The sequence below is a fragment of the Eleutherodactylus coqui genome, chromosome 1, assembly GCF_035609145.1.
Source record: "Eleutherodactylus coqui strain aEleCoq1 chromosome 1, aEleCoq1.hap1, whole genome shotgun sequence".
Taxonomy (NCBI): Eukaryota; Metazoa; Chordata; class Amphibia; order Anura; family Eleutherodactylidae; genus Eleutherodactylus; species Eleutherodactylus coqui.
Window position 1 is genome coordinate 438,484,302 of NC_089837.1, and position 288,358 is coordinate 438,772,659.

General features: G+C 43.8%; 1 protein-coding gene across 1 annotated transcript; it reads left to right on the forward strand.

Moving 5' to 3' along the window:
* Positions 1-8,692: 8,692 nt before the first annotated feature.
* COG6 (component of oligomeric golgi complex 6) lies at positions 8,693-116,803 on the forward strand. Its single transcript, XM_066582301.1, has 19 exons — positions 8,693-8,899; positions 11,831-11,974; positions 16,972-17,043; positions 29,870-29,928; positions 47,912-48,023; positions 51,795-51,877; positions 53,223-53,293; positions 54,087-54,180; positions 65,387-65,515; positions 66,042-66,133; positions 68,996-69,060; positions 74,400-74,491; positions 76,163-76,280; positions 87,871-88,002; positions 91,414-91,581; positions 93,854-93,961; positions 94,298-94,351; positions 102,334-102,413; positions 116,601-116,803. The coding sequence occupies exons 1-19, from the start codon at positions 8,783-8,785 to the stop codon at positions 116,746-116,748; spliced, it is 1,938 nt and encodes a 645-aa protein (XP_066438398.1). The 5' UTR covers positions 8,693-8,782; the 3' UTR covers positions 116,749-116,803.
* Positions 116,804-288,358: the final 171,555 nt, after the last annotated feature.

The following is a 288,358-nucleotide window of genomic DNA, read 5'->3' on the forward strand; positions in this document are numbered from 1 at the left end:
TCTCCACGGGGAGCTCGTGCCTGAACAATGGAGCTAATTACAGAGCTCAGACCTCCTGCTGAGATCTGTAACAGCTCCCAGAAGCTCATTTGCATGCAAATGAAGATAATAAAGTACTAATAGCAATTAGTAATTTATGCAAAACGATCGCTGATCTTTCAATCTTTTGAAAGATATGTGTGTGTGTAAATGGGCCTAAAATCTTCACCATAAGAAGAAGATAACCATGCACAAATAGCTGTTTCAAGGGAATTGCCCCTCATCAGAATGCAGCAGGCTTCCTACTTAGCTAGTGAGAGGCTTATATGCGTGGGCCAGGAAGGGTATCTTTTCTCCTTAGCCATTGTTACAAAGCTTGTTAAAATGTCTAACATTGACTTTCAGGCATGCTGCCTTACAATAGGTGGCATTGTAGAGGTATTGTTTCATCTTCCTAACCGCATTTTTATCAGAAAATTAAGAAATATCAAACAGAATTCTCTTGCTAATGTAGTTTATTTTTCCTTTATTTAGATGGTTTCAGATATTACAAAGACGGGTCATGCAAGACAGGATACGCACTGGCCATGTGTTCAGTCCAGGAGACCAGGGCGTCATGCAGTCTCCTGATTCTCTTTCTTCCAGCAGTCACAGGGTTACTGTGGCTGGCTCCTCCACTCAGCTTGGGAGGATTTGTAATCAAGCTTCCTATTTAAACCATCCAACCTGTTCCCATAATGCATGCTGTTGATGTAATTTTCTTTATGATTGAATTCAAGCTGCTGGCTCACTGGTTTGGTCTTCCCTGTCTGTGTTATGTTAGTTGTGTGTTCCAAACCAGCTTATTCTTTATCTTAGTGTGTTCCCAGCTTCTTGTGTGTTCTTTTGTCCTTTCTCTGTGTGTATTTTCTGTTCTGGACTGTTTCTGGTTCCCACATTACATTCACTCCCGCATATCCACGTAGCTTGGTGCATATGACCCTGGATTCCCATTGCCATCAGGCAGGCAGGGACATCTAGGGACCAGGGTCAGGAAGGCGGCCTGGACCTCTCCACCATCAGGAGTACCTCCAGGACAGGGGCACTTCCTCCGTCTGAGATCAGGGTAAGACCCATTTTCCATTCTTGCACCGAGTCCTCGCATTAGTCCTGTCTTCACCTAGGTGTCAGCTGTCTTCCGTGCCAGGTGGTTCCATTTGGCAAGGAGACACAGTGGATCCACAAAACCCTTAACACCATGCAAAATGAATGAAAACCACTACCATCTAGTTTGTCAGCCTAGGAGGTAAAGCTGAAGGCACTTACTGAGGCATATAAGATGGCTGGAGGTAAGACTGTAAGCTACACACAAAGTCCAGGTACTTTTTTTAGCGTCACCCGCATTTATGGACCCATTGGCATAATCGAAGCTTTGTGAGGTCCTTGGGTAAACCAATCTGAAATGCAAAAGCAGTATCTGTTGTACAAGGCTTTAGCTCTTCACAAACAGGTAGTCATCCTCATAGTCCAGGCTCAAACCAAGGAGACAACTCCTGGGGCCCTAGGGAACCAAGAGCAGATGCAGAAGCCAAAGCAGGAAGTAATGTGTGTTGTAGCATACTCTGCTTGGACTGACCCAAGGTATAACAATGCTGCAACATGGTTTGTGCAGGCCGGTAGCATCTGTGCCTGCCATAGCCCAGGTAAAATGTTAAAGGTACATGGCCAACACTTTTTATAACCATCTTACCCGTTTCAGAGACTGCAAATGGGCCTCATTTAACTGCCAGAGGCAGGCTGATATGAGTGTATCATTGTCTGCTTTAATCTCTTTTTAGGTTGTGACCATAGCTACACTAATGAATATGGGTAAGAAGCTATTGTCTGAGGTAGTGTGTCAGTATGGAGTCCCCTGAGGTAATAGAGCATGATAGGTGACCACATTTTGTTAATGGAGTTTTTGAGGGTATTCAGAATCTTTTGATGATTGTACAAGTGTCTCACACTTCATTGTTTACAAAGTAAGCTTCAACCTTTTTAGATTAGTGAGGCCAAAGAGAAGAAACAAAAACCATGGATAATATCTACTCATTAATTTATATATCAGGAACACACCCAATGGAAAGATGTCACTTAATTCTTTGAGATTTTGTTTGCCAGACCCCTGGTATAGTGTTGTGCTTCCCACAACAGACACAAGATATGCACAAGAGAATGGTAAAAAACACCTGCATTTGATGGCGATTTATTGTCAAATCCTATAAAATTGGGTCAGTAGCGTTGCAAGATGATTCTTGTTCCTGGAATTATATATATAGTAGTTAAGACATTGATAACAGCACAACTCTGCTTCATGTTTATTCTTATATTGTTTATCAGATGTATACTGGAAATATTTACTTTACCTTTGTTTTGCTTTTCATAGTAGTAGACCTGTCACTGATGCCAGTCCGATACGTACAAGCACCTCTTCTCTTTGTAAGATGATTCATCTCCGACAAAGAGACACAGCCAATTGTACATTATGTCTTAAGACGCAGCTTACTATAGTTCGAGAGTGTGTCTGGTATGGCAATCTTATGGAGCAAAACAGTCAACCATAAGACCTTTATCCTCATTTGCCAGAGGATAAGGATCATTAGGCCTACTCTTACTAATCAGCGGGTATGCAGCTAGAAGAATGATTGCACAAGGACTGAGGCATTTATTAGAATTATAAGATGAGAAAATAATGTTAAAATATCTTTGCTTTTATACTATATTTGTTTCTAAATTCTATACAAAACTTTAGAATATTTGGAATGAATTAATAATGCAAAGTGCGACAAATAGGAAGAGGCCTGCACTTTCTGCAGTACACTCTTTGTAAACTTGCGCATTGTTAAAGATATAAAACAGGATCTGGACAACTAATGAAAGTAGGTGATTGTGACGCCAGTGCCTGGATTAAAAGCGCTTGGTAGTGAAATAAGACTAACACACATATGTAGGTAAATGACAGGCACACCATTTACTTTCAGGCACGTGGTTGTCTGCATTAAAATTAGGCACCAGAAATTGCATATACAGCTTGCATATATACAGTTTAACACTTTATAGACAGATAAACAAACTTTGAGGAGGCAGCATCTGAGCTAAGCTAGAGCTATAGAAAGAGAACTGACAAAAAAATGCCCCTTTCTTCTGACTAACAGTAAAATGCCCACCATGAAACACTGTACTCAAGTTTTCTCTAGTACTCACAAAATTCCCGTGTCTGTCTTACTGCCCGGTAGAAAGCAGAGCTGGCTTAAACAGACTTCAGGTTTGGGAAAACAAACAGTTTCTTAGTGTCTGGGTGAATCATTAGCTGCTGCACAAAGGATTGCTTTATAGTTTATATAACATATTTCTAAGTACAGCAGGAGAGAGGATAAAAACGCCTCACTTCAGCCATTCCTTCCCCCTACTTCTTGCTCTCCATCTCTCTTCACTGTGACTGACCTCTTCACAGACTCCCTCCGAACTTCCCCTTGACGCCCGTCTCCCAAGACGTATCCTGACTCCCTATTCTTATTAGCATAGCTACCCTTTGTTAAATGAACTGGTAGTTATAACAGTTGATCTTAAGTTGCAGGTAAATTACTTCTATTCTGTAGTGCCAGTCCAGGTCACTACAGTAGAAGCCAGTGATTATTTAGATCAGGGATGTCAAAGTCTTTTTCACCGAGAGCCACATCAGCATTATGGTTGTCTTCAAAGGTCTGTTTGTAATTGGAAGACTATATTTTAAATGTTTTAAAGGATATATTAAAAAGGATGTACAGAACAGATGAATCACAGCAAGGTTCTTGTCCAGAAAAAATGTGAGCGCAAGTCCCCCAACACAGACATTTGACTTTAAACTGCCAGGTAGTCAGAGAAAAGCAAAAATTAAGGGAATTAGCAGAACTTCGTTAAAGGTTCCCAAAAATTTCTTACTCACTGGGTTAAGCTTATATTTAAAGCCCTTCCCCGAAAATCACTGAATGGGATGCCGGCCTACCATTGCTTTTAATGGGTCCACCAGCAGCTGCGGCCCCATTGAAATCAGTGGGAGAGCTTCACGATTCTTTACTCCTCTGCAGAGAGCCCCCTTGTCACTGAACACTGTGATAGCGCTGTCACAGTGTTGAGTGATGAGGGAACTCCCCGCAGGGAATATTTACGCGCAGCACAGACATTCCCGGTGCACGCATGTCCTATCTTTTGCAGGTGCGCGCGTTTGCACACCTGTAAAACACGGACATGTGAACACACCATAGGGAACCAATTGTTCTAATAGACGTGCGTTTTTTGCGTGTGCGTATGTACGTGTAAATACACACTCGTATGAATGAGGCCTTATTTAGCTGAGCTGGGAATCCTCCCTCATTGCTTCAGTGTTGGTGTGTGTTTGTATTAGACACCCAGCATAGGTCCTGTCTCCCACTACTTTGTCTACGCTTGCTCTGTATTTAAATCCGTATTTGTTTCTTGCTGCCTCCATGTTTTCGTTCGGATCCTGACTCTCACCTCATTGTTTATCACTCTGCCTTCCTGTCCATGCACCGTTTCCGTCCTTGTGGTGCATACCATCCTCTCCTGCGTCCTATTAGGGACAGTCAGGCCCGAAAGGAAGATCGTGGGGTCATCCTTGTCAGGCATTTTAGGCATGGGTACCCCCATCTCCTGACTAGCAAAGGGTCAGCTAGTAAGCCAAACCGGTAGGTTGGCACCAAGGGTCCACACTCACAGTCCCTAACAAGCGGCTAGCTCCAGGAAGGTGAAGCATTGAAGTTTCCCTTGCGGGAGTACCCCATGGGATATTCCTAGTTTGGGAATAAAAGTGTAATCAAAAGAGGGAAAGATATGAAAGGTTTAAGATTATCTCTGTGTTTCAGTTGTTGTTTAAGGGTTAATATTTTCTGAAGACCATGTTTGGTCATTGTTTCCACATTCCTTTGCTAGGATAGTATGGATATGATGTCCTCATGATTCATTAAACTTTGTCATGATTTGTTAAGTTCAGGAAGGTGGTCCACCATTATAAGCCACTATACTCTCTTTGTCTGCTTGCAATATAAATAAGGTTAAAACTGGGCTAGGCTTTTTTGAAAAAGCACAGTGGTGAATTCACACAGTTGATGTCTCTTCTTTCTCCGATGATTATTGATGATCATTGTTAATTTAATTTGGACATGAGATAACTCAGGTCCTGGTAGTCTTATTTCTAAATCTAAATTTAAAGGGTTACACTAAGTTTGGGAGCTGTTACCCTGCGGGTAATATGCTTAAAGGGATTTTGTAATAAAAAAAATTTCTATACTCACCTATTGCTCCACAGGCAGTCTCCTTATGACATTATTTGCTCGCTGAACTTCTCCAGCCCCCCCCCCCCCCCCCCCGTTTGTCAGCTCACTGAAAGCTGGCTTGTTATGAAGCCGGTATTCCTCATATTCTTCTTCCTGGTCAGTGAAGGTCACGTCCCTGTGATGCAGTGTTCACTGGCTAGGAAGGAGCGCTTATCTATTGCAGACAGTGTGCATGAGCAGTCTCTGCAATAGCTCAGCACTCCATGCCAGACTGTGATTTAGTGACATAACATACATTGGCTGGCAGGAAGGAGACTGCCTGTGAATATACATAACGTCACAGGAAGCAGAAGAATCAGCCAGCTGGAAATGAGGTGACCCCCTGGGACTGCAGGTGACAGGAGAATATCAGTAAGGAGAAGATCTGGCAAGTCGACTGATGGGGGAGGAATAGGTAAGTATAGAATTTTTGTTTTTTTTAATGACAGAACCCCTTTAAATTTCAGTGCATTTGTGAATCTATCTGTTATTATGATATAGGAGTTATTATACACTGTTACATAGTCCTGCTATTTTGCACATTGGGGGAAATTTTCTAAGCCAGGCTTTTCTGGCGGTCGCCTTAGTATAATTTCCACCAGAGCATGGTGCACCTAATACATGAAGAGGAGCATGCCTCTTCATGTATTAGATGCATCTCGGCACCTTCGTGCACCATCTCAGAAATATACGCCATGCCGACCTGGTGTACATTTGTGGCATAATTTACACCTGTTTCTGGCATAAATTATGCATAAATCTGTTGGTTCGGGGCAGGTCACGCCTCCTCTCAGAACCCCAACCCACTTTCAGAAAAGTGATAAGGCCGCTGCAAAATAGCTGAAAAGTCGCAAATTTTTGCACAGATTTTTAAATTTTTCTAATGCAAGAATTTAGTTCTAAAATATTTTCTAAATGTCCCCCAATATGTTAGTATGTTTGTATTAGAAGCTTTGGGGTAGGTGTATATCATGGGTCGCTCACCACTAGAGATGAGCGAGTATACTCGCTAAGGCACATTACTCGAGTGAGTAGTGCCTTAGCCGAGTATCTCCCAACTCGTCTCTAAAGATTTGGGGGCCGGCGGGGGGCGGGAAGCGGCGGGGGAGAGCGGGGGGGAACGGAGAGGAGATCTCTCTCTCCCTCTCTCCTCGACGCAACTCACCTGACACCCGCGCCGACCCCCGACTCTTGAGAGACGAGCGGGGAGATACTCGGCTAAGGCACTACTCGCTCGAGTAATGTGCCTTAGCGAGTATACTCGCTCATCTCTACTCACCACTGTTTTACATGTTTTTCATTTATGTATTAATAGAGGTTATGAAGTTTTTTACATTCCTTTGTGTATTTGGCTTTTTTGGTGTATGTCATTGATTTAGTACACATGAATGTATTAACCCTTTGCTATTTGTGACATGTCAAAAGTTCCTATCGGTGGGGGTCCTGCTGTTGAAACCACTGCTGAAATGAGGGGCCTGCAGCACTCCCCCAGGCGCTGTGCCCCTTCGGCTGTCTTCATAGCTTGTTGGCTCCTCTCTGCAGCTGAAGACGGACGCATAGAGGTCTACAGACATCTTTTATGGACCTCTATTCGTCCGTCTTCAGCTGCCAAGAGGAGACAAAAGGCAGGGAAGGCAGCTGAAGGGGCACAGTGCTCGGGTAATCCTGCAGCCCCCTCATTACAGCGACCAGCAAGAGTCTCGGCAGGGGGACCCCCACTCATCAAAATTTGACAATGTCATTCTGACAAGTCAGAAGTTTATAAAAAGTGACGCTATTTTTTAACCCCTTCCCGCTCCATGACGTACCGGTACGTCATAGGAGGCGAGTACTTAGCGCAAAATGACGTACCAGTACGTCATCGGGATAGCGCGAGATTAGGACTGACCTCGCGCTATCCCGCAGCGGGAGCCGGCTGTCAGTCACAGCCGGCGTCCCGCTGTTAACCCCTTCCCTGCCGCGATCTAAGTAGATTGCGGCAGGGAAAGAGTTCACAGAGGGAGCGGACTCCCTCTGTGTCTCCGGACGGAACTCGTGATGTCATCGCGAGAGCCCGGCCTGTCACCATGGCAACAGGACGCCAGACACTGGCGTCCTGTATTGCTTATGCCTATGATCGCTGTATATCATAGGCATAGTGCTGCAAGTCCCTCAGAGGGACTCAAATTGTGTAAAAAAGAAAATAAATATGTAAAAAAAAGAAAAATGTAAAAAAGAAATGTAAAAAAAACCCTTTTATGCTTTTTGTAATATTAGCAAAAAAAAGGTAAAAAAAAATTAAAACCCCACATATTTGGTATTGACGCGTCTGTAACGACGTGTACAAAAAGTTGAACACACTTTTTATTTTGTACCGCAAAAAGCGTTAAAAAAAAGCTAAAAAACAGAGGCAAAATGCTAATTTTTAGCATTTTGCCTCCCAAAAAATGCAATAAAAGTGATCAAAAAAGCTGTACATTCCCCAAAATGGAACCAAAAAAAACCTACAGATCGTCTTGCAAAAAATAAGCCCTTATAGAGCTCCGTACATAGAAAAATAAAAAAGTTACAGGACTTTAAATTCAGCTATAGAGAAAAAAAAGATTTAAAAAAAGGGGTTTTATTGCAAAAACCTAAAAAAAAAAATAAGAATTTTGGTATCGTTGTAACCGTACTGACCTGCAGAAAAAATTTTGTGTGTCATGTATGCTGCATGATTAACGCTGTAAAAAAAATCTATGGCAGAATTGATGCGTTTCCTCTCCCTGTTATCATAAAAAAAATAATAAACGTTTTACGATATAGTCTATGTACCCAAAAGTGGCACCGATAAAAACTACAGCTCGCCACGCAAAAAACAAGCCCTTATACGGCCGCGTCCACGGAAAAATAAAAAAGTTATGGCTTTTGAAAAATGGAGATGGAAAAATACCAAAAAATCGCTTGGTCCTCAACGCCAAAATAGGCCGTGTCATTAAGGGGTTAAAGGCTGGATAACCCCTTAGTGGCAGACTATGTTTGCTATTGCTGTAATAGCACTGACACGCCCAATGTAAATTATACTGCAGAGTGATCGCCATCAAAAACTCACGAAACAAAGCAGACAAATGTCAGTTTTTGTTTTACATCACCTTCCAAAAAAATGACAATTTTTTCACAGAGCTATATTATATTATTGACAGTTTTGATTAATGACTCAGTAGCTGCATTTATGGGGATGTTCTGAAGAAAAACCTCTGGGTATCCAATGAAAAAACTTTTTTTATGTGTTTCTCCTGCTAGCACCACACGGCGCTACAGACACAACCAGCCACATCCGTTGTCAGAGCAACCAGAACAACTCTGCGCATGCGCATTTGGCCGCTCCGGCATGACGCTATGCCTGGTGACGTGTCGCAGAGGTTGAGAACCCGGAAATCCGCGCAGTTTATGCGTTCCATGTGCGGTCCACGGCTTTTTACCGGCAGAGACTCGGTTTGCTGCACGGAGTGACGATGGCTGAGGTTGAGGCCAACGGCGGTAACGCGTCTCTGACCGCCTCCACTCAGAGCTCCAACCCTTTGTCTAGGAAACTCAACAAGATCTTGGAGACCCGGCTGGATAATGACAAGGTGAGTGGCAGTGTTACCTCTGCTAGTCCGGGTGTGCCTGCTGAGACTTGTAGTTCTACTAGTGTAGCAGATCTTGGAGACCCGGCTGGATAATGACAAGGTTAGTGGCAGTGTTACCTCTGCTAGTCCAGGTGTGCCTGCTGAGACTTGTAGTTCTACTAGTGTAGCAGATCTTGGAGACCCGGCTGGATAATGACAAGGTTAGTGGCAGTGTTACCTCTGCTAGTCCAGGTGTGCCTGCTGAGACTTGTAGTTCTACTAGTGTAGCAGAAAGGGGTGTAAAGGTTGTAATAACTGTGGGACCCCAATACTTGTGGTGACTGCTACACGGGACCAGCGGACCCCATTTGGTTCTCCCCCTGCTAGCGGCATCCTGGCTCTGCAGTGTGAACAGGGCTTCTCCCACAACCACACGACAGAGGATAGCTATCTGATCGCCGCTGCCGCCATCGATCACTAGATTGGGGTCCCAAACAGCTCTTTTCCTTTGCACCGCGTCGAGGAGGCGGTCGATTTGGTGCAGTCCGTCGAGCAAACTGCGGCTCCTTCATTAGCGCTGCTAGAGAGAACCAAATGAATGCCCTTGGCTGCTTCACGGTCCTTAAAAAGGGCAAAAATATGCCAAAATAGAGCTAGAAAATTGCGTCCCTTTCGAGCGCAGGTCTGCGAGTCCCCATTGGAATCAATGGGAGCGTTGTACCGCCATTTAGTGTGGTGTTCAAGATGCTGCAGTAATCGCTGTAAAAAGCTCATATGTGACAGCGACCCAAGGGACTGAGAAGGACTGAGCAGGCGCTGCTTAACCCGAAAGATAAGGCTAACTTCACATTGTGGAGCGCGATATGAAGCTGTGAATATCACCCCCATATCGCGCTCCCCACCCCATGTGAAAACAGCCTCGCCTCACTGCAGGGATCAGGGAAAACGGCTGGAGAATCGCGGGGTCCTCCCATTGGAAATGATGGGGCTTTGATGTGAGATCCTCCAGCTAGACGGGACATGCTGCGATGTGTTGTCGCCATACCATGCAGGAAAACATCACTAATGTGTGATGAACGACGACCAAATAGCAAATGATTACACTGTGCGGCACTATTTTTGTAACCGATAGGCGACTCATAGTAACTTTAGTCTGCTGAATTTATGTATGATATCCGTTTTTCTCTGTCTGGATTCCCCGCAGAATTTCCGCCTGAATAGGATTGCATTACAGCACGCAATCCTGTGCAGACGGCCGCAGTTTGTCCGTGCGAAATCACGCACAGCAAACAAACCGCAGCATGATCTAATTCTGTGCGGGGCTCTGCGAGCCCCGCACAGAAGCGTCACTCACCGGCCGCTGGCTCCGCTCCGCGCATGCGCCGGTTGCCCGGCAGCCGACACATGAAAGAGCCGGAGCTGCGGGAGCGGGTGAGTCCGCGGTGCCCTCTGCAGGCGCTCGGGTCGGGTCCCACTGCGAGAATTCTCGCAGCCGGATCCGACATGGCGGTCTGCAGGCGGCCTTAGGCTCTCCAATTAAGGGTTATAATGTAATCCAATTGCCGTTGTATTTTTTGGAAATATATACAATTAATCCTGGTTAATAAAAAGAATAACAAAAGTAATTGCGCAACTATTTTGCAATCAGTGTTACACACCGCGTGCTGACTGAACACGATAAGGGTAGGTTTATGTAACATATATGGTATGTTTCCACGTGGCGTAAACACTGCAGATCCTCCACCAGTAAGTTGTAATTAATGAGCTGTTCTTACATGTCATTGGCCAGACTGAATAACAGGATCAAAATCATAAAACACAAATACATGTTTAGTATTGCTGCGTCCATAAAAGTCTGATCTATCAAAGTAGTGTATTATTTACCCCGCACGGTGAACGGCGTCCCCCCCAAAAAATTAAGAATGTCAGAAATGCGCTTTTTTTGGTCATTCTGTCTCCAAGAAAAAATGCAATAAAAAGTAATCAAAAAGTCGTATGTATCCCAAAATGGTACTAACACAAATTACAGGACGTCCTGCAAGAGATGAGCCCAACTGTGTGAGCAGAAAAATAAAAAACCTATTGCATGCAGAAAATGGCAGCAGAAAATATTTAAAAAAAAAAAAATTTAATCTCTTTGGAAAAAAAATAAAAGTAGTACGATAAAAGAAACTGCCATAAGTTTGGTATCGTAGTAATCGTACTGACCCATAGAATAACGTTATCATGTCATTTTTGTTCCCTATTTGTGGGCCATAAAAACCAGGCGCACCGAAAGATGGCAAAACTTTTTTTTTATTTTTTTTTTATTTTACTCCACTCAGAACTTTTTTAAAGTTTTTCAGTACATTGTTACATTAAGTAGCACCATTAAAAAATACAACTCGTCCCGCTAAAAACAAGCCCTCATACAGCGACGTCGATGGGAAAATAAAGGTGTTACGATTTTTAAAAACTAAATAAATGCTTGGTCACTAAGGGGTTAAATAACTTGAGAATGAGACGTTCTGCTATTATTCAGTTGTACCAGCGCAATCAGCAGGTTTTAATTTCATTAGAAACAGATCAATTACTTTCTGTTATGAACATTTTTTAAACATTTGTTGCACGGTGTAATCGTTCAGCCAATGGCTACGTTTAGACTGAACCGTATTGTTCACTTTGCTCGTTTGAATGATCGTTCCATCTAAAAGCCCCTTAAGTGACCACCACTCATTCTGGGATCTTTGGGACGTTCGTTCTTGTAATTGGTGACGATCCCAGCGGTCCGACCCTTCCCGATCACACGGTATCCCCTCTCCTGTCTATGAGACAACCTTGTTCGGTCAATGGGATTTATCAGAGACCGACCCCTAACAGACCATCGTATCCTTCGGGGTGTCGGTGTGACTGTTGGACTTCTTACGTGGAGTAATGAGATGCTTGGCTAACATGTATGTTCTTCTCTTATAGGAAATGTTGGAAGCCCTTAAAGCTCTCTCGTCTTTCTTTACTGAAAACAGTTTGAGAAGCCGAAGAAACCTCCGAGGTGATATAGAGCGGCGGAGCTTGTCCATAAATGAAGAATTCGTGGCCATATTTAAAAACGTTAAAGAGGTTGGTCATGTATGTCGTGTGTCCAAAGTTTCACAACAAGATAGGGTTTTGTTCTTTCCTGTCTTGAAAACTCCATCTGCTCACATTGTGGAAGGACTCCGTAATATATGCTATCTTCATATACACTGAGCAAGAATCAAAAGTAGTGTTTACATAGGTTAATACTTAGTGGGATTCCTTAAGCCCTAATGACATTGGATACTCTCTTTCAACATCTGATACTTTTCAGCTGGTATTTCCCTCCATTCATCCTGCAAACATCTGATGAATTCTCTCAAAGAAGATGGACGCTGTCCATATTTCCTGACTGACATTCCAGTTCATCACAAGGATGTGCAGTAGGGTTCAGGCTGGGACTCTGTGCAGCCAGTCCAATCATGGAACATCCATATTCTCAATCCAATGTAATACAGCATTGGATTTGTAACAAGACGTGTTGTTGGAAGTATTGCTGCCCGTTCCCAGAGTATTACCACATTGTTAGCAGCACATTATTGTCTTGTATATCAAAGTACGTCTCCGTGTTCATGGTTTTTTCCACTGCAACTAATGGATCGAGACCATGCCACGTGAAACATCCCCAGACCATAACGGAACCTAATCCGTAAGGCCTCATGTCCACGGGGAAAATCGGGCCCGCTACGGATTCTACATGTAGAATCTGCAGCGGGTCCCTCCTGCCCCGCGGACATGAGCGCTGAAAATACGAATAAATAAGAATTTACCTATCCGTAGCGGGCGGCGAAGCTCTGCTCTTCCTCACGGCCGGATCTTCTTTTTCGGCCGGCGGATGAATTCCTCACGCCGGCGGCACGTCGCCGGCAAGTCGTCGACGTGCCGCACGCATGCGCCGGGCACATCCGCCGAGCCGAAGCAAGGGAGATGCGGCCGTGAGGAAGAGAAGAGCTTCCCGGCCCGCTGCGGGTGAGTAAATTCTTTAAATTCCTATTTTAGGTCTCCCGCGGATCCGGACGGCTTCCATAGGCTTCAATAGAAGCCCGCGGGAGCCGTCCCCGCGGGAGACCCGCACGAAAATGGAGCATGGTCCAGATTTTTTCATGCTCCATTTTTTTTTAAATCCCTTTTATTGACGATCCGCGGGTATTTATGTACCCGCGGGTGGTCAATGCATGCCTATGGGGTGCGGATCCGCGTGCAGGTAATCCGCTGCGGATCCTAAATCATATTTTCCCCGTGGACATGAGCCCTAACTGTTCGCACAACGTAATTGGGCAAAAGGTGTTCCCCATGCTCCTCCACACCCAGTAACGTCCATCTGATGTGAAGGTGGAGCAGTGTGGTTCATCATCACATAGAACGTTCTTCTATTGCTCGACTGTCAAGTGACAATACTCCTTGAGCCAATGTGTTTTCTTTGGGAAACTCACCAGACATTTCCAAGATGCATGGAGGGAAATAAGAGCTGAAGTGTATCGGACGAAAGTAAAACGTATGCCATGGAGAATATCTGATGCCATTAGGGCTGAAGGCGGCCCCAGTAAGTATTAACATATAGTACTTTTGATTCTTGCTCAAGTGTCCAATTACTTTTCATAGAATCATGTAGAAGATAGTGATCATCCAGCAAAGGTTTATGAATGGGTCTCCCGCTCCTAATATAATCAGTGTGATGATACTGTAGTGCACCGATACCCCTAGTAAGGGCTCTCACAGAAGCATTTTTTCCCCAGCTTTCCGTGAGCCTGTCTCCCGTGGGAGCATGCAGCAGTATGCAGTGCATTGTGCACTTGCTGCGTGCCAACAATCCCAATACAACATCTTGGCGCGTATGCTTGCATAATACATGCCAAGATAGTGCATGCTGCAATCTTTTTTTTATTTTTTATTTTTTTTGTGCGCGTTGTGTGTGAGAGGTACAATTAAGTCATATAAAGTTTGTTACCGCATATCACCCATTTAAAACCCACATGCGTAATACTGGTACGCTGTAAAAACTGCTTGTGCGAGAGAGCCCCAAGAGCCATGCTTTGCCGCAGCTGTCTACTGACTGATAGAAGAGGCTCTGAACAGCTCTATACCCTCGGGCCGCCTTCACACATGCAGGAGCTTCCAGCTTGCAGGGTAGCTGTGTACATTCCACGGCGTTTACAGTCATATGGAGGGGATCTAAAAAATATTACTTATTATAGCAACGCACGAACTTGCGATTTTCTTGCAATGCGTTTTTAACATTAGAAACTCCTATTGTCTATCCCGCAAGAAAATTGCAAGTAGCGGTAATGTTTTTGCAAGAAAAGCCTTGCTGACGCTCAGACATCTCACTTTCTTACGGCGATATCGCAACCGCCCGTGTTAAACTCGCCTAAGTGTTGGTGTTATGTTTTGTTTTTGTTTTTTCCTCCTCTGACTTTTTTTCTTCCTCTCGGGTTGGGGAGCAATGTGGGTGGTCTGAGGATGGACCAATTCTTATTTTTGCTATTAAATGACATGTTAAAATGACCTTCATCCTCTTATGTGTTTTATGTTCTATTGAGAATAAAATATGTTTGAGTTTTCCAAATCATTGCACTCTTTTTTTTTTTTCTTTACATTTTACACAGCATCCCAAGTTTTGGGGAATTGGGGTTGCACATGTTCGTCACATAGGTACTGAGTGAGTATGAAGCGGGCTGGGGATCCTGGCCTGCTGCATACCCGACAAGTTCAAGTTCTGTAACTAAAAAGTTCTGGGCTTAAAAAAAAAAGTGTTAAAAAAGATTTAACCCTTTCCAATCCAATTTGTATCCTAAGGCCAGTACTGCATGAGGTGACACGTTGGATAGGCTCCGACAGCAGAGGCTGGCAATATACAGTAAGAGAACCCCGACGGACGTCTTCCAACATCGGAGCTGTACAGCCTTAAATCATAATGTCTTCAGATGTCAGACAGTGGATTGGAAAGGGTTAAAGCTGTTGTCGAGAGAGATGAGATCCTTACATGGACGTACGGTGTTGCAGCCACCACTTCTAAGCCCGTCCCAACAGTTGGTCCCATGGTATGGAATCTCTTTGTGCCGTCACATCAGAGGGGGCTGACTGTTCTGCTCATTTTAATAACTTAGCCCACCCCTCCTATATTTCTGCATTGGCAGGAACACAGAAGGGGGCTGGCTTAGCTAATAAGATGAGCCTAACAGCCAGCCCCTTGAGATGACTTGGCAAACAGAGTCCATAAGACCCGGTGTCGGAGCTGGTCTGGAAGTGGAGGGTTCTGACACGGCAGGTCCAGGAAAGGATTTTGCCTCCCTGGATTACTCCTTAAAAAAAAATGTAAATTTTTTTTTACAAACTTTTTCCCATAAAAAAAAAAAATCTCACGTCTAAAAAAACAAACAATATAATTGGCATTGCTGTGCTTTTGTAAAAGTTCCATGAAAAAAAATTATTCTGCATTTCGAACACTATTAAAAAAATAAAAATACAAAACTTACACTGCCAGAATCGTAAATGTTTTTACCTCCTCTCTTCCAATTAAAAATTGAATAAAAGATGATTGAAAAGTTGCACGTACCTTAAAATGGTGCCAATAAAAATGACAGTTAGCCCTTAGGGCTCATGTCCACGTCCCACGCGGATTTCTCAGGCAGATACAATAAAATGGATTTATTTTTGCTTGAGGTAAATTGCATTTTTTTCGCGCATGGATGTGTATGCGGATGCACAGCTGAGGCCTTACACAGCTTCAGTGATGGGTTAAAGAAAAATTGTTATGGGACCAGAATGTGGCGATGAAAAGCTGCAATTTTGTTAAGGTTTTTCTCTTTTTTTTTTTTTTTTTTTTTTTTTTTTTTTTAATTTTTATTTATTTTTTTTTAAAACTTAACAGAACCTAGAAAAAACTATATAAAGTTGGTATTGCCACAATCCTACTGACCGGCGGTACAAAGTACACTTGTCTTTTGTGCCACATCGTGAATGTTGTAAAAATAAAGGTCCACACCAAAAGGTGCAATTGCGTTGTTTTTTTTTTTTTTTTTCATTTCATCTCACTTTAAAAATGTTTAAAAGTTTGTCAGTACATCATATGGTACCATTAATACTACAACTCCTCCCACAAATAACAAGCCCTCATCCGGCTTTATTGATGGAAAAATAAAAGTTATGGCTTTTCGAAGGCGGGGAAATGTAAAACCAAAAATCTCTGGTCTTGAAAGTGCTGAAGAGAAGCCGTCGGCTCTCCAGAAATGTCTGTTTTTGTAATTGAATGCCCACCGATTTCACAGTTCTGCAGCATCTTTCTAAGGACTCTGGATTGTGCCGTTCCTCTTAGAAATTCTTTAAATTAAGTTGACAGCTCGGTGTTACTGGTCGAAAAGGTGACCAAACAAAGTCTGACCAATCGGTGCTCACACTGTATATAAGGACACTCATTTGACAAAGGAGATGGTAACACCCAGTTGTCAATTTATTCATACCTATTCAGAGAATAACCGAGGGACGGTACTGTGTGCAGCTCAGCTGAAGAAAATAGCTTCAGAACTGTTATTTCAAGCGGAGTTCAAGCTTTGACTAATCGGATGCGTCAAGAGTGATAGTTCAGTAGGCATCATAGTGTCTCCATGGAATTAGGACTTGTTTAACCCAGAGCCTGAAACTCTGAAGGAAGAGGTCTTGTATGTAATTGGGAGACAGAAGTGAGAATCCTATATGTTTATATATTTATCTCCACCCCAAAAATTCAACGGGTGTCATTTAAGAAAATCTGTCTTTGTTGCCGCCACTAACCAATCACAGCACAGCTTTCATTTTGTATTTTGCTGAAGTGCAATGAAAGCTGTGCTGTGATTGGTTTAGGGGCAACACGACAGATTTTCTTTTAGACAGTTTCATAAATCTGCCTCAAGGGATTTTTTAGACAAAGCATAGCATCTCTAGGGTAATGTGCTTCTATGTTTTTTATTCTTCTTTTGGATACTGTGAATTCTATATCATTTGTGCGATTTGAGTTGTTCAAGACTATAATGGTGTGTATATATATTTTTTTCCATTTTCTTCAGGAGCTAGAAAGTATAAATGAAGATGTTCAGGCGATGAGCAACTGCTGCCTGGACATGACCGGTCGTCTGAAGGTAATATTTCCACTTTATGACTATGCTGGTCTTAGGTGTAGGCCTTTTGACTTTCACAGAGCCTACAACCCCTTAAGGCCACTTTTTTTTTTTTGTATCGTTTATATTGTCATTTTTTAAAATGTTATTTTATTTGCCACTTTCCCATTGCAACTGGGACATCCATCGGAACACTAGTCACAAGGGAAAAACATCCCCCTATAGTGATGGTAATCACTAACAGAGCTTATCTGGGTCTGCTAGGAGCCCTGCAGCTCTGCCTTGGCAGGGGGCACCCAGCAGTCACGTTATCGCAAGAGCGAATAGTGGAAGTAACACCTCCATTTTCTCTATTCACTACATAGCTCTCATTAAGTGGTTAAACGCTTCTGCCCTTTCTCCTGCGTCCTGGGCTTACACAGCCGAGAACCCAACCTGCGCATGCTATATTGCACGTGCTTTAATCCTTGCGCCGTGTTTTTTATTATTGGCTGGGATTAAAGTCCAGGGCCAAATGCCATATAAATACTGTGCTTGATCCTTAAGGGGTTAAAGGGAACCTGTCACCCGAGTTCACCCTTCTAATTTGTTCGTAGGGCACTATCAGTCATGAAGAGACTTCCAAGAGTGCATCTATTGTTTGTTCACAGGACCGTTTGAGAAATGAAAGCTGTGCTGTGATTGGTTGCTATGGGCAATAAAGACAGTTTTCCCTTCAGACCATTTTGGTAAATGAGGCCCACCCCTTTTAAAATCCTTCACTGTATGCCAATGAGTCTGACAGTCCGGTGTGCCCAGGCCAAGCCAGCTGCCAAAATATTTTTTGTATGTCTGATGCTCTGCCATTGATTGATGTGGATGCTGCGCCCTACGTCAACCACAAGTCGGTGAAGAAGCCAATGTCCCAGAAGTCGGAGCAGGGGGTGCGCATGCACAGAGCAGCCTTACGGGTCTGCATACAACAGCGCAAAAAAACGGTGAACCCGCCAGTCCCAGGATGTGCGACTGACGCAGGAGGTTGGGATTGGTTTGTGGCTGGAGTAGGGAATGTCATTTACGTCAATCAAAGGGAGGGGAACTGGTTTGCAAAGGATTGTTCGGCTGGCTAGCATAGTCTGGGTAGTCTGTTAAAAATCACTAGCGTTGGGTTTTTAAAAACTATTTCACAAGCCTTGCATGGCTAGTGGGCATCAGTAGCTACAAGTTCTGAAGGATTTCTTCATTATTTATATAGCGTCCTGTGATTTAGCGACGGGTTCATTTTTAATTGTGTCATGATATTAAGACGGTACTTTTATAAAGGAAACTAGTTGTAAGAGCTGATTGCTGCGGGCCTGGCTTCTCATAGCCCGGCGACCGATAGGAGGAAGGCGCCTCTAGGGATACAGCTGCTTTAGGTGAAATGGAGCAATGACCGCTATGCAATTAATGGATGTTCATGTAACCTGTAGAAGCACCAGGTTCGCCAAAACAGTTCTCTGTTTTGGCATGTAAAGTCGGATATCACATAATGTCAGCTGCACATCAAGAAAATCGCAGGAATCCGCTCTTTTCTCACCGTGGACACGCTAAAAACGTTAACTGTTGCCCTCATCCACTCCCGGCTTGATTATTGCAACTCACTGATGATCGACCTCCCCCGCACCAGACTCTACCCTCTCCAATCCATCCTGAATGCGGCAGCCAGGTTCATCTTCCTGTCCAGTCGCTACTCGGATGCCTCTGCTCTGTGCCAGTCATTGCAGTGGCTGTCCGTCAAATACAGAATTCAATTCAAACTCACTACCTTTATCCACAAAGCCCTCCACTGCACTGCCCCGCCCTACATTGCCTCATCTCAATCTACCACCCAGCCTGCGCCCTCTACTCTAGCGAAATCAGACTAAGTGCCCCTCTAATTTGAACCTCTCATTCCCACCTCCAAGACTTCTCCAGAGCAGCACCAGTCCTCCGAAACGCGCTACCAAAATTTTTTGGGCAATCCCTAACTCACACAACTTCAGGTGTGCTCTAAAAATGCACCTCTTCAGGGAGGCATATCCCCTAAACCAAACGCCTCTGAATCCTGCCTGATAAAATGCTCCGTGTCCAACCGACTGCAATACCTGCTAGCCGTAATCCACCGCTCCCTGCAGTCATACCGATTCAGCCATCACACGGCTCAATTTGTCTACTGTCTACATGTATAGCATCCCTCACTCTCCACCTCGCCATACCGTGCACATCTCCAGCCTAGAGATAAGCGAGCGTACTCGCTAAGGGCAAATACTCAAGCTAGTATTGCCTTTTGTGAGTACCTGCCCGCTCGTCTCAAAAGATTCGGGTGCCGGCGGGGGAGAGCAGGGGGGGGGGGAGATCTCTCGCTCCCTCCTCACTTCTGCAACTCACCACTCACCCCCGCCGACACCTGAATCTTTTGAGACGAGCGGGCAGGTACTCACAAGAGGCAATACTCGCTCGAGTATTTGCCCTTAGCGAGTACGCTCACTCATCTCTACTCCAGCCCCTTTACCTTCTGTATCACCCCATTTGTAGTATGTAAGTTTGTTGGAGCAGGACCCTCACCCCCACTGTCTCCATGTTTTATTCCCCCTATCTTGTAAGCGCTGCGGAATATGTTGGCGCTATACAAATAAAGATTAATATTATTTTGCTGCAATAATAAATGTCAGGTGAAGATGTTTTAACATGTCTTTTGACCCTGTAAGTCTGTGGTTCCCAATCTAATTAGCCCAGGGGAACCGCTGGAAAGAAAATGTCCCTTAGGGAGCCCCTACAAGTTAGGTTGGGTCCAGACACGACCGAAAACATCCACAGCAAATCTACTGCAGAATTCCATCGTGGCTCTTACGACATATTACACCCGTTTCATTGCTGAGCGCGCTGCGGATTAGGTAATTTTCCTGTTCTTGTGGATGTGGTTTTTGAAAACCCCACCCACTTGTATCGTAATGTAAATTGCCACGAATTTGGGTTGCAGAATCCACACTACAAAACTGCAGAAAATCTGCTGCGTCTGGACCCGGCCTGATTATGTAATTTTTCTTTTTCACTCCCTCTCACAATCCAAGAAAATCACCCGATTTTCTCGCCAGTGTGAAGGAGCCCTAAACAGGTTGCCCGAGAGCGAATGAGCTGGTGATGACGTCATCAGCTCGTTTACTTGGGCAAACAAAAATCATGAGCTTCTCATCCCCTGTAAAGGGGCCCTCACAATAGTCGCATCCAGAGCTTCACATCCCCTACTGTTATCGCACCCGGAGAACTGACCCTATCTACCCCCACCATGGTAGAAGGATAATGGCAGCGCTGGCAAAAGTGGCAAGGGCATTTGAAAAAGCCCAGAAGTTGCGATCTTTTATGCAAGTGAGACTTATGCAAAGATTTGAGACTACAATTATTCTATGCCAGAAGTCCGGCGAAAACATGTTTATGAATCCCCCCCCCCCCCCCCATGCCCCCTCGACCCCCCCCCCCCCCCCGTGTCTTACATTTAAAGGGCCAGCCAGACAATGTGAAACTAGGCTTACAATGTCCACATGAACTTTGGTAACGGCCAATAGAAACTCCTAACGGTTCCAATGGCGGTCACAGGCTGGGAAAATACAAAAATGATAATATCTGCAGTTTTTAAACAGCTAGTACAGTCCTTTACTAGTGAAGGCTGAGGCTCGCATCTGCAAGGAACTGCTATAGAAATGCACTTCAAACTCATTAGCCGCAAATGCCCTTATCTGTGTGGCTCAGAATAGGCTGATATCCATCTTTCCTTCATATCCCCTGATTTTATTACTTGGCAATTATTTTTGCTGTCAAGACATCGCGCCAAGTATAGTGATCAGCTTTTGTTCCGAAAATATAAGAAACCGCGGGCAGTGATGTGGGGATTAATAGTGGCTCGTGGAAACATCCAAAAAAACAGATCCCTTTTTGTCTGGGACTTGGCAGCCGCCGAGCTATCATATTGTCCGTCGTGATGTGCCGGGCTCATATCATGCAATAGGAGACTGGCATTCATGCGCCAATGTACTAATGCGTCTCTTGTATTGAACATGAGCTTTGTGAATGTCATCGTCGCAGATGAGCCTAGTGGGACTAGAAGGAAAACATACGGCGGTTGCTCGGCGCTTTCTGTTTTGGCAAGTTGTTCAAGTACTCTTAATTTCACAGGCAATTAGTCCATAATTCTCTGGAATCTCATTTAGCATTGTGTTCTCTCTGCACTCCGTTCACTGACAAGCTCACTTAACTCAGCTAAAGTATCCTTTATTAGCAGCTAAAGGAGTAAACTACCTCTGCTTCAAGTCCCCCAATGAAATGGGACCCAGCATTTTTCATTAATTTGCAGTGTGCAGTGAAGGGGATCCCATCTGCTCCCGGCTTGTGAAAACTGAGCAGAGATTTGGTTTATATGGTCTCAACTTTGAATACCTTTTCAATTAAGAGAGATTGTCTTTTCTATTCGCCAGAGGAAGGCGTAGGTTTAAAGAGGGTCTGATACTCCTGTATACCCAATGCCGGAGGGGGTCTCCGAAGTGACATAAAGAAAAGCCTAGAGCATTGCAATCTCCATGTAAAATAGATGCAATTCAAAGAGTTTTACTAAAGAGCTTTTAACCCTTTCCAATCCACTGTCTGATGTCTGAAGACATTATGATTTAAGGCTGTACAGCTCCGATGTTGGAAGACGTCCGTTGGGGTTCTCTTACTGTATTTTGCCAGCCTCTCTGCTGTCAGAGCCTATCAAACGTGTCACCTCATGCAGTACTGGCTTTAGCCAGCAGATGGCGCCGTTGTATAACGGCAGAAAAAGAGTAAGTCCCCTAGGAAAACCAGGCTACAAGTTGGATTGGAAAGGGTTAATGTTGCACCATTAGGCCAAATAGACACATGCCTAAGGCCCTGGATTAGGGAGGGCCCAGGAAGATGTACCAAAATTTTAATAAAAACAATTAGATTTTTGGAAATTGGAATTGTTAGAAAAATTGCGGTCCCATAAGCTACCACTTCTTCAAATTTAATATTTTGCGACTTCCCACAAGTAGTTATCATGCACAGAGCACTGACTTCTGCTGTGTGCTGGTATGTTTGTGTGTGAGGACAGTAACACATGACCATATTAATGACGTGTGTGGTTTTACATCAGTAATACAGATGAGTATCCTGCCCCGAACTTCAAGCATCATAGATTACTTTGATACCAAGTTCGGATCAGGATACCCACGGTCAGGTTGGGAGACTAAAGGCCTATTTAGACACAACGATTATCACTCCAAATTTGCTCAAAAGTAATCTTTTGAGCAATAAGCGTTGTGTCTAACTGCGCTGTGTCATTTGGCCATAGTATGCTTATGCGTCATCAGCCTGAGTGTGACAACAATACAAAGGAAATTTGTATCAGGCAGTCAAAATCAATTTGTTCAGTAAGCGGAGTTAAAGCGTACCTGCACTTCCAGGTGATCTTTCAGAATAAACTGCCTTCTATGTATATGAGGAATCACTTATATATGATCAGTATCCTGCATTTAGCACCAGCTTTTCCCTCTGCAGACTTTAGCTGTTATTTTCGGCGCTGGTTGGAGGCGCCAGAAAACTGGAATTTTTTTTTGTTCTCAAACTCCCTTTAGAATACACATACATATAACATCAGCATGGAGAGCAGTGTACTGCAGTACTGAGCAGTGTAGATGTGATTTCAGTATCTGTCAGACACAATAATTCGTCCACTAATACAATTGCAGTACAGCGTATCAAGGCAGAATTGACTGAAAAGGTTTCTTTTGATAAAACAATAACAGAGTTTTCCCATAGATTCATATATGAGTTTTCTGATGTTTGATCTGCTTAGGCTGTTGCTGTTTTGTACATGGATAATAGTTTGTAAATGCTATCCAAAAAGGTAATAAACTGAAAACGATTATTTACTGCTGCTACACTGGTGACCCAATATTTACTCATTGCTTTTTACTGTATATATTGGGTTCATGAGCCTCGCGTGGTGCCGAGTGTTAAGGCAGCAGAAATGCAGTCCTAAGCTCTCGCTGTTTACAAGCGGGCAGTGATGTCCTTTCCACTGCAGCCGGTAAGTAGCCTCAGCAGTCGCACACCACACTCCTGGCGTCATGGCTCCCATCACTGAATGGTGACACAGTAGCACAGCATGTGACCACTGATAGGCTGCCGCAGTCACATGATGCCTGCTTGCAAACAAAGACCAGGATGACTGCTGGAACGTTAGTGCTGCATCATCAGGGCAAAGGACCGATGAGTAGTTTTTCTTATTTATGTTTTTTTAGATTTTTATTTTTTTTATTTTTTTTATTTTTTCACGTCTCAAATTACTCCTTTAATTACCGATTTGACATGACTTATAGGTGGCAGTAACTCTCTGAACAAAAAGTCAATATTGCTTCATTACGAGTAGACTAAAAGTGAAAATCCATACGCAATTATATTCATTTGCAAATAAACTAAGTTCTATGACCACTAAAGTGAGAAATGATGCACAAAAATATCCTTCTTTTAATATTTTATTTCATACTTCTTAACATCAGTATGTTCTGAGGACAACCTATGCCTGAGGCCAAACGTAGTGGACTTGGTGCAGCCAAAATCCTGCATCTCTGTGGCGGAAGCCGTGCAGGCATGTGGAGTTTGGGAGTGTTATGTACGTAACCAAGCACAGAGAGATGGGGAGAGAAGGATAAGTGCATAGCCCTTACTGAAGTGGGTGTAGTTTTGTAGTGTTGTGCTTTAAGGTTACGGTCTGCTGATGTAATAACTGCGTGCGTCTCAAAATCCGCTCACCTGCGGCCGTGACTGGAACATTTTAGCTGTATTATCGACCACATCTGCTGTCATTAGCCATAACACACTGACAGGGCGCCGGCCACATGTGGTTCACTGCATATGTGGGAGCGGACACGAAGGGCTCATCCACACGGGGTATACAATGTCGGCCTGTCAAAAAGTGACCTGCGTGGAAAAAACGCTAATCTATTAAAATGCCATCCGCGGGTGCAAAATTCAATTTAATTTACCACGGATGGCCAATGATTCCCTATGGGCAAAATTTAATTCAGATTCCGTAGCGGAAATCCGCAATTCAATTTTGCTAGTGGACATGAGGCCTTAGTCCGGGTAAAAAAAACAACAAAACAAGCAAAAAAAACCCTCACACCTGAATACACAAATCAGGTCTATGTCAGTCCGTAAAAAGTAGAGACAGCGCATGCATGGGAGAACCACGAATGGCCCTAATGGGGAGTTCAGTGGTATGGGGATGATTGCCCAGATGTAGCAGCGTCAGGGTTGACTGGTGCGCTAACTAGTTATCATAGTGTGCTTACAATATTTGCTTAACACCACAGTGATTGCAAAGCACTGACTATGCAAATACCCTAGCACACCGAACAAACACCCGCTGCCGTAAGTGCAGATGTAGGGCACTGAACGTTAGTTTGGCTTCATCTGTCTAAAGAAACATTTGCATCTTTCAAATTTACTTGGTTTCAATTCCTCCCCGTCTTACAAGGTTTTTCTTGTCCGTGACTTAGAAGTGTTCTTGTTGGCTCCTCTAACATGTCTGTTGTAGTACATTCTGGAGCATCTTTTCTTAGACTCTTGTGTTGTCATTCCTCTGTTCTTACTTCTGGAAATGTATGGCAATCATGGCACACTGGCACTCGCCTGTCACTAGAGCTGAAGTTGGCTGCCACCAGTTCCCTTAGCCTGCATGCCGGACTCTGCCTACTCCACATTGTGTATGCGCTGCTTGCTTTCTCTCTTCTGCCAATAGGGCGTGCACATGCCTCCACCCCCTGTCTTAAAGTTCCATCGCGTGTTCCCTAGTCTGGTTCCCCTTCACCCACAATCCACATCCTCCTATACTAAAGTCCATTTACACGGGATGAGCTACCAGGCAAACTATGCCTGTCAGCTTCTGCCAGTGATGCTCGCTCCTGAGCTGTTACACAGGAGCAAACATTGCTGGCAATGCTCACAGCGCTGCTGGCATGGAGGTAGAGTGGGCTGAGGCTCGTTCTCCCTCCGCCTGCCTCCATTCACAGTAAACAATCGTTCAGTTCTCTGCAAGCCGAAAATGAACAGCTGAACAGTTCTCGGTAGTTCAGTCGCGGCATGGTTCGATTATTTATTACATTAGACATATATATTCCACCCTACCCCCAGTTTCCTTGATATCAAGGATATTAATGAAATTCAGCCAAAACCAGGCACACGTATCTATATTACTTCCCAATTCCACACCATTCATAACCTGATTGGTTGTTTGGATTTACTCATTCCCGGTGATTGGCTATTAGAGTTGGCTGATTCACAGTGATTTGTTGTTTAGGTGGGCTCGTGTAGAAGTGAGGAGTAAAAGGCTAATATGCAAACCAGGCCACAGTAATAGCCATTATACCATTCTGCCCAAGAGGGTCATGGTTTAACCAGCTCGTATACATGAGTTGAGGATATTATTAGAAGCTTCCCCCAGTGGAGAACCTAGTATCTTAGAGCACTCAACTCTGCCAAGACCTGTAGAGATTCAACTTGATAGCCTGAGGGTTGACCAGCCTCTCTTATAATTCAGAGAGCTTTTGTGACAGTCATGAAGACCTTGCAGAGTCAAGGTCTGAATCCACCAGCACTTTTACAAGGAAAGGTCTTGTTCTTCTGGAACCACAACTCAAGAAGGTTGGACAAGAAATGCTCTCTGTTCCTGAAAGCCTGTCATTCCCTCAAATGGTGAAGCCTGCTGGTAAATATGAAGTCCACAGACCAGCTTCACTGGATCCTGTTGACTACTAATACATTCCAACTGAACTTGGGAGTCCATCTAGACAAATTTCCAGTGTTAGGCACTTGGACTACGGAGGTGAACTCTTTGACATCCAATCTGAGAGAACCTGGCTATTGGGTTTTACCCCTAGAGGGCTGGGTGAAAAGGAGCCTTAAAGGGTCTGGAAGAATGAGACTTACCAACTTCAGACCTATAGCAAAATGGGTCATAGCCCTAGAGGCCTTACCGAAAAGTATCTTCTGACGGGTCTGCAAAATGAGATCTACCATCCTCAGACCGGTGACAAAAGAAGGACTTGGCCTAAGTCCTAAAAGATTTATGCTGATCTTCCTTTGAACCTTTCGTAAAGGGTTCACATAAATAATTATCACAAATGGTTACAAACTCTTGGACAAAACATCTGCAAGTTTATAAGGGAGATCCAAACCTTTTTCTTTGTGAATCCATACAAAAGATTCCTCTTTGACAGAGTCTTGCTGAAGCTGCTGCTAAAGTTCCTTTATTAGGAAACTGTAATCAGCTCATCGCCCTTCCAGCTCTCTTTCTTCAGCGTTCCTCATAGGAGGAAAGCATCTCCATTCCTAGATCTCTCCTCTTGTCCCAAGATATAGTTAGCTAATGGAGATCAGGAAGATTGACAATTTGTTAATTCTTTTTTTTGGGAGATATAAGGCTTAAAAGTCACCATAGTTAACATAAGTAGATGGTCTTCTTCACCTGAGCGGATTTGCGTGCGTAGAGAATAGAACCCATTATTTTCACTGGGTTCTTTCTCGCTTTTGCACACGCATTACACACTCTCAAAAAAAGAACAGAAAAGCAACCTTTCTCTATTTTGGTGCACACCAAAGGCACTATAGGAGTCTATGGGGGTGTGTAAATGCGCACCCGATACCTGCGCAATGAACTCATTAAAGCTGCACAGCCTTTTAAATCATGGTGTGGGTGTGTCCCACGTCAATGTGTGTGGTCCCCAGCAGGGCAAATACACGCGTGATGGCACAACTTTCTGCACAGTGAGGGTCACACTATCTTATGTGCTTTTGCACTTATGCTCATGTGAAGCAACCCTTTGTCTGCTTTACGTATCCTAGAACTTTGATCCACATAATTTTGGTAGAGCCCGCGCCGCTAGAGGAGAGCCCGCGCCACTAGAGCAGTCTCCACCTCTTGGGCTAAGTAAAGTGCAATCTGGCTGGAATCAGATTTCTTGTGCGGCTTGAAGCTAGTAGTATATATTTATCAACCATTATAGGTTGATATTTCGGGTCTCTGAAAACACTGCTCTTGGGTGGTCAATTTTGAGTTTCGCTATGCATGAAGGCCATCCCTATAGGGTGATAACTTGCTAGATCCCCTTTATTGTCTTGCTGGGGGAGGTAGGAGAAGTGGGTTGATAATTTGTTTTCCCTTAGTCCTAACAGCAGCACAAGGGTCCAGTCCTAGTTATATACTATTCCTTTCTATTAAACACCGGGTGGGCGGGGCTAGGCATCCTTTTTAGAGTCCAGGGGCTGTAGTTATTTGTTTTTAATTAGATTAATTAAAAATTCCATCTATCCTAATTTTTTTACAAGTGTAGAATTGACCCCTTAATTGTGCTGCTGTTAGGAATGGAGATTATCAATCCTAATCAACGCATCTTGCTTAAAGGGGTCAAGGGTGAGAACTGAGGTCCCCTAGGTGCGGTCTCCTTAGATAGGCCAAAGTCAAACCAGTGTGTGGCATGGTGGATCCACAGCTGCCCATCTGACTAAACTGAAAATAGGGTGCTACCACTTCTGTCGTCATTTGGGTATATTTCTACACTCTGACACTGTCCAATCAGTGCTGACGGTAGGGTCACCACTTATAAACAAGGGGAATGGGAACACTCATTTGTCAATTTAGACTGGGGCTACACAGTGACTGTGGCCACAAAGCTAAAAATCGCTGTGTTGCCCTACGAAGTCAATGAGGTTCCCGTGACTGTGATCCGCAGGTAGTGAACAATACGTCCTCGCAGGGTTACATCACAATTTTTTTTTTTTTTTTTTATAGCGCACTTCCTGACGTAGCTAAAAGTTGCTAATGTAGCCCTAGCCTTATTCATTGATCTCTAGGAGGAATAACCAGGAAGTGGCACAAGACAAAGTTGAAATAAAAGGTGCTCCAAAATTATTTCAAGGGGATTATAAGCATTTGGTTAGGGGTTATTCAGATGGGCAGGTTTTCTGTCCGTGTATTTCAAGGACAGCGAACGAACCCATTATAGCCCATGAGTTCCATGTGAAAAACAATCGCATGTCCTATCCTAGTCTGTATTTGAGACAAGGACAGGACATGCATTGTGTGCTCGAGATAGTCAGGTGCAACTTTCAATACCACCGTCTGAATGAGGCCTTAGTGACCTCACATTGCTATTTAACTCAATGGAGTCACAGGCCGCCATGACATTGTGGTTGCAAAAAATTAAACCATGCAAATTTTTGTTTTTTGGTGACCATGACACTACCGTCACAGCATGCTGCAATTCAGTTGAGTTCAGTGGCAGTGCAAGGTAACAGGGCTACATGGTTATTTTTGGTCGCACAACTAACGTTGCCATGCAGCCCTAGCCTTAAATACAACGCTAAGGTCGTCCTAAAGGGAGAGCTCTGACAAGTCATGCAGCTTTGGGTGGTTGGACATAATCTAGTAGCAAACAGAGATCTTAAAGAATTATGTATATTGAATTGTTCTATTACGTAGTGATCTATCTTTACATGGAACCAGAAAAACCCATTCAGTAGACGTTTGCTCTTGTGATGCCTTACAAGAGTACCGACTAACTTGAAAAACTGTAGAGCAGCAGAACCATTGATGATCAGAACGTTCCATCTGTGAGCGATTGTCTTAGAAGTCTCCAGGGAGTGTCCGTCTCTTGTAGCGCTGCTTATATTTGGAATGTCGGAGCAGGTGAGATGAACATCTAAGCTAATGGGCAGCAGCAGCCGTAGGAGGAACATATGGCGAATGCATCAAGGCATGGCATATCCATCTTCTCTTTTTAGCAGTTCCTGTCTTAATAGTTGTCGGCTTTATTGCTCGTATAAGATGTCACCTGGTTTTACAACCTTTCCCCTCATTAGTAATTTTTCTCCGCACACAGTGGAATCTGTTAACAAGCTTGGAGTGCATGTATAAAAAGTCAAGGTCTTTATAAAGTCCTGATAGAGTTTTGCAGCAGAATCTCAACCTATGGCTGCCGATGGTCACACAATTTTGCCTATAGTGCTGCCATTAGTAATTATTAGGAAATTATAATACCAGGGTTTGCATTGCGCCAGACAGCTGTGCTACATACATTGTTCATCCCATACAACAGGGATCAGAAGCAGCACAGCACTGACGATGGACCTGTGACGTCGCTGTCATGCTCTGCTCCTGATCACATGACTGTGGCGCTCATCCTGAATGAATGACGCCCCGCCCCTCATCACATGACTGTGACGTAATCAAAAGTCCAGCATTCCTGTGCAGTTAGGGCAGACTACAAATCCCCTGTGGTTCAGTTGCTATGAAATACTAACGAACACCTAGCCGGACAGCAGCCGTGTGCCTACAGGACCTGTGATGATGTCACCGTCGTGTGATCCGGAGTGGAGCATGTAACTACCTCACTGGGGATGAAGGACCTTTTGATGACATCACCGTCATGTGATCAGGGACAGGCCATGTAAGACACTCATAAACCCACTCACGGACGGACAGGTCATCAGTAATTTGATTTTCGTGCTGCCATTGGTGTGCGGGGTGTCTACTTGAAAGCCTCTCTTATCTGCATTTGCTGTTTCGGTGATTATATTGTTTTGTTCTCAGTGAGCAGCCACTTCAGGATGAGGAAGAGCTGGTCTCTGGTGTTCTTCATTACCCTTATTGACAAATGATCACTATGTTTTCTTGTTTATCTCTATTTGTCAGACCTTCCGGCAACCTTTCATTGACCTTCTCTAGGTTCTGAGGTTTAGTGCTTCAGTCATTCCGATTTCTCAAACATCTTCTGTCTCGGTTGTTTTTCAGGCAGCTAAAGAACAAACCCAGGATTTGATTGTGAAGACTACAAAGCTGCAAGCGGAAAAGTAAGTGCTACTTGAGATGACTTATTCTCTATGGCTTGGAACCTGGAATAAGTAGAGTAGCAGATCCAGGCTGCCGCCTTTACATCCTAATCTACTGAAACAATGAGTTTTTGTTTGGATCATATACTTGGTCTTGAAATGAGAATATGTGGTCTTTCTGCTCAGTGCTACGCTCCTGCTACCTAGATACACTATATGCCAGAAGGCTTGTTTTACACTAATGCTATCCTGATACTTATTTTCAGCACTAATTACATATAGGACTTGCCTCCTTTTATATGTGGTATGCTTCTCATTCATTGTTTGATGTCCTCCCTGCTTGTTCATCTGTCCTCTGTTACAAGTTCCAATACATGCTTCCCGTCCCACTGATTATTCCACTACGTTAAAAAAAAAAAAAAAAACCTCAAAATTGACACCCTCTTAAAGATAAGCTTAACATTTAATCACACACTTAAAAACAGGGAAATTAGAAGCCCCAATCAAATACTTATTAAATTCCTACCTAAACAGGGTAACTACCCTAAGAAGGGCAACCTCGTTGCCAAACCTCTTCTTGGAAGACCCTACACTAATGATGGCAAAGAGCAGGTCAAAATAATTGTCAATTAGTGAGAGGAAAGAAGAGGGGAAGAAAAAAAGAATATTAAGTCTAGCAAAAAAACGCTCTGAGTGAAATTTGCATCAGGTCCAACACAGACCACTAGATACATCCAGAACAGATGCTGATAAAGATCTGCTAAAACAAAGACTGGCAATTAGGCAATTTAAAAATAAGTTGTCATCAACAGAGCAAAGACTCTGAAAAAGACAGGCATTGAAATGTTGATAGGTTTAGAAAAAGAGCATCTAATCTATCTAATCTAATCACTGATCAATTAGGAACGAGAAGGGTCTGACTCATAGCTAAACCACCCAATAATAATTGGCACTCCTGGTCAGCTTTTATTGCCACCTGGCCTGCTTCCTGCCCTGTTGCTCATTCCAGTTCTTGCTGCTCATTCCGGTCCGTCAGTATTTCTTGAACTCCAGTCCTCACAACTCCCAAAAGGTCAGGTTTTTAGGATTTTCCTGGCCCTCATTTTTGTATGTTGAGCTCCTCCTCGATTTGTTGTGCTCCCTTGCTGCTCATTTCTCCTATGAGATGCCCCCGGATGCTTGTTCTGGGCTCCCTTTAATCAGAGGGCTCTGTGTGGCCACATCATTATATATGGCTCACTTCTGTTAAGACTTGCTGATTCCTGCTATAGTTCAGCAGTTCTAGTTTCGCCAGGCTCACACGAACGGGTCGGATTCCGCATGTGAATGACCTGTGATCATTTATGAAAAGTGGTTGCGAATGATCGCGGATGCGAGCGTTTTTCCACACTGGCCGTACTCTATGCACAGCATAACATCCACATTGGAAGAATGATTTCTCTCGCCTTTTAGCTGGCATTGGAGCTTTTCCTTTTGAAGTTGCGAGCGTTTCCGCCACTCATACGTAATGTTAATTGCATATGGGTAACGAGCACTTGAGTCTATTGACTTCAGTGGGGGCTTTGCGTGCAGAATCCGCGTAAAATAGTTTGCTGTGATTTTTTTTTTTTTCTTCTTCTAATTGTGGAATATGCTATGAGTATCCCCAAGTGTAAGCTAAAAATGCATGCCTTTCAATGTCCGCGGATCATGATCACAGATTCTGCAATTTAATTTCACCCCTGAGAGCCCAGGCTTTATCTGGCATGCTAAAATTTCATTTATTGTGGTCCTTTTACACAGGCCAATAGTCGGGTGCTTATGTACCGACAGTCGTTCCAGTGATGATCGCTTTTGCCTGCGTCATCGCGTACGATCGTTCAGATTTTCGCTCGATTGTGGGAATCTGAGTAATAATCATTCAGTGTAACAGCCGAGTGACAAACTACCGTATATACTCGAGTATTAGCCGACCCGAGTATAAGCCGAGTCAATAAGTTTTACCACAAAAAACTGGTAAAACTTATTGACTTGCATATAAGCCGAGTTATACCCGAGTATATACTAGTTATAGAAAAGATGCAGTACTCACCTCCCAGCGTCTGTGTCCTCGACACAATGGTCTTCCCGGCGGTGCGGCAAGCTGCTTGAGAATTCTCCGCGCTGTTAGCTCCCTGCTCGGCTTTGAATTCCCCTACCGTGAGGGCTGTGTAGGTAAGCGCTGTGATTGGATTGAGCGCCAGCCAATCGCAGCCAGCGCTCGATAAACCTATCACAGCCATTCAGTGATGTCATGCACTGAATGGCTGTGAATGATTGAGCGCCGGTTGGGATTGGCTGGCCCTCAATCCAATCACAGCGCTTACCTGAAACGCCCAAAAGTCGCCCCATGTAAAAGGACCCCCACTGCACAAACAAATCTGGAGATCTACCTCTCCAAATCATGACCTGAAAAGCTACAGTAAAATACTACAGAATAGTTTTTCGATGAGAAATACAAGTATTGACTAAGAGACATAAATGTTGATGGTTCCTCTTTAACCCCTTTACGGCACTTGTTCCTGGGATTTAATCCTGCCTGATCGCAGAAATACAGTGCGGGTTTAAAGCCTCTGCTCCTGCAATCAAGCAGGAGCAGATCGGGTTGTCAGCTGTTAGTGACAGCCGACGACCTGAAGGAGGAGATAGAGGCGGGTTTTAACCACTTCTGTCTTCTCCTTTCCCGTGTACATGCGCTCAATGTACTAAGAAGTGGAAGTATTTCTTCCACTACACAAGCTGACTGTCACGTGATCGCCGGGGGCTCCCTGGCATAGCGGAGCTGGAGAGTCCTAGCAGACCCTGATGAGCTCTGCCTGTGACTATTGTCACTACAGGGGGATGCTTTCCCTGTAACTGGGGCTCTTAAGGATGCTGCTTCTATGGCTGCCACAACTACAATGGAAAAGTGTGTTTGAAAAAAAATAAAATAAAATAAAACCCCATGTGAATGTCCCCCAGAGGTCTTATATGACGTCATAGGCGACATGGATAGTAAGAAAAAATAGTTACAAAAATAAGTAAGAAAAAAGTACATAATGACCCAAAGCCAACGCCAACCAAAACCGTCGCCATATGCACCCTGTAATCCGAAACCATACATATTATATATCAAAATGTCCGAAACAAAATGAGGAACCCGTTCCCGTACGTTGTCTTAGCGTAAATATACTAATTTAAAAAAAATCTATAAATGTTAAAAACATAATTTTTTGGTAGCTTTTTACCCCCATTAAAACCAAAATAAACTGATTAAAAAAGTCAGTGAAAAAAATTACAAAAAATTTAATAAATAAAAAATAGCCCTATATATCACAGAAAAAAAATGCAGCAAAAATAATGTTGGCAGCTGAGGGAAAAAATAGGGCAGTAAAACCACCACATGGGTAGGATCTCTAAAAAGTGTCTGGTCCTAAGGTACCAAGCAACCTGGTCCTTAAGGGGTTAACCTGCGGTAGGTGCTTCTAAGTCACACGGCCCTTTTTGGTTATTGAAGTGGTGTCCTCACTTCTATGACTGGACACTTTGTCTCTCGTGCGCTCGAGTTTTTTCCATGTCTTCGTTCTCTGTGCTGCTGCAGTGACTACTTTATGGTGCAGGATGTTGTAGTTTATGTAAGTCCCCGCTCATGTAATGTGCCTTACCCAGTCGTGGTCTGAGCGCTCAGTACGGCTTCTGCATCCCGGGCACACGACTGACGGCGCGGTCATAATTGAGATTTAATAACCGCTCAGCTGGCTGCAATGTACTCTATGATAAAGCTTTTCTTGTGTTCAAGTGTAAGTATGTCGTACTAAGTAAACCCTTCCCGTTTAGAACATCGATGTTTTATTCTCTGTGTAATAAAACCCTGGTGAGTATGGATGGCCGCCTGTCATATTCATCTCCGCAATGGTGGCAACGCCGTTTGTCACTCTCTTCGCTTTGGGAAAGCAATAATTGATCAGAACGTCTCATCAAGCTTAATTTATACCCAAGCCTTGTTTTATAGAGTACGGTGTGTCATTTAGAGCAGGCCATTTAAAAAAGCTGTTTTATTTAAAGGGATAGTACCTTTAACCCCTTAATGACATGGCCTATTTTTTTTCTATTTTGGTTTGTCTTCTCGACTTTCAAAAATTTATAACGCTATCATTTTTCAGTAGACCTTGATATCTGAGATATCACTTTTTGCTGGATGAGTTGTATTTTTCACTGGTACTATTTAATATACTAAACTTTTTACACGTTTAATTTCATACTGAAAACTTTTTGAAAAGTGTTAACTGGAAATAAACACCATTCCGCCATCTTTGAGGGGAAGGAGCAGTGAGAAGGAAAGGAGGACAGAGAATTACCATTTCGGCATCAGAATGGGTCCCAGCTGTGAGACACTCGCTGATCACCTATCCTGGCGGTTTTCTTCAACATTTAGTGTGGCATTGATTACAATGGGGCTTCTCAGACGAGTGTTTGAGCGCGGTGATTTTTGAACGCTGTCTGATCTATTTTTGTGCGTTTCAATTATTTCTTTTTATACGCCCCTCATCACTCATCACAATGATGGGATGTGTTAAATGCTGTAAAATGCGTTTAAAAATGTAGCATTTTTACATACCCCTGTATGAGAGCAGCCTTAAAGAGACCCTTTGGTTTTTGGACAAAACTTTGTGATTGGCTTAGAGGGGGTGGTTATAATACATACTTATTTCAGGCCCTATTTTCAGTCATCCATGATAGCCGACGCAATCTTCAGACCACCTGATCCTGACAGTGCATTAGTTGTGTTTGACTATACAGTACCTGCTGTCTGGTTGGCCAGCACTTCTCATGTGATCAGCACTGGCCAATCAATCAGAGAACAGTACAAAGTGTGCATCCGGTAGCTAGAAAATTTGAGCGTCCCTGTTGGATGGCTGAAAACGGAATCCCCAAGTATTGGATCAGAGGGACATCAGCAAAACAGGACAGAAGCAGCTAATAATCCTCCCCCAAGTCCCAGGGTAGAATTTTGTCTCCGGATTGAAGAGTCACGCTAAAGGGGGTTGTGTGGAAATACATAACACCTGTCATTGTAGAATGCGGGCGCTAGGGCAATCAGGTGATCACCCCAGGTCCTGCTCTCTGCCCCCCATTAAACAGCTGATTTTTCCACCTCCAGCAAGACATTTTCCCTGCAGTGGCCATTCACATAAATGGCCATCCTGTAATTACAGCACATGGTTCACCCAGACAGTGCTCTCCATTCTGGTCATAGCAGTGGGTTCTGAGCTGGGGTCTATGAATTTCATGTGTCATAATATAGGGTATGTGTACAGGGGTGTGGTCTTGGCGCAATCCCTTTTTAAGGGAGCCCACAGTGGAATCCGACCCTGCCCATGGCCGAGGACAGTGCTTACCTCTCCGGATAGTCTTTTTTTCTGTACTGCAGATGTGTTCTGAAGCTCATGGACGTGAAGCCTTACATGCTATGGAGGCTTATTGCTGTGAAATCCAGAGAGGAACATTGGGCCTTAGTATGGGTTATGTGATAAATTGGCAAGAGGATGCAGGAGAGGAGAGAACAGAGGGAAACTTCGCTGCCAGTCCAGTCTACACAATGGGTCTCCTATTGAGCCTAAGGGCCCTCTTGCAATGACCAAGTATCGTTCAGATTCTCGCCGGATTAAGGGAATCTAAACCAGATCGTGCGAGCATTTACATGTAACGATTAGCAGTAATACATTCGGATCGTGAAGGCATAAAAATCAAACGACAATTGGCCAGTGAATGACAGCCATCTTATTGTGAAAGGAGGCGGGTGGAAGCGATCTCCGGGCCACTCCGCCTTCATTCTGTGGGAGATGACCGCTCCTATGTGAAAGTACGGGAGCGAATATCGCAGAGACGACTGTCAGGCACATCCGCACCCAACATCCGTCCCCTGTAAAAGCGTCCTCTAAGGCTGCAGTGTCTGTATACTGTGATATGTAGAAGCTGCAGAAGACAAACAGTGCAACGTTTTTCATCAAATCCTATTGGAAAAATGAGAATCGGCCCGAAATAAATGTATTTAAGGAGAGAAACAAATTGCCCCAAAAGGTGTCCATAATCTTTAAAGTGTAAATTAGTTTTTTGAAGAAATCTTCTATTGTGAAGCGCGTTCTGCTTTCTCGCAGCTTTCACTTGTTAGATATTTTTTACATGGTTGCTAATTAGCGACTAATTTTGTGTCTGTGGAATAATTTTAACTTTGCTCTACGATGAATATTCAGTAATTTTACCCACAGGGAATAATTTTTTTCTAAGTAGGAAAAGCTTAAATTTGGAGGAGCGCAGACATGTTTTCTTTTTAATTATTGTTTTTTGGTGCTAAAATTATTGGTTAAGTTAACCCCTTAGTGACGAAGACTGTTTGCGCCTTAATGACCAACTAATTTTTCAGGTTTTTTAATTGTCTCAATTCAGGAGCCATAACTTTTCAAGTTGCCCGTCGACATGGCCATGTGAGGGCTTGTATTCTGTGGGACAAATTGTATTTTCTAATGCCAACAATTTTGGGTATATAAAGTTTATTGTATAACTCTTATTGTGTGTGTTTTTTTTTTTTATTTTTTTTTTAAAGGGATTGGGGAAGAAAAAAATTCATTTTGTTTTTTTGGATTTCATTTTTATGGCATTCAGTTTACAAAATAAATAAGGTGATTACATTATTCTCTAGGTCAGCACAATTCCGGCTGCACCAAGTCTATATTTTGCTAATTTGTGCACACAAAACCGTTTTTTATTTTATTTTTTTAAAACTTGTTTTTGTGTTGCTGCAGTCCAAGAGCCATAGCCTTTTTATTTCTTCATCAGTGGAGCTCTATGGGTTTTTTAATTTATTTATTTATTTTTTTTTTGCGGGATGAACTTTTTGGGAACGTATAACATTTTGATTGCTTCTTGTACCGTTTTTTTCTAGGGACAAGATTAACAAAATTTGCAATTCTAGCATTAATGATGTGTTAAGTTAATTCTGCGAGCCAGTATGATTATGTCAATATCAATTTTGTATAGGTTAGGGTGGATTCACACGAGCGTGTTTTTGCGCGTACATAGGTGCGCACCTATGTACGAGCAAAAACACGCGTGTATGCAGCTGCGTGCATTGTTTTCAATGGAGCAGTGGCTGCTGCCGGCGGCTCCATTGAAAAAAAAAATGCTCTGCTGGTCCCCTGCATTCTTTTTCAGTGAAGGGCTTTACATATAAGCTCTTCCCTGAAAAAGTAACACTTTAGTTTAAAAAAAAAAAAGGAAAAATAAATACTTACATGAGCAATGTAATATGCTGTAGTTTGCTTACATAACTACAGTAATCAATAATCCAGTATATACAACCGTATTCAGTAATAATACCGTGTTTTAGCAGAAAAAAAGAAACGTAAAACAAATTCCACGGAACGCGCTGCTATTCGCGTGTGAAAGCCACAAAAGGCTCCATTCATACTGGGTTAAATTTATTTAGGCCAGTATTTTTTATGTTTTAAGAGATGCAAGCATTTTTATACATTTATCGCATGTACTGGGTGCCCATGTGCAAATGTGCGCCACCTACAAGGCTTAAATGATAGTAAATCCCAAGGGCTGTATGTGCCACGCCCTGTAACGCTAAGCCCCACCTACTTAACAAGCAGGTGCAACACAGGCAGTGTAAACGCTGAGAGTCACAATCCACTACACCCCCATTGTTCTTTAATTCTTAGTTAGGCATATATACTGGACATATCCATAGAGTATAAGTGCCAACCACAATTTTAATTGCCAAAAGAACAAAACTATTCTGAACTAATATGTGCGGTAAGTCTTTACAATGGCAGTTTATAAGACGTACTACTCTTGGAGCAGTAAGAGTGGTGCAGAGTATTAAGGCAGCAGAATGCAGTCCTAAGCTCTCACTCACGACCTGAATGTTGTAGGTTCAATCCCCTCTTGGGTCAGGTAGTTGGCTTAAGGTTGACTCAGCCCTCCATCTTTCCGTGGTCGGTAAAATGAGTACCCAACTTGCTTGGGGGGGTACTCATTTTAAACAAATTACCTGAAAGCACTGTGGAATAAGTTGACGCTATACAAATAACAAGTCTCTTCCCCTTCACAACTGGCTGAGTGATCATACTCAAAGAGTGGTCATAAATGGCTGCACATCCTAGTGGAAGAATGTACCTTGTGGGGTACCACAAGGCTCTATCCTAGGCCCAGTAGTGTTCAACATTTTTATAAATGATCTGGAGGATGGAATTGATGGGAAACTGATCAAATTTGCCGATGACACAAAGCTAGGAGGGATAGCTAACACTAGGGAAGAGAGAGAGAGTATTCAAAAAGATCAGGAAATGTTTGAACAGTGGGCAGAAACTAACAGAATGGTATTTAACAAGGAGAAATGCAAAGTCTTACATCTGGGCAAGAAAAATGAAATCGGCACATACAGAATGGAAGGAATTGGGCTAAGCAGCAGCACATGTAAAAAAGGCTTGGGTATACTAATAGATCCTAGACTGAAGATGAGTCAACAATATGACACAGCAGCCAAAAAGGCAAACACAATTCGGTGATGTATTAAGAGAAGCATAGAGTCTAGAGCACGTGAGGTAATCATCCCCCTCTACTCTTCCTTAGTCAGACCTCATTTGGAATACTGTGTCCAGTTATGGGCACCCTACTTTAAAAAAGACATAGACAAACTGGAGCAAGTTCAGAAAAGAGTTACCAGGATGGTGAGCGGTCTGCAAATCATCGCCCTATGAGGAACGGTTAAAGGATCTGGGAATGTTAACCTTGCAGAAGAGAAGGCTGAGAGGACACTTAATAGCTGTCTACTAGAGATGAGCGAGCACCAAAATGCTCGGGTGCTCGTTACTTGAGTCGAACTTTCAGTGATGCTCGAGAGTTCGTTTCGAGTAACGAACCCCATTGAAGTCAATGGGTGACTCGAGCATTTTTGTATATCGCCGATGCTCGCTAAGGTTTTCATTTGTGAAAATCTGCAAAACACAAGAAAGTGATGGAAACGACACAGAAACGAATAGGGCAGGCAAGGAGCTACATTTTGGGCTGTATCTCAAGTTCCCAGGTCCCACTATTAAGCCACAATAGCGGCAAGAGTGAGACCCCGTACGCGGGATGAATTGTCGGGAAGGGCTTAAATATATAAGCCCTTCCCTACAATTCATCCAGAAATGTGTAAAAATAAAAAATATATATATACTTACCTGGTCCCGGCAGAACGATGTTAGCCCATTGAATTCAATGAAGCCGGCAATACAGCTGACTCCATTGAAAGCAATGGGCTGCCGGCGATCGCGGGATGAATTGTCGGGAAGGGGTTAAATATATAAGCCCTTCCCTGCAATTCATCCAGAAATGTGTAAAAATAAAAAATATATATATACTTACCTGGTCCCGGCAGACGGAGTTCAGTGCGGCAGGCTGCAGTTCTCCTGAACTGCTCTGAACAGCTGTGAGTAGTATTCAGCAGCCAGGGATTTAAAATCCCCGCCTGCTGAATGAGAGGCCTCTGATTGGTCACAGCCTGACCAATCAGAGGCATCCCTCACTCACACCCATTCATGAATTCATGAATGGGTGTGAGTGAGGGATGCCTCTGATTGGTCAGGCTGTGACCAATCAGAGGCCTCTCATTCAGCAGGCGGGGATTTTAAATCCCTGGCTGCTGAATACTACTCACAGCTGTTCAGAGCAGTTCAGGAGAACTGCAGCCTGCCGCGCTGAACTCCGTCTGCCGGGACCAGGTAAGTATATATATATTTTTTATTTTTACACATTTCTGGATGAATTGCAGGGAAGGGCTTATATATTTAGCCCCTTCCCGACAATTCATCCCGCGATCGCCGGCATCCCATTGCTTTCAATGGAGTCGGCTGTATTGCCGGCCCTATTGAATTCAATGGGCTAACATCGTTCTGCCGGGACCAGGTAAGTATATATATATTTTTTATTTTTACACATTTCTGGATGAATTGTAGGGAAGGGCTTATATATTTAAGGCCTTCCCGACAATTCATCCCGCGTACGCCGGCAGCCCATTGCTTTCAATAGAGCCGGCTGTATTACTGGCTCCATTGAATTCAATGGTCAGTGCTCGTTTAATCGAGACGAGTACCGCGTGGTGCTCGTCTCGAGTAACGAGCATCTCGAGCACCCTAATACTCGAACGAGCATCAAGCTCGGACGAGTATGCTCGCTCATCTCTACTGTCTACAAATATCTGAAGGGCTGTCACAGTGCAGAGGGATCAGCCCTATTCTCATTTGTGCAAGAAATGACTAGAAGCAATGGGATGAAACTGAAAGGTAAGATGAAAATAAAGGTTTGGTACGGTGTTAGCCAGTAGAGTACAATGTGACTCTTCCCAGCAAGAGAAACCACATGATCTTGTAGATATGATACCTTTTAATGGCTGACAAAAATACATGATGTTGTAGCAAGCTTACAAACCTCATGGGTTCTTCTTTAGGCTTAGGGAAGAAATGCTTTAGGCAATACCCTGCCTCAGCCAGAAAATACCTTTTTCATATATTATGACCCTCTTGATCTGACAGGCTCGTTTCACTCATTATTGATATATTGTCCCATGTCCTCGCTTTTAGGAAGATTAGTTTTGTTGTTTGCTATAGAATTTGTAGTTTGATGGGAGCTAAAAATAAGGTTTTATTTTTTTTAGTTGACATCAATGTGAAGAAAACCTAAGGGAAAATTGTTTTTTTTCTCATTTAATGTTTAATTTATTTGATTGCTTGAGACTTATTAGAAAGTAAAATGAGGCAGAGGTGAGAACTCAGTATAACAACTTTAAGGATTGCTCTCAGCGCTTCTGTGTGTTCTGTACGTGTCGTTTGTGCACTTGGGAATCTAAAACCGCTGCTACCATTGGGATAAAATACTGAACGGAGACGTTCCTTTCATGTACAAAAATAAGATTAAACGTAAATTATATTTATATCGATGGGTATTTTTTAACCCTGACCTGCCTGTGTTATTTCTAAACATAAACAAAATTTGACGAAAACTTAAAGGGGTCTTCCAATTATGCAAAGTTGCTGCCAAATGACTGATGATCAAAAGTTTATTAAAGTTGACAATGTGTAGCTCTAAAAACCATCCTCTTCTGCTGGTACTTCAGAGATGTTGATTCACAGGTTGCCTTTGGATACGACCTGTAGGTATTGCAGTGCTACAGGGCGGGCATGCTCAGTAGGAATGACCAGGGACGGCTTTTTTTTTTTTTTTCCTCTTCTGGTCTCTGGATCAGATTGTTGACCAACAGCAGAGCAACGCTTAGCAGGGATGCACACAGGAAGGAAGAACAGAGCAGGGAATTCTGAGAAATGTAGATCGGCAGAAATACGGAGCCCATCTTGGAAAAATAGCCATGTAGGGGAAACCTCAGAAACAGAGGACAGGATAAAAAGGTAATGGCTTTGAGATTTATACCCATAACCGGTGGTGGATGAACATGGCGCAAACACCTTTCATATATGGAATATTTGAACATTTGCTTCACAACCGGAATACCTCTTTAAAATTAGTCTTTCGAGGGTAAAAGTGGTCAAAGATTCCAATAAAAATCATACAGGGTATTTGACTCGAAGCACCACCCTTATTCTGCCTTATATTTTGTGTAGAACTGTACTAATTTAGGAGGTTGTTTATCTATGCCTCATCCTGTTTCCTGACGCAGGTGTTTTTGTTCATTCTTGGTGTGCAGTTCACATTTCCGAAAAGGTGGGGCTCATTTATCACAACTGTTTAGCAGTAAGACTGTCCTTATTGCCCTTAGCAACGAATTAGACCTCGGCTTTCATTTCTGAAACCCGGTAAAATGAAAGCTGAGCTCTGATTTGTTGCAATAGGCAACACACATTACAATTAGACCGTTGATAAATGTGGCCCAGTGTCTTTTGCTAACTATGGGTTACTCAGAGTATTCTATTTAAGAGTGTGTTTTCTCGTACGCACATACTGGATGACTGGCTCATTTGTGGAATGTCAGTGGCAATTTTAGGCAAAGTCTAAAAGTTGCACTATAGCCAATCGGATAAGCATTTGGTGGAGACAAGAACTTTGTTGGATGCTCATCAAGGAGGGTGGCTGAAGATGTCAGCGGCCAATGTCCAGGATATGAGCGTACATTTTCACTCTTCACTGCAAAGGACTCCATCGTTTTATTACAAGAAACTGGTAAGTTCTTTGCAACATCTCAAAGAGCCACTAAGCAAGTAATGTTGAAACCCTACCACGTCACGCTTATTCAGGAACTGCAGCCACGTGATATGGTGAAGCATATCAACAAAATTTAGGCCAACATCAGGAACTCTTGACCATCACGTGGTACACAGATGAAGCGTGGTTCCATCTGTGTGGCCACCTGAATATCCAAAAATTTGTGAACTAGCTGGATGATGAGGAACTGCAGAATGGTTACTTCTAACAAGACAAGGCAACTTGTCACACGCCCAACCAGAGCATGCTGGAAATTAATTTGATCTTCGGGGACATCATATCAAAGCTTCTGTGGACACCAAGATCACTGGTCCTTATGCTAGCAGACTTTTTCCTGTGGGGCCACTTAAAGGATAAAGTGTACACCAGTAATTCCCACACCATCGCTGCACTGAAAAATGCCATTAGAGGTAAAATTGCTGCAAAAGATGTGGGCATGTTGCTGCGCATTTTTGACAACATGGAGCGCTGGGTCCTAAAGTGCTTGGAGGTTGCCAATTGCCAATATTGCAAAACTACTGGGTTGCACTTCGAGTCAACTATACCGCACAATGTCCAGAGATAGTGTTCTTCATTATGTTCTTCAACGACAGTTATGCTTTAATGTTGATGTGTTGGAAGCAGGAAAAATGGCCAAGTGTTAGAATTTGAGTGACTTTGACAAGGGTCAAATTGTCATGACTAGACGACTGAGTCAGAGCATCTCCACAGCGGCAGGTCTTGTGATTCGTCCCCCGTAAGTAGTAGTTACTGTATGCCAAACGTGGTCCAAGAATGGACAACCGGTAAATGGCGACAGGGTCATGGGTACCCAAGGCTCTTTGATGTGTTTGGAGACAGAAGGCTAGCCCATCAGGTTCTATCCTACAGAAGAGTTACTGTACTACACATTGCTGAAAAAGCTACTGCTGGTTACAAAGGAAAGGTGGCAGAGCACACAGGGCATCACAGCGTGCAGCTCTAGACCAGTCAGAATGCCATGCTGATCCCTGTACACTGCCAAAATTGCCTAATCTGGGCAAGTGAACATCAGAACTGGACTACGAAGTAATGGAAGAAGGTGACCTGGTTTGAGAAATCCCGACACTTACCTGCTTCTACTTCTAGACTAGTAGTGCTTCTTAAAGGGGTTGTCCAGGATTAAAAAAGAAAAGAAAGCCGCCTTTCATCCAAAAGCAGCAGCGCATAACCTCATCGTACAGAGTAGATGTGCATCAGTGTGACTGAGCTGTAACACTGGAAGCAACTTGTGCAAAGGTGTAGCACTGCTCCTGGAAGAAGGTGCACATGGTACCACACCTTTACATTGGTGACTGATGGCTCTTCCTGGACATTTGCTATATATATATTACACTCATTCTCAAACAAAGATCCCTCCCCTAGATGGAGGAGTTGTACGCAGTTGCATCTTTCTCTGTCTGAATGTAACTCTGAAATAAGTGATTACAATATCAGAGCAAAACGATAATTTCCTGTGGGGAAACTGACCCCTTGAAGGGAGGCTCCAGTACCCTGTTGTACCTCCTCTAGCTTGGATACAAGATGTGATACAGACGGGCATGGAGGCTCTAGTACCCTGTTGTACCGCCTCTAGCTTGGATACAAGATGTGATACAGGTAGGCATGGAGGCTCTAGTACCCTGTTGTACCGCCTCTAGCTTGGATACAAGATGTGATACGGGTAGGCATGGAGGCTCTAGTAGCCTGTTGTACTGCCTCTAGCTTGGATACAAGATGTGATACAGGTGGGCAGTGGGCATGGAGGCTCTAGTACCCTGTTGTACCTCCTCTAGCTTGGATACAAGATGTGATACGGGCAGGCATGGAGGCTCTAGTACCCTGTTGTACCTCCTCTAGCTTGGATACAAGATGTGATATGGGCAGGCATGGAGGCTCTAGTACCCTGTTGTACCTCCTCTAGCTTGGATACAAGATGTGGTACAGGTAGGCATGGAGGCTCTAGTACCCTGTTGTACCTCCTCTAGCTTGGATACAAGATGTGATACGGGTAGGCATGGAGGCTCTAGTAGCCTGTTGTACTGCCTCTAGCTTGGATACAAGATGTGATACAGGTGGGCAGTGGGCATGGAGGCTCTAGTACCCTGTTGTACCTCCTCTAGCTTGGATACAAGATGTGATACGGGCAGGCATGGAGGCTCTAGTACCCTGTTGTACCTCCTCTAGCTTGGATACAAGATGTGATACGGGCAGGCATGGAGGCTCTAGTACCCTGTTGTACCGCCTCCAGCTTGGATACAAGATGTGATACGGGTAGGCATGGAGGCTCTAGTACCATGTTGTACCACCTCTAGCTTGGATACAAGATGTGATACAGGTGGGCATGGAGGCTCTAGTACCCTGTTGTACCGCCTCTAGCTTGGATACAAGATGTGATACGGGTAGGCATGGAGGCTCCAGTACCCTGTTGTACCACCTCTGGCTGGGATACAAGATGTGATACAGGCGGGCATGGAGGCTCTAGTACTCTGTTGTATTGCCTCTAGCTTGGATACAAGATGTGATACAGGCGGGCATGAAGGCTCTAGTACCCTGTTGTACAGCCTCTAGCTTGGATACAAGATGTGATACTGGTGGACATGGAGCCTCTAGTACCCTGTTGTAAAGCCTCTAGCTTGGATACAGCTTTGGCAAGCACCTGGCAATGGTTCTGGCAGACACAGGGGCCTGTAACAATGGCGCCACCTGTCTCTGGTGCCAACCACCTTCTCACATTTCAATAATGTGCCCCTTTTCAAACTCTTAACTGGGCGAAATCCTTTCTATTGTGTCGTAGAGGCGTCTGGTGGACAACCAGCTCTACACAAGTGAAATAGAGGTCACTGCACACACGGAGCTCTGAGAGCCTTTGTATAGGCCATTTCACATACTACCTGGTAATAAAAAAATGTCCTATTTTCGGCGTTTTACTGTGTAAAACTTAGTAAATACGCAATTGCACGCCTAATACTGTTTTTTACGCAGGTTGATATGTCACCGGGAAGGCCAAAAAGTTTTGACATCAGCTGTCTTACTGCACATAAAAATACCGCTCTGCCCGCAGCACACCGCTGCAAAATAGATCCAGCGTTTGTACATGCGGTCGTGCGGGTGACCCGTCGGGTGTGTGCCCTCATACATCACACATGCAGTCCTCTTCCAGCTGTATAGTATTCTGTCCTTGGAGAGACATTTCACTTTCCCTGCGGTTCATTAATAATGATAGTAAAAGTAAAAAACCGTTCTCCTTTCCCGTGCTCCCCCGGCATATATACACCATGTAGCGGCTACACATGTACTATGCGCATATTTACTCCAGTCTTCTTTCTGCAGAGTTTGCAGTTTTGCAGTTACTGCAGACGGTGGTTAAGTGGCGCCAGCGATTACGGCAGGACACGTTGCTGCTCAACCCTTTTTTACATAGTGAGATTATTGGCGCGCTTGCACCAGTTTTTTTTTTTTTTAGTGCTGTCTAATTTAGTTCTTCGCTGTCTTTTCTGTTCTAATTACTTTCCGAGTTCTCACATATTTCTAAAACACAAGAGGCGTGCAGCAGCTGCAGCGCTGGTGAGCTGCACACCAGGAATTAGTCCCTTTGGGCGACAGAACACGTCTCTGTTGTATTCCCAGCGACCGAAAATGGACCATCATTTTCTGAACAGCATGAGAGCGATTGCAGCGGAATCTGGTTACCATAGAAACAAGTGAGGCAGCGGACAGGACTTCATTAGGACCCTCCGGAGATCAGAAAGCAGGACTATGCCATGAAACCTTCCCGTGATCCGCTACCTTTGTCTCCCTGGGACACGTCTTAAGTTTTCTATGGCACTTTTGTTCCCCCTCATCTTTATCCGCATAATTATGAGCCGGTGAAGTCTGTTTCCACGCACCCCTCATCGCTGGAAGAAGGGGGACAACCTTACTATTAGTCCACGTTCACACCAGCACTTTATACTTATGTTATCCCGCTCTGTCCTAACAGTCAAACAACAGAAAATCCTCAAGTGCCGAGCCTGTTGAGTCCGACCCTATTCAACATCATGTAGTCCGCTTTGTCCCCCAGCATTTTACTGGTTAAGTTGGTTAGTGTGTTGTGCTATTTTGTACCAAATCTACACTGGAGCCTCTATCGCAGATGCGGATGTAGCCATATCTGTGTGTTGTTGTTGGTTATTGGGGGTGTAAACATAAGACGTTGTTCACACTAGGAAATCCACGTTTGTAACGTTTGCTTGTCTGAGCGCGGATTTCTTCTGTCGATTTGCAACTACCTCAGATATCCTTCAATGGAGCTAACCTGAATGGGGAAAATTTGAAGAGGGGCAAACTTTTTTTTAATGAGGGGCAAACTTTTTTTTAATGAGGGGCAAACTTTTTTTTAATGAGGGGCAAACTTTTTTTTAATGAGGGGCAAACTTTTTTTTAATGAGGGGCAAACTTTTTTTTAATGAGGGGCAAACTTTTTTTTAATGAGGGGCAAACTTTTTTTTAATGAGGGGCAAACTTTTTTTTAATGAGGGGCAAACTTTTTTTTAATGAGGGGCAAACTTTTTTTTAATGAGGGGCAAACTTTTTTTTAATGAGGGGCAAACTTTTTTTTAATGAGGGGCAAACTTTTTTTTAATGAGGGGCAAACTTTTTTTTAATGAGGGGCAAACTTTTTTTTAATGAGGGGCAAACTTTTTTTTAATGAGGGGCAAACTTTTTTTTAATGAGGGGCAAACTTTTTTTTAATGAGGGGCAAACTTTTTTTTTATTGAGGGGCAAACTTTTTTTTTATTGAGGGGCAAACTTTGGATTTGGTGATGACTTTGCTAAAACTCTGTGGAGACCAACAATTGTACAAATGATCATTTGTCAGCTAATGGGATCTGAATCTAGTTGTGTAAAAATCCAATACATAAGCGCCATTTTGTTGATCAGCGCTTGTCTACTGGAGTGAATTGCTTGGTGTAAAAGAACCCTTAAAGGGGTTGCATCGCAGTTGACTTTTATCACCTATCCATCTAATATTCTGATTGGTGGGAATCTTGCTGCTCAGACCCTCGCTTATCCCGAGAATGGGGGTCCCGTGTCCCCCTGTTGTCGTCACTATGGGCTTACTTCACCACCCATAGTGGATAGGTGATAAATGTCAACTGCGGTACAACTCCTTTAAAGTGATGAATAACCTCCTCGTAAACGTTAAAGGATAACTCCGTAGATTTGACTTTCAGGAGTCGGTGAAAGCCGACTGCCCGCTCCTGGGAGCGCTTTGCTGATAGCTATGGAAGCTGTCCACCAAAAGCTGAAAACTGGTCAAAGACTTGGATTTAATGATGTTTTTTGATTTTAGGAAAAAAAAAGTGACTTAATGTTCTTTAAATGTTACTGTGATTTTGCTTTTATTGATTTCTAGAAATCCCATTCAGTGAAATCTATCTAAAGTTAGAAAGTTCAATGCTGCCAAGGAGATAGTAAAGGCAGTAGGCACCAGAAAGTCCACAAGGACTTTGGTAATGTTTTACTGCCACCTACTGGCACCTTTTATTAATGACTCTCATTTGTACTTCATGCAATGGTGTTACTTTGGTCTTATCTTAGCATCAGCTATGTGTATAGAAGCTTTATTACCTTTGTATTTTGCAATGGACAGATAATTATAATCCTTTGTATTTGACATAAGTGTTGCATGTAATGAGTGAATGTTACAGCAGAGGGAAAAACCTGCAGATATCATGGAACATCACTAGTATTCTGTTTCTTCCAGCCAGCGATTGGAGATTCGAGCCCAGGTTGCAGATGCTTTCTTAGAAAAATTTCAGCTTACATCTGATGAAATGAATATACTCCGAGGAACCAATGAAGGACCCTTAACAGAGGTAAAGAGTGAAGCTCCTTGACTATAGACAGTTGGAATTAAATGGCTCTACTACTATATTCAAAAAGTTAGTATTCCTACCAAAAATAAAGATTTTACTAAATCTAATCTAGCCCATTAAAAAAGCACTTCATTACTGGTACTTAAAGGGGTTGTCTCGCGGCAGCAAGTGGGGTTATACACTTCTGTATGGCCATAATAATGCACTTTGTAATATACATCGTGCATTAATTATGAGCCATACAGAAGTTATTCACTTACCTGCTCCGTTGCTAGCGTCCCCGTCGCCATGGATCCGTCTAAATTCGCTGTCTTCTGGCGTTTTTAGATGCGCTTGCGCAGTCCGGTCTTCTGCCTTGTATGGGGCCGCTCGTGACGGAGAGCTGGTCCCGCGTCGTCATCGTAGCTCCGCCCCGTCACGTGTGCCGATTCCAGCCAATCAGGAGGCTGGAATCGGCAATGGACCGCACAGAGCCCACGGTGCACCATGGGAGAAGACCCGCGGTGCATCGTGGGTGAAGATCCCGGCGGCCATCTTGGAGAAGGAAGAAAGAAGTCGTCGCAGAGCGGGGATTCGGATAAGTAATATATATATATATATATATATATAATATAATTGTTTTTTTTTAACCCATCCTTTGGGCTTGTCTCGCGCCGAACGGGGGGCCTATTGAAAAAAAAAAACGTTTCGGCGCGAGACAACCCCTTTAAATGTTCCGAGTCCTCCTGTTCTCAGGATTGGTGGGGGGTCTCAGCAGTGTAACCCCCACTGATAAGCAAGTTATCCTCTATCCAGTGGATAGTGGGTAAATTGCTATATTACAACCTCCGTTTAAAGGCTATGGATATCTTTGAGGGGGTAGGGCGCTAATTTTTTTTTTCATTTCATGTATTTTGGGCTGAGAATTTTTGCGGTAAGGGTAAATTAAAAATTTTGCACAGTTTTTCTCTGTAGCTTCTACATATCGTTGTATGTACAAACTGCAGTCTAATGGCCCTTCTACAAAGGACGATTATTGTTTAGAATCATTTAAATTCCCCTGAGAATGTGAACGATAATCGTCCCACCTTAGTGCATCGAGCGACTCAGCGAGAGTTGTTGGAGCATTCAGTTTCAGAAAACTGAACAAAAACACCAGTCGGTCACTCTCACTCCCCAGCCCGCTCCATCTCCATGCCTGCAACACAGGAGCGAGCACCACTGGGATGAGTGTTGGCATCGTTTGCCCCACAGCTCGTCCTATGTAAATTTGGCCAATGGACCATTGGCCATCTATCCAGCCTCATTGATGGGTCTCCTATTTAGGCCTCCTGTCCACGGGTGGATTTTTGCCGCGGAGTCTGGAGTGGGTGTCCACCTCCGGATTTTGAAACAGTAACTCTCCATGGCATGCTATGGAAAAATGATTTTTCATGCACACTAGTGGAAACCAATTGCGGTTTCCACTCACGGATGAAAAATCGCAGCATGCTCTATTTTACTGCGATTCCCGCACGTACATCTTCCATTGAAGTTAATGGAAGACGTACGTGACTATTGTCACTAAAGGGGAAGTTTTCTCCTGTAACAGGGGCTCCTATGGATGCCCCAGCTACAGTGGGAAAGTATCAAATTAAAAAAAAAAAAAAAATATGTGACTGTCCCCCAGAGGTCTTATATGATGTCATGGGGGACGTGGATAATAAAAAACATAATTGCATAAATGAGTAAAAACAAATATCACAGAATAAAACAACAATATATACATAAGAAAGAAAATAACCCAAAGCCAACACCAACCAAAACCATCGTTAGATGCGCCCTGTAATCCTATATGTCATGGGAAAAAATGCAGCAAAAATAATTTTGATAGCTAAAGGAAAAAAATAGGGCAATAAAACCACCACATGGGTAAAATCCCTAAAGTGTCTGGTCCTTAGGGTACAAAACAGCCTGGTCCTTAAGGGGTTAATATGAGCAGCGGTGATGGCATCAGACAGCCAGTAGTGTGATTTTCTTATGATCACAACGTATAAATGTACAGAAGCACCTTTGTCTTGGTACAAGTGGATGTCTGCTTTATAGATTATATTATTTGTAGTGTGTGGAAACTCACTTGTGTCAAAGCTGCATGAGGGCGCTCTTCCCTGTGCTGGATTTTGGTGCAGATTTTGACACTGAACCACAGCAGATGTCACCCCTAAAATAAAGAGGGTGAAATCTGCTGCGGATCCATGTCAAAGTCCACACTAATGGTGTGAATGTTGACGTGGATGTTGGTGCAGACTTCCTGCTGTTTCTGTGGCCGTTTTTCATGTGTGTGTTTTTTGAGATAAAGCCACATGTGGATTCCAAAGGAATGGGAAATATAATGGAAGGGCTTCTCCTTCCTGCTGGATCCACTTCTGGCTTTGGCTCAAATTGTGGCTTTTTTCCCAAACCTAAACCATCCTAAGGCCCGTAGCTTCACATATCTCTAATGTAGGCACAAGACCTAACCATAAGTCTAATGACTCCAAATGACAGTATAGTAGTGTCCTATCCAAGGTATATCCCTATGATGCTGTCAGTTCAGAGCATCAGACCAGCAGCCGGGCCGGGACCTGCGACCATTGTACAGGCGCACAAATGTTCCCGTATTACACTTGTGTGAAGCTGGCCTTAAGCTAGATTTGCATCTGCATTGATGGTTTTTTGGGTTGGTTTTCCATGGGATGACTGTTGAGCACATAAGCTGCTAACCGTCATCCCAGCGATTATCATTCTTTGAATGGCGGTGGAGCACATTGGCGATCTCTTCCGACCACCCACCTCCATTCGGAGTAAACGGGCGGTCGTTCATAAATGACAGCAGTCCACTTTTTGCAGGCAGAAAAACCTAATGATGAACAATAAGCGAGCAAAGTATGGCTTGTCGGTCAATCTTTGCCCGTGTTTACTCGCAATGATTATTATATTTACACCATTGTGATTCCGATCATTCGACGAACGAGTGAACGCTTGTTCATCAGGTGATCGATCATTGTCAGCAAGCATAAAAAAGGCTCGGTGGTTGGCTGTACATCTCCCTATGGGAATGGGAAGATACCGAGACAGCCTATGGGGACAAATGATCATACCAACAATCGGTCGTCTTCATAGTACCAATCGGCCTTTGTAAAAGAAAAGGAAGCAAGCGCCAATCAATGCTTGTTACATCAAACTGAAAATTTGGCCTCTGTAAAAGGAAACTTAACCCTTTGCAATCCAATTTTGGATTCAAGGTTTCCTAGGGGGCTTTCTCTTTCTCTTTTTATCCAATGGCGCCGTCTGCTGGCTAGAGCCAGTACTGCGGTATGGGACATGCTGGAGAGTGTCCCAACAACAGAGCAGCCAGTAATATACAGTAAGAATACCCTGCCGGACGTCTTCTGACATCTGAGCTGTACAGCCTTCAATCAGAATGTCTTCAGACGTCAGACAGTGGATTGGAAAGGGTTAAGTTACTTTTGCCTTTTGTTTTGCCATGTCAATTGGAAGTATACTTCTGGAAGATCTCCTGATATGTACCTCTGATGGACATTCTTGTGTTCTCTACAGTAATCTGATGTGGGATCAACTTAGCATCTTGGCCATTGCTCCATGCCAATGATTCGTGGGGGTACCAGCAGTCGGTTCCCCACTATTGCATTATTTACCACCTAAATTGTCCTCAGGTGATAAATCCTAAGGCTGGAATACCCCTTTAATGCAAAAAACCCTTCTTGTACATATTTCAACGTGTAATCATGCATCTGTCTTCTTCATTTTAAGGATTTTTTCAAAGTACTGGCAAAGGTAAAACAAATTCACAACGATGTAAAAGTACTTCTGCGGACAAACCAGCAAACTGCAGGGTAAGTTGTGGCTATACAGCTGGTGTCCTTGTACACTGGCGTCACGTGGACGGTTGAAGGGGAGTTCTCAAGAGTGGGGAAAAAAGGCAGGGAACGTTTGGAGATAGAAAAATAAGCCCTACTCTCCTCTGTTGTGGACCTCTGCCCCACACAAGAGTCCTGGTCCCTGCCTCTTCAGTCCTGAGAGAAGCTTCTAGGTGGTCACATACCATTCATTATGCATGTGACACCTCAGCCAATCACAGGCTTCAGGGGGGATTCTACTCTGAGCAGCACATGATTGCTTAAGCTTGTGATTGGCTGAGTAGTCACATGCACAAAGAATGGCACGTTACTGCTTCAGCTTCTTCCCGGATTGGAACAGCAGAGGCCAGGACTCCTGTATTGGACTGGGGGGGGGGGGGGGCACAAAAACACTAAATATGGATTATATATGCATGAAAGCTTAAAAATGTTATTTTCACTAAAATCCCTTTTAATAGGGTATTCCCATCTCGGACAATCATGGCATATTGTTAGGTAATGCCTTCCTGCTGGGACTCTCGCTGATCCTGCTAATGAAGGTGATATAGCGCTAAAACCACTTCAGTCTCGGGGTCCCTTCAAATCCTCACTGATCACAAAGGCATTGACTTATTCTGTAATCGGCCATCGCTTTTTGTGATGGGGATCACTCTTTGACAGGTCATTATAATGCCATTATCCTACCCATTATGACGTTGGCTCTGAAGAGCAATGTGCATTGCTCCAATAAAGAAAAGTATGCCCGGATGACCTTGTTTGTAGATTGGCCCCAACTACTGTAACTCCTAGCTGGCTCCTGGCATCTTTTATTTCCAGTGTCATGTATCACTTTCCATTCTTCTTACACAGTTACAACGCCTCTTGCTAAATAATATACCTAGTTGCGTATTTATATAAACTGACTTCTTGCATTACCACGTTTTTCCTGCAGTGGGCGCTGCAGTAGAAATTACAGTCACAATTTTTTGCAGAGTTTTTCTAGTTTTTTTTTTCTGCCTAAAATCAAAATTTTGTCCCCGCTGTGAAACATTTTAAAGCGTCTAATGCTGGTATTTAGTGGGCCATTATTATATGTATTTAATCTCTATGAACAGTGGAAAATAATAATTTCTCCACAATGCGGTACAGGAAACACTTGATTTGTGACTTTCCAGAAGTATCCTACAAGTGGGTATTATCACACTGTGTAATTATTTGTGTAGGTGGAATAATGAGGGCTCGCTGGGAGTCAGGGATTTCTCTCCTCTTCTCCTTACAGGGAGATATGAGTGCCTTAATTGTGTGTAATAGAGGTAACGCTGTTCTCTTGTTGACTTGTCAGGCTGGAAATTATGGAGCAGATGGCTTTACTTCAAGAAACCTCATATGAGCGCTTGTATCGTTGGGCACAAAGTAAGTGCTTTTTTTCTCTTTACCTTTTACCTAAACAGTAAGTAGAATATTTTTTTACCCTGTGTAAAAAGAACAGAGGAATACACCGAGTGGCCACTTTATTAGAGACCCCCATTTAGTAGAACATTGGACCTTCTTTGGCCTTCAAAATCTCAGCAGTTCATTGTGGTGTAAACTTCACTAGGTGTTGGAATTGTTCGGCAAGAATATTGGCCCATGTGGACAGAAAGCTTCTTATAATCGCGGGAGGGAAGGCGGGACGGGGGCGGTGCTAATTCCTGTAATTTAGCCTCCCTGATTTGAAGATGGTGTAGTGGAACTAGTCACTCCATAGAACATTCTTCCATTGCCTAACTGCCCAATGAACACGGCAAACTATGGCTGACACCTCCAAGAGTATCCGTCTTATGTGGCATGGTTTAGGACACGTGACGTGCTAAGAAGTGACAATCCAGTCTACTGATGGTGGGAACAAATACATCTGGTAGGATAGTGTAATAGTAGATATGAAACTTTAATGCCAGTTGTCCATTCTTCACACCATGGTTGTGCTCCAGCTCTAGTGCTTGCAGCAGTGTTCGTCTTCTATCCATGGAGACACACAGGTCTACTACATAGGAGTTGTATACACAAAATACTAGATTTTTTTTTAAGCACTACTATTTGCATTTCTTTATTTTTTTTCATTTTAGGCGCATTAATTGGCGCATTGCGCAAACCCTTTAATTATGGTTTTCTCTTTCTTGGTGAATGTACCAGTCTTACATGTATTCCATTGATTGTCTCTTGACAGATGAATGCAGAACATTGACCCAGGAATCGTGTGACATTTCACCCATTCTGTCACAGGCCATGGATGCTTTGCAGGATAGACCAGTGCTATACAAGTGAGTAACATTGTTGTTTATAGCCGCCTTTAACAGAATAATTGTAAGGCTCTGTTCACATCAACATCCGTATTTCTGTTCCAGGTGGTTAAGTGAGCTCAAAAACACAAACTACACTGACAAGTGAGCAGTTCTTGCTCAGTGCCCTGTAGGGTCCCGTGTTTATATGCCCCGAAAATCGCGCACAATCTCTCTTTCGAGTGATCACTCGGGGGACTATTGGTCTGTGTAAAAGTGCTCTAAGTTTGCAGCGCTGGAGACCGAGGAGTCTGATGTGGCTTAATAATAATCATGCATTCACTGCTTCTCACTGCCTCTGACTAAGGCCAATGTCCACGGGCAAATTTGATCCACGCAGGAGATCCACAAATCAAGCCGCCTATAGAGAAGCATGGCCATCCGCAAATGGATTAAAGCATGCGCATTTGTTTTGCGGACCTTTTGTTATGAGCAGGTACGCGAATACGCCGTTTGGAGGTGGTTGGGGGGGCCTATACCTCGATGCGTGAGGATACTGGGCTGACCGATTCTGAAAATATGATTCATATCGGACTAGGACCTACACACAACCAAGTGTCCTTTTATTAAAAGATTTTTGTATGTGAATTGTGCAGTCAGGATGTCTACGGGAAATATCCATGGTGTCAATCTTCATCGGCAGGGGGTCAGTTAGCTTTCCTCTGTCACTAGCTTTTTTTTGCCATTGGAACAAAGAAGTTCCTGGCCTTTTGTACATCAAAGGCCTGGGCAGATGCCAGGGAGGAAGGGTGAATTAATATGGAGTCCACTCGGCTTTTCCAGGGTCCTGAACGTCAAATTGATATGGATAGTTGGGGGATACTTTATCAATATCCCTATATCCCACAGCTCTCATTGGTTGTATAGGCGCAGCTCCCATTGAACACAAACCAGGCTGTTGACCGTGCTATCTGCTTCAAGCTCTGTCTGCACTGACAGCTGCCCAGGCGATCAGCTGATCGGTGGGGATCCTGAGCAGCAGACTCCCGCCGATCAACTATTCATGATTTATTCTGAGGATGGCTCATCAATAGTAATAGTCCTGGAGAACCCCTTTCAAGGTACAGCTATAGGATTCGCAATGGATCTACTAAACATCCACTGTGGCAGAAAGTGCACCAATCTCGGCAATGTGACCGTATACATTGTACCTTTTATTGAGGAACATAACGTTCTAGTAAAGTGGTATTGTGGATTCATGCTGTGATTTGTAAAGCCATTTCTTCCCTCGTCCTATAACGCTTTTCCCCACTAGATGGCGGTAGCGCTTTACTTTCAGGCATTACATAATGTCTGTCCTTGCTACCTAAGATTAGAGCCAGTCTGCAGAAGTGAGAATTCATGTGGAGAAGCTTGTTTTCTGTTCAGATCTAATGTAATTTACCCCGTATCTGAAATTGCAAAAATATTTCCCATGTGCTCTGCCTGCCTTTTTATACTGCGCAGACCTAGTGCTGGCATTAAATAGATGCTGCAGTCATTACCAATCTTTCACGTTTCTTGGAAATCTCATCCACTTTTGCTAAGCAGACGGCAGTCTTTATTCGTGGTTATGTCTTCGAAAATAGATCCAAGGGCGATGCAATATTACAATGAATCTAAACGTACTGATACCGCTACACGGCCGCAGAAAGGATCTGCTGGCCTTGAGGGTCCCGTGTTTGTCAGTTGTCAGGACACACTGTAACTATTTCTTTGCCGCATGTTATGTAAAAACAAGCGTGGGAATATTCACTGTTGTGTGTAACCCTGATTGCCTTGGCTTGGTGACACAAATTAAAGGAGAACTGTCCGAAACTTTATGTACAACATACGGGACTGTGCAGGAAAAATGAGAAACGGCATTTCTATAACTTGTTTGTAGTTCTTGAAGTTAAAGTGTAACTGCGCTAAAGTCTAAAAACTTTTGATGACTCATAGGACAGGTTAAAAGTTTTCATAGCTGGGCATCTGCCTGCTGAGATCCGCACTGATCTCCAGAACGAGTCACCTGAAGCGCTCATCCAAGCTCAGTCACTGCTCACATAAAAGAAGTCTATGTGCCCGTCTTCCGCTAGCAAGGAATGACAGCAGTCGGATGAACACTTCAGCTGGCCCGTTCTAGCAATCAGTAGCCGTCTCATCAGCCAGACCTCCAGCAATCAATGTCCCGATGACATATTACAGGTTTTCAGAAAGTGCAGTTACTGTTTTAAATATCTGAAACATGCAAGTCCTTTACTACAGTGTCCCCATGACAACACTTCTGTTCTGAGTTTTTGATCAGAGGTTGCACTTTGTATTTTCCAGAGGAGTAATAATCCCCCTCCCAGTATTTTTGAGGAGTATTTTTTAGCCAAGGGGAAATATGAAAGGTATCCATTTTGGTCTTTGCCTTGGGACATTAACCCTTTCCAATCCACTGTCTGACCTCTGAAGACATTATGATTTAAGGCTGTACAGCTCCGATGTTGGAAGACGTCCGTCGGGGTTCTCTTACTGTATATTGCCAGCCTCTCTGTTGTCGGAGCCTATCCAACGTGTCACCTCATGCAGTACTGGCTTTAGCCAGCATATAGCGCCGTTGTTTAACAACAGAAAGAGTAAGCCCCCTAGGAAAACCAGAATACAAATTGGATTGGAAAGGGTTAAAGACCCTTGAAAAGGGGGTCGTACTTCGGAGTCGCATCCCTCCAACTACTGGTGGCACCAAACTGGCTGAAGAAAAACCTATTGCAAGTCTGATGCACCGTTGAGTTAGATGATAATGAAGCACACTGCTCTGAATAATAATCTGATACTTTATTGATGAAACTTAACCCTTTAAGGACCAAGCGTATTAAATACACAGCGCTTGGTTCTGGTCTTTAATCCTGTTTGATAGCAAAAGTATGACGTGGGATTAAAACTCCTGCAATGTAACAGGAGCAGGTCGGGTCCTTGGCTGTTAATTACAGCCAAGGACCCAGAGGAGGAGAGGGGAGAAGCGGATTTTAACTGCTTCTGCCTTCTCCTTCTCAGGCTAAATATTGCTCAACCCAGAGCAAAATTTTCTTCATCAATAGAGAATTTAGGGACTTCTAAATTTTATTTTACATCGTGCACAGGAATGAGGCTGTAACATCGCACAGCTTATTGAACTGGTAAGTGCAGTCACATAATTGGCTGTAGTCTGGAACAAATGCCGAAAAAAGTGGTTGGCACAGTTGGTCGCATGTAGCAACCAATCTGATAACAGCTTTCTTTTTGCAACCTGCATTATTAAGATAACTAGAGTTGCAATCTAATTGCTTGCTATAGATGCCTCTTATAATATATTAGCTGATATACTCGGCTTCGCCCGAGTTCATTTGGTACTGGTGTTTATCTGGTGGTCACACGGAAATCTTATGAAGTCGTGGTTACTTTAGAGATACCGGAAAAACATATGTTCACCATTTTGCATAGTTCTCTGTGTTACCCAGGAAACACCACGGGAGGTAACCATGCGACGTTTCCTTTATATAAAATGACATCAGGAAGTGAGATTCTTCATCAGGAAGAACGCTAATTCTTTTGCGCATAGAATTGAATAATCGAGTTGGGACCCGTTAGTTTTTCCTATTTATGACATATTCAATGCCCGTGCCAAATTTTAAGTTTCTATGTGAGAAAATTAGATTCCGTACGTAAAATTTGGACGCTAATTCTTTTGCGAATAGAATTGAATAATGGAGTTGGGACCCATTAGCTTTTCCTATTTATGACATAACCAATGCTCGTGCCAAATTTTACGTTTCTATGACACCGGAAAGTGAGAAAATTACATTCCGTACGTAAAATTTTGACGCTAATTCTTTTGCGCATAGAATTGAATAATCGAGTTGGGACCCATTAGCTTTTCCTATTTATGACATAATCAATGCTCTTGCCAAATTTCGAGTTTCTATGACACCGGGAAGTGAAAGAATTAGATTCCGTACGTAAAATTTGGACGCTAATTCTTTTGCACATAGAATTGAATAATTGTGTTGGGACCCATTAACTTTTCCCATTTATGACATAATCAATGCCCGTGCCAAATTTTAAGTTTCTATGACATTGGGAAGTGAGAGATTTAGATTATGTACATTAAATTTCGACGCCAATTCTTTTGCGCTAGAATTGAATAATCGAGTTGGGACCCAATTACTTTTCCTATTTTAGAGATAATCTATGCTTGTGCCAAAATTCATGTTTCTACGACATCGGGAAGTTGGAGAACTTTTGGCGAGTGAGTCAGTGAGTGAGTCAGTGAGTGAGTCAGTGAGTGAGTCAGTGAGTGAGTCAGTGAGTGAGTGAGTGAGTGAGTGAGTGAGTCAGTGAGGGCTTTCAGCTTTATATATATATAGATGTATATATGTGCTTCAAGCTGTCAGCTGAGTACTCTGGGCACTCTGTGGCATTACCCTGAGGGCTGCACCTGCCCCTCTTCTTGGGCCCCTCTTCCTGGCCCCTCGCGGATTTGATAAATCTAATTTCCCCATGGACATGAGGCCTAAGGCTTCCACTATTGATAACTGCAGTTTTGAACATGAGTAGGACACTGTGACCTCTGCGTTTTCTTGCTTTGAACTAGGTAAGACCTTTTATAAACTACTTCCTAATAGATACCCTGTTTCCCCGAAAATAAGACGCGTCTTATATTACTTTTTTCTCCCAAATATGCGCTACGTCTTATTTTCAGGGGGTGTCTTATTTCACCGCGGCAAATCCGTCTGTGGCCGCTAATCCCTCAATAGGCCAGCTTTGTGGACGAAAGTTCTCAGAAATCTCGTCCGCATAGGACAGCAAATCTGTCACGGCAAAGCTGGGAGAAGCCGGTGTTGTGGTGCGGATTCACCGGCCACAGAAACTGAAAAGCGTGCGGCCAGGTCGCTTCACAACAAGCGGCTGAGTGCCGTGGGATTTGAAGCAGCGCTTTCCCGGCGGAAAATTTACGCCACTGTGAAAAGTCACAGATTTTGTTGCACAGTATATGTGAGATGGGAGCGGACTTGGTGGGTCGGCGGATCTACTACAGTTTTTACCAGAGATTGGCATAAATTATTACAGCAGAACGTTTTGCCCGCTGACAGCAGTCGTGGATTTCTTTTTAGGCACATGGGCGACCTGAAATGCACCTAATGTATTATGAGGAGAGCGCCTCTTAAGACGTTGGACACATCTTCCTCCAGCAGGGATCGTATGAAGACTGACATATGGCGCATTGACTCTAATAACTTCCCTTGGAGTACTAATAGAGAAATGGTTGCAGACATTACTAGTTCATGACCATTTTATAGTATAGAACACCCCAAACTCTGAGGGTGATCGTACATGAGTGATTTCGGCCATGGGTAATACTTGCGATTTAGCCCAATTTGCCGGGCTACACCTAAGGATGCAAGTCCACCTCCAGCAAGGTAGTCCACCTGTAGAATGCGAGTGTTACACACGGCCGTATAGTAGGACCTTAAAGGAGCACCAAGGATTATCAGATTCTGCGGTATTAGGATGCTTTCTTATGGGCTGATCACCTGTCCTTGCCAATGTGTGCAGACTGTCAATGAGCTTGTCGTTGGCGCTCGTTAATAATGTTTACATTGGCAGACGATTGGCTTTGTGAGGGACAATCAGTTGTTAATGCAATCGTTTGTATATCTCCCTTTATATATAGTAAGATGTACGGCTGACCAATTAAGCTTTTAAGCCTATTGGACGATCCACAGCTGCTTATCCTATGGTGCGCAAACAATTCTTAGGGGCTGATATGTTGAGATGGGAGCCAGAGTAGCAAAATAAAGGTACGTCTGGATGCCTCAGGATGTCCCATATATAAAGGATTTTATATTTTTTTACTTGCAAAAAACCCAAGTTAACCGATTTCCTTTAAGATCCAGTTTAATATCCAGATTGGGTAAAGAACCCTCCATCTACCTTTATTGTACGGGGCTGCATGCATGCAGAATGTTTTACCCAATCAATACAGTGCGCCGGCTAAATTGCAGAGCAGCATTTGAATGAAACATTTTAGCAATAATTTCATAGTAAATTTTAAGATATTTTTGTTTCATGTCAAACACAATCACAAAATTGGCAGTTTTACGGCCAGCTATTATGTCGATCGTTAAACCCCCCCCATCTCCCCCATAGCATTGTATCAACTCGAAAATTATTCACGGATTATGAAATCTCGGCTTTGTTCCAGGGCGCCGATGGGAACGTAGTGATTTACAGCTGCTTTACCATCATTATTTGGGTCTTTTCTGAAAGTCCTCCACCACAGCAATAGCCGCTCGCGAGGCTGATACCTGGATAAATACAAGGTGGGCTACGGGCACAATGGGCGGTAAGCGGTGGAATTACTAGGAAGATGATGTGAGTCATTCAGACTGTCCTTGTTATGTGATAAATGCACAAATGGATTTACTGTCTCCACTTCGCACTCCCCCTTCATCTCGCTTAAAACGCAACGATGGAAAAATATCTGTTTATTGTCATTTTACACCACACATAAAGAAGCCCTGAGATTTGTAAAATTGGTGCAACTCCGTACCGGCTCGTCTTGTTATATGCATAGAGCTTGCGGAGGTTTTATTAAAAGCATTTCCTTTGTCTCCCCAAGGCCGTTTATAATGGAGCTGTAAATATTTGCGCGGTTACTACCATAAAGCGAGACATATCGGAGGTCGCTCCATTTAATTTATTATTATTTTTGTTTCATGTTATTACTAACATTTATTGTTGAAAAGGTTTTCCAGAAGTTAAATATCAATGACCTTGCCTTAGGCCGCCTGCAGACGGTCGGGTCGGATCCGAACCGCGCCCCTGCAGTTAGCAGTGCGGCTCACCTGCTTGTACGTCTGCTCTGTGATGTGCCGGCTGCCGCATGCGCAGAGTGGAGCCGACGGTCGGCGGGTGACATCTCTGTGCGAGCCTCTGCGAGACCCACACAGAAATAGAACATGCCGCGATTTGTTTTTCACATGTGTTTTCATGCAGACAAATCGCGGCCGTCTTCATAGGATTACGTTTTGTAATTCAATCCTATGCAGGCGGCCACGGGCGGAGATTCTGCGGGTAATCCCACTGCGGAATTTCTGCCCGTGTGCAGAGGGGGCCTTAGGATTGGTCATCCATATCCAATGAGGGTTCACCACCCGTGTTCCCCACTGATCAGCTGTTAGAAGAGGCTGCGGTGTCTTCTTAGGTCATATGCCGCGTTCTTCAGGTTATATGTCGTCTGGGTGTCAGAGCAGCCGGGGACCTTCTGAAAGCCCCCAGTACGCATATATTTATTTTCAGCCCCACTTCAGCACTATTCAGCAAATCCAGCAACTTGATTGGTTCTGATTCAGAATTCCAGCAACCTGATTGGTTGTTTGGGTTGTCTGTTTCAGAATTCCAGCAACCTGATTGGTGAATAGTGCTGAAGTGGGGCTGAAAATAAATATATGCCCCTGTACGGCTATGTGTTGTTGCCTATTAAGACATGCCTGTGTCACATCTCAATAGATTGCCTGCAGAAATGCCATATGCTGAAATATGGACATATTGTAATATATGTTGTAAGTGATCCAATGCTCCCAGGTTGAAGTCCCCTATTGGGACTAAAAAAAAAAAAGTTAAAATAAGTGAAACATTTTTTTTTTTATTATTGTAAAAGTTGAAGGCTTTTCCATGTTTAAACCCCTCTTCCAATACAATTAAAACATAATTCTAATTTAAAAATACAAACAAAACTAAAGAAACCCAAACATATTTGGTATCGCTGCACCCATAAAAGCCTCGTATATCAAAATAACACATTATTTCTCCCGCACGGTGAATGTCATCAGAAAAGCACCTCATCAGACTTGTGTTTTTTTTTTTTTTTTGGTAACTCCATCTCCTAGAAGAAAAATTAATAAAAGGCAATTAAAATGTTGTATGCATTCCAAAATGGTACCAATAGAAACCACAGATCATCCCACAATAATGAGCCCTCGCACAACCCCATCAGTGGAAAGCTATGGCGGTCAGAAGGTGGCCTTCTTGAACTCCCCTTGAAATTCCTTTCATCCCTGCCCCAGTATAAAAATGGTATATTTACGTCAACAGAATTACATGTCCAACCATAATACGGTAGCTGCTTTCTGTCAGGAAGTGTTCCCCATTGAAATGAACAAGAATCCAGGAAGGATGTAGCAAGCTACTACATTAAGGCCTCTTTCACACGAGAACATCGCAGCGATATTGTATCTGTGTTCTGTGCAATATTAATTTGGTTTTTCACGTCGATATTGCGAGTTTGTGTTGCTCTTTTGCTGGGATTTTCAAGAGGGCTTGAAATATAAGCCCTACCCTGAAAATAAGCCTTAGCTGCATTAAAAAGAAAACAAACAACACATCCCCTAACAGGCGCTGTCTGCTCAGCCGCACTTACTCTCGCAGGGCCCCAGTACACTTGCTTGCAGTTTTCCCCCAACGCTTCCTGGTCAGGGGTTCAAAAACCCTACCTCCGCGAAGCACTAGCTCTGATTAGCTGAGCCGTGGCTCTCGAGAACCAATCACTGCAGTGCTCGATGGACCAATCACAGCCATTCAATGCAAAGAGACATAGTTGATGTATTTTTTCTTTTTTTTAAATGCAGCTAGGGTTTACTTTAGGGCTTAAACAGTAGGATTTCCTACTGTAAAAGTTGCACAACAACCGTGTTTTCATGCGCGGCAACACATAGGAAGGCACCATTGGGAAACATGGGCTACAGAACATCGCAAATCGTGGCTGTATGGAGCATGCCACGATTTTGTATTCTACCAGTGTAGCAGCCTTCAAAATATCGCTAATGTGGATGAACGCATTGGAAAGCATGGGCTTCACATACATGCGATTTGTAGCACTGTAGCATCGCGATTTTTTTGCCCGTGTGAAAACAGCCTAAAAGTGGAATTTAGGCTAGGGGGTATAGAGTGCCCATCTGACTCTTCAAGATATACCCCTAAATCTCTGATAAGTGTTGGAGGTGCTCAATGGAAAGGGGCACTTTCCTACATATTTTGTTCTCATGGAAGCAATCTCTCTCTATTATTCTTTATGAGGGGTGACTGTCCCTTTAGCCAGAGATGGCCCTGTCCTGTCCAGGGCCTTTAGCTAAAATCAAGAGACGTTCTCAGATTCTTCTTTCTAGCTATGCGCCAGATCATTGCTAACTCGTGAAAATCGTCATCACCCTTCACAAGATTAATGTGGCTGGAGGCTTAATTCACAAGGAGGAACTAAATACCAGTGACGACAGCAGATCTTCAAGCTTCTACCATACATGGGCCTCTTTGATTATGTACTGCTCATCCCCTAGTTTGCAAAGTTGGCTCCTCCTTGGTACCCGTTTTCCCTGAAAATAAGACATACCCTGAAAATAAGAAATAGCATGATTGTCCTGAATTTTTGAGGATGCAAAATGATTTTTCAGGCTTTTTGTGGATGCTTGAAATATAAGCCCTACTCCAAAATTAAGCCCTGCTAACAGTTAATTAAAAAAGTCAATTTAAATAGTGTCCAGGCAGCTATACATGTAAAAAAGTTAAACCTTTTTGAACAAAAATTAATATAAGACACTGCCTTATTTTCGGGGAAACACGGTATTATTCCCCCATAAACACTTATCTATGTCATTATTCACAATACAAAGTAATATTTAATTGGGCTCTCCTGATTCCGCTCATCCCTGATTTCCGATTCTTTCATTCTTTGCCTATTTCTTTTCTGTTCCATTCTTCTATTAGTCCCTTCTTAGCCTTTTCCTTTTGTAACTTTTATAATATGGTTAAATTAAATATATCGTCCCGGACCACAAAGCTTGTGACAGGGACTAGTTTAATATTTAGAAGACTAGTAATTATTAGAAAATTATAGTATCAATGTTTTTGGTGGCGTAATGCGCCACACAGCTCTGCTAGATGGTACATATATTATCATCCCCACATATTACACACACAGCTCTACTATATCCATCTGTGTTCCCACACATTACACACACAGTACTGCTACATGGTACTTCCATTATGATCCCCACACATCACACAAAGCTCTACTACATGCATCTTGATTCCCCCACATTACACACACAGCTCTTCTACATGGTACATCCATTATGATCCTCATATATCACTCACACAGCTCTACTACTTCCATCTATATTCCCACACATTACACACACAGCTCTGCTACATATAACATCAATTATGATCCCCACACATCACACACAGGTTTACTACATGCATCTTGATCCCGCCACATTACACGCACAGCTCTGCTGCATGGTACATCAATTATGTTCCCCACACATCACACACACAGCTCTACTACATCCATCTTGATTCCCACACATTACACACACAGCACATCACACGCGCAGCTCTACTACATCCATCTTGATTCCCACACATCACACACGCAGCTCTACTACATCCATCTTGATTCCCACACACTACACACACAGCTCTGCTACATGGTACATCAGATATGATTCCCACACATCACGTCACAAATGCAGCTCTACTACATCAATCTTGATTCCCACACATCACACATACCGCTCTACTACATCCATCTTGATTCCCACACATTACACAAACAGCACAATACACACATAGCTCTGCTACATTGTACATCCATATTGATTCCCACAGATCTCACACACAGCTCTACTACATGCATTTTGATTCCCACATAAGACAAACACAGCTGGCTCCTCCCACAGCAGTGACATCACCACTGTTTTTTTAGATCACTGGATCTCTGTGGCGGTGGTAGGTCCGTGTCTTCTGTGAGGACTGCCGAGTTGTGTCTGAGATAATAACAGCTTAGTTGTATTCTCATTTTGTTATTTTTGTCCTCCCCTTTTTAAAAGCCCTAACTTTGTTCTTCTGTTGGTCAGGCTCTGTGTTTTATATATGTTGTAGGCCCCTCGATGACGTCACAAGGGGGTGGAGCGGTGCTACTATGGGCTGAGCATGAGAAGCACTCACATACATACTCACTGATAAGTGGTCGTTAGTTTTTTGAAAAACAGATGATGATTAAGGTCACGTCAATGTAAAGTGATTTGAGACTGACATTGTATAACATATCGATTGTAAGAAAATCATGATCCTTCTTTACTTGTAAATGTAGTTACACAATAAAAACATTTTGAACCTAAAATTGCAATGTATTCTTTCTCAACAGATACACCTTGGATGAATTCGGAACAGCAAGAAGAAGTGCGGTTGTGCGAGGCTTCATTGATGCATTAACTAGAGGAGGGCCTAGTGGTACCCCACGTCCCATTGAAATGCACTCTCATGATCCATTAAGGTATTGAATGCAGACGGATAAAAAAAAATGACATAGGCTTTTGTAAGGAAAAGCAACTACTCCTGAGGTGACTGACGTATTATGACAATTTAATCAATAGCTGCAACATTGTTTACATTGATGAATGCATTCAGAGAACTAGTTAGTGATGTTGAGTAACAACCAAAACAGAGATGGAGAGGGGCAGGGAGCGAGAGGAGAGAAATCTCCTGCACTGCCCCGCTCCGTGACCCAGCCAGCTGTGCTAGCTCCCGAGTAGGAACACAGAGACTAGTGTCGGGCATCGTTTGCCCAACACTCGTCCTGTGTAAATGCGCCTTAAGTCGCAATAGGAGATCTTTCCACTGCACGCCGGGGTCATGGGTCTAATTTCAATATAGGGAAGCTCCAATCATGAAAGGGACGGTGTATATAGGAAAGAGAGCCATAAGTATTGCATGTGTCCATTAGAATATCTCCAGTGATTGCTATGAAATTGGTAGATCTGTAAATGGGATTAATCCTAGCTCTGTTGTTTAATGACAAGGTATGTCGGGGACATGCTGGCCTGGCTACATCAAGCCACCGCCTCTGAAAAGGAGCATCTGGAGTCTTTGTTAAAGCTGGTGAACATCCAAGGTAAGACATCAATTATTATCTCTATTATTCGTTGGGAGTTTCCATTTTCTCTGATGCACAGAACACTTTAGAGTAATAGATTGAAGAGACTTTACACTGAGGGAGGGTTAGTCTTTCAGTAAAAGGGTGCATTATTCTGCCCATAGACATGCATAGCGCTACAGATATCCGATAAGTGGAGTATGTCCTTTTTTGCATTGCAAGCCAGGTGACAGCTGCCACAATGAGGAGGTGAAGTTGGGTAAAGCTGGCCGCTCGTGTGCCGAACTATCCACTATATTCTGTTGGAATTACAGAAATTGTCAAGTGCATGTGTGCCGGCCGGCACCGACTAAACTCTCCTTATTGTTGGCTCTTCTGCATGACTTCTAATTAAAAACAAGGTTTGTGGGACTCTTGCATAGTAACATAGTATGTAAGGCCTAAAAAATACATATACCCGTCCTGTTCATCCTGTTAGGCCCCCTGTCCATGGGCGTTTAGGTATCCCACGGCGGAGCCGCCACCCAGGAGCAGGAGCCGCAGACGAATCTCCACCGGTCAGCCTAATCTAATAGATTCGCATGCTGCGAATTGCCGTCCGTGAGCGGAGAATCACAATGATTCTCCGCTCGTGGACAGGGGGCCGGCGCTTTCCATAGCAATGCTATGGAAAGCTTCAGACAGCGTAATTCGCCGGCGGTTTACCGCTGGCAAAATCACGCCCGTGGACAGGCACCATTAACCCCCAATGTTGATCAAGAGGACGGCAAAAAAACAAACAATGAGGTAGAAGCTTATTTTCCCCATTTAAGGCCAAATGCCCACGAACAGATTTGTACCGCAGTTCCCGCTGCGTAAATCCACGGCGGAATTCTGCAGTTTATATTGAACCTAATAGCTTTTCTGCCTGCCAATGCTGACACACGGAATTTTACAGCAGATTTCCACATTGGGGAATAAATCGCGGCATGTTCTATTTTCCGCGGATTTATGCCCTTCATTAATATAGATCACCAGTGGGTACGTTTTGTTTACCACCGTGGTACTTCGGCGTAAATCTGTCCGTGGGCATGAGGCCTTAGGAGAAAAAAATTCCCTCCTGACTTCAGTCTGGTAATCTGACTAATCCCTGGATCAACAACCCTTGTTCTCTCTGTATGTGACTCCTAATCCTTGTAGAATACATATGGAACGGCTTTCTCTACATGCTGACAACTTACTAGGCAGTTCAAAGCAAAAGCGCATATGATTGGTCAAAAGCCTTCACTGATCTGATCTACAAACCCCACCATATAGACTCGTTTGTAACGTATTGAAAATAACTGAAAATGTTGCATGTAACACTGAACAAGAGGACATACGCTGAATAACTGCTTTTTTAGAGACATTGGCACTTTTATGATTGAAGCTTCTCCGTATGGAAATTAGACCAGTGACCCTGGAGTGAAGCATAAAAACACATCAAAATCCAGTAATCCAAGCAATTTACAATGAGACCCGGTCATCAGTGCTAGACTAGTTAAGGCCAGGGTATCGTACACTGCCAAACTTGTGGGATTTTCTCATGCAAAGGTTTGGAGAGTATATAGCGAATGGTGTGATTTGAAGGGAAAACGTCCAACAAAAGGAAATCTTGTGGGTATAAACAACGTGTTGATTAAAGGGGTCAGAGGTGGATGCCAAGAACTGTCCTAATGAACAGGAGGTGCACAGTCAAGGAAATTGCAGAACTTCAGATGACAAGCTCCAGCACCATTGGTGTCTAAGAGAAATAGAAGGACAAGACTCCAGTGGGCAAAAGAACATGAAAAGTGGATCACTGAGCAGCAGAAAAACATCTGGTCTAATGAATCCAGATTTCTGTTGCACCATACTGAAGGGAGGTCAAAATTCAGCACAAGCAGCATGACTTGATGAACCCTTCCTGTCAGGTGTGAAGAGTTCAGGCTGGTGGAGGTGGAGTAATAGTGTGGGGAATGTTTTCTTGACGCACCCTGGGACCTCTGATACCTGTGGATGGATGCTACAACAAATCGCTACAGTTCTGAAGTCCAGCACTGCTAGATGGATGACTTTTTAATAAAGTATCCATTTGGTATAATATAAATGTTAACAGCGTTGGACACACTGAAGTTGGGAGAGATACATTGTGTCTCCCTCCTTTGTGTGTCGCCACCTAGCTGACTGACCCCCACAGTGATGAATAATTTGTACAATGCTCTTCCAGAAAATAATCATTGCTAATCTTGAGGACTGAAAACTCCAGTTATGTTGTTGGATCTACACTGGCAACCAACAAAGTAGTTATTCTGTCTGCTCTAGTGACCCGTCCATACTCGGCCCATCAGATAATATATCAGATAGAAAGATGTGATAATTAATGGGTTAAGTTTTTATTTTTTATTGTTACTGATTTCTTTTTTTAACCCTTCGTAAAAAAAAAAAAAAAAGCTATATGCCCTAACAACAAAGGGTCCTTTAAGACGAGCCGATTGTCATTTGAGTGATTGCCGTCACCGCTAGCTTGTTCGCTCTCGGACAGCCCGTTGAGCCAGACAGGTACGGTACATCTTTGGCTCGATCAAACGAGAATCATCCAATGAGAAAGATTGAAAGATTGCCGTTTAACCTGAACGATAAGTGAACGAACCAACGATGGCTAAAGTGAATGGCGAATGGAAAGTGTACGGTTATCATTTGTCGTTCAGTCGCCAGCTCATGTTTAGACCGAATGATTATCGGTCACTTTTGCTTGTCTGAACGATTGTTTTGACCGCTAATCGCTCCATCTAAAAGCACCCTTAAACTATTGTAGGAAAGTTTTTTTTTTTCTGCCAATCTGAGTTTTGCTCTAAATCCAGTTTGTGCATTTATTTTCAGGGGTTGAAGACAATATCCAGGAGGTGGTAGGACACATCACTGAAGGAGTTTGCAGACCATTGAAGGTTTATATGCATCACTAACCCATTTTACTTCTTTTAGTTCGCAGTATGATTGTTAGACTCCTGTTCACACTGCTTTATGCCGTACATTAAAACATAGAGTACTAAATCAATCCTGCAAGGTAAGGATGCAGCCTGATGTCTGTACAAGTGGGTCCTTTTGCTACTGACGTCTACTGCACAAAAAAGGAATCCGTATCCAGACAATCTGAATTAAAGTTGCTTATTCACACAGGCAGTTAAACATCTGTGTGCCGTTTGTATTTCAGCTGACTGCACACGGGCAGCACATTGATCCATTGTAGTCCTATTGGAACCCCATTGGCGTATCGCCAATTCAGTAGTACAACCCCCAGTCTCGATAATGTCCCTAAATATAAGAAATAGCGGTCTGTCTATCACGTCACTTAGTTTCCTTAGAACCCTTGGGTGTATTCCATCTGGACCCAGCGCTTTGTCGATTTTTAATCTTTTTAAACCGACTCTGCACTTCCTCCTGACTTAGGCAAGCGATATTTTATGGGATGAGGTGTGTGGTGGGGGGTGGCATTTATCTCCCTGCATCTCATGTGATATTTCTTTTTCCTTCGTGAATACACTTGAGAAGAAAAAACTATTTAATAGATTTGCCTTTACCCCATCATCATATGCTTTCTCCTGCATTATTTGTTAAAGGGCCAGTGCTCTCAGTGCAAATCCTTTTACCATTTATATAATTAAAAAATAGTTTTAGGGTTATTTTTACTCTCTTTGGCGATCAGTCTTTCTGCCTCCTCCTTTGCAGTTTGTATCTTTTCCTTACATAATTTGTTTTTTTCCCTGTATGTTTTTAGCTTTTTACTGCCTTCTTGTTTTAATAGTTTAAACACTTTCTTCTTTTTGCTTATTGCCCCCTTACAGTCTTGTCAATCCACATTGGTTTCTTTTTATTTGTAGTTCTTTTATTTTTAAAGGTTAGGAACTGCTCACGAGGTAATTAGAATGTTTTTAAACTTCTCCCATTTGCCGCCTGTAGTATTATTTTTGAGGACGCTGTCCCAAATAATGTTGCTAATGATAGTAGTTCTTAGCTGATCAAATTTTGCTTTACTAAAGTATAGTTTTTTTGTTGCTCCCTGATGAGGCTTCCTATTAAATGACAGCTGGAAATTATTTATATTGTGGTCACTATTTCCCAAGTGGCTCCCGTACAAGTTGGGTAAGGTAGTTCTCTTTATTTGTTCTCAAGAACTTATCACCCTTGTGAGATTCGCAGGTTTCGTCCATCCATATTATATCTTGATAATGTCTCCCATAATAATTACTTCATTGCGGTTTGACACTTCTTCTATTTGTCTTATTAGTAAGTTTTCAGTTTCTTCTTTTATTTTTGGTGGCCTAGAGAAAAACCCCCTATCAGAATTTTGTTATTTTTCCCTCTCTGTCTTTCTACCCACAGAGATTCCACTTGTTCCTCTCGTGCAGCTATATCTTCTCGTAGCCTCGTCATGAAGTAGGATTTAACTTATAGACATACCCCCCCCCCCCCCTTTCTGGTTCCTCCCTCTTCTGAAGAAATTGTAACCTTGTAAATTCACCAGCCAATCGCACTCATCAAGCCATCTTTCCGTTATTCTTATTATGTCGTAATCTTCATCAGACATTCTCGCTTCAAACTCACTCACTTTACTGATCAGACGTCTTGCATTCATTGCCATACAATTTATACGATTGTTGTTATTCTTTGTATTCATTATGCTACTTATAGTTCTATCAGCTGTTCTGCCAGTTCTAACTGAACTAACCCCACCCCCTGCTCAACCCCTATTCCCAATACTTGGTCCCAGGTCACTGTCTACACTGTCTTCCCCCCCTATTACTCTTTTTGCCCTACCCCAGTCCCCAGTTTAAACACTCCTCCAACCTTCTAGCCATCTTCTCCCTAAGCACTGCTGCACCCTCCCTATTGAGATGCAGCCCATCCCTACCTTACAGCCTGTAGCCAACAGCAAAGTCAGACCAGTTTTCCAGGAACCAACCCCCCCCCCCCCCCCCTTCCTACTCCAACTCTGGAGCCACTTGTTGATCTCCCTAATCTCCCGCTGCCTTTTTGGTGTGGCTTGTGGTACAGGTAGTATTTCTGAGAAAACTACCTTGGAGGTCCTCGCCCTAAGTTTAGATCCTAGGTCCCTGAAATCATTTTTGAGGGCCCTCCATTGACCTTTAAGTTGTTCATTGGTGCCAATGTGCACCATGACCGCTGAAGCCTCACCAGCCCCTTCCAGTAATCTGTCAACCTGATCTGAGATGTGTCGAACTGAAGCACCAGGAAGACAACGCACTGTTCAACGGTCCCGTCTTTGTGGCAGATTGCCCTGTCTGTCCCGCTTATAATTGAGTCCCTCACCACTAGGGCCTGTCTATCCTGGCCTGCGCTCCCCTTCCCCTTCTTACTGGAACAGTCACCTCACTGGCATTCAGAGGGCATGTCGTGCTGCAGCAGTGCTGGCTCTGTAATGGCATCCCCCTCATCTGCCAACTTTGCAAACTTGGGCTATGCCAGTTCAAGACTAGCCTCCGTGGTATTTTTTAAGCGCTGCGGAATATGTTGGCGCTATACAAATAAAGATTATTATTGTTACCCCTTCCAACTGTTACCCAGCTACCTGCCTGCTCCCCCAGATCTCCCAAACTACCATCCTCCCCTGCGAGTGCCTGCTCAGTGAGCAGCAAACTTCTTTCTATATTGTCAATGGGATCTCAGTGTTGCCAGTCGCTCATTTAGAACCAGAATTTGGACTTACAAATGTGCAACGAATATGCATCTGGCGCAATAGTATACACCCTCGATCGGCTGATCAAGGACCACATACATTGCACAAGTAGCACATTGGACGGCATTGTCAAGCGTGAAGCACAGGCTCGCGTGCCTCTGCCTGTTCGCAGCCGCTCGCGTGCCTCTGCCTGATCGCAGCCGCTCGCGTGCCTCTGCCTGATCGCAGCCGCTCGCGTGCCTCTGCCTGATCGCAGCCGCTCGCGTGCCTCTGCCTGATCGCAGCCGCTCGCGTGCCTCTGCCTGATCGCAGCCGCTCGCGTGCCTCTGCCTGATCGCAGCCGCTCGCGTGCCTCTGCCTGATCGCAGCCGCTCGCGTGCCTCTGCCTGATCGCAGCCGCTCGCGTGCCTCTGCCTGATCGCAGCCGCTCGGGTGCCTCTGCCCGTTCGTGTTTTTTTTCTTTTGTTAATCACTCACACGGTCTCACTGCCTGCTCTCTCTGTCACAACTTATTCGCTTCACTTACACAGGGGCGGGGCTTAGCTGTCCAAGCGGCCTACCCGCTCAGTCTGCATGCGCAGGGAGTGGTGTGAACTCCCTCCACCCCCTCACACAGGTAAAGCCTATTGTGAGACAATCCCTTAAGTATTAAACTAGGCTACACCCCTAAGGGGTTAAAGTTTATAAAATGAAAAAGGGGCAACAATTGTAACAGTTCCCAAATGTTTGTGGTACATATTAAAGAATGAAAATAAGGTGAGTTCAGTGTGAAATGTTTTTGTGTGAAATGTTTTTGTGTCATTTCCTCGAAGATGCCAGAAGGTCACATTCTGCTGTTATCGTCTTCATTTCTCATAATTGCTATTATCCAGCCCGGTGAGGAGAGCGATAGCGCAATCATTTACTCAAGGCTGTGTTTCCATGTGACATTTCTATGTATATAAGTATGAATGTTTACAATACTAGTGGGAATCTTCATCTTACAACGTGACTTGCGGAAACTATACCCGCCAGTTCATACCCACTGGGGTCCAGGAAGCCGAGATATCAGGAGCTACGGTAGTTGTAAAGGTCATCAGGCTGCGGAAAGTTGGTGGTCATCTGTGACCAGAGTGATACAATAACAGCTCTGTGGAGGGAAAATAAATCTATTTTGCCTTCTTAACACTGAAGGGGTTGTATTGGCGTACTTGTTATATTTTTTAACTATAGGCTGGCACAGATGTAAAATAATAAATGGAGGTATACTCGCCTGTGTTGTGTCCCCACTGCTCTGGTCCATGGCCGATATGGTTTCTTCTGCCATCCTCCTACTTCATGATCACGCACGTGACGTCTAGGCTCATGACGGCTGCTAGCCAATGACTGGCCTCCGTGTGGTACCAGCATTTAAAGGATCCTTTTTATCACTTTTTTTTTGGAAATGTAACAGCTTGAGCTTTAATTACGTATTGCACGGCCATCTAATACGCGGTGAATGGAGTCCATGAAAGTCAATGGTCTTTCATTAATCCATGCACATGATGGAGTAGACACACGCAAGAAATGGATTGTAGCATGCTCTATTTCTCTGTGTACCACACAGCGTGAACCCTATGCTTTTGTATAGGCAGCGTATGCATACAGCGTCCATACGCAATATATTGCCAAACACTACTGGACATGAGGCCTTAGTGTACTGGGTCTTCTAGGTGTCTATAGGCATTGTGGTCATTAAGGGGGTTGTCTAGTTGTAAATCAGCAGGGGTTGCTCTGGCAGGATACAACCCCTTTAAAGGGCCATTTAGACACAACGATTATCGCTCAAAAGATGTCGCTCAAGCGACGTTTGAGCAATAATCGTTATGTTATTTACAGTGCAAGATGAGCGATCACTTTGCGCTCCCAGTGGAGGATTTAGAAGACAAGCGTGGTGTCCCCGCTTGTCTTCTGTATCCAGCTGTTCTCCGCTCCGAGCAGCCGGCTGTTATATAGCCGAGCGCTCGTAGCAGAGGATGCAGAAGACAAGCTGGGTGTCCCCGCTTGTCTTCTGCATTCAGCTGTTTCCCGCTCAGAGCGCCCGGCTGTTATACAGCTGAGCGCTCGGAGCGGAGGATGCAGAAGACAAGCTGGGTGTCCCCTCCCCGCTTGTCTTCTCTATCCAGATGTTTTCTGCACGGAGCGCCCGGCTGTTATACAGCTGAGCGCTCCGTGCCGTATATGGAGAACGCAGCTGGACCGCTCTGTTCTTCATACCCCGCCCGTTATCAGGGAGCAGGATACAGCTGAAACAGTAGTATCCGCTGTATCCCGCTGTGAATCCCTGATGAGGCTCGTCGTCTTTCAGCACGCTGAAAGACGACGATGCGCGTCAGGATAATGAAAACTGCACGATGTCAGTGCAGTTACACACAATGATTATCGCTCAAAAGATGGCGTTTGAGCGAATTTTGAGCGACAATTGTTGTCTAAATGGGCCTTAACTGCATGTATAGCCATTTGTATTACAGCATACTATCTGGATCCCACAGAGAATATTTATTTGACGCGGAGTATGTAGACAATATGTAATTGTAAATGTTCTTCTGTTTATGTGATGCCTTATTTTAGGTCCGTATTGAGCAAGTTATTATTGCTGAGCCTGGCGCAGTGCTGTTGTATAAAATCTCTAATCTGCTGAAGTTCTACCACCATACCATAAGGTGAGAACCTCCGAGACAGCTCCTGCTATTCTATTGTGTAGGTAGTGCATTGTAAAAGCATAGCACCAAGTCTGAACTTATTAGTTTTTACTTCTAACTTACTCTCACTTTTATTCATTTTCCGCACATGTTCTAATGTTCATTTAACTTGCTGCTAACACCTAATGTTGACAAGAAGTGGAGCAATTACTTAGGAACAACAATCTGCATATATACGTATGTGCCAAAAGTCACGGGACAGGAACGAATATCATATAGGACCCCCACTGTCTCGGCGAAGTGGAGCAACTTGATGTGGTATCGATTCCACAAGTGGATGGAAGACATCTGGAGGGATGTTAAACCATACCATCTGGATAGTATAGCCCACAGCTCTGTGGTATTTGTAGGTACAGGATCTCGGGCATGAATGGACCACCACATCCCATAAATACTTGATTGGGCTCACATTCTGTATATGTGCATGCCACACCATTCATAGGAACTCTCCAGAATGCTCCTCAAGCCAATTCTGGACAATTTGGGCCTGATAGCACAGTACATTATCCTGCAGGAATGTCCCATCATTGTGGTACTACATGAAGTCCATGAAGGGCTGCAAAGGGTCTCCAAGCAGTCAACTGTAGCGGGCACCAGTCAATTACGTGTTTAGGCAAACCAGTAGACCCAACCCATGCCATGATAACACATTCCACACTGCACATTGCCTTGTTAACAACTAGGGTCAGGCCATGCCACGTTGCCAGTTCTCTGGGGTCCCATTTGCAGCCTCAGAAGCCCAGGTGACATGCTATGGGCAATGTCATGGTGTCTTCTGCTCTCATATTCTATCCATAGATATAGAAGGGCTGCACTGAAATGCTTGTGGGGTCTCCTGCATCGAATGCGGATGTGATTTCTGACAGAGCCACTTGTCTGTCTTACATGGACAATTCGTCACTGGCGGTGTCTGACATGATCATTAAGCACTTTGGCAGCCACTATGGGTGATAATGCCTACTATGACATTTTTCTAGAACACATGTCACACTGTGAATCAAGGAATGTTAACCCTTTCCAATCCACTGTCTGACGTCTAAAGACATTCTGATTGAAGGCTGCACAGCTCTGATATTGGAAGACGTCCGGCAGGGTATTCTTACTGTAGATTACTGGACGCTCTGTTGTCGGGGGCCTCTCCGGCATGTCACATAGCACAGTACTGGCTCTAGCCAGCAGATGGCGCCATTTTATGATAGCAGAAAGAGAAAGTACCCTAGGAAACCGTGAATCCAAAATTGGATTGCAAAGGGTTAAATGCCCGCATAACTTAGAAAATGGATTATCCCCTTCCGTCTAGCACCCACTATTATGCCCCACTCTAATTCTGATAATTTATATGGCCTTCTCATGAGCACGCTGGCCAGTGTTCAACCTCGCCCTAAAGATAAGACTTCACAACTTATCCAGGTGTATACGTTCCCAAGCCGTCACATGAAATAATACGTCATAACCAATTTGCTTACTACTATCCCATGACTTTTGGCACCTCCGTGTATTCTCACAATTGACTGTAATAGGATACACTGGATCTTCAGATCTGCTGTATTTTAGGCCAGTGCATTACATTAGAATTGCTTAGCATTTCATTTATAATTAGACAAATATTTGAAAGCTGCCATTTTCTTTCAGTGCGATCGTCGGCACGAGTGGGTCCGCACTACTGACTACAATTGAGGAAATGCACTTACTTAGTAAGAAGATATTCTTCAACAGTCTGACTTTACATGCAAGTAAACTGCTAGACAAGGTAGGTAGCTGAGATCCTAGATCAAAAGGGTGCTTCCATTAAAGCGAGTTTTCCACTTTAACCCCCTATCCACAGAATAGGGGTCTGATCCGGAGAACAGCATGATTGCTGCTGGTCCATTCTCCTCTATGGGATGGAGGGAGATCGATGCACTCAACTATCTCCATTCATCCCATAAAAGTGAACGGAGCGGGGGTTAGGTATGCAAACTGCCGCGCCATTCATGTCGTACATTTGGGGTGCGCCATTCTTGGACATGCTGGGAGTTACAGTTTTTAGACCCCCAGAAATCTGGCATTAATCCCATATCCAAAATAATTGTGGGAAAATCCGTTTTTGTCTTTTTTTCCCCTTTAGTCCTAGTATTTGTGGGAAGGTAAAATAAATCTTAAGGTTGTCATTATTTGCATTCATCTGTATCTTAATATGCTGTAAGAAAAAACTAAAACTGCTGTTTTTTAGTCATTTGTGTGTTCCAATTCAACCAGTTACTGAGGTATATTTTGTGAAGATCGTACATGACTGCAAGTGAGATTCGCGCCAGATTTCTTATTGGTATTGATTGCGCTCTGAACAAGCTGTTCCCGCTCTCAGATTTGCCGTGTTCAGGGGTATTTTTACTTTCATTTAAGCCTGAAGTATGATGATGTTTTCACCTCGACATTGCACGATGCCCATGCTTGGTGAAGCTTCTAGCTTTCCGTCCTACCTTTCAACTCGACTATATAAAAGACTGCCGTAAATAATCAGGAATTAACCCCTTAGTGACCAAGCCTGTTTGCGCCTTAATGACTAGGCCAAATTTTGCAAATCTGACGTGTCACTTTAACATGGAAAAACACCAGAAAGGTTTTGCATATCCAAGCAATTCTGACATTGTTTTTTCGCCACATGTTGTACTTCCTTTACGTGGAAAAAAAAGACCGATAGAATTTGTGTTTATTTATTAAAAGCGCCAAAATTGGGAAAATTTTGAAAAAATCGTCATTTTTTTTCACATTTCCAACTGCAATATCTCAAATATGTGCAAACATAATATAATATAGAAATTTTTGCTAAGATAAATATTTCCATCCGTTTACTTTGTTTTGCGCGCATATTGGAAAAACTTGTGTTTTTTTAACCATTTAGGAGACGTACAAATTTAACATTACTTTTCAGCATTTTGAGGAACACTTTGTTTTCCCTACACCAAGCCAAGATTCCAAAGGCTCATAGGAGTCAAAATGATAGATACGCCCACAAGTGACCCCATTTTAAAAACTACACCCCTTAACGTATTCACTGAGGGGTGTCAGGAGTATTTTAACCCCACAGTTTTTTTTCAGGAGTCAATGCAATTTAGAAGAGGAAAACTAAAATTTCATATTTTTGCAAATATGTCATTTTGAAGACAGGACTTTTTTCTATAGTACACATGAAAATGAGGATTTGCACCCCAGAATGGATACCCCTGTTTGTCCCGTACTCAGAAACATACCCATTGTGGCCCTAGTATTACGTCTGTATGCACAATGGGGCCCAAAATGAAAGGAGCAACTGGTGGCTTTCGGAACAGAAATTTTGCTTGAAGGAGATTTAGGCCCTATTGCACACTTGTAGAGCCATTGAGTGACCAAAGCGATGGAGAACCCCCACAAGTGACCCCATTTTGAAAAGTAGACCCCTTAACGAATTTATCTAGGGGTACGTTGACTTTTTTGACTTCACAGTTTTTGAATGAATCTAAGCCAAGCCGAAGGAAAAAATTACGATTTTCATTTTTTTGGCAATTTTGTCAATTTAAAAACAGGTTTTTTTGTACAGTGTACATAGGAATGAAGAGGTTCACCCCAAAATGGATACCCCTGTTTGTCCCGTGTTCAGAAATATACCCATTGTGGCCCTAATCTACTTAAAGGAAATATGGCTAGGCCTATAATGGAAGGAGCACCCGTTGGATTTCAGTGTACAACGGGATAAATTCCAGGCCCTATTGCCCACTTGTAGAGACATTGAGCGGCCAAAACGAAAAAGAACTCCCCCCCCCCCCCCAAATGACGCCATTTTGAAAACTAGACCCCTTAACAAATTCATCTAGGGGTGTATTTTGACCCCACAGCATTTGACTGAATCTAAGCAAAGCAGAAGGAAAAAATTACGATTTTCATCTTTTTGGCAATTTTGTCAAGTTAAAAACTGTTTTTTTTTGTACAGTGTACATAAGGAATGAAGACGTTCACCCCAAAATGGATCCCCCCGTTTGTCCCGTGTTCAGAAACATACCCATTGTGGCCCTAAACTACTTACAGGACACATGGCTAGGCCCATAATGGAGGGAATGCCCGCTGGATTTCAGGGTACAACTGAATAAATTCAAGGCCCCATTGCCCACTTATACGAAAAAAAAATTGACTTCCTAAAAATAATCCCCCCCCCCCCCCCCGCCATCCCCATTTTTTGGAATTCCCTAAATATTAGATAGAAGTAATAATATAAAACCGCGTTTTATGTCCGAAGACAGGGGTAATTACGGAGGCTGGTTGGGTTGGGCACATGGGGCAAGAAAACCGGGTATTCCCCCTTCTCTCTCGCTTGGGGGTATTTCTTGACCTCAGCGGCGGGGATGGGGTGTAAAAAGTGGCCCTCTGTGAGGCTTTGTAATCTTGCTGCAGTGCGGCGGTCTCACACAGAAGGCGTTCAACAAGCTGCTCCTGGAACTGCATGAAGGCGAGCGTTCCCGGGGCTTCTTGTAAATTACGTATTACAGGTAGCGGTCTGAATAACGCCGGGCTCACGCAGCCGTAGGTGGAATCCGCTTGCGGAGGCCCGCAGCGGACCCCATCTGTGAGCCCGGCTGTGACCCTGCGTACGGCCTCGTAATGTACTGCGCATAACTGCCTACTCACACAGACAGTCATGCGCAGTACTTTTTTTTGCTTGTATTTCCCGCACCGTCGCTTAGCGATGACTCGGGTACCCGCAGCCCGTATAGAAGGTAGTTGCGTATGGGCTGCGGGTATATCCGCGACCATGGAGCACAATGGGCTCTACGTTGCGTATATCCGCAGTAAAATAGAACCTGCTGCGTTCTCTTTTCTGCGAGTGGATTACGAAATTCCAACCCACTAATGTGAGCGGAATTGTGTAATCCAATGCGATTGATCTGCGTATTACCGCGGATCAGACGCATGCGGAATCCGTAATTCCTATCCGGTCATGTGAGACCGACCTAAGGTAGATCGCTACCTTTTTATCACGTGACCGCGGACCGCTCAACGAGGCCACCTGTCACTGCTCCAGGCTCTCGACGACCGTTGGTCGCTGGGAGCAAGGAGATTTTAAGTTTCCTGGGCTCCCCGACTCCTGCGCATGTGTCCGGTGTTTTGCTGGCGGTCGCATGTGCAGAATCCGGGAAAGTTCACAGAGGAAGATCGCGCCGAGGTGCAAATACGGAGGCCTTCAGTAAAAGTTTCATCTCCTCTCACCGATCGCATTGGTGAGGGGAGATGAAACTAACTTTTTTTAAAAACTTTTACGTGATTGCCATTATCCATTGGATAACGGCGAACACGTGACCAGGAACCGCTCACTGCGGCCCCCCGTGAAATCTCCAGGCTCTCGGCTAAGTTTTGTAGCCAAGAGGAGGGAGATTTTAAGTTATCCTGGCAATCCACGGCTTTTGCGCATGCGTCTGCCGCTTTGGCGACGGCCGCGTGCGCAGAAGTTGTGGTAAGGTCCGCGGATAAATCCGGGGGCCTTAGGTACGTAATTTCATCCTCCCTCACGGATATGATCCGTGAGGGGAAATGAAATGTAAGCGTTTAAACTTTTTTTTTTTGTTTTTACTTTTTTACACTTTTTTTACTTTAAATGATCACTGCTATCCATTGGATAACAGTGATCATCTCTGCAGGGACATCCCTCTGTTCCTGGCTACACATGGCAGCCATGAGCAGAGGGATTTTAAATTTCCCGAGTCCTGAGCCCCTCCGTGCACGCGCCCGATGTCAATCATCGGGCGCGCATGCGCAGAAGGGGACTCAAGTCCCGGAAGACCAGGACGCCGCAGAGGACCGGGGGTGAGTATTTTCACCTCCCCTTATGGATCCGATCCATGAGGGGAGGTGAAATTAAGCTGATTTTTACTTTTTTATCCATTGGATAGCGGCGATCGCGGGGCCGGGGACCGCTCGCCACGGTCCCCGGGGACATCCTGAAGGTAGCCGGGAACCAGGAGATTTTAAACTCCCCGGGGTTCCCATTCTTCTGTGCATGCGCGTGACGTCATTCGTCTGGCACGCATGCGCAGAAGAGCCGCGTCGGGTCCCGGAGGACCCTTTCTCCGCGGCAGACATCGTGGAACCTGGGTGAGTATTTTCAGCTGCCCTGATGGATCCGATCCATCTTTAACTTTTAAGGCACTTTTATTTACTTTTTTGCGATCAGCGCTATCCATTGGATATGCCGGGGGGGGGGGGGGGGGGGGGGGGGGGGGGGGGTCCCCGCAGCCCAGGATGACAGCTCCATGCTGTCTGCTACCTGCGGGCACCGACAGCATGGAGCTGTCACGTCCATAGCCCACGGGGCTTTATTCTCTGTAGGACGCATGTTTTTACGTCCTCAGACAATAAAGCCCACTTGGGCAGGACGTAAAAAGACTATGGCCCGGTCGTTAAGGGGTTAAGGCCCTAGATTACATTAACACTTGTACAAATATAGACCTGCTTGCAATACATGCTGCACTGCCATTGCTGTATATGTTCCCCAGTACATTCGGAAGACAGAGTATTCATTCTAGACATCTTAAAGGCTATCTCAAAAGACTGGCAAAAAGTGATGCTTTAATGCATATTCGATCTTTCAGATGGTGCTTCAGAATAAGCTTCTATGTGTGTACATGAGGAATAACACTATATCTGGCTGTGTTATTCTGCATTTGTCACCAGTTTTCCCCTCTGCAGGCTGCATCTCTAATTCTCAGGTCTCTCTGAGCTGGCGGATGTGGACTGGCTGCTGTTATGTCTTCTATACATTACACATTGATAAAACTGCAGACTCTGCTCCCTAATGGTTGCTTTACATAAGGCATCTATCATTCGAATAGTCATTGGATAGAGCAAATTAAGGAGCAGCTTTTTTCAGTTTAAACAGGGCCACCAACTGGCTGATGAGCGAGTTCATTCACTAGTCGCTGTGTTTTAACTTGCCTAAAAATAGTCGCTGGTTAATTATCTTCTGGTGTAAACGGGCAATCGTTTTGTCTTTCAATAACTTGCAAGTAGGTGTGCTCCTCAGTGACCGCAAACAACAAGTGAACAACAATCGCTCTGCTTAAAAGCACACAGTCATTCGTGCGGTAGTAGTCTGCTTTAGCGGCTATTTGGTGCAACTATTCGGTTTATAGTTGTCCCATGAAAAACCACTTTAACTCTCTATAAAACACACATAAATGTCATCATGGAGGACACTAGAAGTAATCAGCATTGTAGACATGATTGCAGTAGCTGTAAATCACTTACTAGTTAGGTGTTGCAGTGAGCTGCTGCAGACCCATCAGAACCCTGCGATTGCATGTCATGGGGGTTGATAGAGTGGTGGACAGGCCCATCCCAGCTAACTGTTTAGAACCAAAGTATGGAGCAAGTGCAGCTCCCGGGTCTGCTCCATACTCCTCCACTGCTTTATGATATATTTTAAGGCTGCACCTTACAAAAACAGGTAATCATATATTTGGTGGGCGCCTTGCTTCACTCATTAGGAGAGCTTTAAACTAGAACAATATGGGAAGGGAAGTGAAAGGCCAGGTAAAAAATATACAGATAATTAATACATTTGAGAACCTTGCTATTAGAAGTGGAAAGAAAGAACAAAGACAAAAAATTCAGAAGGAAAGTAGAGGAGCAAGAGACACCGATCACAAACTAAAATGTTTCTATACAAATGCATAGAGCATGGAAAACAAACAAGAAGAATTGGAGCTCCTAACACAGGAAGAGAAATATGATGTCATAGGCACCACGGAAACTTGGTGGGATGATACACATGATTGGAATACAGAGCTTTTAGGATACAACTTTATAAGAAACAGACCTAAAAAGGGGGGAGGGAGGTGTTGTATGTTAGGAAAACATTAATCTCCACAGAGATTCAAGCTTCGGAGCATGGTAGTTCTGTACAAACTCTTCGGGCAAGAATACAAGAGGAGAACAGAAAGGTCACCTCTGTAGGCATTTACTATAGGCCACCTGGACAAGCAGAAGATATGGATGAACTCTTTCTACATCAGATGGCCAAGCTCTCAAAAAAGCATGATGTAGTGATCATGGGAGATTTTAACTATCCAGACATTTGTTTGGAATCTTTCTCAGGTAAAAGTAATGGATCCAACACATTCTTATTTACTCTTGCTGACAACTTTATCTTCCAAAAGGTAGAAGATAAAACAAGGGGATCTGCTATCTTGGACCTAATTCTTACCAACAGGGAGGAAATGGTTGGGAAAGTAAGAGTGGCTGGGACCTTAGGAGGCAGTGATCATGCTATCCTTGAATTTTGGATAAAAAGGGGAGGAAGACCTGAGAAGACTCAGACCTCAAGGTTGGATTTCAGAAAGGGTGATTTTAATGGACTCAGAAAGAGGGCAGGAAGGATCCAATGGCTGGATGTTCTTAAGGACAAAAATGTACAAGAAGGTTGGGAAATATTGCGAAATGAGATTCTCAAAGCACAATCGCTAACAATCCCTAAAAGAAGGAAGAATGGGAAGTATTTAATGAGACAAGGATGGATGAACACAGAACTTGCACACATGTGTAAAAGGGAAGAGAAATATGTTTAGCAAATGAAAAGAGGAGGAGAAAAATATAATGCAGTCTGCAGAAACTGTAGGGCAAGTGTCAGAAAAAGCTAATAATGAATTAAGGCTTGCAACAGAGGCCAAAAGCAATAAAAAAAAGGTTGGGGGGGGGGGTGTATGTCAAAAGCAAAAGAAAAGTCAAAGATGCTATTGAATGCTTACAAGATGAAAATGTTGATGTGGTTAAGAATGATGTTGGGAAGGCCAAACTTTTAAATTCCTATTTTGTATCTGTTTTCTCTTAGAAAGTAGATGGAACATCAACTGATCTTCCCTGTGATATTGGGGGAATAAAATAATGCAGGCTATCTATAAAAAGAGAGATGGTGAGGGAACACATAGCTAACTTAAATGAATTCAAGTCTCCAGGTCCAGATGAATTACTTTAATCAACAATGTGATGCAGCAGCCAAAAATGCAAACACAATTCTGGGATTTATTAACCCCTTCCCTCCCCATGACGTAAGGGTATGTCATTGTAGCCGGGGTACTTCCCGCAAAATGACGTACCCTTACATCATAGGGATAGCGCGAGATCATGACAGATCTCACGCCATCCGGCAGCGGGAGCCGGCTGTCACTGATAGCCGGCCTCCTGCTACAACAGCGGGGGTGCATTCGAGATGCGCCCCCTGCTGTTAACCCCTTCCCTGTTGCGATCTATGTAGATCGTGGCATGGTAAGGATTCAAAGAGGGAGCGCGCTCCCTCTGTGAAGTTGCCGGGCTCTCGCGATATATAATCGCAGAGAGCCTGGCTGGTTGCCATGGCAACAGGACGCCAGATACCGGCGTCCTGTGTTGCCACAGCCTGTAATCGCTGTATAAGCGACAAGACATGGCAGGACTGCCTTATCACAGCGATCATCAGTGCTGTGCTTGAAGTCCCCCAGAGGGACACATAGTGTAAAAAAAAAGATAAGAAAACTGTACGAAAAAGAAAAATGTAAAAAAAAAAACCTTTTTAAGTGCTTTTTCTCATATTAGCAAAAAAAATTATTAAAATCCCACATATTTGGTATTGATGCGTCCGTAATGACGTGTACAATAAGTTAAACACACTTTTTATTCTGCACGGCAAAAAGCGTAAAAAAAACCTGCTTAAAAAAAACTGGTATTTTGCCTCTCAAAAAATGCAATAAAAGTGATCAAAAAAGCTGTATGTTCCCCAGAATGGTACCAATAAAAACTACAGCTCATCTCGCAAAAAAATAAGCCCCCTCAGAGCTCCGTTCATAGAAAAATAAAGTTATGGACTTTGAATGCAGTGATTTAGAAGAAAAAAGATTTCCAGGAAAAGGATTTTTATTGCAGAAAAGTGGAAAAACCTAAAAAAAAGTACGAATTTTGGTATCGCTGTAATCGTACTGGCCCACAGAAAAAATGTAGTGTGTCATTTTTGCTGCATGATTAACGCTGTAAAAAAAAACCCAAAAATCTATGTGTGTTCTCTCCCTGTTATCGTAAAAAAAATTATAAAAAGTTTAACAATATAGTCTATGTACCCAAAAATGGCACCATCAAAAACTACAGCTCGCCACGCAAAAAACAAGCCCTTATACGGCCGCGTCGAAAGAAAAGTAAAAAAGTTATGGCTTTTGAAAAATGGAGATGAAAATCCGCAAAAAATCGTTGCGACCTTAAGCCCACAATAGGCCATGTCCTTAAGGGGTTAAGAGAAGCAATAGAGTCTAGATCACATGACGTAATTATCCCCCTGTATTCTTCCTTAGTCAGACCTCATCTGGAATACTGTGTCCAGTTCTGGGCACCCCACTTTAAAAAAGACATAGACAAACTAGAGTGAGCTCAGAGAAGAGTTACCAAGATGGTGAGCGTTCTGCAAATCATGTCCTATGAGGAACGGTTAAAGGATCTGGGAGTGTTTAGCTTGCAAAAAAGAAGGCTGAGAGGAGACTTAAAGGAGATGTCCCGCGCCGAAACGGGTTTTTTTTTTTTTAAACCCCCCCCCCCGTTCGGCGCGAGACAACCCCGATGCAGGGGTTAAAAAAACCACCCGCACAGCGCTTACCTGAATCCCGGCGGTCCGGTGACTTCAATACTTACCGCTGAAGATGGCCGCCGGGATCCTCTATCTTCGTGGACCGCAGCTCTTCTGTGCGGTCCACTGCCGATTCCAGCCTCCTGATTGGCTGGAATCGGCACGTGACGGGGCGGAGCTACACGGAGCTACACGGAGCCCCATAGAGAACAGCAGAAGACCCGGACTGCGCAAGCGCGGCTAATTTGGCCATCGGAGGCCAAAAATTAGTCGGCACCATGGAGACCAGGACGCTAGCAACGGAGCAGGTAAGTAAAAAACTTTTTATAACTTCTGTATGGCTCATAATTAATGCACAATGTATATTACAAAGTGCATTATTATGGCCATACAGAAGTGTATAACCCCACTTGCTGCCTCGGGACATCTCCTTTAATAGCTGTCTACAAATATCTGAAGGGCTGTCACAGTGCAGAAGGATCAGCCCTATTGTCATTTGTACAAGGAAAGACTAGAAGCAATGGGGTGAAACTGAAAGGGAGGAGACAAATTAGATATTAGACAGTGAGAGGGATCAATGAGTGGAACAGGTGACCACAGGAGGTGAGGAGTTCTCCTTCACTGGAAGTGTTCAAACAAAGGCTGGACAGATATCAGTCTGGGATGATTTAGTGAATCCTGAACTGAGCAGGGGGTTGGACCTGATGACCCTGGAGGTCCCTTCCAACTCTACCATTCTATGATTTTTACATTAAACCGTTGTAAAGGACTTAGTCCTGATTGTTTTGGGTTTGAGTGAATGTTTTAATTTTAATGTCTCAGTCATGTTCTTAAAGTGCAATGTATCTGCTATACTTGTACTCTGCATTGCTTAGCTGTTTATTAGCTATGATAGATAGAAGGTAGAACAATGCAGCAGATGTGTATAATTTGCTATGGAAGATGTACTCCCATTACCAAATCATCCCATGTTGCTTCTCAAAGTGGTAAATTATTCTTCCTCATTTCTACCCTTTTGTCATGTGCCACTGTAAGATGATGAGCTGCTGGGCCGCACAATTATCTTGGAACATGATCTTTCGTCATTTATATCCTGCATTTAGAGTAGTTTTATGCCTAACGGATATAAAGGGGCTCTCAACATATGAGCTTTTCCATAGTTTGGCATTTACTGTTGTATTGTAAATAGATATCCATAATGTACAGTATGTATTAAGACAAAAGTACTACTCAAACCACGCAACTAAATATCCAAATATTTAAAGGGATTGTCTAGTTATAAACTATTTATGGCCTATCCCTAGGATAGTCCATCACTAGTAGATCAGCGGGGGTCTGCTGCTTGGGTATCCAGCTAATCAACTAGGCCAGTGTGCTTGTGCACTAAGCTGAGTTCTGCAGGAAGCAGACAGCTCCGTTCCCACTGCAGTGGACAGATTTGGTATTGCAGGCCATTCATTTCAATGGGAACTTTTATTATAATGCTAAGCTGTCTGCTTCATTCAGAAATCTGCTCCGTGCTTGTGCACACTGGCCTCGCTAAGAGCTGAGCATGTTGGGCCAGAGAACAACTGATTGCCATGGATTTCGAGTGGCTGACCTCCACTGATCTACTATTGATGGATAGCCTATCCTAAGGATTACTAATTTACAAATGGACAACCCCTTTAAGATGGATGTCTATTCCTGAAAGAATGTTTCCACATGAAACTGTGGTAATGGAATCCACTGTCACTTTAGTTTCTGCAGAGATTGAAACGCGTTTTGCATGAACATGTAGCAATCCTGATGTATTGAGCACAACTTTATAATAAAGAAGAGTAATGTTTTTTCCCAATAGTCCTAGCTCCCGCTACTACTTTTTCTCTATCTGTAGAATAGACCATTAACAGTAGATTAGCTGTGTTTTGCCTCCTGGGATCTCCACCGATCAACTGTTCGCTGGGTCATTGCATACCAGAACTAAGCTGATTTCTGCAGGAAGCAGGCAGCTCCATTCCCACTGTAGTGGCCAGGCTTGGCATTACAGGACATTCACTTCAATGGAAATGTTTCCTGTAATGGGAACAGAGTTGTCTGCTTTCTGCAGAAACCAGCTCAGTGCAAGAAAGCATCAACCCAGATATAACAGCTGATCAGTGGGGATCACTGGTAGCAGACCTCCGCTGATGTACTTTTAATGGTATATCCTGTGGATAGGTCATCAATAGTTTACAAGTGTACAACCCCTTTTAAAGCCAAAATTCTGTCTTTGTCATTAGAAAATACAAATCTTCTTTTTGAACCATTCTTTAGTTGATTTACTTGGTGCTTTGGGTCATTGTCTTTTTTTCACAGGTTTCCACTATTACTGGGACATTGATAGGAGCCCCAATTATAGGGCAAAACATCCTCCTTGTAGTCACTGCACGGGCTGGACTACAGTCTGCTAAAACGCCTCATCTCTGACAGGCTGGGGCCGGCGGTGATCATATAATCACTAGGTCTATGCATTCTCTACAAACTGCTCATTGACGATTTGTCTATAATTGTGACTTGATAACAACCAGATCACATGTTATTAGTAATCACTGTAGAAATGCAGGTCCTTCCAAATGGTTCACTTACTTTCTCCTTGCAGTTGTAGGTGAATGGACATGGTTAAAATTGATTTTATTTTAGCTGCATGTTTCTGTCCTAGAGTGGTTTTTGAGATCAATGTGAATGTCTGAGTTTTTTTCCAGCCATATATAACCAGGAGCCTGTTGTTTAGGTGGAGCTTCCTCCTGTGGATCTTGGTCCAAGTTCTGCATTAAATCAGACCCTAAGTCTTCTGCGTGAAGTTCTTGTCTCTCATGACTCGTCAGTTGTTCCCCTGGATGCCAGACAAGCAGACTTTGTGCAGGTACATGAGTCTTACACATATTGTATATTATACCTGTCACTATCAAGAACCCACTGCCCGTGGATTTCTCTATACCATCCCTAGACTTTAATACAGACAGCAGTGGGCATGCTCAGCGTTCTCCACTTCATCTCATCTCTTTCTTAGGGCATGCTCAGCCTTCTCCACTTCATCTCATCTCTTTCTTAGGGCACGCTCAGCCTTCTCCACTTCATCTCATCTCTTTCTTAGGGCATGCTCAGCCTTCTCCACTTCATCTCATCTCTTTCTTAGGGCATGCTCAGCCTTCTCCACTTCATCTCATCTCTTTCTTAGGGCATGCTCAGCCTTCTCCACTTCATCTCATCTCTTTCTTAGGGCATGCTCAGCCTTCTCCACTTCTTCTCAGCTCTTTCTTAGGGCATGCTCAGCCTTCTCCACTTCTTCTCATCTCTTTCTTAGGGCATGCTCAGCCTTCTCCACTTCATCTCATCTCTTTCTTAGGGCATGCTCATCCTTCTCCACTTCATCTCATCTCTTTCTTAGGGCATGCTCAGCCTTCTCCACTTCTTCTCATCTCTTTCTTAGGGCATGCTCAGCCTTCTCCACTTCTTCTCATCTCTTTCTTAGGGGCCCATCACCCCAGTGCCTGGTGAGGTGATGAGCCCCTATTCTTCCAATACTTTTTCAGAGATGGGACTTCACCTAGGAGACATTTGTGATCTATTCTATTTATGATTATGCCATAAATGTTAGTGATTGGAAAAGCTATTACAGGGAAACTTTCAGCTTCTATAAGTCACATAACCTACACTTATGGGCTCATAGAAGCTGACTCAGGGGTTATGAGTCTATTACTTACCCTCATTGGCGTTCACCCACTGTGCTCTTGCAAAGCTGCGGCTGCATGCAACGCGCTGACTACATAGGTGCCCTCATAATTAAGATTCGTCTTCTCATCCTGCGTGTTTGCCTATGTAGTCTGTGAGATGCATGCGCCTGTGTATTTGGGAGCTGACAAAGAGGGAATACTGAGGAGAGTAAGGATAAGTTTTGCACCCCCTAATTCTGCGCTTTAGCTCCTATGAGTTTAGTTTATGCGGCTTGTAGAAGCTGAGAGGTTCCCTTTAAAAGTCGCATTAAATTTAGAAAAAACATCCTGAAATTGTCACTTCTTTATTGTAGATTTTTAAATTATGTCTCAATAATTGGAGGGACGCAAGGGTATTGGAAGGGAGACCACAGAGGAGAATGTTGCAGTAGTCTAGATGAGAGATGATGAGGGCATGCACTGACTATATTTGGTGCAGAACTCAGTCCTTTTGACCCCTTTGTGACATAAGTAATTTTAGCCTTAACAGCCAGTTAATCATTTCCCCTTTTGTGTTCCAGCGGTTATAGCTTTCTTATTTTTTCGTCAATGTAGCTATATGAGACCTTGTATTTTGTGGGACGAGTTATAGTTTTTATTGGAATTCCTTTCCGGTACATATATTTTATTTATTTATTTTTTTGCTGCAGGGCAATGGAAATAAGGCAAATTCACAATTATTTTAGCTTTTAGCGATGGATTTTTATGACCTTTTACAGTGTGGTATAAATATTATGTTACCTTTTATTCTGCGGGTCACTATGATAGCACCAAGTTTATGGAGGTTTTATTATGTTTTACTACTTTTGCACAACATTTTTTTTTTTTTACAAAAAGACTGGCACCACATTCTAAGAGCATTCTTACTTTTATGTTGACAGAGCTGTACAACAGCTTGTATTTTCTGAAACAACTTGTTTTTAGTGGTATCATTTTGAGGTATTAATGATTTTCTTTTTATACCTGTTTTGGGGAAGGAAGATGAACAGAAAATGGCCAAGAATCTTCACTTTTAAAATGACACCAAAAGCATGTTGACGGTCCTGCTAGAACCGAAGCTACAGTCATTTAATCCTCTGCAATCCAATTTTGGATTCAGGGTTTCCTAGGGGGCTTTCTCTTTCTGCCATTATACAATGGCGCCATCTGCTGGATAGAGCCAGTACTGCGGTAGGGGACATGCTGGAGAGGCCCCCGACAACAGTGTGGTCAGTAAGAATACCCTGCCGCACGTCTTCCGACATCGGAGCTGTACAGCCTTCAATCAGAATGCCTGAAGATGTCAGACAGTGGATTGGAAAGGGTTAAAGTAGAACTGTAATGTCCTTTTCCTGTAGAACGAACAGAGCTAATCCTAAAAAGTTGAGGGATAAAGGGGTCTTCGTACAATTGACATTTATCACACATGCACCGCACAGGTGATAAATGTCTGATTGTTGGGGAACCTCCACAAAACACTAGTACAAGTCCCTCATTCCACCTCACGAGCGCACCCCTTTCTGCCACCCCTATAGAGCTGTATGTAGTGTCAGGGGAGTGCTGGCAAGGAGGGATGGAGGGTCATAGTAGGCGCCTCTAGCAATCTAATATGTATCACCTGTCCTGTGAATAGTTAAAGGAGATGTCCCGAGGCAGCAAGTGGGTCTATACACTTCTGTATGGCCATAATAATGCACTTTGTAATGTACATTGTGCATTAATTATGAGCCATACAGAAGTTATAAAAAGTTTTATACTTACCTGCTCCGTTGCTGGCGTCCTCGTCTCCATGGAGCCGACTAATTTTTGGCCTCCGATGGCCAAATTAGCCGCGCTTGCGCAGTCCGGGTCTTCAGCTTTCTTCTATGGAGCCGCTCGTGCCAGAGAGGGGCTCCGTGTAGCTCCGCCCCGTCACGTGCCGATTCCAGCCAATCAGGAGGCTGGAATCGGCAGTGGACCGCACAGAAGAGCTGCGGTCCACGAAGGTAGAAGATCCCGGCGGCCATCTTCAGCGGTAAGTATTGAAGTCACCGGACCGCCGGGATTCAGGTAAGCGCTGTGCGGGTGGTTTTTTTAACCCCTGCATCGGGGTTGTCTCGCGCCGAACGGGGGGGGGGGTTAAAAAAAAAAAAACCCGTTTCGGCGCGGGACATCTCCTTTAAGATGTGTTTATTTAACTAGTTCCTGACTGCCCATAAACTACAAATATCCAGTTGACCCATACCTGGTAAAGAAGGGAGAGGTGAAACTTCTGGTCAGGAGGGGGTTAATCATCATAGGCTCATAGGAAGTGGAGCAATTACACAAGAAGCATGAGCATAATACATTTAAAGCTCTAATTAATTTTGGGATGTGCATTCAGATTTCTAGACTGCAGATGTAGAGGCTTCTCTTAGATCTGCTTGCTAGGCATTCCCTGTCTCACAAGAAGTGTTGCTTGGGTTTACATATTTATATAGGTATTTGAGCCCTGTATTTACTTAGAAGCTGTCCGTCCCCACGAAGAAGGGACAGTGTGCTCCAGTGTAATTGGAAATAATTAGCTAACGTGCTGTTCTGCACTGTGTGTCCTGATCTCTTAGGTCCTGTCCTGCGTCCTGGATCCTCTACTACAGATGTGTACCGTCTCTGCCAGTAATCTGGGCACAGCTGACATGGCCACATACATGGTCAACTGCCTGTATGTCATGAAGACCACCTTGGCTCTGTTTGAGTTTACTGATAAACGTCTCGAGATGCTGCAGTTCCAGGCAAGTCGGTCTCCAGGGTGTAATCCATTGTTTTGCCTAATGAAAAAAATATTTGGTAACCTCTCCACTTAATTGTGGATACCTATAGAAGGGAGGGGTGTCTGTCTTACATACCGTCTTCTGTAGGAATGAGGCACTTCATAGAAGTGTATGGACAGGACAAACCTTTCTGGACAAACTCTACCAACTCTTGTAGTCACACGAGCGTATGTGCAAAAACAGTACATATTCTGCGGCCAGTTCACATGTGTGTGACCCACCTTTCTGTGGATTTCTTGGCTAATAAAGGCCTAATAAAGTCCAGCTGTTTTCTTTTTCCTGCATTTTGCGCACTGTCACACTCTTCTTTTTGCATATTTTCACATCTTCTATGTCTCTTTTGCTGCACAAAACGCAGGAAAATAGAGCAGGACTTCGTTTTTTTTTTTTGTATGTGTACACGAAATGCACAAACCCATTGAAGTCAAACGCGGTCATATGATGGAGCTCTAATTGTGCCGTCTCCACTTTTGTGCCCAGGTGTACTAAAATTAAAGCTGGCCAATTCCCCTAAACACATGGTTATTCATTAGGAAGAAGGGAACATACAGTATTTTATCAGACACCTTTGACAATAGCTTTTCTGTTGTTGGTAGCATTTGAAATCCAACAAACCCAATATTTTTGGCCCCCGACATCTTCCAATCAGGAGGCCTGCATGCAACATTAGATCTTTGGTCAGTACCACCGAAGTGTGCAGGTGTTCAGCCTTAGACATGTGACTGATAATGTTAAAGCCATATTTGGCGTTTTCTTTTACTTTTCAAAAGGTTGCTAAGGGCAGGGAGCGGTCTAAAATAAAAATAAAAAACTAAGTACTTACTGTTAAATGTCCTGCTGGTCCAGCACCGTTGCTTTGGCCCCTGAAGCTCCTGCAGACGTCCCTTGCAGTTTGTTGTTCATATGATTACTGCAGCCAATCGCTGGCTTCCGCAGTCATGTGAGCATGACCAACATGTGACTGCTGAGGCCAGTAAATGGCTCTTGTGAATGATAAATGTCACATGACCACCACAAGAGCTTCCAGAGTGGAAGGGAAAACATCGCAAATGAGAATGAATCCATTGAAAATCATTGGTTTCATAATCGTACATTGTCACTCACTCTTGCATCGCGCGAAAATTAGGCAATTGAAAACAGTGTGAGGACGTTGCGATCCCCTGCCACTGCTGTGACAGCTGCGCCAGGGGATTCCTTAATCCCCACAGAGAGTTCCTTCAGCCCTGCCTTTCCGTGTGAAAACCCCTCGCATCCGTGGGATTCACACGGATTGCGAGGATGATATGGCCCTTGCCAGTGTGAAGCAGCCCTTAAGCTGTAAAAACTATCCAACCCCAATCATACCACCTTCTTGGACTGCTTAATATCTCACCTATCTTGTTTAACGTATATGCGGAAGTGATCATGCGGAAAATGGACCTAGATGAATTGGAAACCGGGTGAGAATAGGTGGAAAAAAACCTCAACAAGCAACCGTTATTCTAAACGCAGGATAGTACAAACCACTGTGTTCCCCATAGCCATGTATGGATGTGAAAGCTGGACTGCGAAAAAAGCTGATAGAAGGAGGATTGATGCGTTTGAGCTGTGGAACTGGCGGAAGCTGCCATGTATGCCCTGGACGGCGAGAGTAACAAACGAAGTCCTGAATCATATATAAGACCTGATTTATCACTGGAGGGCAAGATGTCCAGACTCAGGCTCACGTATTTTGGCCATGTAATGTAAGCAGAGTTGCTAGAAAAATCTATAATGCTTGGACAGATCAGTGGCAAAAGAATACCTGGGCACCAAAGGATACGATGGCTGATTCTGTCACAGCTGATACTGGCATGGATATCACACAACTGAAGGAAGCAGTGCAAAACCGAAAAACATGGAGGGAGCCTTTAAGGTCACCGAGGGTCGTGAACGGCTAAACGGCTAACAACAACAACCACAAGATGAAAGGTGGATTTTACCTGCGGTTCACAATAGACTTTGCATGTGAACTGCAGTGACTGCTTATAGCTGTGCCGTAATGGAACAGAGCTAAGAAGCATCCAGAACTGAAAAATATCTAGGAAGCATTGCCAAAATGTGTACCTATTGTCATTCATCTCACAACTAGACGTCTGCTTTGTGTATCGGGAACACATTCTATTTCCCTTTCCATTATTTGGACAATATTGTGATAGAAAAGAAGTGGGAACAATAAATCATTGTGTTCATTTCCCACTTTCCATTTTCCTAGATTGATGCACATTTGGACACTCTTATTAACGAACAAGCCTCTTATGTATTGACCAGAGCTGGACTGAGTCAGATATACAGCTGTCTGCAGCAGCACAGGCCGGAGCAGGTAAGAAATGGTGACACTTCAGTAATCTTGGGGAGAAATGTAGGATCATCTTCTAGTTTAACCTGATATAGTCCTACCATCAAAATGATTGCATCATCTGAGCTCAAATGATGTCACTGGCCCCACGCTTGTCGGCTTATACATTGTGCAAGTGTCCATCTATTCTTCTTCTTACTACAAACCCATGTAGTGTCAGAGGGGGTTGTCTACTGAGCGTTGTCCTCTTGTGTCAAGGGGTATCTGGTTTACTGTCACAATTCTTTTCATGTAGAGTTTCCATTCTTGTCTAAAAACTGATTATTTCAATACTTTTCAATGTATTTTATTCCTTTTTAGGGACCACTATCAAACTTGCCTAGCATGGATGGAGTATCTCTGAAGGCTGCAATGGTAAGATATATTCTTATTAAAAACATTTTCATACCAAAAGTCAGTGAGGCTTATTTACTAATACTGTCATTTATCACTACATGGTAGATCTGTGCAGTTTTAAGGTTCTATTGAACCTAATAGCTTTCTGCTTCCCAGTGATCACATGCGGAATTCTACCGCAGATTTCCACAGTGGGAAATAAATCGCGGCATGTTCCATTTGCCACGGATTTACGCCGCGAAAGGTCTCCATTAATATAGCATTAATGGAGACCGTGTAGAATTCCGTGATCACTCGCAGGCACTTCTTTGTTTAATATCGCGGTACTCCCACGGCGTAAATCCGCGGGCATATCCTGCGACGCTCGTCGGCATAAGCCCTTAAGACTGTCTATTGTGTTTTGAATAGTGAATGAGCCCCAGTATGGCTAACATAAAAATACCCTTTTTATCATCTTTTTGCTTCCGTGTTTCTGCAGCCGTGGTTTTGTTCATTTTTTTTTTTTTGTCATACTTGCCTTTTTTTTGCCATGGATAATTACCTCTTCTTGCGCCCGGCTAGCAGTTCGGTCAGCGTGTCAGGCCGAGTGGTCATCACTGCTCGCGCTCAGTGGGTGACATGATGGAGAGTCTGACATCGCCCATTGACAATAAGTTGTGGGAGGTATCCTCCTGCACCAGGAGCCAGACGTAAGAAGACCTCATCCAAGCCAATGGAAGTGAATATGAAAAGATATGGAGTCAGTAGGGCTGCAGCTGCAGTGTTATACAGCCAGCCCTGCTGATTCTATCCCATGACTGGTCTTCTTTAAAGGAAGGGGATGATGTTTATTGGAGACTTTGGGTTCATTTTTCTTTATTTTATTTTACATTTTAAAAATGAACAATACTGAAAACACAAAGTTCCGACTCTCAAGCGACAATATGTGCAGAGCAATGGCATAAACAGTATGTGCTTATTGTATTACAAAGCTAAAATAAAGGAGATTAATTGGAATGTTGTGAGTGTTTATTGCCTGCGGAACCATAATAAACCAAGAAAAGAACATAAATATAAACGGGCGCATCTACCCCGCCCCCCCCCCCCCCATTCCAGGACTAATCACCAGTGATATCCACCAAAACTGGGGTGCCAAGCCAATCGGCCCTCATTTGATTACAATTACGAATCGCATACTAGACTTTATAACATGGAATGTAGGAGCTAATTTAAGCCGGTAGTTCAAGGAAGGAGGGTCTATGGATTTCAAAGACATTGTTATAATTTTACAGGCACAAAATAATAGTTGATGAAAATACACTGCTTTATATGACCCTAAAGCTAGAGGATCGAAAATCCCTAATAGACATATCTAAGGCGAAAGAGTCCTGGAAAATGCAAAACTTGTGCACATAAAAAGGAGCACTGCAGACCAGAGGGCGACCCCTTACAACAGAACCACATGACGTGCTTGACAGCAGACACAAATATCATCCTTCTAGATAGACTGTGCCTTCAGTGTGACAGCAGTATAGTATACCCTGTCAATAAATTTAGACTGAATTAAAGTGTCACATGCATTGACTACCATGAGAAAAAAATATCCCCCACCAGCACCTTCCAGTCTTCGGTTGCCTTGGTTGTATCTAGCCATCTTGTGCTTTGTCGTCCTGATCTTCTCTTCCCACTGACCTTGCCAAGCATCAGTACTGTTTCCAGTGAGTTAGCGCGCATCACGTGGGCAAAAAAGAGAGCGGCTGTTTGATGATTATGCCCACTAGTGATATTTTCGGTTTGATGCAATCTAACACTACCTTGTTCATTGTCATGGCAGTCCAAGGTATTCGTAGCATTCTCCTCCAGCACCAGAGTTCAAACACATCAATTTTCCTTCTGTCTGTTTTCCCTGAGCGTCCAACTTTCGCAACCATACATCGTTATGGGACAGACGATTGCATTGACCAGTCTGGTTTTTGTTGCAATGCTAATATCCTTACTTTTCCAGATCTTTTCCATTCCTTGCATTGCATTCCTGCGAAGTGTAATCTGTCTATTGATCTCGGGTCCAGATTGCCCGTTGCAATCAATTTTGCATCCAAGGAAGATGAAATCTTGGACCGACTCGACTTCTTTGTTAATTTTGTGTTCACTGTACCGTTGCCTACCACGGTTATGACTTTCGTTTTCTTGCTGTTGAGGTACAGTCTCATGCATTCCCTTTCCTTTTGCACTCGTTGGATAAGCTATTCCAGGTCCCTTTCACTTTCCACAATCATGGTGTTGTCATCTGCATATGGGAGGTTGCTGACATTTCTGCCACCGATTTTGACTCCGATTTCTGATTCATCCATATTGCATCGCCTCATGATCGTTTTTGTGTACAGATGGAAAAGGACTGGTGATGGAATGCAGCCTTGCCGTACGCCTTTCTCGATTCCGAACCAATCCGGTTTCCATAAGCTGTCCTGACTGTTGCTTCTTGGTTTTCGTAAAGCGACCTTATAAAGCTGTTTAATATGTTCTGGGTTGCCCATCTGCTTTAGACACTTCCAAAGCTTGTCATGTTCGACACCATCAAATGCCTTGCTGTAGTCGATGAAACACATGTACACGTCCTTTTGATACTCTCCTCCATGATCCAGTGCAGGTTCGCGATTTGGTCTCTGGTGCCACGACCTTTGCGGAAGCCAGCTTGAACGTCTGACAATTGTCGCAATGCGTTTTTGTATGATCTTTAAAAGAATTTTGCTCACGTGAGGTATGGGGGCGATGGTGCGGTGATTGGAGCATTCTTGAGCATCACCTTTTTTTGTCCGGTTGTGGGCACATAAGCGTGCAGAATTGTGATCGAGCGAGGATTCCCACTGATGCGCATGAATATGATCCTATCGTTTATGGCATTGAACAATGGGCTTGACGACTGCCTTGTTAGTGATGAATGCCACTGCATTGCATCTGAGGCGTAGAAAATGGTGTAATCGTGTAATCATCACTATTGAAAAAAACCATTGCCTGTCCAGTAAAGCTCGCTGATACCCAGCAGGTCAATGTTAAGTCGTTCCATTTCATTTTTTAGGTTTTCCCATTTGCCCGTGTTCATGCCATGGACGTTCCATGTGCCAATGTTGTGAATCTTTGAGAAACGCAAAAAAAACCCTTTCGCTTGGAGCTGCATCAGCAGACCGGCGTCCAAATGGCTTTGTCCCACCCGCGTCGTCATTCGAGTTTCGTCCTCGTTCTTCCCTGGTGACTTGATCGGTGCCTTCCAGCTCGGGGGCCCGCCTTCCAGCACCATATTTGGGATTCATTTGGTTTTGATCCATAAGGTATTTTGGCAGTGGTAGTGGAGTAGTTTGCCATTGCTTTCCCCACCCCTCCCTATTTATCTGGGCTTGGGACCGGCATGCCGCTGTTGCCAACAACACGGCTGGGTTCCACTTACGATAGGCTTTCTCCAATGGCATATCAACATTAAACTGTAGCACTGTATGAAGATTAGTAAGATACTTACCCAAGTCAGGTGCATGAAGCAAATTCTCCAATTTAGAAGTACTGGAAGTGTCGGTAGAGCGGAATGAAATTCTTCCTGTGTATCTTGATAAAATGCTAGGAGTGCCATTGGCGGTGTCTTATTCGATTTCTACGGTACTAACCTGCTTTAGCGTCTCTTCTAAACAACTATTCAGACAATAGTTTTCCCATGTAAAATCCTTCTTGGCTTGAGCAGCCTTCCAAGAGCTTGCTGCCACTCTAACGGGAAGCAAAGTTGCATCTTTCTGGGATCTGCATCTAAGCAGCATGTTGAATAACCCTTCCAGTGATTCACACGATGTGCCATAGAACAGCAGCGGCAGCATTACTATAATCTACATCCAACCGCCAATGAGTCTAAGCTAAAGGTGACTTTACACAATACTACTATTGCCAAGTAATTGCTCAAAAGAGCAAATCCATGAAAACATTCCGCTATATGTGAACCCACCCTAAACATAGTTGGAGAAAGCTGTCTTGTGTAAAGTCACAGTTGTTCAAATATTAACAACATGTCAATGGATTTGCATGGTGATCTCCTCTGTGAACGAGATATCTGCAATTTACTAATGAACAATCGTCGTTGTAAAAGCAAGCAAACGATTGTCATTTGTACGCTTCAGCTACTCTTCTGAGCCTGATAGTTGCTCCATGTAAAGGTACCCTACCTGAGAGGCCAGACAGTAGTGGTATACAGTAGGGGCTGGTAGGCTACTTGGAACTTTAGGACCTTGTAAAGTAGACAAACTAAATCTGGAGAGGGGGTTGCCTTACCAATAAAAGAGTGTAGAATACTATCTTGATGTCTAACAGTGTTAGTGGGACAGGACAGTTATGGAGGAGGTCTATAAACCTGGACCGATCAATCATTTTGTCTATATTAATACAATGAGCAAGGGGCATTGGGAGAGGAGACCACCAGGCCTTGAGCACACCACTAGGTCTAGATTAAGCTGGCCATAAATTTATATGTTTATTACTTTCACCTCTTTCCAATGTGCGCTGCACATGCACAGCCCACGTCAAGTGTCTGTATACGGTGCTCGCTACATACATGGCGGGTGTCAGCCATCATAGACAGCTGACACCTGCTGCTACAGCGAGATATAACTCCAACTCCGGCTGGTAACCCTTTAAATGTTGCTGTCAATTATTGAAATGCCCTAGTCGGTATTCAAGGATCCCAAACAGCTTCCCCATGATGAGATCTCAAGGTGCCGTACAGGTGTCATGGCAGCGCGGGGCCTTCTGAAAGTTCACAGGGCTGTTAGGAGTAGGTGCCTATTAAGAGGAGCAATGTGTCTCATTTCAATACATTGCTGGTCAGAATGCAGTATAATACAGTACCGTAGTATAAGCGATCAGACAATCACAAGTTCAAGTCCCCTAGGGGGACTAAAAAACATGAAAAAGTAAGTTTTAAAAGTTTTATTAGAAAAAATAAAAAGTAGTAAAAGTTTTTTTTTAAAAAAAAAGCTTTTCTCAGTCATCACATCCCAAAAAAATGTAACATTGATATAGCTGTATCCGTAAAAGTCTAATTTAGTAAAATTGCACTTTTTTTGTTTTTGTTCACCCCCGATTTAAAAAGAAAAAATTGAATGGAAAGCGATCCAAAAGTTGTATGTACCCCACAATGGTGTCAGGAAAAAGTACGGATCACCTTGCAAACAATGAATTCTCACACAGCCCTATCGAAGGAAAAGTAAAAAAAAGTTATGGGGGTCAAAAGAAGGTAGCAGACAGCAATTTTTTTAAAAAAGGCAGTTTTATTCTTTTAATTAGTACTACATAAATAAGTATGTACACTCTGTATCGCCGTATAAATATACAGAATAGATATAAAATGTCATTTTTACTGCTATATGAGCAAAGTAAAAGCAACTCCTACCCCCCCCCCCCCCACTCAAAAAAGGGTAAAAAGGCTTTTTATTCTCTTTCCACTTAGATATTTTTACGTTTTGCAGAACACTACATGGTACATAAAACGGTACCATTGAAATATACAACTCTTCCCTCATGTAGCTATGGCAACGGGAAAAATCAAAAAACAATGATTCTTTGAAACTGGGGAGTCAAAAATGGAAATGCAAACACAGCAGAGGGCTTCCCATAGGAGGTTCACATAGGGTTAATCTGTATGAACACGACTTGAGTTTTGCGCTTCTCTTAGTTTCCCTACTACATGAGCGTGTGTAGTTCTGGAACCGAGTTCTGTTTTTGTTGGCGCTGTGTTTTGTTTTGTAACCACTGCTTAATTATAAGTTTAGCAGGATATAAATAGTGGCATTGTGTGAGCTGCGATGTACTACTTCTCACCGCCGCTGCTCCTCGCTCGTGTGTAAGGGGGTACAGATGTAGTACTACGGCTTCTTAGGACCCTTTTACACGGAACGATTATTGTCCTAAAAATCATTGAACTGTTTGCTTCTCGTTTATTTTCTGGAGGCTGAAAAATAATAGTTTGCATGTGGTTGCGTGTGAGCAGCGGTCGCTGAGTTGTTCACTGGTACAATGAAGGAGTGATATGCGAACGCGATTGCGAACGATTTTTCTGCCTGCATAAATAGGCCGCACGAGCAAGCTGTCATCGCGCCATATAAAAGGAGCCTTTGGGTCTGTTCCACATAAATATCATGTAGACGCCGGAACTGCGGCTGGAGCCGGCTCCATGTGTAGCTTCTGTAGTGGTAACCACTAATCTCTCGCCTACGGTGCGCTGCCATATAATTATTTCCCACTCCTACCCTGCTGTAACAAGCACAAGGTGGCAATAAAACCCCTCTTCTGATCGGGGACTGGACACTACTTGGTGGTGGATTGCTCTGTTTTGTGCTACTATGCCTTTTATTCTACATTGCGTGTATTACTTGGTATTCTGCCTAGTGCTAGAAAGGGCCCTGCATGACTTATTCATTGACGCCAATGGGTTCCATCCGGATTCCATCATGGATTTGGTCATTCTACCAAAATGTTTGATGGAAGTCCTGAACAGAAATCTGAACAATCTTTTCCCTAACTTTACCAGATAAGTAAAGTGGCACTTAATTTGGTCGTACATGCCTCTGTCCCTACTGTTCCATAAATTTGCTTCTTTGGACTCACCTGAAAGGCTATAACATGAGATGGATTGATAGAGGAGACCTACATAAAATTGGACAGTGGAGGAATATGATTAACCCCTTCACCCTTAAGAGTAAACAAGTACAACTTGGGCAGCGAGGTTTGTATGGGGCAGGATCGGGAGCGTATTCCTTTTCATACGCTGCGGTTCTGGTGGTCTATGAGCGCTCAAATCTGCCTGCAAAGGCCATGAATCATTTTCAGACTGGCCCCTATCAGAGTTCAGGGGTCCCAAACAGCCACTGTGCCCGCTCTACCACCACAATGAGATCAAAAGGTAAAGTTTGGCTGTGTTGGAAGCCTGGGGCCTTCTGAATGCCAGCAAAAATACCGTAATACCGGTATTAGCGATCAAATGATCGCAAGTTCAAGTCCCATATGTGGACTAAAAAATAGTTAAAATAAGTGGGGGAAAAAAGTTTTCTTTATTGTAAATATTAAAAAAAAACCTTTTTCCAGTATTTATAATACAAAATATCAAAGCAAAAATAACCAAAAAACACATTTGGTGTAGTTGCATATGTAAAAGTTCGATCTATCAAAATAACATATTTATCTCAGGAGGTAAAAAAAACCTCCAGAATTGCACTTCTTTGGTCACTCCATCTCCAAGAAAAGATGCAATAAAAAGCAGTCAAAAAGTCATATATACTCCAAAATAGTAACCATATAAACCAAGGGTCGTCCCACAAGTAACAAGCCTTCACACAATCTCATCAACAGAAAGATAAAGTTATGGTGGTCAGAAGATGGCGACAGAAAATGATGTGTTAGAAAAGTAGTATATCATGCATCATTTGTGCTGCAGTGTGGACTCTCAAAAATGGTGAAATTGCATTTTATTTGAATTTTACTCCACTTAGAGATTTTCAGAAGTTTTTCAGTACATTGTATGGTACAATAAATAGTACCTTTAAAAAAAAATACAACTCGTCCCCCAAAAAACAAGTCCTCATACAATGACGTCGATGGAAAAATAAGAACGTCGTGATCTTTTAAAAGTGTGGAGGCGAAAGCAAAAAAAGTGTTCCTCTTCCAGTGTAGTCCTCCACTGTCAGTCCTCCAGCCGCAATGAATGTGCCCACACTTGTTGGGATGGTCACCACCTCCCTGTTGGCTCCAGTGTATATAAGCCTTAATGGCAAGCTTGGTATACGCTAATGGATACAGCCACTCAAACTGCAGTCTTCAGCACTTCCTCTCGTTGGTCATTGGCTCTCTGACCAGGCTGGCATGAAAGCTGACATTAGCAAATACATAAGACCGTTAATAACGATGTCCTAAATCCTTCTAAAACGCGTAGCTGGCGCAGGGTAAGCGGGCAGGCACTTGGGCATTTGCATTTACAGTATGTCTCGTCTCTTTAGGTTCAGTTTGATCGATATCTGGCGGCTCCTGACAATCTACAAATGCCACAGCTGAATTTCTTCCTAAGCGCCACAGTGAAGTAAGTGACATTTTACCTATAAAATACTAATTCTTCTGTTTTATGGTATGAGAATCTGTGGACACTAAGCATTTATCACATGCCCTAGTAACATTTCGCCAGCGTATGATTGCACCTACTTAATAGAAGGCCTGGATTACAGGAAGGATGTGAAGAAGTGCATGTATATGGAAAGCATGTTCTTTCATCTGATACAGAGTCATTACTTGACTGCTTACTCTTAGAAGTAAAAAGGAAAAAAAATTGCAAGATAAACTAATGAAAATTGATGTTTCTGGAAATTCCAATTTCATGTCCATTTAAAAAAAAAAAAAAAAGGCTATTCCCATCTTCTAATGGCATATTGCTAGGATGTGCCATAACACATGGTGCTGTCTGCCATCCACGGCGCATTAGGGGTCTGGCTCTACGTCATAGTTTCTGCTTACGCTCGAAACCATGATGGTGATATGAACAGAGCGTTAAGCCCCATTTACACAGGACGAATGTCGGGCAAACTATGCCCGACACTTGTACCCACACATACTCTCTTTCGTGCTGTTGCACGGAAGCTAGTATCGCTGGCTCGCAGCGGGGAGGCTGGAGGAGATTTCTCTCCTCGCTCCCCCACCACTCTCTATTGACATAACATAGCGGCCATTCAGTACTGAACGGCCGCTATTTACACTGAGCGATGAGCAGCATGGTCAATGAGCTGAACGTTGATCGTTCGGTGTAAATAGCAGCCATTAAGTATTGAACAGCCGCTGTGTTATGTCAATGAAGAGGGACAGGGGAGCGAGAGGAGAGAAATCTCCTGCAGCCTCCCCCGGCCCACTGCAGGCTGGTCTGTGAGTGAGCCAGAGATAGTAGCTCCTGTGAGGGAGCATGGGAGCGAGGACACACAGGGACGAGTGTCAGGCATCGTTTGCCTAACATTCATCCCGTGTAAATGAAGCTTAAGATATTAGTTTAATTTTGATGCCTGCAGATATTTACACACAATAACGAGTATATTACAGACACCTACTCTTTCATGATTGGGGCTTCCGTGTATAGAAATTAGACCCATGACGCCGGAGTGCAGCATAAAATCAAGTGAGCACATTTTTAATGGATCAGTTTCAGTGTGAATCCACATTAATATAGGATAATCTACTGATCTGAGCAACTTCCAACGAGGCCCGATCATCGGTACTAGACTAGCCGGGACCAGGATTTCATACACTGCCAACCTTGTGGGGTTTTCTCATGCAAAAGTGTGGAGAGTACAATGAGAATGGTGTGATCAGGGAAAAACATCCAGCGAAAGGGGACAGAAACAACTCCTCAACGAAAGGGGTCAGAGGAGATTGTCCAGAATTATAAATAAACAGGTGGTGCACTGTCAAGCAAGCTAAATGCAATGCTGGTGCTCCAACTAACGTGTCCAAATGTATAACCAGGGCTGCTTTAACCATAGACCAAATAGTGCACCAAGCTCACTAGCAGCAGCATTTTCAACTGTGTTTGTGTCCTTTAAACTGTGCTCACATCCAAAACCTGGTGGCAAGTTGGGGGAGGTGCAGAAGGCCATGATTCTGTTTATAAGCCGCATCCAGGCACTGTACTCCTTACTTAAGGACTTGGTCTCATATACATAACGATGTGCGTGACTTTCCTGGCAATGCACTTCTATAGTCCTGCTCCCCTGTACTCGACCACAGAGAAAGGTACAGGGGGGCAGCTCTATGGAAGCCACGCCAGGACATCATGTGTGCCGCTATGTATGCTAGACCAGGTCATTAAACAAGGAGTGTCAGCATTGGACAGAGGGCAGTCAGGAAATGACAAGAAAAACACAAGAAACTACAGAGGGGTTTATATTACTGCAGAGGCTGAAAGGGGCATCGTTTTGTTGTGGCACAGTAGATGAATGCAGTGATTACGGTGTTAGGGTACTAGATGTATTACTGTGTATCACTGAGCAGCAATAAGGGTAGTGGCAGGATGCCTAGAGTGTGGCGGAAGAAGTCTTCATGGCGGTCTGGATCAGATAAAGAATGGGGTCTGTTCAGAGCATTGGGTTGAAGAGCTAGTTTGCAGTGGAGCAGGTTGTACTGAAAGAAGACAGAGGACAAGATGAGCAGTGAATCCAGAGAGACAGAATATTAGTGTAGGGTCACCCCAGGAGAACACAGCAACAAGTAAACACCACGGTGTGCAGGGTTAGGGGGGTGTCTGTTTTTGTTTTGAGGTGCCGAAAAATTCAGGTAGATGACCAGTTCCAGTGCCATTTCTGTCTAAGAGAAACAGACAAGGCTGCAGCCGGTAAAAGTGCAAAAATTGTACGGATCCAGATTTCTGTTGCACCATGTTGATGGGAGGTCAGAATTTGGCACAAGCAGCATGAACCAATGAACCCTTCCTGTCAGCTGATCAGTACCTACATCTAATTTGCGGCAACTACAAGAAGCCTCCTGTCCGCAGGGGCCAATACTCCTGCAGAACGATTTCATCACCAGTGGAATCTATGCCACAACAACTTACTGCGCTTCAGAAGGCCAAAAGAGGTCCAATGTGCTACCAGATGGGGGTCTCTAATGAAGCGACCATTCAGTGTATGATAACTAATTACAATACTCTGTCATTTTTGACTGGCGGTTCATTTTATATATGGCCACTATATGTGTGGTGATTATAAACTGTCTAGTAAGACCTCTGGGATCGGCACGGGGTAAGATCCTATTGAGCAGTACCCTATGTGGAAAGACTTACATCGTGAATCATCTGTGCATCACAGCTGCCTCTAAAAGAACACACTGACATCTGATAGTAAATGATGGGTTAATTTTTCCTTAACTCAATTATTTTCTTTCACATTAAGACCTCTATTGCTCGCTCCTTATAAGCGGAGTCCTCTGCAAGTAAAGCCCCCGTCCCACTCTGCGGCTGCAACCATCGCCACTCGTACTCAGCAGAGTTCCATGCTGCGTAATGGATGGCGTGGCTCAGCGGGGCCTAATGGTCAGCGCCAGTTGATCTAGTGGGAAATAAAGACTTGTATGGTTTAAAAGCATTGTTCAAAGGATAATCGCTCATGTTTAACAGCATAGCTGGAGAGAAGAGTGCTCAGCGCTGCAGCCGGCTAATTGAATTCTTCCTCATCCTTTAGAAGAGAAGACTTTTAGACTTTACCGCTTTTATGAACACTGCTGCTTCACGACTGGAAAACAGACATTTCTGCGTGCAGCTGGCTAAATGTGGCGCTTCGAAGATCATCAATACAAATGCGTTAAATGGATTTTATAGTGCAGCATCGCTTAATTTTCTGGATTGCATCATCATATTGGTAGTTTTACTAGAACAATTATATTACAGATCGTTTCAGAAATGACTTTTGCTTTTGCCGTCACGTTTTGGAAACCCAACTCCATGCGGTTCGTACTGTTGCCTTGTAGGAACGAACTCTAACCAGCGGTAACATCTGCATAGGTTTTTTTGGGGTAGTCGGCCAGTACCAGCGGATCTGTTCTTGCACCTGCAAGGGTTGCCTCAGTCTTTGGGTCCCGTTATAGCTGCTATGGTTCTACCACTGCATATGCTGTATGTCCCTTCAGCACTCTTACGTTATAGCTCAATTAGTCGCACTCTATCGGAGACCCCCATCTAGTAGCACATTGCTCCTCCTTTGGCTTTCAGAAAGCAGCTATACGTTGTGGCATAGATTACACTAGGTGTTGGAGGGGTTCTGCATTAATATTGGCCCCTGCGGACAGGAAGTTCCAAAATTATAGTAAGTACTGAATTCTAAACAGCTAACAGGAAGGGGTCTTCGATTTCTCTTGCTTGCACCTAATTCTCACCTCCCATCAGCATGGTGGAACAGAAATCTGGATTATCTGACCAGGTGATGTCTTCCTACTGCTCAGTGATCCAGTATTTGTGTTTTCTTTCAGACACAATGTAGCTGGAACTGGCTGTCTGCTGTTATAGCCCATACATGCTAAAGAGCGACAAGTTATGTGTTTGGACAGTTTAGTGGGAGCACCAGCATTTTGCTTGACTGTGCACTGCCTGTTCATCAGAATGATTCTTTACATCCTCCTCTGACCCCACAGTGTCCCACATGTCAGACAGCACTTGGATAGGGTCACTGTGTGATGGGACTTGTTCCTGAGAATCTCAGGGGCAACTCATACTCGTCTGTGTGAATACACCCTCCCGCTGATGTTGAATGGTAGTAGACATGATGGGGCAGGTAGTGTAGTTGTAGGGTTGTAAATGGCATATATGCCACATTGATTTTTTTTATGTTTCCCGCATATCTAAGGATTTATGAGCTTCAGCTTATTATGGCTCTGTAGAAGATTATGGAGCCGTACTGTAACTCTAGATATCCAATTTCGTATGCAGGTACAATAAAAAATCTTGGAATGATCCATTGGATGCCATATTGCAGAACTATTCTCTTGGAGTATAAAATCCCCATTATATTGTTTTGTGCGTACAGACACCCACCCACCATGCAGTGGTGCACAAGTGCCTATGGTTCCCTGGTGCAGTACGGCACAATGCATTCCAGTTTTGAAATTTGTGTCCGTTGTAGATATAGAATTCCATTTTATTTATATAAAGTATTTTGCAACACTTGTGCAGCTATGTAGCACTACCGGTGTTTGCAGCATGGTGGAGCATGCTCGCTATCACTGGAAATGTGACATGGTGGAGCATGCTTGCTCTTCTGGTGATAGCGAGCATGCTCCACAATGTTGCACTTCCGGTGTTAACGAGAAGGCTCCTCCACATAGCACTTGCGGTGTTAGCAAGCATGCTACAACATGTAGCATTTCCGGTGTTACTGAGCCTGCTCCACCATGTTGTAGTTATGGTGTTAGCGAGCGTGCTCCACCATGTAGCATTTCCAGGGATAGCGAGCGTGCTCCACCATGTAGTATTTCTGGTGTTAGTGAACATTCTCCACCATGTTGCAGTTCTGGTGTTAGCGAGTGTGCTCCACCATATAGCATTTCCGGGGATAGTGAGCGTGCTCCATCATGTCACATTTCTGGTGTTGGCAAGCAGGCTCCACCATGTCGCATTTCCAGGGATAGCGAGCATGCTCCACCATGTAGCATTTCCGGTGTTGGTGAGCATTCTCCACCATGTTGCAGTTCTGGTGTTAGCGAGCGTGCTCCACCATGTTGCAGTTCTGGTGTTAGCGAGCGTGCTCCACCATGTAGCAGTTCCGGGGATAGTGAGCGTGCTCCACCATGTCACATTTCTGGTGTTAGCAAGCAGGCTCCACCATGTAGCACTTCCAGTGTTAGCAAGCAGGCTCCACCATGTAGCACTTCCAGTGTTAGCAAGCAGGCTCCACCATGTAGCACTTCCAGTGTTAGCAAGCAGGCTCCACCATGTAGCACTTCCAGTGTTAGCAAGCAGGCTCCACCATGTAGCACTTCCAGTGTTAGCAAGCATGCTCCACCATGTAGCAGTTCCGGTGTTAGCAAGCGTGCTCCACCATGTAGCAGTTCCGGTGTTAGCGAGCGTGCTCCACCATGTAGCAGTTCCGGTGTTAGCGAGCGTGCTCCACCATGTAGCACGTGTACCACACTCTCCTACATCCCCGTGTTTTCCATATAACTAGCTCTATTTGCCAACTTTTATTAGCTATAATGTTCTAAAAGAAAGTACTTTTATGCCCGCAAACCGATTTCAGAGCAGTTACCGATCTGTAAGAGACGTTTGTGATGCCAACGCTTAGATTCTGCCTTTTTATCCCACAGACGTTATTACATAATTGAGCTTTTTATGTCATTCGACGCAGGTTGAGTTCTTGGAACTTTACCCACACGACTTCTTCCAAGTCGTAGTCTATATTTGCCGTCTGGTGTTTTGCATTGAAACATTAGTGTCGGGGGTGAATGTAGTATAACTATAAACAATTTTGGGTGTTGATAGACACATCAGCCCTTTTTCATTGTTGTGTGGTTGTGGGTTGTAGCCTAGACTTGCAGTAGGATTGTTGAGTCTTCCAGGCAAGGCTGAAAGGTTACTTTGACTTGAAGGACATGCAAGGGAATACATTACATTTACTGTAAGCATTGTAATAATGTAGTAGATACAGTATAAGTTATTGTATCTACATGGCATATTAGAAGGAGCTCATTCATTTATTTATCATGCCTGTGCCAGAGATTAGCCAACGTAAGTAATGAACCGCTGAGCTAATGGCCAGTGCCAAATATGGAGGTGATAAAAAGCCTCTGAGCTGTGATACACGTATGTACGGGGGCGTAAAGTTATATGTGGATACACTTTATTAGGCTGGGTTCACGCAGGGGAGATTTGTCGCGGAAATTCCGTGCAGAATTTCACTGCGGCGAATCTGCCTGCGGACGCTAATCCTGGGATTGGCCAGGCATGTGGATGAGATTTGTCAAAAATCTCGTCCACACGGGATGGCCAATCCGTCGCTCGAAAGCCGGCACTGCGGCGTGGATCACCCGGCTGCAGCATGTCTAAATTTTTTTTTCCTGTTGAGGCTGCGCTGCTCTCTATGGGAGCGCCGGCGCAACGGAAAAGCATGCAGCCAAGCCGCTCCAAAACCCACGGCTAGGTGCCACAGGTTTTGAAGTTGCGCTTTCCTGGTAAAAATCTCGTCTTTTTTTGCTGCGGCAAAGCCGCAAGATTTCCGTCAGGATTCCACCCTGTAAGAACCCGGCCTTGGGGTGTTTTAATGTTTGTTTTATATAAATAAAGCTGAAGATTATTTTAGAAGCTGCTATTTTTTCCTTTCTGTGTTATTTGCTGCTAGACTTGTTTCGTAAAGGCTCTGGCTGGTTACTGGTTTACTAATAAGGAGCAGTGAACACTTAAAATCAGATTTTCCGGTGAATCCACATTAGAATAGGAAAATCCAGAGATCTGAGTGACTTCCAATGAGGCCATGGTCATCAGTGCCAGACTAGCCGAGGCCTGTATGCCAAACCTTTGGGGTTTTTCTCATGCCACAGTGTCAGGAGTATACCAAGAATGGTGTGATTGAGGAACACATCCAGTGAAAGGGAGTTCTGCACACATATACTGCTAATGAAAGGGGTCAGAGGAGGATGTCATGGATTGTCCTGATGAACAGGCGGTGCACAGTATAGCAAATCGCTGCCAGCTACAACCCTAGTGCTTCAAATAAAGTGTCCAGATGCACAGATGGGCGATAATAGCTTATGACCAGTTCCAGCACCATTGCTGTTTGAGAGAAACATAAAGACAAGGCTCCAGAGGGCAAAAGAGCGCAAAAGTTGAGCAGTGGAACATCACCTGGTGAGATGAACCCACATGTCTGTTGTACTGTGCTGATGGGAGGTCAGGATTTGGAGCAAGCAGCATGAATCGATGACCCCTTCATGTCAAGTGACAACATTTCAGGCCGGTGGAGTAATGATTTGGGCGATCAGTTATGGGCCCATCTTTGCCCCTCTGATAACTATAGATGGATGCCACAACCATTTGCGGTTCTAAAGTCCGATGGAGGTACCATTTAGGCCAAAATGGTAAAACTGTAAGACCCCATTAAAGTGAATGAAGTCATAAAATCATAATTCATGTAGATTTAATAGAACAATGAATATATCTTTTTATTGCTTTCACGTGACGGTCATCTTGTCTGACTAACAGTTCAGTGACATGCTGGTCACTAGATGATGGAGCGTGCCATCTGCCAATCACTATGATGACATAGAGGTAAAACGGCAAATTACAGAACAGCAAAAGAGAAGCCAAGTAACCTATTTGTATATATCTTAGGAAGGAAGCCGTAGTACCTGGAGGGAACATACAAACTCCATGCAGATATTATACCTGGTCGGATTAGAACCCCGGGCCCCGCTGCTGCAAGGCAACAGTGATGAGCAGAATAATTGAACAGCAAATACGGCTTCATTCAGTGAGACTTGCCAATAGTTGTAGGATATGTGAGCTTTTCCAAGCAGTATATTCCTCTGCCTTTCTTGACTTGGGTTTCCAAGAATAAAATGTACCCCCTCATCTAGAAAATAATGCTCCATACTAATGTCATTTTGTAGTTAAATATAAATGAATCCCACCCAAACTATTTTGAGAATCCCCTCTCGGCCTTTTATTTATAGTTTTCGGCGGCTAGGAATAGCACATAAGTACAGTTTACACGCCGCGCACAGAAATCTAGTATTTATGGTAAACATTTATAAGAAAATGGGCTTCTATAGCGTAGAAATAGCAGCCTGTGAGTGACACATGTCCCTGCGCTGTAAAAAGGGGGCAGTGTGAAAGCGTTTCCACACATGTAATGCAGCGGGTGCTTCATAAGATTACATAGTGTAGAGCAGTACATTATTGGAGTCTTATATCACATAGACGGAGGAGGCAGTGATGGCCCTTATTGGTGGAAGGGGAACTGCAAGCCTCCCAGCCGGCTCTGTGGCATTGGGGGGGGGCCTTGTTAGGACGCAGGGATGGCGTAAACGCACTGCGAGATTTATAAAAGGAAAACTGCCTTTGCTGCCCTTGGCAACCAATCACAGAGCAGCTACAAGTTCTCAAACTGTTGTAGTAACATGAATGCTGCCCATAGCAACCAATCACAGCGCAGCTAAGACCGGTTTCCTTTTAGACAGTTTCATAAATCTGCCCCATAGTCTCATTTATCAAAACTGTCTAAGGGTTCATGTCCACGGGTCAGTGCCAACCGGCAGGTTCGCCCATATGCCAGCATGCCCTTCCACATGCACGGTGGAGACAACGGAGGACCCGCATGCATCCGGACTGGTAAGTATTTCCTCATGCCGCGGGCAGGGTGAGATCCTGCGGCAGGGCTCCTGCCCATGGAACACTCCTCACCCATGGACATGAGGCCTAAGAGTAAGACTAACTTTACGCGGGCAAGCACGATATGAAGCCATGAATATCGCCCCCATATCGCGCTCCCCACCATGTGAATTCCTTGAAAATGTGAGGCGTTTTCATGTCCAAACAGCCTCGCATCACTTCAGGGGTCTTGGGGGCTGTCAGCCGCGAAGGATCGCAGAGTTACTCCAGTTGTTTTCAATGGGAGACCTCGCATCGCATCGTGTGCGCCTAGCATGTGGCGCGATGCTGCTACCGACCTCATTAAGAACAGTGAGTGCCGCGATGCGATGGCACGCCAATGATGGAACATGCCGCGATTTGTTTCCTGCATCACATCGTGGTGCCATGCGGGAAAACCTCACTCGTGTATGATCCCATTCAAAAGAATGTTCTCGCCCGTGTGAAGGCAGCCCAAGGCTAAATTCACACAGGCGAACGCGATTTCGAGCTAAGAAGCTCACATCAACATAGCACTTGCTAATGCGCATTTTTCACACTGATGTGAGGCGTTTTTAATTCAAAAACACCTTGCATCATTTTTGTGAATTGCGATCCTCCGGCGGGTGTTTCACGCGCGGCAGAGAATTACAGGGGTTTTCCATGGATTTCAATAGGAAACATTGCATCGCGCAAGGCACACACATCATACGGAATGCAAGTGCCATTCGATGTCTTAAGGTCCCATTAAAAACCAAGTCCAAGGCGTTCCGAGGGAACCCCAAAAGATAGAACGTGCTGCAGTTTTCATCCTCACGGCATCGCTGCGAGGGAAGAGATCGCTCGTGTGAACAAGTCCATTCAAAGGAATGGAGTTCATATTCGTGTGGGTCGCAACACACAAGACTCGCGTGAGATTCTCGCTCGTGCGGATGTAGCCTAAGACTGTCCTCCTTGCTCATAGCAACCAATCACAGTATAGTAGTTTACAAATGGAAGGCTAAGCTCTCTTTGGTTGCTATGGGCAACAAGAGTTTCTATTGGTACAATCCCTTTTACTTTTCTCTTGGCTCGACATATGATGAGATTAGTGGTGCAAGAGGACATGGGGTTCTGTGCTAAAAGATATATACCTGACAGATCCCTCTGCTGGGTTCCATCCATCAGCCACCTGTCATGTCCTGATGTAGTAATGTTTAACAGGACTGTGATAACTTTCTGTGACCAGTTATCTTATCTTAAAGGGGTTTTCCACTGAAATTTGATCGATGACCTATCATCAGGATAGGTCATCAATAGTTGATTGGCCGCGTTCCGCCGCTGGGGGCCCTGACCAATCAGCTGAGCAGGCGTATGCAGTCAGCGCCGCAATAACAGAGGTCGAAGCAGAAGTCTCCGCACCAACCTCCGTGTAGTGGCTGGCGCTTGTAACTGCAGGCACGGCTCTCATTGAAATTAATGGGAGCCATGCCTGTAATTACAAGCGGCAGCCACTACATGGGATGTCGGCTTGGAAACTTCTGCTCCAAATACTCAGAGGTCGGAGCAGAAGTTTCCACGCCGATCTTCCATGTAATGGCCGGTGCTTGTAACTGCAGGCATGGCTCCCATTGAGTTCAATGAGAGCTGTGTCTACAGTTACAAGTACCGGCCACTACACGGAGGTCGGCACTGAGGCTTCTGCTTCGACCTCTGTTATTGCGGCACTGACGGCATGCGCCCACTCGGCTGATCGATCGGGGTCCCTGATGATAGGGCATCAATAGTATTTAACTGGAAAACCCCTTTAAGCCTTTCAAAAATTATTGTTCTCTTATTTTAACACAACAAAACCCATTGTAAAGCAATTGTAAAGCAATTGAATGGGTAAACAAACTGTCAGACAAAGTTAGAATGCATTAAATCTCAAGTTAAACTCTGTGTGTTTTATGTATAGTTTTTTTTTGAGTGACACAAGAATATATTGATTTTGTATCCTGAGAAATTGGAATTTTTCACAAAAGTGAAGCTAAGGGTAGAATGTATGTGTGGTGTTATACAGTACTGGAAATGGCCACTAGAGGCCTCTGTGAGAGTTGGGTGCCTCTACTCATTAGTGTTGAGGTTTTTGGAAAAGCGTTGGGGGTGCCGCTCCTAGTTGGCTTCTGTGATAGGAACCTGGGTTCTACCACCCGGACTGTGAGAGAGGAGACTCCTCCTATGGTGCAGCCCACTAGTTAGTAATGGACTGTGGTATGATGATGTGAAACGGGTTGGTACTACCGTGTTTCCCTGAAAGTAAGACAGTGTCTTACTTTCTTTTTATCCCCAAAAGCCCCACTATGTCTTACTTTCGGGGTATGTCTTATAATAAAAAAAAATCATTACTCACCTCCCCCGGCGTTCTGTCGCGCTCCGGCAGGATGTCGCTCGCTCCTCGTCCCCGGCGCAGCATTGCTTTCTGAATGCGGGGCTTGAAATCCCCGCCTCCAGAAAGCTAATACACACGCCGTCAGCCAGTTACAGCCATTCAATGACAGCATTGAATGGCTGTGATTGGCTGAAGGCGCACGTGGCTTCAGCCAATCACACTATTCAATGACATCATTGAATGGGTGTGATTGGCTGAAGCCACGTGCGCCTTCAGCCAATCACAGCCATTCAATGATGTCATTGAATAGTGTGATTGGCTGAAGCCACGTGCGCCTTCAGCCAATCACAGCCATTCTGTAACTGGCTGACAGCGTGTGTATTAGCTTTCTGGAGGCGGGGATTTCAAGCCCCCGCATTCAGAAAGCAATGCTGCGCCGGGGACGAGGAGCGAGCGACATCCTGCCGGAGCGCGACAGAACGCCGGGGGAGGTGAGTAATGATTTTTTTTTTTCTACGGTATGTCTTACTTTCGGGGTACGGCTTACATTGGCCGACCCCCCTGACACCCCCGATACGTCTTACAATCGGGGGTGTCTTACTATCGGGGAAACACGGTAGGCCTGTGAGCTAGGGCCAAGCCTCATGTATAGTTAATGGACAGGTGTCAATTTATGTAGCAGTCTACTATGAAGTGCATAGTGCTGTAATAGAATAACACTGGCAGCTGCCAGATCAAGGAAGTTCTGGTTGTCAAGTGAGGTTCTTGAGCAGAGGATGGCAGTCCCAAGTCACGGCTAACCCCCGAATGTCACTCTGTAAATAGATTACACATGTATCCCTGAAAATAAGTCAGGGTCTTATATTAATTTTTGCTCCCAAAAGATTTTACTTTTTTACATGTATAGCTGCCTGGACACCATTTAAATTTACTTTTTTATTTATTGTAACTAAGACTTATTTTTGGAGTAGGGCTTAAATTTCAAGCATCCTCAGAAATCCTGAAAAATCATGCTAGGTCTTATCTTCAGGGAAACAGGATAGATGTAGAATGCATAAATAACTGACAGCTGGAAGGATCTGAAAGATTTTTGACAAGGGCCGAACTCTGATGACCAGATCTCCAAAACAGCAGGTCATGTGGGGTGTTCCCAGTATGCAGTGGTTAGTACCTACCAAATGTGGTCCAAGAAAGGACAACCGATGAACTAAGACCAGGTCAGGGATGCCCAAGGCTCATTGATGTGCATGGGGAGCGCAGGCTAGCCCTTCTGGCCCAATCCCTCAGCCTGTAGTACCAAAACAAAGATACTCCCTTTCCCTGCTTCCCTGCCAATCCCATTCTACCGATCCCTGCTGGTCTTCTCTTCTGGGTACAGGGAGCTAACAATGACCTCATCGACACGAGAGCCATGTGACTGCTGCATCCAATCACTGGCTCCCTTCAGCTGGTGTCCAGGACATCATCGCTCTTCACCTGGAGGTGGTGGTTGGGCATTGGTGGAACGAGAGTGGTGACAGAGAGGAATGTGTGTATATTATCCTTCATGTTGGTACTGCAGGTTGAGCCAGTTTTGGAAGAAGAAGATTAACCCCTTTTAGTACTTGTTTCTCTAGCATATGAGTCTGGCTGATATAGGGTAGGACTTCCCTACAGACCGAAGTGTTTGTATTGTTTGTGTTCAGCATGTGCTTTGTATTTATGTCAATAGCGTTATATAAAACTGTACATTGTTTTCTCTATTGTTCTATCCTAATTCTGCCATGTTCCAATGTTGTACATTTACTATCTGATAGTAAACACTGTTACATAACAGTATCCGCACGCGTAATGTGCAATTAGTGAATGGATGTCTCAACATTGCTATTGTACCATTAAGTGCAGCTCCAGTACTTGTATAATGAGTGGTAGTACCTGTTATCACCTGCAGATGGCACTGTTGTTCTAGTCGGTTGTAATTATGAAGAAATGCATTCAGCGTCTGCTACTAAACATGGTAGTGAGGGGGCAACAAATAATTGTCAGACATGATACATTGATGCACCTTTGCCCTCTATGGTTTATTAGCAAATATTTTTGTGAATTATAGAAAATCTAGAATAAAGATAGACACAATGAATGGCCACTTTCTTAGAGACCCCCAGCTAGTAGCGTGTTGGACCTCTTTTGGTCTTCAGTACCACAACAGTTCGTCATGGCATAGATTTCACTAGGTGATGAAATCGTTCTGCAGGAATATTGGCCCCTGCGGACAGGTAGCTTCTTGTAGTTGCCCAAATTAGGTGGAGATGGTGATATGTTCTGTACAGCTCTGACAGGGAGGGGTCATCGGTTCATGCTGCTTGCACCAAATTCTGACCTCCCATCAGCAACAGAAATCTGGATTCATCTGACCAGGTGATGTTTCTCCGCTGCTCAGTGATGCAATTTTTGCTCTTTTGCTCCATGGAGTCTCGTCGTACTGTTTCTCTCAGACCGTAGTGGCGCTGGAGCTGGTCGTCTCCTGTTATATCCCATCAGTGCTAAGGAACAATACGTTGTGTGTTAGTGGGACACCAGCATTGTATTTGGCTGCAGTTTGCTTGACAGTGCACTGCCAGCTCATCAGAATGATTCCTGACATCCTCCTCTGACCCCTTTTATCGATGAGTTGTTTGACTCCAGGATCCCCTTTTGCTGTATGTTTTCCTTGATCCCACCATTCTTTGTATACTCACCACACTGCTACATGAGATAACCCCACAAGGTTGGCAGTGTAGGATATCCTGCCCCGGCTAGTCTAGCACCAATGACCGGGCCAAATTAGAAGTTACTCAGATCGCTTTATTTTCACTTCTAATGTGAATTCATCCTAAAACCGATTCATGGGAAACATGTCACATGATGTTACGCTGCACCCCGGGGTCTAATCTCCATACAGGGAAGCTCCAATCGTGAAAGGCAGGTGTCTCTAATAAAGGGGCCAATAGCATACGTAAGCTATAAGAATGTGCATGCACAGCTGTCGGACTTCACCCAAATACAAAGTTTTCTCTCCTCTTTCTTCTCATCAGAGAACAGATAATTAAACAGTCCACTGAGCTGGTCTGCAGAGCTTACAGGGAGCTGCACGACGCTGTCATGGATCCTGCGAACAGCTACAAGGAACCCACAACCATTCTCCACAGATCTCCCCAGCAAGTGCTGACCCTCCTGTCCTAAATATTACCTTACATTGTATAGTGTATGATTTTAATAAACCTGTATGTGTTCTGTGTATTGTTCATGTCACGGTTTCATTACCCTAAGGCTAACTTCATACGGGCGAGGGCGATATGGGGGCCATGAATCACGGCCCAATAGCGCCCTCGCCATCCATGTGCAATCCCCGAAGATGCGAGGAGTTTTCATGTGGAAATGGGAGACTTTGCATCACATTGCGCGCACCTAGCATGTGGTGCGTTGCTGCTGCCAGCCCCATTGAGAACAATGCGAGAGCAAGCAGCAAGATAGAACATGCAACAATTTTGATTCTCGCATCACGGTGCCGTGCGGGAAAAATCGCTCGTGTATGACCCCATTCGGTTCATATTTGTGCGTCTTGTAACACACAAATCTCTCATGATTTTCTCGGCTGTGTAAAGCTGCCCTAACCCTTAATACCGAGCACCTTTGCTGTTTTCTGCTGCCAAATCTCAATTTGTTTCCATCGGTTCTGCTCAGATTGACATCCTGAGTCTCCGTCATGGTGTCTATTATAAATGCCAGAAAAATTGTCGCAGCATGTTGCGCCATTTTTTCCAGTAAATGACAGAAACCAGAGAGAGAACCCATTATAGATCATGTTTGACATATCCGGCATGCCCCCCCCCCCCTTTTGTTTTTTGTTCATTGTATGATAGTACAGAAAAACAAGAATTGAAACGGAAATATGAACAGAGCCTAGAGCAAGATCTCCACACTGCATTCTGCATGTCGGTAAGTCACAGACTATCCCTACACAGCAATGACTGTAGTAACTATTAAGTGAAGGTTTATAATGTTGAGGCACTAGTTATAGTTACTACTCCCTGCATTTATATGGACTGGATTTCTAGCATGATAACAGCTGCTGTGACTTGTATAGATCCCCAAAGCGCAGTACCTGGGTCTCCTTCCAGTTCTAATTCATCTTCGGTTTAGAAGAGCTGACTGATGGGAGGGATGGGTGCAGCAGATATGTGATATAACTGCATGCTCTGAACATCTGGTATCATTAGTAAATGAAGCTATATTACATGCCTCGTGAAAAAATGACACTTTCTGGCTGCATGTAATAAGTAACTAAATATCCCTTCATATAGAGGTAGTTACAGTCTGGCACAATCTGGTTCTCGTGAGTAATGCTGACTGGTTGGACAATCCTTATTTCACATTGTAACCCTTAAGATACTATGAAGCCTGAGTCACAGCATAAGTCATAAAATAAGACTTTGATTGCTCTTCTCATTAGCAGCACACAAGGTTGTTTGCGGTCAGAAGTAGAAGTGCAATGAGCAGCAGGAAGAATACAGCCCGTCTTATGTCAGAGACCTGTACACCCAACCTGGACCCAGAACTAGCTCAACATGCAAGTGCCCACAACAAGCATTTTCTAATATCCATAACGGTCAATAGGTGACAAACAATTAGAACATTGGTGAGAGTATCTGTTTGTCCTGAAGAGTGTCGGAACTGTATTACTCACACTATTACATAATCTAGTACGAAGGTTGTGTACTAGAAGTCAGTAATCACCTATTGATATGGTTTCACTTGCTAAATATTTCCAGCACAATACATTGCAGTGCTTCAGTGCTCCTCACAGTGCCGCATGCCCCACATAAAGGTAGACATGTCCTTAAGGGTAATCTTGTATAGCTATGTCCATTCTTACCTTTTTCTTAAGGCCCTTTTACGCGCAAGAATAACCGCTCAAAATTTGTTCAAGCGTCCTAAAGTGAGCCTGTAGTCGTGCACTATTTGTTCACTTGTGGTTTGCCGCTGGTTTTTATCACACACAAAAACCATTGTCAAGCTGCTCAAAATTCGTTTCATTTGAATGAAATTCATCCAGTCTTTTGAATAGCTTTGTTGAGTTGAGGGGAAATGTTTGTTTGCCCTGCATACACAATGAGTACATTGTTTACTCATGCTGGGATACGACAATGGAATCCTGCTGGCCAGATAATCCCTTGCATAAACACTGGCCCACCTGAGCAAACAAATGATACAGAGTTTATTTTAGCTAATGATGGAAACTAAGATGATTTCAAGCCATTATCAGTACTGGAATTTAAAGGGGTTGTCCCGAGAAAGCAAGTGGGGGTAAGCACTTCTGTATGGCCATATTAATGCACTTTGTAATATACATCGTGCATAAAATATAAGACATACAGATGTTATTCACTTACCTGCTCTGTTGCTGGCGTCCCCGTCTCCATGGTGCCGTCTAATTTCAGCGTCTAATCTCCCGATTAGACGCGCTTGCGCAGAAGGGTCTTCTCCCTTCTCTTGGGTCTCGGCACGAGCGGTGTTCTGGCTCCGCCCCCTTCTACGCATCATCGCGTAGCTCCGCCCCATCACGTGTGCCGATTCCAGCCAATCAGGAGGCTGGAATCGGCAATGGACTGCACAGAGCCCACGGTGCACCATGGGAGAAGACCCACGGTGCATCGTGGATGAAGATCCCGGCGGCCATCTTAGTAAGGTAAGGAAGAAGTCGCCGCAGCGCGGGGATTCGGGTAAGTACTAAACGTTTTTTTTTTTAACACATGTATTGGGTTTGTCTCGCGACGAATGGGGGGCCTATTGAATAAAAAAAAAAAAACCGTTTCGGCGCGGGACAACCCTTGACAACCTTTAATGCAAAACAATTGTCAATTCATTTAATCGTTTTCGCGATAATTCTTGTGTGTAAAAGGGCCTTTAGTCATATGATGGTTAATACTGTTGCATAAAAAAGACAAAAGTATTATAGAGGTGATACCTTAATTGGCTAACCAGAAAAAAATATATATGCAAGCTTTCAAGGATGCTAGGCCTCTTCGTCAGGCTGGTGTAACACTTGTTACAAAGAGGCCTGTTCCCTTGAAAGCGTGCACATATACTATTTCAGGTTAGCTGATAAAGGTATCGCCTCAATAATATTTTACTCTTCTTTTTTTTCTTAAACAAGAGTGTTTACCATCATAGTTTTCTGGATAACATAGTGCCGCACTATTTCTGCTCTGTTTGTCCAGATAAATGGAGCAAAATGATTAACTTTGAAAAATAAAGATGTTTCGTTAGTCTGTTGGGAGAGTAGAATAACGCAAACTCATTTATTTTTAATGTTGGTCATCTTCTGCCACTCATCTTTTGATATTTCAACCCAAGAGGAAATGTAGGGAAAAACACTTCTGTAAATCAAAACGTTATCTATCTTATTATAGGAAAATACCTGCACTTTTCAGACCCCTTTTATCCCCCAAGCAGACTGATCACTCACTTTCAATTCAGTGGTAAAGTTCACCTTCAATAAGGCAGAGTTGAAATGAATTATTAGCTCACTGAAGGATCAGGTTACAGCTGCTGCCCATTGAAGTCTATGCAGAGGGGAGTAGGAGAAGTTAACGACTCCAAAGAGAAAGGAACATACACAGACACTGCTGCTGGTTCTAGTAAATCTTCCCCCCTCTCTCACACAGACTGCTCCATATGCTTCCCCTTCCTACTACTTTCTGGCTAGCTTTGGTCCTAAGCAGAAAGCTGAATGCTGCTGGTTCAGCTTCCCGATTTCTCCTTGCACTAATCATATAAATGAGTGCATGAATGATAGAGAGGACTGCATAGCAGCACAGTTCTCCCTACAATTGGGCAGAGCTACTCAGAAGTGCTCTGCCTGATCATTAAAGTGTTATTAAACTTTTTAAAAAACGTCTGATATGATAGTGACGTCAAGTTTTGATTGGTGGGGCTTAGAGTGTGGAGACCCTCACTTATTGTAAAACAAACAGGCACAAGCACTCATCTTAGTGCTATACCCATTCTGCTATCATTGGGAGCAGTGTATGGACTTGGTATACTTTCTCCGCACATCTCTCCACGCAAAGCCGGAAACAGCCGAACAGGCATAACACTCAGATGAGTGCTTCTTCCCATACGTTTTAGTGATGAGTGGACTATCTGCAATCAGAATTGCTTATATTAAAACGTATGACCTTTCAGAAGTTTTAAAAAGTTTACTGATGACACAAAAGTGTGCAATAGGATGCTAATCCTGGTGGTGTCTTACATGGTGAAAGATTTTAGTTTTATTGCATAACTGGTCAAAACAATGGCAACTACCGTTCAGTGTTTCTGAATGTAAAATAATGCATTAGGGGAGAAGAAATGCTCAGACTGAGTAACATATCGGCTGTTCTATGATATCCAGGACTTCAGAAGAGAAAGATTTAGTGGTTCCTCAAAATGAGTCCACAGGGCCGTCAGGCAGCAAAGAAAGCAAGTAGGATGTTTGGCTGCTTAGCTAGTGGTATAACCGGTAGAAAGGAGGAGATTGTGTTCCCGCTGTATAGAGCTCTGGTGAGACCACATCTGGAATACTGTGTTCGGTTATAGAGATCTCATCTACAGAGCGACATTGATAAAATAAAACAATCCCAAAGACTCGCTACAAAAATGTGGGAAGGTCTCAAGAACAAAAATTACCAGGAGAGACCTTAATTTGTATAGTCTGAAGGAAGAGGGGAGGGGGGGGGGGGGGTACATGATGGAAACCTTTATATAGGATACCGGAGGAGAGCAGAGAAGTGGTTATGATCAAAATTTTAAATAAGATTTAGGAGTAACATATAGTGACGTGGTCTGTTTCACTAGATTGGCACATAGCAAATGTAGTGCCAATATTCAAAAAGGAGTAAAAAAATGAACCTGTAAACTACAGGCCGGTAAGTCTTACTCCTATTGTGGGTAAAATGTTTGAAGGGTTTCTAACAGACGCTATCCTGGAGTATCTCAATGAAAATTGTTGTATAACTCCGTATCAGCATGGGTTTGATCAGTTTCTACGAGGAGGTAAGTTCTAGTCTGGACTGGGAGGAGTCGTTGGATCTTGTGTATCTGGCCTTATCGAAAGTGTTTCATACTGAGCTGTATAAAAGGTTGGTATATAAAATGAGAATGCTTGGTCTGGGTGAGAATGTGTGTAAGTGGGTAAGTAACTGGCTCAGTGATAGAAAGCAGAGGGTGGTTATAAATGGTACATACTCTCATTGGGTCACCCTTAGTAGTGGGCTACCACAGGGGGCAGAACTGGGCCCTAATCCTTTTAATATATTAATGACCTGGTAGACAGATTGTGCAGTAAACTATCACTATCTGCAGATGATATAAAACTATGTAAAGTAATTAACACAAGAGAGGACAGAATGTAGTTGCGAATGGATCTGGATAAATTACGGACATGTGCAGAAAAGTGTCAAATGAGGTTTAACGCTGATAAATGTAAGGTTCTGCACATGGGCAAGGAAATACATGTCACCCTTACACACTTAGCGGAAAACACGGGAAAACACTGACCTTGAAAAGGACTTGGGGATTGCAGCAACCACTATCAGGCCGCTGCTGCCAAGGCAAATAGTATCAGGTGGTGTATCGAAAGAGGTCTAGGGGCACATGACGAGAACATTTTTATTCTTTATAAGTCACTGGTCAGACCACACATGGAATATTGAGAACAGTTTTGGGCACCGATACTTAAGAAGGATATATCAGAGCTTGAGCGGGTACAAAGGTGGGCAACTAAATTACTAAATGGAATGGGTGGACTGTAGAGATGAGCGAGCACCAAAATGCTCGGGTGCTCGTTACTCGAGACGAAATTTTCGCGATGCTCGAGGGTTCGTTTCGAGTAACGAACCCCATTGAAGTCAATGGGCGACTCGAGCATTTTTGTATATCGCCGATGCTCGCTAAGGTTTTCATTTGTGAAAATCTGGGCAATTCAAGAAAGTGATGGGAACAACACAGAAACGGATAGGGCAGGCGAGGGGCTACATGTTGGGCTGCATCTCACGTTCCCAGGTCCCACTATTAAGCCACAATAGCGGCAAGAGTGCCCCCCCCCCAACAATTTTTACTTCTGAAAAACCCTCATTAGCAATGCATACCTTAGCTAAGCACCACACTACCTCCAACAAAGCACAATCACTGCCTGCATGACACTCCGCTGCCACTTCGGGGTTACATGCTGCCCAACCCCCCCCCCCCCCCCGCACGACCCAGTGTCCACAGCGCACACCAAAGTGTCCCTGCGTAGCCTTCAGCTGCCCTCATGCCACACCACCCTCATGTCTATTTATAAGCGCGTCTGCCATGAGGAGGAACCGCAGGCACACACTGCAGAAGGTTGGCACGGCCAGGCAGCGACCCTCTTTAAAAGGGGCGGGGCGATAGCCCATAATGCTGTACAGAAGCAATGAGAAATCCAATCCTGTGCCACCTCCATCAGGAGCTGCACACGTCTGCATGCCCCAGTCAGACCAGGGTTTTTTATAAATAGTCACAGGCAGGTACAACTCCGCAATGAGAATTCCGTGTGCACCCACAGCATCGGTGGCTCCGTGGAACCCACCAGCTATACATAAATAAATCCCATTACAGTGCCCATCACAGCTGAGGTAACGTCCGGTTTAATGCAGGTGGTCTTCGGCCCACACTGCATGTCCCAGTCACACTGGGGTTCTTTAGAAGTGGACACATGCAGTTACAACTCCGTGTGGACCGACAGCATGGGTGGCTCCCTGGAACCCACCGGCGGTACATAAATAAATCCCATTGCAGTGCCCATCACAGCTGAGGTAACGACAGGTTTAATGCAGGTGGTCCTCGGCCCACACTGCATGCCCCAGTCAGACTGGGGTTCTTTAGAAGTGGACACATGCAGTTACAACTCCTTGTGGACCGACAGCATGGGTGGCTCCCTGGAACCCACCGGCGGTACATAAATATATCCCATTGCAGTGCCCATCACAGCTGAGGTAACGTCAGGTTTAATGCAGGTGGTCTTTCGGCCCACACTGCATGCCCCAGTCAGACTGGGGTTCTTTAGAAGTGGACACATGCAGTTACAACTCCGTGTGGACCGACAGCATGGGTGGCTCCCTGGAACCCACCGGCGGTACATAATTAAATCCCATTGCAGTGCCCTGCTCAGCAGAGCTAACGTCAGGTTTAATGCAGGTGGTCTTCGGCCCACACTGCATGCCCCAGTCAGACTGGGGTTCTTTAGAAGTGGACACATGCAGTTACAACTCAGTGTGGACCAACAGCATGGGTGGGTCCCTGGAACCCACCGGCGGTACATAAATATATCCCATTGCAGTGCCGAGCACAGCTGAGGTAACGTCAGCTTTAATGCAGGTGGGCTAAAAATTACTAGGATTACAATGTAGGCGAGGGCCCCAAAAAATTGGTGTACCAACAGTACAAATGTACTTCAGAAAAATTGCCCATGCCCAACCAAGAGGGCAGGTGAAACCCATTAATCGCTTTGTTTAATGTGGCTTAATTTGTAACTAGGCCTGTAGGCGGCCCAGTTAAAATAAAAATTGGTTCAGGTGCAAGTTTCAACGCTTTATTGAATTGAGAATTGAAACGTATAAACATTGTTTACAAAAGTTATATGACTGAGCCTTGTGGTCCTCAGAAAAATTGCCCGTTCGGCGTGATTACGTGAGGTTTCAGGAGGAGGAGGATGAATATAATACACAGATTGATGCTTCCATCCGCGGGTGCAGCCTACGTATTGTTTAGGGATCGCTGCTGTCCGCTGGTGGAGAAGAGAAGTCTGGGGAAATCCAGGCTTTGTTCATCTTTATGATTGTAAGCCTGTCGGCACTGTCGGTTGACAAGCGGGTACGCTTATCCGTGATGATTCCCCCAGCCGCACTAAACACCCTCTCTGCAAGACGCTAGCCGCAGGACAAGCAAGCACCTCCAGGGCATACAGCACGAGTTCAGGCCACGTGTCCAGCTTCGACACCCAGTAGTTGTAGGGGGCAGAGGCGTCATGGAGGACGGTCGTGCGATCGGCTACTTACTCCCTCACCATCCTTTTACAGTGCTCCCGCCGACTCAGCCTTGACTGGGGAGCGGTTACACAGTCTTGCTGGGGAGCCATAAAGCTGTCAAAGACCTTGGAGAGTGTTCCCCTGCCTGTGCTGTATATGCTGCCTGATCTCTGCGCCTCCCCTGCTACCTGGCCCTCGGAACTGCGCCTTCGGCCACTAGCGCTGTCGGATGGGAAGTTTACCATCAGTTTGTCCACCAGCGCCCTGTGGTATAGCATCATTCTCGAACCCCTTTCCTCTTCGGGAATGAGAGTGGAAAGGCTCTCCTTATACCGTGGGTCGAGCAGTGTGTACACCTAGTAATCCGTAGTGGCCAGAATGCGTGTAACGCGAGGGTCACGAGAAAGGCATCCTAACATGAAGTCAGCCATGTGTGCCAGGGTACCTGTACGCAACACATGGCTGTCCTCACTAGAAAGATCACTTTCAGGATCCTCCTCCTCCTCCTCATGCCATACACGCTGAAAGGATGACAGGCAAGCAGCATGGGTACCCTCAGCAGTGGGCCAAGCTGTCTCTTCCCCCTCCTCCTCATGCTCCTCCCCCTCCTCCTCCTCAACACGCTGAGATATAGACAGGAGGGTGCTCTGACTATCCAGCGACATACTGTCTTCCCCCGCCTCCGTTTCCGAGCGCAAAGCGTCTGCCTTTATGCTTTGCAGGGAACTTCTCAAGAGGCATAGCAGAGGAATGGTGACGCTAATGATTGCAGCATCGCCGCTCACCATCTGAGTAGACTCCTCAAAGTTTTTAAGGACCTGGCAGATGTCTGCCAACCAGGCCCACTCTTCTGTAAAGAATTGAGGAGGCTGACTCCCACTACGCCGCCCATGTTGGAGTTGGTATTCCACTATAGCTCTACGCTGCTCATAGAGCCTGGCCAACATGTGGAGCATAGAGTTCCACCGTGTGGGCATGTCGCACAGCAGTCGGTGCACTGGCAGATTAAACCGATGTTGCAGGGTGGCAGCGTCCGTGTTGGACTTGTGGAAATGTGCGCACCTTTCCGAGCAGGTCTGACAAGCGTGGGTAGCTCGGTCTGCTCTGTCAGACCCTGCAGCAGTTCGTGGGCCGTGTGCCTCTTCTCTCCTAAGCTGAGTAGTTTCAGCACGGCCTGCTGACGCTTGGCCACCGCTGTGTTGCCTCGCCGCGCGACACTGACTACTGGCGACGTGCTGCTGCTGACACATCTTGATTGCGGGACAGAGGTTGCGTAGGAGGAGGAGGGTGGTTTAGTGGAGGAAGCATACACCGCCACAGATACCAGCACCGAGCTGGGGCCCGCAATTCTGGGGGTGGGTAGGACGTGAGCGGTCCCAGGCTCTGACTCGGTCCCAGCCTCCACTAAATTCACCCAATGTGCCATTAGGGAGATATAGTGGCCCTGCCCGCCTGTGCTTGTCCACGTGTCCGTTGTTAAGTGGACCTTGGCAGTAACCGCGTTGGTGAGGGCGCGTACAATGTTGCGGGAGACGCGGTCGTGCAGGGCTGGGACGGCACATCGGGAAAAGTAGTGGCGACTGGGAACCGAGTAGCGCGGGGCCGCCGCCGCCATCATGTTTTTGAAAGCCTCCGTTTCCACAAGCCTATACGGCAGCATCTCCAGGCTAATCAATTTGGCTATGGGCACGTTTAACGCTTGAGCGTGCAGGTGCGTGGCAGCGTACTTGCGCTTGCGCTCAAACACTTGCGCTAGCGACGGCTGGACGGTGCACTGAGAGACATTGGTGGATGGGGCCGAGGACAGCGGAAGTGAGGGTGTGGGTGCAGGCCGGGAGACGGTCGTGTCTGTGTCCGGAGAGGGGGGTTGGATCTCAGTGGCAGGTTGGGGCACAGGGGGAGAGGCAGTGGTGCAAACCGGAGGCGGTGAACGTCCTTCGTCCCACCTTGTGGGGTGCTTGGCCATCATATGCCTGCGCATGCTGGTGGTGGTGAGGCTGGTGGTGGTGGCTCCCCGGCTGATCTTGGCGCGACAAAGGTTGCACACCACTGTTCGTCGGTCGTCTGCACTCTCAGTGAAAAACTGCCAGACCTTTGAGCACCTCGGCCTCTAAAGGGTGGCATGGCGCGAGGGGGCGCTTTGGGAAACGGTGGATTATTCGGTCTGGCCCTGCCTCTACCCCTGGCCACCGCACTGCCTCTTCCAACCTGCCCTGCTGCTGCACTTGCCTCCCCCTCTGAAGACCTGTCCTCAGTAGGCATAGCAAACCAGGTGGGGTCAGTCACCTCATTGTCCTGCTGCTCTTCCTCCGAATCCTCTGTGCGCTCCTCCCTCGGACTTACTGCGATTACTACTACCTGAGTTATAGACAACTGTGTTTCATCGTCGTCGTCCTCCTCACCCACTGAAAGCTCTTGAGACAGTTGCCGGAAGTCCCCAGCCTCATCCCCCAGACCCCGGGAACTTTCCAAAGGTTGGGCATCGGTCACGACCAACTCCTCTGGTGGGATAGGAACCATTGCTGGCCATTCTGGGCAGGGGCCCGAGAACAGTTCCTGGGAGTCTGCCTGCTCCTCAGAATGTGTCATTGTAATGGAGTGAGGAGGCTGGAAGGAAGGAGGAGCAGCAGCCAGAGGATTCAGAGTTGCAGCAGTGGACGGTGTAGAACTCTGGGTGGTCGATAGATTGCTGGATGCACTTTCTGCCATCCACGACAGGAGCTGCTCACACTGCTCATTTTCTAATAAAGGTCTACCTCGTGGACCCATTAATTGTGAGATTAATCTGGGGACGCCAGAAACGTGCCTCTCTCCTAATCCCGCAGCAGTCGGCTGCGATACACCTGGATCAGGAGCTCGGCCTGTGCCCACATCCTGACTTGGGCCTCTGCGTCCTCGCCCGCGTCCACGTCCTCTAGGCCTACCCCTACCCCTCAGCATGGCGTATTACCAGTAGTGCAGAAACAGAACGCTGTAATTAAATGTGCCGCTTATTGGCCTGTGGTTGGAGGCTGACTTCGCTTACGGAACGCACAGCAGAGCCAGGAAAGACTTTTGCGCAAGCCTGTAGTGAGACGTAGGTGCGTATGACTGAGCTAGTGGAATTCACAGCGCAGAAGCAGTCAAGTGTCCAAAGGCCACTAGTAGGCCTTAAGTATTTTGCTTCTATTTTTTTTAAAGGCTGAGCTGAGACAGCAGACAGATACTGTAGGCAGCGTATATATGTATACTGTTTCCCTCTGGACGGGATGACGGCAGCCCAAAGATAGTATTTTTCCCAAATTTGTTTGAAAAAGCCCACTGCCTATATAGACAGTATATCTTTCACCTTTCCCACTGTCCCTGCCTCACCACTACTGGCCCTATACTATGTAAAATTACTGCAGACTTTTTCCCTCTGGACGGGATGACGGCGGTGATGTAACAGGCAACGCAGAGCCAGGAAAGAATTTTGCGCAAGCCTGCTGTAACACTTAGCTGCGTATTAATTAGGACTACTACCCCCAGCAGAGACGCAGTACACTCAAGATGGTCACAGGCAGCCCAGAGATAGTATTTTTCCCAAATTTGTTTGAAAAAGCCCACTGCCTATATAGTCAGTATATCTCTTTCACCTTTCCCACTGTCCCTGCCTCACCACTACTGCCCCTATACTATGTAAAATGACTGCAGACTGAGGACGCAATGCTCTGCACGCCCGATTAAAAAAAAAAAAAAAGTTCAACACTGCTCACAGCAGCCTTAACAGTACTGCACACGGTCAGATGTGCCCCTAAGAAGGACCGTTGGGGTTCTTTAAGCCTAAAATAACTCCTAACGCTCTCCCTATAGCAGCATCAGCAGCACTGTCCCTGATCTATGTCAGAATGCATCTGTGGCGAGCCGCGGGTGGGGCAGATTTAAATACTCGGGTGACACCTGATCTCCCCAGCCACTCACTGCAGGGGGGTGGTATAGGGCTGGAACATCACAGGAGGAAGTTGTAATGCCTTCCCTGTCTTTCTATTGGCCAGAAAAGCGCGCTAATGTCTCAGAGATGAAAGTGAAAGTAACACGAACATCGCGTGGTGGTCGTCTCGAGTAACGAGCATCTCAAACACGCTAATACTCGAACGAGCATCAAGCTCGGACGAGTACGTTCGCTCAGCTCTAGTGGACTGCAATACCCAGAGAGGTTATCAAAATTGGTATTATTTAGTTAAGAAAAAAGATGGCTGAGGGGCAACCTAATAACTGTATCAATAAATGGGGCAATACAGAGAGATCTCCCATTATCTATTTATACCCAGGACTGTGACAGTAACAAGGGGGTTCCCCTTATGTCTAGAGGAAAGAAGGGGGAAGGGACTTGCTATTTGTATAGCGCCAACTTATTCTGCAGCGCTTTTAGGTAATTTATTACCCACCCCCAGCAAGCTGGGTACTCATTTTACCGAACTCGGATGGATGGAAGGCTGAGCCTGCTACCTAAACCAGGCGGGGATTGAATCCATCACCTTCAAGTCATGAGGGAGAACTTAGGACTGCATTCTGCTGCCTTAACACTCTGCGCCACATGAGGCCCATAGAAGGTTCCTACACCAACATAGAAGGGGGTTCTATCTTATTGTGGTTTTTTGTGTTCCCCTGGATCAACATCTCAGGAAAATAGGCTGAACTGGATGTACACAAGTCTATCTTCTGCTTAAAACAGTATGTTGCTTATGAGTAAAATGTTATTATTAGGAAGCTGAACAAGGGGGCACAAGGTGAGATTAGTTGGGGGAAGATCAGCAGCAATGTCAGGAAATACAGTATTTTTTTACTGAAAGAGTGGTAAATGTGCGGATGGAAAATCAACATTAACCCATTAAGGACCAGGCACAGTAAATCTATGGTGCCTGGTCCTGGGCTTTAAGCCCCGCAGATAGTAAAATTATGGCGGGGCTTTAAGCCTCCTGGCTGTGCAATCAATCAGAGTAAGGATGGGTTGTCAGCTGTTAGTAACAGCTGATAATCTGGAGGAGAAGGCAGAAGGGGTTGTTAACCCTTCCTGCCTTTTCCTTCCCCGTGTACATACTGCTCAATGAGCACTGTGCACTCAGAAAGTGGAAGTGTAACTTTTTATTCCACAAGGCTTCTGCTCGATTCGTAACCTCATTGGTTGTTTGGTGAATCAGCCAACCCAAACAACCAATCGCTGTGAATTGGCCAACCCAGACAACCAATCGGGTTGCTGGAATAGTGAATCAGCCAACCCAAACAACCAATCAGGTTGTGAATCGAGCAGAAGTATTGTGGAATAAGTTAATATGCCTATGGGAACCCAGGGGGTCATGTGACCAGTGGGATTCCCTGCTATAGCAGAGCTGGAGGGGCGTACTAGACCCTGACCAGCTCTGTCAGTGATTAATGTCACTAGAGGGGTTGCTTTCCTTTGTAACTGGGGCTCCTATGAATGCCCCAGCTACAGTGTAAAACAAAAAAAGTGCATGTCCCCAGAGGTCTTACATGACGTCATGGGGGACATAGATATTTATGCAATTATGCTTTTTACTAAGTAAAATAAAATTACAGAATAAAACAATATATACATAAGAAGGAAAATAACCCAAAACTGAGGCCAATTAAAACCGTCACTATAAGCGCCCTGTAATCCCAAACCATACATATTCTATATCAAAATGTCCAAAACAAAATGAGGAACAAATTCCCATACTTTTATTTTTGCATAAATATACTAATTTAAAAAAAAAAAAAAATGTTTTAAAAAAATCAGTTTTTTTAGCTTTTTACCCCCAATAAAACTAAAAAACGGAAAACAAACGTCAGTGAAAAAGATATTTAAAAAATAGCCCTATATGTCACGGAAACAAAATAATTTTGATAGCTAAAGGGAAAAAAATAGGGCAGTAAAACTACCTCATGGGTAAAATCTCTAAAGTGTCTGTTCCTTAAAGGGGTTGTCCCGCGCCGAAACGGTTTTTTTTTTTTTTCAATAGCCCCCCCGTTCGGCGCGAGACAAACCCGATGCAGGGGTAAAAAAAACAAAAAACGGATAGTACTTACCCGAATCCCCGCGCTGCGGCGACTTCTTACTTACCTTGCTAAGATGGCCGCCGGGATCTTCACCCACGGTGGACCGCAGGTCTTCTCCCATGGTGCACCGTGGGCTCTGTGCGTTCCATTGCCGATTCCAGCCTCCTGATTGGCTGGAATCGACACACGTGACGGGGCGGAGCTACGAGGAGCAGCTCTCCGGCACGAGCGGCCCCATTCAGAAGGGAGAAGACCGGTCTGCGCAAGCGCGTCTAATCGGGAGATTAGTCGCTGAAATTAGACGGCACCATGGAGACGAGGACACTAGCAACGGAGCAGGTAAGTGAATAACTTCTGTTTGGCTTATATTTAATGCACGATGTATATTACAAAGTGCATTAATATGGCCATACAGAAGTGTATACCCCCACTTGCTTTCGCGGGACAACCCCTTTAATGTACAAAACAGCTTGGTCCTTAAGGGGTTAAATGAATTCAAGACTTTTCTTGAGCAAGGTTAGTCTTTAAGTTGTGTGGCTATGCAGCTGCAAGAGAACAGTGTTCATAGCTACACTGCTCAGTACTACTGTATAATGTTCTCCATGTTACTGCTTCTGTGTGTGTGAGATAAAGATATGGGAGCAGGATCTCCTCTCTAAATGTGTGCTCGAATGTAGCCATCATAGCAGCAGGCTACAGCCACCAGCTCAGGGAAAGCGGTGAGCTTGGGATACAGCCTGCAGATGGGAAAACTGGTGAAAAATGCAGGATACATGTCATATAACATCAGTTACTCTTTAAAGCTAGTGCTGGGATTTACAGTTGATGGTATACAATTGCATAAAAAAAGTTAAAGGGGTTGTCCCGAGCCAAAACCGCAAAATTTTATATTAGCCCATTCCCCCTGTCACCCCCCGTCATAAAGCAGCCCTTTAAAGCGGTTATAAACCGCATCCTACTTACTGTTTAGCAGAAATAATAACTTTTAAACTTCTGCATCTAAGATGGCGCCTGCGTTGTCCCAGGGTGCGTTCCACGGTGCACCGCTCGCTCTTCCAGGAGGCCTTCATGCGCGCTCCTGAGACGCCGGTCACGTGAGCAGGTGACTGACGTCATCGGTGGAGGCGTGCACTTGCAAATGAATGAAACGCCGATCCAGCCGCCACATTGGCTGGTCGGCAGAAAGCATCACAGCGGGAGGTGGAGTCTACCGGAGAAAACAGCAAACAGCTGTTTCTCCCTTCTCTTGACAACACAGAAGCGCAGGTAAGCGCACCTTTCTGCGGTACTCTTTCATGCTTTTATTAGCACAGGATCCCGGGCAAAGACAGTACACCCCCCCCCCCCCACAGCACCCACAGCACCCCAGAAACCTCACTTACCCAGGCGGCTGCACGGCTTGGATTGTGTTCGTCACGGCTGGCGGCTGCTAGTCCCATATGGCTGGCGGCTGCTGGTCCCGTATGGCTGGCGGCTGCTGGTCCCGTATGGCTGGCGGCTGCTGGTCCCGTATGGCTGGCGGCTGCTGGTCCCGGCTGCTGGTCCCGTATGGCTCCCGGCTGGCTGATGCTCCCAGCTGGCTGCTGCTGTTTCGGGGTGAAAGCATTCACTGCTCCTTCACCTGTATTTAAAGGGAGGCCGGGAGCTGAATAGCCGCCCCTGCACGCTCCCGTGCAGTGATAGCTCGTCCGCGCATGCGCAGACGAGCTGTATCGCGCGGGCACGCTGGAGCGGCTCGTTCACAGCGGGAAGATTACAGACTGCGCAAGCGCATCTAAAAAAGACTGCTGAGGAAGAAATTAGACGGCACCATGGCGACGGGGACGCAGAGACAGCGCGAGGACGGGGACAAGTGAGTGAATAACTTCTGTATGGCTCATATTTAATGCACGATGTACATTACAAAGTGCATTAATATGGCCATACGGAAGTGTATAACCCCACTTGCTTTCGCGGGACAACCCCTTTAACTTACAATACCATGATATCACATTTATGTAATACATTACACTACAAGATTAGCCAAATATAGCAAGTGGGGAAAGTTTTGGGGGTAGTTTACTGAGCAAACTGCAAAATGTATTATATGCTTTGAACACATATTCCCCACCTGTCGGAACAGTTTTGTAAAGACTATAGAAAAGAAGTGTGATGGAGAGAATGTGCCAAATTTCTTAATGGGGTTGTCCAGGACCTTTACTATTGATGACCTATCTGCAGAATAGGTCACTAATAGTTGATCAGCAGAAGTCCACTGCGCAGAATCCCTGCCAATCAGTTTGCTTGGCTGCTATTAGTAAGGATGGCACTGGAAGCAAATAGCGTTGTCGGCATTGCATCAGCCTGGGTTGGTACTGCCAACACAGGTCCCATTAAATCCAGTACCAGCAGGACCACTACAATATGGACAGTGCTATCTGTTTTCAGTGCTGTCTCCATAGTAAACAGCTAATCAGCAGGGGTCCTTAGTGGCAGACCCCTGCCAATCAACTATTGATGACCTATCCTGAGGATAGGTCATGTACAGTTAAAGTACTGGAGAACCCCTTTGAAGGGTTTGTACCAAGATGGACTTTTATTGCCTATCGATAGTGAGGAGGAGACATGAATGGAGCTACGGGTGGTGCCGCTGTTTTCAATGGGACTGCTGCTGATAGCCAAGCACTTGTACTTAGCTGTTTCCGTGAGCCCCATTGGAAAAATTGAAACGAAGGACCCATATGCACAGCCAGCGGTCCATTCAACCTGATGACGGAAAGAGGGCGATATGGAACCCCCGGTCTTGGGATTGGTGGGGATTTCAAGGGTGAGCTTCCCATCGATCAGACTTCTAACCTAGCTTGTGGATTTTCCCTGACATGCATCATCCGGTGCCATTAATAAATCCACCATTTATATATAAAAACGGGAGGTGATGAACTCTGTCATCAGCTGTTGAATTAATCTTAAGTAAACCACCGGGCCCAACAGTGCTGCTTTTCATCTGTGCTCATAGATGTGGTTGTGTGTGATTTTCATGACTGTTTATTAATAGATTATAGGAGGCTATTAATAGAATCCACATAAATTATCCTGAAGGACTTATCTGCCAAATGTAGCATTGTTCGTGATTTATCACATTGCTCTCTGTTCCCTTCCCCGTGATGTAGTCATCGCTGCTCATCCTGAATACTAGCAGCATTGCACATGCCAGAAGCCTTTCAAAGAGTACTCAAGTTCTACATGAAAGGGCGATAACATGCAGTGGCTTTCTCCAACCTACTCAACCTCCTCACCAGTAGTGACTTAAGGCAGGACGACACATTTAATTAACTCATTATCATGACTAGTGTTGCTCATTTTGATCAGATGGGTGATAAAACTGCCACAATTTTAGCAAAATTGATTTGTGAGAGTCTGATCTGGTTTTTGGCAAAATTAGTTATAAAATCAAATTTCCCATAATACCTGCTACAGAGGTCAGCATGTCGCCAAACAACCATGGCACCCATGATATCACCAAATGTGTCCTCCATCTTGCATATGGGCAGCAGTTTCATTAGATGCCTGCATGACATGACCTATCGATTTATATAACACAGGCACAGTGTAACCAACAGCCATTTTACAGGTAAGAAGCTGCATCATGTGTAGGGTGAGGGGACGTGGTGGTGGTGGTGATGGTAGTAGAAATGGAGAATGGGCCAAGTGCGCATTTCAAGCAGCTCCCACTGAAGCAACAGCTGCACATTCTGCAGGAAGCAAAGCAAGCTTACTGTCATTCCTTAGACATTCCTACATCTGCAGCACTCAGAACAGACTGTAGAGTGGATGACACAGCAAGCCTAAAGAACCACCACCTCCTCTTCCTCCCAGTTGCAGGCACACAGCAGTCAGTCTGCACTGGTTGACTATGAACATTCCCACCTCTACTTCACCCCATACCAAATCCCCCACACCCTTCGAAGAAGTCCTCATGGATCAGTGTGGGGAGCTGTTTAATCATTCACTATCATATATCAATGGGGCAGTCCAAAGAACCAGAGGGAGCAGACCAAGACATTGAATGCACTAATGCCCAATCATTTTTTTTCTCCAGCGAGAAAGATGAGGGTAGGTCAGTACGTGCCATCACCATCCACAAGCAATGTGTACTCTGGGATTTAGAAATGAAGGTGCCACTCAGGGCAATGAAGAGGAAGTGGAAGATGATGAGGTGCTTGAACCTAAATGCAGAGGCATGGAGAATCATGTTAGTGGGGAGAGGAGAAAGAGTCAGATATTGTGGGGCAGCACCCTGCCAAGAAGGTCACCATTAACTATTACTAGTTGCAGCAGCAACAACAACAGGTCCACAGCTAGGTCTGCTCACATAACATATGCAGTCGGGCATTTCTTTTAAAACTGCAGAAGTTTGGCCATCTGTAAGATCTGCAGTATGTGTTTTACATGTGGCAAGAACATAAACAACCTCAACACACAGTGTATGAATAGTCCCATGAACTCCCATCAACTTGTTGCCTTGGAGAGCCCACCTGAGCCAGAGAGCAAAGTCTGCCTCATTCTGCTCCCTCTTCTGGCTCTGTAACTGTATCTACCTCCCTGCTGCTGCATCAAAGGGTGGAGGAAAAAATCACTGCATGTGCTATGTTTTGACGTTCCCTTGGAACGCCTCGCCCATTGTTTTCAATAACGTCGACAAAAACATGGCAAGGTGAGCAAGGTACACGCGAGTGAGATGCGAGGTTTCCCATTGAAAACAACGGGGAAACGCTTGCCGATCCTACCATCCGGCTTTCAGCCATGCCGGAGGATCGTTACTTCCATGAAGTGATGCAAGGCGTTTTTTTGTGTCATCCATGGGGAAGTCACATGTTACTGAGCGTGATATCGGGCTAATAGTTTCATGGCCCGATATTGCAGTCGCCCGTGTCAAATTAGCCCAAGTCCTGGGATCACAGCAGCATCAGCAGTGATAAAAGCAGGCACTCTCTTTCTGCCCACAGTGTGAGAGGAGAGGTGTAGCAAATAATGTGCACAAGGACCTAAGAGCATTTTAAAATGTTTGATTCTTCTCATTAGAAGTATACATTAGCAATAACTCTAAAATGTCTAAACATGTCTGGCGTTATCCCGATTTGCTGGATACAAAACGGTGGATATACACTATATGGACAAAAGTATTTTGACACTGCATATTTTTCAGAAGAAGTGCCTTATTCTTCTATTTAGTAACGTTTCGGCCCTCCCTTTTCTTGTATTACAGCGACAACACGTTGAGGCAGACTTCCACAAGTTCTCTGTAAGTCCGGGCAGGAATAGCTCGCCATTCCTCGTGCAAGGCTGTGAGAAGAGATGGTTGTGGAGATGGCCATGGGTGGCGGTGTCATACCCGTCGCTCCAGTTCGTTCCACAAGTGCTCGAAACAATGATTTTCTGCAGTGTCCAGATACGTTTGTCCATATAGTGCTATAATTCTAGTGTAGAGATTTGAGGGAACTGAGTAATGAATCAACACGACCCCAAATACTTATTCCCAGCCTTCTAATTCCTTACTTGCATAGCAATAGATCCGGCTATGGTTTTCCTCTGATAGTTATTTTCTAATATTTACAAAATATAAAACCTCAGGTTTTCTAAAGGATGTATATTGTATGATGACTTTTTGCTGGTAAACGCTCACCACTGGAGGTCACCCATTGCCAATATAGCTGCAAGATTTAAAATGTATCATGTTTTACATACAGTACAAGTGTATAGACCCACTGCTTTCGCGGGACAACCCCTTTTAAGTTAATTTAAATGTCTTTTAAGTGATTGCATTTTGGTGTGAAAAAATCCCATGTGCTTCCGATAATTAAAATGGTAAAAAATGTATCGCAGTTGCAAACAAATCACATGGTATGCGAGTGCGATGCAATTTTTTCATGCTCCCATAGGAAATAATGATTTTTGTCATGGACTCTCAAACCAGGAGAAAAATCACTCATGTAAATTGAGCCATTGAAATAAATGGGTTCTTTTCATGTGCAAGTTCTTTCTCTTTTGCAATTGGCCAGTACTCTTGTGCGAAGATTGTTCATATGAATACACCCTTATGCCTGTGTCGCACGAACGGATTGGCACAGCAGTTTGTGCGCGCAATACTCAGTGAATAGAACCCATTGATTTTAATGGGTTCATTCACATGCGTGTACTTTACGTGTCCATTTCACTTGCACAAACAAATATGCAATATTTCTCTATTTTCCTGCACATTTGCGCACGAAAGCAGCACATATTGAACTAATTAACTTAATTGCCCATTTTAATAAATGGGAGCATGCTTGTGTGTTTTTTCGCACGTGCTAAAAGTACAGTAAAACATGCACTTGCACGCTCAAATACCCAACACCCATTGTGCAAATAGACGGCACAATTGTACTTGTAAATGTGCTTACACCCATATGACACGGGCCTTATGCCGTTCTCATATAGCCAAGAAAGTTGCGCAAGATTTGTGCGTTGTGAGATGCGCAACTCTTGCATGGATATGAACCTCTGTTGCATTAAGACATATACATGAGTGTTTTTTTCCCACATCGCGATGCCGGATGCAAATCATGACACGTCCTATCTTTGGGTGTGCCCTCACATCACCCATTGTTTATTAAAGGGGCCATCGCACGACATGCTAGGTGCACGCAGTGGGGTGCGATGCAAGGTTTCCCCATTGAGGAGCGTTACTTCCCTGAAGTGATGCAAGGCAGTTTTGAGATAAAAACACTCACATCCATGGGAAAATGGCATGTTGGCAAGTGCGATATTGGCCCATGATTCACAGCCCGATATCTCACTCACCCGTGAGGAGTTGGCCTTAAGCTGTGTTTTTTTTGCGGTGTGGGTGAGATTTCTTCTGACCTCATCCACATTGCTTGTACTGTAAAATGGTGCTGATTTTTGCACCCCATTCTGCTGTGGGAAATCTGCAGTATTTCTGCAACGTATGAACATACACTTAGGTCTCGTTCACATGATATGAAATCTGCATTGGAAATATCAGATGCAGATTTAAATAAAAACGAGCACCAGAAATCTGTGTGGTTACCGCTGTTCTCTGATGTGGATTATCATTAGAGATGAGCGAGCCTACTCGCCCACGCCCCTTTTCCGCCCGAATACCACGATTTTCGAGTACTTCCGTACTCGGGCGAAAAGATTCGGGGGGCGCCGTGGGTGAGTGGGGGGTTGCAGCAGGGAGTGGGGGGGGGGGGGGGAGAGGGAGAGAGAGAGAGGGCGCCCCCCGAATCTTTTCACCCGAGTACTGAAGTACTCGAAAATCGCGGTGCTCGAACGAGTAATTACTCGAAACGAGTAGGTTCGCTCATCTCTAATTATCATCTCAAAAGCACCATTCGATGTGGCTAATCCACGTGTAGGTTTTCCAATGTGGATTTTTTTTTCAAGATCGAGCATGTAAATTGTTTCTTTTTTCTTTGCGAATTTGAAATCGGCACCTTATGAATTACACTGTGGTATCCACTCAAGTCAATGGAATAGTAAAAAGACGTGGATTTCTACACAGAATCCATGTTGACAACTCCACATGAACAGGACCTTACAGGACACTCTTGGTCACTGGTCCAGTTGTGCAAACATCTTTCTATCAAAATGCCCAATAAGAAATCTAGCATTTCCTCATGAATATTCCTCTCCTCTGTTTTACACAGTATTTCACTTAATACTGGTTGCCTATGTGGGCCCATGCACCCATGATCACTGCACATATGTATATAAATATACTCACTCCTCTCTTCCTTTATTCACCAGTGATAAAAAGCCCCCGATTTATTCATAGCTTTATAGTCTCTCACAACCCACAGACAGATAACACAAAACTAACGGACAGCTATTCAGGAATGATTCATTCTTGGAAGAAGAGGTCAGAAATATAGAAATACTGTCAATATCTCTCATGCTCGTCTCTTGTTCCTGCCACTCCGGTATCACACTAGTAAAAAAAAATCCTATCGTTCCAGTACTTATTGCCATCCTCTTCTGTGACCTGCAGAAGTAACGTCTGTGTGGCATGTCTTTCGTTAATATCTCCTTTTAAAAAAACCTCCTTTCTCTCTCTTTCTCTTTCTTTCTCTCCTTTTTTTCTCTCTCTCTCTCTTCTTCCTTCCTTTCTTTTTCTTTCTCTCTATTTCCTTCCTTTCTCTTTTCTTCTCTTTCTCTCTCTCTCGCTCTCTCTCTTTCCTTCCTTTCTCTCTTTTTCTTTCTCTCTCTCTCTCTCTCTCTCTTTCCTTCCTTCCTTTCTCTTTCTTTCTCTTTCCTTTTTCTCTCTTTTTTTCTCTTTCTTTCTCTCTCTCTCGCTTTCTCTCTTCTTTTTTTCCCTCCCTTCCTTCCTTTCTCCTTCCTTCCTTCTCTCCTTCCTTCCTTCCTTCCTTCCTTCTCTCCTTCCTTCCTTCCTTCCTTCCTTCTCTCCTTCCTTCCTTCCTTCCTTCCTTCCTTCCTTCCTTCCTTCCTTCTCTCCTTCCTTCCTTCCTTCCTTCCTTCTCTCCTTCCTTCCTTCCTTCCTTCCTTCCTTCCTTCTCTCCTTCCTTCCTTCCTTCCTTCCTTCTCTCCTTCCTTCCTTCCTTCCTTCCTTCCTTCTCTCCTTCCTTCCTTCCTTCCTTCCTTCTCTCCTTCCTTCTCTCCTTCCTTCCTTCCTTCCTTCTCTCCTTCCTTCCTTCCTTCTCTCCTTCCTTCCTTCCTTCCTTCTCTCCTTCCTTCCTTCCTTCTCTCCTTCCTTCCTTCCTTCCTTCTCTCCTTCCTTCCTTCCTTCTCTCCTTCCTTCCTTCTCTCCTTCCTTTCTTCCTTCTCTCCTTCCTTTCTTCCTTCTCTCCTTCCTTTCTTCCTTCTCTCCTTCCTTTCTTCCTTCTCTCCTTCCTTCCTTCCTTTCTCCTTCCTTCTCTCCTTCCTTCTCTCCTTCCTTCTCTCCTTCCTTCTCTCCTTCCTTCTCTCCTTCCTTCTCTCCTTCCTTCCTTCCTTCCTTCCTTCCTTCTCTCCTTCCTTCTCTCCTTCCTTCCTTTCTCCTTCCTTCTCTCCTTCCTTCCTTTCTCCTTCCTTCTCTCCTTCCTTCTCTCCTTCCTTCTCTCCTTCCTTCTCTCCTTCCTTCTCTCCTTCCTTCCTTCCTTCTCTCCTTCCTTCCTTCCTTCTCTCCTTCCTTCCTTCCTTCCTTCTCTCCTTCCTTCCTTCCTTCTCTCCTTCCTTCCTTCCTTCTCTCCTTCCTTCCTTCCTTCTCTCCTTCCTTCCTTCCTTCTCTCCTTCCTTCCTTCCTTCTCTCCTTCCTTCCTTCCTTCTCTCCTTCCTTCCTTCCTTCTCTCCTTCCTTCCTTCCTTCTCTCCTTCCTTCCTTCCTTCCTTCCTTCCTTCCTTCCTTCCTTCCTTCCTTCCTTCCTTCTCTCCTTCCTTCCTTCCTTCCTTCCTTCTCTCCTTCCTTCTCTCCTTCCTTCCTTCCTTCCTTCTCTCCTTCCTTCTCTCCTTCCTTCCTTCCTTCCTTCTCTCCTTCCTTCCTTCCTTCTCTCCTTCCTTCCTTCCTTCCTTCTCTCCTTCCTTCCTTCCTTCTCTCCTTCCTTCCTTCCTTCTCTCCTTCCTTCCTTCCTTCTCTCCTTCCTTTCTTCCTTCTCTCCTTCCTTTCTTCCTTCTCTCCTTCCTTCCTTCTCTCCTTCCTTTCTTCCTTCTCTCCTTCCTTTCTTCCTTCTCTCCTTCCTTCCTTCCTTTCTCCTTCCTTCTCTCCTTCCTTCTCTCCTTCCTTCTCTCCTTCCTTCTCTCCTTCCTTCTCTCCTTCCTTCTCTCCTTCCTTCTCTCCTTCCTTCTCTCCTTCCTTCTCTCCTTCCTTCTCTCCTTCCTTCCTTTCTCCTTCCTTCTCTCCTTCCTTCCTTTCTCCTTCCTTCCTTCCTTTCTCCTTCCTTCCTTCCTTCTCTCCTTCCTTCCTTCCTTCTCTCCTTCCTTCCTTCCTTCTCTCCTTCCTTCCTTCTCTCCTTCCTTCCTTCCTTCTCTCCTTCCTTCCTTCCTTCTCTCCTTCCTTCCTTCTCTCCTTCCTTCTCTCCTTCCTTCCTTCCTTCTCTCCTTCCTTCTCTCCTTCCTTCCTTCTCTCCTTCCTTCTCTCCTTCCTTCTCTCCTTCCTTCTCTCCTTCCTTCTCTCCTTCCTTCTCTCCTTCCTTCTCTCCTTCCTTCTCTCCTTCCTTCTCTCCTTCCTTCTCTCCTTCCTTCCTTCCTTCTCTCCTTCCTTCTCTCCTTCCTTCTCTCCTTCCTTCTCTCCTTCCTTCTCTCCTTCCTTCTCTCCTTCCTTCTCTCCTTCCTTCTCTCCTTCCTTCTCTCCTTCCTTCTCTCCTTCCTTCCTTCTCTCCTTCCTTCTCTCCTTCCTTCCTTCTCTCCTTCCTTCTCTCCTTCCTTCCTTTCTCTTTCCTTCTCTCCTTCCTTCCTTTCTCTTTCCTTCCTTCCTTTCTCTTTCCTTCCTTCCTTTCTTCCTTTCTCCTTCCTTCTTTGTTTTTCCTTTCCACTTATTTAATGCGGCATTGAACTGCAGGGGGCAGTCTTGGACAAAGTACTGTACTGTATATCTATTATCAAAAGTTTGATAATATGCAGCAAGCTGCTACTGTATGAGATAAGGATATCAGAAGTCAAGGAGAAAAGCACATTTTTTTGTACAGCGCACAGATTCTTCTTTTTGTAGCTTCTTCCCTCCCTTTTAAAGCCTAGTATCTTTTTTTTCTATGACCCATCAATTGAATTTGAACCATTGACCTGTACAGTATGTTCCCTACTCTCCAACCTCTTTCGAGAGAAACCTAAACCTGGAGAGACAGAATAAGAAGCATTTAGTGGTGAAGAGAGAACCACACAAATAGAGCTCAATCAGTCAGGAAGATATCAGAACAATCAGTTAGGTCTAAGGACAGAAACCAGAGAACCAAAACAATCAAAAATTGATCCCAGAATTAGTCAAAGATAAAACAAAAATATTACTGGACCAAACCGGTTCCAACACATTTCTCTTATACATTGTTGGTTCATCAGGGAACCTTCATCACAGATAATTCAGAATTTAATTATACAATAGAAGTCCAATATCGAGCACAGAGCAAAATTCAATAATCCAAATCCAGCCCAATTAATACATAAAAATAATTAGCTGGAGAATAATTTGAGAACGCCATTTTTTTTCACAGTAGTATTGATAGAACGTAATCGCCATGATAGAGGACTCAAGGAGATAAGAAAATAGAACCTCCTGTATGATGTGAGCTGATACCAGAAAACTGTCTTACATGCCTTGCGCCACATTTACTATGTGTTTTTAGACACTTTTGGACCCTTTTTTTTTTTTTTTTTTACTCGTCTAAAAATGGGGTGTAACCTAAATTTTCCCCAAAGTTGTTGGCAAATTGCACCAAAGTTTTGGCACAATTTTTGGCATACACTGAGCCAAATAATAGGTGGTATAAATTTAGACTAGGTGGTCTTAAAATGTAACGGATTTACCATCCAGCTGTGATGTGATGAATCTGGCACAGTCTAACTCTTCGATGGTGTTAGTAAGTGTGTCCCAAAGTTTCAAATATTCTACGATATTTCAATTTACGCAGTTGCTAAGTTAAAAGATAGACAAGACATTGATGACCTGTCCTTAGGAGAGAGTATCAATGTTTTATCTGTGGCGGTCCAACCTTAGGGACCACCATCTATCAACAGAATGATGTGACTTGAATGGAACAAGATGAAATACTTGGCACAGCTGCTGGTACAAACATGTTGCTTTTCCCCAAGTGTTTGATTGTACTGATTTGCACTGTCCCTGAAGGTCGGACCATGCTAACCAAGCCCTGATAACTAAGTCTAAGGATGTTATCGCCCTGGAGAAACTTTTTAATTGAAAACATTATTCTTTATCTTTAAATTGCCATTAATTCCAGGATGCTGTACTTATGAAATTGGTTTCAGTACATAAAAAAGAAAGAATGAGAGGGTCAACAATCTAAAAGGCAAGGGGAAAGGAGACAGTAGGTGTTGGTAGAAGGTGTTTGGAAGGTTGTGTAGTGGCAGCAGGGATTAAGGTTGAGTGAGCCAAACTAGTAGAACCCTGTTTCAGGTCAAACTTTGCTAAAAGTTTGGTTTGACATGAACCTGGACCAAGCTTTTAGCAAACTTCTACCTGAAAAAGGGGTCTATTGATTCGGTCTGCTCAATGTCAGTCCTGAACTCTCAGTGTTTTATATAGGGCTTTTATGGCTTTTAGACAGTGTTATACACCAGTTTTAGTGTTTTAGATGAATTTCTGTTTTGGTTTGAACTAAGTCGGACCAAACTGAACTTTTTGCAAAAGTTCGGTGAACTGGCCAATCCACAATTTTCAAAAGTTCCCTCATCACTAGTAAAGATTATTGTAGGATTTAAGCTATTTTGAAGATTTAGGTTTTCAGGTTGCTTTCATATGTTTCAATGGTGAAGAGTCTGGTCGAATTGACTAGTGAGTTCCAGAGTAAGGGGAATGCACAGGAGAAATCTTGGAGACGGTTATCTGAGAAACAGGCTGGAGGAGAGCAGAGAAAGTGGTCTTCAGGGGACTGGACATTATGTGTGGAGAGGTACTGGGATATCAGGTCAGAGATGTATGGAGGTGACAAGTTGTCTACAGCCTTGTATGTTATTGTTAATGTTTTAAACAGAATTCACTAGATGATGGAAGCCAGTGAAGAGATTGGCAGAGGGGAGAGGTAGGGGAGTAACAAGAGAGGTAGATCAGCCAGGTAACAGATTTGAAGGTAATTTGGATGTGAACAAGAATGTCGGATGGTCGGCCTCACTGGAGGATATTGCAGTAGTTTAGACTAGAGATGATGAGGGCTTACAGTAGGATTTTTGTTGACTGAACTTTGAGTAATGAACACATTTGGGAGATGTTTTTGAGTTGGAAGTGGCAGAAAGTGGTGAGGATTTGGATACGTGTTTTGAAGGAAAGGGTGGAATCAAAGGTGACATAAAGGCAGCTGACTTGTGAGACTGGGTAAAGCATGGGGCCCCTTGTCTGTCTATCTGTAGGCACCACTAGGAGAGGTTACTGCACACACGTTTATACATTTTCCAATTAACTCATTCATAAATCTGCCTTAAAGGGGTTGTCCCGCGCCGAAACGGGTTTTTTTTTTTTTTACCCCCCCCCCCCCCCGTTCGGCGCGAGACAACCCCAATGCAGGGGTTAAAAAAACAAACCGGGTAGTACTTACCCGAATCCCGGCGGTCCGGCGTCTTCATACTCACCTGCTGAAGATGGCCGCCGGGATCCTCTCTCTCTGTGGACCGCAGGGCTTCTGTGCGGTCCATTGCCGATTCCAGCCTCCTGATTGGCTGGAATCGGCACGTGACGGGGCGGAGCTCCACGGAGCCGACATTCTGCACGAGCGGCCCCATTGAAGACAGAAGACCCGGACTGCGCAAGCGCGGCTAATTTGGCCATTAGAGGCCGAAAATTAGTCGGCACCATGGAGACGAGGACGCCAGCAACGGAGCAGGTAAGTATAAAACTTTTGATAACTTCTGTATGGCTCATAATTAATGCACAATGTACATTACAAAGTGCATTAATATGGCCATACAGAAGTGTATAGACTCACTTTGTTTCGCGGAACAACCCCTTTAACTAAGCTTCACCTAGGGGTAGCTGCAGGCAAACTAACATTTATTAGCTGACTGCTACTGTGTGAAGGGCAGGAGACGATTTATAAGAGAATAAGGGCTCATCCACATTAGTGTTTTGGGTTCCATTTTTCTGCTTTGTTATGGAGCAGGAAAATAGCGCTCGGTGCCTGAACAGTACCATGAAATGATGGAACTGAATGGCGGTGAATGGACCCCATTGCCTAGAATGGTGTCTATTCGGTTTCTGCCTGGCTGCATGCTGTTCTATTATGCCCTGTTTTTTAAAACGAATTCATCAACAGACATTGTAAGCAAAACCTCTAATGTTGATGTAAATGGGCCAAAAAAGTTCTCCAACCCATATAGAGATTATTGTGAGATGAGTTAGTGCACATTTTTGGACATAAAGTTGGTATTACATATATCATATATTGTTCACACACAGCAGAACGTCGGTCCATTTTTCACAGAGCATGTACCTTGAATTTAGGCTGAAAACTGACTTGTCAGCTACTTATCTATTATTGTCATGAAGGAGCTGAATTGCAAGTTGGTCACCCATCAGTTATCTTTAGGCACCTAAACTGTCATAAGTCCCTATACTTGTGTAATTTAGGGTGGTAAGTACCTGAGTGAAATAGAAGGTTGCAGTAGAATCTCATAGTACAAAACTAAAGTAGGTATTTCCAGTCAGCTATTTAGAGAGGATTGCTTATTTATAGCTTTGTGCTCTTCTGACCTGCACAGTCTATGGTTTATATAGTTATACACCGCATGCTCATAAATAGCATGTATTATAGGCACATAGTGTGGGAATACTTATATGAGGTGAGATGGTGAAAAACTGTAATGCTCTACTCTGCAATATGTGAAATGCTAACAAAATTATATGTCAGCTACTAGTCATGGCGCTGGAATAATGGAGAAGTGGAAATTAAATGCCATATATATAATGATGGCAGCAGTAAATATAGAAGAGAGACATGACAGCATTCAAGGTACAAAATTTAATAGTCTTTATTCCTCCAAGGACATAATAGCAACGTTTCAACCACAGTCTTTGTCAAGGACTTTCAATTCTACCCATTCAGTCGTGTCCGACCCTTGGATAATCTGTAGGCCAGTCCTCTCCATGCTTCTCTACAGCTGCTTTCAATTGCCTGATATCCATTCCATGTCCTCCTTGATGGTGTCCAGTCAATGTGTCTTTTATCTTCTCTGTTTCCTTTTACCACTGACCATTCCAAGTAGCATCTCTTTTTCCAGCGAATTCGCCCTCATCACAAGTCCAAAGTAAGTCCGTCTCTGTCTCGTGATCTGGCCTTCCAGTAAAACCTCCAGATTGATACGGTTCAGGACAGCTTTGTTGGTGACCCTAGCCATCCAGGGGATTTATAGACATTTTCTTCAACATCATCGCTCGAAAGCGCTACTTTTTCTTCTGTCTGAAATCCTCAATGTCCATGTCTCACAGCCATATGTTGCCATTGGGAAGATGATGGGTGTGATTGACCTTTGATGGTGACTGAGACATCCTTGCACTTCCATATTGGGCCCATGCTCACCACCCAAGCTTATCTCTGTTGAGATGCCACTATGATCAATGATGGACCTAAGGATATGAAACTACTGTTTCCCCTCGAAAATGAGCCCCTATTATAGTCATGGCAGACCTGGAGTCCACTGTCAGGTCTCTGATTGCTTTGACAATTTCTTATTGGTACCTAGTGCCTAGTGATCGCATTATAGGGTGAGCAGATTGGCCGACAGAGGGATCTCCTTCCCTCTGCTAACCACTTAGATGTTGCAGTCAGCTTTCACCATGGCATCTAGAGGTTCAAATGGCTGGGATCGGCGTTATGTCTGATGTCAGCCATTCATGTGGTTTGCCAGCTGTATAATAAATCTGGCACGCTTAAGTGATAGCAAGTCTTGAACCCATGCTGTACTGTTATGCAGCTTTGCGGGGATGGCCTTTCTGATGCAACGTAATAGTACAATGTAGGTCAGGAAAGGGGTTAACCCTTTGCAATCCAATTTTCGATTCAGGGTTTCCTAGGGGGCTTTCTCTTTCTGTCATTATAGAATGGCGCCATCTGCTGGCTAGAGCTAGTACTGAGGTATGGGACATGCTGGAAAGGCCCCCGACAACAGAGCGGCCAGTAATATACAGTAAGAATACCCTGCCGGACATCTTCTGACATCGGAGCTGTACAGCCTTAAATCAGAATGTCTGAAGACGTCAGACAGTGGATTGGAAAGGGATAAAAGTATCAAATGTACTTAAATTACTAATCCACATGGAAAACAAGGCAAATTGTGTGTTCATATAAAAGTCTTCTCTTGTGATATCTGATTTTCTTTTTTTTTTTTCTAAGTCATTTTCATTTTTCAATTTATTTGGTCAATCTTGTTCGCCGCATCACACCATGTACGAAGAAAAACAAAATGAGAAGACAATAAAAGGAAAGTAAACGATTGCTCATTCACAAATGAATGAAAATATGTTCTGCTTCCTGATTTTTTTGATTACTCTATTGAAAACCTTTATTAGCCAGATCGGTTTGCTTAGAAACACTACTGATACTACATAATCATTCAAAAGCTTTTAGCAAATATTTTCTCAGAGACTGAACGCAAGCGATGAATAAAAAAAGCCCTGATGTTTACAAACACACAATGACGTTCTCCATGACATGTGCGTCTCAGATAACAGGCGCTTATCAAAATTCAGGGACAAACTGAAAGTAGTGTTTGTAATTGGCTAATATGTGCATTACTGGGTAATTTCCTGTAAATCAGTGTCCTCTGTTGTAGGAACAAAACAAAGAAACCTAACCTTAGAAAACAATTAAAGACCGGCTTGCAATGTTTTTGTCTTTTTATAGCTATTTTTTAGGCTTCACGGATGTGGACAAAAAGAGTCAATTTTATTGCAGCCTATTAATAACATAAAGCTTGATTATAGCGGATACAAGAAGTTGTAATTGCCATATAACAAGGCTCTTGCAAAAGCAAACACATTTTTACTTAAACTGTAACTGTTATGTCCAAAAGAGTTCCAAAGGTTTTGATTAGTGGAAGTCAAGGTGCTGAGACCACTACCGATCGCTAGAACGAAGCAGCAGAAGCGCTTATCTGAGAGCTGTCTCTGCCCGCTAGCTGAAGATGAGCTCAGACTTTCTATTGAGCCGATCTGCAGCTTGCATGAAGACAATACTTGGAATAATGCTTCTATTCTAGCGATGAGTAGGGATCTCAGCAGCCAGATCCTCGCCGATCAAAGCTTTAGAAGAGTTCCTACAGCATGTCAAAAGTTTTTGGAAATAACCATTATACTCTAAGTATTTTACAAATTGATTTTGAAGGATTAGAAAAAAAATACACTATTCTACAAAATGTTTTTGGACCCCCTATTAGTAGAATGGATTGTGTTTTATTAGTATGGCACGTGCCCTAAACCATGCTACATAAGATGTAGACTCCTGGCGGTGTCAGCCATAGTTTGTGACAGGTCCTATACCCTATTGGATATATGGGTTATGCCGCTGCACACAAGCGGACCATCACAAAGTGCAATGTATTGACTCATCTACAATGGTCAAAAAGCATTGTCACTGGACAGTTGAGCAATGAAAGAACATTCTGTGGAGTGACGAGTCCCACTACTCTTCAAATCAGATGGTCATACCTGGGTGTGCAGGATGCCTAGGGAATGCCTTTTGCCTGAGTGCGTTGCTTCAACAATTAAGTGCAGCGGAGGCTTCATTATGGTCTGGAGATGTTTTACGTGCCATGGTCTCAGTCCGTTGGTTGTAGTGGCAAAAACCATCAACACAGATGTACTTTGACATTCTAGACAATAATGTGCTGCTGACAATGGGTAATACTCTGGGAATGGTCAGCCACACTTCCAACGAGACAACGTGCCTTGTCACAAATACAACATTGTTTTATGTTTTGTTTGAGGATATGGATGCTCCATGATTGGACTGTTCTGCATAGAGTCCTGATCTAAACCCTACTGAACATCTTTGGGATGATGGGGAATGATGGATCAGGAAATATGAACAGTTTCCATCTTCTTTGAGAGAACTCGCCATACATTTTCAGGATGAATGTAGGGAAGTGTATCAGATGTTAGTAGAAAGCATTTCAGAATACTTGGAGAGTATTCAATGTCATTAGGGCCAAAGAAGGCCCCACTAAGTATTAACATGTGGAAATAGCTTTTTTTTTATTCTTGCTCAGGTGTTCAATTACTACTTGTAGGATAGTGTATTTCTGCTACAAAATCCCTAAAATGCGAATACCCCTTTCACCTGACAAAAAAGCAGTGAGGGATTATTGTGCTGCTTCCATACATGTTAGGTCATGTGCTGACTTTAAAGGGGTTGTCCTATTGGAGACATTCCCTTTTTAGAATGGGGCACATGCGGCGAACAGCAGATTACTCCAAGGTCTACTCCTGGTACCTCCGAAAAACATCTTATTTTGCTGGGGAAATCCCATGGCCAGCCAAGCATTTCCCAATCTGCAGGACAGGCCATCAATATTAGCATCCCTGCCGATCAGCAGATTGAAGGGCCTGCAGTACTTGGACAAGAGTTCTGGCCTCTTCATTTTTTACCAGGCACAATGTGATTGTTCTCGGTAAGAGACACCAAGTAATCTTGTAGATATGATACCTTTTAACGGCTAACAAAAACTACTCAGGGTTCTAGGGTTCTTACTCAGGCATAATGGAACAGATCTGGAGATGCATTTATATAAATACATATACACATGAAAGGGCACAGATCTGTTCCATTATGTCAGAGGAAGAACCCTGAGAGGTTCGGAAGCTCTCTATAACATCATGTATTTTGGTTAGCCATTAAAAAGGTATCATATCTACAGGATTACTTGGTTTCTCTTACTGAGAACAATCACATTTTGCTCTACTGGCTAAAGGCCCTTTTACACAGGACGATTATCGTTCTGGTTGTTCAGACTCCGCACTCCTGTAGGGTTTTGAATGATAATCGTTCCATATAAAAGCATGCAGAAACTGAATGACTGGATGAGAGTCATCCAGTCGTTCAGTTTTAAGCATGCTTAAAATCCTGAATGATGATTGTTTGATATAAACAGCAGCCGTTCAGTACTGAACGGTTGCTGCTTACAGTGAATGAAGAGGGGTGGGGAAAGAGCGGAGAGAGAACTCTCCTCCAGCCGCCCTGCCTCCCTGCTGGCAGTGCTGTGCGTGATCCAGCGATACTCGCTCCTGTGTAACAGCGTGGGAGCGAGTATACACGGGGACGAGTGTTGTGCAAACACTCGTTACGTGTAAAAGGGCCTTAACACTAAACTAAACTTTTTTCGTTATACCAGGCACAGTTCTATACATTTTGTAGAGGCTGTGTCTGGAACTGCAGCTTATTGTAGCCCAGTCCTATTTAATAGGGCTCCTTTGGAAGTCAAGAAGTTACATTCCCCAAGGCATTTATAACACCATACATAAATGTGTCCTATAGGAACAATCAGGACATTGCATTCTACTAAGCTGTGTACTGAGAATTTCCTGCAGTGAAGTGAATTGCAGCAAGTAACACATTCTACAAAGTGGTAACTGAAGGCAAGCCTTTCAGATGTACTCGAGTCCTACAAAAGATGATGTATGACAATTATTGCCCCATTTCCTTTGTATGTCACGTAGCTACAATATACTTGTCACTTTATTACAGACACCGCCCCTTTCACTATTAATAGGATCTTCCTTGTGAATAAACAAAAAAGCTGGTGGAATAGTGCAATCTTCCTAGAGGCAAAGTAGCAATGGCAAGTCTGCAAATTTGTGACCAACTTTACATGAATTATATTAAAACCAGTAAATAAACATGTTTCGAGGTATAGAATGTCTTCATCACTACAGCTAGGGTGCAAGACAGCTACAGCAGAGAGCTGGGCATATATAGGGAGCGCCGCACCAGAATGGAGGACGTTCGGGTGCAGTCAACTGGAGCGGCACGTGACCTGCCACCACATTTATTTGCTGGTTTTAATATAAAAAATATGAAGTTGGTCACGAATTTACAAACTTGCCTTTGCTACTTTGCCTCTTAGAAGGTTGCGTCATTCCACCAGCTTTTTTGTTTAATCACTTTGAGTCCTATCATGCTTGCTTCTAGCAAGGTGGTATTTTTTATGCAGCATTCCGAGGTCACAGGTCTAAATTCCATACAGAAAAGTGGTAGTAAAGAAAAATTGGTGGAGCAAACCCAAATGGATTTCAATGCACATCTGTGGGAAATGTAGAGAAGTTCATGTTGAAAAAAGCAGATTGCTATGGCCAAGAAGTTTGCTGTGCAATTAGGTCTCGATACGCGTCAGAGATTTTTGGGCTTTTTTAGCTTCCTTAGTGAGGCTAGGTGACATCATCCCCAGCCCCCCGTATCTGTGTATGCAGCCGCTACCGGGCAGAGTAGCTGCAGCTCACACTTGTACTCTGTGCTTTCTCTACTGCTGGTTATTGCCTTCTGCTCCCATTCTTCACCTGATGCTGCTGGGTGAGTGTTTTGTCACACTGATATATTGTTGTTCTGTACTTTTACTGCCACTTTTTTCTTGTATTTTTTAATATTGCTATATTGCCTTCCTTCTATTCTATATGCCTCTTTTCCTGGTTGTTCTAATATAGGCACATGTATCAAGTTTAGCGCACCATTTTTACATTATCCGCTGTGAAATGCTGTTCCCTAAAACCTGTTTACTTATTTACAATACACTCTCTACACTCTTCTGAACTACAGGAGTTTCTATAACATTTTCTCCTCCCACTACTTGATGCTGATTGGCTGCAGATGTGAGTAGCTGAGTCACTGGGCTGTTCTATCCTTCTCTGAACTTCCCTTCTCTTAATCCACCACTTTCAAGACATAACAGTAATAAAATGCACACTACATTTAAAGACATATATACATAGTTCTCCAGAAATGGTAACACTTCCATGTAGTGACAGTTCTGGGTCACTACAGTACAGATCATCATTTCTTAACACAGATGGGATATAACAGTAGAATGCCAGTTTGAGAGCCATTGTTAATTAAAAAAATAGAAAGACAAGACTCCAGTGGGTGAAAGAACACAAAAATCAGATCACCGAGCAGTGAAAAAACATTCCCCGGTCAGATAACTCTAGATTTGTTTGTACCATTCTGAGGGGAAGGTTAGCATTTGACACAAGTAGCATGAATTGATGCACCCTTCCTGGTAAGAGTCAATAGTTCAGGTTGGTAGAGGTGTATTTGGGTCTGTATGTGCAGCGTCCAAGGAACAAGCCCTCAGCTGAGGAGACAGCAGGGTAGAGATGTTAACCTTGTCACGGGGCTCTACCATCTCCTCCCCCCCAGGGTTGCTCGGGGCCGCACCTTGTTACAGCTGGGGAAGATCACAGGGATAGTAACCGGGGTAACCTTAAAGGGGTTGTCCCGCGGCAGCAAGTGGGTCTATACACTTCTGTATGGCCATAATAATGCACTTTGTAATATACATTTGTGCATTAATTATGAGCCATACAGAAGTTATAAAAAGTTTTATACTTACCTGCTCCGTTGCTGGCGTCCTCGTTCCCATGGAGCCGACTAATTTTCGCCCTCCGATGGCCAAATTAGCCGCGCTTGCGCAGTCCGGGTCTTCTGCAGTCTTCTATGGGGCCGCTCGTGTAGAATGCCGGCTCCGTGTAGCTCCGCCCCGTCACGTGCCGATTCCAGCCAATCAGGAGGCTGGAATCGGCAATGGACCGCACAGAAGCCCTGCGGTCCACGGAGACAGAGGATCCCGGCGGCCATCTTCAGCAGGTAAGTATGAAGACGCCGGACCGCCGGGATTCAGGTAAGCGCTGTGCGGGTTGTTTTTTTAACCCCTGCATCGGGGTTGTCTCGCGCCGAACGGGGGGGGGGGGGGGGGGTTTAAAAAAAAAACAAAAAACGTTTCGGCGCGGGACAACCCCTTTAAGTTAAATTGTCACTCGTGACGTCATCGTTCCTTCTCCTGGAATGAATCTTGTAGACGAATAAAATAGCCCAACACCAGAAGAGTATATTTTGGAACAAAACCGTGAACGGTCGATCTTGTCCATTTACTTAAACTTCTTACTAGAGTAATATAACAGTCTCAGTACAACGATACACAGAATTATCTCACTGTGGAGCTCACAGGGTATTGGAACAATCCACAGGCCAAGTTATCTGCAGGTCCTTTCACTGCCGGCAATCACTTTCTCCACCAGAAATAACACTCACTCTTGCTTTCTTCTCATTAATAAGCGATTCCATTCTCTCAGTACTCAGCAGCGGTACAGAGGATCCCTGGGTTGAACGGACCCGGGCTGAGCATCAGGTAGTCACTCGGCTTCCTCCATACTCTACGTACGGACTGACCTGACAGCCTCTCTGTAGGGTCCGTGTCTGACTCTCACTGAAAAACCCATGCATTGCCTTCTTAAAAAACACATATATCAAGCATCATCACTGCTCACAAACGATACATTTTTCCAGACAGGAGAGAACATACCAGACATTAACCCTTCCAGTCCTGCAAACATACAATACACATAACTTGATGCATACCACAAACAAGACACTGACACGAGACAGACATAGAACATTCTAGAGGGGACCCCATTAACTCTGGGCCACTACATATGCTGTCCGTGTTAATTCATGGAAATTACATGGACCCATTATAGCCTACAGGGCTATGCACACTGCTGTTTTGTTTTTCACGGACCACCGATCTTCGTGAAAAACGTATTGCATGTCCTATTCGTATCCATATCTTTGTTAATTTACGCTTTTGGATCTTGAAAATGGCGCATAATTTCCACCCATAAAAGCTATCACATCTACAGTGACTGCTGGTGGAGTGGCCGATTGATTTCATCAATCGGCGTGAATATATGATTATTTTTTCAAGATGCTGTTTCTATTATGGGCGGCATGAATAGCCCTGCAATCTCACCAGAATGGTTTGTTTGCACATTGTATTCCTGCCTTGTACCAGCCTATTAGTTCTTAGTTTCCACTGAGAAGTAATAGTCTTTAAAGCAATCCATAAAAGTGAATGACTATGATCACAAACAGTGTGCAGATGCTGGAGGCACATGGCTGGCCCGGTAACCATGTCACAGGTTTAGACGTCATTAGGCTAATGCACTGTTTACAATCAGTATCAATCATTTCTTGATTGGACGCATTCGCTTGGTAACAAATGCAGCTGAAATGTTAGATCAACAATTATAGCCATTTCCTGTAAAAAAAAAAAAAAACTTTTCGAGGTTCACCAGAACTTAAAAATAGTATTTGTTAGTGTCTTGTCAACAAATGTTTCTTTACGTGTTTTGAATCTTTGAACCACGAGCCGCTAAATTACTTTCTGATAGAGATCCTGTTTTGTTTTTTTTGCTCCAGACTGCTGGATAGATCTAAAGGTTATTACCAAAGATCCTGTCACTTCATGTAGACCGTCCTAAATCTCAGCTCAAAGAGCAAACTATAGCACTTTTAGCCCATATTTACATTGGCAAGCGCAATATTGGTCTCCTAAACATGCAATTTCTTCTGCAATTGTGATTTGTATACCGAGAATATGCATTGTGTCTCTGCACAGAACTCTATGTGAATGTGCACGAACAGTGGTCTGAACAAATGAGTCAAATATTCTGACCACATGCAGACTTCATGGGAGGATACCACAGGAATTGGGGAGCAGGTAAGTATAAAAGATACATCCGCCGGTTCCCCGTCACCTCCCGCAACAGGCAGCACCATAACTTAGTTTATAGTGCTGTTCCAAGGTGACAGTGTCCCTTTAAATAATATTGTGAAAAAAAGACAAACACATTAGAGAAGTGATGGCATTATTGGCTGTACAGACTGAACATATTGGCTCTAGAGATGTAACTCCGATGCTGCCACAGGGCTTTTTTTTTTAATAGTCCCTCAGTCCCATGGGACAGGTGGGTTCCTCTGTCTCCAACTCCATGGAGAAACTTGTGGGTGTCGGATTGCTTCCCCAAGACTGAATCCCAAGGGAAGGACTAGGACACATTAGTTCTCTCACCTCCTACTCCTCCTCAGTGACCAGTCCTGGCACCAAACTTGGTTAGACCTGTCGCCGACCCTGAGGCAGCCCCAATAACAAAGCACCTCTCCGCCCTCACCACTCAGCTGGGGCAGTAATATATGTCAGGTCTCTTTTATTCTTGTTCCAATCATCCCAGAAATTAAAGGAAAGTTACTGTCGCCATACTCAATCACAAACAATTGTAAGTGCTTTGACACAGCCTATCGGGCTCCTATGGTGTCTCGGTGCACCAAAATCCATGGGGAATAATGTAACAGTACCGCTCCCATAGAGGTAATATAAAGAAGACATCTCCTGCTCTCTGGGCCGGGTGATTCCTCCACCACACACACTGAGGCAGGAGCAGCCGCCTCTGTCGCCTTCTCCTCTGTCCCTACATCAGTAGCCAGGGCTGTAAATGGCTTCGCCGAGAAGGTCCATTTGTTCTTCTTAGCCGCAGATGGGTAGAGTCTTAGAGCACGTTTGAGGGCCAGTCAGCACAATCTCTTTTCCTGGCTGAGGATAGCAATGTCAATTGGTACAGACTTCAGATAAGTCCTTTCTTTCTCACCAGCGGAACTCAGACCAGCCGGATCTCCAGACAATGATTGAATTAAAGGCATCAGTTCTCGCACTTGTTTTTCATCCCCAAAGTACCAGTGAGATCGGGCAGGGGGATATCCAGAAGGCACGCCCTGTAACGCCATTGTAACAAATTCCACCTCAAAGTCTCTAGTACTCTCAATGTTAAGCTCTTCCTCTCTCCTGAGCACACTGCTTTAGAACTGTAGCACTTGTCATTGACTCCGCCTCTGGGCAGCTCTTGATGCCTCCCTTCTACTGCGGAGCAGTGGGGGATTTCCACCCCCTACTTTTCTCTTACTACTTGCGGGCTTTTTTTGGGAGGAGGAGGGGATTGTCTGGGAGCCATCTAGGGAGTCCATTTCGCTACTGGTATTTTCTGGCCTGCAGTGAATGTCCAACAGCATTACCTCACCTAACAGCACCACACAGTCCTTTTTAAACTTGTAGAGCATTTTCTGTGTGTACATTTGGTCTCCATAAAAGTCCAATTCTAACCGTTAGGTTTTGTAATCCACCAAGGGCAACAACACAAAAATGAGAAGTCCACTTTACCACTGGTCACCATACATGGCATGGAAGTTTCATCCTGTTCCTGACGCCAAGGTTCTGCCTTGCAGCTGCTGGGGCCAGACCTTTGGCCAGGGGAGACAATGGGGTTGCAAGATGGTGCAAGGTCACGATGGAGCTACCGTCTCCTCCCAGTATCTCCAAACACACAGCCCGGCTACACGCAGGAGAATAAAATTAGCAACCGTGTTATGAAACTCTTAGTACTTATCTGTTTATGTGATGCCAGTGCCTCTTCTGAGTGATAAATCACTCGAGTCGAATAGATGAGTCCACAGTCAAAGATGTAGTTTTTAACCGGAGGCACATAGTTTTCTTTAACTCACAATTTCCATCTTTTGATTTTCCAAGAATAACACACAACAGACAGTCTTGGGTACAAAATTTGGTAATTAAGAGTCACTCTTCTCCCGTAGAACAGTCATTATCTGTCTCAGTTATCTGATGGTAGAACTCTTGAGAGAACACTCTGGACATGGAGGGGAAACACTTATTCCCTATTCACCACTCGCTATGTCCCTGAATTCGCTTCTCTAGCGGCATTCTTGCAATGCAGTTGCTTACTTGAAACTTGTCCTCCGACCTGCAATAGCCATGTCAGTCCCTTCTCTCCAACTTGTAGTTAAGCAGGAGAGTGTGTGATACCATACGCCAACTCCTTAATAGAGGATATGGTCTCTGAGCTTAATTTCGCGGAAAGGATACTTCCCATGGCAATTGGGAAAAGACCCAGAGTTTGGCCCAAGCATCAGCAGCAGAGCCACCTGCTCACACGTGCTCCTACACTGACTACATCTCTATTCTCTCTTGACACTACTAGCTCCGCCCCCAATTTCTCTAAAGGCCAATCACACCACTCCAAGCAGGTTAGGGAGACAGACTCACCAACACCACCAAAAATGGTGGCACTAACATGAACACAGTACATAGACCACCATACACACAAAGACAATCCAACTGGGGTAGACAAACACCACCTAGAAGTACCCTAACTCTGGGCCAGTACAATACCACACACAGCTGGTGCTGCTTTTAGGAGACAGAAGCCATATTTTTCTAATCTGGACAACCCTTTTAATTACTTTTCAATGGACATATACTTCCAATAGAAAAAATAGCTTTGAACCTTATTAGCCAGAAAAATCTATGATGGTAAATACTCTTGCATTAAAAAAAGACAAAATTTATTATACAGGTGATACCTTTATTGGATAACCCGCAAAAATTACGTATGCAAGGCTTCAGAGCTCAGAGGCTCCTTCATTGGGCATGATAACAAATAAAGGACTGAGAGGGGAAGCTCAACATTTAAATAATGTTACATTAAGATAAAACAGAGTCATAGAACCAAGGTTTGTATATAAGATGAAAGTGGAAGAGGTGATGACTTTGGAAGTCAGAGATCATGCTGATTGATGTGACGTGCCCATATAATAAATCATAAACCCAAGTGTTAAATTGAGTCCTTGTGACAATGACTGGAAAGTTCTTACTAGTTTGAATTTCCAACTTTCTTTACTATTAACATTTTGTCTTAACATTACTTAAAGGCTGAGCTTTTTCTCTCAGTCCTTCAGTTCTTCACCAGCCTGATGAAGGAGCCTCAGAGCCCTGAAAACTTGCATATATCATTTTTCGGGTTCTCCAATAAAGGTATCAACTCTATAATACTTTTGTCTTTTTCTATTAGAGTAATAGAGTTCTTTTTGCTAACAGTTTTTTTTTTGCTAGGTGTGCTTTAATCCATCTGCTCCTATTCTAAGAAACGCAGCCTCAAAGGACGCGTTGTTATTGGGCATGTCCGTCTATGTAGCTACATTATAAGGCAGAAATCGCACCTACTGTACATTGGAGATGGAAAGGTGTGGGCTATGGGGGGATATGGAGGAGGCCCACACTGTAGTATTTTTAAAAATTTAAAAAAACATTTTTTATTAAAAGTAAGAGTATTTAACATCATACATTTTTCTGGCTAACATGGTTCTAGGCTATTTTTCTAATGGAAGTATATATCCATTGCAAAGTGTTTAACTGTTTATTCCAAACGTGTATGCCAAATGGAATCTCCATCAAATCCCGTTGTACCTTTTCCTGCAGGAGCTGCATGATCTGAAAGTCTAATGACAGCTTAGATCACAGAGTTTTGCCTGAGGAGCAATCAGCATGGTCTCCAGGCATGTGATGGCTGTGTCAATTACAAAGCTCTGCTGTGCTTTCCATCCCAGAAGTCAGCCAGCTTATCTCATAAAAGTTAAAAAGTGATGCCGACATAACGTGGACATATGCTAAATGTTATTTATTAACTATTTTGTGGTAGGACTATCTGCATCGGCTGCTGACACCGCTCCTGGTGAGGAGAACATCGGGGAAGGTGCTTCAGTATTTGTTCCCTGACGCATAATTACCTGCCCTGAGTGCTAAAGAGGGAGTTATTGTGAATAGGGTCCTACCCAGTCCCTTCCTTGTGGCGGCAGCGGTCTTCTTGCGAAGCATGTGTAGGCAGGAGAGGAGAGAGGCTGCAGTACCAGGCTCAGTATTTGCAGCGACTGATAGATTCATCCTGGAGAAAGAGCTCTATATTGGTGCTAATCTCAAAAAAACGCTTGCTGTCAGGGTTACTAAGATAAATCTACTACATTGGACAAGAAGAGCAGTGGAGAGCATAAGAGGGAGAAATGTACACGGAGAAGAACCGTCGATAAAGGGGTCAAAATATTGCCCAGTCCGGGTACACATCACTGAAGCCATCTATTGCTGTAGTGCGGAATAACTTGATTACAATACAGCAGCGGCTGAGGTTCTCCTCAAAATTCTACCCAATCGCAGTGTGTGTGTATATATGTATGTGTATATATATATATATATATATATATATATATATATATACACACATACACACACAGACACATATGGCTACTACTATAATGCATGGAGGATTTTATTCTCAAAATGCGTCGTTCCTAAGGCAAAGCAAAATGACATAATTCCAAAAATGATCCCAAAGCCAATCCCTGATAAAGCTGCTACAAACAAGGAGAAATCCTCACTTATTGCACCCCCTTCTTCCTCTACAATTTCCATGCTTGACAGGCCCTCAGAAATAGAAGCCCTAGTAGTGGATTATAAAAGACTGGCAATAGAAGTGGCAAAACTAATCTCTCCTGGCATACAAGAGACTCTGGCGACAATAGTTGTGGGCTCTCTGCGCCAGTTACAGGAATTGGTGGCACAGCATGGCAGCTGCCTAGAGAACGTGAGATTGAGAACATGTCTTCGGAGTACAGCTCCACATAAAAATGTATTGATAATCTTTTACGTGACAACAAAAAATTATGGGATCGCCTTGTGGACTTAGAAAATAGATCCAGACAGAATAATTTGTGATTCATAGGGATCCCAGAAACATTCTTACAAAAGGACTTGCGCCAATTGTGTGAACACACAATCCCCAACATACTAGGGGTCACTCATAAGTGCAAAGTTGAACGAGTACATAGACTGGGGCCAGACTTATTAACTTCAAGAGATAATTCCTATTCGCCTACAAAGACGTGACCTTCGCCAGTCATAGTGAAATATCTGGACTATGCTGATAAGACCTCACTTTTGCATGACTCCAAAAGCCGCCAAAATCAACTGGAAATTTGGGAGGGGGGGCATAGAATCTAAGTTTTAGGTGTTAACATGTGGATTGATTGGTGAGCTGTGGTATGCACACTCCCTTTATATAGGTAAACTCTAATATGCAAATTATCTCCTGGAACGTAAAGGGACTTAGGTCCCCGCAGAAATGCCCGCTAATACTGTGCCATTCGAAACGGGTAAAAGTAGACATTGACCTGCTCCAAAAAATGCATCTAACCGAGGCCAATTACTATGGCATGCGCAAGTTATGGGTGGGGGAGGTTTATTGGTCATCTACAGTACACTCAAAAGCAGGAGTGTTAATACTCATTAAAAAGGATTGGGGCTAACGGTACAGGAACACTGGCATGATTCTAATGGAAGGATCCTCCACATATGCATTGGAAATAGTCTGGAAGAATTTGGCATTTATAATATTTATCACCCTAATAGCAGTAATAAGCAATTCTTCACAGAATTGTCTGACCAGTTATTGACAGACATGGGGACACTCAAACTGGTAGGGGGGATTTCAATTCAGTTCTCAACGTATATAATTAAGAACCGTCATAGTCAAGCAGCGGGAGGCAACACCCCTAGATATTTGGATAACACCTTTCAACATTTTTGGGGGGCACAGCAATTTAGGGATGTATGGCGAGAACCTTATCCAGAGGGACGAGAGTTCACTCATTTTTCCCATGTACATGATTCCTGGTCCAGAATCGGTTATATACTGGTTTCACCTACCTTGCTCACTAGAGTTGCTAAAATTGATATTGGGGAATTAGTGATCTCAGACCATGCCTCAGTGATACTGTCAATACGTGACAAGGTCCCTAAGGGCAAGGATGACATATGGAGATTCTCTTCATACCTAGCGGAGGATGAGACCTTTCAATCATTGTTGCGGGGATCGTGGTTGGAATATATTAGATATGAGGCGCACTCTGATAATCCCCAGCTGTTATGGAGTACAGCCAAAGCAGTCCTTAGGGGCAGACTGATTTCACATGTATTTTCCTTAAAGAGGAATATTAATGATAAAATAGGCCATTTCAGTACACTATTACGGGAGGCTTATACTTTATTTTAATTTAGCCCAAATCTGCAAACCAAGCGGAAATCGGTACCAACTCTGGCTACAAAAATGAGAACAATTATCATATTGACGCAAAAAGGCACACCTGTCCAAATTCGGAAACAAGGCAGGTAAACCTATGGCCAATTTAGCAAAAGGACCGTTTAGTATATCAAATATCTCAGGGTTGAAAGACCAATTTGGTAAACTTCACTTTCATCCCAAAAAAAAAGAAATGATATCTTTTTTGAAATCTACTCACACTTATACACATAAAAGCCAATGCCTCCAGATACCCCAGTGGATGTCCCCTTGGACATCTTGGTGCCTACTCTGCCCACAGAACAATGCGATCTTCCAAATTCCCCTATTTCACAGTTAGAAATAAAAGAAGCCATTTTAAATTTGAAAGATAACAAGGCCGGGACCAGATGGGAACCCGGGGGAATTCCTTAAAGATCAGACATCCCCATTACTGTAAACCTTGTTTAGTAGATATATGCAGAAGACCCCCATACCACCCGAGACTAATACGGCCCATATCAAATTACTCCCTAAACTGGGTAAGGATCCTAGCAAGGCAAAGGCATATAGACCAATTTCCTTAATAAACATTGACTTGAAGTTGACAGCGAAAATTGTGGCAGACCGACTTGCTACCATAATACCACAGGTGATCTCCCCTTTGCAATCTGGTTTTGTGAAGAGGAGATCGACTATCACAAATATACGGAAAATTCTGACAATCCTCAATGAGATTAAAATCAACCTGTCAAATCACCCCTGCACGGCCCTGCTCACAATAGACGCAGAAAAGGTGTTTTTAATAACGTATCATGGAAATGGTTGGAAGTAGTGATGGATAGGATGCGGTTTAGGGGCCCTTTCTGTTCTTATTTATGGAAACTGTATTCCTCTCCACAGGTACAAATATACACCCCATGGTTTCTTTCACCGAGCTTTCCTCTGCAGATGGGTGCCAGGCAGGGGTGCCCCCTCTCCCCATTGTTGTTTAATATCACTATAGAACCATTGGTGCGTATGCTGGAGGGGAGTAGGGAGATATAAGGCATCCAGATTGGCAGTATGACTTTTAAAACTATGTTGTTTGTGGATGATATTCTCCTAGCACTCACACAACTACATAGAGATTTGCCGAAGGTGTTTGATGGCTCGAGTCATTCAGGGGGCAGTCAGGCTTCAGAGTTAACCCTTTCCAATACATTTATTTTTTCTCATCCATTCTCCCCAGCTTCAAATAAATTGGAGCTGGGGAGAATGGATGAGAAAAAATACATTTTCCCTTCACCCTCCTGAACTGACAGAGTTCAGGAGGGTGCAGGTGCTCACTGCACCATGGGGAGAATGTGGAATCGTTTTGAAAAAGCTCATGGTTCCCAAAACTAGGGGGTGGGCTTAATTTCCCGTATATACGCACATACAATGTGGCGAGTCTTATGTGGCACTCCTTGCAGAAAGCTGAAACCTTTTCAAATTATGACCTTGAAACAGAATTATTGCATCCTTGGAGCCTAAATGCCCTTTTACACATGGGTTTCTCTAGTCTCCCACCAGGGGCTAAACAGTCTACTATGATAAAAGACACTATTGCCGCTTGGAAAATAACTAGTAAGGCTTACATACTTTCATTCAAACTGTCAATACATATGGATCTAATGGGGCATCCAGGATTCAAGGAGGGGCAGGACAACTAAATGTTTACAATATGGCGCAGTAGTGGCATAGAGACGATCCAACACCTTCTTAATCAAGAAGAGCCCAGATTTAGAACATTTAAAGAGCTGTGTGATACATATGATCTCCCTGCATCTTACTTCCTTTCTTATGGACAAGTGCGAAACTTTCTGTGTGCTAGACTTACTGACATCTCCAAGGAGGTGATACTTAACCCCATTGATATAATTATAAGAGGGTCTCCATAGAGGCATTCAATATTGGATCTGTACTGTAGATTCAGGGACGGATGCGCGGTACACGATAATTCTCTGCTGTTCAAGAGATGGGTACGACAGCTACGGGACCTGGAGATACCCCAGGAAATAGTGGAGGGGTGGGCCTCTGTAAGAAAAGCCATTAAAAATGAGAGATGGCGGGGAAACCTAATTTAAAATTATACACAGAGCAATAAATGGATTCAGTATCCTCTCACATCCTAGAGGCCCAACAAGATTGCAGGCATGTCCTAGGTGTTCTGAGCTTAGGTCTGACTTTTTGCACGGTATCTGGCACTGCCCCAAAAGAAAGCCGTTTTGGACAGCTACCCAGGAACTTGTGCACGTAATTGGGGGTCAGATAATGCAGTTAACACTACAAGTGTGTGCGTTCCACTCTCTTCGTGACCAGGCAAAAAGTTCTGGCATGCTACACACTATTCAATGTACAAAAAAATCCAGGCAGCATCAGTTAGGTGCACTTAAAACTCCACCATACGGAGGAGATCCTTTATTGCATGCAACTTAGCATAGCAGCAACGTTTCGACCCATAAAGTAGGGGGGTCTTTGTCAAGCTTGAGTCTGGGAAGACAATCGGGCAACACATTAGTATTTTCCATCTTTATTTAGCCAAAGGTTTAAGTTCAGAGGTTAATAAGGTTTGTTTTTTCCTTTTTTTTCTCTGACAATGGATGGGATGATCGAAATCTTCGTAGCTACGTTGTCCGTATAACATTTCACCAATTCCTCTCTATTTAGGTCTGTTAACAATGATTTCAATAACTGCTTACTAGTTAGAGAATAACACGAGAATGCTATATAGAATCTGAAATCGCTAAATTATGTTTTTGTAATGAATCTAGGATGTAAATTCCATGTATGTGACTCTGTACAAGTAGGACTGTGTTACATTGCTGTAATACATTTCTGTTATGAAAATATAGAAATGAAAATAAAAAAGTTTTTAAAAAATGCAAATTTTTCTAAATTTGGGAGTTTTTTGAAAATGCAGGCAAAACATGCCAACAAAAATTTACTATGGATATAAAGTAAAAGGTGTCTCTAAAAAAACAATCTCAGAATTATTTGAATAAGTAACAGTATTTTAAAAGTATTACCACTAGAGATGAGCGAGCACCAAAATGCTCGGGTGCTCGTTACTCGGGACGAAATTATCGTGATGCTCGTGGGTTCGTTTCGAGTAACGAACCCCATTGAAGTCAATGGGCGACTCGAGCATTTTTGTATATCGCCGATGCTCGCTAAGGTTTCCATTTGTGAAAATCTGGGCAATTCAAGAAAGTGATGGGAACGACACAACAACAGATAGGGCAGGCGAGGAGCTACATGTTGGGCTGCATCTCAAGTTCCCAGGTCCCACTATTAAGCCACAATAGCGGCAAGAGTGCCCTCCCCCCTCCCAACAACTTTTACTTCTGAAAAGCCCTCATTAGCAATGCATACCTTAGCTAAGCACCACACTACCTCCAACAAAGCACAATCACTGCCTGCATGACACTCCGCTGCCACTTCTCCTGGGTTACATGCTGCCAACCCCCCCCCCCCCCCCGCATGACGCAGTGTCCACAGCGCACACCAAAGTGTCCCTGCGCAGCCTTCAGCTGCACTCATGCCACACCACCCTAATGTCTATTTATAAGTGCGTCTGCCATGAGGAGGAACCGCAGGCACACACTGCAGAGGGTTGGCACGGCTAGGCAGTGACCCTCTTTAAAAGGGGCGGGGCGATAGCCCACAATGCTGTACAGAAGCAATGAGAAATATAATCCTGTGCTACCGCCATCAGGAACAGCACACGTGGGCATAGCAATGGGGAACCTATGTGCCACACATTATTCATTCTGTCAAGGTGTCTGCATGCCCCAGTCAGACCGCGGTTTTTTATAAATAGTCACAGGCAGGTACAACTCCGCAATGGGAATTCCGTGTGCACCCACAGCATGGGTGGCTCCCTGGAACCCACTGGCTGTACATTAATGTATCCCATTGCAGTGCCCTGGACAGCTGAGGTAACGTCCGATTAAATGCAGGTGGGCTTCGGCCCACACTGCATGCCCCAACCTGACCGGGGTTTTTAATTCATAGACACAGGCAGGTACAACTCCCTATTGTGAAGTCCGTGTGGACCCACAGCATGGGTGGGTGCCAGGAAGCCACCGGCGGTACATAAATATATCCCACTGCATTGCCCATCACAGCTGAGGTAATGTCATGTTTAATGCAGGTGGGCTTCAGCCCACACTGCATGCCCCAGTCAGACTGGGGCTCTTTAGAAATGGACACATGCAGTTACAACTCCCTGCGGACCCACAGCATGGGTGGCTCCCTGGAACTCACCGGCTGTACATAAATGTATCCCATTGCAGTGCCCATCACAGCTGAGGTAACGTCCGATTAAATGCAGGTGGGCTTCGGCCCACACTGCATGCCCCAGTCAGACTGGGGTTCTTTAGAAGTGGACACATGCAGTTACAACTCCGTGTGGACCGACAGCATGGGTGGCTCCCTGGAACCCACCGGCGGTACATAAATAAATCCCATTGCAGTGCCCAGCACAGCTGATGTAACGTCAGCTTTAATGCAGGTGGGCAAAAAATTAATTGGATTACACTGTACTAATGTACGTCAGAAAAATTGCCCATGCCCAACCAAGAGGGCAGGTGAAACCCATTAATCGCTTTGGTTAATGTGGCTTAATTTGTAACTAGGCCTGGAGGCAGCCCACTTAAAATAAAAATTGGTTCAGGTGAAAGTTTCAACGCTTTAATGAGCATTGAAACGTATAAAAATTGTTTACAAAAATTATATGACTGAGCCTTGTGGGCCTAAGAAAAATTGCCCGTTCGGCGTGATTACGTCAGGTTTCAGGAGGAGGAGCAGGAGGAGGAGGATGAATATTATACACAGATTGATGAAGCTAAAAGGTCCATGTTTTTGATGGTGGTAGAGAACAATGCTTCCATCCGCGGGTGCAGCCTACGTATTGTTTAGGTATCGCTGCTGTCCGCTGGTGGTGAAGAGAAGTCTGGGGAAATCCAGGCTTTGTTCATCTTGATGAGTGTAAGCCTGTCGGCACTGTCGGTTGACAGGCGGGTACGCTTATCTGTGATGATTCCCCCAGCCGCACTAAACACCCTCTCTGACAAGACGCTAGCCGTAGGACAAGCAAGCACCTCCAGGGCATACAGCGCGAGTTCAGGCCACGTGTCCAGCTTCGACACCCAGTAGTTGTAGGGGGCAGAGGCGTCACGGAGGACGGTCGTGCGATCGGCTACATACTCTGTCACCATCCTTTTACAGTGCTCCCGCCGACTCAGCCTTCACTGGCGAGCGGTGACACAATCTTGCTGGGGAGCCAGAAAGCTGTCAAAGGCCTTAGAGAGTGTTCCCCTGCCTGTGCTGTACATGCTGCCTGATCTCTGCGCCTCCCCTGCTACCTGGCCCTCGGAACTGCGCCTTCGGCCACTAGCGCTGTCGGATGGGAATTTTACCATCAGTTTGTCCGCCAGGGTCCTGTAGTATAGCATCACTCTCGAACCCCTTTCCTCTTCGGGTATGAGAGTGGAAAGGTTCTCCTTATACCGTGGGTCGAGCAGTGTATACACCCAGTAATCTGTAGTGGCCAGAATGCGTGTAACGCGAGGGTCACGAGAAAGGCATCCTAACATGAAGTCAGCCATGTGTGCCAGGATACCTGTATGCAACACATGGCTGTTCTCACTAGGAAGATCACTTTCAGGATCCTCCTCCTCCTCCTCCTCCTCAGGCCATACACGCTGAAAGGATGACAGGCAAGCAGCATGGGTACCCTCAGCAGTGGGCCAAGCTGTCTCTTCCCCCTCCTCCTCATCCTCCTCATGCTGCTCCTCCTCCTCCTCCTGAACGCGCTGAGATATAGACAGGAGGGTGCTCTGACTATCCAGCGACATGCTGTCTTCCCCCGCCTCTGTTTCCGAGCGCAAAGCGTCTGCCTTTATGCTTTGCAGGGAACTTCTCAAGAGGTATAGCAAAGGAATGGTGACGCTAATGATTGCAGCATCGCCGCTCACCATCTGGGTAGACTCCTCAAAGTCTCCAAGGACCTGGCAGATGTCTGCCAACCAGGCCCACTCTTCTGTAAAGAATTGAGGAGGCTGACTCCCACTGCGCCGCCCATGTTGGAGTTGGTATTCCACTATAGCTCTACGCTGCTCATACAGCCTGGCCAACATGTGGAGCATAGAGTTCCACCGTGTGGGCACGTCCCACAGCAGTCGGTGCACTGGCAGATGAAACCGATGTTGCAGGGTGCGCAGGGTGGCAGCGTCCGTGTGGGACTTGCGGAAATGTGCGCAGAGCCGGCGCACCTTTCTGAGCAGGTCTGACAAGCGTGGGTAGCTTTTCAGAAAGCGCTGAACCACAAAATTAAAGACGTGGGCCAGGCATGGCACGAGCTGCAGAGCCGCCACCAGGTTACGGCCGTTGTCACACACGACCATGCCCAGTTGGAGGCTCAGCGGCGCAAGCCAGCGGTCGGTCTGCTCTGTCCGACCCTGCAGCAGTTCGTGGGCCGTGTGCCTCTTCTCTCCTAAGCTGAGCAGTTTCAGCACGGCCTGCTGACGCTTGCCCACCGCTGTGCTGCCATGCCGCGCGACACCGACTGCTGGCGACGTGCTGCTGACACATCTTGATTGCGAGACAGAGGTTGCGTAGGAGGAGGAGGAGGAGGAGGGTGGTTTAGTGGAGGAAGCATACACCGCCGCAGATACCACCACCGAGCTGGTGCCCGCAAGTCGGGGGGTGGGTCACAGGCTCTTACTCTGTCCCAGCCTCCACTAAATTCACCCAATGTGCCGTCAGGGAGATATAGTGGCCCTGCCCGTCTGTGCTTGTCCACGTGTCCGTTGTTAAGTGGACCTTGGCAGTAACCGCGTTGGTGAGGGCGCGTACAATGTTGCGGGAGACGTGGTCGTGCAGGGCTGGGACGGCACATCGGGAAAAGTAGTGGCGACTGGGAACTGAGTAGCGCAGGGCCGGCGCCGCCATTATACCTTTGAAAGCCTCCGTTTCCACAACCCTATACGGCAGCATCTCCAGGCTGATAAATTTGGCTATGTGCACGTTTAACGCTTGAGCGTGCGGGTGCGTGGCGGCGTACTTGCGCTTGCGCTCCAACACTTGCGCTAGCGACGGCTGGACGGTGCGCTGAGAGACATTAATGGATGGGGCCGAGCACAGCGGAGGTGAGGGTGTGGGTGCAGGTCAGGAGACGGTAGTGCCTGTGTCCTGAGAGGGGGGTTGGATCTCAGTGGCAGGTTGGGGCACAGGGTGAGAGGCAGCGGTACAAACGGAGGTGGTGAACGGCCTTCTTCCCACCTTGTGGGGTGCTTGGCCATCATATGTCTGCGCATGCTGGTGGTGGTGGCTCCCCGGCTGATCTTGGCGCGACAAAGGTTGCACACCACTGTTCGTCGGTCGTCTGCACTCTCAGTGAAAAACTTCCAGACCTTTGAGCACCTCAGCCTCTGAAGGGTGGCATGGCGCGATGGGGCACTTTGGGAAACAGTTGGTGGATTATTCGGTCTGGCCCTGCCTCTACCCCTGTCCACCGCACTGCCTCTTCCAACCTGCCCTGCTGCTGCACTTGCCTCCCCCTCTGAAGACCTGTCCTCAGTAGGCGTAGCAAACCAGGTGGGGTCAGTCACCTCATCGTCCTGCTGCTCTTCCTCCGAATCCTCTGTGCGCTCCTCCCTCGGACTTACTCCAATTACTACTACCTGAGTGATAGACAACTGTGTCTCATCGTCATCGTCCTCCTCACCCACTGAAAGGTCTTGAGACAGTTGCCGGAAGTCCCCAGCCTCATCCCCCGGACCCCGGGAACTTTCCAAAGGTTGGGCATCAGTCACGACCAACTCCTCCGGTGGGAGAGGAACCATTGCTGGCCATTCTGGGCAGGGGCCCGGGAACAGTTCCTGGGAGTCTGCCTGCTCCTCAGAATGTGTCATTGTAATGGAGCGAGGAGGCTGGGAGGAAGGAGGAGCAGCAGCCAGAGGTTCAGAGTTGCAGCAGTGGACAGCGCAGAATTCTGGGTGGTCGATAGATTGCTGGATGCACTTTCTGCCATCCACGACAGGACCTGCTCACACTGCTCATTTTCTAATAAAGGTCTACCGCGTGGACCCATTAATTGTGAGATGAATGTGGGGATGCCAGAAACGTGCCTCTCTCCTAATCCCGCAGCAGTCGGCTGCGATACACCTGGATCAGGAGCTCGTCCTGTGCCCACACCCTGACTTGGGCCTCCACGTCCTCGCCCGCGTCCACGTCCTCTAGGCCTACCCCTACCCGTCAGCATGCTGTATTACCAGTAGTGCAGAAACAGAACGCTGTAATTAAATGTGCCGCTTATTGGCCTGTGGTTGGAGGCTGACTTCGCTTACGGAACGCACAGCAGAGCCAGGAAACAAATTTGCACACGCCTGTAGTGAGACGTAGGTGCGTATGACTGAGCTAGTGGAATTCACAGCGCAGAAGCAGTCAAGTGGCCAAAGGCCAGTAGTAGGCCTTAAGTATTTTGCTTCTATTTTTTAAAAATGCTGAGCTGATAGAGCAGACAGATACTGTAGGCAGCGTATAATATTATGTATACTGTTTCTCTCTGGCAGGATGACAGCGCTGATGTAACAGAGACAGCAGATCGAGGAAACAATTTTGCGCAAGCCTGCTGTAACGCTTAGCTGCATATTAATTAGGACTACTACCCTCAGCAGATAGATACTGTAGGCAGCGTATAATATTATGTATACTCTTTCCCTCTGGCGGGATGACGGCGATCATGTAACAGAGACAGCAGATCCAGGAAACAATTTTGCGCAAGCCTGCTGTAACGCTTAGCTGCGTATTAATTAGGACTACTACCCCCAGCAGATAGATACTGTAGGCAGCGTATAATATTATGTATACTGTTTCCCTCTGGCGGGATGACGGCGATCATGTAACAGAGACAGCAGATCTAGGAAACAATTTTGCGCAAGCCTGCTGTAACGCTTAGCTGCGTATTAATTAGGACTACTACCCCCAGCAGATAGATACTGTAGGCAGCGTATAATATTATGTATACTCTTTCCCTCTGGCAGGATGACGGCGATAATGTAACAGATACAGCAGATCCAGGAAACAATTTTGCGCAAGCCTGCTGTAACGCTTAGCTGCGTATTAATTAGGACTACTACCCCCAGCAGATAGATACTGTAGGCAGCGTATAATATTATGTATACTGTTTCCCTCTGGTGGGATGACGGCGATCATGTAACAGAGACAGCAGATCCAGGAAACAATTTTGCGCAAGCCTGCTGTAACGCTTAGCTGCGTATTAATTACGACTACTACCCCCAGCAGATAGATACTGTAGGCAGCGTATAATATTATGTATACTCTTTCCCTCTGGCGGGATGACGGCGATCATGTAATAGAGACAGCAGATCCAGGAAACAATTTTGCACAAGCCTGCTGTAACGCTTAGCTGCGTATTAATTAGGACTACTACCCCCAGCAGATAGATACTGTAGGCAGCGTATAATATAATGTATACTGTTTCCCTCTGGTGGGATGACGGCGATCATGTAACAGAGACAGCAGATCCAGGAAACAATTTTGCGCAAGCCTGCTGTAACGCTTAGCTGCGTATTAATTACGACTACTACCCCCAGCAGATAGATACTGTAGGCAGCGTATAATATTATGTATACTGTTTCCCTCTGGCGGGATGACGGCGATCATGTAACAGAGACAGCAGATCCAGGAAACAATTTTGCACAAGCCTGCTGTAACGCTTAGCTGCGTATTAATTAGGACTACTACCCCCAGCAGATAGATACTGTAGGCAGCGTATAATATTATGTATACTGCTTCCCTCTGGCGGGATGACTGGCGGGATGACGGCGATCATGTAACAGAGACAGCAGATCCAGGAAACAATTTTGCGCAAGCCTGCTGTAACGCTTAGCTGCGTATTAATTAGGACTACTACCCCCAGCAGAAAGATACTGTAGGCAACGTATAATATTATGTATACTCTTTCCCTCTGGCGGGATGACAGCGCTGATGTAACAGAGACAGCAGATCCAGGAAACAATTTTGCGCAAGCCTTTTGTAACGCTTAGCTGCGTATTAATTAGGACTACTACCCCCAGCAGACACGCAGTAAACTGAAGACGGTCACAGGCAGCCCAAATATAGTATTTTTCCCCAATTTTTTGGAAAAAGCCCACTGCCTATATAGCCTGAATATCTCTTTCCCTGCCTCACCAGTACTGGACCTATACTCTGTACAATGACTGCAGACTGCGGACGCAATGCTCTGCATGGCCGATATACAAAAAAAAAAAATTGTGCAACACTGCTAAAAGCAGCCTCAACAGTACTGCACACGATCAGATGTGGCCCTAAGAAGGACCGTTGGGGTTCTTGAAGCCTAAAATAACTCCTAACGCTCTCCCTATAGCAGCTCCGGCACCAGCAGCACTTTCCCTGATCTCTGTCAGAATGCATCTGTGGCGAGCCGCGGGAGGGGCCGATTTATATACTCGGGTGACACCTGATCTCGCCAGCCACTCACTGCAGGGGGGTGGTATAGGGCTTGAAAGTCGCAGGGGGAAGTTGTAATGCCTTCCCTGTCTTTCTATTGGCCAGAAAAGCGCGCTAACATCTCAAAGATGAAAGTTAAAGTAACTCGAACATCGCGTGGTACTCGCCTCTAGTAACGAGCATCTCGAACACGCTAATACTCGAACGAGTATCAAGCTCAGACGAGTACGTTCGCTCATCTCTAATTACCACATAAAGTGAAACGTCAGATCTGAAAAATTGGGCTTGGTCACATAGGGTGAAACTAGCAGCAGGGGGCAAGTGGTTAAAGTGAGTCTGTCACAATATTTTGTCAATGACAAACAATGGCAATATTAAGGGCCATTTAGACACAACAATTCTCGCTCAAAGCCATCTTTTGAGTAACAATCGTTGGGTCTAAATGCACGGACATTGTGCGGTTTTTGCGCACGAGTCATTCCTCGCTCAATTCTAGTTTTCTTGAATTGAGCGGCGAACTCTTATCATCGGTGCAGGCTGTTATCACAGTTGGCGTCGCTGATAAGATTCTTTCAGGAAATATAGCCCTGGAACTTTCCTTCAGGACGGAATACGTCGGCCACTGCATAGACTCCTATGGAAGCCAATGATAGCGGCAGGAGAAGGGAGGTGGAAGGGAATATAGCAGCATGACTACTAAACTCCCACCCCCATCCCTCCTTCTGTCTGCCCCTTGCATGCTGCTTGCAATGGGATGGGGCGGGACAGAGCTGGAGTTAGCACACTAGCTTCTGCCCCGTCTTGCCTCCTCCCCTTGCGAGGGGGTGGAAAGGGGTAAGGTAGTTTAGCAAAACTGTCTCCCTCCGCCCAACGGTATCTCAGGCTCAGCGTATATACATCGGGCCCAGGTCGTCTGAACATGCACACAAACGGCAGATTTGTGCGACCTTTCACACGTTTTTACGGTAAGCACGCGTAATAACGCCTATGTTCACGTGAAAGAGCCCTAAATGTGATGCAAAGTAATTTGGTGTAATTTACGTCTGAAAATTGGAGAATTTTCAATAGTAAATGTGCCCCATAATCTCCAGATGATTACAAACTGTTCAGTGCATTCATAGGTAACTGTACACCTTGATCAGGTTCCCTTCCTTACACCAGGACCGTCTGCAAGCAAGTGTCCATGCCAGCAGCAGAAGATACTACACCCCGCTCTGAAGAGGGGGCTGGTGGTCACAACAGCTTAAAGGGGTTGTCCCGCGCCGAAACGGGTTTTTTTTTTTTCAACCCCCCCCCCCCCGGTCGGCGCGAGACAACCCCGATGCAGGGAGGTAAAGAAAGCTTACCGGAGCGCTTACCTTAATCCCCGCGCTCCGGTGACTTCAATACTTACCGCTGAAGATGGCCGCCGGGATCCTCTGTCTCCGTGGACCGCAGCTCTTCTGTGCGGTCCATTGCCGATTCCAGCCTCCTGATTGGCTGGAATCGGCACGTGACGGGGCGGAGCTACACGGAGCCGGCGGAGCTACACGGAGCCGGCATCCTGCACGAAAGGCTCCATAGAAGACTGCAGAAGACCCGGACTGCGCAAGCGCGGCTAATTTGGCCATCGGAGGGCGAAAATTAGTCGGCACCATGGAGACGAGGACGCCAGCAACGGAGCAGGTAAGTATAAAACTTTTTATAACTTCTGTATGGCTCATAATTAATGCACAATGTATATTACAAAGTGCATTATTATGGCCATACAGAAGTGTATAGACCCACTTGCTGCCGCGGGACAACCCCTTTAATATTGAAAGAAACACTCAAAGAAAAGCAATCGGAGAGTTGTGTGTCAGTAATTTAACCACTTATGTGCAAATTAGGGCAATTAGCTACCTTGTCTCATTTATGTATATTGTAAATTCTGATTAGTCAGATCTTTGTCAGGAGAAATTAGAATATTAATTCAGCTCAGGCATGGAAAGTTTCAGGTAACTGAAGCGTCTTAATGAGCTATAATCTTACTGTACATTAACATAGCAAGACAATTACTCACCTGAAAACTCGGATTGTACTGGAAGTGTGAGCGCCGAGCCCTGCGTGTCATGGAAAAGAAATTCGCTGTGGTTATACGGGATTATAGTGTGTTGTGCATCATTAGCACTCAATCACAATTTAACCCCATATGAACTTAAAGTCACCCTCTAGCTTTGGCACAACATTCTGTCCAAGGACCAGAAGAGGAAAAGCAGATTTTCCTATCTAGTAGCCATCCAATCTGCAGATTCTCCGTCCTATTATTAACTGCCCAAGATGGCTAACGCAACCATTAAGTGGCCCAATCTCGACAGTGCTTTAGTAGTGTTGGACTGCCAATGCCGTATACCTGCTCTCTGATTGGTCAGGGTTGTTCACATGATCAGAAAGCTGTGCACAGTGTGCATTAGTAAGTTAAAATTGGGGCAGCAATCCTGGATGGCCAAAAACAAGACCTGAAACCGGGAAGAACAACTGCACATCATGTACCCCCTTCCCATGTGGATCCAGAACAGAATTATGTCCAAAACATATGGGTTGCATTAAGGACCTTTAACATAGCCCTAAGTAGGAAGTTGTACCCAGTGTGCTGATGGGTAATCAAAAGCTCATTTATCAGCTGATCACATATTTTGTATGGCCGGAAAAAACCTTCTTGTCCACGGCCGATCTCCTCGTGTGATTTGCTCTTGGCAATGATGCAACTCTATGGGGGACAAACAATTGGATAGAAGATCGTTCGCCCGTTATGCATTCTAAATCCGCCTGTTGGAAGGCCAGTGTAACGAGTGCCAATCTAACTGATTGCTCATGATTGGCTCACATTGAGCTTTGTAAAAAGGCACTTAGTTAATTGTGGCCTTAGACCGGCTTAACATGAGCGCATGCACAAAAACTCGGACGTTAGCGCAACATATTTGCTCTGTAACAATTTTGCTCTTGCACATTGTTCTGTACCTTTTGATTTAGGTAGGATTGAGGTAGATTTCCGTGTGCATATGCACATAGTACTTTATTTTTTGCGCATGCAGGCCCTGTTCACATTTTCATGTGACACCCATCTACCCTGATATAAAAGGCAATTTAGCCTAATGAGCTCCAGATGTGTTCTGTTTTTCCCAGTATTGCGCTGTTGCACACCTCCACTAGACATTCATGGGATCCTTTACAGCACATTATGCAGAAAGATAGAGCAGGCCCATTTCAAGCGTGCGCCAAACGTTAATGAGAACGAACCCATTGACATCAATGGGCTCTATTCTTTGCACATTGAAGAAGCCCTTAAAGAGGTTGTCAAGGAATCAAACAAAATAGTTGTTGTCCGTACAACTTGTGAAAAAGCCGCCCTAGAATGTAACTAGAGGAGGTTGCATCCAGCTCTAGAGAGGACATGGGACAGTTGCAGAAACTTCTGTAACACCTCTTGCACATGATCATAGTACAAATCTCAGCACGATGCCTTTTCACTGGTCTTCGAGACTTTTATTATGCAATTCTTTTTCATTTATTTACATAAATCCTTTTATGTAACAGGTTACATACTTGCTGTTTTATGGTAAACGCTCTGTAGTTTATAGGCGGTTTCTATTATCTGCTAATTTCCTAATTGATATTTTATATGATGAAAGCTCATTCCTTTGCTTTGTATTTTTCACTGCTTTAGTTTATTCCTAGGACTTTCATCTGTCGCACTGCTGCCCCTGCATTATGTATCGTCGCCAGAATTGAACTCCTCATCAAAGAAAGAAAATTCAATTCCAATGACTTATTATCTGTCATTAATTTAAGCTTGCAACAAGGACAGAAATGAAAGGAAACACTTTATTCTGTTGTTATTTGTGGTGGTTTTTTTTTGGAGAATTGCTCATTTTCCTGTGCGGCTATTCGTTATTTAAAGGGGATCTGTCATCAGTTTTGCATCATGTAGGAGCGGCAGGGATAAGACATATCTGTGTGTAACTATCAACTACACCAAAAAACTCAACTTCTGTTCCACATTGGTGACGGATGCAACACTCTGGAGGAGGGCCTTCTTCTTTCGAATGCTGCTTCATAGTTCTGAATGACAGCTGTAGCCATCAACGGGTCAAAGGTTTCTCCCAAACTGCAGCACAGATACATACAGCAGACATATCTATGCAATCAGTGGCACTGTCAGTACCTTGTACTGCTTTCAGTAAGGCCGGATTCACACAATCATATGCATTTTTGCGCGCGCATTTGCGTATCAAGTGTTGCATATTTGGGTGCGCAGCAATGTTTTTTAATTTACTTTTTCTTTCAGCCATTGAAATGATTAGAGATGAGCAAGCACCCAAATGTTCGGGTTCGCGTTATTCGAGTCGAGCTTTTCATAAAATTCGAGAGCTCTACTCGAGTAACGAACCCCATTGACTACAATGGGAGACTCCAGCATTTTTGTATGTGGGACGCCGGGTCCCGAGCTTTTTTTTTCTTGGTTCGTCTCTCTTTCTCTCTCTCTTGATTTCATGCTCGTTCGAGTAACAAGCACCATCGAGTACGCTAATACTGGAACGAGCATCTAGCTCGGCAGGGTATGTTCGCTCAACTCTAGAAATGATCAATTAGTTTAATGAGTTCAAGATGTGTTCTTTCCTTGCGCAAAGTATATGGAAAGTGCGCAAATGCACAATACTGTGCGCAATTTTATGGAAATCAGAACACATTTGGACCTCACTATGCTAAATGGCCTTTTAAATCAGGGCGAGGGTGTTTTGCACACATATGTGAACAGGACCTGCATGCACAAAAAGTCCAGCACTATGTGCTGATACGCGCCCAAATGTACCTCGTTCGTGGCGTAAATGTGTTGTGCTGAAACGTGGACAATTGCGCATATGATTGTCTGAATAAGCCCTTAGTTACCTAAATAGTTTGTCTCTTAGATTTTTACTTTTGTCTTTTCCCATTCTCGGGAAGACGAGGATTGTTGGATGTTAACCTGCTGTGCCATGTGGTCATTGATCTGCTCAGAATTATGTCATTTCTTATTTTCATTTCTTCCCAACCTTTACCCCATTTTATTAGTATGTGTTTTTACTTGTTTCCCTTCCTTTATTGGATATTTTCTGTATTGTTAAAAATTGTTAGAGCAATCTCTCGCTGGGAGGTGGGGATTTCAATCCCTGTCACTAACAATAGATGCTTTGCTGGCTTGACAAGTGCCCGGCAGACAGCCTGGAACTATAGAGAATACCGGCAGGGACCCGATGGCACCTGCTAGGTGAGTATGGATTTTTTTTTTCAGCATCCTTGGCTGCGTTTTCAGGCAAAGCGCTGGCATAACGCATGGAAACCGAAGAGAACGCAGGACTGAAAAATGGTGTGTTTCTGCAAACGCCTGTGTGAGGGAGGCCTTAATAGAGGCTACAGATGACACAGATAAAACCGCTGCCCATTCATTTTAATGGGCAATGCAGAGCCAAAAACAGCCGAAGATAGAGCATGCATCGCTGTCAAAGCGCAGCATTGAAGACGCTGCGTTTTGATGCTTGTGTGAACAGCCCCATTGAAATGAATGAGAGGGTTGTACAGCGTTTAGCACTGCGCTAAAAAGGCAACTCTAAGCGCTGTACAAAAACGTCTGCGTGAGAGAAGCCTAACACTTATCAACTCCTACTCTCATGTGATGTGGAGCGGATATCTTTATTTGTAACCAAACTTTATCCACTTATATAATAGAATGGTAGAGTTGGGAGGGACCCCCAGGGTCATCGGGTCCAACCCCCTGCTCAATTGAAGATTCACTAAATCATCTCAGATGGATGCCTGTCCAGCTGCAGCATCCAAGCGGGGCGCATCAAAGGGGTGTAGACCACCGGAAGGAAAGATGGTTGTCACAGGTGGCTCTGCAATCTCTCCCAGCAATGGCAGCATGGTGCCTGGCTCCGTCACCGGACAGTAGCTAAAAGGGCTTTGTCATGTATAGTCATGGCGGTCTGTCACGTGACACCAGCACTTCATCCAGGACTCTAATGGAGAAATAACTGACACGAGTCCTGGTAGCTTTGATTTAGTAAACTGCAAGTGCACAGTTTTACTTCAGCTTGTTTTGTAATGCAACAATAACAACAATGGCAGTCTTGCATTAATTAGCAGAGATATTACTTTGAAGCAGAATAAACGTTGATGCACAGTTGAATTCAATATGGCACAATTTAACCTTCTCTCTCTCTATGTGAATCTAGAGGTTACTCAGAATTCCCACAGTCCTAGTTATCTGTTGGGCTTACTGGAAGATTATAACGCAGTTAACCCCTTAATGACACGCCTATTTTGGCGTTGAGGACCAAGCGATTTTTTGGTATTTTTCCATCTCCATTTTTCAAAAGCCATAACTTTTTTATTTTTCCGTCGACGCGGCCGTATAAGGGCTTGTTTTTTGCGTGGCGAGCTGTAGTTTTTATCGGTTCCACTTTCGGGTACATAGACTATATCGTAAAATTTTTTTTTTTTTTTTAATGATAACAGGGAGAGAAAACGCATCAATTCTGCCATAGATTCCTTTTTCTTTTTTTTACAGCGTTAATCATGCAGCATAAATGACACGCTAAATTTTTTCTGCGGGTCGGTACGGTAACAACGATACCAAAATTGTTATTTTTTTTAGGTTTTTACACTTTTTTACAATAAAACCCCCTTTTTATTTTTCTCTATAGCTGCATTCAAAGTCCTGTAACTTTTTTATTTTTCTATGTACGGAGCTCTATGAGGGCTTATTTTTTGCAAGACGAGCTGTAGTTTTTATTGGTACCATTTTGGGGAATGTACGGCATTGTTGATCACTTTTATTGCATTTAGCATTTTGCCTGTTTTTTAGCGCTTTTTTTACGCTTTTTGTCGTACAAAATAAAAATCATGTTCAACTTTTTGTACACGTTGTTACGGATGCGTCAATACCCAATATGTGGGGTTTTCATTTTTTTTTTCCCATTTTTTATGCTAATATTAGAAAAAGCATAAAAAAGGGGTTTTTAAAAAATTTTTTTTTTACATTTTTCTTTTCTTTTTTTTTTTACACTATTTGAGTCCCTCTGAGGGACTTGCAGCACTATGCCTATGATCGCTGTCATACAGCGATTATAGGCACAGGCAATACAGGACGCCAGTGTCTGGTGTCCTGTTGCCATGGTGACAGGCTGGGCTCTCGCGATGACATCGCGAGAGCCGGCCAGAGACACAGAGGGAGCGCGATCCCTCTGTGAACTCTTTCCCTGCAGCAGGAAAGGGGTTAACAGCGGGGGGCGCATCTCCGATGCCCCCCTGCTGTTGCAGCGGGACGCCGGCTGTGACTGACAGCCGGCTCCCGCTGCGGGATAGCGCGGGATCTTATGTGATCTCGCGCTATCCCCAGGACGTACCAGTACGTCCTGTTGCGGGAAGTACCAGGCTCCCAGGACGTACCAGTACGTCCTGGAGCGGGAAGGGGTTAAAGAAGTGGACTTTAAAATGGGCCTCTTTACTTCCCCTGGCTTTAATTCACCGGGTTTGTGTAACTCACTGTTTTAGTGGAACAGGTCCCAAACTTTTTACACCACACCTCTGCTGATGAAGAAGCTGGTGAATCCTGACTTCCTAATTCAAGGACATGATATCTCTGTTCTTGCTGCAGAACTCCTCCTGTACGTCCTCCTCCTCTGACTCTCCCAGCAGACTCTCTTCCTGTCACCCTCTCTTCCTGTCTGTTTCCCGCAGTTTCTCTATCTACCCCTAACATCCTGTTTCCACCTGATATTTTCCCGCTCTGGACTAACACACCATCCAACTACTAACAACCACTTGTCTGTGAGTATGTATGTATGTATGTATGTATGTGTGTAAGAGTAATTCTTATGCTCCACCTTTGGTGATGCCATCACTCCACCCCCTGGTGACATAATTGAAGGTCCTACAACATATATAAAACAGAGTCTGACCAACAGAAGAACAACACAGTTAGGGCTCTTTAAAAGGGGAGGACAAAAATTACAAAATAAGAATACAACTAAACCGCTCTTATGTCAGACACAACTCAGCAGTCCTGACAGAACTCTCTGACCTACCCCCACCACAGAGATTTGGTGGGCTGAAGGACCTGTGGGGATGTCACTAATGTGGGAGGAGCCAAGCTGTGTTTGTCTTGTGTGGTAATCAAGCTGCTGTGTGTGATGTGTGAGGATCATAATCCATGTAGCAGAGCTGAGGGGCGCATTGCACCACCGGACCACTGGTACTATAATTTCCCACACAACTCAGCAGTCCCGACAGAACACACTGACCTACCACAGAGATCCAGCACGCTGAAGGACCTGTGGTGATGTCACTGCTGTGGGAGGAGCCAAGCTGTGTTTGTCTTGTGTGGTAATCAAGCTGCTGTGAGTGTGATATGCCACTAGAAGCACTGATATTATAATGTCCTAATAATTACTTGTCCCTCTCTACCAATCAGTGGTTTGCATGACAAGCAGCCATTGAGCAGCCAGCTGAGGCCAAGCAGCTCAGCCGTAGCTTGAGAAGAAAGGGAAAAATGTGAATTTTCCAACGTATGACACCTTCTATGCCTCCTAGAAGCACATAGATAGGTGTCACAGGACTGTTGACTGGATGACTACCCTGTAGGACCCCCTGGGCCACTACACAGCCTCTGAAGATTTCCATTGAAGGAGAACTTCCCACCTTCCATGGTAACGTGTTCCACTCATTGATTACCCTCAGGGATTATTCACACGAGTATATATCGGCCAGCTGATTGCACGGGGCGGTGTATACGAAATTGGGCTGTCTTCTCCTTCCCTCCCCCTTGCCGTCTCTCTGCAAGGGTAGGAGGCGGGATGGGGCAGGAGCTAATGTGCTGAGCAGCTGTTGTGAATAGGAGGAGCTCCGCCCAGTCCTACCCCTTCCATTGCAAACAGCGGAAAGGGGCGGAGAGGAGAAGATTTGGGGGATGGAGTTTAGCAGTCACGTTGCTAAACTCCCTCCCACCTCCCTTCTACTGCAGCTGTCATTGGCTCCCATAGAAGTCAATTCAGCTGCTGCCCCTGACGTAAAAGCACCCGACCGAGCACTTTTATGCTGCGGAGATCCGTCCTATGTGCTGATGCATTGTAAACGAATGCATCAGAGGGGCAGCGTATATCAGCCGGGGCATGGAAACATTCCCCTATTTTCCTGTGCATTTGCAAAGATAAAGAAAACATCTTGAACTCACTAAATTAATGAGACGTTTTAAAGGGCCTTTTCAGAACGAGGTATATTTGCACTTGTATCAGTGCATAGTACTGTACTTTTTGCAGACACAGGGCCTGTTCAGATGCGCACACAAAATACTCCCAACTTGATTTAAAAGGCTATTTAATCTAATGAGGTCCAGATGTGTTCTTTTTTTCACAAAATTTTGCAGAGCACCTCCTGTAGACTTCCATTGACATCAAAGGCTACTATTTTCTGCACACTTCACGTGTATATTGTACGAGTGCAAGAACGTGCACAAATATGGTTGTCTGAACAAGCCTAATGGCGGAGAGCATTGGAGCATGGTTTCTTGCTCACAACTTGCACAGGTAAATGCGCATTGCTTGGTGTGCAAAAACATGGCGCACATGCATGCACAAGTACGTATATGCTTGTGTGACACAAGCCTTCTAATGTCTTCTCTTTTCCTAATTTTCATAATTTCTGCAATTATGTTCCAAAGTTATCCTGCACCATATTCAAACCAGCAGAGAAGAGTCATTCAGTTGAGAAGAGTCAAACTGATTTATGACTGTCTGAGCTAGCTGAAAGTAGAGGCCCCTGGGTGGAGCTGGGGCTCTCTCCTAGGTTCAAGGATATGGACTTATCTATTTCCAACGCTGCCTCTTGGTAGCAGGTGGGTGCTACCAGTGGTAGGGGGGAAACTTCTCTCCTCCAAGCGTGTTGACCCCAAAATCATCGCATGGACTGTGCCTGCCAAAGTGGGTTCAATTAGAAGCCTGAAGCAGAAGTGACAAGGGCTTTCATGGCATAATAAACAGTGAACCAGTCATGATGCTGCAGAAGTTTATTACAACAATCAAACAAGAGATCTTCCGAAATATCGGCATTGTCAGGCTTTTAAACGTTTCACAACAGTCCGTAATCCAGTCCAGAACCCTCGTTATTGAGGACAGTCTCTTATTAAATTTACAAAAATCGTATAAACAGTCCCACAAACCAACAGGACGGAATCAAGTCCGTGTGATATCCACTTACTCTAGTGGGAGTCCAACTTTATCCAACAGTTCCTCTATGACGAGCTAGGCAAATGTGGACAAGGTCAGCAGATTTCCATTCACGTGAGTGACTGAACAGAGTCCTTAAAACCTGTCCCCAACTAAGAGGATGTGATAAATATGCTCATGATGGCAGCGGCAGGGCATGCGAGTAGTCACAGAAGTCTGGCGCTGAAACTCTGCCGATCCTGATGGTTTGGGGATACCACTGAACTTGCAAATCTTCTTCTTCAGCTTCTTCTTACTGACGGTGGGCTGAACAGCTACATGACATGCCAAGGGCCTGTTACAGCATCCAGCTGGCAGCCATATGCTCATTGCAACAACTTCTGGTGTGAACTACATCACACATAGAGTCGTAGAGTTGGAAGGGACCTCTAGGGTAACCTGGTCCAACCCTCTGGAGATTCTCCTTAAGAAGAGCACCTAGGAGGTGAGTGAAGAGACTTATAAGGTCATGCATGCTCTTCCTGGAAATATATACAAATTCATTGTTCTAAAGACCTATATAAAGGGTTAGACATTAAGTTGCAGGAATGCTGCCATCCAATAGGTGGCGATGCAGAGGTATTGTTCCATCTTTCTTATTTGTGTAGAATCTCACACTCTATATTGTGCAGTGCACCTATTTATGGGGTCTACATGCCCCAGATGTCATAGTAAGCTCATGGTCCTGCCATGATGTCATGCCCCTTGTGACCCACCGCAGCCATTAACAGCCTATCAAAAAATGGGACATAGCATGGCAGGGCAAACTAAACACCTACTGCCAAGTTTCCCTACAGATTACAGCTGATCACCAGTGAATCCTAGTAAGAAGACACCTTGTGATTGGCCTATTGTTAAGAGTCCTATCTAACAAGTAGAGATTAGATTGTTCAAAGCGGAGACCCCCTTTAACTATACTTTCTTGACTCTGTAATATCTATGCATGTATCTATTGGAAAAAGTCTAAGATTAAAGTGACCATCCATTTTCGGGAAAAGATTCTATCGTAGGACAGGAAGAAGAAGGGGGTATATTACATGCAGTTGTTCTTTTCTGCCTCCCTTGCAAATCCCTGTTTCCTGGTCCCATATTCAGCCATCTGAGATGGCTGCAGCAATATTCTACCTACCTAATGCACTGCTCTTGGATTGGCCATTGCTGATCACATGAGCAGTACTGGCCAGTCCAAGAGCAGATATAGTCTGTTGACAGTCTAACACTACCGAAGCTTAGGTAGTCTGAAGATTGCTTTACAGCACTCCGAATCGGTGGATCGAAGGGACAGCAAAGAAGAACAGTGGCAGGTAATATACATTATACACCTCCTCCCCTTCCAGACCTGGGAGAGAATTTTGTCCCAAAGCCAGAGGGTTGCTTTAAGTAATCTAGGAGGTCACACGAGGACACAACTTTAATCCTTCCCTGTCATGTTACCTATTCATTATGGGCACATCAGAGGAAAGTTAAACAAGAAGTTAAGTCAGAGGTTAATTATAGGCTCCCACATGTATATTTAAACCATTAGAATTGTACCCTGACATTACATTGTCTGGAGACGTTCCCTGAAAATATCCAATTATAAACTGGACAAAATAACACATTTCTTTGTTTGTATCAAGTTGCTTAATCTAATCTTGGTCAATTATTTGTGCCCAGAAATGAGTGTGTGTGAAGACTGGCCAGGGTACACGAGATGACACATTGTGCCTCCCAACGTGTGCTAACATCTGCCCCGATAACACTGATAGTCTGTTATTCTGCATGTTGGGAACTGGCACCGTGTCACCCAGAGTTCACATGAGGAAAACTTTAGCAAATTCCGTAACTTTATTTGCACAGACTGTTGAAGTAGGATTTTTTGGCAGGATTGTGTGATCATCAGTGCCTACGCTCATCTGTATACATCAGTGCAATCACCCATGTCCCCCTGTGAGTCACACACATAATCTCTCTACTTTTCTACATGGGTGAAAATGATATATGCCCCAACCTGTCAGCATTAGAGTAACCGTATCTACAGTGTAGTCAAAACCTTCACACTTACATCTGCTTTTCCTTCTGCTACTTAAAGTGAAGGTGTCAGCATGAAATGATCCGAAATTCATTGTACAAATCAGGTTTTTATGTTAAAAATAGAAAGAGAGATATTTGGTGCTTTTTTTCTTTTTGATGTTACAATCTATATTTTTTTTAAAAATCCTCAATGTTAATCGCAGCATGTAAAGGATTCGCAGAGGGCGGGTGCTTCATCGGTGACATCATTGGCCCGCTGCTATGTCATCGCAGCGGGCTGCAATGTATTGCCAAAGTGATTATAGGTTCACAAGTTCAAGTCCCTTATAGGGTGATGAAAAAAGCAAAAAAAAATATGAGAATAGTAAAAAAAAAACATAAAAAAACCCCCTTCTTTACGCACCCTTCCCTCTGTATTAAAAAAAAAAAAAAAAAGCAATGTTAAAAGCCAGGTTTGGTCTTGTAGCATCTGTAAAAACCGGTACAATAAATTGAACACACTTGTTATCCTGCACAGCAAATACTATTAAAAAAAACTGAGCCGCGGCGCTTGATAACCAATTTTGAACCTCCAATCCAGGAAGCGCTGACAGAAGACTTCAAACAAGTGCCAGACCTGCAGAGGAGAAGTAGGGTGGAGCGGACAGCATCTATTAGGTGATTCCTTTTTTGGGGGGGTTTTATGCAGCGAGGGCTTATTCTAGGGCTTTTACAGTAGGAGTTTCTACTGTAAAAGTTGCATCGCACCGCAAGTAAACTGTGTTTTCGATGCAACATATAGGAAGGCTCCATAGGGAAACATGGGCTGCAAAACTTGGCAAATCGCGGCAATGTTTAGCAACCTGTGATTTTCTTTCTCTTTCTCAATGTAGCTTGCTACAAAACATCGCTAATGTAAAGTAACCCATTGGAAAGCATGGGCTTCACATACAGGTGATTTGTAGCACTGCTGCATCGCAAGAATATCGCGCAATTTTGTTGCCCGTTTGAAACTAGCCTTATGCTAGATGACAAAAAAATGTTAGAATTAATGTGTTTTTTTTTCTCCCTGCCCTTCAAAAATATTAATAAAAGTTATGCAGTATAATATATGTACTCAAAAAATGGTAACAATAAAAACTGCAGCTCACCAGAAAACAAGCCCTCATATGGCCATGTTGACAAAACAATAAAAAAAAATTATGCTTTTTTTAAAAAGTGAAGATGAAAATCCTTACAAAATCAATTACGTGCTAAGGTTCAACATAGGCCTTGTCACCAAGGGGTTAAAGCACTTCCACCCAAAACTAGCACACCTGTGAAAGATCATTGCATTCTGGAATATGCGCAGTGAATTGTTTGCGAACCATCAGTTCTTATGTCCACACATGGGGAATTTAATTACATGATTTTTTCCCCAACTAGGTGGGTGTATTTAAGTATTGAGGCAATGCGGATAACCCATTACCCTCAAGCAAAGCCATGCTTTGGGATGCATTGTGTATATCGCAGGCTACCTGGAAGTGAAGATCAACAGCCAACTAGGCATTGGCGGAATGAGAGTGGTAAGCAAAGCAAGTATGGCTTCTTTTGTGTTACTCCACCACTCTGAGTCTGTCCCCAAAGAACCATCTTGCATCAAAGCTCTGGGGCCAGCCGAGTACCACGACTTAAACAGAAAAGATGGTCCTTCAGCTGTTCAAACCGTTGATTCTGTAGAGTGACATGGCTCCTATGACTATGGTTTGGGAACTGTTGGAGGTCCAAGCTCCATGCCTAACAATGTCAGGATTGTAGGCTGCAGTAAACGTTTAGGCATGGAAGAGAAGGTCACAAACAATCAAACGCGAGATCAACTGTTTGTGGCTTGCGTGTAATTAAAGTATCGGAAGTCACAAAAATGATAGTATTCCAAAAAACATGTTGAGTCAAAGAAAGAGCTTTATGTGTATAGATTCTGGCTGTAGACCACTTTCTAGAGTAGTTGGGTGTTTGTCCTTAAAGGGGTTGTATGGGAATAGAAAAACATGGCTGCTTTTGAGCTTTGCTATGAAGAATATTGCATACAGTGAACCATCAACATACAATATTAATTGGTTCCAGTGGGGCAGGTCCAGGGCCCTCTGCTAGACTCTCCTCTTAGGGCATCAACCAGTGGTGGTCCATGGACTGGGATCTTACCTCCTGAGTTCGATTGGGAGCTGGTCACCAGGTCACAATGTACTTGGCCCGGGCCGAGACAGTAAGGAATGCACATCTGTTCAATATGGTGTTTAACCAGGAATTGGTTTATTAAACAATTCAGAAATCTAACCGTATCTCATAATGAGTGGCTCGTAGTAGTAATTTCAAATGGATCAGGAACAGTTCCTCTTATTGAACAGCTTATAGAAGATAGTACACTAATATTATCTATGTGACCAAGCGTTCAGCCTGGCTCTTTGGACTCTTCTTACTTGTCCTAGTACGGGAGCTGGCGCAGTCACGGGAGTTGGGTACCTATGGTACAGATGGCTTTCCAGCTTTTTCAGTCTCGCGAACACTTCTCCAGTTTGTTGTACCTATTACCTATGGCCACTTTGCAGATCAAGAGGAACCAATACAGGCCTCTTTGGTACAACAGCACAGAACACCCACAAACACAACTGCTCTTTACTATGGTTGTCTACACACTACACCACTTCAAAATGATGCCAATGCCACTTCTGCCTTCGGTACCCAAGGGATCCCTCTCCCTCACAATACTCAACCATCATAAATCATTAAATAAAAAAAAAGAACAGGACGGTGTACACCCTTTTAAAATGTTGTGGCCATTGTAAGTTCAATATATTGTATGCTGAAAACTATGGAAAACTGGTAATTGGTTCCGAAGATCCCAAAATCTCAACCAAAAGTAATACACAATGAAGATGAAAGAAAACTAAGTGGGTAACTAAAAGATAAGGTAAGTCCTTACATATAAAAGTCAGAAAGAGCTGCTGGAATATGTAAATCACTTTCTATGGTGGGGACAGCAGCTTCTTCAGGGTTCTGTACAGAACACACAGCAAACCAGAGAAATAACATGGAGCTGCTCTTTGCTTGGTGTCCAACGAAGGTGTCCGTCCTTGTAGAGCTAGAGAACAGAACATGTATTACCATGCTGTACTGTAAAGAGGCGCTACTAGACAGCCAATCAGTGCAAATACTTCAATAATAGAGGTGATTTACCAATGAAACGTCCATGCTGATTGGCTGGATTTTCCAGTAAAGTGCACGTGCTGCAGATCCGGACTGTCTGGGACAAGAAAATTCTGTGGCCATTGTAACTTGAAGGATCACTGCATGATGTTATACTGTATTCTATAATAAAGAGGTTATCCTGTTACTGGACAACTCAGCTTCAATACAGCCAGCCTATGGGGAAGAATGATCAAAACTGCGATTGTTCGCCCATGTGATAGGAAGTTAACTAAGTGCTGACTGACATGGGAGTTGATCAGAGCTTGTTAAATTAGGCTGAAAATTGGGCCAGTCTTAGAAGACCCTTACACCTGACATGTCTTTATATCTGCAGTTCTCCGTCTTAAAGTAGAGCCTTTTAAATACAAAGACTGTTGAAGACTGCGATTTGACCTTGATATCATCAGTTTAACACGTCGGATTACTCATTACTGTCAAGCTGCTCACTGAAATTTCTAGAGTACACAGCAAATGAAAGAAATTGTTTCTTGTACAGTTGATTTTTAATGCCTTTATTTGTTAAATGGGAGAACAGTTTCAGGCATACAGTTCTCTAATTTCCATACTCTAGAATTAATTACGATAAAATATTTAGAGGAGATATTATTCTACTTCTTAATACTCATGATTAATGTGAACAATTTTCCCATTGCAGAGAGGAAATAATTGCCAGCTGGATAACACATTCTACTAACTATCTCCCTGCAGCCCCAAACTCCAAGACGCTTCAAAGACAAATGAAGAGGAAAAACATGTATTCAATTTTACCATTATTTATTTTCTTAAACAAATATATGAAGTAGTTAAGTATATGGAACGGCATGGAGTGACCCTGCTATGTGTGCAGAGACTAATCTGAGCTGTGGTTACTGGCATGGAACAGGGATTTACTGTGTGTTATTTCATCAGACTCTAGTAATGAATGCTTTGCTCATAGAGATGCCAGACATAATACTTGCTTGGGCAGAAGAACAGTAGACATTTACCAATAAGGTGAGTGGTTGAATTTATATGGGAGATTAGTGGTAGATGCCACCTTTTGGATTTTAGCGTTTGCCTTCATGTAGATTCCATGCAGAGAAGACTATTATTGTTGCCCTGATCCATTCTCGTCTTGACTACTGTAACCCCCTACTAATTACTCTACCTCACTTAACCTTTTCTAACACAATCTATCCTGAATGCAGATACCAGGAATATTGTTTTTGTCCAACCACTATACAGATGTCTCCACGCTTTGTCAGTAACTACACTCATGCCTCTACCCTGTGCCTGTCACTAGAGTCATGTCTCTAGCCTGTGCCAGTCACTACACTTATGACTCCACCCTGTGCCAGTCACTGTACTAATGTCTCCACCTGTGCCAGTCTCTATACTCATGTCTCCACCCTGTGCCAGTCACTACACTCAGGTCTCTACCCTGTGCCATTCACTGCATTGATGTCTCCACCTGTGCCAGTCTCTACACCGATGTCTTCACCTTGTGCCAGTCACTACACTAATGACTACACCCTGTGCCAGTCACTACACTGATATCTCCACCCTGTACTAGTAACTACACTGATGACTTCACCCTGTGCCAGTCACTACACTCATGTCTCAAACCTGTGCCAGTCACTACACTGGTGCCTCCACTCCGTGCCAGTCACTGCACTAGTTGTTGTCCACTATAGAATACAATTTAAACTCATCACTCTCATCCATAAAACTCTCCACAGTGCTGCACCATCCTATATTTCCCTCCTCATTTCAGTCTACCACCCTACCTGTAGTCTCCATTCTGCTAATGATCTTATACTAAGTTTCTCCATAATCTGACCCTCCCTCAACCATCTTCATGACTTTTCTCACGCTACACCAATTCTCTGGAACATTCTACCCTGTACAGTCAGGTTAATCACCAATATCTCTTTAGGGAGGCATATCACATTCTCTAATCTTGAAAACATTTTTATTTTCTACAGGACAACCTCAGGTTGCATACAAGATATGCGAGCATGTAAAGAGCTTATTTGAAAATTGTTATACGAGTTACATGGTACATGCGTATAAACTTTCTAGATTATGTCCTGGTAAAATTTTTCCTTTTTAATACAGCAACCAAAACATTATACAGAACAACAACAACAAAAAAGTAAAAAAACTAAATTTGCTCTCTGTACGTCTATTTGGTGTATTTTGAAAGCCATACATTCCATATTTCCTTATATTTTGGCAGATAGTTGCCATTAATTTCTCCACCGAGTCATGGGAGATCAGCAAATCACAAGGGTCTTCTATTTTTAGGGGAAACACTTTTTTCCATTGTTTGGCAATTAGATAAGACGTGGACATAAAAATATGTCTTATCATCTTTCTAAGTGGATCATGTATCCCTTCTAAGAGAAGAAAAAGCAAAAAGGATGTGAAAAGAACTGGTATGGAGGCGCAACACTCTAAGCTACTAGAAGATGTAGATCAAAGTCCAATGTGTGATGGTGAAAGCACTTCTTTTTTATTATTTTTTCAGAAATTAAAAACCAGCAATGGAATACGCGTTTCGGGGAAGAACCCCTTTGTCAGTTCGGCTGTGTTGTGACAATATCTGCCACAAAAGATCTAGTTTTACGAGTTGTACGACAAAAGTGACATTTTCTATCAAATCATTTCTAAACTGCTCATCTACGTATGTAATCTATCTACTAGAATGTCCCTGCAAGCTTCAGTATATTGGACGACGAGAAGTCGCATTAACAAGCATAGATCAAACACCAAGAATAGCTATCCAAACCATAGTGTTTCCAGGCATGGGACCGCAGTCCATAATAATGATTTTAAAGTATTTTCTGTAACAGTTTTAGAACAAATACCCGCCCATGTAAGGAATAGATTTGAAATTCTGAGAAAACGAGAAATATTTTGGATATTTAAACTGAACACGCTTATACCTATGGGCCTTAATGAGAGTTTGGAAAGCACTTTTGACAGTTGATTGGTTTTGTGTTTTTTTTTTTTTTCCCCCTCTCTCTCTTTCCTTCTTTCCCCAGACTAACATTGATCTGCAGGATTGCTGCATTCCAATAGGTGTCACTGTGGAGACATTGTTTAGTTTTTCCCTATTTGCCTTACCCCCAGCATAGTCCTCTTCTTACTCCATACCTCCCTCCCTTTACTAACCATACAATAGGAATTACCTTGTACATGAATCCCCCTCCCAACTCCCTATTCCATCCATGCACCCTGTAACCACGCCCCCTTTTTAGTCAAGCCAATCAACATTGAATTATTTTTCCCGCCCTCTCTCTCAGGTATTTATACCCCTGACTTGTCCTCAGCTCCCTTGTTAAAGCACTTTTTTCTCCCCTGTCCTCCTGCACACAGGTAAGCAAACTTCTCCTTTATCCTATAACTTAGATTTACACATCAATTCCTTTCCTTCCCCCTCCCCCCTTCCCCTTCCTTCCTAGTATGACTTTATCAGGAGCAAAAAAATCCCTCTAGTGCTCAGTTCAATCTAACTGCCCCCCTGCACTTAATTACCCTGCTAGAACCTCTGCCATATATTATCCATACATCTTCCCTAATCTGACAATTCTTCATTTTCAGGACCTCCGACACATCCTATATACCTTTGGGATCGTGTCACCCCTAGGCATCCTGTTGGTGAGCCCCTTATCTCAATTTCTAATTAGTTTTATTCTTATTTTGGTTGGTTACATAAAGGTGTCCCTTCTCCCCCCCCCTTTTTTTTTTTTTTCTCTTCCTAACTTTATCCCACACCATGAACCCAATGCTGTCAATGCACACCATTCTGAAGTAGCTTTTCAATAGATTCCCTTTTTTTTTTTTTTTTTTTTTTTAATTTATTTATTTATTTATTTTCTTCTCATTTTTACATACATATACACATTTATTTATGCACCCCCTTGGGTGTAGCAATCATATCATATTTCCCAATAGGCTGTACATGCATTTTAATTCTGTAGTCATTCCATTCAGCTGAAAGCAACCACACGATTTTGAGTCCATCCGCTCTCATATTGGTACTTTTAAGATTGGTATTTTACTCAGGATTGTCTTCATCCTATTTTAACAGATATTTGTTTTGTATAAATCTCATGTTAATTTACATGTACGGATGCTCATATTCTTTTATGTTTTTTGTCTCATATATATCTTATCACTGTTCAGATCGATGTTTTCATCATATATTTATTGTTCTTATTGACACATTTGTGAGACTTCATTATGTATATGAATTTTTTTTTTCCTCTCCCCTCTCCTCCCCTTTCTTTGTTAATCACTCCTCCATTATCTATTTGTACTTATCACACAGTCCTATCCAGCCGAACTGACGAAGGGGTTCTTCCCCGAAACGCGTATTCCATTGCTGGTTTTTAATTTCTGAAAAAATAATAAAAAAGAAGTGCTTTCACCATCACACATTGGACTTTGATCTACATCTTCTAGTAGCTTAGAGTGTTGCGCCTCCATACCAGTTCTTTTCACATCCTTTTTGCTACACTTACGCCTACACTGGTGGAGCGTCATCTGGTTGGCAGCACCTCCACCATTCAAAATACTCAATCATTGAAAACTCTGTGTACTCCATAAATATTCCACTACCCTCACTGGGTCTTGCTCCACCCTCCTTTTTCATTTCTTTTACTCACATTAGCCACGGTCCCTCTTTCACCTGGAAGGTACCGGCTGAGACCAGTCTTTAAGGTTTCACCCACAGAAACCCGCGGAAGGTCTACAGGGTGTTTGAGCATACCCAGCCAACATGGACTACTGCAATAACAGAATGCATGAGAGAGACCGTTTGATTGAACTCTACACCAAGAACTCCTCCAACCCATCAAAGAAGGACTCCGATCAGCATCCTCTGAAGACGATTGAACCAGAGGCCCTCTTTAAACTATTCTTGGACTTTGAGAATCTTCTCAAGGAGGAAGCCCAACATCACTTGGACTCCAAGTTTTTGAAGATTTACCTAGAAGAAGACATTATCCCGAGAGGTCTGAGACTTCGTCCCTCCCCCACATTCAACAATGATGAATCCTTTTCAAAAGAATGGAATACCATCCTACATAAATGCAGTATTGATTTACTCAACCTTCTTAGTAAGAAACGGGATAGTTTATGCTTTGCCCTCAATGACTGCATAACACTCACATGGGAACAGATCAACACATTCAGATCCCACCCAGAATTCCCCAGGTGTGATAGGATTCTGACATCTAGGATGTTAGATATAGAAAAAGAAATCCTTAATAAAAAACTACACAAACTTCAAAGAGACCGTAGGGATTATAATACTGAGAACATTAGGTTCTGGGCACAAAAGAAAAACGACACTCATCGTTTTTCCAATGATACCACCTTTTCCAGACCCAAGGCTGAGAGACCATCCACATCTCGCTATGCCCAGCAGTTCCACAATTCCTCTAATAGACACCCATCCAAGAGCACACGTGACATTCCGATTCCTCCACTCATGGACCTTAATGTCAAACGTGTGGACCCCAAAATCCCACGTTCCTACATTTCTATGGGAGCTCGTCCGAAGGCGCAAGGACATCTGCTTAGATCCAGATTAGGGATCAATACCATGCCATCAAACACACCAACTCTACAAACTCTAAAAATACAGAACAAGTCTAAAATACAGAGCGTATCAGGCCAGTCAGACAACTCATCTAGTTCCCAAACAGGGACTCTAATCTTATCCTCCCCTGTTGATAGCGAAGAGGCGCTTGACTGTCTCATTGAAGAGGCCAAGGCCCTCTCTTCGCTTTCACTTCCACCTACAACCTTTCCCACAGTTATGAATCTTGCCGATGATACTAGCATACAATCACTAAGGACCACAGATCCCAACACAGATACGTCCACTATTGCCATTTCCTCTCCTACATTAGAGGATTCCTTGATCACAATATATAATACTCCCAGATCTGATCCTCACTTGTTACGGACCACAAGAAATGAACTAGATATATGCCCCAATAGTCCATCCACTACTCTACTACTTAACAACTCAGAGTCTTTTTTAGACCTACCGGCCTCTCTCACCCCGATACCCACTTACCATATCCGACAACAACGAAAATCACAAACTATTTCAATCCCTTGAGTCAGAAAAGAAAGTTAGAGGACATAGTTACCAAAGGAAAACAAGGAGGGGCAAAAGAGGCCGTAGGAAAACCGAACAACCCCACCCCAAAAAAGAAAAAGTCAGCACCATAAAGATTTTCAACTTATCCCACCATACACTTGTCCCGTACAGAAGAAGACCTCCTCAGTAAGGGCCTTTCATTTTGCCCAAGCACTAAATTTAATGAATTCAATCTATTTGTCGATATAAATACATTTATAAGGAAACTTACTTTAACAAGACATTTTTCTATTCTTCAGTCCTCTCGTAATGAAGACATCCCTACTTGTTCGCCTCACATACCACGCACTCTGTCAATCTCACCAGAACCCATACATACTACTCTCAAACCGAAATCCAAGTTTTACCCTATTCACCATAGAGGAAATTTTATTGACACCTTCTACTCTTCTGTAGCATCAGAATTCAGAAACATTAACAAAACATGCATATTCAGAAATAATCTAAATAGAGAGGAATCCTTGGCCTTGAACTCCCTTACAGAGAATTCTGACCTGGTTATCCGCAATGCAGACAAAGGAGGTGGGATAGTTTTGCAGGATAGGTCCACTTACATCCAAGAAGCCATGCGGATATTGTCTGATACAGACTATTACATTCCCCTCTCTTCAGACCCAACCATCCCAATTCAAAAGAATTTTCTTGATCTTATCCAGGCAGCATACAATAGTAATATCCTCAATAAAAAAGAAAGGGATTTTCTCATTATTAGCCATCCTCGCACTCCTATTTTTTACCATTTGCCAAAAATCCATAAAGACACAATTAATCCCCCAGGCCGGCCCATAATCTCCAGCATAAACTCTATTACTTCAAACCTACCTCAATATATAGATATCCTGCTCCAAGGATATGTAACAAGCCTGAGGTCCCACCTCAAGGATACCCCATCACTTATAAAATTACTATCCCCAATAGAATGGAAACCCGCTTATGTGTGGGCCACTTTGGATGTTTCTGCTCTGTATTCCAATATCCCTCACGATCGGGGTATATCAACCATCATTTCCATACTTGCTGAGGACCCCTCAATCCCACAAAAACAGAAACAATTTATCACCGATTCCATATCCTTCATACTCAAGAATAACTTTTTTGCATTTAATTCTGGATTATACCAACAGATAAAAGGGACCGCTATGGGTACTCGATTTGCGCCAAGCTTCGCAAATTTATATGTGGGGGAGTTTGAACGACAATACATCTATACTGAACACATGTGGTCTAAGAAAATTATTTTTTATAAACGGTACATTGATGACCTTATCTTTATTTGGGAAGGGTCAGGGGAAGAATTTAATTGCTTTACGGATCACCTCAATATGAATGATTTTAACCTGTCCTTCACTGGTGTCACTTCTCCTATTTCTGTGGATTACCTGGACCTAACTTTGGGCCATGAGAGTGGGAGAATTATTACTAAAACTCATTTTAAACCTGTTGATGGAAATAGCTTTCTTGATTTTAGAAGCGCCCATTACAGAAAATGGAAGAACAACATTCCATACGGTCAGTTTAAACGCATTAGGCGCAACTGTACCAAGATCGAGGATTACAATACTCAGAGCTTGATTTTGAGACAAAGATTCAAACAAAAATATTACCCTAAAAAATTGGTGGACACAGCCTTTAATAGAGCTAAACATGACACTCCTAGAGACATTAAGATCCCTACTGAAAAGCTCACTGACTTTCACCATAATTTCATTACCACCTATAACCCATGTCATACTCGGGTGCGCACAATACTAGAAAAATATTGGCCAGTATTGCTCCAGGACCCATTCCTTTCCAGTCACTTACCACCTAAACCACGCATTACGTTCAGAAGAGCGCGCACCCTCAAAACCTCCTTAGCCCCCAGTAACCTTAGAACCAGCAGACCACATCCATTACAGGAGAGAACCTTTTTTCCTAAATTAGTTGGATGTTTCCGATGCGGCAAGAAAAGCTGCATGTGTTGTGACAATATCTGCCACAAAAGATCTAGTTTTACGCGTTGTACGACAAAAGTGACATTTTCTATCAAATCATTTCTAAACTGCTCATCTACGTATGTAATCTATCTACTAGAATGTCCCTGCAAGCTTCAGTATATTGGACGCACCACCCAGACCTTGAGAAGTCGCATTAACAAGCATAGATCAAACACCAAGAATAGCTATCCAAACCATAGTGTTTCCAGGCATGGGACCGCAGTCCATAATAATGATTTTAAAGTATTTTCTGTAACAGTTTTAGAACAAATACCCGCCCATGTAAGGAATAGATTTGAAATTCTGAGAAAACGAGAAATATTTTGGATATTTAAACTGAACACGCTTATACCTATGGGCCTTAATGAGAGTTTGGAAAGCACTTTTGACAGTTGATTGGTTTTGTGTTTTTTTTTTTTTCCCCCTCTCTCTCTTTCCTTCTTTCCCCAGACTAACATTGATCTGCAGGATTGCTGCATTCCAATAGGTGTCACTGTGGAGACATTGTTTAGTTTTTCCCTATTTGCCTTACCCCCAGCATAGTCCTCTTCTTACTCCACACCTCCCTCCCTTTACTAACCATACAATAGGAATTACCTTGTACATGAATCCCCCTCCCAACTCCCTATTCCATCCATGCACCCTGTAACCACGCCCCCTTTTTAGTCAAGCCAATCAACATTGAATTATTTTTCCCGCCCTCTCTCTCAGGTATTTATACCCCTGACTTGTCCTCAGCTCCCTTGTTAAAGCACTTTTTTCTCCCCTGTCCTCCTGCACACAGGTAAGCAAACTTCTCCTTTATCCTATAACTTAGATTTACACATCAATTCCTTTCCTTCCCCCTCCCCCCTTCCCCTTCCTTCCTAGTATGACTTTATCAGGAGCAAAAAAATCCCTCTAGTGCTCAGTTCAATCTAACTGCCCCCCTGCACTTAATTACCCTGCTAGAACCTCTGCCATATATTATCCATACATCTTCCCTAATCTGACAATTCTTCATTTTCAGGACCTCCGACACATCCTATATACCTTTGGGATCGTGTCACCCCTAGGCATCCTGTTGGTGAGCCCCTTATCTCAATTTCTAATTAGTTTTATTCTTATTTTGGTTGGTTACATAAAGGTGTCCCTTCTCCCCCCCCCCTTTTTTTTTCTCTTCCTAACTTTATCCCACACCATGAACCCAATGCTGTCAATGCACACCATTCTGAAGTAGCTTTCCAATAGATTCCCTTTTTTTTTTTTAATTTATTTATTTATTTATTTATTTTTTTTCTTCTCATTTTTACATACATATACACATTTATTTATGCACCCCCTTGGGTGTAGCAATCATATCATATTTCCCAATAGGCTGTACATGCATTTTAATTCTGTAGTCATTCCATTCAGCTGAAAGCAACCACACGATTTTCAGTCCACCAAGGGGGTGCATAAATAAATGTGTATATGTATGTAAAAATGAGAAGAAAAAAAATAAATAAATAAATTAAAAAAAAAAAAAAAAAAAAAAAGGGAATCTATTGAAAAGCTACTTCAGAATGGTGTGCATTGACAGCATTGGGTTCATGGTGTGGGATAAAGTTAGGAAGAGAAAAAAAAAAAAAGGGGGGGGGGAGAAGGGACACCTTTATGTAACCAACCAAAATAAGAATAAAACTAATTAGAAATTGAGATAAGGGGCTCACCAACAGGATGCCTAGGGGTGACACGATCCCAAAGGTATATAGGATGTGTCGGAGGTCCTGAAAATGAAGAATTGTCAGATTAGGGAAGATGTATGGATAATATATGGCAGAGGTTCTAGCAGGGTAATTAAGTGCAGGGGGGCAGTTAGATTGAACTGAGCACTAGAGGGATTTTTTTGCTCCTGATAAAGTCATACTAGGAAGGAAGGGGAAGGGGGGAGGGGGAAGGAAAGGAATTGATGTGTAAATCTAAGTTATAGGATAAAGGAGAAGTTTGCTTACCTGTGTGCAGGAGGACAGGGGAGAAAAAAGTGCTTTAACAAGGGAGCTGAGGACAAGTCAAGGGTATAAATACCTGAGAGAGAGGGCGGGAAAAATAATTCAATGTTGATTGGCTTGACTAAAAAGGGGGCGTGGTTACAGGGTGCATGGATGGAATAGGGAGTTGGGAGGGGGATTCATGTACAAGGTAATTCCTATTGTATGGTTAGTAAAGGGAGGGAGGTATGGAGTAAGAAGAGGACTATGCTGGGGGTAAGGCAAATAGGGAAAAACTAAACAATGTCTCCACAGTGACACCTATTGGAATGCAGCAATCCTGCAGATCAATGTTAGTCTGGGGAAAGAAGGAAAGAGAGAGAGGGGGAAAAAAAAAAAAAAACACAAAACCAATCAACTGTCAAAAGTGCTTTCCAAACTCTCATTAAGGCCCATAGGTATAAGCGTGTTCAGTTTAAATATCCAAAATATTTCTCGTTTTCTCAGAATTTCAAATCTATTCCTTACATGGGCGGGTATTTGTTCTAAAACTGTTACAGAAAATACTTTAAAATCATTATTATGGACTGCGGTCCCATGCCTGGAAACACTATGGTTTGGATAGCTATTCTTGGTGTTTGATCTATGCTTGTTAATGCGACTTCTCGTCGTCCAATATACTGAAGCTTGCAGGGACATTCTAGTAGATAGATTACATACGTAGATGAGCAGTTTAGAAATGATTTGATAGAAAATGTCACTTTTGTCGTACAACTCGTAAAACTAGATCTTTTGTGGCAGATATTGTCACAACACAGCCGAACTGACAAAGGGGTTCTTCCCCGAAACGCGTATTCCATTGCTGGTTTTTAATTTCTGAAAAAATAATAAAAAAGAAGTGCTTTCACCATCACACATTGGACTTTGATCTACATCTTCTAGTAGCTTAGAGTGTTGCGCCTCCATACCAGTTCTTTTCACATCCTTTTTGCTACACTTACGCCCACACTGGTGGAGCGTCATCTGGTTGGCAGCACCTCCACCATTCAAAATACTCAATCATTGAAAACTCTGTGTACTCCATAAATATTCCACTACCCTCACTGGGTCTTGCTCCACCCTCCTTTTTCATTTCTTTTATTCTAAGAGAAGAAGGGCCCTTTCGGGTCGCTTGGCGATATTGAGGTTTGAGATCTTTTTGATTATAAGAGAAATGTCCTTCCAGTAAATGGAAAAACACGGGTATTCCCAAAAATGTGGAGCAGAGAACCCTTTCTGCTGCACCCCCTCTAACACTCATTACTCCCGCACAGGCTCCTGTTTTTGAAAGGCACAGGAGTTAAATAGTATACCATTTTGTAACCAATTTAATATAGACCTGCAGAATTCCATAGCCTTTAGTTGCTCTTGACGCGACTTAAATGCTACCTCACAGATTTCCACATCAACTGTTACTTTCAGATCTTTTTCCCAATTCAGAACGTGGATTTTTTTGCTCACTGAGTGGTTGCCAGTCATACTATCGTAGACCGCTTCTATCTGGGATTTGTTTACTGGGAGGTCTGACTTCAAAAATTTAGATACTTATACGGGAATTTTGATTTTATGGATATTGGTTGAGAGAAGGAAAGATCTGATCTGATAGTATCTCAGCCATTCGCCTTCAGGAAAGTTGAATTTTTCCCTGAGTGACTCAAAGAGAACTATGGCCCCTCTTTCTAAAATTTTGTCTAGATGGTGTACTCCTCTTGATTTCCAAGATCTTAAAACCAGGTCCTTAATAAAAAACTCCAGTGTCTCTATGGGAATGTTGGGCCTATCGGATTGAGGGGGAAGTTATCAACATTTTTGATCAGGTATTTCCAGGTGTTTAGAGAGGCCTGTACTGTGGGGGATAAATCAGAATGTGTAATATTGGGTGTGGAAATTTTTCCAAGAAGAGAAAGAATATGGGCCTATAGTAATGCCCACAAGGGTTTCTGCTTGATAGATGCTTCCTCGATTACTACCCAACCCATATCTCTAGCCAGGGATGACCAGTATCTCGTCTGATTTATAATTGCAGCCTTTTGGTATGCTTTTATTTTTGATGCACCTACTCCGCCCCAACCCATTCTCATAGCTAGAATATTTAGAGCCACTCTGGGTCTCTTTTCCTCCCAGATGAAGTGGGTGACTTGTCTCTGCAATTTTTTAAAAAGTTTGATGGGCAACACAATCTGGAGAGATCTAAAACATGCAAGAGCTGAGGAAGCGTCATCATTTTATAGATTGAAATTTTGCTCTACCATGATAAGTATTGGGACTTGTATGAATCTAGCTCCCACTATAGAGAATCCATCAAAGGGTTAAAATTTCTATCTATTATCAGATTTAAGGGGTGGTACAAAGTAATCCCCAAGTATGAAATGCTATCTTCCTGCCACTCGAAGGGGAACTCTTTCCTCAAAGCATTACGGTGGCTGGGTGAGATATCTATTCCCAGAATTTGGGACTTGGTGGTGTTCAAGCTGTAATAGGACACTTTACTATATAACTGTATAGCCCTCTAGACCTCCCTCAGTGACTGGAGAGGTCTGGTTAAGGTCAGGATGATATAATCCGCGAATAAGCCTAATTTATGGTTGCAGGAACCTGCGATGACACCCTGCACCCTCATGTTGGTACGGATAAATTTAGCCAGAGGTTCAATTGTCATAGTGAAAAGCAAAGGGGACAGTGGGCAACCCTGTCTTACCCCATTGGAGATATTAAAAGGTTTCGAAAGTGTGCCGTCGACCAGAACTCTAGACATGGGGGAAGAATAAAGTGCTTTAATTTTGTTAATCGTGGTATTTCCCAAGCCAAACCTTTTTAGGGCTAAGAAAGCAAAGTCCCAGCGGACCCTATCAAAGGCTTTTTCAGCATCTAACGTCAGAAACACAGTAGGGGTACAAGATTGTTCCGATATATGAATCGAGTTTATAACTTTGCGTGTTCTTTCTGGTACTTGTCTGCCTTTTGTGCACCCTACCTGGTCAGAGTGGATAACCTTAGGGAAAATAGTCAGCAGATGGTTAGCTATTAGTTTGGCATAAATTTTTTTTGCGTCTCTGGTGTTTAGGGCGGAAATTGCTCGGTGAGTGGGCTCTTTTCCCGGTTTTGGTAGGGTCACTACTGTAGCTTGCAAACACTCTTCTGGAAAAGACCCTTCGTTTGCAGCTAGATTTAATGTTTCTAGTAAACATGGGGAGTCTGTGAAATTTTTAAAATATTCGTTTGCAAACCTGTCGGGACCAGGGGCCTTTAGGGGCTTCAAAGATTTTATTACCGAATTTAATTCTGCTGGAGAGAAAGGAGCCTCCAATATTTTATTATCTTCTTTAGATATAGATTGTAAAGGGGATCTTGTGAAAATAAGTCTTCCAAACTTTCTGGTGTTGGGTGTGGGATATCTGGGTTGTTTTTTAAATTCTAAAGGTTATTGTAGTAAGCCCTATATGTGTCTGCTATTTGCTTGGGATGAGTAATCTTAAAGCCTTGTCCCCTGGGGTCCCATAAATAAATGATCCTAGTTGTAGGTTCTCTTTTTTCACCTGTCTGGCTAAAATTGTTGATGGTTTACCAGTAGCAGCATACATATTTGTCTTGAGCCACAATATTTTCTTGTCAAATTCGCTAAAGAGAGATTGACGTAGTTTTTCTCTAAGTTGGAAAAGTTGCTTATGTGCGTGATCTGAGGGAGATCTCCTCAGGTCGCTCTCCATTGCTTGAATTTTGTTATGAGATCATCTACTTCTATTGCCTTCTCTTTTTTGAATCTTGCCTCCAATTTGATGAATATACCCCTTACATAAGCTTTATGTGCCAACCAGACCCATGTAGGACTTGAACCGGGGGTAGCGTTGTATTCAAAATAATTCTTAATCTCATCTACTATAATTTCTCTATATTTAAGTATCTTCATCAAAAAAGTATTCATTCTCCAAGATTTAGGCTGTGAATTATTGGGTTTACCAAAAAGAGGATGGTAACACAGGAAGCATGGTCGGACCATGTGGCTGTTCCCAACCTAGAGGCTGACACAGCTGGCAGTAGTGATATATTTACCAGACATAAATCTATCCTGGAAAAGGATCTATGGCGGGCCGAGTAAAAGGAAAGCTCACGGGAGGAGGCGTTCTTGCAACGGAAGGTATCATATAGTGCTTCCTTTTGCAACCATGGACAAAACGGGGGTAAATATCTGTTACTAGTACCTGTATTATCTAGCTCCCTGTCTGGGGTGATGTTGAAATCTCCGCACACAATCATATTGCCATGGTAAGCCTCCGCATCCTGCTTATTACTTTGTTCAGAAAATGAATTTGTTTGGAGTTCGGGGCATAGATATTTACTAATGTTACTGGTATTGAGTGCAAACTAGAATAATAAAGCGACCTTTAGAATCTAAAATTTGGTTCTCTACAGTATAATTTAAAGTATTTCTTATGGCGATAATAACTCCAGCCTTTTTCTTATCCGCATTGGCTGTCAATATGGAGAAATTTGCATGTTTCATGGCCAGGGGTGAAGAGGCTTTAACCCTTTCCAATCCAATTTGTATCCTGGTTTTCCTAGGGGGCTTACTCTTTTTCTGCTATTATACAATGGTGCTATATGCTGGCTAAAGCCAGTACTGCATGAGGTGACACGTTGGATAGGCTCCGACAGCAGAGAGGCTGGCAATATACAGTAAGAGAACCCCGACAGACGTATTCAAACATCAGAGCTGTACAGCCTTAAATCATAATGTCTTTAGACGTCAGACAGTGGATTGGAAAGGGTTAAAATGTGACTCCTGTAAACACACCATGTCCGCTCCAGATTTCAGCTCCTCTTTCCAGACAGCTCTTCTCCTAAAGGTAGAATTAAGGGCCCTCGCATTGAAAGAGAAAATGTTTAGTGCCATTTACTTTTAAAGTGTATTGGGGTGAAATGTGGAGCAGGCTTGGTAATTGCATATAGAGCACTTAACAAAACTAAACAATAAAACAAAGCACAAAAATAACATTGTGAGGACATATCAGGCAATACGACCTGTCCTCAATCAGGGGGTGGAAGGTCTCTCAGAGTCCAGCAAAGAAGGAAAGAAAGCAAAATCAACAGGCTCATTTTTTTCTGTTTCAGCCGGAGTTACTCCTTGAGGATTTAGAGTTTTGGGAAGCCCATAGGTCCAGAGCCAAGGAAATGTCCCAATTTTTGGGAATTGCTTCTCTAGATTCCAGATTATGTACGATATGTGTTTTGACATCTTTGTTGATTATTAGTTTTATAGGAAACCCCCATTTGTAAGCAATGCCAGCTTGTCTGAGGGCCGTTGTTGTGGGTAAAAGGGCTCTTCTGGCTTGCATGGTTGACTGGGATAGGTCAGAGAACAGCTTAATTTCTGAGAAAGGGGCATCCTTAATTTCTAAGAAAGGGGAAGTTGGGGCATCCTTCATGTTGTCAATATTAAAGCCTCCTTGAGATAGTAAAAATGAATACGCGCAATAGTGTCTCTGGAAGTTGCTTCGAGTAGAAATCTGGGTTTTGGAAGTCTGTGGATTCTATCAATGGCAAGATCTCCCGGGGGAGGTGTCGGGGGTGGGGGTGGGGGTGGGGGGACTTTAAGATAAGACGTGTAGCAAAATCTTTCAAATTCTCTGGAGGGACAGACTCAGGGATTCCCCAAAATTTAACATTGTTGCGTCTGCTGCGATCCTCGATGTCCGCCAGTTTCGCCTTCAGTTGTTGTGCCTCATCGTCCAAAGAGTAATGGGCATCAATTAAATCATTTTGTTCTCAGCATGATCGACTCTCTCACTCAGTTCCTGGACAGATTTAGTGAGGGAAGAATACATAACTTTCATATCTTCATGAATAGATTTGCTGAAAGAAAGAATAATGCTTTTAATGAAATTCTCGGATGCTGGTTGGTCAGTAGATGGGCATTTTGCTATTTGTTCTTTTGACCTCTAGGCTACTGAGGTAATCAGGGAGTTGTCTTGAGAGTCACGACATCTCTTTAATTGTGGCACACCTTTTGGACCCTTTTCAGGAGTAGGCACCATAGTGTTGCTGCCAGGAGGAGTTGCCATAGTGTTTTTTTTTCGTGAACTTTGTTAACTGGGGGGATTTATGTGACTGTGTATTGTAAGATATGGCCCCCTCTTCCTCTTCTTCCCTCTCATCAACATAAGTGCCCAAGAGTGATGAAGCCCCTCCAGAGGCACTTTTTGGAAGAGGCACAGTGTCTTTCAAATCTGCCTGTTCAGCAGGCAGAGCCACTGCCACTGCTAAACTGGATACGACGATCCAGGAGAGGGGCGCCTGCTTGCTAGGGACCCCAATCTCTCTCCCCAGCTCCGCTCTACACACTCAGGTTCCAGAATTGCTGCAGTTCTAAAGGTCAGAGGAGCTCCAACATGTTACTTAATGGGGTCTCTAATAAAGTGTCCTGAGATAAGGAGATTACACTGGGCTTTCACGAACAGAGAAAATGCACCTTGGTAAAAAATAAATACACAAAACAGGAGCCGTTTTATTGTTCGCCATGAAATAAGTCCTTGTAATGCTTTGTGAAAGTCAAGCCCACTGGGAAGTCTAATTGGATATTTGGATATATTTATATTTTACCTTGTCAATATTATTCTTGGAGTAGAAGCAGATTGTTGTGCTACTTTCAGTATTTTTCACACTTACTAAGTGAAAAACAAGACACGACTTTCCAGCTCATTGTCATTTTTATATAGTGTTTGCTTTGATTTACTAGTTAGTTTATTTCAATGTATTTTTATTGTTCATTTAAGGCAAAACAAGTTTTCCTAGAGAACATGTCAGAAAGGAAATTACTATAAATGTTCCGCATTATGCAACAAGTTTAAAAACAGCAAACAGGATGCTGGGTTACTTGATAATAGATGTACAGTGCAGGTCAGAGGAAATACCTACTGGAAACACTGTTTACATATAGCTCACTGCGCTGCCATTGAAAATGCAATAACATTAACGGGAAATTAATACCTATTAGAAAAATTACATATGTGTTCTAGAAACTCACTCACATGCAGAAAATCCTCCAAAATCAGGTTCCTTAGCTTAAAATCTTGAGATAGGCCTAGCTATTCCAATCAAGGACTTCTGTATCATAGGACTTATAATGGTAGCTATGGGTTCTCTGGTTGGCAGTATGAGTTATCTTAATGACTGGGTAGAAAATCTTCACAGTTTTCACAATGTTAGCAAACAAGCTTGTGCAGTCTTAACTTAAAGATCATCATAAGGAGATGTGAGGAAATAAGCATGAAGGTGATTAGAAAAAAAAAATTGTAAATTGTAAAATGGGGCTTCTTTATTCAGCTGTAGTGAAGAAGTAGCTCAGAGTAACTCAGGAGAGTTAACTTTTGGGTCCACATGTGGATCATCCATTGGAAACCAAGAGCAAAGCACAGCTTTGATGTAGAAAGGAAAGGAGACCCCAACAGGTAAAACCGAAATCTGCAATGTGTAACCCAGAGCTGTAAGGACATCTGGTAACCCTCATTTTAATCTTTTGGTATAAGGTCCCTGTAACTCTATGTGTGTCATTGTTTCAAGTTTGTGTATTTTTCCACATTGTGAGTTATCTTTCGCCTATGTGTTTATTGTTTATGTGATCTGTAGAAATTGGGGTCTGTTACTATCAGCAGGAAGGTTCCTGCTGTTTTGTCATCTTCTGTCTTCTAGTTTGTTGTTACCACAACTGTTTCACTGCTGATCCATCAGAGTAGGTCAGCTGATCACAGTGCTAGAGCTCTGGCTCATTTAGCGAGGAGTTCCTGATTGTTTAGTCTCTTTTTTACTAGTCCTGGCTTCTGCAGTGTGTTGCTGGTTATTATGTAAGCTATGCACATTTAAATCCAGTATTCTTTGTATACTTCTAGCTTCTTGTTCCTATTTTATCTTTGTAGCTCATCAGTGCAGTTTTTCTCTGTGATTTTATCCAGTCCTTGCTTCTTAGCCAAGTAAATTATTGTTTGCTTCCTATTTCAGCTCTGCTCAGTCTGGTTTTCTTGTCTCTGGGTCTTAGTACCCTTTCATTTTTTGCCAGAGGCATTAGGGATATTTTGGGGGATACTCAGGGACAGTGGTGTCTGGTGTCAGATTAGGGGAAGATTTAAGAAAAATGAAAGTTAGGGTCAGTTATTGCTGGCTTGATATTACCTGATTACCGTTATCATTATGTTCCTGTAATCTGTTGGTGAGTTCCCATTCTTGTCTCTTTATTACCTACTGCTCTTGATATGTGCTTCATATTGTTGTTCATTCAACTGTCTGGATGGTACATAATTAAAGGGGTTGTCCGCCCAGAAACATTGCATGTTATTACTTCTGTTTGCCCATTTCCATGCACTTTGTAATATACATTGTACATGGAAAATGAAGCAAACCGAAGTTTTGGACTTACCTGAAGGGGTGCCCCCCCTGTGTTGCTCCTCTGTCGTCCCTGGTTACGATAAGAATCTTCTCTTCTTCTTGTCGGACCGCGCACACATTAGCCCCACCCCCGTCCCGCCTCTCCTCATTGAAAATAGTGCAGAGGGGCGGAGAGGAGGCAGAGAGGGGGCGGGAGCTCAGTTCCTGCTCCTCGCTCTTCCATCCCCCCCCCCTGCACACGAGGAGATCGTATATCGGTCCCGGCTGCAGAGAGAAGAACTGCGCATGCGCGGATGAGAAGAGGCTCGTTCCCGCGCTGACAAGAGCTGCTGCGGCCCGACAAGAAGAAGAGAAGATTCTTGTTGTAACCAGGGACGACGGAGGAGCAACACAGGGGGGGGGGGGCACCCCTTCAGGTAAGTTCAAAACTTCTGTTTGCTTCATTTTCCATGCACAATGTATATTACAAAGTGCATGGAAATGGGCAAACAGAAGTAATGACATGCAATGTTTCTGGCCGGACAACCCCTTTAAGCCCTACTGTAATTGCAATAGGTAAAGTCCATATATAAATAAGATATTACACTCTTCATAGCTCCAGAACACCCAGGAAAATTCACCAAAGGGTGTTGAACAGCAAGCACAGATACTGACCAGGCCAGAGCAGCTACCGCATGCTGTAGCTGAAGAAACTGGTAAAGATAACTATGGGGAACATCATAATGCTCTCTAAATTGTTCAGAACTATAAAAAGGACCTCCAGAATGTACCTGTTCCAAAAAAATTACCCCTCTCTTTTCCCATACTGAAAATCCCTCCAACCTGAAAAACACTCTCTGCAATTTAGGATTCCTTTATAGGGGTATCTATAGTAAATCCATCTAGTTGAAAAATCTGATTACATTTCTTCCATAACTTAATTATTAAAATAATTGTCAGATATTATCCTTTTTCCTCCTTTCATACTTCTCTCATATAATGCTATAGGTGGGGCTACAACCTGTAACTTTAGAAACTAATCTACTATTCAACCCCATCCTATTTGTTTCTCCTCAACCCTTTAACTGTTGCAATTGAGATGCCAAAAAATATAGCCAAACATTTATAATTGACAACCCTCTAGACCCCTTATCCCTTTGAAGGGTCTCCAATTTAATTCTAGCAGATTTCATATTCTACAATAAACTCCTACATATTGTATGGAGTCTTAAAAACTATCACAATTAAATCCAAACAGAGAGTTTTGAAGTATATAAAGAAGCTGTGGCTTCAAAACCATTTTAATAAGATTTCCCCTGTCAATTATCGACAATGGGAGATGATTAGAGATGAGCGAGCACCAAAATGCTCGAGTGCTCGTTACTCGAGTCAAACTTTCAGTGATGCTCGAGAGTTCGTTTCGAGTAACGAACCCCATTGAAGTCAATGGGCGACTCGAGCATTTTTGTATATGACTGGTGCTTACAGCCGGCTCCATTGAAAGCAATGGGCTGCCGGCGAGCACGGGATGAATTTTCGGGAAGGGCTTAAAAATATAAGCCCTTACCTGAAAATCATCCTAAAATGTGTAAAAAAAAAAATAAAAAAAAAATTATGTCAGCATTAAGATCGTTCTCCTCTGCCACAGCTGTAACAGCTGTGGCAGAGAAGAACGATGTTAGCCCATTGAATTCAATGGAGCCGGCAATACAGCCGGCTCCATTGAAAGCAATGGGCTGCCGGCGAGCGCGGGATAAATTTTCAGGAGGGGCTTAAAAATATAAGCCCTTACCTGAAAATCATCCTAAAATGTGTAAAAATAAAAAAAAAATGTATACTCACCTTTCTGCTGCAGCCGGAGTTCAGCCGTGTCTAGATTTAAAATCCCCGCCTGCTGAATGAGCTGCCTCTGATTGGTCACAGCCTCACCAATCAGAGGCAGCTCTCACTCACACCCATTCATGAATTCATGAATGGGTGAGTGAGTGCTGCCTCTGATTGACTCAGCGCAGGGACCAATGAGAGGCAGTACTCACCCATTCATGAATTCATGAATGGGTGTGAGTGAGAGCTGCCTCTGATTGGTGAGGCTGTGACCAATCAGAGGCAGCTCATTCAGCGGGCAGGGATTTTAAATCCCCGGCTGGTGATAGATCAGCAGTTCAGCACCACAGTGCAGGGGACAGCAGGAGAAGATGCGGCTGTGCCCCGGCAGCTGAAGGGAGGTATCTATTTTTTTTGTTTTTTAAATCACTTTTAATTCATTTCCAGGGAATGGCTTATATGTAAAGCCCTTCCCTGAAAAAGAATTCAGGTGTGCCAGCAGACTATTGGCTTCAATGGAGTCGCCGGCAGCAGCAGCGGCTCCATTGAAGAGAATGCCTGCATTTTTATTCTTTTTTACACTAAAATCTTTCTTTTTTAGGGAAGGGCTTATATGTAAAGTCCTTCCCTGAAAAGGAATGCAGGGAGCCAGCAGGCCATTGTTTTCAATGGAGCCGCCGGCAGCAGCCGCGGCTCCATTGAAAACAATGCGTGCATTCCCTATGGTGCACGCATGTCCTATCTTTGCAGGCACGCACCTGCAAAGTACGGACATGTGCACACACCATAGGGAATGCAGTGTTCTAAATACAAGCGTGTTTTTGTGCGTGCGTATGCACGCACCAAAACACGCTCGTCTGAACGCACCCTTAAAGGGGTTGTCTCGTGAAATCAAGTGGGGTTCAGCACTTCTGTATGGCCATATTAATGCACTTTGTAATATACATTGTGCATTAATTATGAGCCATACAGAAGTTATTCACTTACCTGCTCCGTTGCTAGCGTCCCCGTCGCCATGGATCCGTCTAAATTCGCTGTCTTCTGGCGTTTTGAGACGCGCTTGCGCAGTCCGGTCTTCTCCCTGGTGAATGGGGCCGCTCGTGCTGGAGAGCTGGTCCTCGTAGCTCCGCCCCGTCACGTGTGCCGATTCCAGCCAATCAGGAGGCTGGAATCGGCAATGGACCGCACAGAGCCCACGGTGCACCATGGGAGAAGACCCGCGGTGCATCGTGGGTGAAGATCCCGGCTGCCATCTTGGTAAAGGAAAAAAGAAGTCGCCGCAGCGCGGGGATTCGGGTAAGTAATAAACTTTTTTTTTTTTTAACCCATCCGTTGGGTTTGTCTCTCACCGAACGGGGGGGCCTATTGAGTAAAAAAAAACCCCATTTCGGCGTGAGACAACCCCTTTAAGGATGATTTTCAGGTAAGGGCTTATATTTTTAAGCCCTTCCCGAAAATTCATCCCGTGCTCGCCGGCAGCCCATTGCTTTCAATGGAGCCGGCTGTATTGCCGGCTCCATTGAATTCAATGGTCAGTGCTCATTTAATCGAGACGAGTACCGCGTGGTGCTCGTCTCGAGTAACGAGCATCTCGAGCACCCTAATACTCGAACGAGCATCAAGCTCGGACGAGTATGCTCGCTCATCTCTAGAGATGATTCAAGACTTTGACCTTACCCTTACAAAGCAAATTGACCGAAATATAGTTTTGAGGCTTAGAAGATAGCACAATTCCCAAATATTTGAATTCCTACACTATTTATAATTGCATATGTTCCAATGAATAGTCCAGTGGCAAGGGTTCTAGGAAGAATTACAGATTTCCCTCAGTTAATAGTAAGCCCCAACATTAAAAATGGACATAATAGGACTCATAAATCTACTCACATCCCCTGTATACTAAAACAGATCATCTGCATGTAGTGAGATACATTCCTCAATTTCTCCATACTGCAATCCAACTATATCAGGTGATTTCCTCATTAAACCAGCCAGGAGCTTGATTGCCAAGACGAAGAGAAGAGGGGACAGGGGATACCCCTCTTTTGTTCCTCTCTCTAACACCATTTGCCCCAAAATATGACCATTTACTCTCAGTCTTGCCCCTGGCATTAAATAGAATAGTTTAACTCATGCCACAGATTTCTTAGCAAAACCCAACCCGTGAAGAACAGCCCACAAGTAACTGGAGACACTTAAAACAATCATTTGGAAGAAGATCCAACCCAGGCGACTTTTCATTAGGAAGTGTTGTTACGGCATTGCTTGACTCATTCAGTTTCAAATGAGCCTCTAACATCACTTTCTGATCATGAGACAAAATTGACAATTGCACCTGAGCTAAATATTTATAAAAATTTTCACAATCCACACTTAACCTGGAAGTATGCAGGTTTTTAAAATAGAGAAAAAATGTTTCCAAAATGTAATCATCCACCTTGGAATACCGGAAGTGATGTCAGACGCCAGGAGCAGCGCTCCGAGATAGAGGCACGAGCGGGGGACTGAAGGGGACAGCGCAGCAGCGCAGGTGCCGATACCGGCGCCGAAGCAGGTGCAGGGGCAGTAAGGTGAGCGGAGCAGAGTGGTAGCCGGCGCCAAGAGGCCACCAGGAGTCCAGCGACTGCAGCAGCGGAGGGGACCGGAACGGAGCAGCAGAACAGCTGAGACAGGAGGTGAGAGTGAGCGGCCGCCGGGAGAGCGGGTGATGTCACCAGGAGGAGTGGAGGAGCTGCAGGAGCTGATAAGTATCTTCTGTGTGTGTTTGTGAGCTAAGTGTGTGTCTTCTGTGTATCTGGTGTGCCCTAGTTGTGTCTTCTGTGTGTGTGTGTGTCTGTGGGTCTAAGTGTTTGTGAGGGGGGGGGGGAATAAAAGAAAAAAAAAATTTTTGAGCGGAGGCAGCAGCGTGTGAGCGGTTGCAGCAGCGTGTGAGCAGTTGCAGCAGCGTGTGAGCGGTTGCAGCAGCGTGTGAGCAGAGGCAGCAGCGTGTGAGTGGTTGAGCGGAGGCAGCAGCGTGTGAGCAGTTGTAGCAGCGTGTGAGCATTTGAGCGGAGGCAGCAGCGTTTGAGCGGAGGCGGCAGCGTTTGAGCGGTTGCGGCAGCGTGTGAGCGTGTGAGTGTGAACAAGTCTATCTTCACTACTTCCACAAGTAAATTGTAAATCCCCATTAGGATAAGCTCCATGCCTGGCAATGCCATCCAGTGTGCTACTTGTGCAATGTATGCGGTCCTTGATCAGCCGATCGAGGGTGCATACTGTTGCGCAAGATGCGTGCACGTCGCAGATTTAGAAGCCCAAATTCTGGATCTAAATCAGCAACTGGCAACACTGAGAGCCATTGACATCATGGAAAAGAGTTTGGTGCTCACTGAGCAGACACTCGCTGGGGTAGAGGCGGGGGCGGATGGTGCTACGGAAGAGCAGGGGGAGCAGGCAAGGAGCTGGGTGTCAGATAGAAGGAGGCGTAGAGGGAATAGATCCAGGGAGGCTGGTCCTGAACTGGCACAACCCAACATGTCTGCAACGTTGGCAGATGAGGGCGATGCCATTACAGAGCCAGCACCGCTGCAGCACGACAGGCCCTCTGAACGCCAGGGGGATGACTGCTCCAGTGAGACGGGGACGGGGAGTGGAGGGCAGGCTAGACAGGTTCTAGTGGTGGGGGACTCAATTATTAGGGGGACAGAGAGGGCAATCTGCCATAAAGACCGGGATCGTCGAACAGTGTGTTGTCTTCCTGGCGCTCGAGTTCGACACATCGCGGATCGGATTGACAGATTACTGGGAGGGGCTGGTGAGGATCCAGCGGTCATGGTGCACGTTGGCACCAATGAACAAGTTAGAGGTCAATGGAGGGCCCTCAAAAATGATTTCAGGGACCTAGGGTCCAAGCTCAGGGCGCGGACCTCCAGGGTAGTTTTCTCGGAAATACTACCTGTACCTAAAGCCACACTAGAAAGGCAGCAGGATCTTAGGGAGGTAAGCAAGTGGCTCCGGAGTTGGTGTAAGAAGGAGGGATTTGGGTTCCTGGAGAACTGGGCTGACTTTGCTGTCGGCTACAGGCTCTACCGTAGGGACGGGCTGCATCTTAATGGGGAGGGTGCAGCGGTGCTGAGGGATAAGATGGCTAGAAGGCTGGAGGAGTGTTTAAACTAGGGACTGGGGGGGAGGGCAAAAAGAGAAATAGTGGGGTAGCCAGTGTAACTAGCGACCCGGGTCCAAGCAAAGGGAATGGGGGTCGAGCAGGGGGTGGGGTTAGTACAGTTAGAAGTGATAGATCAGCCATTAGTATGAATAGCAACAAAACAAATTTAAATAACAAAAAAAACAATATAAATTGTATGACCACGAATGCAAGAAGTCTGATTGGTAAAGTGGGTGAGCTTGAAGCGAGAATGACTGATGGAAATTATGATATAGTCGGAATTACGGAAACATGGCTTGATGATAAGTGCGATTGGGCGGTGAATTTGCAGGGGTACCATCTCTTCAGAAGGGACCGAAGGAACCAGAAAGGGGGAGGGGTATGTCTGTACGTCAATTCGAACTTGAAGCCGAGGCTACGGTAGGATATAGGGGTAGGAGAAGAACAGGTGGAATCTCTGTGGGTAGAAATACAGGGAGGAAAAAATAACAAAATCCTGATAGGGGTCTTCTATAGACCACCAAAAGCAACAGAAGAAACTGATAACTTACTATTAAGGCAGATAGAAGAGGTGTCAAACCCCAACAAAGTAATTATCATGGGGGCCTTTAATTATCCAGATATAACATGGGAAAACGAAACCTGCAAATCACACAGGGGTGATAAGTTCTTGAGAGTAATTAAAGACAATTACCTGAACCAACTGGTACAGGAACCAACAAGAGGGAGGGCCATTCTGGACCTAGTACTAACTAACAAACCGGAAGGTATAAAGGGGGTGCAGGTTGAGGGACACTTGGGGAACAGTGACCACAATATAATCAACTTCCAGCTGTCATTCAATAAGAAGCCTTATCAAGGAGCGACAAAGAAACTAAACTTTAGTAAAGCAAAATTTGATCAGCTCAGAATTACTATCGGTACCATTAATTGGGACAACATCCTCAAAAATGACGGTACAGAGGACAAATGGGAAAAGTTTAAACGGATCCTAATCACCTCATGTGAGCAGTTCATTCCCTTTAAAAATAAAAGAAACTCAACTAAAAGGAAACCAATGTGGTTCGACAAGATGGTAAGAGGGGCAATAAACGAAAAAAAGAAAGCGTTCAAACTACTAAAGCAAGAAGGCAGCGAAGAAGCGCTAAAATCATACAGGGAAAAAAACTAAATATGCAAAGATAAGATCAAAACTGCCAAGGAGGAAGCAGAAAGACTGATCGCCAAAGAGAGCAAAAACAACCCAAAGCTATTTTTCAACTATATTAACAGCAAAAGGATTTGCAGGGAGAGCACTGGCCCTTTAAAAAATAATGCAGGAGAGATCATTGATGATGACGGAGGGAAAGCAAATCTACTAAACAGTTTCTTCTCAAGTGTATTCACAAACGAAAAGGAAATGCCACACGAGATGCAGGGGAATAAAATGAACCCATCACAAAATATCTCATACCTAACGCAGGAGGAGGTGCGGAAGCGACTAAAGAAGACTAAAATTGATAAATCGCCGGGCCCAGATGGATTACACCCAAGGATACTAAGGGAACTTAGTGACGAGATAGCTAGGCCACTATATCTAATATTTCTAGACACTATCAAGACCGGTGTAGTACCATTGGATTGGTGCATTGCCAACGTGGTTCCAATTTACAAAAAAGGGAGCAAAAGTGAGCCTGGTAACTACAGGCCAGTAAGTCTCACTTCAGTAACGGGAAAAATTTTCGAGGGGATTCTGAGAGACGCCATCGATGAGCACCTCAAGGAAAACAAGGGAATAACTCCTCACCAGCATGGATTCATGAAGGGTCGCTCATGTCAGACAAATCTGATCAGTTTCTACGATGAAGTAAGCTCTAAGCTGGACCAGGGAGAATCTATTGATCTCGTATATCTGGACTTCTCTAAAGCCTTTGACACCGTGCCACATAATAGGCTAATATACAAAATGAGGCAGCTCGGACTGGGCGAAAACGTGTGTAAGTGGGTAAAAAATTGGCTCAGAGATAGAAAGCAGAGGGTGGTAATAAATGGTTCGTACTCTGTTTGGACCACAGTCGCTAGCGGGGTGCCACAGGGTTCAGTATTAGGCCCCACTCTGTTCAACATATTTATCAATGACCTGGTAGAGGGGCTGCACAGCAAAATATCAATATTTGCAGATGACACAAAATTATACAATATAATTAATGCAACGGAGGACAATGTGCGGCTACAAACGGACCTGGATAAGCTGGGGGCTTGGGCACAAAAATGGCAAATGAAGTTCAATGTTGAAAAATGTAAGACTATGCACATGGGCAGGAGAAATGGATGTCACCAATATTCACTTAATGGGGTACCACTAGGGAAAAGTGATATGGAAAAGGATCTGGGGGTACTAGTGGATTGTAGACTGAACTGGAGTAACCAATGCCAGTCAGCTGCTGCAAAGGCAAATAAAGTCTTGGGGTGCATTAAAAGAGGTATAGGGGCGAAGGATGAGAACATTATCCTTCCATTATATAAGGCACTTGTCAGGCCTCACATGGAATACTGCGTACAGTTCTGGTCACCGGTGCTCAGGAAAGATGTCACAGTGCTTGAGGGAATTCAAAGAAGGGCAACTAAACGAATACATGGAATGACGGGACTGGAATACCCAGAGAGGCTATCCAAATTGGGATTATTCACCCTGGAAAAAAGACGGCTAAGAGGTGATCAAATAACCATGTATAAGTACAAGAGGGGACAATACAAGGATCTCTCCCAAGATCTGTTTACACCCAGGACCGCGACGGTAACAAGAGGACATCCGCTACGATTAGAGGAAAGTAGGTTTCATCACCAACATAGAAGGGATTCTTTACTGTAAGAGCAGTTAGACTGTGGAACTCTCTGCCGGAGGAAGTGGTGATGGCAAAATCCATAGAGGAGTTTAAAAGGGGACTTGATGTCTTTCTGGAGAGGAAGGACATTATAGGATACAAGTCTTAGGTTAATTGTCAATCCGGGTATACAGGCAGGTAGGAACTATTAGGGGTTGATCCAGGGAACAGTCTGATTGCCATTAGTGAGTCAGGATGGAATTTTTTCCCCAAAAGGGCTAAATTGGTTTCTGCCCTTGGGGTTTTTTGCCTTCCTCTGGATCAACACAGGAGGATAGACAGGCTGGACTAGATGGACATTGTCTTCATTCAGCCTTACATACTATGTTACTATGTTAATCTTTCTTTATAATAACCAAAGAATTATCATCATAGGATGGTGATCCCGTGCCTTTAATTATAGAAGCCAAAAAACGACCCCCTTCTTCCCCTTCTTCAAAGATCTTCTGCTTCCCAAAAAGTTGCTTATTTTTTGCAACACCTTTGCAACACCATGATCCGCAAATTGAGACTGTTCCTCTTTCCAATTGATTTTCCCCCGATTAGTGGGAGAATATATATGCTTGTTCTGCATCTAAAGCTTGTCACTAAAAGGCCCTAATGACATCCTGAGATTTAGATTTATGTAAGCTAATCTTCTGTATATAATGACCATGTATAAATGCCTTCATAGCATTCTCCACTACAGACACTGAGGAAGAGCCAATATTAATCTGAACAAATTCCAATAGCGTCTCCTCCGTTCTTGCATTACCATCAAGCAGGTTTACCCAAAAGAGATTTAGCCTCCAAACTCTATCCAAACCAAATACCCACCATTTATAATCAACAACAAGTAAGGTGGAGAGTGATCTATGAACATAAGGAAGAATAGATTGAGTAACTATTGGGAGATCTGTTTTACAAAGTGTATTATGTAAACTGGAATAGCAAGAGTATTGCCAAACTTCAGGATTTGTCAACCTTTCAGAGGTCAAATAAACATAATTTCTCATTAAGCAATAAGCATGCAAAAGCAGTTGGGGGAGGAGAAGCCACTAGAGGGCCTTTATTATATCTATCCAAACAGGAATACAATTATTAAAATCACTCACAATTAAAGTAAAAACAGCAGGGGACATAGCCACATATTCCATCACCTTCTTAATACATTCACTGGAATATGCATAGGGAATATACATATTGTCACCAAAGAATATTTTTTTGTGCAATAATATATTTAAGCCAAACAATTCTCCCCACGGAATCTATAAAAGATGACTCAGACTTAAAAGAGCTATTTTAATGAATCAGTACACCTACTCCATGCGCAATACTCGAGTACATAGAATGAAAAGAATGTGCCCACACAGATGGGTGAAGCAAGTGAACAGTATCTTTTGTTAAACGTGTTCTTAATAAACAAACAATAGCTGGTTGCAATGGTTGAATAGATGAAAAAAAAGCATATCTTTTAGTTTTATTCCCCTTACCCACACATTCCACAAAATAATATTAAGCTCTTGAAGCATGGTAAATGATATTCACTAATTATGTTTTGACATGTGTAATTTAAGATACTGGTTGCATTGCATAGTAGTGAAGGAGAGAGAAGGGAGAAAAAAACCCCACCCCATCGCACCCAAACTCATATACATATATACCACTATGGCTTTAATCACCTAGGCATAGTGAAAAGGGTAAAAAAAAGAAAGCAATATCACAGTAAAATGACTAATACTATGGTGTTCTACCCAGGAATCATCCCACCTATCTAACAAATAATCTCATTTCAGGCAGTCAAATACTCAATAATCTATATATATATATAAAGGTGAAAGCCCTCACTGACTGACTCACTCATTCACTCACTTACTGACTCAACACTAATTCTCTAACTTACCGGTGTCGTACAAACATGAAATTTGGCACGACCATTCTTTAGTTCCTAAATAGGAAGATTAAAGGGGTTGCAACGTGATTATTCAATTCTAAGTACAAAAGTAAGTGCACCCCTATGTAATGTAACTAATAACACACATCTATACTGCACAAACGTGAAATTTGGCAGAACCATTCTTTAGGTCCTAAATAGGTCGAGCATCCCCTAGGTGGGATGTGGTCCTCTCTAGAGTGAGACCTTGCAGGGATGACAGACGCCGTAGGAAGATAGGTAAAATAAAACTTTAATCCAATTGGAATACTTGACAAAGGAGAACTCGGAATCAAAAACAAGAATAATGCAGACTTATGGTCTGCCTCTACGGTATGTACCTTTTTGCTTCCAGGGAAGAGTACCTCTGTAAATACTGAGTCTGAAGGAGCACGCCATGATTTTTTTCCCCTTTAAGATTCATATACAACCAGAAAGAAAAAAATCTCTGTATGCCTCTGTATGAAACTGGGATCCTAAGGTGGATCAAAACGTTTTACAGAAGAATGTAAGGGTAGCAGTCCATGTCCTCAAGCTGAAGAGACTTTGGGTGACACAACAAGAAAATTACCCAAAGCATAACAGTGAATCATTGGTTGAAAAATAAGATTTGTGTTTCGGAATGGCCCAGTCAGAATCCTGACTTTAACCCCATAAAGGCGTAGTGGCATGACCTTAAGAGGGCTTGCATACAAGGTATCCCTGAAATATTGCTGAATAGTTTGCACGGAGGAACAGTCCAAAATTCTGCCTCAAATTGTATTTATGGCTACAAGAAACATTTGGTGGAGGCATTACTGTAAAAAAGGATATGTAAGTTATTAAATTCAAGAGTTCACTTACTTTTTCTCCTTGCAATGTGGATGATTAGTCAATATGCTCAATAAAAGACATGAATGGTGTCACTTTGTTACCAATGAGCTCCAAGTGCATGTGTGGGTCTAATGTGATGTCAGTGCCACACCATGTGATGAACTTACTGGAGTATATGCATGGCATTTAGTGCTGAATGCAAAGGGAGAAACATATACCTTCTATTATAACACTGATATGCTAGCTGGTTTATCTATTGCCTCAGTCAGCCTTTCGGTGTCCTTCTCAGGGTATTTAATCTGGAAACTCTTGAAAGAGGATGCCGGTAATACATTTGTATTCAGGTCAAGTTCAGTAGTGAGAGATGTTCTTCCTTGTACTCATGACATTTCATTTGTGCCTTACTATAAGGAACTTTGAACTTCGTTTATTCAGAATTTGGTTGTTCTCATACTCTAACCTCATCTTGTTCTTTTGTCTTTTCTGTCCTACCCAGTACTTGCATTTTCTTTCTCCTTTTTTTACACCTTGAGACATATAGGGAATCTAGTGAGGTTCCTGAAGTAGGGTTGCCCTTTTCAGGGCAGGTGCTCTATGTCATAAAGAGATTTAATTGGGGCAGATGAAGGAAAGACTTTAGACCTCACCTTTTTTATATCACCACCAGTTGTATTGTCTTGCATGTCTAGTAACCCAGTAACCCCTTGTGTCCTTTGTGTCATCAAGCCTATCCCTGTCCCTTGTTCCAGAATTTATTGGTCAGTTTACGTGATGTACCATTTGACATGTCCATTCAGTTCTAACTCTTTATGTTATTACTTAGATTGTTATATAATGCATAATTAGACAAACACCCTTCACAGATATAGATATTAAACTTAATAACTTTTATTAATTAATTTATAAAAACGTGGGCTCACATATAACACTCACAAACAATTTGAGACGATACAAAAAGAAACAAGTAACAAAGATACGAGGGATCGACCCTGGTTGGTAATCGTGTAGGGTAGCGCGTCTCCCAGATTATTAAGGAGGATCGCTATGAATTTATTTATTTATTCACTTTCTAGTAAGCTTAAGACGTCATAGATGGAGTTGTATGCGTCTTTTAAGTACCGCTAATGTATATAGGTAAAGATCCCGCAATTCACATAAATTGTATCCAGGTCCAGATAATGGATATTTGGATAGTAGTGCGGTACATGAGTGATACCCAATTATAACACGATGTTGTTTTGCATATTGATAGTGCTGAACAAATTTCTATAAGTACCCAGTTGTAGCAGAGTGTTATTTTACACATAAAGGGTGCTAGAGACAAGCGGGCTTATTGCACATCAATAGTGCTGAACAAAAAAGCTCAAAAGCTCGACGCGTTTCCCTGTCCTGGTAAAGGGCAGTTCCTCAGGAGAAAGGGTAATTGTCACCCATTAGTTCATGTATCGTGATTGTCAATTAAAACAATGAAACACCATAAATAAATTCATAGCGATCCTCCTTAATAATCTGGGAGACGCGCTACCCTACACGATTACCAACCAGGGTCGATCCCTCGTATCTTTGTTACTTGTTTCTTTTTGTATCGTCTCAAATTGTTTGTGAGTGTTATATGTGAGCCCACGTTTTTATAAATTAATTAATAAAAGTTATTAAGTTTTAATATCTATATCTGTGAAAGGTCTTTGAGAAAAATATATAGATTTCTATACCACTGTGATTCTCTATAATTAGACAAACACAATTACCAATCAATGCAGCGATCCAGGTCATTCCAAAGGGTTCATTTACCTTTTCTTGCAACTATATATGCCTGATGATTCATGACAGTAGCACACAGATCATTGCAGTGGAGCATTGTGGAAGTAAAATAACGTTATGGCATATGCACAATCTGCCTCCATTTTCATCTAGAAGCCAGGAAGTAATCAGAACCCAAGAACATAATGAAGGTGAGCAAAATGTGAATATTTACAAGAATATGCAACAGTTATTATTAAAATGCATAGCAGATGTGATCCTAGTATTAATCCTAGTATAGAAAAAAACCTTAAATGGAAAGTAAGGCTCTGTTCACTTCTATGGACCTAATGTAGGGCAAAAGCATATCCTACTTATTTTATCACAAAAGCATCTTGCTAAAAAGTTATACCCTGCAGATGAGATGTGTAACTATATTGTACATAGCTTAATATGTTGGGGACCTATGCTCAGCGTATCTCTCATGAATAGAGCCTTAAAGCCCTTTTACACCGGCTGTCTATCAGCATCCACACAGTGAGATGTGCCGCCAAGAATGATTATTTTTTTAGGCTGTACAAAAGATGTGAACAGCCAACAATCCTTTGCTCGTTCGTCAGCTGATCATTGCCCTGTGTAAACAGGGCAATGCTTGGGTGAATGAGCAATTATAACAGGTGCGAGATATGATGCCGTTTATGGAAAGCCTTTACACAAATTCAGTTAAACAAGCAAGACTTTACTAAGTGGCTGATAAATTTAGACACAATGGAAAAGGTTATTAACGATCCATTAACACTATAACTCAGTCCGTACTCTTTGAATGAGTTACATCTAATGCCATGCGCATACTGTTTGAATATCATAGTCAATTTATAGATTTTTCCAGATAGGGGTAATTAGCTCCACAGATACTACTTGGAGTTCAGAGCTAACCCCCCTTCTAACCAACTTAAGGCCCATTTACACCAGGCGATGATCGCTCAAAGATTGTTCAAACGACAGTTTGAGTGACAGCTTTGAGCAATCATTTTGCATAAACTTTTAAGTAGCTACTCAACTACTGTGGGCTGCATTCCCACGAACGTATATCGGCTCAGTTTTCACGCCGAGCCGATATACGTCGTCCTCATCTGCAGGGGGGGGGGGGAGGATGGAAGAGCCAGGAGCAGGAACTGAGCTCCCGCCCCCTCTCTGCCTCCAATCCGCCCCTCTGCACTATTTGCAATGAAAGAAGGTGGGACAGGGGCGGGGCTAAGTTCCGAGAATTAGCCCCACCCCGTTCCGCCTCTCCCCATTGCAAATAGTACAGAGGGGCAGAGAGGAGGCAGAGAGGGGGCGGGAGCTCAGTTCCTGCTCCTGGCTTTTCCATCCTCCCTCCCTGCAGATGAGGACGATGTATATCGGCTCGGCGTGAAAACCGAGCCGATATACGTTCGTGGGAATGCAGCCTTAGAGAAATTAAGAGTGTAAATGAAGCCTTAGCTGAAAGCAGTTAATAGCCAGAGGGCTCTTATCTGCATTCAGATCGTTTGTTCTCCAAGGGGAAACAATGCTATCAGCACTCCCCGTGGAGAACTGCTCATAAGGCTTAAGGACGATTTTTAGTTTGAACTGAATTTAATCAGCTAGCAGTGCATGAAAAGTGCACGATGTATGCGCATTTAGACATAATGATTATCGCTAAAATGATCGCCTTTAGCGATTTTTTTTTAGTGATCTGGTGTAAATGGGCCTTTAGTCCTTTAGAATCTTTGGTTAATTAAATAATGAAATCCGGCTGATATACATTCCCTATCAATTGAATAACTGATTAGCACAGCACCTTTGGGGAGACTGTAAACTGAGGAATCTAACTAGATCCATTCTATAACAGATGACATTGGGCGGTGGTACTCACAATGGCATTCACTTCCAAAACTTCGCTGTTCATATAGTTGCTGCTGATCTCTGTATCATCTCTGTCATCCTTTATCCCATTGAGACTTTGACGCTTTCTATTTGTTGATGACCGCAATCAGGCAACTAAAGTCTCCTCCGGCACCATCTACTTCATTCACTCGAGTCTCCTTCACTCACTAGAGTCCACAAGTCCAGCTATAGTTCTCTCTGCTGCAGCTGTCACTGACTGGATCTCTCTCTTTTCTGAACTCTCTAAAACTTCTGAGTCTTAGCGGAGCTCAGGAACAGGACCTCTCTTTTATACCCAGAACTTCAGCCAATCCGTGTGCAGCCAAGGTCCTGTCAGTCCATAGCAACAAAAATCAGAATGAACAAAGTCATGTGACCTTTCTCTGAAGGTCCTGGCAGGAAGATAAATAACATACAGCAGTAATATTCATATCATATATACTGTATATACAATACATATTCATTGGACCATATAAAAGGACTATTATCAAGCACACTGCGCACTCTGATTCACTACTTTAGCAATAAATGGCTCGCGCTGTTATTTTCTCTATTAAGCATAATTTACACTTGGCACCTGCTTAGGGAAGGACAACTGTAATGTCAGTAGTAATTTTCTAAAAATGTTTTAAAATACAGAGTTTCTGAAAAGTTATAGAAAAGTTATATTAGGAAAATTACCTTTCGCAAATGGCACCATTAATAAAATAATGTTGAATTAGCCCAATGTGGCTTTTAGGCAAAATTATTTTCTATAGAAACCTCTGGTTAAATTAATTTGATTTCAATCGTAATCTTCCCCAACCTGAGTCATTAGCTAGGAGAAGTAATGGTTAATTCAAAAGTCATTTGTGCTTTCCTAGATTTGTGATCAATGGGTGATTCTAGGAACAGTGGAGACAGCATTTAACCACATAGTCTATAGTTGGAAAGAAAATAAGTGCGTGGAGAGGAATCCACTCTTTATCTATTACCACCTGCTAAACTAGACAAAACAGGCCTAATAGCTGTGGGTACAGTAATATACCAGTGCTAGAATTAGTCCATAGTTAATAAATAATATAGGAGCAGTCTAAACACATAAGAACTTTAACCCTTTGCAATCCAATTTTGGATTCAGGGTTTCCTAGGGGGCTTTCTCTTTCTGCCATTATAGAATGGCGCCATCTGCTGGCTAGAGCAAGTACTACGGTATGGGACGTGCTGGAGAGGCTCCTGACAACAGAGCGGCCACTAATATACAGTAAGAATACCCTGCCGGACATCTTACGACATCGGAGCTGTACAGCTTTCAATCACAATATCTTCGGACATCAAACGGTGGATTGAAAAGGGTTAAAGAGAAAATTAAACATACTTTTCTATGCAACCAACATGTTACAGATTGGGAGGTCTTCAGTAGAAAAATAATCAGTATAACGTGTAATTTATTACGTTTCTACTTATCTGTAATGACGTTGGCTGCACACTAGACGTACTTGACAAGTAATAAGAGGGCACAAGGACCCAGAGACAAGAGAAACCAAGCAAAGCAAAGCTGAACGATGAAACAAGGCTAGGCTATGAAAAAAGCTGAAAAACTACAAGGCTAGGAAGTGAGGACTGGACTAGACATAACCATAGGAACAAGCCTACACTGAAAAAAACCAAGCAAGATTGGAACAAAATACTAGAAATAACCAAGGAATACTGGATTTAAAATGTACATACCTTAGGCTATAACCAGCAACACACCGCAGAAGCCAAGGATATTTAAAGAGAAGCTAGCCAATCAGAAACTCTTCTTCCAACCAAGCCTGAGCTACAGCAGTGTGCTTAGCTGACCCACACTAATGGATCAGCTGTGGAACATTTACACAGCAACTGCCCCAACAACAAGCTAGAGGACAGGAGATGATGATACAACAGGAGAATTCCTGCTGATCATAACACTTAGGAATACAGCGTGTGGTCCAACCCAGTAATTGACAGTCTTCCCATCCTGAGTGTGCATATAGGGATAACTCTGATTTAATGAGTGTGGCTGCCAATGAGTGGGTTAAATAATCCTACATTCTCTTAGAGAGTACATGTGATTGGGAATACTGTACCATGATAGCATAAATCACTAGTATAAGTTATTATTGTAGTATAATACATTAAAGTCTTTTATAGAAACTGCATATGACATAAAAGCCAGAATCTGGAGTTCAAGCAAAGGCTGTAACTATAGCAACTTATAGTAAGCACTTGAAAGCATTCAAAGAGCAAATAGCACTGGGTTACATTTGCTTGGTATGTCCAATTTTCTACATTAAGTTATAATTAGAATGGCATGTAAGGGGTTAAACATTTTACTTTCCCTTCAGGGAGCGTTCACACTGAGTTTTTTTCTGTACACTAAACGTACACTTTTATATGGTGTTAAAGGCAGAAAACCGTATACTTTGATGTACCGTATACATAGAGTTTTATAGAAGAGGCATGCCTTTATTCTGCCGTATACTGTAGCGTTGTTAACTAATGCTATTGTCCCACAACAATAACGTATACGTTCATTTGTGCTTTTTTTCCTTACGATGTCTTCCTCTAAGCTGATGTATTTTACAGCATGCTGTACTGCACAGTATGTTTTTCGCTCTGGAACACGTATACTTTTTTACTAACAGACAGAGAAAGAACAATAGACTCTAAGATTCTCTTCTTCTTTTTCATAAAAACATACTTTTTTGTAAAAATGTATGCAAAAATATACAAAAGTACACATTTTAATGGATTCTTTTTCAAAAATTAAAACGCGTGATACAAATGAGGTATATATTTGTATTTGTTTTTACACTTTTCTTTACTTATTTTTTATATGTTTTTCTACCTTTAACAGCATGAAACCGTTTTTGTTTAATGCACACAAAAAACACAGCGTGAACACTCCCTAAGAAAGTATTCACATAGCGCCATTGTAAACGTGAATGGCTCCTTTTGTTTCCATGAGGGGATTCTGACACAGTGCCGTTTTCAGCAGAAACGCTATCTTTTCTCCTCAGGGAGAGCATCTAGAAGGTGAGTGAGTGAGGAGACTTAAAAGGCCATTCATGCTCCTCTGGGTAATATGCAAATAAGGGAGATGAAACAATATCTCTGCAGCGCTACCTATTGGAAGGCAGCATTCGTTGAAGTCAATGTCAGACTCTTTATGCAAGCCTTGTAACAATGACTGGAAATTGAAAGCAGAGTCACATAGCGTGTACAATAATGTTATGTAAACAAGACTATATGTTTCACTGTAAGAGACAGTTTAGTTGTCTGTTATTGCTTGTATATGCTCTGTACATGCAATGTACATGTATATATAATAATATGTACTTGTGATGTTATATATTATAATCGTTGTGTACTGTTCTTAGCTCCTCGGTTTTTGGACCGGTGGACTGCGAGACTTGGTAGCACCAACATGCCCTATCATAAGAAACAAATACCAGCATAAGCTGAAGAAGAGCCTGATGTTTTGCTATCTGTGCCCTGTATATATGGAATTATCTACACTCCATAAGGCTCTGTTACTTGCATCCTATATGGTCCTGTCTTGTCTGCTCCCTAGTACTTGTTGTTTAACATCTTATTTTATTATTTATGCTTGTGACTTATGGTGAGAGTCTGACTCTATTCACTTTTTTAATCATCCCCTCCAAAAAAACTGCAGAAGTTAATCATATAAATATATGTACCCTAAAAAGGCACTATAATACTATGACTGCACTATTAGCTCTTTAAGTAGCTTAAATTTTATTGTGGCCTCTTAAGATAAAATAACATGACAATGTGCTCCTTGCACCAGAAAGGGTTGTGCACCCCTGGTCTATAACCTTGAAAAAACAGAAATACCCTGCATTGCATATGTAAGGGGGCTACCCTGTTGGGATGTGTGAAGAAAATGCACAAGTAATCAAGGTAAACATTGATATTACAGTGACATCTCGTGGCCAAGTTGTGTTATAACACCCCTGGATAATTTTACTCTGTACAATTTCTTATTGTTAGTCTTCAGTTCACTTGACAAAGAAGGGGCAGAATGGTTGTTGTGGAATGCACTCTGGGAGGACTGGTGATGCAGATAGTTTTGTAGTAGTGCTGGAGCAGTGAGCATGCTGGTAGAAGGTGACAGCTACATGAGCTGAGAGGAAGCTGGTGAGAGCAGAGAAGAAACAGTAAAAGAGCTTAGAGCAGCGGGTTGACAGTAATTGCAGAAAGGACTGGTTTGTGCTGCTGGAGAGAAAAAAAACTAGTGGTGCGATGCATCACTCACAGGAACCTGCAAACGCCACCGAGACTGCCAATGGTGGTTATGCAGCGGCTGAACTTAAACAAGTGTAAGACCAGTAGAGACCAGTCTATATGGTAGGACTATAGTATGCACACTTAAAAACAACTAAGGTGGAACTTTAACTTCCAAGTGATTGACAACCACAACTTTTGAACTTGGAATTGAATTGCCCTCATCGGTCCTGTTGTGTGCTTAAGAATGCACCCCCCCTCCCCCCAATCTGTGTGGGGCACCCTAAAAGAGGCTACATTATTAGACGCTAAATATTTAGGGGATTCAGATTTGTCAGCATTGTTGATGATGGGGATAATGATATAAACTGACTAATCAAAGAGAGCTTATAGTGTCCTGATCAAGCAGCGTACTGACTAGTTATTATAATTACTAGAGGGTAGTGTGTATCCCCATGTTTAGGACTAGAGATGAGCGAACGCACTCGGCTCGGGTGTTTTTGGACCCGAGCACCGCTTTTTCCGAGTAACTGACTACTTGGACGAAAAGATTCGGGGGGCGCTGGGGGTGTGTGGGGGGGTTGCAGAGGGGAGTGGGGGGGGGGGGGAGAGCTCCCCCTGTTCCCCACTGCTACTCCCCGCTCCACCACGCCGCCCTCCGGCGCCCCCCAAATCTTTTCATCCGAGTAGTCAGTTACTCGGAAAAAGCGGTGCTCGGGTCCAAAAACACCCGAACCGACTATGTTCGCTCATCTCTATTTGGGACATATTTTGGTTGTGACCACATCACTTTGATTACTCACTGTTATATTACACTGGTTATATTCTTTTTGTTCCAAATCTACTTATCACTTCATGCCTCTCCATTGTATTCCAAGTCCTTGTCCTCCGAGTACCACAGTCACACGACACATATACTCTTCGATATATCCAGAAGCACTATATGAGTCTGCTAGGAGAAATGATGGAATATGATCATATACTCTAGTATTATTGTATTGCATTGTGGTAACAGTTTCCTCTACAAATTCTATTCCAATATTTCAGATATTACCAAAAAAAAAAGAAAAAAAACTTTTTTCCATTCAGAGCTCCATATTCCTGTCTTCCTTGCACTATTTTTATCCTAGCTGTCTTAAGTGCCATAGTTATTCAGGGGCATACAAAGAAAGTGCAATTCATTATTCCAATCCATCTTGATTTACACTGCCAAAGGCTGCAGATCATGATTACATAATTTATGCATCATTAAAATGTGAAGCATTCATACTTGTCAAAGCAAATTTCTGACAAGTGACTTAACAGGCTTATGAGTCATTTTCACCCTCTCCCTGCTGAAAAATGAGGTGTGGTTGTGTTTAACACCCCCCACTTCTTTCAGAGCCTTCAATTTACTGCAAATCAAGTAGGGTTTGGGATTTTGAAGGTGCATGAAAGGCTAAATACGAAAAACTAGCTTTCAGAATGTTAGCCGTACGATATGAGAAAGCTACATTGAGAAGTAATGATCATGTCCCCAATCAGACATTTATGACAATAATGCATTACCTGATGATCGTCTCAGCTTTGCATTTCCCAACAGTGATTTTAACCCGTTAAGGACCAGGCTGTTTTGTACCTTATAGACCAGACACTTTTTAGGGATTTTACCCATGTGGTGGTTTTAACTGCTCTATTTTTTTTTCTTCAGCTACCAAAGTTATTTTTTGCTGCATTTTCTTCCAGTGACATATAAGGCTATTTATTTAAATAACTTTCTTCAGTGACTTTTTTTTTTCCCATTTTTTTTAGTTTTATTGGGGGTAAAAAGCTAACGATTTTTTAAAGATTTATATATATATATATATATATATATATATATTTTTTTTTTTTTAATTAGTATATTTTCGCTAAAATAAAGTATTGGACGGGTTTCTCATTTTGTTTTGGACATTTTGATATATAATATGTATGGTTTCGGATTACAGGGCGCATATGGCAACGGTTTTGGTCGGTGTCGGCTTAGGGTCATTTCCTTTTTATGTATATTTTTTTTATTTTAGTCTGTAAGTTTTTTAAACTTATTTTTGTAACTATTTTTTTACCATCTATGTCCCCCATGACGATATATAAGATCTCTCGGGACATTCACATGTTTTTTTCTTTAATTACACACTTTTCCACTGTAGTTGGGACAGCCATAGAAGCCACATCCATAAGAGCCCCAGTTACAGGGGAAAACATCCTCTGTAGTGACAATAGTCACTGGCAGAGCTGATCAGGGTCTGCTGGGACCCTGCAGCTCTGCTGTAACAGGGGATCTAGGCGGTCACATTAATGCTGGCTCATGTAGTACAAGAAACACTTCCACTTTCAGTTCTTAGTACATAGTGCTTATTGAGCGCTATGTACCCAGGAAAGGAGAAGGCAGAAGTGGTTAAAACAGCTACTTCATTGTCCTCCAGGTTCTCAGCTTTGACTAATGGCTAAGGACCTGACATGTTCCTGCTTGATTGCAGGAGCAGAGGCTTTAATCTCGTGCTGTATTTTTACTATCGGGCGGGATTAAAGCCCAGGACCAAGCGCCGTAAATTTACAGCATTTGGTCCTTAAGGGGTTAAAGAAATGCACCCATGATAGGACACTTTTATTCTACATAATGCTGTTGTCTTTACAAACAACCTTGTGTAGTCTATTATCATGATGATCATACTATATACTGTAGAAAATCTCCTAACCTGAAATCTTCTTATATTATGCAGTCTCCATTATGAAAAACTGCTTCAGAGAACGCTAGCTCCAGCGATCACAGCGAATCAAAAAGAAACAGATTCCAGTAGCAGAAAAAAATGTAACAACCTATTTATTAATTATACGAAAATTAAAAACAATGGACGCTGCTGGCAGTTCTCAAGGTGCAATAACTTTTTTACGCATTTTGAATAAGAGTGTTCTTTCTCATGATGATCATTGAGGTAAATGTGAATCACTGCATAAAAAGTAGTGGCGAGGGTTTTGTTTTGATTCAGATACTACAGGACCATTGAGGTCAGTTATTGGTTTAGACCCTGGGACCATTAGATGACTGTAAGTACCTCTATGCCTGTAAGTGTAGCATGTTCATTTTATAATATAACTGGGTATTCTTATCCTGAGCATTTATGGCATATGTAGAAGATATGCCAAAAGTGACTGATATTTTTGGGTCCCATGGTCCCACGCCATTCACTAATTTTTGACTACCATATACTCCATTTGGGTTGCTCATCATTGGCCGGCAGGTAAAATCAGGCTGATTTTTTCAAAATTGGATCAGGTCAGTCCAACCTGTCTTTTGGTGAAAATTGCTGCAAAAGTGGCTTTTCCCATAATGCATGCTGAAGGATGGTGGCTCTTCAATTGAGTATGGCTCAGTGGTTACATCACTTGATAGTGTGTTCTGTCTCCATTAGGGCTCAGCAATCAATATTCACCTATCTGTATGTTTTTGGCTAGTAGGAGCAAACTGCACTACTTGGAGGAAACTCAAACAAACACAGGGAGAACATACAAATTCCATGCAGATGTTGTCTCTCGTGGGGTTTGAACTCAGGACCCCAGTGTGTCAGGACAAGAGTGCTAACCCCTGAGCCACCCATAGGTACCAAGAGAGGTTGAAAATACCAAATCCAAAAATGTTAGTCTGATATGTTTCTTTCTTCTTCCTAAGATTCTAAAGAACTACATAATATTCTCCCAATGTATCATCAATCCCTTGTAGGTCAGTAACGTTTCTTTTACTCTAATCTGTTAATTGACATCATATCATATTTAGCCATTTGGGATTTTAATCATTTAGGCATTTCTAATAATCTCACACATCCTTATTTGACTATAGTAGAAGTGGATCTTAGCTGAAGGCCTCCGTTTAGTGTTCCTGGCACCTACTGCAGACAGAGCAATAGGGGGAGGTTCCTTCTGCAGCTAGTTGGCTTACAGTCAGACATTGGTTTCTGAAAAGGAGGAGGGTGAAATGACTGACCTTCTGGGGCACAGGACGTGTCAGAGCCATATGTCAAAAGTTTTGATCAGTGGCGGTCCTGCTGCTTAGACCCCTACTAATCGCTAAAACAAGGGGGTTGTAGCGCTCAGAATAGAGTTGTGTCCCTTGGATGTCTTCGTTGTTTGTAAGCTCATCTTGGATGTTGAAATTGGATGCATAGAGACATCTCCTATAGACCTCTAAGCCTCTGTCTTCAGCTGCCGAAAGGAACCAACAGCTGAAGGGGGGCAGTACTTGGGTGAGTTAAGGCCCATTTACACAGAGCGATGATCGCTCAAAGATCACTCAAACGACAGTTTGAGTGACAGTTTTCAGCAAACATTTTGCATAAACTATTAAGTAGGTACTCAGCTACTTAATAGCTTATTAGTGTGCAAATGAAGCTTTTAGCTGAAAGCAGTTAATAGCCCGAGGGCTCTTATCTGTTTCAGCTCCTTTGTTCTCCATCGGGAAACAATGCTATCAGCACTACCCGCGGAGAAATCAGCGTGCGGTCCTGATAAGACCGCACAATGATTTTTAGGTTGACCTGAATGTAACGATCAGTTAGCAGTGCACAAAAAGTGAATGGGGAGGAACAGAGGGGAGATCTCTTTCTCCCTCTCTCCCCCCCCACTCCCCCCTGCTCACCGCCGCAACTCACCTGTCACCCGCGAATCTTTAGACACGAGCGGGCTGGTACTCGAATAAGGCACTACTCGCTCGAGTAGTTTGCTTATCAAGTATGCTCGCTCATCTCTAGCCTTTACTCTTTAAGGGAAGAATTGCTAGATTTTTATATTTTTTTCTCTTTCACATTTAAACATTTTTTTTAAAAATGTAAGCTTTTTTCGATGCTTTCTTAATTGTTGAACTTGCTAAATGGAAAAGGGAAAAGCTAAGCATAACAGTACCTACATGTTATACATATTAAAACCGCCGAGTAGGTGTGCATGAAATTACCTCAAACCAATTTTCATAAATTAAACCTTTAAGCAACTCATGTGATTTTAAATGGAATGAGAAGCATTGCTGAGTCATGGCAAGTATCATCTAACAAGATGTTGATCTAAGATAAATATACTGATATGCAAAAATCACCTGTCTGGTATGTGTCATTCGTCTAGAATGTCTTAATTACAGTCTATTTTTACCACTAAAAATATGTAGGTTTTACTTGTTTCATTGCAGTCTGTCAAGGATGTAGTGGAGCTCTCTTTTTTGGAGCTGTGAATTGAGATGGCGGCTGCATTTTCCACTCAAAAACAAGGAAGGTTTTCTTGTTCTGCTCTGACAGCCGTTGTCTTACAAACTTTGATGTAGAGCCCATTGAACATTTAAAGGGGTATTCCGGTTGCAAAGTGAATTTTCAAAAATCCCAGACATGAAGGGGGTTTGTGCCATGTTTATGCACAGCTGGTTATGGGTATAAATCACATATCCTGTCCTCCGTTTCTGATGTTTTTTCCACATTGCTGTTTTCCAAGATAGCCACCATATCCCTGCTGAGACACAACTTGACACTACATTTATCACAAGTCCCTGCTCTGTACTTCCTAGCTGTGCATGTGCCCACTAAGCACTGCCCTGCTATTGGTCTGCAATATTGTCCGAAGAGCTGAAGAGAAAATAAGCCATCCCTGGTCATTTCTACTGAGCAAGCCCAACCTGGAATTGCTACAGGTTATATGCAAGACAACCTAGGAATAAACACCTCTGAAGTGCCAAGCAAAGCTACAGACTAGAGATAAGCGAGCATACTCGCTAAGGCAAACTACTCGAGTGAGTAGTGCCTTATGCGAGTACCTGCCCGCTCGTCTCTAAAGATTCGGGTGCCGGCAGGGGGTGGGGAGCAGCGGGGGAGAGCGGGGAGGAACAGGGGGGAGATTTCTCTCTCACTTCCCCCCCCTGCTCCTCCCGGCTCACTCCCGCAACTCACCGTTCTCCCCTGCCGGCACCCGAATCTTTAGAGACTAGCGGGCAGGTACTCGCATAAGGCACTACTCACTCGAGTAGTTTGCCTTAGCGAGTATGCTTGCACATCTTTACTACAGACACAAAATCCAAAGCAGGACCACATTGTCAACTTTAATAACTATTGATTAGCATTTATTTGACAGCAACTTTGCATAACCAGAATACCCCTTTAAGATGTCTTCTGAACATCCTAGTCTTTAATTAGGCTTCCTTCCCACTTAGGGCTCCTACCCACTTGCATTTTATTAACGCTGCAATATCGTTTTGTTTTTTTTAACGCGAATGTCAATGGGACTTTCTAATGTTAAAAACGCATCATTCACATGTGCATATTTGGCGTGTGCAATACGATCACGCAAAAAAATACGCAGGATGCTCTATTTTCCTGCACATCTACACAGGGAAAGAACACTAATTGAACTCATTAAACTAACTGACTTTTTCAATGGCTGAGAGCAACGTTGCGTGTTTTGCTGTGAGTACATTTGCTCATGACTTGCAGACTTGTGTGCGCAAAAAGTACAGCAAAATACGTTGATGGTTTTAAATCAGCATTTGCGGCTTGATGTCAGACTCCTTAGTGGCTGGTTTGCTTCTGACATCAGGAAACCCCCTAGTGCCTAAGCACAGTAATGCCATGAGTTAAGGCCTATTTACATGCAAAGATAATCATTTAAAAGGTTTTGAGTAATTGTTTTGCATAAACTGCTAATGGACACTAATGTGCATTAGCAGCTTATCACCTTCATTTGCATGTAAATGAGCCTCCAGGACCTGTATGCGAAGAACAGATGTGGTCTGTTCTCTGCAATCAGCTCCTTTGTTCTGCCATGGGCTTTCTGCTGAATACAATGTAATCAGCGCTCCCATGGAGAATTCAGCAGCATGGACAGCAAACACAGCGTGCAATCTGTGTTATCTTCTTTGCGCCTAAAGCATGGATTTTATGTTCACCTAAAAATCATCGTTCAGCTGAAGAGTAAAAGATGGGCACATTTGGACACAACGATCATTGCTCAAACAATGGCTGTTGAGCGAATTTTGAGCAATAATCATTGCGTGTAAATGGGTCTTTACGCTCACATGCTGCAGGCTGACTAAATATCTATTTTCTATAAAGCTACAATGTGTAATACTGTGAGGGCTTAAACACATGAACATATTTTTCTCCACTTATACAGCCATGATAATCATGGCCATATAAAAACAAAACCACTGATTTAAATAGGAGTTCACTAGTTTCATTTGCACTGCTGGTATTCACAGCCAAGAAAATATGGAACCTGCCCCTATCTTACTCCCATGTAGTGAATACATGGTGCGGGGAAGATCTGGCAGCCGCTATCTTCCCACCTCTTTTTTCAAGCTCTGGCGCTAAATTTGGACTGCTGGCGAGAGAGAGAAAACTTCCCTTGTTCAGACGCAACTACACTCCATACTGCCGAGCAATGTTGTGCCTACTGCAATGGGTTTAAACCCTAAAAGAGTCACTCATAATAGTTTTCTTAGGGTTCTTTTAGACGAACCGATTACACTGGCAACACGTATTTATTAATCATTTCATCATGGAAGGAACAAAAAGGACATTGAAAACTTTCAGTTCGCTCTTGGCTCTGAGATGTGACCCATTTAAGTTAAATATGTACCTTTATTCAGATCTACAAGGTTAGATGAGTGAAATCATTAAATAAACAAAAGTATATACAGTAAAATAGATGAATAATAGAGATGAGCGAACGTACTCGGTAAGGGCGATTTCGCAATCGAGCACCGCGATTTTCGAGTACTTCACTACTCGGGTGAAAAGTACTCGGGTGCGCCGGGGGGCAGGGGGGGGGGCGCGGCGGAGCGGAGGGTAGCAGCGGGGAACAGGGGGGAGCCCTCTCTCTCTCCCTCCCCCCCCCACTCCCCTCTGCAACCCCCGCTCACCCACGGCGCACCCGAGTACTTTTCACCCGAGTAGTGAAGTACTCGAAAATCGCGGTGCTCGATTGCGAAATCGTCCTTACCAAGTACGTTCGCTCATCTCTAATGAATAACTAAAATGTAAATCAGATACCGTAATGCTTAAATCTTAGAATTCTTAGAAATCTTTGAATCTTCTTAAAGGTCTTTCTTCAGGGTGATGAAAAAGCAGCCTGGGAGGCATTTAAAGATGTTGTGCATGGCTTCCTGGGAAATCGAAGAGTTGACAACTACGTTGAGATTGAATAAACTTCTAGAAAACTACCATTGATTAGGTTGCAACATGTCACTCAAAATCAATTTCCTACATTTTCACCTGCACTTCTTCCCTGACAACTGCGGCATCGTGAGTGACGAACATGGAGAGCGATTCCATCAGGATATATTGAAAATGGAACAAAGGTATCCGGGAAGATGGAAGCTTCTCTGCTTGCGGACAACTGCTGGGCAGTGACAAGTGACGCCCCAGAAAAGAAGTACAAGAGACTGGCAAAGAGAATCCGTTCATGTGATTAAGTCCTTTTATTTGCAGTTACTGTATCTATAAAACCAGAGTTAGGCCTACTAAACACAATCTAATTTCACATTCATTTTCCTCGACCCAAAATTAGGGTAATTTAGTTATTTTGAGAAAGGAAAAAATTTTTAAAGCGCATTTTTGTTGTTCAGTTGTTTGAATGGGTGAGTGACGTTATCGTTCGCTCTTGTGCGGCATGTTTAGACAGACAGGTACATCGTTTGCTCGTTTGGCAGCAAAGCCTATATTCCAACTCATGGGGTAAAAAGGCAAAGGCCAGGGCTCCTCAGGGTTTGCCTCTGCATTTGGCCCAAAATCTAACTAGTGTGGGGCACAACAGGTCCACATCCATTGATCTGGACAGAAAGTAAGTATTTTCATTTGTTATCTATGGGATAACTCCAATAGGTAGTGGCTGATGATTAAAAAAATTGGTGTAGTAGTTGGAAGGGTAGAGAGAGGTGCGATTGCCCCCATTGCCCACTCTAAACCCACCCCCTGTATCTAGTTGTATATTGTTACACCATCAACATTGGAGATTTATGATTGCCAGGTGCTATTCACTTTTTGCTGCCTGCAAAACTAAAAAGCTTTGCTTTACTTTAAACTTCTTTACCCCACAGGTTTTACCCCCACACATTGACAATGGTGGAACGGATCACTAATGTGGAGATGAATGACATATACAACGGAAAGAACATTTTCAAACTTGTCTAGTGTTACTACGTTTCATTGGAAGAAGCAACCCCATTAACTTATATTGAATGTTTAGAAGTTCCAAATGATTTCTTCTAAGGTTATTTAAGAAGCTATAGGTTATAAAATGTCATAACTTTCAACCTTTCTTTGTCAACAATGTAGAGAAAGTAACATAGTATGTAAGGCCGAAAAAAGACATATGTCCATCTGGTTCAGCTCATTACCCCCAATATTGATCCAGAGGAAGGCAAAAAAAAAGCCCAATGAGGTAAAAGCCAATTTTCCCCATTTAAAGGGGTTGTCCCGCGGCAGCAAGTGGGGTTATACACTTCTGTATGGCCATATTAATGCACTTTGTAATATACATCGTGCATTAAATATGAGCCATACAGAAGTTATTCACTTACCTGCTCCATTGCTAGCATCCCCGTCTCCATGGATCCGTCTAATTCTAATGTCTTCTGGCGTTTTTAGACGCGCTTGCGCTGTGCGGTCTTCTCCCCGGTGTTGGCGTCCCTGTCTCTATGGCGATGAACAAACTTCTTCTCTGGTCGCAGGAACAGTCGCGCTTGCTCACAGAGGATTCTTCTCCTAGATGGTTCGGGCTCACGAGCTGCGTCCTGGCTCCTCCCCCTTCTCAGCATCATCGCGTAGCTCCGCCCCGTCACATGTTGCCGATCAGCCAATGAGGTGGCTGGAATCGGCAGTGGAACGCAGACAGCAGAAGAACATCCACGGTGCACCATGGGAGAAGACCCGCGGTGCACTGTGGGAGAAGACCAGCGGCAGCCATCTTGGACAGAAGATTTTTTAAAGTTGCTGAATGGGGATTCAGGTAAGGGAATTTTTTTTACTAACACATGTCAGCGGTTTTCCTTTGCAGGTACTGGGGGACTGGGCAAAGAAAAATTTTTATCTTTCGGCGCGGGACAACCCCTTTAAGGGAAAAAATTCCTTTGTGAAAAAAGCCAGAAAAAGCTTGCTCTTGGTCACACAGTTGATCAAGTATGACTTCAGAAAGTATCCTGTTGGAAAATCAAGGACGAGGCAGTGAGTAAATACATGTCAATGGTATGTGCTCACCTGAGCTTCTAATGTGGCATGTGTGAAAAGTACAACATGAGGTATTAGCGTAATGAATATGGAACTGGGATCAAAGAAAGGACTAAAGGTCCTTTCTTTTCACTGACCGAGTTCTCGACCTAATGTAACGAACGCTAATTGACATGCACGGGGATTGGCGCTCATTTCTATTACACAGGCCGAGAATTGGCTTAAGGGGCCGAATCATCACTGCTACATGATCTTTTTTCCACATAAGTCGGCTGCACATGTCCCTGTCCAAACGGGTAGATGTACTGCTGATCAGTGAACATTTTTATGCTAGCTGAACATAAAGGATCAGCCAATAGAGATGAGCCAGTATATTCGCTAAGGCACATTACTCGAGCGAGTAGTGCCTTAGCTGAGTATCTCCCTGCTCGTCTCTAAAGATTCAGGGGCCGGCGCGGGTGACAGGTGATATGTGGCGGGGAGGAGCGTGGGGGAGAGAGGGAGAGATCTCCCATCCGTTCCTCCCCGCTCTCCCCCGCCGCTCCCCGCCCGCCGCCGGCCCCCGGATCTTTAGAGACGAGCGGGGAGATACTCGGCTAAGGCACTACTCGCTCGAGAAATGTGCCTTAGCGAGTATACTCGCTCATCTCTATCAGCCAATAAATGAGCGTTTCCTCGTTTATCAGTTGATTATTGGACCATTGGAACCTTTATATAGCCCAATTGTTTGCCTGATTACTTCTCTCCCAAACAGGCAGAAGTACAGGATGTCTTCCCTGAAACTCTTGTATCTACTCCAAACTGTCTGAGGAAGAGGTATGTTGCCTTGAAATGTGTTACTTTGCTTGATTTAATCAAGAGAAATCTTAATTTCCTTAGCTTTGAGCATTGCCTTTATCTACTCATGTTGCACCAAATTGTAGTCCATTCTTTGAACCTAGTTGCATTTTTGGAAGGTGTTACACACAGGAGTCAGTGACACATCGAACAATCTTCATAGCTGAATACAATGTTCTGATCTCTATTTCATTTGGGAGGGAAGTAGCAAATTGCATTATTTTCACATTTATTTCCTACATTAGGTGTTAGATATCCGAGTAATTATTCCCAATGTGAGAAAGTCTCTTGAAATTATTTTAGGAATAAAGGACAGAGAAAGAGCACTAGGAATAGTCTCAATATTCATTGCAACCTTTCTCTCATATCCATGATACAACCATTATATGTTTTGGGGGGTTATTTTTTAAATGCATAGAAATAATACAAAAGCAACATATAATCTCCAAAATATTCTGTATTTTAAGTTTCTGAGATGAGATAATTGCATTTCGTTTGAGTTCTGGATAATACCCTGTGCTGCAAAAAGCCTGGAAAACCTTTTAGAGGCTTTTTATCATTACATGCTTTTTCTGTGTGAAGCTAATTTGCTACTATTTGTGCAGACTTTAACTAGGTGAGAAAAGGGAAAGAATATGTTGTCAGCATTATTAAAAAGATTGATGATTAGTCACACACTTGAAGGCAAGTTTTCTGCCAGGCACTACTCCTCTCATTAGTCAGGCCGAGAGCCGGTAGAGGTCCTGCTGCCAAGCAGCTGAGCAATAGCTTTTAAGGTAGGACAACCTACGTTCTGGTGTGTTCTGTCACACCTTCCTTAAGAGAGGCTATTTACAGCATGCTTTCCTGCAAGTGGCTAACAAGAAACTTGGTGGTTTGTTTATTTTCTTCAAATTAAGAATTATTAGATGTATCTTCTATTCTACTATCTCCAACTGTTTCTTAAGACAAAGTCTGAAGGAAACCTGCAAATTCAGATACTTTTAGCTTCTGGCAAAAAAGGTTTCTTCTGTGAAATTGAATTTGGCCTGAAGTTTGTACAAGAAATATATCAACATTTGTATATGAATTTTGATAAAGTAAGTCTCTTGACTGACCAAAATTGCAATACAGTTCATCATTTGGTTGAGCCTAATTAAAAGTAGCTGAGGTCTTCTGCAATACATATTTTTTCTCTTCTATGATTGCCTTGGTTTGTATAGCACCATTGTGCAAGCACCAAGCAAACCCTGTAGGATGCCTAGGACCACTGGGCTTTAACCCAAGGCTGACCTAGCTTGGTGATCTGAGTACCCATGATCTATGCTTGTCAAACCAGGTTAATACTCTGCTACGATCAATGCAGTCTGTTGGACATGTAGATTACACTCTGCTACGATCAATGCAGTCTGTTGGACATGTAGATTACACTCATGATATCTCAGCCATAACCAGGACTGGAAAGACAGGCATTTACTAAACAATCAAATATCCTTGGTATACTCTCTAACTTCTGTCGCAAGCCTGTTGACTAACTACTTTCAACCCCTTTTTGGTGTGTACAGCTAAGATCTGGTTTGATGTCGGCCTCACCTACAGTACTGTGGGACGGGAACTGCCACTGCTACAGACCTCAGCTTGTCTGAGATCAGGAGTAGAGATGAGCGAGCACCAAAATGCTCGGGTGCTCGTTACTCGAGACGAACTTTTCGCGATGCTCGAGGGTTCGTTTCGAGTAACGAACCCCATTGAAGTCAATGGGCGACTTGAGCATTTTTGTATATCGCCGATGCTCGCTAAGGTTTTCATTTGTGAAAATCTGGGCAATTCAAGAAAGTGATGGGAACGACACAGAAACGGATAGGGCAGGCGAGGGGCTACATGTTGGGCTGCATCTCAAGTTCCCAGGTCCCACTATTAAGCCACAATAGCGGCAAGAGTGCCCCCCCCTCCCAACAATTTTTACTTCTGAAAAACCCTCATAAGCAAGGCATACCTTAGCTAAGCACCACACTACCTCCAACAAAGCACAATCACTGCCTGCATGACACTCGGCTGCCACTTCTCCTGGGTAACATGCTGCCCAACCCCCCCCGCACGACCCAGTGTCCACAGCGCACACCAAAGTGTCCCTGCACAGCCTTCAGCTGCACTCATGCCACACGCTGGCCTCATAGCCACACCACCCTCATGTCTATTTATAAGTGCGTCTGCCATGAGGAGGAACCGCAGGCACACACTGCAGAGGGTTGGCACGGCCAGGCAGCGACCCTCTTTAAAAGGGGCGGGGCGATAGCCCACAATGCTGTACAGAAGCAATGAGAAATCCAATCCTGTGCCACCTCCATCAGGAGCTGCACACGTGGGCATAGCAATTGGGAACCCATGTGCCACAAACTATTCATTCTGTCAAGGTGTCTGCATGCCCCAGTCAGACCGGGTTTTTTTATAAATAATCACAGGCAGGTACAACTCCGCAATGGGAATTCTGTGTGCACCCACAGCATGGGTGGCTTCCTGGAACCCACCGGCTGTACATAAATGTATCCCATTGCGGTGCCCTGGACAGCAGAGCTAACCTCAGATTAAATGCAGGTGGGCTTCGGCCCACACTGCATGCCCCAGTCACACTGGGGTTTTTTATAAGTAGACACAGGCAGGTACAACTCCCTATTGTGAAGTCCCTGTGGACCCACTTTGTGAGGGTATATGTATATATTGCCATATGTTTTTTATGCTTTTATACCTGTATGCAAGTTCTATTCAAAGTTAAAATGAGAAAAACTTAATCTGTCGCCTTACATCAGATATTCCAAGGGCCTTGCAAGGCGAAGACAAAATGTATCTGAAACACCGCAAGGAAGAACCGTACACGAAGGCCGCGTGCTTGGCTGTTTTCCCAGAAGCGCCGTATCTAGATAATGACTGTTCAACTACGTATATAACTTTCACTGTCTCAGCCGGAAATCCGGACTTTACATATATGGTTATGCGGTGAATTTGAGCCAATGAGACCATTAACCATTCCTAGTTATGTGACCAAAGGGTATAAGATCCCATGTAATCTGTAATAAAGCGCGCAGTCATGTCCCCGTGTGAGGAACTATACCAGACCTCCGTGTGTGGTGTCTCTTCTTTACCGCAGGCAGCAGGGTATTGGGGTGGGCCTGATTGGTGCTGTACGCAGAAATTTCCCTGACAAATGGCACCCAACAAGGTGGGGCGGTAAAACCGGAGCCATGCAGCGCAGTCCACCCGGATCCACGCCACGGGGAAGCCGTCCTGCTGCAAACCGAGCCTGATCAACTCACAGAACTCCAGGTAAGACCGGCATATATTTATGTTGTGTTTTACGCTGAGAGTCTTGCAGCGGGAGGGACTATCTGTGTTTTGTGACCGGACGGGTTGGGTTAAGAGTTCTACACGGTAACTCGTGGGCTTTGGGTTTGCCGTCACGGACCACTGACTGTGATAAGCGCACCAATCAACTCACCCAGGAACTAGTCTGTAGTCTATTTGTACTTTGAATTCCGTAGCGTTTTAGCAATAGTGGAGATTGTTTGTTGTATCTGCAGAATTTTTTTCTCTTTTTCTTTTCATTTGGTCTCACAGACGAAGGAACCCTCCGTTGTTTTAGTTGTTGATGGTTTAGCTGAGAGGGATGCACTCTGTGAGATAGGTCCCATAGACGAAGGAACCCTCCGTTTTAGTTTAGTTAGTTGTTGATGGTTTAGCTGAGAGGGATGCACTCTATGGGACTGGTTCCATAGAAGTACATGCCTTCGGTTGTTTTGCCGTATATAAGGGGCTAACAATTCGGGTCAGAAGGATGCACTCTATGGAGCGTGTTATTATTATTGTTGTTGTTCTAATATGCGCAAGACCTTATTAAAGAAGACGGAGCCCCTCAAGGGCCGCCGCCGTGCGGATCAATTGATGGCGGAGAGACAAGGGTCCCAATTTGTAAACTGTAAGAAAACTCTTATGAAAATGTGTGACATCGACCCGCACGGTAGATTACAATATAGGGACTGGGAGGAGGTCTTTAGGACCAAGCAGGGCGACTTGAAAGACCAAGGGTTGCTAGAAAGTGCTGAAGTGAGAAGCAGAGAGACAGTCAGAGAAAGTTAAGTATGTACACATTATTTGTTTAAGAAAGTATCCGTAAGTGAAATGATGGAAAGTACAGTAAGTGATCAAGAGGATGTCGGGAGAGTGTCTATTGAAGGTTACATTGGCAGGTAGGTAGGGAGAGAAATATGGGAAACAAGCAAAGTCGAGAGGAAAGTTACAAAGCATGTGATTTGTTGGCAAAGAGAGAGGAAAAGGTGTATAATACTAGATAGATATAGATGTATGTGTATGTGTATATATGTATATATATATATATATATATATATATATATGTGCAAATGGTTAACTGAGCTTGCTTTTAGAGGAGAAGGATTGTTTACTTGAAGCTGCAGCCTGTGTCTAGGTTCCAAGGTTAAGAGATAACAAAGCAGAGAGAATGCAATACTAACCCTGGAAAGTAGCCTTGCTTGCTTAAATAGAATGAAAGCTTGAAATTAATCTAATAAATTATACCGTCTTAGAAGGCAGGAAATATAGCAATTTCTAAGGTATATTCTTACTTATACAGGGGTGGAAAATGCAGAACATGTTGCATTGTCAGAAGGTCCCAGCATATGTGTTATTTATGAGTTCAAATGCAGGGAATAGTTAAACTAAAACAACTCTGTTCAGTCAGTGAATGCATATTCGTAGAGAGATAATAGTTATTTTGCAAAGGTGGGGGCTTTCAGCTCAGGGTCAAATACGGAGAAAGAAAGACAAGGGGGGCCGAAAAATACCCACGCATTCTAAAATACTTCAGCGTTTAATATAACATATAATAGCTTCAGTAGATAGGAAAGAGAGAATGTCTCAGTCACTCAGCAAATTTTTTTTTCACATAATTTGTCAAAAATAGCGCTCATTCACAATCTCATCTCAATAGAATCATGTACTTTATAACATTATAGCACTCACCTCAATGTTTTTCAACTGATGTATGTTTGTTTGTCAAACTTTTTTTGTCTGTGCATCTTTATGTACTGGTACACCTTCAAATGGGAGGGTGACTGGGCAGACCTGAGCGCATGGATGGATGAGAGTTAATGACCCGTGTTCAGGCTGTGATGAATGTAAAATGTGTGATGCAGATATTGACTGGGAATAAAAGTCCCCCCCATGCATAAGACTTTACTTGGTTGAGATGTGGATGCTTAGACTGTTAAGCTTAAATGAAGGTGTGAAAAAAGACGCAAGCGACCAGTATCGAGGGGGTGGAGCTAGATGATGTAAAGGACGTAATGTTTCATCCCTCTTGTCCACAAGGGAGGGGGTAAGGATCTTGAGCAGCTAGTAAAAGTTTTTGGTTTTTTTTCTCTCTCAAATTTGATAAGACATTGCAGGCAGGATCAGATTAATAATGAATTTGCTTAAAGGATATCACATTTCAAATATTAATAGGTGTTTGTAGATTATTCTGCCCCGATGTAACTCATGTCTGTTATTGGTGCTAGCATCTTACAGGCCTTATCTGCATCCATCAAATCTTTTTACAATGCTGTACTACCTTAAACCCGGCTACTCTTCTTACAATTGAGTACCCTGGTTCAAAGGCGGGGAGAAGAAGGCATAGATGATCTAGGTATTGCAAATCAGCCATTTTTAATTTTTTGCAACAAGATTCTGATCTATTTGAAATAGAATATCAGCATGATTGTCTAGCATTGATGCAACAAGAAAATTTAAGTTTTAATAAGTTACTGAAAGCCTTGTTAACAATGCATATTTTGAGTTGTTTTTTATAGATGGTACCAAGGTGATGGACGACTCCACACTGGATATGCAGTGGTCACACAACAAGATGTCCTAAAAGCAGAATGCCTCCGCATGTCTCAGTACAAGAAGCGGAACTGAAGGCCCTCACTGAGGCGAGTAGAGTGGCGAAAGGTAAGACGGCAACCCTTTACACTGACTCCCGGTATGCATCTGGCATAGCTCATGATTACGGCCCAATATGGAAGGCCAGACAGTTTTTTACCTCAGCAGGACAGCCAATTGAGAATGGTGCAGCGGTGCAGAGTCTCACAGAGGCCCTACTTCTACCTAACAAAGTGGAAAACTCACACCAATTCCTACACCGGAGAAACAAGAGGCAACACCATCACAGACCACACAGAAAAGCAGCGGCCCTCAAGCCGTGGAAGAAAAGAAGAAAAGAAGAATTTGACAATAACTTTGGACTTTGACTACACTTTGGACTTTGATAAAAACTTGGACTTTGATAAAAACTTGGACTTTGATATGCTAAAGACTTTACAGTTACAAGCCAGCAAGGAAGAAAAGGAAAAATGGACTAAAAAGGGGCGGTGTATGGCGAACAGTCAACAGAACTTGCCTACCACGGTCCCTGTGCCCCATGATGGCCCAGCTGACGCACGGAAAGACGCACCTCCCAAAGCAGCAATGATGTCGATGCTTGAACAAGGACGAGTGGCTCCTGGGTTTTCTGTAGCTGCTGCATCATTTGTCCAATTTTACATGATCTTTGCCGTAAGCAACAGGGCAGAAGTAAATTTGCCACATAACACTTGCCGGGGCCACTCTACGCATTTCAGGGATTGCAAATTGGCTACACTCAGCTCCCACCTGTTGGGAAGTATGAATATGTGCTTGTTGTTGTTGATGTCTTTTCAGGTTGGAGAGACCCACTCTTTTACCAAAGTAAATAAGCAGGTAACCGCTCAGAAGCTCATGAACGAGGTAATCCGCAGATACGGGGTACTGGAAGTGATTGAGTCAAACAAAGGTAAACACTTCACAGGTGAAATAACACAACACATCATGTCTGCTTTGGGTATATCCCAGGCTTTTTACACACCCTACCATCCACGGAGTAGTGGGAAAGTAGATACAAAAGGCAATGAAGAAAAACGGGCAAATCTTGAATTGAGTGTCTCCCATTAGTTCTTTCCAAGGGGGGTACATGCCACAGTAGCTGAGTTTGGGGAATGATTTTCTTGTTAATTTTGTCATAGGCCTCTCCAAGGAATTGTCAATAAGGCATTCTGCAGTCTCTGCTTTTCTCCCAGGTCCTACAGATGAGTGTCACAATCTGAAACCAGGTGACAGGGTCTATGTGAAAAAGTTTGAGAGAGAAACCCAGTTTGAAGGTCCCTACCAGATGTTGTTCACCACCCCAACTGCAGTCAAGCTCGATGGAAAGCCACACCTCACACTGCAAAAAGGCCCTGGGTCCCGGAGCACAGAACTCATGATCCTGCATATCCTTTACATGCTATGGGAAGGGGTGGGGACCTGGGCGGACATGGCTGTCACACGTTCAGGGGCAGGAAAGGAGGGAAAGTGGAACCCTGGTCCGGAGAATATGAAGGGGAAGTGACATTGTGGTACAATTTCTCTAACACACACAAGTAGCCACATACACCTTTGACTACTGTACACTAGCCCCCCATTTCAGGGATCAGAACAAATTAATACAATCAAATGTGCAATATGAAGACTACACTGAGGGTGAGAATCCAACACCGCATCGTGCTAAGAGAGAAGTTGACGCTCCAGGTGGTAACTTTAATCCACATGTATACATGCAATAGGAGTGCCAAGGGGGGTGCCAGACTAATTTAATTCTAGAGATCAGGTTAAAGCAGGTTTTGAGTCCTTATTTGCTATTGTCACTACGGTATTAACAAGAATGTAGACTGGATAAATTATTATCCCTTTGATCAAAAAGAGTATGAGTAAGGGACTGGACAATGTGACACCAACGTTTCCCTTGTTTGAAAAAGATGAAGAGCCAGTCCGATAATGCCAACCACGTATGTTACCAGAAGAATGGAGAAATGTACTAGTACTGTGTCTGCCCCAGTCTCATAAGATGGACTGTCAGTGGAATTCCCATTTGCCTAGGGTTAGTGCAGAAGACCTTAGGTTCAAGCGAGGGCACACTTTGCGGGGTGTTAACTTGTACAGATAGAGGGTATGGATGCCCGGAAATGAGCCCAGGGAATCCATGGCCTCCTTCTAAGGTGAGGTAGGGATCCCTCCTCCTAGGAGTAGGGCCTTAGGGGCAGTGGGGAAACCCTGACGCAAGGGAGAGGCAACCGAGGAAGAGTGCAAGGCCTGGTGCTTGATCTCCATATTAAGTTTTTAGGGGGGTTTGTGAGGGTATATGTATATATTGCCATATGTTTTTTATGCTTTTATACCTGTATGCAAGTTCTATTCAAAGTTAAAATGAGAAAAACTTAATCTATCGCCTTACATCAGATATTCCAAGGGCCTTGCAAGGCGAAGACAAAATGTATCTTAAACACCGCAAGGAAGAACCATACACGAAGGCCGCGTGCTTGGCTGTTTTCCCAGAAGCGCCGTATCTAGATAACGACAGTTCAACTACGTATATAACTTTCACTGTCTCAGCCGGAAATCCGGACTTTACATATATGGTTATGCGGTGAATTTGAGCCAATGAGACCATTAACCATTCCTAGTTATGTGACCAAAGGGTATAAGATCTCATGTAATCTGTAATAAAGCGCGCAGTTATGTCCCCGTGTGAGGAACTATACTAGACCTCCGTGTGTGGTGTCTCTTCTTTACCGCCGGCAGCGGGGCATTGGGGTGGGCCTGATTGGTGCTGTACGCAGAAATTTCCCTGACAACAGCATGGGTGCCTCCCTGGAACCTACCGGCGGTACATAAATAAATTCCATTGCAGTGCCCAGCACAGCTGAGGTAACGTCAGGTTTAATGCAGGTGGGCTTCGGCCCACACTGCATGCCCCAGTCAGACTGGGGTTCTTTAGAAGTGGACACATGCAGTTACAACTCCGTGTGGACCGACAGCATGGGTGGGTCCCAGGAAGCCACCGGCGGTACATAAATATATCCCATTGCATTGCCCATCACAGCTGGGGTAACGTCCGATTAAATGCAGGTGGTCTTCAGCCCACACTGCATGCCCCAGCCTGACCGGGGTTTTTAATACATAGACACTGGCAGGTACAAATCCCTAATGTGAAGTCCCTGTGGACCCACAGCACAGGTGGGTCTTAGGAAGCCACCGGCGGTACATAAATATATCCCATTGCATTGCCCATCACAGCTGAGGTAACGTCAGGTTTAATGCAGGTGGGCTTCGGCCCACACTGCATGCCCCAGTCAGACTGGGGTTCTTTAGAAGTGGACACATGCAGTTACAACTCCGTGTGGACCGACAGCATGGGTGGGTCCCAGGAAGCCACCGGCGGTACATAAATATATCCCATTGCATTGCCCATCACAGCTGAGGTAACGTCCGATTAAATGCAGGTGGTCTTCGGCCCACACTGCATGCCCCAGTCTGACCGCGGTTTTTAATACATGGACACTGGCAGGTACAAATCCCTAATGTGAAGTCCCTGTGGACCCACGGCATGGGTGGCTCCCTGGAACCCACCGGCGCTAGATAAATATATCCCATTGCATTGCCCATCACAGCTGAGGTAACGTCAGGTTTAATGCAGGTGGACTTCGGCCCACACTGCATGCCCCAGTCAGACTGGGGTTCTTTATAAGTAGACACATGCAGTTACAACTCTGTGTGGACCGACAGCATGGGTGGCTCCCTGGAACCCATCGGCGGTACATAAATGTATCCCATTGCAGTGCCCTGCTCAGCAGAGCTAACGTCACATACAATATAGGTGTGCTTCGGCCCACAGTGCATGCCCCAGTCAGACTGGTAATATGTACCTTAACAGTAACCGCGTTGGTGGGAATGTGGTGGCCACTGCGGACCTAGTTGCGCGGTTTTATTTAGTTGGTTTTCGGAATGTGGCCAGGATTAAAGGGGTTGTCCGGCCACACAGGGTAAAAATTTTTATAATGCTGCTGCTTTCCTTTCAGTAAGGATAGTAACAGACAGCATACAGGGGCTCAAACCGGCAGGCAGATCAGTTGGAATGTCAGTTTCTTACCTTAGATTCTGATCTTCACTGCAGCTTTCAAAGATGGCGCCTCTGTGCTGCCTTCTCACATGCTCTGCGCTCTCCCTCCTCTGTGTGCGCGCTCCCGATGGTAGTAAGAGACATGAAAAGGCAGGATTTCCCTCAGCTCACGTCCTAGCCCCGCCCATGACACGCCCACCTCTATTGAACTGCTCTACAGTCTCTCCCCGCCCAGGCCCCGTCCCCTGCTGCATACTATAATCAGAGGGGGTGTGGCCAGGGGAGACTGCGTTATACACTCATGGTTCACGATAAAATCGTACCATGAGTGTAAACAGCAGCACTATGTATAGTGAATGGAGAGGGGCTGGGGAGAGCCCAGAGAGAACTCTCCTGCAGCCCCCCACTGCAAGGCTACCTACTGCCCCCCCCACCCTGCTAAAGTGAAACAAAACATTTCCCCACACTCACATGCCCTCATAGTGCCCCTCCCACAGCGACCCACCCCTCACAATGACCCCCCCCCCACAGTGCACTCTCCCACCGTGCCCCCCTAATGATCCCCCACAGTGCCACAAACAGTGCCCTCTACAGTACCCCCTACACATGCCCCCCAGTGTCACCCCTACAGTGCCCTCCAAAGTAGCCCCCCTCATTCCCCCCAACCCCAGCATTCTCCACAGTCCCCCCTCAACAGTGCCCCCCCCCCAGTATTCCCCCCCCACAGTGCCCTCCGCAGTACCCCCCCTACACATGCCACCCCCCCAGAGTCCCCCCCACTGCACTCCAAAGTAGCCCCCCTCCACATGCCCCCCATCCACAGCATCCCTATACAGTGCCCCCCCTGTGACCTCCCCCACAGAGTCCCCCTTTACAGTGCCCACACACAAGTACACTAGCAGCATCCCCCCCCTCCCCCCTCCCCCCGGGACTTCTGACAGCCGGGTCTCCTGACATTGCACACACACACACACACACATCACTGCCGCTCTATCCCGCCCCCCCCCGGGACTTCTGACAGCCCCTTGCACACATCCATCCATCCATCCATCCTCCCCCCTCCCTCCCTCCCCCCCCCCCACGAGAGCCCGCCCCTCCTCTCATTCTTACCTTGGAGTTGAAGAGCCAGCAGACACGCCTCCTCAGGCAGAACTGAGCTTCCCAGGCTGAAGTTCTTCTGCACATGCGCAGAGCTGTGCTGGAGAGGCGCGTCCCCGGTCGTTCCGACAAGAAGAGGACTAGAGACTTGTCGGAACCAGGAACCATGGCAACCGAGGAGCAACACAGGGGGGGGGGGCAGCCAAGAGGTAAGTGAATAACTTCTGTTTGCCTAATTTACAATGCACAATGTATATTACAAAGTGCATTGTATTGGGCAAACAGAAGTAATGAGACCTAATGTTTATGGCCGGACAACCCCTTTAAGTGGACCGTGGCTGGGGGATGGTAGGGGGGCTCTCTTGTTGTGTCAGTAAAGGTGAAATTCTTGGACTGCCACCAGATGGACCAATGCAAAGGTATTTGCCAAGAATGATTTCATTGTTGGAGGAGGAGGGGGATGTTTTTGAGGCACTACGTGTCCTCTCCACGTATCCGTGGTTATATGCACCTTAACAGTAACCGCGTTGGTGGAAAATGGCCTTGCCACCATCATGTCTTTGGGAAGCCTCCGTTTCCACACCCCAGTGACATAGCATTAGCAGCGGTATAGGTAGAGCCCAGAATTAGTAACATTTCAGTGGTAGCATTAGGGACAGGCCCCAGTAACATATCACTAGCAGCATTATAGGGGGAGCACAGTATTAGTTCCATTTCAGTAGTAGTAGCAGTCCAGTCAGGCCCCAGTAACAATTCCAAAGCAGCAGTATAGGGGGAGCACAGTATTAGTTCCATTTCAGTAGTAGTAGCAGTCAAGACAGGCCACAGTAACATTCCCGTTGCAGCAGTTTAGGGAGATAACAGTCTCTTTCACATTTCAGTAGTTGCAGTATAGACAAGGCCCCAGTTACATTTATGTAGCAAAAGTGTAGGCCAACCCCACACACCTTGCTGCACCATGAGTGCAGGCGAAGCCCATAAAAATTACTAGGATTACACTGTAGGCGAGGGCCCAAAAAAATTGGTGTACCAACAGTACTAATGTACCTCAGAAAAATTGCCCATGCCCAACCAAGAGGGCAGGTGAAACCCATTAATCTCTTTGGTTAATGTGGCTTAATTTGTAACTAGGCCTGGAGGCAGCCCAGTTAAAATAAAAATTGGTTCAGGTGCAAGTTTCAACACTTTAATGAGAATTGAAACGTATAAACATTGTTTACTAAAGTAATATGACTGAGCCTTGTGGGCCTAGGAAAAATTGCCCGTTCGGCGTGATTACGTGAGGTTTCAGGAGGAGCAGCAGGAGGAGGAGGATGAATATAATACACAGATTGATGAAGCTAAAAGGTCCACGTTTTTGATGGTGATAGAGAACGATGCTTCCATCCGCGGGTGCAGCCTACGTATTGTTTAGGTACCGCTGTTGTCCGCTGGTGGAGAAGAGAAGTCTGGGGAAATGCAGGCTTTGTTCAACTTTATGAGTGTAAGCCTGTCGGCACTGTCGGTTGACAGGCGGGTACGTTTATCCGTGATGATTCCCCCAGCCGCACTAAACACCCTCTCTGACAAGACGCTAGCCGCAGGACAAGCAAGCACCTCCAGGGCATACAGCGTGAGTTCAGGCCACACATCCAGCTTCGACACCCAGTAGTTCTAGGGGGCAGAGGCGTCACGGAGGACGGTCGTGCGATCGGCTACGTACTCCCTCACCATCCTTTTAAAGTGCTCCCGCCGACTCAGCCTTGACTGGGGAGCGGTGACACAGTCTTGCTGGGGAGCCATAAAGCTGGCAAAGGCCTTGGAGAGTGTTCCCCTGCCTGTGCTGTACATGCTGCCTGATCTCCGCGCCTCCCCTGCTACCTGGCCCTCGGAACTGCGCCTTCTGCCACTAGTGCTGTCGGATTGGAATTTTACCGTCAGTTTGTCCGCCAGGGTCCTGTGGTATAGCATCACTCTCGAACCCCTTTCCTCTTCGGGTATGAGAGTGGAAAGGTTCTCCTTATACCGTGGGTCGAGCAGTGTGTACACTCAGTAATCAATAGTTGCCAGAATGCGTGTAACGCGAGGGTCACGAGAAAGGCATCCTAACATGAAGTCAGCCATGTGTGCCAGGGTACCTGTACGCAACACATGGCTGTCCTCACTAGGAAGATCACTTTCAGGATCCTCCTTCTCCTCCTAAGGCCATACACGCTGAAAGGATGACAGGCAAGCAGCATGGGTACCCTCAGCAGTGGGCCAAGCTGTCTCTTCCCCCTCCTCCTCATGCTCCTCCACCCCTCCTCCTCCTCCTCAACGCGCTGTGATATAGACATGAGGGTGCTCTGACTATCCAGCGACATACTGTCTTCCCCCGACTCCGTTTCCGAGCGCAAAGCGTCTGCCTTTATGCTTTGCAGGGAACTTCTCAAGAGGCATAGCAGAGGAATGGTGACGCTAATGATTTCAGCATCGCCGCTCACCATCTGGGTAGACTCCTCAAAGTTTCCAAGGACCTGGCAGATGTCTGCCAATCAGGCCCACTCATCTGTAAAGAATTGAGGAGGCTGACTCCCACTACGCCGCCCATGTTGGGGTTGGTATTCCACTATAGCTCTACGCTGCTCATAGAGCCTGGCCAACATGTGCAGCGTAGAGTTCCACCGAGTGGGCACGTCGCACAGCAGTCGGTGCACTGGCAGATTAAACCGATGTTGCAGGGTCCGCAGGGTGGCAGCGTCCGTCTTGGACTTGCGGAAATGTGCGCTGAGCCGGCGCACCTTTCCGAGCAGGTCTGACAAGCATGGGTAGCTTTTCAGAAAGCGCTGAACCACCAAATTAAAGACGTGGGCCAGGCATGGCACGTGCATGAGGCTGCCGAGCTGCAGAGCCGCCACCAGGTTACGGCCATTGTCACACACGACCATGCCCGGTTGGAGGCTCAGCGGCGCAAGCCAGCAGTCGGTCTGCTCTGTCAGACCCTGCAGCAGTTCGTGGGCCATGTGCCTCTTCTCTCCTAAGCTGAGTAGTTTCAGCACGGCCTGCTGGCGCTTGCCCACCGCTGTGCTGCCACCCAGCGTGACACCGACTGGTGGCGACGTGCTGCTGCTGACACATCTTGATTGCGAGACAGAGGTTGCGTAGGAGGAGGAGGAGGGTGGTTTAGTGGAGGAAGCATACACCATATACCGCCGCAGATACCAGCACCGAGCTGGGGCCCGCAATTCTGGGGGTGGGTAGAACGTGAGCGGTCCCAGGCTCTGACTCTGTCCCAGCCTCCACTAAATTCACCCAATGTGCCGTCAGGGAGATACAATGGCCCTGCCCGCCTGTGTTTGTCCACGTGTCCGTTGTTAAGTGGACATTGGCAGTAACCTCATTGGTGAGGGCGCGTACAATGTTGCAGGAGACGTGGTCGTGCAGGGCTGGGACGGCACATTGGGAAAAGTAGTGGCGACTGGGAACCGAGTAGCGCGGGGCCGCCGCCGCCATCATGTTTTGGAAAGCCTCCGTTTCCACAAGCCTATACGGCAGCATCTCCAGGCTGATCAATTTGGCTATGTGCACGTTTAACGCTTGAGCGTGCGGGTGCGTGGCGGCGTACTTGCGCTTGCGCTCAAATAGTTGCGCTAGCTACGGCTGGACGCTGCGCTGAGAGACATTGCTGGATGGGGCCGAGGACAGCGGAGGTGAGGGTGTGGGTGCAGGCCGGGAGACGGTCGTGCCTGTGTCCTGAGAGGGGAAATTAGACGGCACCATGGCGACGGGGACGCCAGCAACGGAGCAGGTAAGTGAATAACTTCTGTATGGCTCATATTTAATGCACGATGTATATTACAAAGTGCATTAATATGGCCATACAGAAGTGTATAACCCCACTTGCTGCCGCGGGACAACCCCTTTAATTGTGAGATGAATCTGGGGACCCCTGAAACTTGCCTCTCTCCTAATCCCGCAGCAGCCGGCTGCGATACACCTGGATCAGGAGCTCGGCCTGTGCCCACACCCTGACTTGGGCCTCCGCGTCCTCGCCCGTGTCCACGTCCTCTAGGCCTACCCCTACCCCTCAGCATGGTGTATTACGAGTAGAGCAGAAACAGAACGCTGTAATTAAATGTGCCGCTTATTGGCCTGTGGTTGGAGGTTGACTTCGCTTACGGAACGGACAACAGAGCCAGGAAACAATTTTGCGCACGCCTGTAGTGAGACGTAGGTGCGTATCACTGAGCTAGTGGAATTCACAGCGCAGAAGCAGTCAAGTCGCCAAAGGGCAGTGGTACGCCTTAAGTATTTGGCTTCCCTTTTTTTAAATGGTGAGCTGAAATAGCAGACAGATACTGTATGCAGCGTATATTATGTTTACTGTTTCCCTCTGGCGCTATCACGGCGGTGATGTAACGGAGACAGCAGAGCCAGGAAACAATTTTGCGCACGCCTATAGTGAGATGTAGGTGTGTATCACTCAGCTAGTGGAATTCACAGCGCAGAAGCAGTCAAGTCGCCAAAGGGCAGTGGTAGGCCTTAAGTATTTGGCTTCCCTTTTTTAAAATGGTGAGCTGAAACAGCAGACAGATACTGTATGCAGCGTATATTATGTTTACTGTTTCCCTCTGGCGCTATGACGGCGGTGATGTAACGGGCACAGCAGAGCCAGGAAACAATTTTGCGCAAGCCTGCTGTAATGCTTAGCTGCGTATTAATTAGGACTACTACCCCCAGCAGACACGCAGTACGCTGAAGACGGTCACAGGCAGCCCAAATATAGTATTTTTCCCCAATTATTTTGAAAAAGCCCACTGCCTATATAGACAGTATATCTCTTTCACCTTTCCCTCTTTCCCTGCCTCACCAGTACTGCCCCTATACTCTGTACAATTACTGCAGACTCAGGACGCAATGGTCTGCACGCCTGATATACAAAAAAAAAAAATTGTGCAACACTGCTAAAAGCAGCCTCAACAGTACTGCACACGGTCAGATGTGGCCCTAAGAAGGACCGTTGGGGTTCTTCAAGCATAAAATAACACCTAACGCTCTCCCTATAGCAGCAGCAGCAAGACAGCACTTTCCCTGATCTCTGTCAGAATGCATCTGTGGCGAGCCGCGGGAGGGGCAGATTTTAATACTCGGGTGACACCTGATCTCGCCAGCCACTCACTGCAGGGGGGTGGTATAGGGCTGGAACGTCGCAGGGGGAAGTTGTAATGCCTTCCCTGTCTTTCTATTGGCCAGAAAAGCGCGCTAACGTCTCAGAGATGAAAGTGAAAGTAACTCGAACATCGCGTGGTGCTCGTCTCGAGTAACGAGCATCTCGAACACCCTAATACTCGAATGAGCATCAAGCTCGGACGAGTACGCTCGCTCATCTCTAATCAGGAGCATAGCTCTACAGCGCTGTTCTCCTTGGTCCCTTGTTGCAGCTCAGCCACTCTTACCTGGTTGCCGCCCCTGGAGACCTTAGCTTGTCTGAGATCAGGAGTATGGTTCTACAGTATTATTCTACTTGGTCCCTTATCGTAGTCCAGGGCCCCCAAGTGGTTTTGGGAAGGGGGAGGGGGGGTTTAGTGCATCTGTTTTTTCTTACCTCTTGCAACAAGCAGTCTGTGGTTCCTCCACATAGTGCTCTCTGTGCCATCCAAGTAGTGCTTCCTCATCCAGGCTCTGCACTTCTGCTTCTCTCTCCTTTCTCTCACAGCTCCTCTCTCCCTCTCTAAATCCTTGCACTTGTCAGAGTCTTGGCAGCACCTCCAGTTGCAGTCACATCACCCCACTCTCTACTGTTGCATAGCACTAAATTTCTCCTTTATTCTGGTAGCCTGTGATAATTTGCAATCCTTCACGTGGCATGCGCAATTCTATAGAACTGAAATTTGGTGTAAATTTGGGCGCATGCAGTGATTTTAGTGCAAATTATGGATCATCTTCACCGCCCATCCCCATAGCAACTTACACAGTCCCTTGCTTAGTTTTGGCCGCAGTTCTGCAGCATGGTGGCCCCCATATGTGGACACAACCCAATACTGTTATTTATTCTTGTTTCAAAAAAACATTGCAAAGTGATTTCTGGTGTAATTATCTTGATATCCCGGAGTAACACACATGCCAGGAATTAGCTTTTGATTTCATATGCAAATGCACTCTTTAATTAGCTTGTTTAATCATGTCACTAATTAAATGCATGAAATGATACAGCTAAATTGCATGCTTGGTGAAGAGCAGCATTTGAAGGCAAGGTGGGTGAGTGATAATTAATAAGATTACAAAACAATGGCAGCTTCGTGCTCAATAATCACTATTAATATGTATTCTAATTGGTTTTTGGATCCGTCTTGTAAATCTGGACATATGTGAGGTAACACATGGTGTATGGTTTTAATGCCATCACTGAATTTTACATAGCTACTGCATGGTTTTTGCTGCAGCAGGAGTGTCTATGTGGGCAGCCTTGCCTTTGTAATGGGGTGGTTGAGATGGATCGCCTGCAACCACAAATCTCACTTTCTTACAAAGTTGGACACTTCAATTGCCCCAGTGAAGTTGGCTGAGAATGGCTACAGTGTGATATATTATAATCATGTTTCTTTGTGCATGTGTGTTCCATTTTAAAGCTGTTTAGGCTACTTATGTATGTTTATAAGCAGACATCAGGGTCACATTGTTCTCTGGTCATGGGTGAGAGTAACGACACATAAGCTTTGCTTGGATAAAGGTCAAAGACTATATTTGGGGTTCTTGCACAACTTGTAGTGAGTTGTGATGTGCTTAGCAGTAGAGTGTATAGCAAATGTCAGGTGTGGCTGTGATTATTGTGAGTGGTTGTATAGTGACATAGGATTCAGGATACGATGCAGCAGATGAAGTAACCAAAATATACAAAACTAGAACACAAAAATAAAGATAAACAATAAAATGATGATGACTAAACAATTGAGCAAGTCCCTAGGCACTATCTACTGCTAACTAAAATGTAGAAATAGTCATATCTTGTGGACAGTCAGTCTTGTGAGCAATGATACCTATGAAAAATATCAATAACACTTGACTAATATCAAAACCTCAGAGGAATGCAGACTAAGGAATATAATATTTAGCTTCCCATTCAGGGTTAACACTCTAGTATAGTCTATTACAATGGCCTGTTACTGTCTACACTCACGATGTCTCTTTTAGGTTTGCCCAACACCCCAGGCGGCATGCGGCATGCGACAAGGGCTCAAGTATCAGAAACTTGTCAGCAGTTCACTGTCCTTAGAGTAGCCTCTATTTTCTACAGCAGGCCGCTATCTATGTTTTATCCTTGTTTGGTGTGCACACCCAATGTCTCTTATGAGGCTGGCCTCACTTACAGTTTTGTTATGTGGGAGTTGGCGCTACTACTGACCCATGTGATGCTTCAGCATTGCCTGAGGTTGGGAGTGATACTCTCTGATCCTCTTTCTGCTGATGTCAGGTGATCCTGCTGTTCTCTGAACGTGGGCGGCGCTGTTTCCAGCTTCCTCAGTGCTGCTCTATCTCCATCTCTGGCCTCTTCTTCACAAGCTAGTAACCTCCTCTTTTTCTGTCCTGCTCAACTCACTACACAGCAAGAATTTGCTCTTCTATATCAAGGTATCATTAGCAACATAGTACGTAAGGCCGAAAAAAGACATATGTCCATTCAGTTCAGCCTATTACCTTCCCAATATTAATCCAGAGGAAGGCAAAAAAAAAAAAAAGAATAAACAATGAGGTGGAAGACAATTTTCCCTTTTAAGGAAAAAAGCCTTTCCTGACTCCAATCTGGCAATCAGAATAATCTCTGGATCACAGATCCTTCTGAAGTCATAAGTGATTATAACATATCATATTGTATACCTCAAGAAAAGCATCCAGGCCCCTCTTAAACGCTTTTAATTCGCCATCACCACATTCACAGGCAGAAAATACCATAGTCTCACCGCTCTTACAGTAAAGAACCCCCTTCTATGTCGGTGTAGAAACCTTCTTTCCTCTAGATGTAGAGGATGCCTCCTTGTTATAGTCACAGTCCTGGGTATAAACAGATGATGGAAGAGATCTTTGTATTGTCCCCCTGACATATTTATACATAGTTATTAGCTTGCCACTCAGCCTTCTTTTTTCTAAACAATATAATCCCAATTTTGATAACCTCTCTGGGTATTGTAGTCCGCCCATTCCATTTATTACTTTGGTTGCCCGCCTTTGTACCCACTCAAGCTCTGATATGTTCTTCTTGATTACTGGAGCCCAAAACTGTACACAATAGAGAGGAAGAACAATGTCCTCATCATGTGCCCCTAGACCTCTTTTGATGTTCCCATGATCCTACTTGCCTTGGCAGCAGCTGCCTGACACTGGTTGCTCCAGTTAAGCTTACAGTTAACTGAAATCCCCAAGTACTTTTCTATATGAGTGTTTCCCAGTGTTTTCCCATTAGTGTGTAACGGTGACATGTATTTCCCTGCCTATGTGCAGAACCTTACTTTTCTGCCCAAGTCCCTAACTCATCCAGATACTCTTGCTACAACATTCTGTCCTCTCTTATGTTAATTTCTTTACATTCTTTAATTTGTATCACTTGCAGATATTGCTATTTTACTGTACAATCCTTCTACCAGGTTAATAACAAATATATTAAAAATAATAGGGCCCAGTACTGCCCCCTGTGGTAACCCAATAGTAATTGTGATCCAATGAGAGTATGTACCATTAATAACCACCCTCTTCTTTCTATCACTGAGCCAGTTACTTACCCACTTACACACATTCTCACCCAGACCAAGCATTCTCATTTTATTACCCACCTTTTATGCGGCACAGTATCAAATGCTTTGGAAAAGTCTAGATACACAAGATCCAATGACTCTCCCTGGTCCAGTCTAGAACTTACCTCCTTATAGAAGCTGATCAGATTAATTTGACAGGAGCGACCCCTTGTAAACCCATGCTGATTAGGAGTTATGCAGCTATTTTCCTTGAGGTACTCTGGGATAGCATCTTTTACAAACCCATTAAACATTTTACCCACAATAGAAGTAAGTCTTACCAGCCTGTACTTTCCAGATTCACTTTTTGACCCCTTTTTAAATATTGGCACCACATTGGTTATGTGCCAGTCCAGTGGAACAGACCCCGTCACTATAGAGTACTTAAAGGGGTTGTCCCGCGAAAGCAAGTGGGGGTATACACTTCTGTATGGCCATATTAATGCACTTTGTAATATACATCGTGCATTAATTATGAGCCATACAGAAGTTATTCACTTACCTGTTCCGTTGCTAGCGTCCTCGTCTCCATGGTGCCGTCTAATTTTCAGCGTCTAATCGCCGGATTAGACGCGCTTGCGCAGTCCGGTCTTCTTCTTTTCTGAATGGGGCCGCTCGTGCCGGAGAGCGGCTCCTCGTAGCTCCTCCCCGTCACGTGCCGATTCCAGCCAATCAGGAGGCTGGAATCGGCAATGGACCGCACAGAAGACCTGCGGTCCACCGAGGGTGAAGATCCCGGCGGCCATCTTCACCAGGTAAGTAAGAAGTCACCGGAGCGCGGGGATTCAGGTAAGCACTATCCGGTTTTCTTTTTTAACCCCTGCATCGGGTTTGTCTCGCGCCGAACGGGGGGGCTATTGAAAAAAAAAAAAAAACGTTTCGGTGCGGGACAACCCCTTTAAATATAAGAAACAAGGGTCTCACTATCACATTACTTAATTCCTTTAAAACCCAGGGGTGCATGCCATCGTGACCTGGCGATTTGTCTATTTTAATCTTTTTAAGATGGCTCTGAACTTCTTCCTGGGTTAAACTGTTGACATTAAGTGGAGAGTTTACTTTATCATTCTGCATCTCATCTAACATTTCATTTTCTTCTGTGAATACACTGAAGAAAAAGCTATTTAATAGCTTTCCTTTCTCCTTATCACCCTCTATAATTTTTCCTACATGATTTTTTAAAGGGCCAACACTTTCAGTATTAATCTTTTTGTTATTTATATAATTAAACAACAGTTTAGGGCTAGTTTTACTCTCCTTGGCAGTAGGTCCCTCTGTCTCCAACTTTGCTGCTTTTATCTGACTTTTGCATAATGTATTTGTTTTCTTATAGGTTTTATGTCTGATTCGCTGGCTTCTTGTTTCAGTAGTTTAAACGCTTTCTTTTTCACCTAGAAAGTTTCCAGTGAGCATGCTCAATTCTGCTGCACCAAAACTTGGTGCAAATTTTGTGCACCCAGCAATTTTGGTGACATTTTCCGCACATCTTCCAGCTTGCTTCCACTGCAATGCTTACATGATGGCTATACAAGACTGACTGAAAGTCAGAAGCATTAACCAGCCAGATCTGTGAGAATGAAGTTGGGTTCAGCCAGCGAGCCGTGTTAGAGCTGTTAATCCTCCTTAACTGGAATTGTCATTGGAGCATTAGGGCAGTTCCAACTCTTACTGGGAGAGAAAAACTTTACAGTGAGCTCAGCAACGCCCTAGGTAATACTACTGTTGTTACCAGAGTCTCTGAGACTGCCAGCCAAAGCTGCCCCACAAAGTCCTGTTAACATGAATTGCCCTGTGAGTTAACAAATCGTAACCACAAAGTTAGGTGTGCCCTCCAAGATCCAAACCTAGTGCTAAAAGGTAAAGTTCTAATCATTAAGCGACTGTGCTGTTATCCATAAAATCGTACTGTATAAACATAGTGTAATGAGGATATGCTGCATTTTACCTGGAATCATCTTTGCTTAAAGTTGTCACTAATGACAATCTGAAAAGCAACTGTTGTAATAATGCTATGATGGATATTACTATCCATTACTTCTCACTATTGCTATTATATGGCATTAAAGGGGTTGTCCCGTGCCGAAACGGGTTTTTTTTTTTTCAACCCCCCCCCCCGTTCGGCGCGAGACAACCCCGATGCAGGGACGTACAGAAAGCTTACCGGAGCGCTTACCTTAATCCCCGCGCTCCGGTGACTTCTATACTTACCTGTGAAGATGGCCGCCGGAATCCTCTTCCTCCGTGGACCGCAGCTCTTCTGTGCGGTCCATTGCCGATTCCAGCCTCCTGATTGGCTGGAATCGGCACGTGACGGGGCGGAGCTACACGGAGCCTGCATTCTGCACGAGCGGCTCCATTGAAGAGAGCAGAAGACCAGGACTGCGCAAGCGCGGCTAATTTGGCCATCGGAGGGCGAAAATTAGTCGGCACCATGGGAACGAGGACGCTAGCAACGGAGCAGGTAAGTAAAAAACTTTTTATAACTTCTGTATGGCTCATAATTAATGCACAATGTATATTACAAAGTGCATTAATATGGCCATACAGAAGTGTATAGACCCACTTGCTGCCGCGGGACAACCCCTTTAATGCACTGTGCTTACATGTTTTAATGCAAAATCTGGTACATTTTACACATTCTGTTTCTTACACATATTGCTTTATTATTTACGTCATCTCACTAATGCTTGTTAATTAGTTCTGCTTTTCTTCCTGAAGAGGTCACTGCTATAATTACAGCTAAATGAATAAAAGTCTAGATTCATCAACCCAAACACAATTGCATGAACAGCATGTATATTCCTGTAGGAGGTACACATTCATATAGACGTGTTCAAATATGCAATATTAAAGCTATGTATGTAGCAAACCGAAATTTGACATTTAATTGGTTATGGTAACGGCTCAGTCACACGGGCGCCGATCCGCCCGTGTTTCTGCACCGACGGACGCACCGCGTGCGGACGACTCTCTGCATGACCGGCTCCATTGCCGGCCATGTGTTCTTCCTGCCAACCGGTGCGGAGAGTCGACCACATGGGCAGTGCAGTGGTATTATCCTGCCGAAACATGGGCGGATCGGCGCCCGTGTGACTGAGCCCTAAGCCTGCTTTCACTCCTGCGCTAGGGCTCAGTTTAGGGTTTCTATCTCTCTGCTCCATTTCTGGGGGTAAAGAAAGTGAAATCAAGCTGAAAAAAAACGGATCCATTTTCAATCCCCATTGGTTTAAAAAAACAGAAAGGCTTCTGTTTGCCTCTATTCTGACAGGTTTTAGATGGAAAAATAACACTACAGAATGCGCTATTTTTCCATAAGAAAAAAAAAAAGCTGAAACCCGGAAGCTTCCTACATTAGTAAGTAAAAATAACATTAACCTTTTAGTCACCATGTACTTTGAATAAAAACAAATATATGAAATTTCCCTTTTTATGACCCTAGAGTTGTATGCATGTTGACCCCTCCATTTATGGAAAAAAATACCCTTTAACGTAAAAATAGCACACTTCCTGCACTCTGAAGAACAAATAAAAGCCTTCTAGTGTAGATTCAGGTGGCAGAATCCATGACGTGTCACTAGTGATTGTACTGACTAAGTAGATATACAATGAAACATGTCTGTTGTAGTCAAGACAGCCAGTGTTTCCCTTCTGAAACTCTGTAAACAAGCATGTGCTTCCCTTTCCTCCACTGTCACCCGGCGCTGTCACATGTCACATCTTACTGCACCCGCACCGTGCACATTCTATTTGGCTCTTCCTGTTCTAACTGACAACAAAAGTAACAGACTGCTAAATAGTGTAATCGTTTCCTCTATTTACAGAGGGCTCACAAAAAGCATTTTGATTTTCTGTGTATTGACTTCCAGAATAAAAATAGCTGAGAACATCCTGAATATTTGCAGCATCACACATACAATCCGGACTGTGTACAAACAATGTATCATTGTACACAATGGATGTATTCTATCAACAGTAGATGGCAGTACTAGCATGCTCTGAACAGCTGATAGGAAGGGTTCACCGATTCATGCTGCTTGTGCCAAATTCTGACCTCCCATCAGCACAGTGCAACGGAAATCTGGATTCAGGTGATGTTTTTCTACTGCTTAGCGATCCACTTTTTGCACTCTTCTGCCCGATTGAGTCTTGTCTTTCTTTTTCTCTTAGCAATGACAGTGGAACTGGTCGTCTGCTGTTATAGTCCATCTATGCTAAGTACTGATAAGCTGTTCATTCAGACACTTAAATTAGAGCAGCAGTGTTGTATTCAACTGCAGTTTGCTTGACTGTCTCCCACCTCTTGGTCAAAATGATTCTCGACATCCTCCTCTGACCCCTTTCGTCAACAAGTTGTTTATGTCCACAGGATCCTCTTTTGCTGGATGTTTTTCCTCGATCACACCATTCTCAATATATTTTCCACACTGCTGCACATGAAAACCCCACAAGCTTGGTAGTGTATGAAATCCTGGAACGGCTAGTCTAGCACCGATGACCAGATCTTATTGGAAGTCACTCAGATCAATGGATTTTAAATTTTAATGTAAATTCACACTGAACCTGATCTACTGAAAACTTGTTCACTTGATTATACGCAGCACTTTGGGGTCACGGTTCATTTGTGTACAAGGAAGCTCCAATTTTTAAAGGGCCGATGTCTCTAATAAAGTTGTCTTTCAGTGTATGTGGCTCAGAACTGCAGATCAATATAATCTCAAATGATTGCCTATTACCAATTTTCAATTTGGCATACTCCACCTTACAGAAGTATTCCTCATATATTATATTTGCATACTGTATTCAGTAATTCATTCTTGTGGTGGGTTTTTAGTTATTCATTATTTTCCAGCTTTCTACTAATACAGTATGTCATAGTTATCTACTGTATATATACACAGTTCCAATCACTGAAATCCACCTGCTAAAAGGGAACTTTGTAACTATAATTCATGTTGTTCTTTGCATCTTATTATTAAAGTCTACAGCACCTATGTAGACCCTCCATAATTACGGATTGCAAATTAACTCTTTGTTGTCTGAACTTGCCTTCATAATTTATCCAATTGTCTCCTACTTCTTAATAATCTACCAAATGTATATGAGTAATAAGTAGATAACAGATGGGAGTTATGACTGTACAGTTTGACTATAGAGAGTTTTCAGTCTGTAACCACAGAAACGCATTGACTTGCAAGAAAAAGTAAGTGAACTCTTGGAATCAATGGATTTCTGTATTGATTACTAATAAAATGTTCTCTAATTTGTCATCTAAATCACAGATATAGAAAGCACAATGCAAGTAAACTAATAATAGACATACAGTTGTACCGTTCATGTCTAAGGAGAAAAGATAGCGTTTCTGACCCCCATCCCAGGCCTCTCACTAGCAAAGCCAGACTCCTACTGGACACTGATGAAGGGCAAATACCCTGAAACAGCTGTCTGTGCATGGAGTCTGGCTTTGCTTTTAATTCCCAGTCATTGTTACAAGGCTTGCATAAAGAGTCTAATTTTGGCTTGAAGGAATGCTGCCTTCCAATAGGTGGCACTGTGGAGGTACTATTCCATCTCCCTTATTTGTATTTTATTAAGCACATAGCGTTAAAATACAGAATGTAGAGAAAAAATGAAGGAGACACAAATTAGATATTAGAAAAAACTTTCTGACAGTGAGGGTGATCAATGAGTGGAACAGGTTACCACGGGAGGTGGTGAGTTTTTCTTCAATGGAAGTGTTCAAATGAAGGCTGGACAAATATCTGTCTGGGATGATTTAGTGATCCTGCACTGAGCAGGGGGTTGGACCCGATGACCCTGGAGGTCTCTCCCAACTCTACCAGTCTATGATTCTATCAAAAGGAAGATATCCCTTGAATTCCATAACCCGCAGATCCCTTATAGATGTGTTACCTTAATAAAGATGTGTCTCATACTTTATTTTTGAGGAAGTAAATCAGACAACTGTAGGACTCTTTTCAGTCTGATGCTTTTAAAATCACTTTGTATAATTGCTGAAGTGCTCTACCAAGTAAGTTGTCTGCTTGCAAGAAATATATAGGCTGCAAGGGTACACTACATTTTAAAGCTATGTAAACCCTCTCTGTTATAAGGTATAATAACATAATATGGAAGGCCGCAAAAAGACATATGTCCATCCAGTTCAGCCTATTAACCTGCAATGTTGTTCCAGAGGATGGTAAAACCCCCCATGATGTAGAAGTCAATTTTCCTTATTTTAGAGAAAAAAACTCCTCGGCTCCACATCTGGCAATCTGAGAAAATCTTGAATCAACAACCCCTCTGAAACAAATTAACGACTATAACATGTAATATTGCATGACTTTTTCTAGCGACTCTGCTCGCATTACATGGCCAAAATATGTGAGCCTGAGCCCAGTCATCTTCCCCTCCAGTGATATATCGGGTCTTATACGATTCAGGACTTCTCTGTTTGTTACTCTTGCCATCCAGGGCATACGCAGCAGCTTTCACCTTCACCACAGCTCAGGCACATCAATTCTCCTTCTATCAGCTTTTTTTGCAGTGGAGAAACATTGCCTGGTCGGGTGAATCCAGATTTCTGTTGCACTATGCGTTTTGTGTTGGTTGTCAAATATGAGCTAATATATGTGTATAGGAATTAAGGATGATTTTTTTTTATTTTACAATTCATTAAAATTAATTATTTGTTTCTATTTTATTGAATGTCAAAGAAAGGTGTAAAATGTCAAGAAACCCTAAATTGTCAAGAAAGGAAAACAGTTTTTTTCAGTAAACAACCATTTGTGTCCTGAAAGGTGTTGTGACAAAAATAGTGTCTTTACCACTACATTTATTTGGTCCCAAAATGAAATGTGTGTAAAGTAAAGCTTTCTATCCCAAGTATCTGAAGGATACGCATTATGAGTTTTAAGTCTTAGAACTATTATTTCATATAAAGTGTACATCCAGTGAAATATAAAAACGTCACAATACATATGAAGAGAATAATGCTCCCCCACAGCTGCTAATGTTTACTGGATGCAGCAAACCAAGAGTGTCCCAAATCTCTTTGAGGCCTAAGTCACACGGGCGTTTTTTCCTGCGATTTGCGGATCGCATAACGGATGCGCATCCGCAAATCGCGTGACCGGGGCCGACGATTTGCTGAAAAATCTGCACCTAGCAGCATTTTCAGCGAAAGGGGCCCGATCAAAGGAGCGCTGCCCGCTATTCTTTGCCACAGCTGTGGCACAGCTGTGGCAGAGGGGAACGATGTTCGCCCATTGAATTCAATGGAGCCGGCAAGCGCTGTCATTCAATAGCTGAGAGCTGCCTCTGATTGGTCCCTGCGCTCAGCCAATCAGAGGCAGCACTCACTAACCCATTCATGAATTCATGAATGGGTGAGTGATAGCTGCCTCTGATTGGTGAGGGCTGTGACCAATCAGAGGCAGCACATTCAGCAGGCGGGGATTTTAAATCCCCGCCTGCTGAATACTACAGAGAGCAGTTCAGGAGAACTGCCGGCCGGAAGCGGCTGAACTCCGTCTGCAGGGAAAAGGTGAGTGTACTTTTTTTTTTATTTTTACACATTTGCTTATATTTTAAGCCCTTCCCCGAAAATTCATACAGCGCTTGCCGGCAGCCCATTACTTTCAATGGAGCCGGCTGTATTGCCAGCTCCATTGACTTCAATGGGAGACCATTGTTCTTCTCTGCCACAGTTGTGGCACAGTTGTGGCACAGCTGTGGCAGAGGAGACCAATCTTTAGTATATGTTCTCAATGGGGTCGGCGCTGCTGCCGCCGGCCCCATTGAGTGCATATATAGAACACAACAATTCGCAGAACGCAGATAGGCGCATTCTGCGAATCGTTGTGTCCTATAATTTATCGCACATCCGCATAAGAAACGGACATGTGCCTGCTCCCATTGGGATGCATTGGGTCTATATATCTGCAGATCGCAAGCACGTCTGCAGATCGGACCAAAAAACGCCCGTGTGACCGAGCCCTTAGTCAGTATTCATACCTTACGGAATGCACTTCACCAGAAACCAAAGAATGGAATGTCAGCTGAGAAGTAATCACTACTCCAAGAATCCCATATAGAAGCACTAATATTCTATGCAAATAGCTTCCTCAGATTAGACATGTCCACTTCCAAAACCATTTTCCATTTCTAACACAGAGGCAGAAACAAGGGAAATATAGGTACGTGCCTTTTATTATACTCACTAACAGCATAAAAGCAATCCAACATGGAGAGTCATCCACTGCCTGACTCAAGTTTCGTGTTCACAGCTTCTTTGGGAAGAGTCTTTCCCAAGCATGGAAGGGTTATATACTGTTAGTACAAATAAATATATTTGCTATACGATATGCTTCTGGGGTCCAAATTTAGTAGGAGGATAGCCAAGCCTGGGAAATAACTTTCACCACAACACCACTTGACATGATCAAAAGCTATCTATTTATTGATTGACAGGCATCAGTTTTTATAGAGACTCATGCCTCAATTACAATAATTCAAATTTATTATAATTTGTTTATTACCATTGGTCGATAAAACAAAAAGACAATATGAATATGCAAGATAAGGAATTAATCATCTAAAATGCCAAACAAATGCAGGGCAGGCACAGTAGAATCCCACATCATTAGCTTATCAGAACACAAAAGTACAGTAATGGTAAACAATAAGTTATTTAGAGAGAATATTTTGGAACATATGTGAACAGCAAGGAACATGTCATCTCAACATGGGGGCCAGTCTAGAGACCTTTTCATTATCTTCTGGTAGCTCTGACCTCGGCTTTTCTGTCAAGGCTTTTTTGAACAACTATTTAATACATGTAGTTTCTTATTAAGGGAAAATGACAATGTATGAAGGTTCATACAAGATCGCTACTGCATACAAAATGGAGTCACATTCATTCCACTAACAATACCATTCTATTTTAGCATAATCCCACCCCTCTAAACTGCTAGAACCAATTATTTGCTTAAACTAAAGTAAAATTACATAAAATGTATAAAGAAATGTACATATTATATACATAAAATGAAATAATTGGAAATATCTAATCCTTAACAGTCTTATCTATATATATAAAATTGAATGTCTGCGTGTCTGTCTGCGTGTCTGTTTGTCCTTTATGCGCTACTACACCATTCATCCGATCGCCATGAAACTTGTTGAGAAGTTGGAAAGTTGTTGAGTACACTCCTGGGAAGATTATAGGCATAGTACATTTATGCTACGATAAATGGCGCGCGTGCATGCGTCGTCGACAGTTACGACCCCCCGCCCCCCCCACGTAGATCGTTCGATTTCCATCATTGCCACTAATTCTCTCACTTCCCGATGTTGTAGAAACATGAAATTTGGCACGAACATTGATTATGTCATAAATAGGAAAAGCTAATGGGTCCCAACTCGATTATTGAATTCTAAGTGCCAAAGAATTAGCGTCCAAATTTTACGTACAGAATCTAATTTTCTCGCTTCCCAATGCCATGGAAACTTGAAATTTGGCACAAGCATTGATTATGTCATAAATAGGAAAAGCTAATGGGTCCCAACTCGATTATTGAATTCTAAGTGCCAAAGAATTAGCGTCCAAATTTTACGTACAGAATCTAATTTTCTCGCTTCCCAATGCCATGGAAACTTGAAATTTGGCACAAGCATTGATTATGTCATAAATAGGAAAAGCTAATGGGTCCCAACTCGATTATTTAATTGTAAGCGCCAAAGAATTAGCATCCAAATTTTACGTACGGAATCTAATTTTCTCACTTCCCAGTGTCATAGAAACTTGAAATTTGGCACAAGCATTGATGATGTCATAAATAGGAAACACTAATGGGTCCCAACTCGATTATTCAATTCTATGCGCCAAAGAATTAGCGTCCAAATTTTACGTACGGAATGTAATTTTCTCAGAAACTTGAAATTTGGCACGGGCATTGAATATGTCATAAATAGGAAAAGCTAATTGGTCCCAACTTGATTATTCAATTCTATGCGCAAAAGAATTAGCATCCAAATTTAACGTACGGAATGTAATTTTCTCACATACAAACTTGAAATTTGCACGGGCATTGATTATGTCATAAATAGGAAAAGTTAATGGGTCCCAAGTCGATTATTCAATTCTAAGCGCAAAACAATAGGCGTCCAAATTTTACGTACGGAATCTAATTCTCTCACTTCCTGATATATATAAATGAATTTATGTCTGTCTGTCTGTCCTTTTTGCGCTACTACACCATTCATCCAATTGCCATGAGACTTTGGTAAGTTGTTGAGTACACTCCTGGAAAGGTTACTGGCATAGTACAAGTATCCTACGATAGGTGGCGCGCATACGAGTGTCATCGACAGTTATGCCCCCCAGACAAAGATCGTTTGATTTCCATCTCAAGCACGAAAGCAAAAGGCATTATGAGCAACGGGATGAGTGTTCAACCAGAAAATGATGCATCCGCCGAACGTTTCGCAAGACAATTGCTGGATATTGAGAATGCTGAGGTAAAATGAAAGCTGCGCTGTGATTGGTTGTTATATATTATACTGAGGTAACATGAAAGCTGTGCTGTGATTGGTTGCTATTTCTTATACTGCTGAGGTAAAATGAAAGCTGTGCTGTGATTGGTTGCTATTTCTTATACTGCTGAGGTAACATGAAAGCTGTGCTGCGATTCGTTGTTATATATTATACCACTGTGGTAACATGAAAGCTGCGCTTTGATTGGTTGCTATATATAATACCGCAGAGGTAACATGAAAGCTGCGCTGTGATTGGTTGCTATTTTTTATATTGCTGAGGCAGAATAAAAGTTGCGCTGTGATTGGTTGTTATTTCTCTTACTGCTGAGGTAACATGAAAGCTGCACTGTGATTGGTTGTTATATTTTATACTGCTAAGGTAACATGAAAGCTGCGCTGTGATTGGTTGTTATATATTATACCACTGAGGTAACATGAAAGCTGCGCTGTGATTGGTTGTTATCTAGATATATAAAAACGAATGAATGTATGTCTGTCTGTCTTCGCAGCAACGCGCGACGGTACGCTAGTATCTTATAAAAATAAACAACCTGTAAGGCGTAACCCAGGGGGAAAATCTCCCTGAAGAAGTTGGGGTAGGTAGGACTGGAAGGGACAGAATAGGAGGGACATAGACAGAAGAACTATATAACAGAAGAAGGACAGAAAGGAGAGAAGAAGCAGAAAAGGAGCAGATAGTAGAAGAGAAAGGAGAATCATGCCTCAAACCAGCACCAGTCGATAAACCCTCTACCCGCTAATGCCTTGGTAAAACCCCATTCACTAGCCACTGTTCAAACCCGACGGACGTGCACAACATCAACCAGGCCTCCAAAGTGGCATGATAATATAAATATTTCTCATCGTGCCTAGCCCTCAGCTCCTCCATATGGCAAGTTTCATCCATTGCTGTTTGCAGCAAATCAACAACTTCTTCTAGGGGCTTTATTTTTTTTGACAATGAGTGTATATACATGCGCATAAAAGGCCAGAGACATAGTGTATGTAATTGCATTAAAACAGAACAGGATAAGGGGAAGAGAAGTCCTTAATTAGTCCAAAAATAAGGATGTGCATGTCTTACTTGAATTTATGTAAGTTTCTGGGATTTGAAGTTGCCTTTTAATATTACTATCCTTATGTGTTCTATTCTGTGTCTTTCGCTACAAAAATGTTCAGCCACAGGTAACTTGTTTTCCTTTCTTTAATCGTGTGGTGATGAAATCTCATACACACTTTCAGTTTTTGTCCTGTTTTTCCAACATAAAGACCCCAAACAGGACATTTACTGCACAAGATCAGGTATACAACATTGGACGAGGAACATGTGAATGTCCCTGGGATCTCATAGTTCTGCTGTGTGTTGGGGATCTGTATTCTGTCCGCAGTCAGTACATGTGAGCAGGTCTTACAGCTCCTTACATTACAGGGATAAGTTCCTTTTTGTGTGTCAGAGGGTAATGTACTCCTAATTATAAGGTTCCTCAAATATGGAGGTGGCCTGTAACACAGAAGCGGAGGGTCTGGAAATATGGTTTTTAGTTCGTCATCCTTCTATAGCGTATGATGGAGCTTCCTTGCCATTCTTCTTAGAACCTACAGCTGTAGATTTTATGTCACTACTAGGGGTACATGATTGTTTTTTTTCTTTGTCTCTGTATTGGAGCAGTTGACTTCTAGGTATCCTGGTAGCTCTGGTGATTTGGTCATCAATTGAGGTGCCAAGCCAAGTCTACATAGGTGTTACTTCTGTCAGCTCATAGTTAGTTTTGCCAGCACACCTTGTTCTGTCCAGACGAGCCACGGTTAACATCTCCTGTGCCTTCTAGTCAGGTTAATTACTCTGCTATGTGTCTGAGAACTGTGCTAGTGATTGACAGGTCTATCTACCTATCGGCTCCTCCCGCCTTCCTATAACATCCAGCTCATGCTGCCTGGGAGTTGCCGATTATTATTGAGTCTGGTGCTGTACTTTGTGTTATTGTTCAGTGTTCAGTGTTGAGTGTCTGCTGGTTAGTCCAGCTACTCTGACCTGCTGGAAATCTGTCCCTGGTACTTGGTGCCATTGCCTTTGTCTGCTAGCTCGTCTGCCTCTGTTTGTATCCTGCTTCTGTCAGCTTGTCCGCTAGACCTCACTGTTATCAGCCAGGGCTTTACCATCTGCCTCTGTCCTGTTTGTACTGTTCATGTTGGTTTTGTCATCTGCCTTTCCTGTCGGTGCTAGTGGGTAGTAGTCTCTTGCATAGGGATGGCGGTCCCTGCCTGTCCTCCCCTAGGAAGCGTAGGGTCAGAGTTGGCGGCCTGGACGTGTCCACCATCTGGGCTATCTCCAGGAAGGGACAGTGGCGTGGGTAAAGATCAGGGAGCCCTGCGCCGTGCGTGCCTAGGCACCCCACTAATACCGTAACATAAGGGTGGCTTTACACAGCACAGCTATTCGAATAGTGAGTGTCTGTAAGCGACAATGGCTTCATGTAAACCCTGGTCAGCAGGCAGGTGATGGGCAAAAATTAATTTATTAGTCTTTAATTGCTTCGTTCCAGCTCACCTAAAAATAGTTGCTGGTTGATTATCATCTGGTGTAAAGTGGTATCGTTGTCTTTTAACAACTAGCAAATAACTGCAGGGAAGTGTGTACTTGGTCTGCATGTACCTCCCACCAAACACTGATTGGCCTTTTATTTGAACATTTTACCCTCTCACTTAAAACTTTTGAGTTTCCGAAAGAGCTTAAATACCTGCATGTGATGCTCAACAGCACTGTTCCTGCTGGTCTTCAAAACAACATTTGCTGCTACGGTCTCTCAATGGTTTGGCCTTTGATGAAACACTTAGTGCTGCGACCTTTCCCAGCAGCAAGTGTTCATTCGATGCCCTCAAAATTCACTCAGTATTTACGTGCGCTCAGTGGACTTGGCAACTAATTGTGGGGGGGAGCAAAATTTTAAATACACCCCATCAGATTAGCTGAATACTTTCCGGGGATCTCCAGTTCATGCTGTAGAGATGCGAAGGGAGAGGATCCCCTTTACACATTTTTGGGGGGATATTCGCTAGTTTTGAACTTCTAGAAATGAGTATTTGAATTAATAACTGGCTTTACTTGAATAAGCACTATACCGAATCCATAAGTAGCCTTGTTTCTGTTGGGAGTAGAAAACATCCCTGTGCATTTCAGGAAGGTAGTAGCTCATGTTCTCCTTTCAGTAAAACTTTTCATAGCTAGATGATGGAAAGCCCTGGAAGCACCAAAAATCCAGACGATTATAAAACTAATCTCAGAACACTCTCAACATGAAAAGATTTTGCCCTCAAAAATGATAGGCTTTAAATGTATAATTCAACTTGGCACCTATGGCATAGTTATATAAGCACATGTAATACCTGCATAACATAATAGAGACACTGCTGATAAATTTTGAACAAAATAGTGCAAGAGAAACCAAGTAATCTTGTAGATATGATACCTTTTAATGGCAAAAATACATGATGTTACTGCACGCTTTTAGACTTTTACTTTCAGTCCTTCATTAAGGCATAATAAAATAGATCCTCCACTTCTGTGTTACAGGCAACCTCCAAATTTGAGGAACTTTATAGTCAGGAGTACATTGCCCTCTGACACACAAAAAGGAACAAGACCTGCTCACATGTACTGACCGTGGACAGGATACAAATCCCCAACACACAGCAGGACTATAAGATCCCAGGGACATTCACATGTTCCATGTTTGATGTTGTATACCTGATCCAATGCAGTTAATGTCCTGTTTGGGGTCTTTATGTTGGGGAAACAGGACAAAAACTGAAAGCCAGGATGAGATCTCATCGCCACACAATTAAAGAGAGAAATACTGAATTACCTGTGACTGAACATTTCTCTAGTCATGGACACGACATAGAAGATACGAAAGCTATAATATTGAAGGGTGGTTTCAAGTCACAAAGCCATAGAAGAATTTTTTGAATATAAATTCCTAACAACTTCTAACACTTTTAATAGAGGGTTACTTTATTCACGAGGATTCATGCGTGAGTCGGAAGTATGAGAAATCTATAGCACAGATAACACTGCTGGCTTGGTGAAACCTCCCCCCAACACTAATTCAGGGTCCATAAAACTTCCACTCCCATATCAGTGACTTCTTACAGATGTTTGTATTTCTGTGCTAGGATTCACTAACTTAGGGACCATAAAACCTTCACTCCCTTACCAGTGACTATTTTTTTTAAGTCTAAATTATTCACATCCATGTATGTGCCTTGTCATAAGTATGTGTGTATAAATATGCATGCCTCTTCGGATCTATTTCATTATGCCTTGATGAAGGACTGAGAGTAAAAGTCTGACATCATGTATTTTTGTTAGCCATTAAAAGGTATCATATCTACAAGATTACTTGGTTTCTCTTACTGGGAACAATCACATTTTGCTCTACTGCCTAACACCATACCAAACTTTTTTCATTAGTCCAAGTTGAAACGTTGGTATATTATCTTAGACAATACCTTGAAATCACTGCTATTAACCTTCCCCCTCCTCCACCCTACCCCCTTTCCAGCACCTTTCCCAAACCCCTCCTGTTATTTCTTGGTTAAGCTTATTATATTTTCTTTGAAAAAAAGAAGAAAAATGTGGATACACAAATTGTACTACCCAATGATTGTCTATGGATATCATGATGTTCTGTGTTTTCCAATAAAAATTATAACATTTTAAATACATGTGCACCAAAGAACCACATGTCCCCAAACTAGGCAATCAATAGGTCGGCGAATAAAGGTAGCCATACACAATAGATAGAAGTACAGGTAGGCTGATGGTTGAACAAATGTTAAACCAATGATTTTTTGGTGATCTATCGTTTTATAGATACGGTCATACACAATATAGTCCATATTTGCCATTATATTCATTCAAACTGGTCATACATGTTCAATGTCACCAGTCAATGGACAAAAGAACTTTCTGAGAAGATTGCTTCAGGAAGCGGGGAACACTAACACGGCTTTCAATGTTTTGCTTGTCATGCCAAGAAACCCACCAGGTTTTAATTCATTGATATCTTAATCCTTTTGCCAGACAAAGTTGGACAAATGGCAGATTCAGAAGTATATATAGACATACTATACATTCTATGCACATTATACTCTCCACTGGGGCACATATTACAATGCTACGAGTAAGAGATGTCTTCTATAAAGTAAAATTCTTCTCATAGCGCCAGCTATAATGAAGACTTTAAGAATGCCATAAATGAAACAACCATAGGGAATGGAATTTTCAATGCTACTTTGTTCTTAGCCATTGTTCAAAAAGTCAAGGTAGAGAAGAGGACATAGAGTGCAGAACGTTTGTATAGTTTTCATGTGTTCCAGCAGTGTGAGGCCCGTCAGTGCCCGCCCACCATCTGTAAATGTATTCGTAAAGCTCCATAGCATCACTTTCTGTTATATGTTATACCGCACTTGAGCACTGCTCCTATCCAACTGTTTCACAATAGAGCTGTAAGTGCTAGTGTGGGTTGGACAATTTTGCATGCCATGCCCTTAAAAAAGTGACACAAAAAAGCTGGACAATAGATTTCATTAAATTCTCTATATCACAGACTAATTTTGTTCACAAATTGCAGAATGACTCAACACACAAGATAATGCCGTATCGTCTATCAGAATGGGTAATGACAAAATATCATCAAATAAAGCATCAATCAGAAAATTGTCAATTTCTTGAAATACAACTTGACTGTTTTTTTCTGAAAGCATTCAGGCTGTAGAAATCATGTTAAATAAGCAGACATTACTCCTTCACTCTTCCCTGTACTATTTAGATGAGACATTCATGAAGATTGCATAAATACTGTATTGCAGCATTCTCATATATTTTGGAACATTAGAATCAATGAAAGTGTACCTCCGGCAATCCACTTAAAAAGCTCTTAGGATATGCACCTGAATGTGTAAATTCAGTTTTCCAATCTAGAAATAAAACATGTATGCTTTGTGCTGCTTATGAGGTTCATTTACTTGCAGGTTGCACACTGCATTTATTCAAATATAAGATTAAGTAGGAGGAGACTTGAATTACTGCAGCCCTTTACTTCCTCCCTGCTTCTGTCAGCTGCAGGAGCATATAGATTCATTGGCATTGATTCATGCACTGAGTATAGACACCTCAGATAACTGTCAGCTGAATGCTTGTTTGGCCAACAGCTAGCCCTCTGCAGTGGATTCACACGGGACAACTATCATCTAATTATACGCTTGAAATAGTTTCTAAAGAGTATGAACAACTGTTGTTTGTGTGCTTTTATACAAGTTATTCACTTATTGAATGGCTGAACAAACTATTGAGAGCATTTACACGGACAGAAATAATTGATAAGTACAATCAGGAACTGGGTGTTCTTGATTGAAAACCTTGGCCACCTAACATGAACTTCCGTTACCAACCATCAGGATGATCTCAGTTATGTCCTAGATTGTTAACGGCATTTTCTGGTACCTTAAAAACAGGCAATTAGTGTTTTCCATACCACATAATTCAGCATAACTTTATTAATACTCAACATGACCATCATCCATAACTCAAAAATGGTTGCAGGTATTGAAAAATGAATGCACTTATCAATTTCTCATGAAATTCAGCCTTTAAATTATATATCCCGTGACCACCTTTCCATTAAAGTATCTTAAGCTGAATCCAAGATGGTTGCCACCAAGATGGTCGAGAGGCACCACCATTGTTCCATAAAGTATTCTCCCATCCATCTTATGCCCCTTTTACATGAGCCGATTCTCTTTGAACAAGTGCGTGATGTCAACACTAACACACACGCAATCATTTGTGCTTGTTACAGCCTGTTTAGGCAAACAGATCATCTATGATAATAATAATAATCTTTATTTGTATAGCGCCAACTTATTCCGCAGCGCTTTCAGGCATGGATAAATGCAAAACAATACAACAATTACAATATAAGGTACATTGGGTTAGACACAAATGGGTTGAGGGTGGTACAGGAGGTGCAGGGGGTGGGGAACACAGGCAATAGGAAATTTTATGTACAGATCATTTATCAGAAGGCAAACAGGGTGGAGCACCATAGGGAGGGGCGAGGGACTAGGTCAGGAGATTTGGTATGCTTCCCTGAAGAGGTGCGTTTTTAAGGCAGGTCTGAAATTTCGTGCATCGGGAATTGTCCGGATGCCTTGGGGTAGAGCATTCCAGAGGATGGGTGCTGCTCTAGTGAAGTCCTGTAGGCGAGCATGAGAGGTTCGTATTACAGGGGTGTTTAGTCTGAGTGTGTTAGCCGATCGGAGTGAGCGGGCTGGGTGGTGTACTGACAGTAGGGAGGCGATGTATGGTGATGCAGCGCCATGCAGAGCTTTGTGAGTGAGGTAGAGGAGTTTAAATTTAGTTCTGCAGTGGATGGGCAGCCAATGCAGCGACTGGCATAATGCAGAGGCGTCTGAATAACGACTGGATAGAAAAATGAGTCTAGCTGCTGCATTTAGTATGGATTGGAGCGGAGCGAGTCTAGTGCGGGGGAGGCCAATGAGTAGCGAGTTGCAGTAGTCAAGCCGGGAGTGGATGAGCGCAACCACGAGCGTCTTTAGCGTGTCCGTGGTTAGGAACGGACGTATTTTAGCAATATTTCTGAGGTGCATGTGGCATGTTTGGGCCAGAGATTGGATATGGGGGGCAAAGGAGAGGTCAGAGTCCAGTGTGACCCCAAGGCATCGGGCATGCCGTCGGGCGGTTATGATGGTGCCAGACACTGGAATGGAGATGTTGAGGGGAGGTCGGTTAGAAGGTGGAAAGACAAGGTGGTCAGTTTTAGAGAGGTTTAGTTTGAGAAAAAGGGAGGACATAGTGTTAGAGACAGCGGACAGACAGTCGGTAATATTTTGGAGGAATGGTCCAGAGATCTCACGAGAGGAGGTGTATAGTTGGGTGTCATCAGCATAGAGATGGTATTGGAGGCCAAATCTGTGGATGGTTTGTCCAATTGGGGCAGTATAGATAGAGAAAAGAAGGGGACCAAGGACCGAGCCCTGGGGTACCCCGACAGCGAGAGGAAGTGGAGCAGAGATAGAACCAGCAAAGGAAACACTGAAAGAGCGGTCAGAGAGGTAGGAGGAGAACCAGGAGAGAGCAGTATCCTTTAGACCAATAGAGTGGAGCATAGTGAGAAGGAGATTATGGTCGACAGTGTCAAATGCAGCAGACAGGTCAAGGAGGATTAGTAGAGAGTAATCACCTCTCGACTTTGCAGTCATCAGGTCATTTGTTACTTTTGTAAGGGCAGTTTCGGTCGAGTGTAGAGAGCGGAAGCCAGACTGGAGGGGGTCGAGGAGTGAGTTGTCAGAAAGAAAGCGAGTAAGCCAGGAGTAGACCAGGCGTTCCAGTAATTTGGAGATAAAGGGGAGGTTTGAGACGGGTCGGTAGTTAGCAGCATTAGTCGGGTCCAGGGTTGGTTTTTTAAGCAGAGGGGATATAATGGAGTGTTTGAATGAGGAGGGAAAAGTGCCAGAGGTTAGGGAGAGGTTGCAGATTGTGGTAAGGTGAGTAATGAGAGCTGGGGAAAGGGAGCGGAGGAGGTGAGAGGGGAGAGGGTCGCTGGCGCAGGTGGTAGGGCGGGCAGCGGAAAGGAGCCTGGAGACTTCTTCCTCTGTCGTTGGTTCTAGCGTAGATAGTGAGTAGGTGCTGGGTGCAGTGCTGATGAAGCTGGGATCAGGGCTAACCATGCAGCTTTCAGAGATTTCTTTTCGAATGTGGTCGATTTTTTCTTTGAAATAGGCAGCTAGTTCTCCAGCAGTCAGGTCTGTCGCAGGGGCCTGTTCCTTGGGGCTGAGGAGGGAGTGAAAGGTCTCAAAGAGTTGTTTGGGGTTGTGGGATAGTGAGGAGACAAGGGAGGTGAAATAAACTTGTTTGGCATGGTGAAGGGCTAGGTTATACATTTTAAGCATGAATTTGAAGTGGAGGAAGTCTGCTGGCAGCTTTGACTTTCTCCACAGCCGCTCGGCGCACCTAGAGCACCGCCGGATGAAGCGCGTTTGGGACGTGAGCCAGGGTTGCCGTGGTCTGCGTTTGACAGCTCGCGTCACGGGCGGTGCCACTTCATCCAGGGCACGGCTGAGGGTGGTGTGGTAGTATTCGGCTGCCAGGTTAGGGCAGGGGAGGCGAGAGATGGGCGATAGGGAGGACTGATGAGATGAGGATCGACCACTTCTCATCCAGTGCTTCACATTCTATGTGAAGCAATAAGCAGGGAGTGTTTAAACATAATGAGAATTGAATAAGCCAACAATGATTTTTATGCTGGCTGAAACTGAATGACTGCCGAGAAGTGTACAATTCTCGTTAGTCATTCAGTCATTAGCTTGCGTTTAGACGTACCAATTATTGCTCATTTTAAATTTTTTGAGCAAGTTTTAAGCGGCAGTCGTTAGATGTAAGCGGACCATAAGTGTTCTACAAAGTTTACCACTTGTATCTCTTTCCATTCAGAAGTTAATTCGGGTGGCCCTGACTTTTGAATCACCCCATGATTGACTGCTTCTTTCAAGACAAATGATTGGACATTTCAGTGAATCGAGAATAGCATGCCTGGCAGAGTCAGAAGCGATAGGAAAGGTCAGCAAGTCAGATGTGGCTCTCCATTCCCTCTATGGCCATCTTGACATAATATGTAGAACTTAATTATAAAAGCACATTAGTGATTCATTTTTACATCCTGCTGAAGCAGCAAATTTACGCAACAAACAAGTAATCCAAACCATGGACCAGAAACAATGAGTAGCCGCACACAGCTTGTTTGCATTTCCTAGATACTAACATATTACCCATCTTTAAATCATATCATTTTAGGCATAGTGGAAAAATTCGATATTTGTTCAGACAGGAAACCAGTTCCTGAGTCACAGAAAAGTTGGCTCAATCCATTGCTCTTTTCTGGGGCTGATTACTAATGAGCTGATAATGATCAGATCATGTCACAAAGAATTCAAACTGAGGAGACCATTTACTAGACTCTATATCAAAACAAACAGAACAATACATGGAAAAGATAAGTAGCTTTCCAACTGGTAGCTAAAATTAATTTATGTTATTCGGTCTGCTGGTTGAATAAATATGACTATATTTAGAGAATATTTTTAATAATTTAAGCTGAGTTGCTCATTAGCAGTGTGGTAAAACTGCAGTTTAATCAACAACTTTTAAGTCACAAATACTCGAGAAGAGGAGCACCAATGGAAAACTGCAGCAGAGCCATTAGATTACTGTCAACATATTAGCCAATGCAAATGTACAAAATGAAAATGCACTAAACCAAGTTCTATAGAAATTTACAGAAGCCGTAATCATTAACATCATTGTAGCATTGTGATGCTTATGTCAGGAACTCTATCTTTTCTCCTTTGGGAGAGCACCTAGAAGGTGAGTGAGTGAGGAGACTTAAAAGGCCATTCATGCTCCTCTGGATAATATGCAGATAAGGGAGATGGAACAATATCTCCCCAGTGCCACCTATTGGAATGCAGCATTCCTTGAAGTCAATGTCAGACTCTTTATACAAGCCTTGTGACAATTCCCAGTCATTGATACAAGGCTTGTATAAAGAGTTGACATTGACTTCAAGGAATGCTGCCTTCCATTAGGTGGCACTATGGAGGTATTTTTCCATCTCCCTTATTCGCAACTTGATTTACAGCTTGGTAGTACCCTGTAGTTAAAAGATTTTCCAAATAATGTAATGTTTGCGCTGCTTACCTAGAACTGGCCTCTCCAGGATTTAGATGTGCTGTTCTGTTCCATTCCCCATTGGTCAAATGACTGCTGTGCCACCATAAGATGACTGGTCATCATTGGCAATGACCACTACTGCCCATATCAGAGTGCTGGACATCCTCCCAGGGATTTGTGCACCACAGCACAACCTTCCCATCCCCTGCTCCTTACCAAGTCAATAGAGCACAATAATCTTGTAAGCAAGGAGGAATCGGGGGTAGCTTTATATAGCAAGCCTAATTAGGGACAGAGCGGAGCCAAAACAAAGACTGGATAGCGGGATCTGGGAACAAGGCTAAGTTATGCAGGAAAATTGTCCAAAGGCTGCATAGCTCAACAGGGAGAGCTGCTGGCTGGAGTACAGGAGGTCCCAGGTTCAATTGTTGACATTGCTTCTCTTTGCCGATAGTTTGTAATGTTTGCCGATAGGGTGAGGCTCCACCCTAGTGCCTGAACCGCTGCAAGCAATTAGCTGATTTGCATGCAAACGCTCATCCATCAACTAATCATGTCTTTTATGCAAGTATAAAAATGCTTTTACAGTTATCCCCTATCAATAGGATAGAGGATAACGTTCAGATTATTAGGGTTCCAAAAGCTAAGACCCCTACCCATCCCAAGAACAAAGGTCCTGAAGGTTCCATCATGCATGAAGCAATGGTCAAGCATGCAAACTGCCAATCTATTCATTTGAATGGGGTTGCTAGAGATTGCTGAGTTCCGGTACTCAACAAACTCCAGCAGCCCCATTGAAAGGAATGCTGCAACAGTGTGCATACTCAACCACTGCTCAATTCATGAGGGGACTGGTAGCCATACACATTACATGTACAGATCTGCTGACCCTGCCGATTATCTAATGTGTATGGGCCTCCCAACTCTTCCCCAATGACAGATGTCAGAGGAATAAGGATTGGGCAGTTGGATTTCAACTGCCCAATCCTTTTGTTCTTGGGAGTGGGTTTGTGTATGAGGCATGTTTTGAGAGAGATAGCTGTCGGTCAAATGACAGCTATCTAATGTATATGAGCAGCCTTTACACATCTGAACATTTGCTCGATAGAGTGAATATAAGCGATAGTTGCTCTGAGTCAATATGACGGCCAAGAGTGTGAACAGTGAAAAATCATTTACTTGTTTTGTTGCAGCAAACCTAAAAAAAAAATAGTCGCTGGTCAATGACAATCATCTGTCTTTCGACGACTAATGAACAACTTTGCTGCTCTCTTCTTCAGCGACCAGAACTGAACAATAATCTTTCAGTGTAGGGACACACAAACAATAGTCATTTATATGCTAGCAATTTGCTGTACCATCTACTTCGGGAGGTTGTTGGACAATAGTTGTCCTTTGTAAAGAGTCTCTAGAGATGAGCGAGCACCCAAATTCGGAAAATTCATGAGCTCTACTCGAGTAACGAACCCCATTGACTACAATGAGAGACTCAAGCATTTTTGTATGTGGGACCTTGGGTCCCGAGCTTTTTTTTTTTTGCTAGGTTCGTCTGGGGCGGGGTCGAACACGATTTGATGCTCGTTCGAGTAACGAGCACCATTGAGTACGCTAATACTCGAACGAGAATCAAGCTCGACAGAGTATGTTCGCTCAACTCTAAAAGTCACCCTTACTTGGACTTGGAATAACAATCTTATTCTACAGATGGCTTTTAGGAACTCAATTTACATGTTTTTATTACTGGGTAAAGCTAAAAAATATTTATTTCTATGTTTAAAATCTATAAAGTAATTTTGGTGTAATGTGTGCCAAGAGTGTTCTGTTTTATTATTTCAGACATTTTTTTAATACAGTTTCTTGTTAGCTTTTGAATGATTTGGGTTAAAGGTTAATAGCTAACAGTCTCATTTAACCCGCAAACTCTAAATCAAACAATGACAAAACTAGATCTAATTATTAGATTTTATGTAACTGTAATTTTTTTCCTGTATCGTTGCCAAGCACAATTCCAATTTGGCACAACAGATATTAGGGAAATTGTCTGTATTTATTAAAAGAATAATCTGTACCAGCGAGTGTCACTAGTGAAATCATCCATCTGAAAGTCTGTGCATTCATTATGTGCATTTGACTTCATTTATATGACTTGTCATCAGCGCTTGACTTTATTTCCACCCTGTGTTTTCCAATATTATCAGCAATTTAGTCTCATGTAGAATGACAAATTACATCATTTTCATTTACGAAAATTGTGTAATAAGGATACAAACGCTATGATAATTACTATTTGCTCTGTAATGCTTTACATAATTATCTGGGCTTAAAGAGGTTGTCCGGGGAGAGAAAACCTGGCACGATCCATTGCGTGTCCAGCAGTGCTGAAACCTCCACTTTTGAGCCAGTTCCTTCACCAGCTGATGAGCTATGGATTCTTCCTCCTCCGCTTGTTGGTAGTGTCATCATTGCGGTAGCTTGCTGACTAGCTAATTTCAATAATTAAGCCACATCCCTTCCTTGCCATGGCTGAGGCACTTCAAAGACCACTGGAGCATGTCAAGACCTCTGCAAGTTCCACTGGGCGGTTAATGTCACGAGTCATATATTTAACAAAATCATATTTATCACATTGTATATCTCTTGATGTCAGATGATAGGAAGATTAAGGCAGCATTCTTGCACAAAATGATCCTTAGTGGAAACGGGTAAAAAATGGCAATGGCACAGACTCTTAACTGGCAGCAGTAGCAACAGGGCTCACAACTAGAGATGAGCGAACGTACTCGTTACGAGTACATACGCACCCGAGCACCGCCATTTTCGAGTACAGCAGTACTCGCGCGTAAAGATTCGGGGGGCGCCGTGGCGGCACGGGGGGTAGCAGTGGGGAGTGGGGGGGAGAGGGAGAGAGAGAGGGCTCCCCCCTGTTCCCCGCTGCTACCCCCCGCACCGCCGCGCCTCTCCCCGCCCCACGGCGCCCCCCGAATCTTTACGCGCGAGTACTGAAGTACTCGAAAATGGCGGTACTCGGGTGCGTAAGTACTCATTACGAGTACGTTCGCTCATCTCTACTCACAACTAAACATACTCTGGCTTGACTGGGCAGTATCTGGCTTAGCGTTTTCTCTCTCACTCTAGGAAGCACTCTTCTGGAGGTCAGTGATGACCACCCCTGAACTGTTGGCTCTCCCCAGGGAGTGCAACAATATCAGTGCTTGTCATCTTGTTTGTCACTGTTTGCACAAAGCCAGTTTGGGCATGGGGGCAGGAGGAACAGCTCACAGGGGGACAACTTAGATTACAGGGCTCCATGGGACCTAACCAAGCTTTTAGCAAAGTTCTACCAAAAACAGGGTTCACTCAACACTAGCCCTGAACACTGGTGTTTTTAACAGTGTCTAAGGCTTTATTCACCCAAGCATTTTATAATGGCGAATTTGCCACAATAAAACACCAGCTGAAAATCATGACCATTTGAAGCATTGGATTCCAATACATTTGTTCAGATGGGCAATTTTTGGGGGGCGTAAAATTGGCCGGCTAGGAAAAAATAGCGCATATGGTCTTGACCTATCTTTTGCCGGAATATGCTGGCTGGTCCTATAGACACCTATGGTAGCTGCTGAAAAAGGGAGTTGGGAGAGAGTTGAGCAGCGGCTCTGCTAAATTCCCTCCCCCTCACTGCACCTTGCCGGCTGCTGGCAAAGGGCCGGACTGGGCAGGAGATTAGCATACTAGCTCCTGCCCCATCCCCTTGATGGCAGCCGGCAAGGGGCGGAGAGGGGTGGGAGCTTAACACGCTAACTCTCGCTCTATCCAGCCCCATCCTGACCCCTCCCTTTGCCAGCAGCCAACAAGGGGCGGAGAGGGGGATGGAGTTTAGCAGAGACAAACTCTCTCTCCCACCTGGTGGCATTCTGGGCTGCGGCGTATATGTGCTGCAGCCCTGGCCATCTATATGGGCAACAAACAAGAGATGCAGCAGCTACATAGTCGCGGCTGCCTCTCGTTCATGTGATTTTCGGCCGCAATAAGGCTGCAACGCGTGCGGTCGAAAATCTCATCGCCCATGTGAAGGAGCCCTAAGAGCCATAAAAGCCCAGTATAACACTCTCAGAGAGTTGTACCAGACTTTTATAGCTCTTTTACAGTGTTATACGCCAGTTTTAGGGGTTTTGATGAACTTCTGATTCTATTGAACTAATTTAGACCAAACTAAACTTTTTGCGAAAGTTCAGCGAACTGACTGAACTGAAGTTTTCAAAAGTCCGCTCAACAGTATTAAACATTAACTGAGTGAGGGAATACTAGAGAGGGAGAGAGAACCTTGCCTTCAAGCACTTATAATCTACAAGGGCAGGAAAAAAGGAAAGAATAGGTGAGGGTAGAAGCTGCTCATGGTAGTATAGTGGTAGTTAAATCTATCATATGAAGGACATTATAACTATTATTTGTACTGTGGATTTCTGTCTTGGTGTCTGTAAATGTATGGGGAAAAATAGCGCAGCATGTCATTCTATCTTCTATGGTATTTATGATGTTACTGCTTGACGGAACCTACCAATGTATTAGCAGAGCCTAAAAGTCCTATTATACAAGAAGATCTGTCAGTGCTAACACTTACTGACGGATAATGAGCATGCCAGTCAGCTCTTGTTACCTCCATGTACACAGGCACATTTTGCAGTCCGTGGAGACGGACAATTGTTAAGATTGTTCGTCCTCATAGAGCTGTCACTGATCGGCTGCACGTTTTCCTGTTTACACGCCAAGCAGCACGCACCGATCAGCCAACATTTGTCGAATGATCGTTGGTCCTTTTTACACAGCCCGATGATGAGCTTTTATAGGAAAACTCAGGTCTGTAAAAGGACCATAGATCAGCACCTCCAAACAAAGTGAGATAATTGGGCAGATGCTAATCTGCTGAGATTACAATGCAAAGGCAAACTAATCCCAAAATGCAGCAGTTCCATGCTACTGCTAATGTTTCCCTATGGAGATTGCAAGACTGCATGGTGGTGTGCTTTATTATGGGCACCTTGCAATGGGAAAGGTGGAAATGGCCAAATCCACTAATTAGATCGGATGTCCATACAGCTTTGGTCATGTAGTATATTTTATCTGTATGGAGAGCATAGATCCGGATCGCTGTGACAATATTTCATAAGGAATGAAACTAACTAGTTACTGCATATATAGTGTTCAGACTATATTAGTAAATTACTCACTCATTATGTATAATCTTCCTCGTCTCAGGAGTAACAGAAAAGCCAGATATTTTTAACATGCTTGATTAACCACAAGTGTGTCATTCAGATGGTAAGTAATTTCAACAGGCACTCCTGTGATTAACTGCAGATATGTAGAGACTGCATTATGTTATCAGCTCTGAGGATCAGGACATAGAGCTGTATGCTAATAGAAATCAAAATGCCTGATTGGCTGTTATGTCCTCCTTGTACTGTCCTTTAAAATATACCTTGTTGAATTTGGTATAATTGTTGAATATGTAATCATTTTGTTATGCATGTGGAATTAGATTGCTACAAAAAATTTGCAAGAATTAGAAAGATTGAATATTTGGACATTTTGGCATATTTACTAATACTGAGGCACATTTATTACTGGTGCTGCGCCAGAATTATAGGAAATTTTGTAACAAGGCTGCTGAATACAACAGTAGGTGATAGAGGTGGGCAAAGCTAGCTAATGGAGATGGGCCTACCTGGGATGTTTGTGGCATCAACGGCGGTCAGGGGCGTAACTATAGGGGATGCAGGGGATGGGGTTGCACCCGGGCCCAGGAGCCTTAGGGGGCCCATAAGGCCTATCTTCTCCATATAGTAAGCATAGTAGTATGAATAAAGCATTATAATTGGGGGCCTTGTTACAGGCTTTGCATTGGGGCCCAGGAGCTTCAAGTTACGCCTCTGACGGCAGTCTAACATCAGAGAGTGTCCCGCCATGACCTCCCTATGGAAGCGGGACCACACATGCTCTAGCTCTGACTGTCAGGTCTTGTTCAAGAATAAGCCCAGGTCTTTGCATGTCCTTGCAAATAAAACCTTTATTATAACAATAAGTAGGCTCCTAGCTCCAACAGAAATATCGGGGTTATACGTTTGAAAGTTGCAAAAACAATGCAAACAGTCTCTTTCGCCTTCTCTAAAACACAGTATTTCTTGGACAATATAGACAGTCTTTTGGGCACAGGGCTTCGGTAGGAGAAAGAAGTTCACCATGTGTCAACCAACGGGATGGAAGCGACCAATGTGATCCTTGGTTCCAATGCTTTATTACCGGTGCATCGCTAAACAGTGACATTACCAGGTAGAATGCTGCCCTGTAAGAGCTGGGGAGAGTCGGCACTATGTACCAGCTACACCGAGCTCCCTTTTGTTGCATTTCTCACTTCTAAAATGGTGCCGGCTCCCTTTTCCACCTTGCGCTGTCTCACGTGCCCTATCCCTTTTAAAGGCACATCACACAATGCAAATAGTAAACAACCAGGTATACAAAGAAAAATAGGAAAAACTATCCTAATGTAAGAGCAGCTCAGAGGGCACCCCTTACGGTCACACCTTGTTTTTGGTGCAAATCAATTTAGACAGATTTACTATTGATTTGCACACTCACTAGATTTGCACTTTTCAAAAGTGTCTAGCGCTGAATGGCACCCCCCCTCTTGTCTCATCTGATGACCCACCACCAACACCCTGGGCCCCCCAAAGTGCAGAGTATTGCTTGACAGCGTAGCTGTAACCATGGTACATCCCGACTCTTCACCCATTTCCAAATCTCAGTACAGTATGAGAACCAGAGAAAAAGAGTAGTGGGAAAGAGTTTGCACAAGAGGCATGCTATCAGGCAGTAGTATAAGTAAGAACCTTCTGCTGCTGTTGCGCATCCTGGTTGTTGTGAACAGAAAGGGCACTATTACTTTGCATTATTGCAGATTGCATTATTATTTTGAGCAGCACAGAGGGAGTATTATTAGTACGTGTAGCCACAAAGGGGGCTCTTTTACTTTGTAGGGCGACAGAGGGGGCACCACTACTTTGTAGCATCACAGAGGGGCTTGTGCAGTGGGTTTTTTTTTTCTGAGTTTTGGCATTGGGCCTCATGAGCTCTACATATGCGCCTGTTGCGGAAAGTGAACACAGCCTTACTTTGCAAGGGGGTGGACATTCATGACAAATTTGAATTGTTAGAAATGCTAACAGAAGTAAAGTTGAAAATTTGCTAGGAAAAACAAACTTTTTTGGATGAGTTTGTACATCCAGCACATGGGCTATCATAGATCGTCATGGATAATTTAATATTTGCGTGGGTTAACCTTTAGCATACCCATGTGAGGTCTGGCATTCTTATTCTGGCTCACTAACAGTATCAGAATGGCAAAAAAACTGCATTCTAATTATGGACCCTTAATGGTAAGACTTTGACAAATTTTAAAACGTAACTGAAAGGTCCAATATGGATGGCGATTAAAATTTTCTATTAAAATCAGTTAATTAAAATATGAAGTGTCTAGTAAGTAAATGGAAAGGAAAAGAAAATACAAAGAAATCTGGTGTCTATATGTATACTATACATTTATATGTGAATTTCTTCAGAGTAGGTCATCAGAAATGAAAACCTAAGAGATGTCTTTTTCCATTAATATCTCGGAAAGTACCATGTTGTCCTTTGGGAAGTTAATGAGGCTGACTCTGTCACCTCTGAATGTCTCTCCTGCCACCGCTGTATACTTTTTTCCCCCTCCAGGCGTTCCATAGAGACATTCAATAGTTCACAATCTGACACAGTTATTTTTCATAATTAGTTCTCGGAAATATTTATTCTCGGAGATTATTAGTAGAGAAAATTTGCAATAAATATAAAATATATACAAAATGCATTCAAAATGATTGACGTGTTTATGTAGAAAAAGTTTCCTTGACCCACTTAACAGAAAAGTTGTATTAATATCAAAATGTATGTATGTAGAAAAATTATATTTTTATTTCACAATATCAATTTTCTATAAAGATTTTATGGGAGAATTTTAGTAATTGCAAATACTTGGGACAAATTGCTAGGTGGACAATTATTGGTTGTTAAACATTTATTAAACTTCAATCCCCGATCTCATTCATGTTTACTTTGGTTTGTTTTAAAGGGGACTTAAAGGGATTATCCGAGTTAAAATATGAGAGTGAATCAAAAGGTAATGCCTATTCGAGAGACTGTGAATGGCTATGTACGATGTTATATAGGTGTCCTAACTGTACTAATGTATGCTTTTCATTTTTAAACTGAATGATTGGAACCATGGATCTGAGGATAAAAGAAAGATCTGTTATTGAATTTCTGGCCAAGGAGGGTGTGCACCTAAGGAAATCCACAATCCGCCAAAGAATGTTTATGGTAACGCTGTAATAGACGTTAGCAATGTGCCACACTGGATGAAGAAGTTTCATGCAGGAGAAACCAAAATTGCAGATAACCCAAGTATCACAATTTTGTGCTAATTGGGTTCCAAAGCAGTAGAGGTCTGTCAAGAGCTCTTGGATGCCTTTGAAGCTAAGGAACAGGTCTTCTTCAAAAATTGTGGTCATTTAGTAAGTATGGCAACAATGGCTTATTTATTTTTTAATTAAATTCCTAGCCCATTATATTATTTTTAGTCCCCCCAAAACCCCTTTAACTGCGGTACCTGAAATAGAGACATCTATATGTGTGAACAGTGCTGCCTCTATTTTCTGGTGCTCATGGGTGGGCAATTGAGACAAAATCCCAGAAGACCCTTATGTGTTATGCCTTAAAAATTATTTTATAACATGTTAAACAGATATTCCATAAAAGTTAGATCAGTGGGGTACAGCAGCTGTGCAAGGAATGTGTAGCCGCTGAGACAGGAGACCTGCGCTTTCACAGCATTGATAGAAGGACCAACACTAATTTCATGACATAATGTTTTTGACCAATGTGTTGTTAAAAACCAGTAACCTACGATAAAGCTTAACACAGGTCCTATGGCTTTATTCAGCTGGCTTATGATATGGGGGCATAGGTTGTAGAATGTTCTGCTCATATATCATTACTGGAAGTAGTTGTCTAGTTTAGAAAACGCATTTTTAGGTGCATTGAAGATGTCGCATTTATGGTAGGATTATAGCTTTAAAGAAATATTTAAAGGGGTTGTCAAACTTAAAAAATAAAAAATATTAATTGCTAGACATGACATAAAACAAGAAAAGAAGCAATATTCACCTCTCTTCTCCCCCTAGTAACCAGTGCAGTGGCACTTGCAGCCCTTCTGGTCTGTGTTTACAGCGGACATCCCACTGCGGCCCCCAGTATAATAGCGACATCCCACAGTGGCCCCCAGTATGACAGCGACATCTCACAGTGGCCCCCAGTATGACAGCGACATCCCACAGCAGCCCCCAGTATAATAGTGACCCCCCACAGCGGCCCCCAATATGACAGCGACATTCCACAGTAGCCCCCAGTATGACAGTGACATCCCACAGCTGCTCCCAGTATGACAGCGACATCCTACAGCAGCCCCCAATATGACAGCGACATCCCACAGCGGCCCCCAGTATGACAGCGACCTCCCACAGCTGCCCCCAGTATGACAGCGACATCCCACAGCAGCCCCCAGTATGACAGTGACACCCCACAGCAGCCCCCAGTATGACGACATCCCACAGCGACCCCCAGTATGACAGTGACATCCCACAGCGGCCCCCAGTATAATAGTGACACCCCACAGCGGCCCCTAGTATGACAGCCACATCCCACAGCGGCCCCCAGTATGACAGCGACACCGCACAGCGGCCCCCAGTATAACAGCGACACCCCACAGCGGCCTCCAGTATGACAGCGACACCCCACAGCGGCCCCCAGTATGACAGCGACATCCCACAGCGGCCCCCAGTATAATAGTGACACCCCACAGCGGCCACCTGTATCATAGTGACAGCCCCCACCCCCGAGACCCATATACTTACACCCTGCTCCTCGTGGAAGCTCTGCTCCTCCTCTGAACGGCATTGCTGCTGGCACTGATCCCGATGCACACTGTGACGTCAGTGTGCTGCCGGACGCCTCCTTTCCCTGCTCTCGCGGAACCAAGTAATAGGAGACATTGGGGAGGGTGGAGAAGGATAAAATGAGCAGAGGGTTAGATCAATAGAATACAAGTTATACTGAATCTTTCCCCTATAAAACTATATATCAATCTACTCAGCTCCTCCTGCTCTATAACCTGGTGGCTGCAGATCAGACTGTAGATCAGACAAGCTCCCTTTAAAAGCAGCAGTTATCTAACTTCTGATAAATTTTGACTGCTAGTAAAAAGACTGTCTACTGTACTCTGAAAATGTCTTGATGTTGTAACTGCTGTAATGTATTCGTCTTACTTCTGTTACAGTATAAGTTAGCCCCATAGACTCCCAGTATTCAGTTCTTTAAAATGTTTGATGCATCAGTCCTTTTGATGATGTATTCTCTTTAATATATCTGAAATATTTCACAGCTTTCTTCATGTAGACGGGATGGTGTCATCATTCTTGTTCTCAAACCTAACTCTATTATTTTGGGTGCACTTAAAGAAAATGCAATTTCTGCACTACAAAGATACCGTGGAATGTGCGAGTGCAATTAAATAAATGGTGAAGCAAGTATTAATCACCGCTCTCCAATAACACATAGGAATGCTGAAGAGAGGCTTGAGAAGTTCAGGAAATTTTTTTGGGTATCATTATTGAACTTTGTTAAAGCAGCCCTCCAGTTTCACAACAAAATTGTATCCTGAGACCCGAGCGGTTGGGAATAAGTTACCTGCCCTTCTTCTTCTCTCCCATCAGCCTGGTCCACCAGTTCTGGTACAGTTTCTGGTCTGCCCAATATGGCCGCTGCAATGTTCTATCTAGCTAACGCGCACTGTTCACGGCTCTTTATTGGCCATTGCTGATCATGCATGCACTACTTGCCAATCAGAATGCAAGTATAGTGCTTTGGTATTCTAAAACTAGCAATGCACTGTAGTGATTAGGTAGTCTGAAGCTTGGGTTTGCATTCTTGAACAGACCAAAAATGGGACCTGAAGAATAATAGAGAATTAGGCAATTTGGAATACAACTCGCTGGATGTTACGGGGTGCAGCTGATATCAGGTGCTGCCTCCCCAAACACCAAATATTAGTAACCAAATGAATAGTAAAAGATATCTGCTCTCCCCTACAAAACCTTGTATATAACAGCTGGAAGTTAGAGTAAGTGCTTGGGGTATACCAAAAATTTGAGGTAAAGGACAAACTTGTATATCATGGACTCTCACCACTATCACATAGATGTCAGTCCATGCTAGACCTCGTAGAGCGGAGGTTATAGCCACAAGATATTGCATTTTTCTGTAAAGGTTGGGACTATTTTATTAGTCTTATCCAGATTTAGATAAGGTATCTTCACAGCATTTCAGAAAACTCAATTTCATTCCTCATTGAGGAAGGTGAATAGGTTCCTGAAAAGTATTGGAGGTGTTTTGATCCATACGGCTTTCCGTACATACGGTGACATCATCTCTTTGCAGGAATACTTTCAATTTTAGACAGGTGTAAATTCCAGGTGAGGCTACATGTCGCAAAAATACCCATGCACTTCATATGAATTTAAATAAGATGATTAAAAGGGTTATCCAGTAGTAAATTACTGATGGCCTGTCCACAGGATAGACTATCAGTACTAGATTCATGGAGGTCTGCCACTCAGGAGCCCGACTGTTGAGCTGACCGCTGGGTAACTGTGCTTGTGCATTGAGCCGCAGGAAGTATACAGCTCCGTTCCCATTGCAGTGGCCAGTCTTGGTATTACAGACAAAGTTTCCATTGAAGTGAATGGGAATTTTGCCCTGTAATACCATGCTAGGCCACTTGTGTGAGCTTCCTGCATAAATCAGCTCAGTGCCTAAGCGCACTGGCCCAGCCAATAGTTGACTGGCAGGAGTCCCAGGCATGGGACCCTCACTAATCTAGTA

Coding starts and splice junctions, on each gene's coding strand:
- COG6 (XM_066582301.1), top strand. CDS start 8,783: ATGGCTGAGGTTGAGGCCAACGGCGGTAACGCGTCTCTGACCGCCTCC. Junction 17,044..29,869: donor ACATGACCGGTCGTCTGAAG/GTAATATTTCCA, acceptor GTTGTTTTTCAG/GCAGCTAAAGAACAAACCCA. Junction 65,516..66,041: donor CACTCTCATGATCCATTAAG/GTATTGAATGCA, acceptor TTTAATGACAAG/GTATGTCGGGGACATGCTGG.